Here is a 288358-nt window from a genome sequence, read left to right as displayed (position 1 = left end):
TGTTTTGTGGCTTTCGGGGAGTTTTTTATGGTGATAACGCAGATGTTCAGACCGAAGGCGCAATCTTGAAAGCTGCTGCAGAAAAGTTCCTTGGCTTTTCTTTCTAAGTTGGATCAGATGTGGAATCAGTCTTTTCTTTTGTGATCGTTGTTCACGACATTCTTTAAGCCGCAAGTATGCTTGCGATGTAGCTTTAGTTCTTCGTTGTCCTTGTTGGTGTGGCCGTTCTAGGTTTTGGGGTTGTCCTTGTTGTTTTTGTTGGCGTTGCTGATGTTGCTGTAGAACGCGTTGCGGTGGAAGCCATTCTTGAACATCAGGCCGGTTTTCTTGACAACTTGATCTGGTGTCTAGTCGGCAGCTGGTAGTCTGTGGGCTGTTGTAATTCTGTTCGGGCAGTGAAGATAATTCTTCAGGGTTGATAGACAGCTCTTTAGAAGCTTCTTCTACACTGTTCACTACGAAGACCTCTTGCGCCTGGCAGGGTGCGATGTTCAATATGTCTGAGCCTTGTGCTTTGCTTCGACTGTCTAAGGTGTGTGCACCGGACGGTAATGAATGAACCTGTCCTGAAAGAGCATGGCTTGACCGGGTATTTTCGTGAAGCGTCAGGTCATCTACCGTGTTCGCGGCGTCCTTATGAGGCAAATGGTGAGCGATAGGAGCGCTTGAAAAACCGCGTGATGAAAAACCACCTGGTGGATCACGTATGCGAGACGAAAAATGAAGACAATCAGGTGGGTGAGCAACGCCTCGTGTCATAAGCTGGAGTGAGGACTTTGCAAATTCCGACTTTCCTGCAGAGGGGAGGCGCGCTTGATGGTTGGGTTTTTCCCAGACTACGCATGGTCTTCTGTAAGTAAACTCATGTGCGACTTTGTCTTGTGGCAGTTGTCGATTCACGTTGGGCTTTCGAATGCTCGATGATTGCTTAGGGAATTGACGATAGTGTCGGGTTTTCTTGAGATGGTTGGCAATGAATATGTCTTGGCCATAGTCATTAAAACGGGTAATCATCTCCTCTTTGATTTTTTGCCATGACTCGTCGTTCTCGAATATGTGAATTAGGTAAAATTTGAATGCCTCACCGGTGACGTAGTCGCTGAAGTTCGTAACCATCTCCCGTTCCGACCAAGATGCAGCGGTAGCGTGAAGTTTGAACAGGTTGACCCAGTCCTGTACGGGTCCGTCGTCCACTGATCTGGCGTATTTGGGGGTGTCGAGTTCAGCCGATGGTTCTGTCATGGTGCTGGTTGTTGTCCTCCTAGGCGATGATTCGGTAGTCAATGTACGGTCAGGGCGTCTTCTGGGGAACTACGTCGATGATGAGTGACTGATGAAGGGGCAGACAGGTCTCCATCCTGTCGACTCGTGTGGCGTTATGATGAATGGGCGACGTGGCCTGGCTCATACCCCATGTTTATGCCGTTCTATCTCACTTCTTCCTCCTCAGCCTCTACCTTCAGTCACTACTTACTTACGTTACATATATATATTTATATAAGACAGCACGCACAACCGGCAGACCACTTCCTCGTTGTCGTCTTCTGACCTCCGATATGTCAGGCATGATAATATTGCTTCGTAGCTGACATATCGGGGGTCAGAAGACGACAACGAGGAAGTGGTCAGTCGGTTGTGCGTGCTGTTCCCCATCTTAGTCAATGCTATACGCATCAGTTTCAATACAGATTCTAAATAGACACGCCTCGTGTCGTTTTTACGTAACATCTTTGTGGTGGACGTGCTGAGTACTTCCCTGTCTTCATCACGAAGCTCCGGAACGGCCGCATCATCATAGGGCCAATCATGTCACAGATTGAACAACCATCGTCTTCACCGCCTGCCCCTTCCGTGACTTCTACGTACGTCGTTCTACCTCCTGATCGTGATCCCGGTGTACTTTCCGGTCAGGATGGCGTTGAAGTCGACAAATGGATCAACTGGTACAAATGGTTCAGCACAAGCTATAGGTGGGACCCGACTCTTATGCTTGCCAATGTGCTTTTTCACCTCGATGGCCCAGAGCGGGTGTGTTCGAGACGCACAAGCTGGAACTCCTTCAAAGAGAAGATCCGCGACCTTTTTGGCGACACCGTTGGGCAGCAGATCGCAGCGTGAAATCAACTGGCGGCTCGTGCACAGACGTCGACGGAGTCGTACGTCGAGTACATTCACGACGTCATAGCCCTATGCCGCCAGATTGACGAGCACATGAGTGAGTCTGAGAAAGTTGCCCATGTGCTGAAAGGCATAGCAGACGACGCCTTTATTTTTCTAGTATACAAGAACGTTGCCACCGTCTACGCCATCATTAAAGAGTGCTGATGGTTCGAAGAAGCCAAGATTCGCTGTATTACTCAGCAATTCACCCGGCTGCCCAGCACTGCCACAACCTCATCGTGTGAAGCCGCCCGCCAGTCCCCCACGTATGAACGCGTCACGCGAATTGGTTGTCGGAAAATCAAAGCCGCCTGTCCGGCTCCTCTTCAGCCACCCGTTTTCGCAACGCTCGCCTCTGACCAACAACAGCTGCAGTGGCGTTAATACAAGCTGTGGGGAAGCAGGAGTTTGCGAACCTCGGCCTTTTATCAGCATGTCCCTTGACTCACCCTGAATTCCAGTCTTACTCCCCAGGAAACGCTCGCCATTCACCTCCAACAAAGCGATTCCGTAATCCTTCGGAACGGCAAACACCCGACGGCCGGCCTATTTGTTTTTCCTGCCACCAGCCTGGGCGCGTTTATCGCTATTGCCGCCGTCGTTGGTGAAATCAACCACGTCAGACCTTCTCTACGGCGCACATGCATCCGACGACCCCTCGACGTTCAGTCACCGCACCTTTCAATTTCTATTCGACGTCATCTTACGAACCTTCAACTGACGCCCCTTTGCCCGGCCGCCGCTACACTGACACCCCTTTGACCGGTCGCCACAGCCATCGCTCCCCGTCACCGCTACGTCACCAATCCCGCTCTCCGCCACCTCGGCACTTTTCCTCGCAGAGCTTCTCTGGACGAGCGCAGCTAGAAAACTAGATATTGCAGCTTATAATGGTGAATCTGTAATACCAATGACGGCCGAAAATCCTCTACTGACGCTTCCCACGCACCACAGCCTGCTTGAAGTACAAGTCGACCATGTTCCTGTGACCGCTCTCATTCACACAGGTGCGCACCTGTCTATTATGAGCGCTTCTCTACGCCGCCGCTTGCAAAAGATTATGACGCTGTCCACGACGCAGGCAATACATGTTGCCAATGGTGGTACTGTACCAGTAATCGGAATGTGCACTGCTCAAGTCAGCATTGCCAGTCGTCATGCCATGATTCTTTTTGCCGTGCTAGCCTGCTACCCTCATGACCTCATACTTGGCCTTGATTTCCTTTCGGCACACTCGGCCTTAATAGATTGTTCGTATGGTACCCTCAGCCTCGATCTTCCAATCTCTGCTGACTACTCTGCAAAGCCCACCAGCCGCTTGAGCCCAAACACTTTTGTTCGCCTGCCCCTTCGAGCCGTCACGTACGTGTCTTTGTCATCAGTCCCTCCTGTTCCTGACGGTGATTATATTGTTACGCCGATTACTGACGTTCGGCTGACGTGCAGTGTTACAGTGCCCCATACCATAGCGACCATAGCGGGTAACTGTGTGTTCCTTTCACTCCTTAACTTTGGTTTCATCCCTTAAGTGTTACCCTGCCAGATGACTCCAGCCAAGCTAAGTGCCAGATGACGCTGTCAGTGTTGTCGCTGTATCTGCTCCTGATCGAAGCGCAGTCTCACGGTCATTCAGCTCAGGCGATGCTATTTTCGACACATCCGAGCTTTCGCTTTGTTGATTATTTTTCACGTTCTGGGCTGAGACAAGGAAACGAGAAGAACGCGAGTGAGGGACGTGGGGACGCTCAAGTGATAGCAGAGCGCTTTCGAACGCAGTTAACTAAACAAGTTTTTTTTGCCTTATACCTTAAAGACGGAGTTCAGTCTGATCGCAGTGTCTGGAATGCCATCGTCTTAATATTGGTGCCCAAGAACCGGGATTGAAAACCAGGACCCTACGGACGGCTACCAGTCAACTGCAGCGGCATGGAGCGACTGAAGTCGAAGCAGACGTCGTGGCGAGCACAGAACACGAGGATTATAAGCGAGGCAAGTGAGCTCCTCGCTAACGACTCTGCCTCCTATGACCAGCTCAACTCCATATATGAGAGGCTTAAGGCTAATAACGAAAAGCTTAAAAACCTGAACAACGAGACTGAGCCGCATATACCTGACGAGAAGTTCGAAGTCGAGTATAACGCTGTCTTACAATACGAGGACAGTGCTACGCGCATTCTCGCAGAGATTCTCAGCAAGAAAGATCGCATGCTAAGGACATCGACCGGAACTCAAGAAACAGTTGTCCAGACAGTCGCAGCACCATCAGAAAGAACTGGAGTTAAATTGCCTAAACTGACAATAGCTCCTTTTTTTTGGAAACATATGCAAGTGGACCAAATTTTGGGAACAACTTTACCAAATTGTTCATAGTAATGATCGCATCACTGCCACAGAGAAGTTTCATTACCTGCGACTGTATCTTGAAGGAGACGCTGCATCAGTAATTGCGGGTTTTCCGACGACAGAAAGTTGCTACAGTGACGCCATCAAAATGCTACAGAAGTGATTTGGGGACAAGACGCGCCTGGAGCAAAAGTATTTTGCCAAGCTACGGATGTTAAGCCCTGTTCGTTCATCGACTGACACCAAAGTGCTACGCAGCTTGTACGACCAAGTTCTCGTGAATATCCCAGGCTTAGAGACTTTGGGTGTGCACAAGTTGTCATTTTCGTCAATGCTCTGTGACATCCTACTGCGTGCTCTTCCACGGGATATAGTCGTGCAGTATCATCGATCATGTGCCGTACATTTGGCATATGAGTCGAGAGCTCAAGCTACACCCGTGGGACTAGACCGTGTGCTCAACTCTTGTGTATCAAGCTGGAAAGCCTGAAAAAGAGTGATTTTAAGGATGCCAAGGGACGAGAACATGGAACACTCCCCGTGGCCAGTCAGTCGACGTACTCTCGGCGTGGGAAAACGACGTCATCTGTGCTTCACAGCAACTCGGTACGAGAAAAAAGGACAACTGCGTATTCTGCTCGTCCAGCCATCCCGGATTGGAAGCCTGCACAGCTGGCTTGTCACTGACGCAGAAGAAGGAACTGCTTTGCAACGACAAAAGGTGTTTCCGCTGCACCACCAAAGGACATCGGGCACGGAACTGCAAAAAGAGGATTTCCTGCTCCAGATGCCAAGCTCGACCTGCTACAAGCATGTGTGATCCCGATAGGTGTTCGCAGAAGTCAGTCTATGCTAACAAGAACTACGAAAAAACTACGACAGTCTGCGCATCGCTTGGAAGAAGACCCGTCAAGGAAGGCTCTACCACTTGCGTTTTTCTTCAGACTTTCAGAGCATGGGCCATGAATGATGACACCTGCCGCTACACACGAGGCGTTTTTGATGGTGGCAGTCAGAGTACTTTCATAACTCAAGATCTGTCTAAGCACCTCAAGCTGAAAAGTGTGGGAGCAACTCTTATAGCCTTCAATACTTTCGCAAATACATCGGACAAAGTGGCTAAGAGGCATCGCATAGTAGAACGACGACTGCGAAGCCAGTTTTCCGACGCGGAAATAGTCTTAACTGCAATAGAGATCCCAAGCATCTGCAAAGACATCGCAGAGACTGCAATGGACGTAGCCTTCGTTGCGTCTCTAAAGAAGCTGGGAAACGATGTTGCCGATGAGCTCCAACATCCATCTATCATAACTAAGAGTGGCATCAGCGTACTTATCGGGTCCGATCAGATGTGGAAAGTGTTCACCGGCGAAGTTTCATGGTGCGAAGGCAACGAATCATTGATCGCACTGAACTCCAAGCTTGGATGGACCTTCCAGGGAAGCACATCGCACTTTGTGTCTCGACCAACTACTTCACAAATGATGGTGTGCGTGCTAAAAGCCCAAGCTACCGATTTCGACGAGATTTTGCGCTCCTTTTGGGAACTTGAAAACATAGGAATTACAGACACGATAACAAGTCATCTGAAATGAGCAACACCTTGAGGCATTTTGAGCAAACGATTAGCTTTATAAACGGAAGATATGAAGTGACCCTCCCTTGGAAGGATAATTGCGAGCTTGCAAGCAACAAGCAAGTAGCCGTTACTCGACTCGACAAGCTTGTCAACCGTCTCGACTCCAGGAAAGGATTGCTCGAAACGTATGACCGTACCATAATGGAGTACTTGAGGGAAGGACACGCCGAAGTAGTCAGTGACGTACCTGCAGAACTCATGCGTCAACAAGCACTGACGACGAAAATGAGAGTGGTGTTTGACGCTTCGTCACATGCCAAAGAATGCAAGTCCCTTAATGACTGCCTTGAAAAGGGTGACAACTTATACCAAGACCTCGTGCAAATTCTGCTACGCTTCAGAACGCACCCGGTCGCAGTTATCGCGGACATAGAAAAGGCATTCCTTCAGATTGCGATTCGGGAGGACGACAGAGACGCTGTCCGCTTTCTCTGGTTTGAAGAAGAAGATTTATCCAACGGCAAGCTGCAAGAGTGGAGGATGACACGCGTGCCTTTTGGAGCTACATGTAGGCCATTTTCGCTCACAGCTACTATTCTCTGCCACGTGAAAAGAGCACCGGCTGTCATGGCACAAACAGCGCAAACTCTTGCCAAGTCGTTTACGTGGATGACTTAGTCACTGGTGCCGACACAAAAGAGAAAGCCGCTAAACTATGCCGAGAAGCGCGCACAATAATGAATTCGGCTGGCATGACATTGCGACAATGGACAACAAATTAAGCAAATTTGATGCACACGCTAGAAAATCAAGTGGAATCTACTAGTAATGAGATGATTGTTCATCACGAAACGTCGGTCAAGGTCCTGGGTTTGGTTTGGAATCCTGCAAAGGATGAATTCAACTTTTCGGTTGAAAATCTACTCCGGTTTTTGACAGCACAGACGGGTACAAAACGATTTGTCTTGCAGTCAGCATCAAAAATATTTGACTTGTTGGGATTTGTAGGACCATATACTATTGCCATACAAATATTGTTTCAGAGACTGTCGATACGAGGAATTGGCTGGGATGAAGTACTACCCAATGACCTGCAAAAAGAATGGAATGATTGCGTCATCCAGCTGCCACAACTGTAAGGCGTCGTCGTTCCTCGCTATCTGGGCGGCGGAGCAAGGAAGCCCAATGTGCTTCAAGTACATGTTTTCTGCGATGCCAGTACAGCGCCATACGGAACAGCGATATACGTCGTATCAAGTCCTGAGGAGCCGATATTGTTGATTGCGAAGTCCCGTGTAGCACCCATTGAGGAGACAACACTGCCGCGGTTGGAGCTGCCGGCTGCCTTAATCGGCTCAAGAATGTTGGCATACGTGAAAAGCGCTTTGAGGAATGTTCAAGTTGACTACGCGATGTGGACAGATTCCGCCATTGTGTTGTCATGGATAAAAGGTGACGTCAAAAAGTGGAAACATTTCGTAGCCAACAGAGTCAATGAAATTAGGTGCACTACAGATCCATCAAAGTGGAGAGACTGTCCTGGAACGGACAACTCGGCTAACCTACTCACACGTGGCGCGATGCTTGAAAGACTGCTGTGCAGCTCAAAATGGTGGCTAGGTCCCGAGTGGCTAACTAAACCGATGTCTGAATGGCCCCTACAGTTCAGTGAACTATACATAGCGGAAGCCACCCAAGGTAAAGGTACAACAGTCCACGTCGCACTAATGACACGCTTCTCAGTTCCGATAATTGATATTCAATGGTACAGCAGGCTTCAGCACCTACTCAGAGTCACTGCGTGGATTTTCAGATTTACTGACCGATGCAGGAAAAGAAGTAATCATGCAGAAGACATCTCGTGGCAACATAAATCCTGAACGCTGAACAGTATTGGATAAGATGTGCACAAGAGCAAAGCTTTCTTGAAGAACTCACCACTTTGACCAATGGCCAACCAGTCGAGTCTACATCTCGAATCGCTGAACTACGCCCTTACATAGATAAATACGGAATCCTTCTGGTTGCAGGCCGTTTATCTCTCATGCATTCCACATAAGATGTCAAGCACCTAATCATAATGTCGTCAAGCCACCACTTTTCGGCACTTTTGGCAAACAGAGCCCATCTTCAAGCCCTACATGGAGGAGTTAGAGATAAACTTACGCAGCTTCGGGAACGCTACTGGATTTGTCGAGCTCGCTCTTTGGTAAAAGGAGTGCAGCATTGCTGCAATATATGCAAGCGTTTGTGCGGGCTCAGGAAGTGCTGAGACTGCTCCGCTAACAAGTCATTGAGTGTCACCAACGAACCCGTTCGAAGTTGTAGGAGTCGACTTCGCGGGCCCTCTGTATGCACGCACGGAGAAAGGGGACACGAAGTGCTACGTTGCACGTTTTACGTGCGCCGTATCTAGAGCCGTACATCTCGAGCTTGTCTCGCAAATAACATCCGAGGCTTTCCTGCTGTGCCTACGACGATTTGAAGCTCGGAGAGGATTACCTAGGGTGATCTGTTCTGACAACGCACGAAGCTTTCACAAGACATCGGCAGACATAAAGCGGCTACACCGAATGTTCTCTGAAGAGGACGTCGCTGTTCACCTCAGCACCGACGGCATTTTGTGGAAGTTTATAGCACCAAATGCTCCTTGGTGGGGTAGATGGTGGGAGCGCCTTGTACGATCAGTGAAGCTTCCGCTGCGAAAAATTATCGGCAAAGCTCGTCTGAAGTACGAAGAAATATCGGCAGTGCTGGCGGAGGTCGAAGCAGTCGTAAACTCTAGGCTTCTGACTTTCATCGAGACAGATGCAGGAGAACCTTTCACTTTGACGCCAGCCGAACTTCTCCTTGGACGAAGGTTGACTTCCATACCGTATGCGATTGCTGACGAAGTCAACAGTAATTCCAAACGATCAGGCGCCATACGCAGACACCACTACAGGAAGCTGCTGGTTGAAAGTTTTTGGAAGCGTTGGCAAAAAGAATACCTGTTGCAATTACGATCTGCACACTTTTCCGACACGAAATCAAATACAGCATTGAAGCAAGGGGACATCGTTCTCGTGCATGCTGACAACACGCCACGCCAGCTATGGAAGCTTGCAAGGGTCACGGAAGTGTACCGCAGGGCAGACGCGTCTCATTCGTTCTTGCAAGATCAAGTTGCAAGGCGGTCACCTTGCGATCAGGCCGATACAAAGACTGTACCCACTTGAACTATGTGTCTAACTTTGCGCGTCCGGGAATGCTGATTATGTTTCACGTTCTGGGCTGGGACAAGGAAACGAGGAAGAAGAAGAGTGCGAGCGAGGGACGCGGGGACGCTCAAGTGACAGCAGAGCGCTTCCGAACGCAGTTAAACAAACAAGTTTTTTTGCCTTATACCTTAAAGACGGAGTTGAGTCTGATCGCAGTGTCTGGAACGCCATCGTCTTAATAGCTTCATCAGGCCGACGCTTTCTGCCAGGTGTTGGCCTCATTCAGTGACATTTTCGACACCGACGATCGTCCCTTGGGCCAGACCGAAATTGTCACTCACCGAATCAACACTGGTGACTCTGTGCCTATTCACCGTCGGCCGTACCGCGTGTCAGCGTCCGAGCGAGAAGTTATTCAAAAAGAAGTGGCAAAAATCCTTACGAAAAACGTAATCGAACCATGATCAAGCATTTGGGCATCTTCCGTGGTATTAGTAAAAAAGAAAGACGGCTCATGGCGTTTCTGCGTTGATTATTGTTGTTGTTGTTGTTCACCCATTGTTAGTGGCGCATACTCACTATTGTGGATTGCCCAAGAATTGAGTGGTTTTAAAAAAATACTGTTCAGATTTGGAATAAAGGAGGTATAACAGAAAGATTACCGACAGCCTAGGAAAGTGTGGTGCTTAATGTAATGCATACAAATATTTACATAAATGAATTTATACTTTGAATAGAGCAATAATCTGATTTTATACGTATATAATTATGTGGACATGTTAGGATAATAAAACTGGTTAATTAGTTAACCTATTAGTTTCATCAATATAGTCCCGGACGGCCGCGCATACTGTCACATTAGAGAAAGCAGAAACGAAAGCTCCAAAAGACAAAATGACAAGCACAGATAAGTCCATAGCAACACCACGTAAAGGTATTTCTAAAAGGGTTTTTCGTAATGTGTTAAACCGCCTGCATGTCAAAAAGAAATGATCTATTGTTTCCAGTTCATCACAGAATGCGCAAGGGGGCGAAGGCGCCTGAGCAGACCCATGTTTATAGAAATTTAGATTTAGTACCCGGCAATGCAGCCTTGTGATAGCTACTTCTTGTTTTCGAGTGCGGCAAAAGTCTCTTCGCCAGGGGTATAATAAATGGCGGTATTCTGTAGAGTTTGTTAGTGCTGAACCTTTAAAAACTTCCATAAGCGTACGTCTGCGGGATCGAGCAGCAGTCACATAAGCGAATGATGGACAGAGCAGTAGAATTGGTTCGCTGATTGACGACTTAGCTAAGGAATCAGCTATTTCATTTAGAAACAAACCTTTATGTCCAGGCACCCAAACTAATCGTACGTTTCTCAAATGCGCAGGTATTAGTGCACGGAACACCTTTGTTACGTGATTATCGGCACCAACAGAAAGTGCCGCACAGAGAGATATGGAATCTGTTAATATGACAGGTGATGTAATTGATGTATCTAACTTGCGTAAGGTGAGCACTACTGCCAGAAACTCAGCCGCAGAAAGGTATGAAATTGGGTAGTCGAAGGGAATAAATCCAATTTAAAATCGGGCTGAAAATACCAACCCCTGACTTTTCGTCATAATGCGATGCGTCTGTAGCAATTATAACGTTCGTTGTAATACGGCACAGGTGATTTCGTAGTAAACCATGCAAAATATTATGGGGAAGTAATATGACATTAGTAGGAAAAATGTCGTCGAATTGAATTTACACCGGGGCTGAATTATCACGACTTGGCACGATGTCGCATATACGTACGTTTAGAGGCTCTAGTAAATTTTGCACAAATATAATTTGTGGAGTGTGAAATCACGGCCATCTAGCAGCAAAAATTATTCTGCTGTGGAAATAAAGGCTGTTTATGAATGTCGTAATGGTGATTCATCAATTCTTGAAAATGTCTTAACAGTCAGAAGGTGAATTCTATAAAAAAGCGGAGAGATGCTCGATTCGAGATACAACACATTGTCGGCAACTGTTTTGGGAAGGCCAAAGCATAAGCGCAAAGCTTCTCTTTCCAGAAAAATTAGAGCCCGCAACTTGTAAGCTGGAACTCCAGAGAAAAGTACACAACCAAATTCCAAAATGGAACGAACTTACATGCGATATATCATTACCAATGCGTCTCTTCTCATACCTATGTGGTAGTTGCTTAGCCTACGTAATATGACAATGGCCCGCACACCTTTTCCGGCGATATATTGGTTATGAGGTCGCCAGTTAAGCGATGTGTGATAAAGTACTCCAAGGTATTTAACAGATTCCACCTGTGGTATATCCTCATGATGGTAAGACAGAGAGATGTTCACAGGGTATTGCAGCTGGAAAACAAGGAGGGCACATTTACTCGGATTAAGAGAAAGCAGTTGCCATCGAGCCAGCTCTCCAATATATGAAGGTATGTCTGCAGCCGTTCATATAAGGTCTGAATGCTATCTGCCATTGCAAGAAATGCGATATTGTCACGACGTCGAAACAGAGGTCTTGCGGCAGAAACTGAGACGCCAGAAGCAGGTAGGTTCTTTTAATAGAACGCGCAAGAGCGTTCTTTTTCATCCATTTCATTGTACTTCATGGCACATGCACAACTGTCATTGTCTTTCTTTTTGACAAGCACGTGACATTTGCCTCCCTCCGAAAGAGGCATCGTCCCGATGCGCAACCTAGGCGCTCTACCAGGCGTATGAAGTGGTCGCGTCAACTGGATAAATACGGTTTCATACGCACGACGTGTACGACTTCAGGTAAATGATTTTGACGCTTAGAACTACAGTCAGTGTCAGGAACAACGTCATAGTTCACGTCGTTCAAGCGTCGCGTGACGCTGTATGGGCCAAAGTATCGTCTTAGCAGTTTTTCCGATAGTCCACGTCGACGTATCGGAATCCAGACCCAGACCTTGTCGCCTGGTGTGTAGCTAATAAACTTGTGTCGGGGGTCGTACCGTTGTGCATCTTGATGCTGTTGATGACAGATGCGCACACGCGCGAGCTGTCTGGCTTCCTCGGCGCGCTGAGTGAACTCTTCGGCGTCCACATGGATGTCGTCACACTCATGCGGCAACATGGCGTCCAACGTTGTCGTGACTTCGCGACCATAGATCAGACTGAACGGCGTCATTCCAGTGGTTTCTTGTCGAGCGGTATTATAGACAAAGGTCACGTACGGCAATATCTGATCCCAGTTTTTATGCTCTGTGTCAACGTACATGCTGATCATGTCTGTGAGGGTCCTATTGAGGCGCTCTGTCAGTCCGTTTGTCTGCGGATGGTAAGCAGTTGTTTCCCGGTGAGCTGTACCGCTGAGTCTGAGAACCGACTCCAAAAGTTCTGCGGTGAAGGCAGGTCCTCTGTCTGTGATCACTGCTGTCGGAGCGCCATGCCGAAGGACGATGCTTAAGATGAAGAACTGAGCGGCCTCTGCTGCTGTGCCGCGCTGCATAGCTTTAGTCTCTGCATAACGGGAGAGGTAATCGGTGGCCACGATTATCCATCTGTTACCTGTTGTGGAAATTGGAAAGGGGCCCAGGAAATCCATTCCAATCAGAGTGAACGGCTTCGCTGGTGCTAGGACTGGATGTAAAAGACCGGCTGGCTTGCTAGGAGGTGCTTTGCGTCTTTGGCAGTCGGTGCAAGTTCGCACGTGATGGTTAACATCAGCGGGTAACTTTGGCCAGTAGTACTTGCATCGCAGTCGGCACAATGTTCGGGTGTAGCCTAGATGACCAGAAGTTGCTTCATCGTGGCACGCTTCCATAATTTCTTTTCGAAGAGAGGCAGGCACGACGAGCAAGTGCGGGTTGCCGGTTGGTGAGAAGTTTCTCTTATAGAGAACATCGTTTCGCAAGCAAAAAGATGGCAGTCCTCTGGCAAATAACCGCGGCACGTCCTTACGTCGTCCTTCTAATTATTCAATGAGTGGTAACAGCTCGGGATCACTGCGCTGCTCCTGTGCAATAGTGGCCGTGTTGACGACTCCCAAGAATGCCGCGTCGATGTTTTCGTCATCACGGCCGACAGTCTCCACTGGCGACCGTGAGAGACAGTCGGCGTCGGTGTGCCGCTTCCCAGATTTATAGACGATGGTCATGTCGAACTCTTGAAGTCTTAGGCTCCAGCGTGCCAAACGGCCAGATGGATCTTTAAGGTTGGTGAGCCAGCACAAAGAGTGATGGTCGCTAACAACCTTGAAGGAGCGGCCGTACAAATATGGACGAAATTTGATGACCGCCCACACCACGGCGAGACACTCCTTCTCGGTAGTCGAGTAGTTCTCCTCCGTGCGAGAGAGAGTTCTGCTGGCGTAGGCTATTACTCTTTCACAGCCGTCTTGCCACTGCACCAGAACGGCACCCAGACCTACATTGCTGGCGTCAGTGTGAAGTGCTGTAGGGGCTTCCTGGTCGAAGTGCGCGAGGACTGGAGGTGTTTGCAGGCGTTGTCGTAGTTCATTGAACGCCATTTGCTGTTGTTCACCCCAAAAGAAGGGGACGTCCTCACGTGTGAGTCGTGTCAATGGCGCCGCAATAGACGAAAAGTCCTCAAGAAATCGCCGGTAATAGGCACACAACCCCAAAAAGCGTCTCACGGCCTTTTTGTCGCATGGTGCAGGAAATTGCGCTACGGCGTCCATTTTGGCCGGGTCAGGTCAAACACCCTCGTGACTGACGACGTGGCGTAGGAAGTTGAGTTCGTTAATACCAAAATGACATTTTTCTGGTTTTAAAGTAAGGCCGGCCGAACGTATGGCTTGGAGGACGGTAAATAAACGGCTGAGATGTTCCTCGAATGTTGCTGAGAATACAATAACATCGTCGAGATAGACCAAGCATGTTTGCCACTTCAGGCCTGATAGTACGGTGTCCATGAGACGTTGAAAAGTGGCTGGCGCCGAGCACAACCCAAAAGGAAGCACCTTAAATTTGTAGAGGCCGTCGGGCGTCACGAAGGCCGTTTTTTCACGATCTCTCTCGTCGACTTCTATCTGCCAGTAGCCGCTTCGGAGGTCCATTGAAGAGAAATAGCGCGCATGACGCAGCCGATCGAGTGAATCGTCTATGCGGGGCAGTGGATAGACGTCTTTCTTCGTGACTTGGTTCAACTTGCGATAATCAATACAGAAGCGCAAGCTGCCGTCTTTTTTCTTGACCAAAACCACGGGGGACGCCCAAGGACTTTTCGAAGGTTGTATGACGTCATCCGCGAGCATCTTGTGTACTTGCTTCTGAATCTCCTCGCGCTCTTTCGGAGACACACGGTAGGAGTTTTGCCGAATTGGTCGCGTGTTGTCTTCAGTAATGATGCGGTGCTTGGTCAATGGTGTTTGCTCTACCTTTGACGTACGTGAAAAGCAGTCTTCGAATTGGTCTATAAGTTCAAGCAGGCGCTTCCTATCAGATGGCGGTAGCGTAGAGCAGATGTCCACCGACAAAGTTGTCGAGGCAGGGACAGCCGCGTCATCTGGTTGCAAGGTAAAACAATCCCCGGCTTGGTCTACATCGTCGTAGTAGGCAATTGCGGTACCCTTCTGGATTTGACGGCGCTCGTTGCTGAAGTTTGTGAGCAGCAATTCCGCCTGTCCACCAGTAAGCGCCAGGACGCCCCTCGCGATGGAAATGCCTTGCGTGAACAAAAGAGTGACTATGTGCTCCGCTATCACATCTTTATAGCAAGGACACCCACTGGACACCGACACAAGGCAGCAGGATCTCGGTGGGAGTGTCACATCGTCGGCTATTCGCAAACGGCCGCGTGGTTCTTCACTGCTGTTGTCGGCATAAGGATGAGCGCAAAACGTCACCATACGTTGAGGGATGTTGATAACAGCGCCATGATCTTGAAGAAAATCCATGCCCAAAATTAACTCTTTACAGCAGTCTGGCAACAGGACGAAAGTGGCCACGAAGCTCGAATCTCCGATGCGAAGTCTAGTGGTGCATTTACCCGTGGGTGTCATCAGCTGACCACCAGCACTCCTTATGTGCGGCCCTGTCCACGGTGTCTTGACCTTTCTGAGGCGGTCGGCGAGCTCTTGTCGCATGATGGAGAAGTCGGCGCCAGTGTCGACCAGTGCTGTAACGTGATGTCCGTCAATGAGAACGCTCAGATCGGCACGTACAACTTCTTGAGCATTATTATTCGTGTTCGTATTCATCGTCGTTGTCGTCATACCTTCTTGCGATGATTGGGGGAACTTTTCAGTGTGTCGACGATTGGCAACCTTGCCCCCCGAGGTCGCATCAGTTAGTTTCCCCGGCGCGGGCTAGGCGAACGCCCTCTGGTGACGTCCGCGTAGCTCTGAGGGAAGTCACGGTGACGCGCAGGTGATGGAGATCGCCAGCGACGCGTTGGGGTTGCTTGTGCAGGCGATAGTTGATCGGCGTCGTGGGCACGACGGTCTTCGGAGCGTAAAGAAGCGGGACGAGAAAAGTTCCCGAACCCAGAATCGCCGTGACGGCAATAGCGGGCAATGTGACCGGGTTCTCCGCAGCGGTAGCAAATAGGTCGACGGTCGGCCATGCGCCACAAATCAGTTCGGCGAACTGGTGGTCGTCTCGTAGAATCTCGTTGCCACCAAGGTACGGCAGTGGGTTGTGGCTGGAAGGGCGTCGCCACAAATGTCGGTGGAGGACGACGGACCACATCAGCGTAGCTCGCTGGATGTGGCTCAGGATTTGGCGCGGGTGGTGTAATGGCTTGCCTCAACTCCTGGCGGACGATTTCGGCAACAGATGCGACTGGCGGTTGGGCAGGGGGAACGCAGAGGGCCCGAAGTTCCTCACGCAGTATTTCTCTAATCATTTGCCGCAGGGAACTTTCGCATACGGCAGTGTTCTGAGCTGCAGCACTTACTGCCGTGTGGTTCTGCAGGCGGTCAAAGTGTTGGCGTCGTTGTTGCAGTGCGCGCTCGATGGCTGTCGCCTCTCTTATGAATTCATCTACAGTTGTAGGTGGATTTCTTACGAGGACCGCAAACACTTGTTCCTTAACACCCTGCATTAGGTGACGCACCTTCTTCGCCTCGGGCATGTCAGGATCAGCTCGTCGAAACAGACGGATCATACCCTCTGCGTACATGGCGGCTGTTTCATTGGGTTTTTGCACGCGTGCCTCAATCACTTGCTGTGCGCGATCCCGTCGGTCCGAGTTCAAAAGTGTAGCGAGGAGCTTTCGACGGAAGTCTTCCCAAGATTGGAATGTAGCCTCGTGGTTCTCATACCACGTGCGAGCGCTATCTTCCAGTGCGAAATATGCACGGCCAAGTTTGTGCTGTTCGCTCCAGTTGTTAGATACAGCGACCCGTTCGAACTGTTCGAGCCAGTCTTCGACATCCTCGTACTCTTCCCCACGGAAAACTTCAGGAACGCGAGGATGTTCAAGAGTTACCTGCGAGGGGAGAGTGGTCTGCGATGGCGGGATAACCGTGTATGTCGTAGGAGCTGCCATGCTGAAAGAGGCGGAACAGGTGCGGACTCTGGACTTAGGCCTAGTAGGCGCCGACTGAATCGGTGCACTGGAGTCGTGACGAGGCGCTGAGTCTCTGGACTAGGTGAACAGGTCCGAGTAAGACTGTCCTGCATCAGGGTGTAGGCTCCAGCACCTCCACCAGTGTCACGACGTCGAAACAGAGGTCTTGCGGCAGAAACTGAGACGCCAGAAGCAGGTAGGTTCTTTTAATAGAACGCGCAAGAGAGTTCTTTTTCATCCATTTCATTGTACTTCATGGCACATGCACAACTGTCATTGTCTTTCTTTTTGACAAGCACGTGACAATATCGTCTGCATAAACATAAGTTGTTATATCCTGTTTACGTGGAATGGTGCTCATTAGTAAATTAAATAGCACCGGGGAAAGCACCAAGCCTTGCGGTACTCCCCTCGTTTGGGTGTGAGTAGATGATGAAAACCCATCTTTAAAACAATAAAAAATTGTGAACCCACGCTACTGTGTATGATGGAAAATCAAGGTATTCTAATCGATCCATCAAAATACAGTGCTCCTCGGCATCATATGCTTTAGCGATGTCTAAGGTAACTAAAGCTGCATAATTTTTATGTAGCCGAGCTAATTGAAGCCGACTTTCTAAATCAACGTGTCCATCTCAAATTGAACAACCAACCCTGAACCCAATTTGACAGGGACTTAGAATTGACCTCATAATAATAAGTTCATTATTTCGTATATTGATGATTCTCTCAACGAATTTCACTAAGTTTGATGTCAGTGCGATCGGCCTTATGCTATCCAACATGTATGCATCATTTTCATTTTTCAGCAACAATACAATTTTGGCAAGCTTCCATTCTGAAGGTATCCATGCGTTGCCTAACGAGTTATTCACTAGTTCTAGCAAAAGATTAGGTGATTCCTGGAGTAAACATTTAAACATAAAGTTCGTAATCCCATCTGGTCCGCGAGCCGTCCTCGGTAAGCATAATACTGTCTGACTCAATTAACCTAAAAAAACTTCTAGAAATTCATGCAAGTTTACCAGAATAGAGCGAATAGCCAAAAAATCAGCAGTGAAGCGGCGTTCTAAACCTTGCGCTATGTATTCTAGAGAGGTGTTCATTTCTTCCGGCGTCAAGACACATGACTGCAACGTTAAAGGTGCTAACAGTACTTTTCTTGTCCGAAGATAAGCGAACAAAGCACGCTTAATTTTTGATTTAGAAAGATAATCAAAATGTCTACTGTCGTATTCTTCTTTCGCGTGGTTCACTGTACGCTTAATTACGCCAGCAAGGAATTGATAGTCCTTCCTGTTTGTTGAGCTCTGAATATGAAGAAGTTTTTTCCAAGCGGCTTTCCGTTTTCTATAATCGCGCGTACACTCATCGTTCCACCAACGAGAGGAGGATCGTTTATTCGATGGAAAAGAAAATTCGGAATTTTTTCTAGATCCCACCAGCATTGATCCAATCGTAGATGCATTCTCCTTAGTACTGGCATTCCAAAGCTTGGAAATGGCAGAACGGAGGCAGGCTTGAAATTTGCTATGGTTTAAGTATGTGCGTTTTGGCTGATCTAAAGTTATTATTGGACAAGTAATGTCAAAAACTACAGGAAGATGGTCGCTGTTAGTTGCCGAATCTAGAACAGCCCATGACAAAACCTTGATTGCATTAGAGCAAAACGCTAAATTCGATACTGAGCTAGTCTGACCACGGACAAATGTTACATGACCTTTATTCAGACACGAGAGGTTGTGATGAATACTCCATTCCCACAGTCGCCTACCACAAGAATCTGTCCTTATACCCCAAGACAAATGATGTGAATTGTGAGTACCATTTCCTTTCTATATGCTACCAAAACGCTGTCAAGATAACGCATACTTTGCACACTGGAGGAGAAGTAACAATTTACAATTGAAAGAGGGTGGTATCCTGGGAGACACAAGTCTAATGCTAATATTTCACAATCCGAGTAATGCTAATATTTCACAATCTGCAGGAATATTTCACAATACTTGCCTGCAGATGCAGAAAGTTCGTCCAACACTACATTGCATAGCTGTGTGGCATCGCTGGTAATGTCTAATACTGAAAATTCTGTACTAGTCTGTACTGTTTGTCCAATCTGACTTGAAAGAATTTGCACCAAACAATCGGAAAGGTTAGATATGACTTTATTCATTGCCTTACTGCCTTTTCCGCAGCAGTTTCAATAGCCTGCGATAGGTTTAAGTGCATACTGGAAGTGCAGCACGCTGTAATACCAGAGTATCCAAAAGCCCTGTCTCTAACTATGTCAATGGCGTCCCTTCGAGAACAGCGGCGGTGGTCAATACCTTCTAGGATTTGAACCTCCCGGGAACGAGCGGAACAGTCAGAGTTTTCGGCGCAGTGACTCCCCCCACAGAGACAACACTTTTCTGCTGTTGCAGTACACTTTCTCGAAGAATGGATCTCTCCGCAGGTGCTACAACGAACGTTAGATTTACATCCTCCCGCACTGTGGCCGAATCTCCAGCAGTTCTTGCACAGAATTAGACGAGAAGCGAGGGGCTCTACTCGGAAGATCAAAGGCCACAATTTTATTTCTGACGGGCATTTTGTGCCCACAAATGTCGCGATGAAAGATTTGGTTGGTACCCTCTCTTTGTCGACTAGGCGATTACACCGGTAAATTGAAATTACGCCTGCCCTAGAGAGCCTGTCTAGGGTCTGCTCTGAACTCAGCTTGGAGTCGACTCCCCGTACAAGGCCTTTGGTACATGCAAGGTGAGTGAGGCGGAATAAAAACACTGGCTACACATTACGACTACGACTAGGACTACTACGATGAAAGAACGAGTGCCGCTTTAAGGAGCTTCGCCCCTAAAAGGTTGAGTGGAAACCTCGATCGGTTGAAAAGGTATCCGGCTGGTAGAAAAGATGGCTCTTTACGGCGCTGGCAGGGCTCACAAACGAGTAATACACTGGTTACGCACTACGACTACGACTAGGGCTACTACGATGAACGAATGGGTACCGCTTTAAGGAGCATCGCCCCTAAAAGGTTAAGTGTAAACATCGATCGGTTGAAAAGGTATCCGGCTGGTAGAAAAGATGGTTCGTTACAGCGCTGGCAGGGCTAAAAAACTGGTAAGTATACTGATTACACACTACCACTAGAACCAGGACTACTACAATGAACGAACGGGTGCCGCTTTAAAGAGCTTCGCCCCTAAAAGGTTGAGTCGAAACCTCGATCGGTTGAAAACGTATCTGGCTGGTAGAGAAGATCGCTCTTTACAGCTCTGGCAGGGCTCAAAAACGGGTAAGTATACTGGCTACACTCTACGACTACTACTATGGCTACAAGGAGAGACGAACGGTTGCCGCTTTAAGGAGCTTCGCCCCTAAAAGGTTGAGTGAAAACATCGATCGGTTTAAAAGGTATCCGTCTGGTTGAGAAGATGGCTCGTTACGGCGCTGACAGGGCTCAAAAACGGGTAAGGGCACTGGTTACCCACTACAAATTCGACTAGGACTACTACGATGAACGAACGGGTGCCGCTTCAAGGAGCTTCGCCCCTAAAAGGTTGAGTGGAAACATCGATCGTTTGAAAAGGTATCCGGCTGGTAGAAAAAATGGCTCTTTATTGCACTGGCAGGGCTCACAAGCGGGTAAGTATACTGGTTACACACTACGACTACGTTTAGGACTACTACAATGAACGAATGGGTGTCGCTTTAAGGAGCTTCGCCCCTAAAAGGTTAATTGTGAAGATCGATCGGTCGAAAAGGTATCCCGCTGGTAGAGAAGGTGGCTCTTTACGGCACTGGCAGGGCTCACAAACGGGTAAGTATACTAGTTACACACTACCACTAAGACTGGAACTACTATGATGAACTAACGAGTGCCGCTTTAAGGAGCTTCGCCCCTGAAAGGTCGAGTGGAAACATTGATTGGTTGAACAGGTATCCGGCTGGTAGAGAAGATGGCCCGTTACGGCGCCGGCTGGGCTCACAAATGGGTAGGTATACTGGTTACACACTACGACTACGACTAGCACTACTACGAGGAACGAACGGGTGCCGCTATAAGGAGTTTCGCCCCAGAAGGTTGAGTTGAAACATTGATTGGTTGAAAAGGTATCAAGCTGGTAGAGAAGACAGCTAGTTACGGTGCTGGCAGGGCTCAAAAACGGGTAAGTATACTGGTTGCACACTACGACTACGACTAGGACTACTACGAGGGACGAACGGGTGCCGAATTAAGGAGCTGCGCCCCTAAAAGGTTAAGTGGAAACATCGATCGGTTTGAAAGGTATCCGGCTGGTTGAGAAGATGGCTCGTTACGGCGCGGACAGGGCTCAAAAACGGGTAAGGGCACTGGTTACCAACTACGACTTCGAGTAGGACTACTACGATGAAGGAACGGGTGCCACTTTAAGGAGCTTCGCCCCTAAAAGGTTGAGTGGAAACATCGATCGTTTGAAAAGGTATCCGGCTGGTAGAAAAAAATGGCTCTTTATTGCACTGGCAGGGCTCACAAGCGGGTAAGTATACTGGTTACACACTACGACTACGTTTAGGACTACTACAATGAACGAACGGGTGTCGCTTTAAGGAGCTTCGCCCCTAAAAGGTTAATTGTAAAGATCGATCGGTCGAAAAGGTATCCGGCTGGTAGAGAAGGTGGCTCTTTACGGCACTGGCAGGGCTCACAAACGGGTAAGTATACTGGTTACACACTACCAATAAGACTGGGACTACTATGATGAACTGACGAGTGCCGCTTTAAGGAGCTTCGCCCCTGAAACGTCGAGTGGAAACATTGATTGGTTGAACAGGTATCCGGCTGGTAGAGAAGATGGCCCGTTACGGCGCCGGCTGGGCTCACAAGTGGGTAGGTATACTGGTTACACACTGCGACTACGACTAGGACTACTACGATGAACGAACGGGTGCCGCTTTAAGGAGCTTCGTCCTTAATAGGTTGAGTGGAAACATCGAGCGTTTGAAAAGGTATCCGGCTGGTAGAAAAAATGGCTTTTTACGGCACTGGCAGGGCTAACAAGCGGGTAAGTATACTGGTTACACACTACGACTACGTTTAGGACTACTACAATGAACGAACGGGTGTCGCTTTAAGGAGCTTCGCCCCTAAAAGGTTAATTGTAAAGATCGATCGGTCAAAAAGGTATTCGGCTGGTAGAAAAGATGGCCCGTTACGGCACTGGCTAGGCTCACAAGTGGTTAGGTATACTGGTTACACACTGCGACTACGACAAGCACTACTACGAGGAACGAACGGGTGCCGCTTTAAGGAGTTTCGCCCCTAAAAGGTTGAGTGGAAACATCGATCGGTTGAAAAGGTATCCAGCTGGTAGAGAAGACGGCTAGTTACGGTGCTGGCAGGGCTCAAAAATGGGTAAGTACACTGGTTGCACACTACGACTACGGCTAGGACTACTACGAGGAACGAACGGGTGCCGCTTTAGGCAGCTTCGCCCCAAAAAAGTTGAGTGGAAACATCGATCGGTTGAAATGGTATCCGGCTTGTTGAGAAAATTTCTCTTCACGGCACTGGCAGGGCTCAAAAATGGGTAAGTATACTGGTTACACACTACGAATACGTTTAGGACTACTACAATGAACGAACGGGTGTCGCTTTAAGGAGCTTCGCCCCTAAAAGGTTAAGTGTAAACATCGATCGGTCGAAAAGATATCCGGCTGGTAGAGAAGATGGCTCTTTACGGCACTGGCAGGGCTCACAAACGGGTATGTATACTGGTTGCACACTACGACTACGACTAGGACTACTACGAGGAATGACAGGGTGCAGCTTTAAGGGGCTTCGCCCCTGAAAGGTTGAGTGTAAACATCGATCGGTTGATTAGGTATCCGGCTGGTAGAGAAGATCGCTCTTTACAGCTCTGGCAGGGCTCAAAAACGGGTAAGTATACTGGCTACACTCTACGGCTACTACTATGGCTAACACGAGAGACGAACGGTTGCCGCTTTAAGGAGCTTCGTCCCTAAAAGGTTGAGTGGAAACATCGATCGGTTTAAATGGTATCCGGCTGGTTGAGAAGATGGCTCGTTACGGCGCTGACAGGGCTCAATAACGGGTAAGGGCACTGCTTACCCACTACGACTTCGACTGGGACTACTATGATGAACTAACGAGTGCTGCTTTAAGAAGCTTCGCCCCTGAAAGGTCGAGTGGAAACATTGATTGGTTGAACAGGTATCCGGCTGGTAGAGAAGATGGCCCGTTACGGCGCCGGCTGGGCTCAAGAGTGCGTAGGTATACTGGTTACACACTGCGACTACGACTAGCACTACTACGAGGAACGAACGGGTGCCGCTTTAAGAAGTTTGGCCCCAGAAGGTTGAGTGGGAACATTGATTGGTTGAAAAGGTATCAAGCTGGTAGAGAAGACAGCTAGTTACGGTGCTGGCAGGGCTCAAAAACGGGTAAGTATACTGGTTGCACACTACGACTACGACTAGGACTACTACGAGGGACGAACGGGTGCCGCTTTAAGGAGCTTCGCCCCTAAAAGGTTGAGTGGAAACATCGATCGGTTGAATTGGTATCCGGCTGGTAGAGAAAATTGCTCTTTACGGCACTGGCAGGGCTCACAAACGGGTAAGTATACTGGTTACACACTATGACTACGTTTAGGACTACTTCAATGAACAAACGGGTGTCGCTTGAAGGAGCTTAGCCCCTAAAAGGTTAAGTGTAAACATCGATCGGTCGAAAAGATATCCGGCTGGTAGAGAAGATGGCTCTTTACGGCACTGGCAGGGCTCACAAACGGGTAAGTATACTGGTTGCACACTACGACTACGACTAGGACTACTACGAGGAATGACAGGGTGCCGCTTTAAGAAGCTTCACCCCTGAAAGGTTGAGTGGAAACATCGATCGGTTGATTAGCTATCCGTCTGGTAGAGAAGATGGCCCGTTACGGCGCCGGCAGGGCTCACAAGTGGGTAGGCATACTGGTTGCACACTGCGACTACGACTAGCACTACTACGAGGAATGAACGGGTGGCGCTTTAAGGTGTTTCGCCCCTAAAAGGTTGAGTGGAAACATCAATTGGTTGAAAATGTATCCAGCTGGTATTGAAGACGGCTACTTACGGTGCTGGCAGGGCTCAAAATCGGGTAAGTATACTGGTTGCACACTACGACTACGAATAGGACTACTACGAGGAACGAATGGGTGCCGCTTTAAGGAGCTTCACCCCTAAAAGGTTAAAGTGTAAACATTGATTGGTCTAAAAGGTATCCGGCTGGTAGAAAAGATGGCTGTTTACGGCACTGGCAGGGCTCACAAACAAGTGTAGTATACTGACTACACACTACCACTACGACTAGGACTACTACGATGAACGAACGGGTAACGCTTTAAGGAGCTTCGCGCATAAAAGGTCGAGTGGAAACATCGATCGGTTGAAAAAGTATCCGGCTGGTAGAGAAGATGGCTCTTTACGACGCTGGCAGGGCTCCCGAACGGGTAATTGTACTGGTTACGCACTAAGACTTCGACTAGGACTACTACGATGAACGAACGGGTGCCGCTTTAAGGAGCTTCGCCACTAAAAGGTTTAGCGGAAACATCGATCGTCTGAAAACGTTTCTGGCTGGTAGAGAAGATCGCTCTTGACAGCTCTGGCACGTCTCAAAAACGGGTAAGTACACTGGCTACACTCTACGACTACTACTATGACTACAACGAGAGACCAACGGTTGCCGCTTTAAGGAGCTTCGCCCCTAAAAGGTTGAGTGGAAACATCGATCGGTTTAAAAGGTATCCGGCTGGTAGAGAACATTGCTCGTTACGGCGCTGACAGGGCTCAAAAACGGGTAAGGGCACTGGTTACCCACTAGGACAATGACTAGGACTACTACAATGAACGAACGGGTGCCGCTTTAAGGAGCTTCGCCCCTAAAAGGTTGAATGGAAACATCGATCGGTAGAAAAGGTATCCGGCTGGTTGAGAAGATGGCTCGTTACGGCGCTGACAGGGCTCAAAAACGGGTAAGGGCACTGGTTACCCACTACGACTTCGACTAGGACTACTACGATGAACGAACGGGTGCCACTTTAAGGAGCTTCGCCCCTAAAAGGTTGAGTGGAAACATCGATCGTTTGAAAAGGTATCCGGCTGGTAGAAAAAAATGGCTCTTTATTGCACTGGCAGGGCTCACAAGCGGGTAAGTATACTGGTTACACATTACGACTACGTTTAGGACTACTACAATGAACGAACGGGTTTCGCTTTAAGGAGCTTCGCCCCTAAAAGGTCAATTGTAAAGATCGATCGGTCGAAAAGGTATCCGGCCGGTAGAGAAGGTGGCTCTTTACGGCACTGGCAGGGCTCACAAACGGGTAAGTATACTGGTTACACACTACCAATAAGACTGGGACTACTATGATGAACTAACGAGTGCCGCTTTAAGGAGCTTCGCCCCTGAAAGGTCGAGTGGAAACATTGATTGGTTGAACAGGTATCCGGCTGGTAGAGAAGATGGCCCGTTACGGCGCCGGCTGGGCTCACAAGTGGGTAGGTATACTGGTTACACACTGCGACTACGACTAGGACTACTACGATGAACGAACGGGTGCTGCTTTAAGGAGCTTCGTCCTTAATAGGTTGAGCGGAAACATCGAGCGTTTGAAAAGGTATCCGGCTGGTAGAAAAAATGGCTCTTTACGGCACTGGCAGGGCTAACAAGCGGGCAAGTATACTGGTTACACACTACGACTACGTTTAGGACTACTACAATGAACGAACGGGTGTCGCTTTAAGGAGCTTCGCCCCTAAAAGGTTAATTGTAAAGATCGATCGGTCAAAAAGGTATTCGGCTGGTAGAAAAGATGGCCCGTTACGGCACTGGCTAGGCTCACAAGTGGTTAGGTATACTGGTTACACACTGCGACTACGACAAGCACTACTACGAGGAACGAACGGGTGCCGCTTTAAGGAGTTTCGCCCCTAAAAGGTTGAGTGGAAACATCGATCGGTTGAAAAGGTATCCAGCTGGTAGAGAAGACGGCTAGTTACGGTGCTGGCAGGGCTCAAAAATGGGTAAGTACACTGGTTGCACACTACGACTACGGCTAGGACTACTACGAGGAACGAACGGGTGCCGCTTTAGGCAGCTTCGCCCCAAAAAAGTTGAGTGGAAACATCGATCGGTTGAAATGGTATCCGGCTTGTTGAGAAAATTTCTCTTCACGGCACTGGCAGGGCTCAAAAATGGGTAAGTATACTGGTTACACACTACGAATACGTTTAGGACTACTACAATGAACGAACGGGTGTCGCTTTAAGGAGCTTCGCCCCTAAAAGGTTAAGTGTAAACATCGATCGGTCGAAAAGATATCCGGCTGGTAGAGAAGATGGCTCTTTACGGCACTGGCAGGGCTCACAAACGGGTATGTATACTGGTTGCACACTACGACTACGACTAGGACTACTACGAGGAATGACAGGGTGCAGCTTTAAGGGGCTTCGCCCCTGAAAGGTTGAGTGTAAACATCGATCGGTTGATTAGGTATCCGGCTGGTAGAGAAGATCGCTCTTTACAGCTCTGGCAGGGCTCAAAAACGGGTAAGTATACTGGCTACACTCTACGGCTACTACTATGGCTAACACGAGAGACGAACGGTTGCCGCTTTAAGGAGCTTCGTCCCTAAAAGGTTGAGTGGAAACATCGATCGGTTTAAATGGTATCCGGCTGGTTGAGAAGATGGCTCGTTACGGCGCTGACAGGGCTCAATAACGGGTAAGGGCACTGCTTACCCACTACGACTTCGACTGGGACTACTATGATGAACTAACGAGTGCTGCTTTAAGAAGCTTCGCCCCTGAAAGGTCGAGTGGAAACATTGATTGGTTGAACAGGTATCCGGCTGGTAGAGAAGATGGCCCGTTACGGCGCCGGCTGGGCTCAAGAGTGCGTAGGTATACTGGTTACACACTGCGACTACGACTAGCACTACTACGAGGAACGAACGGGTGCCGCTTTAAGAAGTTTGGCCCCAGAAGGTTGAGTGGGAACATTGATTGGTTGAAAAGGTATCAAGCTGGTAGAGAAGACAGCTAGTTACGGTGCTGGCAGGGCTCAAAAACGGGTAAGTATACTGGTTGCACACTACGACTACGACTAGGACTACTACGAGGGACGAACGGGTGCCGCTTTAAGGAGCTTCGCCCCTAAAAGGTTGAGTGGAAACATCGATCGGTTGAATTGGTATCCGGCTGGTAGAGAAAATTGCTCTTTACGGCACTGGCAGGGCTCACAAACGGGTAAGTATACTGGTTACACACTATGACTACGTTTAGGACTACTTCAATGAACAAACGGGTGTCGCTTGAAGGAGCTTAGCCCCTAAAAGGTTAAGTGTAAACATCGATCGGTCGAAAAGATATCCGGCTGGTAGAGAAGATGGCTCTTTACGGCACTGGCAGGGCTCACAAACGGGTAAGTATACTGGTTGCACACTACGACTACGACTAGGACTACTACGAGGAATGACAGGGTGCCGCTTTAAGAAGCTTCACCCCTGAAAGGTTGAGTGGAAACATCGATCGGTTGATTAGCTATCCGTCTGGTAGAGAAGATGGCCCGTTACGGCGCCGGCAGGGCTCACAAGTGGGTAGGCATACTGGTTGCACACTGCGACTACGACTAGCACTACTACGAGGAATGAACGGGTGGCGCTTTAAGGTGTTTCGCCCCTAAAAGGTTGAGTGGAAACATCAATTGGTTGAAAATGTATCCAGCTGGTATTGAAGACGGCTACTTACGGTGCTGGCAGGGCTCAAAATCGGGTAAGTATACTGGTTGCACACTACGACTACGAATAGGACTACTACGAGGAACGAATGGGTGCCGCTTTAAGGAGCTTCACCCCTAAAAGGTTAAAGTGTAAACATTGATTGGTCTAAAAGGTATCCGGCTGGTAGAAAAGATGGCTGTTTACGGCACTGGCAGGGCTCACAAACAAGTGTAGTATACTGACTACACACTACCACTACGACTAGGACTACTACGATGAACGAACGGGTAACGCTTTAAGGAGCTTCGCGCATAAAAGGTCGAGTGGAAACATCGATCGGTTGAAAAAGTATCCGGCTGGTAGAGAAGATGGCTCTTTACGACGCTGGCAGGGCTCCCGAACGGGTAATTGTACTGGTTACGCACTAAGACTTCGACTAGGACTACTACGATGAACGAACGGGTGCCGCTTTAAGGAGCTTCGCCACTAAAAGGTTTAGCGGAAACATCGATCGTCTGAAAACGTTTCTGGCTGGTAGAGAAGATCGCTCTTGACAGCTCTGGCACGTCTCAAAAACGGGTAAGTACACTGGCTACACTCTACGACTACTACTATGACTACAACGAGAGACCAACGGTTGCCGCTTTAAGGAGCTTCGCCCCTAAAAGGTTGAGTGGAAACATCGATCGGTTTAAAAGGTATCCGGCTGGTAGAGAACATTGCTCGTTACGGCGCTGACAGGGCTCAAAAACGGGTAAGGGCACTGGTTACCCACTAGGACAATGACTAGGACTACTACAATGAACGAACGGGTGCCGCTTTAAGGAGCTTCGCCCCTAAAAGGTTGAATGGAAACATCGATCGGTAGAAAAGGTATCCGGCTGGTTGAGAAGATGGCTCGTTACGGCGCTGACAGGGCTCAAAAACGGGTAAGGGCACTGGTTACCCACTACGACTTCGACTAGGACTACTACGATGAACGAACGGGTGCCACTTTAAGGAGCTTCGCCCCTAAAAGGTTGAGTGGAAACATCGATCGTTTGAAAAGGTATCCGGCTGGTAGAAAAAAATGGCTCTTTATTGCACTGGCAGGGCTCACAAGCGGGTAAGTATACTGGTTACACATTACGACTACGTTTAGGACTACTACAATGAACGAACGGGTTTCGCTTTAAGGAGCTTCGCCCCTAAAAGGTCAATTGTAAAGATCGATCGGTCGAAAAGGTATCCGGCCGGTAGAGAAGGTGGCTCTTTACGGCACTGGCAGGGCTCACAAACGGGTAAGTATACTGGTTACACACTACCAATAAGACTGGGACTACTATGATGAACTAACGAGTGCCGCTTTAAGGAGCTTCGCCCCTGAAAGGTCGAGTGGAAACATTGATTGGTTGAACAGGTATCCGGCTGGTAGAGAAGATGGCCCGTTACGGCGCCGGCTGGGCTCACAAGTGGGTAGGTATACTGGTTACACACTGCGACTACGACTAGGACTACTACGATGAACGAACGGGTGCTGCTTTAAGGAGCTTCGTCCTTAATAGGTTGAGCGGAAACATCGAGCGTTTGAAAAGGTATCCGGCTGGTAGAAAAAATGGCTCTTTACGGCACTGGCAGGGCTAACAAGCGGGCAAGTATACTGGTTACACACTACGACTACGTTTAGGACTACTACTATGAACGAACGGGTGTCGCTTTAAGGAGCTTCGCCCCTAAAAGGTTAATTGTAAAGATCGATCGGTCAAAAAGGTATTCGGCTGGTAGAAAAGATGGCCCGTTATGGCACTGGCTAGGCTCACAAGTGGGTAGGTATACTGGTTACATACTGCGACTACGACAAGCACTACTACGAGGAACGAACGGGTGCCGCTTTAAGGAGTTTCGCCCCTAAAAGGTTGAGTGGAAACATCGATCGGTTGAAAAGGTATCCAGCTGGTAGAGAAGACGGCTAGTTACGGTGCTGGCAGGGCTCAAAAACGGGTAAGTACACTGGTTGCACACTACGACTACGGCTAGGACTACTACGAGGAACGAACGGGTGCCGCTTTAGGCAGCTTCGCCCCAAAAAGGTTGAGTGGAAACATCGATCGGTTGAAATGGTATCCGGCTTGTTGAGAAAATTTCTCTTCACGGCACTGGCAGGGCTCAAAAATGGGTAAGTATACTGGTTACACACTACGAATACGTTTAGGACTACTACAATGAACGAACGGGTGTCGCTTTAAGGAGCTTCGCCCCTAAAAGGTTAAGTGTAAACATCGATCGGTCGAAAAGATATCCGGCTGGTAGAGAAGATGGCTCTTTACGGCACTGGCAGGGCTCACAAACGGGTATGTATACTGGTTGCACACTACGACTACGACTAGGACTACTACGAGGAATGACAGGGTGCAGCTTTAAGGGGCTTCGCCCCTGAAAGGTTGAGTGGAAACATCGATCGGTTGATTAGGTATCCGGCTGGTAGAGAAGATCGCTCTTTACAGCTCTGGCAGGGCTCAAAAACGGGTAAGTATACTGGCTACACTCTACGGCTACTACTATGGCTAACACGAGAGACGAACGGTTGCCGCTTTAAGGAGCTTCGTCCCTAAAAGGTTGAGTGGAAACATCGATCGGTTTAAAAGGTATCCGGCTGGTTGAGAAGATGGCTCGTTACGGCGCTGACAGGGCTCAATAACGGGTAAGGGCACTGCTTACCCACTACGACTTCGACTGGGACTACTATGATGAACTAACGAGTGCTGCTTTAAGAAGCTTCGCCCCTGAAAGGTCGAGTGGAAACATTGATTGGTTGAACAGGTATCCGGCTGGTAGAGAAGATGGCCCGTTACGGCGCCGGCTGGGCTCAAGAGTGCGTAGGTATACTGGTTACACACTGCGACTACGACTAGCACTACTACGAGGAACGAACGGGTGCCGCTTTAGGAAGTTTGGCCCCAGAAGGTTGAGTGGGAACATCGATTGGTTGAAAAGGTATCAAGCTGGTAGAGAAGACAGCTAGTTACGGTGCTGGCAGGGCTCAAAAACGGGTAAGTATACTGGTTGCACACTACGACTACGACTAGGACTACTACGAGGGACGAACGGGTGCCGCTTTAGGAGCTTTGCTCCTAAAAGGTTGAGTGGAAACATCGATCGGTTGAATTGGTATCCGGCTGGTAGAGAAAATTGCTCTTTACGGCACTGGCAGGGCTCACAAACGGGTAAGTATACTGGTTACACACTATGACTACGTTTAGGACTACTACAATGAACGAACGGGTGTCGCTTTAAGGAGCTTCGCCCCTAAAAGGTTAAGTGTAAACATCGATCGGTCGAAAAGATATCCGGCTGGTAGAGAAGATGGCTCTTTACGGCACTGGCAGGGCTCACAAACGGGTAAGTATACTGGTTGCACACTACGACTACGACTAGGACTACTACGAGGAATGACAGGGTGCCGCTTTAAGAAGCTTCGCCCCTGAAAGGTTGAGTGGAAACATCGATCGGTTGATTAGCTATCCGGCTGGTAGAGAAGATGGCCCGTTACGGCGCCGGCAGGGCTCACAAGTGGGTAGGCATACTGGTTGCACACTGCGACTACGACTAGCACTACTACGAGGAATGAACGGGTGCCGCTTTAAGGTGTTACGCCCCTAAAAGGTTGAGTGGAAACATCAATTGGTTGAAAATGTATCCAGCTGGTATTGAAGACGGCTACTTACGGTGCTGGCAGGGCTCAAAATCGGGTAAGTATACTGGTTGCACACTACGACTACGAATAGGACTACTACGAGGAACGAATGGGTGCCGCTTTAAGGAGCTTCACCCCTAAAAGGTTAAAGTGTAAACATTGATCGGTCTAAAAGGTATCCGGCTGGTAGAAAAGATGGCTCTTTACGGCACTGGCAGGGCTCACAAACAAGTGTTGTACAGAAGCCGCCGAACACTGAAGTGGGTCGAACTCTTATGTGCTTTCTAGTGGGTCTGCCCAAGGAGAACGCCGCTCGCGCGGAGACCCCGTGTTTTGGCCGTTACTGTCGCCATTGTGTAGACTCGCTGTGTGCCGGCTAATAAACGCCATAACAAATTGGTGGAGAGTGCTACGATCCCCTTCGATGCCCTTGGAACTACGCTCACGTACGCTGCAATCTACCATGTCCCACGAAACCTCTCAGCAAACGCCTCCTCCCATGCCACCCCCATGTCCCGGTGTCCCCAGGATCCGCGATCCACCCATCTTCACGGGCGCCGATGGCACTGACGTGGAGGACTGGCTCGCCATTTACGAGCGCGTGAGCGTCCCCAACAAATGGGACGAGGACGGCAAGTTGACAAACTTGGTGTTCTACCTTGCGGGCGTTGCAAGTTTGTGGTACACCAACCACGCGTCCGAGTTTGCAACCTGGTCCGGTTTCAAGACTGCTATCACCAACGTTTTTGGCCGCCCTGCCGTTCGCAAGCTGCAAGCCGAGCAGCGCTTACGCGAACGCGCTCAGCAGACCGGTGAGTCATTCACCAGTTACATTGAAGATGTCCTGGACTTGTGCAAGAAGTCGAACGACAGCATGTCCGAATCAGACAAGATCCGGAACGTCATGAAGGGCATTGACGATGATGCCTTCACGATGCTGCTTGCCAAAAACCCAGGCACAGTAGCTGAGGTCATCACGCTGTGCCAGAGCTACGAGGAGCTCCGCCGTCAGCGTTCGATGACCCGTCGCTCCACATCACGAGATGCAGGGCTTGCAGGCTTGGAAGCGAGCTGTGATCAGGTGGCACTGCTGGCAGATCTCAAGTCCTTCATACGTGAGGAAATCGCGCGGCAGTTCTCTCTCCTGCCCTTTGCCCACCCACCGGCTGCTCAACAATCGGCCCCTACCATTCTTCCACCCATCCGCCGAGCGATTGAGCAGGAAATAGCGGAGGTCATGCCTGCGTACCACCCACAACAACTTCCGGCCCCTGCACCCCCAAGTTACGCCCAAGTGGTCGCAAGGCCGCCTCCAGTCGTTCAAGCGCCTGCACCAGTGACTTACGCCGAAGCTGCCGCACGACCTCCGTCCTTTGCAGCGGGTATGCCGGCTGCATATGTTGGCGCAACCCCTCAGCCTCATTTTCAGCCCACCATGCAGCCTTTCCAGACACCGTTCCGGGCGAGACCCACCCCGGCAAACCGGTGGCGCACACCCGACAACCGGCCCATCTGCTTTGCTTGCGGTTACGCCGGTCACGTAGCCCGTTATTGCTCTCGACTACAGCCGACTCCCACTTCTCCTGTTGCTGGCCACCTTAGCCGTTCGTATAACGAGGAACTGCCGTCTGTGCCACTGTCGTCTCGCCCAGGTCCGTCTGCTCGAAGGTCGCCGTCTCCACGATGTCGGTCTCTGTCCCCCATGCGGCCAAGTTCTTCTGCTCATGAGCGGGAAAACTAGTCGTCGCAGTCCCAGAGGCAAGGACTGCGACGCTATCGCATTGTGAAAGCCCTCAGAGCCGCCCATCTAATGTCATTGACGTGCTTGTGGACGGTGTTCATGCATCTGCTCTCATTGACACTGGAGCTGCGGTATCAGTTATGAGCGAAAACCTTTGCCGCTTGCTTCGAAAAGTGACGACGCCGATTTCTTGACTGTCCCTTCGTACCGCTAGCTCACATCGTATTAATCCTACAGCAGGCTGCACAGCTCGCGTTGTCGTTCAGGACGTTCTGTATGTCGCCCAATTCATCATCATTCCTGCATGCTCTCATGACGTCATCTTGGGATGGGATTTTCTCTCCCGCAACGACGCCGTCATTCATTGTGCCGCCGCCGAAATTGAACTCTCGCCCTTCTCGCATTTGACGCCAGAAGACGGTCCCTCGACACTGAACAAGATTCTTGTGAAAGACGATACTATAGTGCCTCCAAGCTCGACGATGGGCGTATCGGTCTACTGCACCGGTCTCTCCGACACAATTGCACTTGTTTCGCCATCCTACCGTGCTTCCAGGAGGAAAGGGTTGCTAGTACCTTTCGCGACCGTGCAAATCACCCAAGGCAACGCCGCTATTTTTGTGACCAACCCATCCCCGTACACTGTTACCTTGGTTCAAGGGGAATGTCTCGGCAGAGTGGAAGCAGTCGACGACGCACAAGTCCTGGACGTACCCGAAGACTCGCGTTGTCCCGATTCACGTACCATCAGTGCTGTTTTTACTTCTGACCCATCATCTCCTGATGTATTTGGCCCATTCATTGATGACAACCTTACGCCAGTGCAGCGTTCCCAGCTTCTAGACCTGTTGCAAGAATACCGTTCTTCTTTCGATGTCGGGCGAAGTTCTCTCGGTCGCGCGTCCACTGTTACGCATCGTATTGACACTGGTGCCCATCCACCATTACGGCAACGTCCATACCGCGTGTCGCCTGCTGAACGCCGGCAAATTAACGAGCAGGTTGACGATATGCTCCGACGCGACGTCATTCGGCCCTCGGACAGTCCATGGGCGTCTCCTGTTGTTCTTGTTGCGAAGAAAGATGGTTCTGTGCGGTTCTGTGTGGACTACAGACGGCTCAATAAGATCACTCGCAAGGATGTCTACCCACTGCCGCGCATCGACGACGCAATTGACAGCCTTCACGGAGCCCAATTTTTTTCTTCTCTCGATCTGCGCTCGGGGTACTGGCAAGTACCCCTGGCTGATGACGCTCGACCGAAGACTGCCTTCATCACACCCGACGGCTTGTACGAATTCAACGTCATGCCGTTTGGTCTGTGTAATGCACCTGCGACATTTGAGCGCATGATGGACACCGTACTGCGCAACTTGAAATGGCACACGTGCTTGTGTTACCTCGATGACGTTGTTGTCTTCGCTCCAGATTTCTCCACCCATCTCCAACGTCTAAAAGAAGTTTTCGCACGTGTAGCAATGCCGGCTTGCAACTAAATCTGAAGAAGTGCCGCTTTGCAGCACGCCAACTCACCATCCTAGGGTACGCCGTGTCCAAGGATGGCATTCTTCCTGACCCAGCCAAGCTTCGGGCCGTGGCCGAATTCCCAAAACCTGCGTCCGTCAAAGAACTGCGTAGTTTCGTGGGCCTGTGCTCATACTTCCGACGCTTTATACGAAACTTCGCCACGATTATATCACCGCTGACGAAGCTCCTCGGAAGTAACGGGCCCCTCAATTCGTGGTCGTCAGAGTGCGACAACGCGTTCTTGAAGCTCCGCCACTTGTTGACGTCTCCTCCCATTCTCCGCCACTATGACCCTACGGCCCCAACAGAAGTGCACACGGACGCCAGTGGTGTAGGCCTCGGCGCTGTCCTGGCGCAGCGCAAACCCGGGTTCCCTGATTATGTTGTGGCATATGCAAGCCGTACGCTCACAAGAGCCGAGACAAACTACACCGTCACGGAAAAAGAGTGCCTTGCGATCGTCTGGGCTCTTACAAAGTTTCGACCTTATTTGTATGGTCGCCCATTCGATGTCGTCACTGACCATCATGCACTATGCTGGCTGTCATCATTGAAGGATCCCTCAGGCCGCCTCGCCCGTTGGGCTCTTCGCTTACAAGACTACGACATCCGCGTCCTCTACCGCAACGGACGCCAGCATGCTGACGCCGACGCCCTCTCACGCTCCCCTCTGCCTGAAGCTAACGTGCTCTGCTCAGTATCCTCGGTTGTTGTTTCTGCCATTGATGTTGACATCATCGCTACCGAACAGCGAAAGGATAATTGGATCGCCCAACTGATCGAATTGCTCTCTGATCCGTCCGCAACGCCATCCACGCGTGCCTTGCGTCGTCGAGCTCACCATTTCGCCATTCGTGACGGCCTCCTACACCGACGCAATTACGATGCCGATGGCCGGCAGTGGCTACTCGTGATACCCCGCAGTCTGCGGTCGGAGATATGTGAATCCTTCCATTCTGATCCACAGTGCGCGCACTCTGGGGTATTCAAAACCTACCATCGCATTAGACAACGCTACTTCTGGCGCGGGATGTACCGCTACGTCCAGCAGTTCGTTCGCTCCTGTCTCGCTTGCCAACGCCGCAAACCGTCCGCACACATGTCACCAGCCGGTCTGCAACCGCTACCTTGCCCTGACCGTCCGTTTGGGCGCATAGGTATCGATTTGTACGGACCACTTCCTCTGACGTCCACTGGCAACCGCTGGGCCATCGTCGCCGTAGATCATTTAACGCGATACGCCGAAACCGCCGCTCTCCCTGCGGCTACTGCGCGTGATGTTGCGTCCTTCCTACTACATCGATTTATATTGCGCCACGGTCCACCCCAGGAGCTTCTCAGCGATCGAGGCCGTGTCTTCTTGTCAGAAGTCGTCGATGCCATTCTCACTGAGTGCCATTCTGTCCATCGCAAAACTACTGCTTACCACCCGCAGACGAATGGTCTGACCGAACGCTTTAACCGCACCCTCGGCGACATGCTGTCGATGTACGTCGCCGCCAACCACACGAATTGGGATACCATACTGCCCTTCGTCACTTACGCCTACAACACCGCCCCTCAGAGCACGACTGGTTTTTCACCTTTCTTTTCGCTGTACGGAAGGCACCCGTCACACACCATCGACACGATACTCCCGTACACGCCGGATCCATCTGAGTGTACACCTATTTCCGAGACCGCCAGGCTTGCTGAAGAGTGTCGCGAGCTTGCCAAGACTTTTACGACGCATGAGCAAGAGCGGCAGAAGAGTATTCGTGATGGCTCCGCCACTTCAGAGCCCACCTTCCTTCCTGGTTCCCTTGTATGGCTCTCAATCCCGACCTCTGTAGCTGGCCTTTCTTCCAAACTACTCCCGAAATATGAAGGTCCCTACCGTGTGATCGAGCGCACATCTCCGGTCAACTATCTTATCGAGCCAATTGAACAATCTTCGGACATGCGCCGCCGCGGGCGCGACATAGTCAACGTGGAGCGTCTGAAGGCTTACTATGACCCGCTCGTAGTGACAAGCTGTTAGGTCGCCAGGCGGCTCCCTCTTCGACCCCGGGGTAATTGTACAGAAGCCGCCGAACACTGAAGTGGGTCGAACTCTTATGTGCTTTCTAGTGGGTCTGCCCAAGGAGAACGCCGCTCGCGCGGAGACCCCGTGTTTTGGCCGTTACTGTCGCCATTGTGTAGACTCGCTGTGTGCCGGCTAATAAACGCCATAACAGTGTAGTATAGTGACTACACACTACCACTACGACTAGGACTACTACGATGAACGAACGGGTAACGCTTTAAGGAGCTTCGCGCATAAAAGGTCGAGTGGAAACATCGATCGGTTGAAAAAGTATCCGGCTGGTAGAGAAGATGGCTCTTTACGACGCTGGCAGGGCTCCCGAACGGGTAATTGTACTGGTTACGCACTAAGACTTCGACTAGGACTACTACGATGAACGAACGGGTGCCGCTTTAAGGAGCTTCGCCACTAAAAGGTTTAGTGGAAACATCGATCGTCTGAAAACGTTTCTGGCTGGTAGAGAAGATCGCTCTTGACAGCTCTGGCACGTCTCAAAAACGGGTAAGTACACTGGCTACACTCTACGACTACTACTATGACTACAACGAGAGACGAACGGTTGCCGCTTTAAGGAGCTTCGCCCCTAAAAGGTTGAGTGGAAACATCGATCGGTTTAAAAGGTATCCGGCTGGTAGAGAACATTGCTCGTTACGGCGCTGACAGGGCTCAAAAACTGGTAAGGGCACTGGTTACCCACTAGGACAATGACTAGGACTACTACAATGAACGAACGGGTGCCGATTTAAGGAGCTTCGCCCCTAAAAGGTTGAATGGAAACATCGATCGGTAGAAAAGGTATCCGGCTGGTTGAGAAGATGGCTCGTTACGGCGCTGACAGGGCTCAAAAACGGGTAAGGGCACTGGTTACCCACTACGACTTTGACTAGGACTACTACGATGAACGAACGGGTGCCACTTGAAGGAGCTTCGCCCCTAAAAGGTTGAGTGGAAACATTGATCGTTTGAAAAGGTATCCGGCTGGTAGAAAAAAATGGCTCTTTATTGCACTGGCAGGGCTCACAAGCGGGTAAGTATACTGGTTACACACTACGACTACCTTTAGGACTACTACAATGAACGAACGGGTGTCGCTTTAAGGAGCTTCGCCCCTAAAAGGTTAATTGTAAAGATCGATCGGTCGAAAAGGTATCCGGCCGGTAGAGAAGGTGGCTCTTTACGGCACTGGCAGGGCTCACAAACGGGTAAGTATACTGGTTACACACTACCAATAAGACTGGGACTACTATGATGAACTAACGAGTGCCGCTTTAAGGAGCTTCATTCCTGAAAGGTCGAGTGGAAACATTGATTGGTTGAACAGGTATCCGGCTGGTAGAGAAGATGGCCCGTTACGGCGCCGGCTGGGCTCACAAGTGGGTAGGTATACTGGTTACACACTGCGACTACGACTAGGACTACTACGATGAACGAACGGGTGCCGCTTTAAGGAGCTTCGTCCTTAATAGGTTGAGTGGAAACATCGAGCGTTTGAAAAGGTATCCGGCTGGTAGAAAAAATGGCTCTTTACGGCACTGGCAGGGCTAACAAGCGGGCAAGTATACTGGTTACACACTACGACTACGTTTAGGACTACTACAATGAACGAACGGGTGTCGCTTTAAGGAGCTTCGCCCCTAAAAGGTTAATTGTAAAGATCGATCGCTCAAAAAGGTATCCGGCTGGTAGAAAAGATGGCCCGTTACGGCAGCGGCTAGGCTCACAAGTGGGTAGGTATACTGGTTACACACTGCGACTACGACTAGCACTTCTACGAGGAACGAACGGGTGCCGCTTTAAGGAGTTTCGCCCCTAAAATGTTGAGTGGAAACATCGATCGGTTGAAAAGGTTTCCGGCTGGTAGAGAAGATGGCTTTTACGACGCTGGCAGGGCTCCCAAACGGGTAAGTGTACTGGTTAGACACTACGACTTCGACTAGGACTACTACGATGAACGAACGGGTGCCGCTTTAAGGAGCTTCGTCCCTAATAGGTTGAGTGGAAACATCGAGCGTTTGAAAAGGTATCCGGCTGGTAGAAAAAATGGCTCTTTACGGCAGTGGCAGGGCTCACAAGCGGGTAAGTATACTGGTTACACACTACGACTACGTTTAGGACTACTATAATGAACGAACGGGTGTCGCATTAAGGAGCTTGGCCCCTAAAAGGGTAATTGTAAAGGTCGATCGGTCAAAAAGGTATCCGGCTGGTAGAGAAGATGGAGCGTTACGGCACCGGCTGGGCTCACAAGTGGGTAGGTATACTGGTTACACACTGCGACTACGACTAGCACTACTACGAGGAACGAAAGGGTGCCGCTTTGAGGAGTTTCGCCCCTAAAAGGTTGAGTGGAAACATCGATTTGTTGAAAAGGTATCCAGCTGGTAGAGAAGACGGCTAGGTACGGTGCTGGCAGGGCTCAAAAACGGGTAAGTACACTGGTTGCACACTACGACTACGGCTAGGACTACTACGAGAAACGAACGGGTGCCGCTTTAGGCAGCTTCGCCCCAAAAAGGTTGAGTGGAAACATCGATCGGTTGAAATGGTATCCGGCTGGTTGAGAAAATTTCTCTTCACGGCACTGGCAGGGCTCAAAAATGGGTAAGTATACTGGTTACACACTACGAATACGTTTAGGACTACTACAATGAACGAACGGGTGTCGCTTTAAGGAGCTTCGCTCCTAAAAGGTTCAGTGTAAACATCGATCGGTCGAAAAGATATCCGGCTGGTAGAGAAGATGGCTCTTTACGGCACTGGCAGGGCTCACAAACGGGTAAGTATACTGGTTGCACACTACGACTACGACTAGGACTACTACGAGGAATGACAGGGTTCCGCTATAAGGGGCTTCGCCCCTGAAAGGTTCAGTGGAAACATCGATCGGTTGATTAGGTATCCGGCTGGTAGAGAAGATCGCTCTTTACAGCTCTGGCAGGGCTCAAAAACGGGTAAGTATACTGGCTACACTCTACGGCTACTACTATGGCTACAACGAGAGACGAACGGTTGCCGCTTTAAGGAGCTTCGCCCCTAAAAGGTTGAGTGGAAACATCGATCGCTTTAAAAGGTATCCGGCTGGTTGAGAAGATGGCTCGTTACGGCGCTGACAGGGCTCAATAACGGGTAAGGGCACTGCTTACCCACTACGACTTCGACTGGGACTACTATGATGAACTAACGAGTGCTGCTTTAAGAAGCTTTGCCCCTGAAAGGTCGAGTGGAAACTTTGATTGGTTGAACAGGTATCCGGCTGGTAGAGAAGATGGCCCGTTACGGCGCCGGCTGGGCTCAAGAGTGCGTAGGTATACTGGTTACACACTGCGACTACGACTAGCACTACTACGAGGAACGAACGGGTGCCGCTTTAAGAAGTTGGGCCCCAGAAGGTTGAGTGGAAACATCGATTGGTTGAAAAGGTATCAAGCTGGTAGAGAAGACAGCTTGTTACGGTGCTTGCAGGGCTGAAAAACGGGTAAGTATACTGGTTGCACACTACGACTACGACTAGGACTACTACGAGGGACAACGGGTGCCGCTTTAAGGAGCTTCGCCTCTAAAAGGTTGAGTGGAAACATCGATCGGTTGAATTGGTATCCGGCTGGTAGAGAAAGTTGCTCTTTACGGCACTGGCAGGGCTCACAAACGGGTAAGTATACTGGTTACACACTATGACTACGTTTAGGACTACTACAATGAACGAACGGGTGTCGCTTTAAGGAGCTTCGCCCCTAAAAGGTTAAGTTTAAACATCGATCGGTCGAAAAGATATCCGGCTGGTAGAGAAGATGGCTCTTTACGGCACTGGCAGGGCTCACAAACGGGTAAGTATACTGGTTGCACACTACGACTACGACTAGGACTACTACGAGGAATGACAGGGTGCCGCTTTAAGAAGCTTCGCCCCTGAAAGGTTGAGTGGAAACATCGATCGGTTGATTAGGTATCCGTCTGGTAGAGAAGATGGCCCGTTACGGCGCCGGCAGGGCTCACAAGTGGGTAGGCATACTGGTTGCACACTGCGACTACGACTAGCACTACTACGAGGAATGAACGGGTGGCGCTTTAAGGTGTTTCGCCCCTAAAAGGTTGAGTGGAAACATCAATTGGTTGAAAATGTATCCAGCTGGTATTGAAGACGGCTACTTACGGTGCTGGCAGGGCTCAAAATCGGGTAAGTATACTGGTTGCACACTACGACTACGAATAGGACTACTACGAGGAACGAATGGGTGCCGCTTTAAGGAGCTTCACCCCTAAAAGGTTAAAGTGTAAACATTGATCGGTCTAAAAGGTATCCGGCTGGTAGAAAAGATGGCTGTTTACGGCACTGGCAGGGCTCACAAACAAGTGTAGTATACTGACTACACACTACCACTACGACTAGGACTACTACGATGAACGAACGGGTAACGCTTTAAGCAGCTTCGCGCATAAAAGGTCGAGTGGAAACATCGATCGGTTGAAAAAGTATCCGGCTGGTAGAGAAGATGGCTCTTTACGACGCTGGCAGGGCTCCCGAACGGGTAATTGTACTGGTTACGCACTAAGACTTCGACTAGGACTACTACGATGAACGAACGGGTGCCGCTTTAAGGAGCTTCGCCACTAAAAGGTTTAGCGGAAACATCGATCGTCTGAAAACGTTTCTGGCTGGTAGAGAAGATCGCTCTTGACAGCTCTGGCACGTCTCAAAAACGGGTAAGTACACTGGCTACACTCTACGACTACTACTATGACTACAACGAGAGACGAACGGTTGCCGCTTTAAGGAGCTTCGCCCCTAAAAGGTTGAGTGGAAACATCGATCGGTTTAAAAGGTATCCGGCTGGTAGAGAACATTGCTCGTTACGGCGCTGACAGGGCTCAAAAACGGGTAAGGGCACTGGTTACCCACTAGGACAATGACTAGGACTACTACAATGAACGAACGGGTGCCGCTTTAAGGAGCTTCGCCCCTAAAAGGTTGAATCGAAACATCGATCGGTAGAAAAGGTATCCGGCTGGTTGAGAAGATGGCTCGTTACGGCGCTGACAGGGCTCAAAAACGGGTAAGGGCACTGGTTACCCACTACGACTTCGACTAGGACTACTACGATGAACGAACGGGTGCCACTTTAAGGAGCTTCGCCCCTAAAAGGTTGAGTGGAAACATCGATCGTTTGAAAAGGTATCCGGCTGGTAGAAAAAAATGGCTCTTTATTGCACTGGCAGGGCTCACAAGCGGGTAAGTATACTGGTTACACATTACGACTACGTTTAGGACTACTACAATGAACGAACGGGTGTCGCTTTAAGGAGCTTCGCCCCTAAAAGGTCAATTGTAAAGATCGATCGGTCGAAAAGGTATCCGGCCGGTAGAGAAGGTGGCTCTTTACGGCACTGGCAGGGCTCACAAACGGGTAAGTATACTGGTTACACACTACCAATAAGACTGGGACTACTATGATGAACTAACGAGTGCCGCTTTAAGGAGCTTCGGCCCTGAAAGGTCGAGTGGAAACATTGATTGGTTGAACAGGTATCCGGCTGGTAGAGAAGATGGCCCGTTACGGCGCCGGCTGGGCTCACAAGTGGGTAGGTATACTGGTTACACACTGCGACTACGACTAGGACTACTACGATGAACGAACGGGTGCTGCTTTAAGGAGCTTCGTCCTTAATAGGTTGAGCGGAAACATCGAGCGTTTGAAAAGGTATCCGGCTGGTAGAAAAAATGGCTCTTTACGGCACTGGCAGGGCTAACAAGCGGGCAAGTATACTGGTTACACACTACGACTACGTTTAGGACTACTACTATGAACGAACGGGTGTCGCTTTAAGGAGCTTCGCCCCTAAAAGGTTAATTGTAAAGATCGATCGGTCAAAAAGGTATTCGGCTGGTAGAAAAGATGGCCCGTTACGGCACTGGCTAGGCTCACAAGTGGGTAGGTATACTGGTTACATACTGCGACTACGACAAGCACTACTACGAGGAACGAACGGGTGCCGCTTTAAGGAGTTTCGCCCCTAAAAGGTTGAGTGGAAACATCGATCGGTTGAAAAGGTATCCAGCTGGTAGAGAAGACGGCTAGTTACGGTGCTGGCAGGGCTCAAAAACGGGTAAGTACACTGGTTGCACACTACGACTACGGCTAGGACTACTACGAGGAACGAACGGGTGCCGCTTTAGGCAGCTTCGCCCCAAAAAGGTTGAGTGGAAACATCGATCGGTTGAAATGGTATCCGGCTTGTTGAGAAAATTTCTCTTCACGGCACTGGCAGGGCTCAAAAATGGGTAAGTATACTGGTTACACACTACGAATACGTTTAGGACTACTACAATGAACGAACGGGTGTCGCTTTAAGGAGCTTCGCCCCTAAAAGGTTAAGTGTAAACATCGATCGGTCGAAAAGATATCCGGCTGGTAGAGAAGATGGCTCTTTACGGCACTGGCAGGGCTCACAAACGGGTATGTATACTGGTTGCACACTACGACTACGACTAGGACTACTACGAGGAATGACAGGGTGCAGCTTTAAGGGGCTTCGCCCCTGAAAGGTTGAGTGGAAACATCGATCGGTTGATTAGCTATCCGTCTGGTAGAGAAGATGGCCCGTTACGGCGCCGGCAGGGCTCACAAGTGGGTAGGCATACTGGTTGCACACTGCGACTACGACTAGCACTACTACGAGGAATGAACGGGTGGCGCTTTAAGGTGTTTCGCCCCTAAAAGGTTGAGTGGAAACATCAATTGGTTGAAAATGTGTCCAGCTGGTATTGAAGACGGCTACTTACGGTGCTGGCAGGGCTCAAAATCGGGTAAGTATACTGGTTGCACACTACGACTACGAATAGGACTACTACGAGGAACGAATGGGTGCCGCTTTAAGGAGCTTCACCCCTAAAAGGTTAAAGTGTAAACATTGATCGGTCTAAAAGGTATCCGGCTGGTAGAAAAGATGGCTGTTTACGGCACTGGCAGGGCTCACAAACAAGTGTAGTATACTGACTACACACTACCACTACGACTAGGACTACTACGATGAACGAACGGGTAACGCTTTAAGGAGCTTCGCGCATAAAAGGTCGAGTGGAAACATCGATCGGTTGAAAAAGTATCCGGCTGGTAGAGAAGATGGCTCTTTACGACGCTGGCAGGGCTCCCGAACGGGTAATTGTACTGGTTACGCACTAAGACTTCGACTAGGACTACTACGATGAACGAACGGGTGCCGCTTTAAGGAGCTTCGCCACTAAAAGGTTTAGCGGAAACATCGATCGTCTGAAAACGTTTCTGGCTGGTAGAGAAGATCGCTCTTGACAGCTCTGGCGCGTCTCAAAAACGGGTAAGTACACTGGCTACACTCTACGACTACTACTATGACTACAACGAGAGACGAACGGTTGCCGCTTTAAGGAGCTTCGCCCCTAAAAGGTTGAGTGGAAACATCGATCGGTTTAAAAGGTATCCGGCTGGTAGAGAACATTGCTCGTTACGGCGCTGACAGGGCTCAAAAACGGGTAAGGGCACTGGTTACCCACTAGGACAATGACTAGGACTACTACAATGAACGAACGGGTGCCGCTTTAAGGAGCTTCGCCCCTAAAAGGTTGAATGGAAACATCGATCGGTAGAAAAGGTATCCGGCTGGTTGAGAAGATGGCTCGTTACGGCGCTGACAGGGCTCAAAAACGGGTAAGGGCACTGGTTACCCACTACGACTTCGACTAGGACTACTACGATGAACGAACGGGTGCCACTTTAAGGAGCTTCGCCCCTAAAAGGTTGAGTGGAAACATCGATCGTTTGAAAAGGTATCCGGCTGGTAGAAAAAAATGGCTCTTTATTGCACTGGCAGGGCTCACAAGCGGGTAAGTATACTGGTTACACATTACGACTACGTTTAGGACTACTACAATGAACGAACGGGTGTCGCTTTAAGGAGCTTCGCCCCTAAAAGGTCAATTGTAAAGATCGATCGGTCGAAAAGGTATCCGGCCGGTAGAGAAGGTGGCTCTTTACGGCACTGGCAGGGCTCACAAACGGGTAAGTATACTGGTTACACACTACCAATAAGACTGGGACTACTATGATGAACTAACGAGTGCCGCTTTAAGGAGCTTCGCCCCTGAAAGGTCGAGTGGAAACATTGATTGGTTGAACAGGTATCCGGCTGGTAGAGAAGATGGCCCGTTACGGCGCCGGCTGGGCTCACAAGTGGGTAGGTATACTGGTTACACACTGCGACTACGACTAGGACTACTACGATGAACGAACGGGTGCTGCTTTAAGGAGCTTCGTCATTAATAGGTTGAGCGGAAACATCGAGCGTTTGAAAAGGTATCCGGCTGGTAGAAAAAATGGCTCTTTACGGCACTGGCAGGGCTAACAAGCGGGCAAGTATACTGGTTACACACTACGACTACGTTTAGGACTACTACTATGAACGAACGGGTGCCGCTTTAAGGAGCTTCGCCCCTAAAAGGTTAATTGTAAAGATCGATCGGTCAAAAAGGTATTCGGCTGGTAGAAAAGATGGCCCGTTACGGCACTGGCTAGGCTCACAAGTGGGTAGGTATACTGGTTACATACTGCGACTACGACAAGCACTACTACGAGGAACGAACGGGTGCCGCTTTAAGGAGTTTCGCCCCTAAAAGGTTGAGTGGAAACATCGATCGGTTGAAAAGGTATCCAGCTGGTAGAGAAGACGGCTAGTTACGGTGCTGGCAGGGCTCAAAAACGGGTAAGTACACTGGTTGCACACTACGACTACGGCTAGGACTACTACGAGGAACGAACGGGTGCCGCTTTAGGCAGCTTCGCTACAAAAAGGTTGAGTGGAAACATCGATCGGTTGAAATGGTATCCGGCTTGTTGAGAAAATTTCTCTTCACGGCACTGGCAGGGCTCAAAAATGGGTAAGTATACTGGTTACACACTACGAATACGTTTAGGACTACTACAATGAACGAACGGGTGTCGCTTTAAGGAGCTTCGCCCCTAAAAGGTTAAGTGTAAACATCGATCGGTCGAAAAGATATCCGGCTGGTAGAGAAGATGGCTCTTTACGGCACTGGCCGGGCTCACAAACGGGTATGTATACTGGTTGCACACTACGACTACGACTAGGACTACTACGAGGAATGACAGGGTGCAGCTTTAAGGGGCTTCGCCCCTGAAAGGTTGAGTGGAAACATCGATCGGTTGATTAGGTATCCGGCTGGTAGAGAAGATCGCTCTTTACAGCTCTGGCAGGGCTCAAAAACGGGTAAGTATACTGGCTACACTCTACGGCTACTACTATGGCTAACACGAGAGACGAACGGTTGCCGCTTTAGGGAGCTTCGTCCCTAAAAGGTTGAGTGGAAACATCGATCGGTTTAAAAGGTATCCGGCTGGTTGAGAAGATGGCTCGTTACGGCGCTGACAGGGCTCAATAACGGGTAAGGGCACTGCTTACCCACTACGACTTCGACTGGGACTACTATGATGAACTAACGAGTGCTGCTTTAAGAAGCTTCGCCCCTGAAAGGTCGAGTGGAAACATTGATTGGTTGAACAGGTATCCGGCTGGTAGAGAAGATGGCCCGTTACGGCGCCGGCTGGGCTCAAGAGTGCGTAGGTATACTGGTTACACACTGCGACTACGACTAGCACTACTACGAGGAACGAACGGGTGCCGCTTAAGGAAGTTTGGCCCCAGAAGGTTGAGTGGCAACATCGATTGGTTGAAAAGGTATCAAGCTGGTAGAGAAGACAGCTAGTTACGGTGCTGGCAGGGCTCAAAAACGGGTAAGTATACTGGTTGCACACTACGACTACGACTAGGACTACTACGAGGGACGAACGGGTGCCGCTTTAAGGAGCTTCGCTCCTAAAAGGTTGAGTGGAAACATCGATCGGTTGAATTGGTATCCGGCTGGTAGAGAAAATTGCTCTTTACGGCACTGGCAGGGCTCACAAACGGGTAAGTATACTGGTTACACAATATGACTACGTTTAGGACTACTACAATGAACGAACGGGTGTCGCTTTAAGGAGCTTCGCCCCTAAAAGGTTAAGTGTAAACATCGATCGGTCGAAAAGATATCCGGCTGGTAGAGAAGATGGCTCTTTACGGCACTGGCAGGGCTCACAAACGGGTAAGTATACTGGTTGCACACTACGACTACGACTAGGACTACTACGAGGAATGACAGGGTGCCGCTTTAAGAAGCTTCGCCCCTGAAAGGTTGAGTGGAAACTTCGATCGGTTGATTAGCTATCCGGCTGGTAGAGAAGATGGCCCGTTACGGCGCCGGCAGGGCTCACAAGTGGGTAGGCATACTGGTTGCACACTGCGACTACGACTAGCACTACTACGAGGAATGAACGGGTGCCGCTTTAAGGTGTTTCGCCCCTAAAAGGTTGAGTGGAAACATCAATTGGTTGAAAATGTATCCAGATGGTATTGAAGACGGCTACTTACGGTGCAGGCAGGGCTCAAAATCGGGTAAGTATACTGGTTGCACACTACGACTACGAATAGGACTACTACGAGGAACAAATGGGTGCCGCTTTAAGGAGCTTCACCCCTAAAAGGTTAAAGTGTAAACATTGATCGGTCTAAAAGGTATCCGGCTGGTAGAAAAGATGGCTCTTTACGGCACTGGCAGGGCTCACAAACAAGTGTAGTATACTGACTACACACTACCACTACGACTAGGACTACTACGATGAACGAACGGGTAACGCTTTAAGGAGCTTCGCGCATAAAAGGTCGAGTGGAAACATCGATCGGTTGAAAAAGTATCCGGCTGGTAGAGAAGATGGCTCTTTACGACGCTGGCAGGGCTCCCGAACGGGTAATTGTACTGGTTACGCACTAAGACTTCGACTAGGACTACTACGATGAACGAACGGGTGCCGCTTTAAGGAGCTTCGCCACTAAAAGGTTTAGTGGAAACATCGATCGTCTGAAAACGTTTCTGGCTGGTAGAGAAGATCGCTCTTGACAGCTCTGGCACGTCTCAAAAACGGGTAAGTACACTGGCTACACTCTACGACTACTACTATGACTACAACGAGAGACGAACGGTTGCCGCTTTAAGGAGCTTCGCGCCCCTAAAAGGTTGAGTGGAAACATCGATCGGTTTAAAAGGTATCCGGCTGGTAGAGAACATTGCTCGTTACGGCGCTGACAGGGCTCAAAAATGGGTAAGGGCACTGGTTACCCACTAGGACAATGACTAGGACTACTACAATGAACGAACGGGTGCCGATTTAAGGAGCTTCGCCCCTAAAAGGTTGAATGGAAACATCGATCGGTAGAAAAGATATCCGGCTTGTTGAGAAGATGGCTCGTTACGGCGCTGACAGGGCTCAAAAACGGGTAAGGGCACTGGTTACCCACTACGACTTTGACTAGGACTACTACGATGAACGAACGGGTGCCACTTGAAGGAGCTTCGCCCCTAAAAGGTTGAGTGGAAACATTGATCGTTTGAAAAGGTATCCGGCTGGTAGAAAAAAATGGCTCTTTATTGCACTGGCAGGGCTCACAAGCGGGTAAGTATACTGGTTACACACTACGACTACGTTTAGGACTACTACAATGAACGAACGGGTGTCGCTTTAAGGAGCTTCGCCCCTAAAAGGTTAATTGTAAAGATCGATCGGTCGAAAAGGTATCCGGCCGGTAGAGAAGGTGGCTCTTTACGGCACTGGCAGGGCTCACAAACGGGTAAGTATACTGGTTACACACTACCAATAAGACTGGGACTACTATGATGAACTAACGAGTGCCGCTTTAAGGAGCTTCACCCCTGAAAGGTCGAGTGGAAACATTGATTGGTTGAACAGGTATCCGGCTGGTAGAGAAGATGGCCCGTTACGGCGCCGGCTGGGCTCACAAGTGGGTAGGTATACTGGTTACACACTGCGACTACGACTAGGACTACTACGATGAACGAACGGGTGCCGCTTTGAGGAGCTTCGTCCTTAATAGGTTGAGTGGAAACATCGAGCGTTTGAAAAGGTATCCGGCTGGTAGAAAAAATGGCTCTTTACGGCACTGGCAGGGCTAACAAGCGGGCAAGTATACTGGTTACACACTACGACTACGTTTAGGACTACTACAATGAACGAACGGGTGTCGCTTTAAGGAGCTTCGCCCCTAAAAAGGTTAATTGTAAAGATCGATCGGTCAAAAAGGTATCCGGCTGGTAGAAAAGATGGCCCGTTACGGCACCGGCTAGGCTCACAAGTGGGTAGGTATACTGGTTACACACTGCGACTACGACTAGCACTTCTACGAGGAACGAACGGGTGCCGCTTTAAGGAGTTTCGCCCCTAAAAGGTTGAGTGGAAACATCGATCGGTTGAAAAGGTTTCCGGCTGGTAGAGAAGATGGCTTTTACGACGCTGGCAGGGCTCCCAAACGGGTAAGTGTACTGGTTAGACACTACGACTTCGACTAGGACTACTACGATGAACGAACGGGTGCCGCTTTAAGGAGCTTCGTCCCTAATAGGTTGAGTGGAAACATCGAGCGTTTGAAAAGGTATCCGGCTGGTAGAAAAAATGGCTCTTTACGGCACTGGCAGGGCTCACAAGCGGGTAAGTATACTGGTTACACACTACGACTACGTTTAGGACTACTATAATGAACGAACGGGTGTCGCATTAAGGAGCTTCGCCCCTAAAAGGGTAATTGTAAAGGTCGATCGGTCAAAAAGGTATCCGGCTGGTAGAGAAGATGGAGCGTTACGGCACCGGCTGGGCTCACAAGTGGGTAGGTATACTGGTTACACACTGCGACTACGACTAGCACTACTACGAGGAACGAAAGGGTGCCGCTTTGAGGAGTTTCGCCCCTAAAAGGTTGAGTGGAAACATCGATTTGTTGAAAAGGTATCCAGCTGGTAGAGAAGACGGCTAGGTACGGTGCTGGCAGGGCTCAAAAACGGGTAAGTACACTGGTTGCACACTACGACTACGGCTAGGACTACTACGAAAAACGAACGGGTGCCGCTTTAGGCAGCTTCGCCCCAAAAAGGTTGAGTGGAAACATCGATCGGTTGAAATGGTATCCGGCTGGTTGAGAAAATTTCTCTTCACGGCACTGGCAGGGCTCAAAAATGGGTAAGTATACTGGTTACACACTACGAATACGTTTAGGACTACTACAATGAACGAACGGGTGTCGCTTTAAGGAGCTTCGCTCTTAAAAGGTTCAGTGTAAACATCGATCGGTCGAAAAGATATCCGGCTGGTAGAGAAGATGGCTCTTTACGGCACTGGCAGGGCTCACAAACGGGTAAGTATACTGGTTGCACACTACGACTACGACTAGGACTACTACGAGGAATGACAGGGTTCCGCTATAAGGGGCTTCGCCCCTGAAAGGTTGAGTGGAAACATCGATCGGTTGATTAGGTATCCGGCTGGTAGAGAAGATCTCTCTTTACAGCTCTGGCAGGGCTCAAAAACGGGTAAGTATACTGGCTACACTCTATGGCTACTACTATGGCTACAACGAGAGACGAACGGTTGCCGCTTTAAGGAGCTTCGCCCCTAAAAGGTTGAGTGGAAACATCGATCGGTTTAAAAGGTATCCGGCTGGTTGAGAAGATGGCTCGTTACGGCGCTGACAGGGCTCAATAACGGGTAAGGGCACTGCTTACCCACTACGACTTCGACTGGGACTACTATGATGAACTAACGAGTGCTGCTTTAAGAAGCTTTGCCCCTGAAAGGTCGAGTGGAAACATTGATTGGTTGAACAGGTATCCGGCTGGTAGAGAAGATGGCCCATTACGGCGCCGGCTGGGCTCAAGAGTGCGTAGGTATACTGGTTACACACTGCGACTACGACTAGCACTACTACGAGGAACGAACGGGTGCCGCTTTAAGAAGTTTGGCCCCAGAAGGTTGAGTGGAAACATCGATTGGTTGAAAAGGTATCAAGCTGGTAGAGAAGACAGCTAGTTACGGTGCTGGCAGGGCTCAAAAACGGGTAAGTATACTGGTTGCACACTACGACTACGACTAGGACTACTACGAGGGACAACGGGTGCCGCTTTATAGGAGCTTCGCCTCTAAAAGGTTGAGTGGAAACATCGATCGGTTGAATTGGTATCCGGCTGGTAGAGAAAGTTGCTCTTTACGGCACTGGCAGGGCTCACAAACGGGTAAGTATACTGTTTACACACTATGACTACGTTTAGGACTACTACAATGAACGAACGGGTGTCGCTTTAAGGAGCTTCGCCCCTAAAAGGTTAAGTTTAAACATCGATCGGTCGAAAAGATATCCGGCTGGTAGAGAAGATGGCTCTTTACGGCACTGGCAGGGCTCACAAACGGGTAAGTATACTGGTTGCACACTACGACTACGACTAGGACTACTACGAGGAATGACAGGGTGCCGCTTTAAGAAGCTTCGCCCCTGAAAGGTTGAGTGGAAACATCGATCGGTTGATTAGGTATCCGGCTGGTAGAGAAGATGGCCCGTTACGGCGCCGGCTGGGCTCACAAGTGGGTAGGTATACTGGTTACACACTGCGACTACGACTAGGACTACTACGATGAACGAACGGGTGCCGCTTTAAGGAGCTTCGTCCTTAATAGGTTGAGCGGAAACATCGAGCGTTTGAAAAGGTATCCGGCTGGTAGAAAAAATGGCTCTTTACGGCACTGGCAGGGCTAACAAGCGGGCAAGTATACTGGTTACACACTACGACTACGTTTAGGACTACTACTATGAACGAACGGGTGTCGCTTTAAGGAGCTTCGCCCCTAAAAGGTTAATTGTAAAGATCGATCGGTCAAAAAGGTATTCGGCTGGTAGAAAAGATGGCCCGTTACGGCACTGGCTAGGCTCACAAGTGGGTAGGTATACTGGTTACATACTGCGACTACGACAAGCACTACTACGAGGAACGAACGGGTGCCGCTTTAAGGAGTTTCGCCCCTAAAAGGTTGAGTGGAAACATCGATCGGTTGAAAAGGTATCGAGCTGGTAGAGAAGAGGGCAAGTTACGGTGCTGGCAGGGCTCAAAAACGGGTAAGTACACTGGTTGCACACTACGACTACGGCTAGGACTACTACGAGGAACGAACGGGTGCCGCTTTAGGCAGCTTCGCCCCAAAAAAGTTGAGTGGAAACATCGATCGGTTGAAATGGTATCCGGCTTGTTGAGAAAATTTCTCTTCACGGCACTGGCAGGGCTCAAAAATGGGTAAGTATACTGGTTACACACTACGAATACGTTTAGGACTACTACAATGAACGAACGGGTGTCGCTTTAAGGAGCTTCGCCCCTAAAAGGTTAAGTGTAAACATCGATCGGTCGAAAAGATATCCGGCTGGTAGAGAAGATGGCTCTTTACGGCACTGGCAGGGCTCACAAACGGGTATGTATACTGGCTGCACACTACGACTACGACTAGGACTACTACGAGGAATGACAGGGTGCAGCTTTAAGGGGCTTCGCCCCTGAAAGGTTGAGTGGAAACATCGATCGGTTGATTAGGTATCCGGCTGGTAGAGAAGATCGCTTTTTACAGCTCTGGCAGCGCTCAAAAACGGGTAAGTATACTGGCTACACTCTATGGCTACTACTATGGCTAACACGAGAGACGAACGGTTGCCGCTTTAAGGAGCTTCGTCCCTAAAAGGTTGAGTGGAAACATCGATCGGTTGAAAAGGTATCCGGCTGGTTGAGAAGATGGCTCGTTACGGCGCTGACAGGGCTCAATAACGGGTAAGGGCGCTGCTTACCCACTACGACTTCGACTGGGACTACTATGATGAACTAACGAGTGCTGCTTTAAGAAGCTTCGACCCTGAAAGGTCGAGTGGAAACATTGATTGGTTGAACAGGTATCCGGCTGGTAGAGAAGATGGCCCGTTACGGCGCCGGCTGGGCTCAAGAGTGCGTAGGTATACTGGTTACACACTGCGACTACGACTAGGACTACTACGATGAACGAACGGGTGCCGCTTTAAGGAGCTTCGTTCTTAATAGGTTGAGCGGAAACATCGAGCGTTTGAAAAGGTATCCGGCTGGTAGAAAAAATGGCTCTTTACGGCACTGGCAGGGCTAACAAGCGGGCAAGTATACTGGTTACACACTACGACTACTTTTAGGACTACTACTATGAACGAACGGGTGTCGCTTTAAGGAGCTTCGCCGCTAAAAGGTTAATTGTAAAGATCGATCGGTCAAAAAGGTATTCGGCTGGTAGAAAAGATGGCCCGTTACGGCACTGGCTAGGCTCACAAGTGGGTAGGTATACTGGTTACATACTGCGACTACGACAAGCACTACTACGAGGAACGAACGGGTGCCGCTTTAAGGAGTTTCGCCCCTAAAAGGTTGAGTGGAAACATCGATCGGTTGAAAAGGTATCCAGCTGGTAGAGAAGACGGCAAGTTACGGTGCTGGCAGGGCTCAAAAACGGGTAAGTACACTGGTTGCACACTACGACTACGGCTAGGACTACTACGAGGAACGAACGGGTGCCGCTTTAGGCAGCTTCGCCCCAAAAAGGTTGAGTGGAAACATCGATCGGTTGAAATGGTATCCGGCTTGTTGAGAAAATTTCTCTTCACGGCACTGGCAGGGCTCAAAAATGGGTAAGTATACTGGTTACACACTACGAATACGTTTAGGACTACTACAATGAACGAACGGGTGTCGCTTTAAGGAGCTTCGCCCCTAAAAGGTTAAGTGTAAACATCGATCGGTCGAAAAGATATCCGGCTGGTAGAGAAGATGGCTCTTTACGGCACTGGCAGGGCTCACAAACGGGTATGTATACTGGTTGCACACTACGACTACGACTAGGACTACTACGAGGAATCACAGGGTGCAGCTTTAAGGGGCTTCGCCCCTGAAAGGTTGAGTGGAAACATCGATCGGTTGATTAGGTATCCGGCTGGTAGAGAAGATCGCTCTTTACAGCTCTGGCAGGGCTCAAAAACGGGTAAGTATACTGGCTACACTCTACGGCTACTACTATGGCTAACACGAGAGACGAACGGTTGCCGCTTTAAGGAGCTTCGTCCCTAAAAGGTTGAGTGGAAACATCGATCGGTTTAAAAGGTATCCGGCTGGTTGAGAAGATGGCTCGTTACGGCGCTGACAGGGCTCAATAACGGGTAAGGGCACTGCTTACCCACTACGACTTCGACTGGGACTACTATGATGAACTAACGAGTGCTGCTTTAAGAAGCTTCGCCCCTGAAAGGTCGAGTGGAAACATTGATTGGTTGAACAGGTATCCGGCTGGTAGAGAAGATGGCCTGTTACGGCGCCGGCTGGGCTCAAGAGTGCGTAGGTATACTGGTTACACACTGCGACTACGACTAGCACTACTACGAGGAACGAACGGGTGCCGCTTTAAGAAGTTTGGCCCCAGAAGGTTGAGTGGGAACATCGATTGGTTGAAAAGGTATCAAGCTGGTAGAGAAGACAGCTAGTTACGGTGCTGGCAGGGCTCAAAAACGGGTAAGTATACTGGTTGCACACTACGACTACGACTAGGACTACTACGAGGGACGAACGGGTGCCGCTTTAAGGAGCTTCGCCCCTAAAAGGTTGAGTGGAAACATCGATCGGTTGAAAAGGTTTCCGGCTGGTAGAGAAGATGGCTTTTACGACGCTGGCAGGGCTCCCAAACGGGTAAGTGTACTGGTTAGACACTACGACTTCGACTAGGACTACTACGATGAACGAACGGGTGCCGCTTTAAGGAGCTTCGTCCCTAATAGGTTGAGTGGAAACATCGAGCGTTTGAAAAGGTATCCGGCTGGTAGAAAAAATGGCTCTTTACGGCACTGGCAGGGCTCACAAGCGGGTAAGTATACTGGTTACACACTACGACTACGTTTAGGACTACTATAATGAACGAACGGGTGTCGCATTAAGGAGCTTCGCCCCTAAAAGGGTAATTGTAAAGGTCGATCGGTCAAAAAGGTATCCGGCTGGTACAGAAGATGGAGCGTTACGGCGCCGGCTGGGCTCACAAGTGGGTAGGTATACTGGTTACACACTGCGACTACGACTTGCACTACTACGAGGAACGAAAGGGTGCCGCTTTGAGGAGTTTCGCCCCTAAAAGGTTGAGTGGAAACATCGATTTGTTGAAAAGGTATCCAGCTGGTAGAGAAGACGGCTAGGTACGGTGCTGGCAGGGCTCAAAAACGGGTAAGTACACTGGTTGCACACTACGACTACGGCTAGGACTACTACGAGAAACGAACGGGTGCCGCTTTAGGCAGCTTCGCCCCAAAAAGGTTGAGTGGAAACATCGATCGGTTGAAATGGTATCCGGCTGGTTGAGAAAATTTCTCTTCACGGCACTGGCAGGGCTCAAAAATGGGTAAGTATACTGGTTACACACTACGAATACGTTTAGGACTACTACAATGAACGAACGGGTGTCGCTTTAAGGAGCTTCGCTCCTAAAAGGTTCAGTGTAAACATCGATCGGTCGAAAAGATATCCGGCTGGTAGAGAAGATGGCTCTTTACGGCACTGGCAGGGCTCACAAACGGGTAAGTATACTGGTTGCACACTACGACTACGACTAGGACTACTACGAGGAATGACAGGGTTCCGCTATAAGGGGCTTCGCCCCTGAAAGGTTGAGTAGAAACATCGATCGGTTGATTAGGTATCCGGCTGGTAGAGAAGATCTCTCTTTACAGCTCTGGCAGGGCTCAAAAACGGGTAAGTATACTGGCTACACTCTACGGCTACTACTATGGCTACAACGAGAGACGAACGGTTGCCGCTTTAAGGAGCTTCGCCCCTAAAAGGTTGAGTGGAAACATCGATCGGTTTAAAAGGTATCCGGCTGGTTGAGAAGATGGCTCGTTACGGCGCTGACAGGGCTCAATAACGGGTAAGGGCACTGCTTACCCACTACGACTTCGACTGGGACTACTATGATGAACTAACGAGTGCTGCTTTAAGAAGCTTCGCCCCTGAAAGGTCGAGTGGAAACATTGATTGGTTGAACAGGTATCCGGCTGGTAGAGAAGATGGCCCGTTACGGCGCCGGCTGGGCTCAAGAGTGCGTAGGTATACTGGTTACACACTGCGACTACGACTAGCACTACTACGAGGAACGAACGGGTGCCGCTTTAAGAAGTTTGGCCCCAGAAGGTTGAGTGGAAACATCGATTGGTTGAAAAGGTATCAAGCTGGTAGAGAAGACAGCTAGTTACGGTGCTGGCAGGGCTCAAAAACGGGTAAGTATACTGGTTGCACACTACGACTACGACTAGGACTACTACGAGGGACAACGGGTGCCGCTTTAAGGAGCTTCGCCTCTAAAAGGTTGAGTGGAAACATCGATCGGTTGAATTGGTATCCGGCTGGTAGAGAAAGTTGCTCTTTACGGCACTGGCAGGGCTCACAAACGGGTAAGTATACTGGTTACACACTATGACTACGTTTAGGACTACTACAATGAACGAACGGGTGTCGCTTTAAGGAGCTTCGCCCCTAAAAGGTTAAGTTTAAACATCGATCGGTCGAAAAGATATCCGGCTGGTAGAGAAGATGGCTCTTTACGGCACTGGCAGGGCTCACAAACGGGTAAGTATACTGGTTGCACACTACGACTACGACTAGGACTACTACGAGGAATGACAGGGTGCCGCTTTAAGAAGCTTCGCCCCTGAAAGGTTGAGTGGAAACATCGATCGGTTGATTAGGTATCCGGCTGGTAGAGAAGATGGCCCGTTACGGCGCCGGCAGGGCTCACAAGTGGGTAGGCATACTGGTTGCACACTGCGACTACGACTAGCACTACTACGAGGAATGAACGGGTGCCGCTTTAAGGTGTTTCGCCCCTAAAAGGTTGAGTGGAAACATCAATTGGTTGAAAATGTATCCAGCTGGTATTGAAGACGGCTACTTACGGTGCTGGCAGGGCTCAAAATCGGGTAAGTATACTGGTTGAACACTACGACTACGAATAGGACTACTACGAGGAGCGAATGGGTGCCGCTTTAAGGAGCTTCACCCCTAAAAGGTTAAAGTGTAAACATTGATCGGTCTAAAAGGTATCCGGCTGGCAGAAAAGATGGCTCTTTACGGGACTGGCAGGGCTCACAAACAAGTGTAGTATACTGACTACACACTACGACTACGACTAGGACTACTACGAGGAATGACAGGGTTCCGCTATAAGGGGCTTCGCCCCTGAAAGGTTGAGTAGAAACATCGATCGGTTGATTAGGTATCCGGCTGGTAGAGAAGATGGCCCGTTACGGCGCCGGCTGGGCTCAAGAGTGCGTAGGTATACTGGTTGCACACTACGACTACGAATAGGACTACTACGAGGAGCGAATGGGTGCCGCTTTAAGGAGCTTCACCCCTAAAAGGTTAAAGTGTAAAGATCGATCGGTCGAAAAGGTATCCGGCCGGTAGAGAAGGTGGCTCTTTACGGCACTGGCAGGGCTCACAAACGGGTAAGTATACTGGTTACACACTACCAATAAGACTGGGACTACTATGATGAACTAACGAGTGCCGCTTTAAGGAGCTTCGCCCCTGAAAGGTCGAGTGGAAACATTGATTGGTTGAACAGGTATCCGGCTGGTAGAGAAGATGGCCCGTTACGGCGCCGGCTGGGCTCACAAGTGGGTAGGTATACTGGTTACACACTGCGACTACGACTAGGACTACTACGATGAACGAACGGGTGCCGCTTTAAGGAGCTTCGTCCTTAATAGGTTGAGTGGAAACATCGAGCGTTTGAAAAGGTATCCGGCTGGTAGAAAAAATGGCTCTTTACAGCACTGGCAGGGCTAACAAGCGGGCAAGTATACTGGTTACACACTACGACTACGTTTAGGACTACTACAATGAACGAACGGGTGTCGCTTTAAGGAGCTTCGCCCCTAAAAGGTTAATTGTAAAGATTGATCGGTCAAAAAGGTATCCGGCTGGTAGAAAAGATGGCCCGTTACGGCACCGGCTAGGCTCACAAGTGGGTAGGTATACTGGTTACACACTGCGACTACGACTGGCACTTCTACGAGGAACGAACGGGTGCCGCTTTAAGGAGTTTCGCCCCTAAAAGTTTGAGTGGAAACATCGATCGGTTGAAAAGGTTTCCGGCTGGTAGAGAAGATGGCTTTTACGACGCTGGCAGGGCTCCCAAACGGGTAAGTGTACTGGTTAGACACTACGACTTCGACTAGGACTACTACGATGAACGAACGGGTGCCGCTTTAAGGAGCTTCGTCCCTAATAGGTTGAGTGGAAACATCGAGCGTTTGAAAAGGTATCCGGCTGGTAGAAAAAATGGCTCTTTACGGCACTGGCAGGGCTCACAAGCGGGTAAGTATACTGGTTACACACTACGACTACGTTTAGGACTACTATAATGAACGAACGGGTGTCGCATTAAGGAGCTTCGCCCCTAAAAGGGTAATTGTAAAGGTCGATCGGTCAAAAAGGTATCCGGCTGGTACAGAAGATGGAGCGTTACGGCGCCGGCTGGGCTCACAAGTGGGTAGGTATACTGGTTACACACTGCGACTACGACTAGCACTACTACGAGGAACGAAAGGGTGCCGCTTTGAGGAGTTTCGCCCCTAAAAGGTTGAGTGGAAACATCGATTTGTTGAAAAGGTATCCAGCTGGTAGAGAAGACGGCTAGGTACGGTGCTGGCAGGGCTCAAAAACGGGTAAGTACACTGGTTGCACACTACGACTACGGCTAGGACTACTACGAGAAACGAACGGGTGCCGCTTTAGGCAGCTTCGTCCCAAAAAGGTTGAGTGGAAACATCGATCGGTTGAAGTGGTATCCGGCTGGTTGAGAAAATTTCTCTTCACGGCACTGGCAGGGCTCAAAAATGGGTAAGTATACTGGTTACACACTACGAATACGTTTAGGACTACTACAATGAACGAACGGGTGTCGCTTTAAGGAGCTTCGCTCCTAAAAGGTTCAGTGTAAACGTCGATCGGTCGAAAAGATATCCGGCTGGTAGAGAAGATGGCTCTTTACGGCACTGGCAGGGCTCACAAACGGGTAAGTATACTGGTTGCACACTACGACTACGACTAGGACTACTACGAGGAATGACAGGGTTCCGCTATAAGGGGCTTCGCCCCTGAAAGGTTGAGTAGAAACATCGATCGGTTGATTAGGTATCCGGCTGGTAGAGAAGATCGCTCTTTACAGCTCTGGCAGGGCTCAAAAACGGGTAAGTATACTGGCTACACTCTACGGCTACTACTATGGCTACAACGAGAGACGAACGGTTGCCGCTTTAAGGAGCTTCGCCCCTAAAAGGTTGAGTGGAAACATCGATCGGTTTAAAAGGTATCCGGCTGGTTGAGAAGATGGCTCGTTACGGCGCTGACAGGGCTCAATAACGGGTAAGGGCACTGCTTACCCACTACGACTTCGACTGGGACTACTATGATGAACTAACGAGTGCTGCTTTAAGGAGCTTCGCCCCTGAAAGGTCGAGTGGAAACATTGATTGGTTGAACAGGTATCCGGCTGGTAGAGAAGATGGCCCGTTACGGCGCCGGCTGGGCTCACAAGTGGGTAGGTATACTGGTTACACACTGCGACTACGACTAGGACTACTACGATGAACGAACGGGTGCCGCTTTAAGGAGCTTCGTCCTTAATAGGTTGAGTGGAAACATCGAGCGTTTGAAAAGGTATCCGGCTGGTAGAAAAAATGGCTCTTTACGGCACTGGCAGGGCTAACAAGCGGGCAAGTATACTGGTTACACACTACGACTACGTTTAGGACTACTACAATGAACGAACGGGTGTCGCTTTAAGGAGCTTCGCCCCTAAAAGGTTAATTGTAAAGATCGATCGGTCAAAAAGGCATCCGGCTGGTAGAAAAGATGGCCCGTTACGGCACCGGCTAGGCTCACAAGTGGGTAGGTATACTGGTTACACACTGCGACTACGACTAGCACTTCTACGAGGAACGAACGGGTGCCGCTTTAAGGAGTTTCGCCCCTAAAAGGTTGAGTGGAAACATCGATCGGTTGAAAAGGTTTCCGGCTGGTAGAGAAGATGGCTTTTACGACGCTGGCAGGGCTCCCAAACGGGTAAGTGTACTGGTTAGACACTACGACTTCGACTAGGACTACTACGATGAACGAACGGGTGCCGCTTTAAGGAGCTTCGTCCCTAATAGGTTGAGTGGAAACATCGAGCGTTTGAAAAGGTATCCGGCTGGTAGAAAAAATGGCTCTTTACGGCACTGGCAGGGCTCACAAGCGGGTAAGTATACTGGTTACACACTACGACTACGTTTAGGACTACTATAATGAACGAACGGGTGTCGCATTAAGGAGCTTCGCCCCTAAAAGGGTAATTGTAAAGGTCGATCGGTCAAAAAGGTATCCGGCTGGTACAGAAGATGGAGCGTTACGGCGCCGGCTGGGCTCACAAGTGGGTAGGTATACTGGTTACACACTGCGACTACGACTAGCACTACTACGAGGAACGAAAGGGTGCCGCTTTGAGGAGTTTCGCCCCTAAAAGGTTGAGTGGAAACATCGATTTGTTGAAAAGGTATCCAGCTGGTAGAGAAGACGGCTAGGTACGGTGCTGGCAGGGCTCAAAAACGGGTAAGTACACTGGTTGCACACTACGACTACGGCTAGGACTACTACGAGAAACGAACGGGTGCCGCTTTAGGCAGCTTCGCCCCAAAAAGGTTGAGTGGAAACATCGATCGGTTGAAATGGTATCCGGCTGGTTGAGAAAATTTCTCTTCACGGCACTGGCAGGGCTCAAAAATGGGTAAGTATACTGGTTACACACTACGAATACGTTTAGGACTACTACAATGAACGAACGGGTGTCGCTTTAAGGAGCTTCGCTCCTAAAAGGTTCAGTGTAAACATCGATCGGTCGAAAAGATATCCGGCTGGTAGAGAAGATGGCTCTTTACGGCACTGGCAGGGCTCACAAACGGGTAAGTATACTGGTTGCACACTACGACTACGACTAGGACTACTACGAGGAATGACAGGGTTCCGCTATAAGGGGCTTCGCCCCTGAAAGGTTGAGTAGAAACATCGATCGGTTGATTAGGTATCCGGCTGGTAGAGAAGATCGCTCTTTACAGCTCTGGCAGGGCTCAAAAACGGGTAAGTATACTGGCTACACTCTACGGCTACTACTATGGCTACAACGAGAGACGAACGGTTGCCGCTTTAAGGAGCTTCGCCCCTAAAAGGTTGAGTGGAAACATCGATCGGTTTAAAAGGTATCCGGCTGGTTGAGAAGATGGCTCGTTACGGCGCTGACAGGGCTCAATAACGGGTAAGGGCACTGCTTACGCACTACGACTTCGACTGGGACTACTATGATGAACTAACGAGTGCTGCTTTAAGAAGCTTCGCCCCTGAAAGGTTGAGTGGAAACATTGATTGGTTGAACAGGTATCCGGCTGGTAGAGAAGATGGCCCGTTACGGCGCCGGCTGGGCTCAAGAGTGCGTAGGTATACTGGTTACACACAGCGACTACGACTAGCACTACTACGAGGAACGAACGGGGGCCGCTTTAAGAAGTTTGGCCCCAGAAGGTTGAGTGGAAACACCGATTGGTTGAAAAGGTATCAAGCTGGTAGAGAAGACAGCTAGTTACGGGGCTGGCAGGGCTCAAAAACGGGTAAGTATACTGGTTGCACACTACGACTACGACTAGGACTACTACGAGGGACAACGGGTGCCGCTTTAAGGAGCTTCGCCTCTAAAAGGTTGAGTGGAAACATCGATCGGTCGAAAAGATATCCGGCTGGTAGAGAAGATGGCTCTTTACGGCACTGGCAGGGCTCACAAACGGGTAAGTATACTGAGTGCACACTACGACTACGACTAGGACTACTACGAGGAATGACAGGGTGCCGCTTTAAGAAGCTTCGCCCCTGAAAGGTTGAGTGGAAACATCGATCGGTTGATTAGGTATCCGGCTGGTAGAGAAGATGGCCCGTTACGGCGCCGGCAGGGCTCACAAGTGGGTAGGCATACTGGTTGCACACTGCGACTACGACTAGCACTACTACGAGGAATGAACGGGTGCCGCTTTAAGGTGTTTCGCCCCTAAAAGGTTGAGTGGAAACATCAATTGGTTGAAAATGTATCCAGCTGGTATTGAAGACGGCTACTTACGGTGCTGGCAGGGCTCAAAATCGGGTAAGTATACTGGTTGAACACTACGACTACGAATAGGACTACAACGAGAGACGAATGGTTGCCGCTTTAAGGAGCTTCGCCCCTAAAAGGTTGAGTGGAAACATCGATCGGTTTAAAAGGTATCCGGCTGGTAGAGAACATGGCTCGTTACGGCGCTGACAGGGCTCAAAAACGGGTAAGGGCACTGGTTACCCACTAGGACAATGACTAGGACTACTACAATGAACGAACGGGTGCCGCTTTAGGGAGCTTCGCCCCTAAAAGGTTGAATAGAAACATCGATCGGTTGAAAAGGTATCCGGCTGGTAGAGAAGATGGCTTTTTACGACGCTGGCAGGGCTCCCAAACGGGTAAGTGTACTGGTTAGACACAACGACTTCGACTAGGACTACTACGATGAACGAACGGGTGCCGCTTGAAGGAGCTTCGCCCCTAAAAGGTTAATTGTAAAGATCGAGCGTTTGAAAAGGTATCCGGCTGGTAGAAAAAATGGCTCTTTACGGAATGGCAGGGCTCACAAGCGGGTAAGTATACTGGTTACACACTACGACTACGTTTAGGACTACTACAATGAACGAACGGGTGTCGCATTAAGGAGCTTCGCCCCTAAAAGGGTAATTGTAAAGATCGATCGGTCTAAAAGGTATCCGGCTGGTAGAGAAGATGGCCCGTTACGGCGCCGGCTGGGCTCACAAGTGGGTAGGTATACTGGTTACACACTGCGACTACGACTAGCACTACTACGAGGAACGAAAGGGTGCCGCTTTAAGAAGTTTCGCCCCTAAAAAGTTGAGTGGAAACATCGATTGGTTGAAAAGGTATCCAGCTGGTAGAGAAGACGGCTAGTTACGGTGCTGGCAGGGCTCAAAAACGGGTAAGTACACTGGTTGCACACTACGACTATGGCTAGGACTACTACGAGGAACGAACGGGTGCCGCTTTAGGCAGCTTCGCCCCAAAAAGGTTGAGTGGAAACATCGATCGGTTGAAATGGTATCCAGCTGGTAGTGAAGACGGCTATTTACGGTGCTGGGAGGGCTCAAATTCGGGTAAGTATACTGGTTGCACACTACGACTACGAATAGGACTACTACGAGGAACGAATGGGTTCTGCTTTAAGGAGCTTCGCCCCTAAAAGGTTAAAGTGTAAACATTTATCAGTCGAAAAGGTATCCGGCTGGTAGAAAAGATGGCTCTTTACGGCACTGGCAGGGCTCACAAACGGGTGTAGTATACTGATTACACACTACCACTACGACTAGGACTACTACGATGAACGAACTGGGAACGCGTTAAGGAGCTTCGCTCATGAAAGGTCGAGTGGAAACATCGATCGGTTGAAAAAGTATCCGGCTGTTAGAGAAGATGGCTCTTTACGACGCTGGCAGGGCTCCCGAACGGGTAAGTGTACTGGTTACACACTAAGATTTTGACTAGGACTACTACGATGAACGAACGGGTGCCGCTTTATGGAGCTTCGCCATTAAAATGTTTATAGGAATCATCGATCGTTTGAAAAGGTATCCAGCTGGTAGAAAAAATGGCTCCTTAGGGCACTGGCAGGGCTCACAAACGGGTAATTATACTGGATACACACTACGACTACGCTTAGGACTACAACAATGAACGAACGGGTGTCGCTTCAAGGAGCTTCGCCCCTAAAAGATTATTCGTAAACCTCGATCGGTGGAAAAGATATCCGGCTGGTAGAGAAGATGGCTCTATACGGCACTGGCAGGGCTCACAAACGGGTAAGCATACTGGTTGCACACTACGACTACGACTAGGACAACTACGAGGAATGACAGGGTGGCGCTTTAAGGATCTTCGCCCCTGAAAGGTTCAGTGGAAACATCAATCGGTTGAACAGGTATCCGGCTGGTAGAGAAGGTGGCCCGTTACGGCGCCAGCAGGGCTCACAAAAGGGTAGGTATACTGGTTACACACTGCGACTACGACTAGCAACACTACGAGGAACGAACGGGTGCCGCTTTAAAGAGTTTCGCCCCTAAAAGGTCGAGTGGAAACATCCATTGGTTGAAAAGGTATCCAGCTGGTAGAGGAGACGGCTAGTTACGGTGCTGGCAGTACTCAAAAACGGGTAAGCATACTGGTTGCACACTACGACTACGACTAGGACAACTACGAGGAATGACAGGGTGGCGCTTTAAGGATCTTCGCCCCTGAAAGGTTGAGTGGAAACATCGATCGGTTGAAAAGGTATCCGGCTGATAGAAAGGATGGCTCGTTACGGCGCTGGCAGGGCTAAAAACTGGTAAGTATACTGATTACACACTACCACTAGAACCAGGACTACTACGATGAACGAACGGGTGCCGCTTTAAAGAGCTTCGCCCCTGAAATGTTGAGTGGAAACCTCGATCGGTTGAAAACGTATCTGGCTGGTAGAGAAGATCGCTCTTTACAGCTCTGGCACGGCTCAAAAACGGGCAAGTATACTGGCTACACTCTACGACTACTACTATGACTACAACTGGAGACGAACGGTTGCTGCTTTAAGGAGCTTCGCCCCTAAAAGGTTGAGTGGAAACATCGATCGGTTTAAAAGGTGTCCGGCTGGTAGAGAAGGTGGCTCGTTACGGCGCTGACAGGGCTCAAAAAAGGGTAAGGGCACTGGTTACCCACTAGGACAATGACTAGGACTACTACAATGAACGAACGGGTGCCGCTTTAAGGAGCTTCGCCCCTAAATGGTTGAGTGAAAACATCGATCGTTTGAAAAGGTATCCGGCTGGTAGAAAAAATGGATCTTTATGGCACTGGCAGGGCTCACGAGCGGGTAAGTATACTAGTTACACACTACGACTACGTTTAGGACTACTACAATGAACGAACGGGTGTCGCTTTAAGGAGCTTCGCCCCTAAAAGGGTAATTGTAAAGATCGATCGGTCAAAAAGGTATCCAGCTGGTAGAGTAGATGGCTCTTTACGGCACTGGCAGGGCTCACAAACGGGTAAGTATACTGGTTACACACTACCACTACGACTGGGACTACTATGATGAACTATCGGGTGCCGCATTAGGGACTTTGCCCGTGAAAGGTCGATTGGAAACATTGATTGGTTGAACAGGTATCCGGCTGGTAGAGGAGATGGCCCGTTACGGCGCCGGCTGGGCTAACAAGTGGGTAGGTATACTAGTTACACACTGCGACTATGACTAGCACTACTACGAGGAACCAACGGGTGCCGCTTGAAGGAGTTTCGCCCCTAAAAGGTTGAGTGGAAACATCGATTGGTTGAAAAGGTATCCAGCTGGTAGAGAAGACGGCTAGTTACGGTGCTGGTAGGGCTCAAAAACGGGTAAGTATACTGGTTGCACACTACGACTACGGCTAGGACTACTACGAGGAACGAACAGGTGCCGCTTTAGGCAGCTTCGCCCCTAAAAGGTTGAGTAGAAACATCGATCGGTTGAAAAGGTATCCGGCAGGTGGAAAAGATGGCTCGTTACGGCGCTGACAGGGCTCAAAAACTAGTAAGTATACTGGCTACACACTACGACTACGACTAGGACTACTACGAGGGACGAATGGGGGCCGCTTTAAGGAGCTTCGCCTCTAAAAGGTTGAGTGGAAACCTCGATCTATTGAAAAGGTATCCGGCTGGTAGAAAAGATGGCTCGCTACGGCACTGGCAGGGCTCACAAACGGGTAAGCATACTGGTTGCACACTACGACTACGACTAGGTCAACTACGAGGAATGACAGGTTGGCGCTTTAGGGATCTTCGCTCCTGAAAGGTTCAGTGGAAACATCGATCGGTTGAACAGGTATCTGGCTGGTGGAGAAGATGGCCCGTTACGGCGCCAGCAAGGCTCACAAGTGGGTAGGTATACTGGTTACACACTGCGACTACGACTAGCAAGACTACGAGGAAAGAACGTGGGCCGCTTTAAGGAGTTTCGCCCCCTAAAAGGTTCAGTGGAAACATCCATTGGTTAAACAGGTATCCGGCTGGTAGAGAAGATTGCCCGTTACGGCGCCAGCAGGGCTCACAAGTGGGTAGGTATACTGGTTACACACTGCGACTACGACTAGCAACACTACGAGGAAAGAACGGGTGCCGCTTTAAGGAGTTTCGCCCCCTAAAAGGTTGAGTGGAAACATCCATTGGTTGAAAAGGTATCGAGCTGGTAGAGAAGACGGCTGGTTACGGTGCTGGCAGTACTCAAAAACAGGTAAGTATACTGGTTGCACACTGCGACTACGACTAGGACTACTACAAGGAACGAACAGGTGCGGCTTTAAGCAGCTTCACACCTAAAAGGTTGAGTGTAAACATCGATCGGTTGAAAAGGTATCCGGCTGGTAGAAAAGATGGCTCGTTACGGCGCTGGCAGGGCTAAAAAACTGGTAAGTATACTGATTACACACTACCACTAGAACCAGGACTACTACGACGAACGAACGGGTGCCGCTTTAAGGAGCTTCGCCCATAAAAGTTTGAGTGGAAACCTCGATCGGTTGAAAACGTATCTGGGTGGTAGAGAAGATCGCTCTTTACAGCTCTGGCACGGCTCAAAAACGGGTAAGTATACTGGCTACACTCTATGACTACTACTATGACTACAACGAGAGACGAACGGTTGCCGCTTTAAGGAGCTTCGCCCCTAAAAGGTCGAGTGGAAACATCGATCGGCTTAAAAGGTATCCGGCTGGTAGAGAAGATGGCTCGTTACGGCGTGACAGGGCTCAAAAACGGGTAAGGGCACTGGTTACCCACTAGAACAATGACTAGGACTACTACAATGAACGAACGGGTGCCGCTTTAAGGAGCTTCGCCCCTAAAAGGTTGAATGGAAACATTGATCGGTTGAAAAGGTATCCGGCTGGTAGAAAAGATGGCTTTTTACGACGCTGGCAGGGCTCCCAAACGGGTAAGTGTACTAGTTAGACACAACGACTTCGACTAGGACTACTACGATGAACGAACGGGTGCCGCTTTAAGGAGCCTCGTCCCTAATAGGTTGAGTGGAAACATCGAGCGTTTGAAAAGGTATCCGGCTGGTAGAAAAAATGGCTCTTTACGGCACTGGAAGTGCTCACAAGCGGGTAAGTATACTGGTTACACAATACGACTACGTTTAGGTCTACTACAATAACGAACGGGTGTCGCTTTAAGGAGCTTTGCCCCTAAAAGCTTAATTGTAAAGATCGATCGGTCAAGAAAGTATCCGGCTGGTAGAGTAGAAGGCTCTTTACGGCACTGGCAGGGCTCACAAACGGGTAAGTATACTGGTTACACACTACCACTACGACTGGGACTACTATGATGAACTAACGGGTGCCGCTTTAGGGACTTTGCCCCTGAAAGGTCGAGTGGAAACATTGGTTGGTTGAACAGGTATCCGGCTGGTAGAGAAGATGGCCCGTTACGGCGCCGGCTGGGCTCACAAGTGGGTAGGAATACTGGTTACACACTGCGACTACGACTAGCACTACTACGAGGAACGAACGGGTGCCGCTTTAAGGAGTTTCTCCCCTAATAGGTTGAGTGAAAACATCGATTGGTTGAAAAGGTATCCAGCTGGTAGAGAAGACGGCTAGTTACGGTGCTGGCAGGGCTCAAAAACGGGTAAGTACACTGCTTGCACACTACGACTACGGCTAGGACTACTACGAGGAACGAACGGGTGCCGCTTTAGGCAGCTTCGCCCCTAAAAGGTTGAGCGGAAACATTGATCGTTTAAAAAGGCATCCGGCTGGTAGAAAAAATGGATCTTTACGGCACTGGCAGGGCTCACGAGCGGGTAAGTATACTAGTTACACACTACGACTACGTTTAGGACTACTACAATGAACGAACGGGTGTCGCTTTAAGGAGCTTCACCCCTAAAAGGTTAATTGTGAAGATCGATCGGTCAAAAAGGTATCCGGCTGGTAGAGTAGATGGCTCTTTACGGCACTGGCAGGGCTCACAAACGGGTAAGTATACTGGTTACACCCCACCACTACGACTGGGACTACTATGATGAACTAACGGGTGCCGCTTTAGGGACTTTGCCCGTGAAAGGTCGAGTGGGAACATTGATTGGTTGAACAGGTATCCGGCTGGTAGAGAAGATGGCCCGTTACGGCGCCGGCTGGGCTAACAAGTGGGTAGGTATACTGGTTACACACTGCGACTATGACTAGCACTACTACGAGGAACGAACGGGTGCCGGTTGAAGGAGTTTCGCCCGTAAAAGGTTGAGTGGAAACATTGATTGGTTGAAAAGGTATCCAGCTGGTAGAGAAGACGGCTAGTTACGGTGCTGGTAGGGCTCAAAAACGGGTAAGTATACTGGTTGCACACTACGACTACGGCTAGGACTACCACGAGGAACGAACGGGTGCCGCTGTAGGCAGCTTCGCCCCTAAAAGGTTGAGTGGAAACATCGATCGGTTGAAAAGGTATCCGGCAGGTGGAAAAGATGGCTCGTTACGGCGCTGGAATGGCTCAAAAACTAGTAAGTATACTGGCTACACACTACGACTACGACTAGGACTACTACGAGGGACGAATTGGGGCCGCTTTAAGGAGCTTCGCCTCTAAAAGGTTGAGTGGAAACCTCGATCTATTGAAAAGGTATCCGGCTGGTAGAAAAGATGGCTCGTTACGGCACTGGCAGGGCTCACAAACGGGTAAGCATACTGGTTGCACATTACGACTAAGACTAGGACAACTACGAGGAATGACAGGTTGGCGCTTTAGGGATCTTCGCTCCTGAAAGGTTCAGTGGAAACATCGATCGGTTGAACAGGTATCCGGCTGCTGGAGAAGATGGACCGTTACGGCGCCAGCAAGGCTCACAAGTGGGTAGGTATACTGGTTACACACTGCGACTACGACTAGCAAGACTACGAGGAAAGAACGGTTGCCGCTTTAAGGAGTTTCGCCCCCTAAAAGGTTCAGTGGAAACATCCATTGGTTGAACAGGTATCCGGCTGGTAGAGAAGATGGCCCGTTACGGCGCCAGCAGGGCTCTCAAGTGGGTAGGTATACTGGTTACACACTGCGACTACGACTAGCAACACTACGAGGAAAGAACGGGTGCCGCTTTAAGGAGTTTCGCCCCCTAAAAGGTTGAGTGGAAACATCCATTGGTTGAAAAGGTATCCAGCTGGTAGAGAAGACGGCTAGTTACGGTGCTGGCAGTACTCAAAAACGGGTAAGTATACTGGTTGCACACTGCGACTACGACTAGGACTACTACGAGGAACGAACAGGTGCCGCTTTAAGCAGCTTCACACCTAAAAGGTTGAGTGTAAACGTCGATCGGTTGAAAAGGTATCCGGCTGGTAGAAAAGATGGCTCGTAACGGCGCTGGCAGGGCTAAAAAACTGGTAAGTATACTGATTACACACTACCACTAGAACCAGGACTACTACGATGAACGAACGGGTGCCGCTTTAGGAGCTTCGCCCATAAAAGTTTGAGTGGAAACCTCGATCGGTTGAAAACGTATCTGGCTGGTAGAAAAGATCGCTCTTTACAGCTCTGGCACGGCTCAAAAACGGGTAAGTATTCTGGCTACACTCTACGACTACTACTATGACTACAACGAGAGACGAACGGTTGCCGCTTTAAGGAGCTTCGCCCCTAAAAGGTCGAATGGAAACATCGATCGGTTTAAAAGGTATCCGGCTGGTAGAGAAGATGGCTCGTTACGGCGTGACAGGGCTCAAAAACGGGTAAGGGCACTGGTTACCCACTAGAACAATGACTAGGACTACTACGATGAACGAACGGGTGCCGCTTTAAGGAGCTTCGCCCCTGAAAGGTTGAGTGGAAACATCGATCGGTTGAAAAGGGATCCGGCTAGTAGAGAAGATGGCTCTTTACGACGCTGGCAGGGCTCCCAAATGGGTAAGTGTGCTGGTTAGACACTACGACTTCGACTAGGACTATTACGATGAACGAACGGGTGCCGCTTTAAGGAGTTTCGCCCCTAAAAGGTTGAGTGAAAACATCGATCGTTTGAAAAGGTATCCGGCTGGTAGAAAAAATGGATCTTTACGATACTGGCAGGGCTCACAAGCGGGTAAGTATACTAGTTACACACTACGACTACGTTTAGGACTACTACAATGAACGAACGGGTGTCGCTTTAAGGAGCTTCGCCCCTGAAAGGATAATTGTAAAGATCGATCGGTCAAAAAGGTATCCGGCTGGTAGAGTAGATGGCTCTTTACGGCACTGGCAGGGCTCACAAACGGGTAAGTATACTGGTTACACACTACCACTACGACTGGGACTACTATGATGAACTAACGGGTGCCGCTTTAGGGACTTTGCCCGTGAAAGGTCGAGTGGAAACATTGATTGGTTGAACACGTATCCGGCTGGTAGAGAAGATGGCCCGTTACGGCGCCGGCTGGGTTCACAAGTGGGTAGGTATACTGGTTACACACTGCGACTATGACTAGCACTACTACGAGGAATGAACGGGTGCCGCTTTAAGGAGTTTCGCCCCTAAAACGTTGAGTGGAAACATTGATTGGTTGAAAAGGTATCCAGCTGGTAGAGAAGACGGCTAGTTACGGTGCTGGTAGGGCTAAAAAACGGGTAAGTATACTGGTTGCACACTACGACTACGACTAGGACTATTACGAGAAATGACAGGGTGCCGCTTTAGGGAGCTTCGCCCATGAAAGATTGAGTGGAAACATCGATCGGTTGAACAGGTATCCGGCTGGTAGAGAAGATGGCCCGTTACGGCGCCGACAGGGCTCACAAGTGGGTAGGTATACTGGTTACACACTGCGACTACGACTAGCACTACTACAAGGAACGAAGGTGTGCCGCTTTAAGGAGTTTCGCCCCTAAAAGGTTGAGTGGACACATCGATTGGTTGAGAATGTATCCAGCTGGTAGAGAAGATGGCTCGTTACGGCGCTGGCAGGGCTCAAAAACAGGTAAGTATACTGGCTACACACTACGACTACGACTAGGACTACTACGAGGGACGAACGGGGGCTGCTTTAAGGAGCTTCGCCTCTAAAAGGTTGAGTGGAAACCTCGATCTATTGAAAAGGTATTCGGCTGGTAGAAAAGATGGCTCTTTACGGCACTGGCAGGGCTCACAAACGGGTGTAGTATACTGATTACACACTACCACTACGACTAGGACTACAATGATGAACGAACGGGGAACGCTTTAAGGAGCTTCACCCCTAAAATGTTGAGTGGAAACTTCGATCGGTTGAAAACGTATCTGGCTGGTAGAGAAGATCGCTCTTTACAGCTCTGGCACGGCTCAAAAACGGGTAAGTATACTGGCTACACTCTACGACTACTACTATGACTACAACGAGAGACGAACGGTTGCTTCTTTAAGGAGCTTTGCCCCTAAAAGGTTGAGTGGAAACATCGATCGGTTTAAAAGGTATCCGGCTGGTAAAGAAGATGGCTCGTTACGGCGCTGACAGGGCTCAAAAACGGGTAAGGGCACTGGTTACCCACTAGGACAATGACTAGGACTACTACAATGAACGAACGGGTGCCGCTTTAAGGAGCTTCGCCCCTAAAAGGTTGAATGGAAACATCGATCGGTTGAAAAGGTATCCGGCTGGTAGAAAAGATGGCTTTTTACGACGCTGGCAGGGCTCCCAAACGGGTAAGTGTACTGGTTAGACACAACGACTTCGACTAGGACTACTACGATGAACGAACGGGTGCCGCTTTAAGGAGCTTCGTCCCTAATAGGTTGAGTGGAAACATCGAGCGTTTGAAAAAGTATCCGGCTGGTAGAAAAAATGGCTCTTTACGGCACTGGCAGGGCTCACAAGCGGGTAAGTATACTGGTTACACACTACGACTACGTTTAGGACTACTACAATGAACGAACGGGTGTCGCTTTAAGGAGCTTCGCCCCTAAAAGGTTAATTGTAAAGATCGATCGGTCAAAAAGGTATCCGGCTGGTAGAGTAGATGGCTCTTTACGGCACTGGCAGGGCTCACAAACGGGTAAGTATACTGGTTACACACTACCACTACGACTGGGACTACTATGATGAACTAACGGGTGCCGCTTTAGGGACTTTGCCACTTAAAGGTCGAGTGGAAACATTGGTTGGTTGAACAGGTATCCGGCTGGTAGAGAAGATGACCCGTTACGGTGCCGGCTGGGCTCACAAGTGGGTAGGTATACTGGTTACACACTGCGACTACGACTAGCACTACTACGAGGAACAAACGGGTGCCGATTTAGGCAGCTTCGCCCCTAAAAGGTTGAGCGGAAACATCGATCGGTTGAAATGGTATCCGGCTGGTTGAGAAAATTTCTCTTTACGGCACTGGCAGGGCTCACAAACGGGCAAGTATACTTGTTACACACTACGACTACGTTTAGGACTACTACAATGAACGAACGGGTGTCGCTTTAAGGAGCTTCGCCCCTAAAAGGTTAAGTGTAAACATCGATCGGTCGAAAAGATATCCGGCTGGTAGAGAAGATGGCTCTTTACGGCACTGGCAGGGCTCACAAATGGGTAAGTATACTGGTTGCACACTATGACTACGACTAGGACTACTACGAGGAATGACAGGGTGCCGCTTTAAGGGGCTTCGCCCCTGAAAGGTTGAGTGGAAACAACGATCGGTTGATTAGGTATCCGGCTGGAGAGAAGATGGCCCGTTACGGCGCCGGCAGGGCTCACAAGTGGGTAGGCATACTGGTTACACACTGCGACTAAGGCTAGCACTACTACGAGGAATGAACGGGTGCCGCTTTAGGGTGTTTCGCCCCTAAAAGGTTGAGGGGAATCATCAATTGGTTGAAAATGCATCCAGCTGGTAGTGAAGACGGCTACTTACGGTGCTGGCAGGGCTCAAATTCGGGGAAGTATACTGGTTGCACACTACGACTACGAATGGGACTACTACGAGGAACGAATGGGCGCCGCTTTAAGGAGCTTCGCCCCTAAAAGGTTAAAGTGTAAACATTGATCGGTCGAAAAGGTATCCGGCTGGTAGAAAAGATGGCTCTTTACGGCACTGGCAGGGCTCACAAACGGGTGTAGTATACTGATTACACACTACCACTTCGACTAGGACTACTCCGATGAACGAACGGGGAACGCTTTAAGGAGCTTCGCCCCTAAAAGGTTGAGTGGAAACCTCGATCGGTTGAAAACATATCTGTTTGGTAGAGAAGATGGCTCTTTACAGCTCTGGCAGGGCTCAAAAACGGGTAAGTATACTGGCTACACTCTACGACTATTACTAGGACTTCAACGAGAGACGAACGGGTGCCGCTTTAAGGAGCTTCGCCCCTAAAAAGTTGAGTGGAAACATCGATCGGTTTAAAAATTATCCGGCTGGTAGAAAAGATGGCTCGTTACGGCGCTGGCAGGGCACAAAAACGGGTAAGGGCGCTGGTTACCCACTAGAACAATGACTAGGACTACTACAATGAACGAACGGGTGCCGCTTTAAGGAGCTTCGCCCCTAAAAGGTTTAGTGGAAACATCGATCGTTTGAAAAGGTATTCGGCTGGAAGAAAAAATGGCTCTTTACGGCACTGGCAAGGCTCACAAACGGGTAAGTATACTGGCTACACACTACGACTACGACTATGACTACTACGAGGGACGAACGGGGGCCGCTTTAAGGAGCTTCGCCTCTAAAAGGTTGAGTGGAAACCTCGATCTATTGAAAAGGTATCCGGCTGGTAGAGAAGATGGCTCGTTACGGCGATGGCAGGGCTCACAAACGGGTAAGTATACTGGTTACACACTACCACTACGACTAGGACTACTACGATGAACGAACGGGTGCCGCTTTATGGAGCTTCGCCCCTAAAAGGTTGAGTGGAAACATCGATCGTTTGAAAATGTATCCGGCTGGTAGAAAAAATGGCTCCTTACGGCTCTGGCAGGGCTCACAAACGGGTAAAAATACTGGTTATACACTACGACTACGACTAGGACTCCTACGATGAACGAACGGGTACCAATTTAAGGAGCTTCGCCCCTAAAATGTTGAGTAGAAACATCGACCGACTGAAATGGTATCCGGCTGGTAGAGAATATGGCTCTTTACGGCACTGGCAGGGCTCACAAACGGTAGGTACACTGGTTACACACTACGACTAGGACTAGCACTACTACGAGGAACGAACGGGTGCCGCTTTAAGGAGTTTCGCCCCTAAAAGGTTGAGTGGAAACATCGATTGGTTGAAAAGACATCCAGCTGGTAGAGAAGACGGCTAGATACGGTGCTGGCAGGGCTCAAAAACGGGTAAGTATACTGGTTGCACACTACGACTACGACTAGGACTACTATGAGAAATGACAGGGTGCCGCTTTAGAGAGCTTCGCCCATGAAAGATTGAGTGGAAACATCGATCCGTAGAACAGGTATCTGGCTGGTAGAGAAGATGGCCCGTTAGGGCGCCGACAGGGCTCACAAGTGGGTAGTATACTGGTTACACACTGCGACTACGACTAGCACTACTACGAGGAACGAACGGGTGCCGCTTTAAGGAGTTTCGCCCCTAAAAGGTTGAGTGGAAACATCGATCGGTTGAAAAGGTATCCGGCTGGTAGAAAAGATGGCTCGTTACGTTGCTGGCAGGGCTTACAAACGGGTAAGTATACTGGTTACACACTACCACTACGATTAGGACTACTACGACGAACGAACGGGTAACGCTTTAAGGAGTTTCGCCCATAAAAAGTGGAAAAAAAACATCGATCGGTTGAAAAGGTATCCGGCTGGTAGAGAAGATGGCTCTTTACGACGCTGGCAGGCCTCCCAAATGGATAAGTGTACTGGTTACACACTACGACTTCGACTAGGACTACTACGATGAACGAACGTGTGCCGCTTTATGGACCTTCGCCCCTAAAAGGTTGAGTGGAAACATCGATCGGTTGAAAAAGTATTCGGTAGGTGGAAAAGATGGCTCTTTACGGCGTTGGCAGGGCTCAAAAACTAGTAAGTTTACTGGCTACACACTACCACTACGACTACGACTACTACGATGAACGAACGGGTAACGCTTTAAGGAGCTTTGCCCATAAATGTTGAGTGGAAACATCGATCGGTTGAAAAGGTATCCGGCTGGTAGAGAAGATGACTCTTTACGGCTCTGGCAGGGCTCACAAACGGGTAAGTATACTGGTTACCTACTACGACTACGACTAGGATTACTACGATGAACGAATGGTTGCCGCTTTAAGGAGTTTCGCCCCTAAAAGGTTGAGTGGAAACATCAATTGGTTGAAAAGGTATCCGGCTGGTAGAAAAGATGGCTCGTTACGGCGCTGGCAGGGCTAAAAACTGGTAAGTATACTTGTTACACACCACCACTAGAACCAGGACTACTACGATGAACGAACGGGTGCCGCTTTAAGGAGCTTCGCCCCTAAAAGGTTTAGTGGAAACCTCGATCGGTTGAAAACATATCTGTTTGGTAGAGAAGATGGCTCTTTACAGCTCTGGCAGGGCTCAAAAACGGGTAAGTATACTGGCTACACTCTACGACTACTACTAGGACTTCAACGAGAGACGAACGGGTGCCGCTTTAAGGAGCTTCGCCCCTAAAAGGTTGAGTGGAAACATCGATCGGTTTAAAAGGTATCCGGCTGTTAGAAAAGATGGCTCGTTACGGCGCTGGCAGGGCTCAAAAACGGGTAAGGGCACTGGTTACCCACTACAACAATGACTAGGACTACTACAATGAACGAACGGGTGCCGCTTTAAGGAGCTTCGCCCCTAAAAGGTTTAGTAGAAACATCGATCGTTTGAAAAGGTATTCGGCTGGAAGAAAAAATGGCTCTTTACGGCACTGGCAGGGCTCACAAACGGGTAAGTATACTGGCTACACACTACGACTACGACTAGGACTACTACGAGGGATGAACGGGGGCCGCTTTAAGGAGCTTCGCCTCTAAAAGGTTGAGTGGAAACCTCGATCTATTGAAAAGGTATCCGGCTGGTAGAGAAGATGGCTCGTTACGGCTCTGGCAGGGCTCACAAACGGGTAAGTATACTGGTTACACACTACCACTACGACTAGGACTGCTACGATGAACGAACGGGTAAAGCTTTAAGGAGCTTTGCCCATAAAAGGTTGAGTGGAAACATCGATCGGTTGAAAAGGTATCCGGCTGGTAGAGAAGATAGCTCTTTACGACGCTGGCAGGGCTCCCAAACGGGTAAGTGTACTGGTTACACACTACGACTTCGACTAGAACAACTACGATGAACGAACGGGTGCCGCTTTATGGAGCTTCGCCCCTAAAAGGTTGAGTGGAAACATCGATCGGTTGAAAAGGCATCCGGCTGGTAGAAAAGATGGCTCGTTACGGCGCTGGCAGGGTTAAAAAACTGGTAAGTATACTGGCTACACACTACGACTACGACTAGGACTACTACGAGGGAATAACTGGGGCCGCTTTAAGGAGCTTCGCCTTAAAAGGTTGAGTGGAAACCTCGATCTATTGAAAAGGTATCGGGCTGGTAGAGAAGATGGCTCGTTACGGCGCTGGCAGGGCTCACAAACGGGTAAGTATACTGGTTACACACTACCACTACGACTAGGACTACTACGATGAACGAACGGGTAACGCTGTAAGGAGCTTCGCCCATAAAAAGTAAAAAAATAAACATCGATCGGTTGAAAAGGTATCCGGCTGGTAGAGACGATGGCTCTTTACGACGCTGGCAGGGCTCCCAAACGGGTAAGTGTACTGGTTACACGCTACGACTTCGACTAGCACTACTACGATGAACGAACGAATGCCGCTTTATGGAGCTTCGTCCCTAAAAGGTTGAGTGAAAACATTGATCGTTTGAAAAGGTATCCGGCTGGTAGAAAAATTGGCTCTTTACGGCTCTGGCAGGGCTCAAAAACGGGTAAGTATACTGGTTGCACACTACGACTACGGCTAGGACTACTACGAGGAACGAACGGGTGCCGCTTTAAGCAGCTTCGCCCCTAAAAGGTTGAGTGGAAACATCGATCGGTTGAAAAGGTATCCGGCAGGTGGAAAAGATGGCTCTATACGGCTCTGGGAGTGCTCACAAACAGTAAATATACTGGGCACACACTACGACTACGACTAGGACTACTACGATGAACGAACGGGTGCCACTTTAAGGAGCTTCGCCCATAAACGGTTGAGTTGAAACATCGAATGGTTGAAAAGGTATCCTGCTGGTAGAGAAGATGGCTCTTTACGGCAGTGGCAGGGCTCACAAACGGGTAAGCATACTGGTTGCACACTACGACTACGACTAGCACAACTACGAGGAATGACAGGGTGCCGCTTTAAGGATCTTCGCCCCTGAAAGGTTCAGTGGAAACATCGATAGGTTGAACAGGTATCCGGCTGGTAGAGAAGATGGCCCGTTACGGCGCCAGCAGGGCTCACAAGTGGGTAGGTATACTGGTTGCACACTACGACTACGACTAGGACTACTACGAGGAACGAACAGGTGCCGCTTTAAGCAGCTTCACACCTAAAAGGTTGAGTGGAAACATCGATTGGTTGAAAAGGTATCCGGCTGGTAGAAAAGATGGCTCGTTACGGCGCTGGCAGGGCAAAAAAACTGGTAAGTATACTGGTTACACACCACCACTAGAACCAGGACTACTACGATGAACGAACGGGTGCCGCTTTAAGGAGCTTCGCCCCTAAAAGGTTGAGTGGAAACCTCGATCGGTTGAAAACATATCTGTTTGGTAGAGAAGATGGCTCTTTACAGCTCTGGCAGGGCTCAAAAACGGGTAAGTATACTGGCTACACTCTACGACTACTACTAGGACTTCAACGAGAGACGAACGGGTGCCGCTTTAAGGAGCTTCGCCCCTAAAAGGTTTAGTGGAAACATCGATCGTTTGAAAAGGTATTCGGCTGGAAGAAAAAATGGCTCTTTACGGCACTGGCAGGGCTCACAAATGGGTAAGTATACTGGCTACACACTACGACTACGACTAGGACTACTACGAGGGACGAACGGGGGCCACTTTAAGGAGCTTCGCCTCTAAAAGGTTGAGTGGAAACCTCGATCTATTGAAAAGGTATCCGGCTGGTAGAGAAGATGGCTCGTTACGGCGCTGGCAGGGCTCACAAACGGGTAAGAATACTGGTTACACACTACCACTACGACTAGGACTCCTACGATGAACGAACGGGTGCCGCTTTATGGAGCTTCGCCCCTAAAAGGTTGAGTGGAAACATCGATGGTTTGAAAATGTATCCGGCTGGTAGAAAAAATGGCTCTTTACGGCTCTGGCAGGGCTCACAAACGAGTAAAAATACTGGTTATACACTACGACTACGACTAGGACTCCTACGATGAACGAACGGGTACCATTTTAAGGAGCTTCGCCCCTAAAAAGTTGAGTAGAAACATCGACCGGTTGAAATGGTATCCGGCTGGTAGAGAAGACGGCTAGTTACGGTGCTGGCAGGGCTCAAAAACGGGTAAGTATACTGGTTGCAAACTAGGACTACGACTAGGACTATTACGAGGAATGACAGGGTGCCGCTTTAGGGAGCTTCGCCCATGAAATATTGAGTGGAAACATCGATCGGTTGAACAGGTATCCAGCTGGTAGAGAAGATGGCCCGTTACGGCGCCGACAGGGCTCACAAGTGGGTAGGTATACTGGTTACACACTGCGACTTCGACTAGCACTACTACAAGGAACGAACGTGTGCCACTTTAAGGAGTTTCGCCCCTAAAAGGTTGAGTGGAAACATCGATTGGTTGAAAAGATATCCAGCTGGTAGAGAAGACGGCTAGTTACGGTGCTGGCAGGGCTCAAAAACGGGTAAGTATACTGGTTGCACACTACGACTACGACTAGGACTATTACGAGGAATGACAGGGTGTCGCTTTAGGGAGCTTCGCCCATGAAAGATTGAGTGGAAACATCGATCGGTTGAACAGGTATCCGGCTGGTAGAGAAGATGGCCCGTTACGGCGCCGAAAGGGCTCACAAGTGGGTAGGTATATACTGGTTACACACTGCGACTACGACTAGCACTACTACAAGGAACGAACGTGTGCCGCTTTAAGGAGTTTCGCCCCTAAAAGGTTGAGTGGAAACATCGATTGGTTGAGAAAGTATCCAGCTGGTAGAGAAGACTGCTAGTTACGGTGCTGGCAAGGCTCAAAAACGGGTAAGTATACTGGTTGCACACTACGACTAGGACTAGGACTACTACGAGGAACGAACGGGTGCCGCTTTAAGCAGCTTTGCCCCTAAAAGGTTGAGTGGAAACATCGTTCGGTTGAAAAGGTATCCGGCTGGTAGAAAAGATGGCTCGTTACGGCGCTGGCAGGGCTCAAAAACAGGTAAGTATACTGGCTACACACTACGACTACGACTAGGACTACTACGAGGGACGAACGGGGGCTGTTTTAAGGAGCTTCGCCTCTAAAAGGTTGAGTGGAAACCTCGATCTATAGAAAAGGTATCCGGCTGGTAGAAAAGATGGCTCTTTACGGCACTGGCAGGGCTCACAAACGGGTGTAGTATACTGATTACACACTACCACTACGACTAGGACTACTATGATGAACGAACGGGGAACGCTTTAAGGAGCTTCGCCCCTAAAATGTTGAGTGGAAACCTCGATCGGTTGAAAACGTATCTGGCTGGTAGAGAAGATCGCTCTTTACAGCTCTGGCACGGCTCAAAAACGGGTAAGTATACTGGCTACACTCTACGACTACTACTATGACTACAACGAGAGACGAACGGTTGCTTCTTTAAGGAGCTTCGCCCCTAAAAGGTTGAGTGGAAACATCGATCGGTTTAAAAGGTATCCGGCTGGTAAAGAAGATGGCTCGTTACGGCGCTGACAGGGCTCAAAAACGGGTAAGGGCACTGGTTACCCACTAGGACAATGACTAGGACTACTACAATGAACGAACGGGTGCCGCTTTAAGGAGCTTCGCCCCTACAAGGTTGAATGGAAACATCGATTGGTTGAAAAGGTATCCGGCTGGTAGAAAAGATGGCTTTTTACGACGCTGGCAGGGCTCCCAAACGGGTAAGTGTACTGGTTAGACACAATGACTTCGACTAGTACTACTACGATGAACGAACGGGTGCCGCTTTAAGGAGCTTCGTCCCTAATAGGTTGAGTGGAAACATCGAGCGTTTGAAAAAGTATCCGGCTAGTAGAAAAAATGGCTCTTTACGGCACTGGCAGGGCTCACAAGCGGGTAAGTATACTGGTTACACACTACGACTACGTTTAGGACTACTACAATGAATGAACGGGTGTCGCTTTAAGGAGCTTCGCCCCTAAAGGGTAATTGTAAAGATCGATCGGTCAAAAAGGTATCCGGCTGGTAGAGTAGATGGCTCTTTACGGCACTGGCAGGGCTCACAAACGGGTAAGTATACTGGTTACACACTACCACTACGACTGGGACTACTATGATGAACTAACGGGTGCCGCTTTAGGGACTTTGCCCCTTAAAGGTCGAGTGGAAACATTGGTTGGTGTAACAGGTATCCGGCTGGTAGAGAAGATGGCCCGTTACGGCGCCGGCTGGGCTCACAAGTGGGTAGGTATACTGGTTACACACTGCGACTACGACTAGCACTTCTACGAGGAACGAACGGGTGCCGCTTTAGGCAGCTTCGCCCCTAAAAGGTTGAGCGGAAACATCGATTGGTTGGAAAGATATCCAGCTGGTAGAGAAGACGGCTAGTTACGGTGCTGGCAGGGCTCAAAAATGGGTAAGTATACTGGTTGCACACTACGACTAGGACTAGGACTACTACGAGGAACGAACGGGTGCCGCTTTAAGCAGCTTTGCCCCTAAAAGGTTGAGTGGAAACATCGATCGGTTGAAAAGGTATCCGGCTGGTAGAGAAGATGGCTCTATACGGCTCTGGGAGTGCTCACAAACAGTAAATATACTGGGCACACACCTCGACTACAACTAGGACTACTACGATGAACGAACGGGTGCCACTTTAAGGAGCTTCGTCCATAAACGGTTGAGTTGAAACATCGAATGGTTGAAAAGGTATCCGGCTGGTAGAGAAGATGGCTCTTTACGACAGTGGCAGGGCTCACAAACGGGTAAGCATACTGGTTGCACACTACGACTACGACTAGGACAACTAGGAGGAATGACAGGGTGCCGCTTTAAGGATCTTCGCCCCTGAAAGGTTCGGTGGAAACATCGATAGGTTGAACAGGTATCCGGCTGGTAGAGAAGATGGCCCGTTACGGCGCCAGCAGGGCTAAAAAACTGGTAAGTATACTGGTTGCACACTACGACTACGACTAGGACTACTACGATGAACGAACGGGTGCCGCTTTAAGGAGCTTCGCCCCTAAAAGGTTGAGTGGAAACATCGATCGGTTGAAAACATATCTGTTTGGTAGAGAAGATGGCTCTTTACAGCGCTGGCAGGGCTCAAAAACGGGTAAGTGTACTGGCTACACTCTACGACTACTACTAGGACTTCAACGAGAGACGAACGGGTGCCGCTTTAAGGAGCTTCGCCCCTAAAAGGTTGAGTGGAAACATCGATCGGTTTAAAAGGTATCCGGCTGGTAGAAAAGATGGCTCGTTACGGCGCTGGCAGGGCTCAAAAACGGGTAAGGGCACTGGTTACCCACTAGAACAATGACTAGGACTACTACAATGAACGAACGGGTGCCGCTTTAAGGAGCTTCGCCCCTAAAAGGTTTAGTGGAAACATCGATCGTTTGAAAAGGTATTCGGCTGGAAGAAAAAATGGCTCTTTACGGCACTGGCAGGGCTCACAAACGGGTAAGTATACTGGGTACACACTACGACTACGACTAGGACTACAACGAGGGACGAACGGGGGCCGCTTTAAGGAGCTTCGCCTCTAAAAGGTTGAGTGGAAACCTCGATCTATTGAAAAGGTATCCGGCTGGTAGAGAAGATGGCTCGTTACGGCGCTGGCAGGGCTCACAAACGGGTAAGTATACTGGTTACACACTACCACTACGACTAGGACTACAACGATGAACGAACGGGTGCCGCTTTATGGAGCTTCGCCCCTAAAAGGTTGAGCGGAAACATCGATCGGTTGCAATGGTATCCGGCTGGTTGAGAAAATTTCTCTTTACGGCACTGGCAGGGCTCACAAACGGGTAAGTATACTTGTTACACACTACGACTACGTTTAGGACTACTACAATGAACGAACGGGTGTCGCTTTAAGGAGCTTCGCCCCTAAAAGGTTGAGTGGAAACATCGATTGGTTGAAAAGACATCCAGCTGGTAGAGAAGACGGCTAGATACGGTGCTGGCAGGGCTCAAAAACGGGTAAGTATACTGGTTGTACACAACGACTACGACTAGGACTACTATGAGAAATGACAGGGTGCCGCTTTAGAGAGCTTCGCCCATGAAAGATTGAGTGGAAACATCGATCGGTAGAACAGGTATCTGGCTGGTAGAGAAGATGGCCCGTTAGGGCGCCGACAGGGCTCAAAAACGGGTAAGTATACTGGTTACACACTGCGACTACGACTAGCACTACAACGAGGAACGAACGGGTGCCGCTTTAAGGAGTTTCGCCCCTAAAAGGTTGACTGGAAACATCGATTGGTTGGAAAGATATCCAGCTGGTAGAGAAGACGGCTAGTTACGGTGCTGGCAGGGCTCAAAAATGGGTAAGTATACTGGTTGCACACTACGACTAGGACTAGGACTACTACGAGGAACGAACGGGTGCCGCTTTAAGCAGCTTTGCCCCTAAAAGGTTGAGTGGAAACATCGATCGGTTGAAAAGGTATCCGGCTGGTAGAGAAGATGGCTCTATACGGCTCTGGGAGTGCTCACAAACAGTAAATATACTGGGCACACACCTCGACTACAACTAGGACTACTACGATGAACGAACGGGTGCCACTTTAAGGAGCTTCGTCCATAAACGGTTGAGTTGAAACATCGATTGGTTGAAAATGTATCCGGCTGGTAGAGAAGATGGCTCTTTACGACAGTGGCAGGGCTCACAAACGGGTAAGCATACTGGTTGCACACTACGACTACGACTAGGACAACTAGGAGGAATGACAGGGTGCCGCTTTAAGGATCTTCGCCCCTGAAAGGTTCGGTGGAAACATCGATAGGTTGAACAGGTATCCGGCTGGTAGAGAAGATGGCCCGTTACGGCGCCAGCAGGGCTAAAAAACTGGTAAGTATACTGGTTGCACACTACGACTACGACTAGGACTACTACGATGAACGAACGGGTGCCGCTTTAAGGAGCTTCGCCCCTAAAAGGTTGAGTGGAAACATCGATCGGTTGAAAACATATCTGTTTGGTAGAGAAGATGGCTCTTTACAGCGCTGGCAGGGCTCAAAAACGGGTAAGTGTACTGGCTACACTCTACGACTACTACTAGGACTTCAACGAGAGACGAACGGGTGCCGCTTTAAGGAGCTTCGCCCCTAAAAGGTTGAGTGGAAACATCGATCGGTTTAAAAGGTATCCGGCTGGTAGAAAAGATGGCTCGTTACGGCGCTGGCAGGGCTCAAAAACGGGTAAGGGCACTGGTTACCCACTAGAACAATGACTAGGACTACTACAATGAACGAACGGGTGCCGCTTTAAGGAGCTTCGCCCCTAAAAGGTTTAGTGGAAACATCGATCGTTTGAAAAGGTATTCGGCTGGAAGAAAAAATGGCTCTTTACGGCACTGGCAGGGCTCACAAACGGGTAAGTATACTGGGTACACACTACGACTACGACTAGGACTACAACGAGGGACGAACGGGGGCCGCTTTAAGGAGCTTCGCCTCTAAAAGGTTGAGTGGAAACCTCGATCTATTGAAAAGGTATCCGGCTGGTAGAGAAAATGGCTCGTTACGGCGCTGGCAGGGCTCACAAACGGGTAAGTATACTGGTTACACACTACCACTACGACTAGGACTACAACGATGAACGAACGGGTGCCGCTTTATGGAGCTTCGCCCCTAACAGGTTGAGCGGAAACATCGATCGGTTGCAATGGTATCCGGCTGGTTGAGAAAATTTCTCTTTACGGCACTGGCAGGGCTCACAAACGGGTAAGTATACTTGTTACACACTACGACTACGTTTAGGACTACTACAATGAACGAACGGGTGTCGCTTTAAGGAGCTTCGCCCCTAAAAGGTTGAGTGGAAACATCGATTGGTTGAAAAGACATCCAGCTGGTAGAGAAGACGGCTAGATACGGTGCTGGCAGGGCTCAAAAACGGGTATGTATACTGGTTGCACACAACGACTACGACTAGGACTACTATGAGAAATGACAGGGTGCCGCTTTAGAGAGCTTCGCCCATGAAAGATTGAGTGGAAACATCGATCGGTAGAACAGGTATCTGGCTGGTAGAGAAGATGGCCCGTTAGGGCGCCGACAGGGCTCAAATACGGGTAAGTATACTGGTTACACACTGCGACTACGACTAGCACTACAACGAGGAACGAACGGGTGCCGCTTTAAGGAGTTTCGCCCCTAAAAGGTTGACTGGAAACATCGATTGGTTGGAAAGATATCCAGCTGGTAGAGAAGACGGCTAGTTACGGTGCTGGCAGGGCTCAAAAATGGGTTAGTATACTGGTTGCACACTACGACTAGGACTAGGACTACTACGAGGAACGAACGGGTGCCGCTTTAAGCAGCTTTGCCCCTAAAAGGTTGAGTGGAAACATCGATCGGTTGAAAAGGTATCCGGCTGGTAGAGAAGATGGCTCTATACGGCTCTGGGAGTGCTCACAAACAGTAAATATACTGGGCACACACCTCGACTACAACTAGGACTACTACGATGAACGAACGGGTGCCACTTTAAGGAGCTTCGTCCATAAACGGTTGAGTTGAAACATCGAATGGTTGAAAAGGTATCCGGCTGGTAGAGAAGATGGCTCTTTACGACAGTGGCAGGGCTCACAAACGGGTAAGCATACTGGTTGCACACTACGACTACGACTAGGACAACTAGGAGGAATGACAGGGTACCGCTTTAAGGATCTTCGCCCCTGAAAGGTTCGGTGGAAACATCGATAGGTTGAACAGGTATCCGGCTGGTAGAGAAGATGGCCCGTTACGGCGCCAGCAGGGCTAAAAAACTGGTAAGTATACTGGTTGCACACTACGACTACGACTAGGACTACTACGTTGAACGAACGGGTGCCGCTTTAAGGAGCTTCGCCCCTAAAAGGTTGAGTGGAAACATCGATCGGTTGAAAACATATCTGTTTGGTAGAGAAGATGGCTCTTTACAGCGCTGGCAGGGCTCAAAAACGGGTAAGTGTACTGGCTACACTCTACGACTACTACTAGGACTTCAACGAGAGACGAACGGGTGCCGCTTTAAGGAGCTTCGCCCCTAAAAGGTTGAGTGGAAACATCGATCGGTTTAAAAGGTATCCGGCTGGTAGAAAAGATGGCTCGTTACGGCGCTGGCAGGGCTCAAAAACGGGTAAGGGCACTGGTTACCCACTAGAACAATGACTAGGACTACTACAATGACGAACGGGTGCCGCTTTAAGGAGCTTCGCCCCTAAAAGGTTTAGTGGAAACATCGATCGTTTGAAAAGGTATTCGGCTGGAAGAAAAAATGGCTCTTTACGGCACTGGCAGGGCTCACAAACGGGTAAGTATACTGGGTACACACTACGACTACGACTAGGACTACAACGAGGGACGAACGGGGGCCGCTTTAAGGAGCTTCGCCTCTAAAAGGTTGAGTGGAAACCTCGATCTATTGAAAAGGTATCCGGCTGGTAGAGAAGATGGCTCGTTACGGCGCTGGCAGGGCTCACAAACGGGTAAGTATACTTGTTACACACTACCACTACGACTAGGACTACAACGATGAACGAACGGGTGCCGCTTTATGGAGCTTCGCCCCTAAAAGGTTGAGTGGAAACATCGATCGTTTGAAAATGTATCCGGCTGGTAGAAAAAATGGCTCTTTACGGCTCTGGCAGGGCTCACAAACGGGTAAAAATACTGGTTATACGCTACGACTACGACTAGGACTCCTACGATGAACGAACGGGTACCATTTTAAGGAGCTTCGCCCCTAAAAAGTTGAGTAGAAACATCGACCGGTTGAAATGGTATCCGGCTGGTAGAGAATATGGCTCTTTACGGCACTGGCAGGGCTCACAAACGGTAGGTACACTGGTTACACACTACGACTAGGACTAGCACTACTACGAGGAACGAACGGGTGCCGCTTTAAGGAGTTTCGCCCCTAAAAGGTTTAGTGGAAACATCGATTGGTTGAAAAGATATCCAGCTGGTAGAGAAGACGGCTAGATACGGTGCTGGCAGGGCTCAAAAACGGGTAAGTATACTGGTTGCACACTACGACTACGACTAGGACTACTATGAGAAATGACAGGGTGCCGCTTTAGGGAGCTTCGCCCATGAAAGATTGAGTGGAAACATCGATCGGTAAAACAGGTATCCGGCTGGTAGAGAAGATGGCCCGTTAGGGCGCTGACAGGGCTCACAAGTGGGTAGGTATACTGGTTACACACTGCGACTACGACTAGCACTACTACGAGGAACGAACGGGTGCCGCTTTAAGAAGTTTCGCCCCTAAAAGGTTGAGTGGAAACATCGATTGGTTGAAAAGGTATCCAGCTGGTAGAGAAGACGGCTAGTTACGGTGCTGGCAGAGCTCAAAAACGGGTAAGTATACTGGTTGCACTCTACGACTAGGACTAGGACTACTACGAGGAACGAACGGGTGCCGCTTTAAGCAGCTTTGCCCCTAAAAGGTTGAGTGGAAACATCGATCGGTTGAAAAGGTATCCGGCTGGTAGAAAAGATGGCTCGTTACGGCGCTGGCAGGGCTTACTAACGGGTAAGTATACTGGTTACACACTACCACTACGACTAGGACTACTACGACGAACGAACGGGTAACGCTTTAAGGAGCTTCGCCCATAAAAAGTGGAAAAAAAACTTCGATCGGTTGAAAAGGTATCCGGCTGGTAGAGAAGATGGCTCTTTACGACGCTGGCAGGGCTCCCAAACGGATAAGTGTACTGGTTACACTCTACGACTACTACTAGGACTTCAACGAGAGACGAACGGGTGCCGCTTTAAGGAGCTTCGCCCCTAAAAGCTTGAGTGGAAACATCGATCGGTTTAAAAATTATCCGGCTGGTAGAAAAGATGGCTCGTTACGGCGCTGGCAGGGCACAAAAACGGGTAAGGGCACTGGGTACCCACTAGAACAATGACTAGGACTACTACAATGAACGAACGGGTGCCGCTTTAAGGAGCTTCGCCCCTAAAAGGTTTAGTGGAAACATCGATCGTTTGAAAAGGTATTCGGCTGGAAGAAAAAATGGCTCTTTACGGCACTGGCAGGGCTCACAAACGGGTAAGTATACTGGCTACACACCAGCACTAGAACCAGTACTACTACGATGAACGAACGGGTGCCGCTTTAAGGAGCTTCGCCCCTAAAAGGTTGAGTGGAAACCTCGATCGGTTGAAAACATATCTGTTTGGTAGAGAAGATGGCTCTTTACAGCTCTGGCAGGGCTCAAAAACGGGTAAGTATACTGGCTACACTCTACGACTACGACTAGGACTACTACGAGGGACGAACGGGGGCCGCTTTAAGGAGCTTCGCCTCTAAAAGGTTGAGTGGAAACCTCGATCTATTGAAAAGGTATCCGGCTGGTAGAGAAGATGGCTCGTTACGGCGCTGGCAGGGCTCACAAACGGGTAAGTATACTGGTTACACACTACCACTACGACTAGGACTACAACGATGAACGAACGGGTGCCGCTTTATGGAGCTTCGTCCCTAAAAGGTTGAGTGAAAACATCGATCGTTTGAAAATGTATCCGGCTGGTAGAAAAAATGGCTCTTTACGGCTCTGGCAGGGCTCACAAACGGGTAAAAATACTGGTTATACGCTACGACTACGACTAGGACTCCTACGATGAACGAACGGGTACCATTTTAAGGAGCTTCGCCCCTAAAAAGTTGAGTAGAAACATCGACCGGTTGAAATGGTATCCGGCTGGTAGAGAATATGGCTCTTTACGGCACTGGCAGGGCTCACAAACGGTAGGTACACTGGTTACACACTACGACTAGGACTAGCACTACTACGAGGAACGAACGGGTGCCGCTTTAAGGAGTTTCGCCCCTAAAAGGTTTAGTGGAAACATCGATTGGTTGAAAAGATATCCAGCTGGTAGAGAAGACGGCTAGATACGGTGCTGGCAGGGCTCAAAAACGGGTAAGTATACTGGTTGCACACTACGACTACGACTAGGACTACTATGAGAAATGACAGGGTGCCGCTTTAGGGAGCTTCGCCCATGAAAGATTGAGTGGAAACATCGATCGGTAAAACAGGTATCCGGCTGGTAGAGAAGATGGCCCGTTAGGGCGCTGACAGGGCTCACAAGTGGGTAGGTATACTGGTTACACACTGCGACTACGACTAGCACTACTACGAGGAACGAACGGGTGCCGCTTTAAGAAGTTTCGCCCCTAAAAGGTTGAGTGGAAACATCGATTGGTTGAAAAGGTATCCAGCTGGTAGAGAAGACGGCTAGTTACGGTGCTGGCAGAGCTCAAAAACGGGTAAGTATACTGGTTGCACTCTACGACTAGGACTAGGACTACTACGAGGAACGAACGGGTGCCGCTTTAAGCAGCTTTGCCCCTAAAAGGTTGAGTGGAAACATCGATCGGTTGAAAAGGTATCCGGCTGGTAGAAAAGATGGCTCGTTACGGCGCTGGCAGGGCTTACTAACGGGTAAGTATACTGGTTACACACTACCACTACGACTAGGACTACTACGACGAACGAACGGGTAACGCTTTAAGGAGCTTCGCCCATAAAAAGTGGAAAAAAAACTTCGATCGGTTGAAAAGGTATCCGGCTGGTAGAGAAGATGGCTCTTTACGACGCTGGCAGGGCTCCCAAACGGATAAGTGTACTGGTTACACTCTACGACTACTACTAGGACTTCAACGAGAGACGAACGGGTGCCGCTTTAAGGAGCTTCGCCCCTAAAAGCTTGAGTGGAAACATCGATCGGTTTAAAAATTATCCGGCTGGTAGAAAAGATGGCTCGTTACGGCGCTGGCAGGGCACAAAAACGGGTAAGGGCACTGGGTACCCACTAGAACAATGACTAGGACTACTACAATGAACGAACGGGTGCCGCTTTAAGGAGCTTCGCCCCTAAAAGGTTTAGTGGAAACATCGATCGTTTGAAAAGGTATTCGGCTGGAAGAAAAAATGGCTCTTTACGGCACTGGCAGGGCTCACAAACGGGTAAGTATACTGGCTACATACCAGCACTAGAACCAGTACTACTACGATGAACGAACGGGTGCCGCTTTAAGGAGCTTCGCCCCTAAAAGGTTGAGTGGAAACCTCGATCGGTTGAAAACATATCTGTTTGGTAGAGAAGATGGCTCTTTACAGCTCTGGCAGGGCTCAAAAACGGGTAAGTATACTGGCTACACTCTACGACTACGACTAGGACTACTACGAGGGACGAACGGGGGCCGCTTTAAGGAGCTTCGCCTCTAAAAGGTTGAGTGGAAACCTCGATCTATTGAAAAGGTATCCGGCTGGTAGAGAAGATGGCTCGTTACGGCGCTGGCAGGGCTCACAAACGGGTAAGTATACTGGTTACACACTACCACTACGACTAGGACTACAACGATGAACGAACGGGTGCCGCTTTATGGAGCTTCGTCCCTAAAAGGTTGAGTGAAAACATCGATCGTTTGAAAATGTATCCGGCTGGTAGAAAAAATGGCTCTTTACGGCTCTGGCAGGGCTCACAAACGGGTAAAAATACTGGTTATACACTACGACTACGACTAGGACTCCTACGATGAACGAACGGGTACCATTTTAAGGAGCTTCGCCCCTAAAAAGTTGAGTAGAAACATCGACCTGTTGAAATGGTATCCGGCTGGTAGAGAATATGGCTCTTTACGGCACTGGCAGGGCTCACAAACGGTAGGTACACTGGTTACACACTACGACTAGGACTAGCACTACTACGAGGAACGAACGGGTGCCGCTTTAAGGAGTTTCGCCCCTAAAAGGTTGAGTGGGAACATCGATTGGTTGAAAAGATATCCAGCTGGTAGAGAAGACGGCTAGATACTGTGCTGGCAGGGCTCAAAAACGGGTAAGTACACTGGTTGCACACTACGACTACGACTAGGACTACTATGAGAAATGACAGGGTGCCGCTTTAGGGAGCTTCGCCCATGAAAGATTGAGTGGAAACATCGATCGGTAAAACAGGTATCCGGCTGGTAGAGAAGATGGCCCATTAGGGCGCCGACAGGGCTCACAAGTGGGTAGGTATACTGGTTGCACACTACGACTACGACTAGGACTACTACGAGGAACGAACAGGTGCCGCTTTAAGCAGCTTCACACCTAAAAAGTTGAGTGGAAACATCGATTGGTTGAAAAGGTATCCGGCTGGTAGAGAAGATGGCTCTATACGGCTCTGGGAGTGCTCACAAACAGTAAATATACTGGGCACACACCTCGACTACAACTAGGACTACTACGATGAACGAACGGGTGCCACTTTAAGGAGCTTCGTCCATAAACGGTTGAGTTGAAACATCGAATGGTTGAAAAGGTATCCGGCTGGTAGAGAAGATGGCTCTTTACGACAGTGGCAGGGCTCACAAACGGGTAAGCATACTGGTTGCACACTACGACTACGACTAGGACAACTACGAGGAATGACAGGGTGCCGCTTTAAGGATCTTCGCCCCTGAAAGGTTCAGTGGAAACATCGATAGGTTGAACAGGTATCTGGCTGGTAGAGAAGATGGCCCGTTACGGCGCCGACAGGGCTCACAAGTGGGTAGGTATACTGGTTACACACTGCGACTACGACTAGCACTACTACGAGGAACGAACGTGTGCCGCTTTAAGGAGTTTTGCCCCTAAAAGGTTGAGTGGAAACATCGATCGGTTGAAAAGGCATCCGGCTGGTAGAAAAAATGGCTCTTTACGGCTCTGGCAGGGCTCACAAACGAGTAAAAATACTGGTTGCACACTACGACTACGGCTAGGACTACTACGAGGAACGAACGGGTGCCGCTTTAAGCAGCTTCGCCCCTAAAAGGTTGAGTGGAAACATCGATTGGTTGAAAAGGTATCCGGCAGGTGGAAAAGATGGCTCTTAACGGCTCTGGGAGTGCTCACAAACAGGAAATATACTGGGCACACACTACGACTACGACTAGGACTACTACGATGAACGAACGGGTGCCACTTTAAGGAGCTTCGCCCATAAACGGTTGAGTTGAAACATCGAATGGTTGAAAAGGTATCCGGCTGGTAGAGAAGATGGCTCTTTACGGCAATGGCAGGGCTCACAAATGGGTAAGCATACTGGTTGCACACTACGACTACGACTAGCACAACTACGAGGAATGACAGGGTGCCGCTTTAAGGATCTTCGCCCCTGAAAGGTTCAGTGGAAACATCGATAGGTTGAACAGGTATCCGGCTGGTAGAGAAGATGGCCCGTTACGGCGCCAGCAGGGCTCACAAGTGAGTAGGTATACTGGTTGCACACTACGACTACGACTAGGACTACTACGAGGAACGAAGAGGTGCCGCTTTAAGCAGCTTCACACCTAAAAGGTTGAGTGGAAACATCGATTGGTTGAAAAGGTATCCGGCTGGTAGAAAAGATGGCTCGTTACGGCGCTGGCAGGGCTAAAAAACTGGTAAGTATACTGGTTACACACCACCACTAGAACCAGGACTACTACGATGAACGAACGGGTGCCGCTTTAAGGAGCTTCGCCCCTAAAAGGTTGAGTGGAAACCTCGATCGGTTGAAAACATATCTGTTTGGTAGAGAAGATGGCTCTTTACAGCTCTGGCAGGGCTCAAAAACGGGTAAGTATACTGGCTACACTCTACGACTACTACTAGGACTTCAACGAGAGACGAACGGGTGCCGCTTTAAGGAGCTTCGCCCCTAAAAGGTTGAGTGGAAACATCGATCGGTTTAAAAGGTATCCGGCTGGTAGAAAAGATGGCTCGTTACGGCGCTGGCAGGGCTCAAAAACGGGTAAGGGCACTGGTTACCCACTAGAACAATGACTAGGACTACTACAATGAACGAACGGGTGCCGCTTTAAGGAGCTTCGCCCCTAAAAGGTTTAGTGGAAACATCGATCGTTTGAAAATGTATTCGGCTGGAAGAAAAAATGGCTCTTTACGGCTCTGGCAGGGCTCACAAACGGGTAAAAATACTGGTTATACACTACGACTACGACTAGGACTCCTACGATGAACGAACGGGTACCATTTTAAGGAGCTTCGCCCCTAAAAAGTTGAGTAGAAACATCGACCGGTTGAAATGGTATCCGGCTGGTAGAGAATATGGCTTTTTACGGCACTGGCAGGGTTCACAAACGGTAGGTACACTGGTTACACACTACGACTAGGACTAGCACTACTACGAGGAACGAACGGGTGCCGCTTTAAGGAGTTTCGCCCCTAAAAGGTTGAGTGGAAACATCAATTGGTTGAAAAGATATCCAGCTGGTAGAGAAGACGGCTAGATACGGTGCTGGCAGGGCTCAAAAACGGGTAAGTATACTGGTTTCACACTACGACTACGACTAGGACTACTATGAGAAATGACAGGGTGCCGCTTTAGGGAGCTTCGCCCATGGAAGATTGAGTGGAAACATCGATCGGTAAAACAGGTATCCGGCTGGTAGAGAAGATGGCCCGTTAGGGCGCCGACAGGGCTCACAAGTGGGTAGGTATACTGGTTACACACTGCGACTACGACTAGCACTACTACGAGGAACGAACGGGTGCCGCTTTAAGAAGTTTCGCCCCTAAAAGGTTGAGTGAAAACATCGATCATTTGAAAAGGTATCCGGCTGGTAGAAAAAATGGCTCTTTACGGCTCTGGCAGGGCTCACAAACGAGTAAAAATACTGGTTGCACACTACGACTACGGCTAGGACTACTACGAGGAACGAACGGGTGCCGCTTTAAGCAGCTTCGCCCCTAAAAGGTTGAGTGGACACATCGATTGGTTGAAAAGGTATCCGGCAGGTGGAAAAGATGGCTCTATACGGCTCTGGGAGTGCTCACAAACAGGAAATATACTGGGCACACACTACGACTACGACTAGGACTACTACGATGAACGAACGGGTGCCACTTTAAGGAGCTTCGCCCATAAACGGTTGAGTTGAAACATCGAATGGTTGAAAAGGTATCCGGCTGGTAGAGAAGATGGCTCTTTACGGCAATGGCAGGGCTCACAAATGGGTAAGCATACTGGTTGCACACTACGACTACGACTAGCACAACTACGAGGAATGACAGGGTGCCGCTTTAAGGAGTTTCGCCCCTAAAAGGTTGAGTGGAAACATCAATTGGTTGAAAAGATATCCAGCTGGTAGAGAAGACGGCTAGATACGGTGCTGGCAGGGCTCAAAAACGGGTAAGTATACTGGTTGCACACTACGACTACGACTAGGACTACTATGAGAAATGACAGGGTGCCGCTTTAGGGAGCTTCGCCCATGAAAGATTGAGTGGAAACACCGATCGGTAAAACAGGTATCCGGCTGGTAGAGAAGATGGCCCGTTAGGGCGCCGACAGGGCTCACAAGTGGGTAGGTATACTGGTTACACACTGCGACTACGACTAGCACTACTACGAGGAACGAACGGGTGCCGCTTTAAGAAGTTTCGCCCCTAAAAGGTTGAGTGGAAACATCGATTGGTTGAAAAGGTATCCAGCTGGTAGAAAAAACGGCTAGTTACGGTGCTGGCAGAGCTCAAAAACGGGTAAGTATACTGGTTGCACTCTACGACTAGGACTAGGACTACAACGAGGAACGAACGGGTGCCGCTTTAAGCAGCTTTGCCCCTAAAAGGTTGAGTGGAAACATCGATCGGTTGAAAAGGTATCCGGCTGGTAGAAAAGATGGCTCGTTACGGCGCTGGCAGGGCTTACTAACGGGTAAGTATACTGGTTACACACTACCACTACGACTAGGACTACTACGACGAACGAACGGGTAACGCTTTAAGGAGCTTCGCCCATAAAAAGTGGAAAAAAACATCGATAGGTTGAAAAGGTATCCGGCTGGTAGAGAAGATGGCTCTTTACGACGCTGGGAGGGCTCCCAAACGGATAAGTGTACTGGTTACACACTACGACTTCGACTAGGACTACTACGATGAACGAACGTGTGCCGCTTTATGGACCTTCGCCCCTAAAAGGTTGAGTGGAAACATCGATCGGTTGAAAAAGTATTCGGTAGGTGGAAAAGATGGATTGTTACGGCGCTGGCAGGGCTCAAAACTAGTAAGTATACTGGCTACACACTACGACTACGCCTAGGACTACTACGAGGGACGAACGGGGGCCGCTTTAAGGAGCTTCGCCTCTAAAAGGTTGAGTGGAAACCTCGATCTATTGAAAAGGTATCCGGCTGGTAGAAAAGATGGCTCGTTACGGCGTTGGCAGGGCTCAAAAACTAGTAAGTTTACTGGCTACACACTACCACTACGACTACGACTACTACGATGAACGAACGGGTAACGCTTTAAGGAGCTTTGCCCATAAATGTTGAGTGGAAACATCGATCGGTTGAAAAGGTATCCGGCTGGTAGAGAAGATGACTCTTTACGGCTCTGGCAGGGCTCACAAACGGGTAAGTATACTGGTTACCTACTACGACTACGACTAGGACTACTACGATGAACGAACGGTTGCTTTTTTAAGGAGTTTCGCCCCTAAAAGGTTGAGTGGAAACATCGATTGGTTGAAAAGGTATCCGGCTGGTAGAAAAGATGGCTCGTTACGGCGCTGGCAGGGCTAAAAACTGGTAAGTATACTTGTTACACACCACCACTAGAACCAGGACTACTACGATGAACGAACGGGTGCCGCTTTAAGGAGCTTCGCCCCTAAAAGGTTTAGTGGAAACCTCGATCGGTTGAAAACATATCTGTTTGGTAGATAAGATGGCTCTTTACAGCTCTGGCAGGGCTCAAAAACGGGTAAGTATACTGGCTACACTCTACGAATACTACTAGGACTTCAACGAGAGACGAACGGGTGCCGCTTTAAGGAGCTTCGCCCCTAAAAGGTTGAGTGGAAACATCGATCGGTTTAAAAGGTATCCGGCTGGTAGAAAAGATGGCTCGTTACGGCGCTGGCAGGGCTCAAAAACGGGTAAGGGCACTGGTTACCCACTACAACAATGACTAGGACTACTACAATGAACGAACGTGTGCCGCTTTATGGACCTTCGCCCCTAAAAGGTTGAGTGGAAACCTCGATCTATTGAAAAGGTATCCGGCTGGTAGAAAAGATGGCTCGTTACGGCGCTGGCAGGGCTAAAAAACTAGTAAGTTTACTGGCTACACACTACCACTACGACTACGACTACTACGATGAACGAACGGGTAACGCTTTAAGGAGCTTTGCCCATAAATGTTGAGTGGAAACATCGATCGGTTGAAAAGGTATCCGGCTGGTAGAGAAGATGACTCTTTACGGCTCTGGCAGGGCTTACAAACGGGTAAGTATACTGGTTACCTACTACGACTACGACTAGGACTACTACGATGAACGAACGGGTAAAGCTTTAAGGAGCTTTGCCCATAAAAGGTTGAGTGGAAACATCGATCGGTAGAAAAGGTATCTGGCTGGTAGAGAAGATGGCCCGTTAGGGCGCCGACAGGGCTCACAAGTGGGTAGGTATACAGGTTACACACTGCGACTACGACTAGCAATACTACGAGGAACGAACGGGTGCCGCTTTAAGGAGTTTCGCCCCTAAAAGGTTGAGTGGAAACATCGATCGGTAGAACAGGTATCTGGCTGGTAGAGAAGATGGCCCGTTAGGGCGCCGACAGGGCTCACAAGTGGGTAGGTATACAGGTTACACACTGCGACTACGACTAGCAATACTACGAGGAACGAACGGGTGCCGCTTTAAGGAGTTTCGCCCCTAAAAGGTTGAGTGGAAACATCGATTGGTTGGAAAGATATCCAGCTGGTAGAGAAGACGGCTAGTTACGGTGCTGGCAGGGCTCAAAAATGGGTAAGTATACTGGTGGCACACTACGACTAGGACTAGGACTACTACGAGAAACGAACGGGTGCCACTTTAAGCAGCTTTGCCCCTAAAAGGTTGAGTGGAAACATCGATCGGTTGAAAAGGTATCCGGCTGGTAGAGAAGATGGCCCGTTAGGGCGCCGACAGGGCTCACAAGTGGGTAGGTATACTGGTTACACACTGCGACTACGACTAGCACTACTACGAGGAACGAACGGGTGCCGCTTTAAGAAGTTTCGCCCCTAAAAGGTTGAGTGGAAACATCGATTGGTTGAAAAGGTATCCAGCTGGTAGAAAAAACGGCTAGTTACGGTGCTGGCAGAGCTCAAAAACGGGTAAGTATACTGGTTGCACTCTACGACTAGGACTAGGACTACTACGAGGAACGAACGGGTGCCGCTTTAAGCAACTTTGCCCCTAAAAGGTTGAGTGGAAACATCGATCGGTTGAAAAGGTATCCGGCTGGTAGAAAAGATGGCTCGTTACGGCGCTGGCAGGGCTTACTAACGGGTAAGTATACTGGTTACACACTACCACTACGACCAGGACTACTACGACGAACGAACGGGTAACGCTTTAAGGAGCTTCGCCCATAAAAAGTGAAAAAAAAACATCGATAGGTTGAAAAGGTATCCGGCTGGTAGAGAAGATGGCTCTTTACGACGCTGGCAGGGCTCCCAAACGGATAAGTGTACTGGTTACACACTACGACTTCGACTAGGACTACTACGATGAACGAACGTGTGCCGCTTTATGGACCTTCGCCCCTAAAAGGTTGAGTGGAAACATCGATCGGTTGAAAAAGTATTCGGTAGGTGGAAAAGATGGCTCGTTACGGCGCTGGCAGGGCTCAAAACTAGTAAGTATACTGGCTACACACTACGACTACGCCTAGGACTACTACGAGGGACGAACGGGGGCCGCTTTAAGGAGCTTCGCCTCTAAAAGGTTGAGTGGAAACCTCGATCTATTGAAAAGGTATCCGGCTGGTAGAAAAGATGGCTCGTTACGGCGTTGGCAGGGCTCAAAAACTAGTAAGTTTACTGGCTACACACTACCACTACGACTACGACTACTACGATGAACGAACGGGTAACGCTTTAAGGAGCTTTGCCCATAAATGTTGAGTGGAAACATCGATCGGTTGAAAAGGTATCCGGCTGGTAGAGAAGATGACTCTTTACGGCTCTGGCAGGGCTCACAAACGGGTAAGTATACTGGTTACCTACTACGACTACGACTAGGACTACTACGATGAACGAACCGTTGCCGCTTTAAGGAGTTTCGCCCCTAAAAGGTTGAGTGGAAACATCGATTGGTTGAAAAGGTATCCGGCTGGTAGAAAAGATGGCTCGTTACGGCGCTGGCAGGGCTAAAAACTGGTAAGTATACTTGTTACACACCACCACTAGAACCAGGACTACTACGATGAACGAACGGGTGCCGCTTTAAGGAGCTTCGCCCCTAAAAGGTTTAGTGGAAACCTCGATCGGTTGAAAACATATCTGTTTGGTAGAGAAGATGGCTCTTTACAGCTCTGGCAGGGCTCAAAAACGGGTAAGTATACTGGCTACACTCTACTACTACTACTAGGACTTCAACGAGAGACGAACGGGTGCCGCTTTAAGGAGCTTTGCCCCTAAAAGGTTGAGTGGAAACATCGATCGGTTTAAAAGGTATCCGGCTGGTAGAAAAGATGGCTCGTTACGGCGCTGGCAGGGCTCAAAAACGGGTAAGGGCACTGGTTACCCACTACAACAATGACTAGGACTACTACAATGAACGAACGGGTGCCGCTTTAAGGAGCTTCGCCCCTAAAAGGTTTAGTAGAAACATCGATCGTTCGAAAAGGTATTCGGCTGGAAGAAAAAATGGCTCTTTACGGCACTGGCAGGACTCACAAACGGGTAAGTATACTGGCTACACACTACGGCTACGACTAGGACTACTACGAGGGACGAACGGGGGCCGCTTTAAGGAGCTTCGCCTCTAAAAGGTTGAGTGGAAACCTCGATCTATTGAAAAGGTATCCGGCTGGTAGAGAAGATGGCTCGTTACGGCTCTGGCAGGGCTCACAAACGGGTAAGTATACTGGTTACACACTACTACTACGACTGGGACTGCTACGATGAACGAACGGGTAAAGCTTTAAGGAGCTTTGCCCATAAAAGGTTGAGTGGAAACATCGATCGGTTGAAAAGGTATCCGGCTGGTAGAGAAGATAGCTCTTTACGGCTCTGGCAGTGCTCACAAACGGGTAAAAATACTGGTAACACACTACGACTGAAACTAGGACTCCTACGATGAACGATCGGGTACCATTTTAAGGAGCTTCGCCCCTAAAAGGTTGGTCAGAAACATCGACCGGTTGAAATGGTATCCGGCTGGTAGAGAATATGGCCTTTACGGCACTGGCAGGGCTCACAAACGGTAGGTACACTGGTTACACACTACGACTAGGACTAGCACTACTACGAGGAACGAACGGGTGCCGCTTTAAGGAGTTTCGCCCCTAAAAGTTTGAGTGGAAACATCGATTGGTTGAAAAGATATCCAGCTGGTAGAGAAGACGGCTAGATACGGTGCTGGCAGGGCTCAAAAACGGGTAAGTATACTGGTTGCACACTACGACTACGACTAGGACTACTATGAGAAATGACAGGGTGCCGCTTTAGGGAGCTTCGCCCATGAAAGATTGAGTGGAAACATCGATCGGTAAAACAGGTATCCGGCTGGTAGAGAAGATGGCCCGTTAGGGCGCCGACAGGGCTCACAAGTGGGTAGGTATACTGGTTACACACTGCGACTACGACTAGCACTACTACGAGGAACGAACGGGTGCCGCTTTAAGAAGTTTCGCCCCTAAAAGGTTGAGTGGAAACATCGATTGGTTGAAAAGGTATCCAGCTGGTAGAGAAAACGGCTAGTTACGGTGCTGGCAGAGCTCAAAAACGGGTAAGTATACTGGTTGCACTCTACGACTAGGACTAGGACTACTACGAGGAACGAACGGGTGCCGCTTTAAGCAGCTTTGCCCCTAAAAGGTTGAGTGGAAACATCGATCGGTTGAAAAGGTATCCGGCTGGTAGAAAAGATGGCTCGTTACGACGCTGGCAGGGCTTACTAACGGGTAAGTATACTGGTTACACACTACCACTACGACTAGGACTACTACGACGAACGAACGGGTAACGCTTTAAGGAGCTTCGCCCATAAAAAGTGGAAAAAAAACATTGATAGGTTGAAAAGGTATCCGGCTGGTAGAGAAGATGGCTCTTTACGACGCTGGCAGGGCTCCTAAACGGATAAGTGTACTGGTTACACACTACGACTTCGACTAGGACTACTACGATGAACGAACGTGTGCCGCTTTATGGACCTTCGCCCCTAAAAGGTTGAGTGGAAACATCGATCGGTTGAAAAAGTATTCGGTAGGTGGAAAAGATGGCTCGTTACGGCGCTGGCAGGGCTCAAAAACTAGTAAGTTTACTGGCTACACACTACCACTACGACTACGACTACTACGATGAACGAACGGGTAACGCTTTAAAGAGCTTTGCCCATAAATGTTGAGTGGAAACATCGATCGGTTGAAAAGGTATCCGGCTGGTAGAGAAGATGACTCTTTACGGCTCTGGCAGGGCTTACAAACGGGTAAGTATACTGGTTACCTACTACGACTACGACTAGGACTACTACGATGAACGAACGGTTGCCGCTTTAAGGAGTTTCGCCCCTAAAAGGTTGAGTGGAAACATCGATTGGTTGAAAAGGTATCCGGCTGGTAGAGAAGATGGCTCTTTACAGCTCTGGCAGGGCTCAAAAGCGGGTAAGTATACTGGCTACACACTACGACTTCGACTAGGACTACTACGATGAACGAACGTGTGCCGCTTTATGGACCTTCGCCCCTAAAAGGTTGAGTGGAAACATCGATCGGTTGAAAAAGTATTCGGTAGGTGGAAAAGATGGCTCGTTACGGCGCTGGCAGGGCTAAAAACTGGTAAGTATACTTGTTACACACCACCACTAGAACCAGGACTACTACGATGAACGAACGGGTGCCGCTTTAAGGAGCTTCGCCCCTAAAAGGTTTAGTGGAAACCTCGATCGGTTGAAAACATATCTGTTTGGTAGAGAAGATGGCTCTTTACAGCTCTGGCAGGGCTCAAAAGCGGGTAAGTATACTGGCTACACTCTACGACTACTACTAGGACTTCAACGAGGGACGAACGGGTGCCGCTTTAAGGAGCTTCGCCCCTAAAAGGTTGAGTGGAAACATCGATCGGTTTAAAAGGTATCCGGCTGGTAGAAAAGATGGCTCGTTACGGCGCTGGCAGGGCTCAAAAACGGGTAAGGGCACTGGTTACCCACTACAACAATGACTAGGACTACTACAATGAACGAACGTGTGCCGCTTTATGGACCTTCGCCCCTAAAAGGTTGAGTGGAAACCTCGATCTATTGAAAAGGTATCCGGCTGGTAGAAAAGATGGCTCGTTACGGCGCTGGCAGGGCTCAAAAACTAGTAAGTTTACTGGCTACACACTACCACTACGACTACGACTACTACGATGAACGAACGGGTAACGCTTTAAGGAGCTTTGCCCATAAATGTTGAGTGGAAACATCGATCGGTTGAAAAGGTATCCGGCTGGTAGAGAAGATGACTCTTTACGGCTCTGGCAGGGCTTACAAACGGGTAAGTATACTGGTTACCTACTACGACTACGACTAGGACTACTACGATGAACGAACGGTTGCCGCTTTAAGGAGTTTCGCCCCTAAAAGGTTGAGTGGAAACATCGATTGGTTGAAAAGGTATCCGGCTGGTAGAAAAGATGGCTCGTTACGGCGCTGGCAGGGCTAAAAACTGGTAAGTATACTTGTTACACACCACCACTAGAACCAGGACTACTACGATGAACGAACGGGTGCCGCTTTAAGGAGCTTCGCCCCTAAAAGGTTTAGTGGAAACCTCGATCGGTTGAAAACATATCTGTTTGGTAGAGAAGATGGCTCTTTACAGCTCTGGCAGGGCTCAAAAGCGGGTAAGTATACTGGCTACACTCTACGACTACTACTAGGACTTCAACGAGAGACGAACGGGTGCCGCTTTAAGGAGCTTCGCCCCTAAAAGGTTGAGTGGAAACATCGATCGGTTTAAAAGGTATCCGGCTGGTAGAAAAGATGGCTCGTTACGGCGCTGGCAGGGCTCAAAAACGGGTAAGGGCACTGGTTACCCACTACAACAATGACTAGGACTACTACAATGAACGAACGGGTGCCGCTTTAAGGAGCTTCGCCCCTAAAAGGTTTAGTAGAAACATCGATCGTTTGAAAAGGTATTCGGCTGGAAGAAAAAATGGCTCTTTACGGCACTGGCAGGACTCACAAACGGGTAAGTATACTGGCTACACACTACGGCTACGACTAGGACTACTACAAGGGACGAACGGGGGCCGCTTTAAGGAGCTTCGCCCCTAAAAGGTTGAGTGGAAACCTCGATCTATTGAAAAGGTATCCGGCTGGTAGAGAAGATGGCTCGTTACGGCTCTGGCAGGGCTCACAAACGGGTAAGTATACTGGTTACACACTACCACTACGACTAGGACTGCTACGATGAACGAACGGGTAAAGCTTTAAGGAGCTTTGCCCATAAAAGCTTGAGTGGAAACGTCGATCGGTTGAAAAGGTATCCGGCTGGTAGAGAAGATAGCTCTTTACGACGCTGGCAGGGCTCCCAAACGGGTAAGTGTACTGGTTACACACTACGACTTCGACTAGAACTACTACGATGAACGAACGGGTGCCGCTTTATGGAGCTTCGCCCCTAAAAGGTTGACTGGAAACATCGATCGTTTGAAAACGTATCCGGCTGGTAGAAAAAATGGTTCTTTACGGCTCTGGCAGGGCTCACCAACGGGTAAAAATACTGGTTACACACTACGACTACGGCTAGGACTTCTACGATGAACGAACGGGTACCATTTTAAGGAGCTTCGCCCCTAAAAGGATGAGTGGAAACATCGACCGGTTGAAATGGTATCCAGCTGGTAGAGAAGATGGCTCAATACGGCACTGGCAGGGCTCACAAACGGTAGGTACACTGGTTACACACTACGACTACGACTAGCACTACTACGAGGAACGAACGGGTGCCGCTTTAGGGAGCTTTGCCCATTAAAGATTGAGTGGAAACATCGATAGGTTGAACAGGTATCCGGTTGGTAGAGAAGATGGCCCGTTACGGCGCCGACAGGGCTCACAAGTGGGTAGGTATACTGGTTACACACTGCGACTACGACTAGCACTACTACGAGGAACGAACGTGTGCCGCTTTAAGGAGTTTTGCCCCTAAAAGGTTGAGTAGTGTACAGAAGCCGCCGAACACTGAAGTGGGTCGAACTCTTATGTGCTTTCTAGTGGGTCTGCCCAAAGAGAACGCCGCTCGCGCGGAGACTCCGTGTTTTGGCCGTTACTGTCGCCATTGTGTAGACTCGCTGTGTGCCGGCTAATAAACGCCATAACAAATTGGTGGAGAGTGCTACGATCCCCTTCGATGCCCTTGGAACTACGCTCACGTACGCTGCAATCTACCATGTCCCACGACGCCTCTCAGCAAACGCCTCCTCCCATGCCACCCCCATGTCCCGGTGTCCCCAGGATCCGCGATCCACCCATCTTCACGGGCGCCGATGGCACTGACGTGGAGGACTGGCTCGCCATTTACGAGCGCGTGAGCGTCCCCAACAAATGGGACGAGGACGGCAAGTTGACAAACTTGGTGTTCTACCTTGCGGGCGTTGCAAGTTTGTGGTACACCAACCACGCGTCCGAGTTTGCAACCTGGTCCGGTTTCAAGACTGCTATCACCAACGTTTTTGGCGGCCTTCCGTTCGCAAGCTGCAAGCCGAGCAGCGCTTACGCGAACGCGCTCAGCAGGCCGGTGAGTCATTCACCAGTTACATTGAAGATGTCCTGGACTTGTGCAAGAAGTCGAACGACAGCATGTCTGAATCAGACAAGATCCGGAACGTCATGAAGGGCATTGACGATGATGCCTTCACGATGCTGCTTGCCAAAAACCCAGGCACAGTAGTTGAGGTCATCACGCTGTGCCAGAGCTACGAGGAGCTCCGCCGGCAGCGTTCGATGACCCGTCGCTCCACACCACGAGATCCAGGGCTTGCAGGCTTGGAAGCGAGCTGTGATCAGGTGGCACTGCTGGCAGATCTCAAGTCCTTCATACGTGAGGAAATCGCGCGGCAGTTCTCTCTCCTGCCCTTTGCCCACCCACCGGCTGCTCAACAATCGCCCACTACCATTCTTCCACCCATCCGCCGAGCGATTGAGCAGGAAATAGCGGAGGTCATGCCTGCGTACCACCCACAACAACTTCCGGCCCCTGCACCCCCAAGTTACGCCCAAGTGGTCGCAAGGCCGCCTCCAGTCGTTCAAGCGCCTGCACCAGTGACTTACGCCGAAGCTGCCGCACGACCTCCGTCCTTTGCAGCGGGTATGCCGGCTGCATATGTTGGCGCAACCCCTCAGCCTCATTTTCAGCCCACCATGCAGCCTTTCCAGACACCGTTCCGGGCGAGACCCACCCCGGCAAACCGATGGCGCACACCCGACAACCGGCCCATCTGCTTTGCTTGCGGTTACGCCGGTCACGTAGCCCGTTATTGCTCTCGACTACAGCCGGCTCCCACTTCTCCTGTTGCTGGCCACCTTAGCCGTTCGTATAACGAGGAACTGCCGTCTGTGCCACTGTCGTCTCGCCCAGGTCCGTCTGCTCGAAGGTCGCCGTCTCCACGACGTCGGTCTCTGTCCCCCATGCGGCCAAGTTCTTCTGCTCATGAGCGGGAAAACTAGTCGTCGCAGTCCCAGAGGCAAGGACTGCGACGCTATCGCATTGTGAAAGCCCTCAGAGCCGCCCATCTAATGTCATTGACGTGCTTGTGGACGGTGTTCATGCATCTGCTCTTATTGACACTGGAGCTGCGGTATCAGTTATGAGCGAAAACCTTTGCCGCTTGCTTCGAAAAGTGACGACGCCGATTTCTGGACTGTCCCTTCGTACCGCTAGCTCACATCGTATTAATCCTACAGCAGGCTGCACAGCTCGCGTTGTCGTTCAGGACGTTCTGTATGTCGCCCAATTCATCATCATTCCTGCATGCTCTCATGACGTCATCTTGGGATGGGATTTTCTCTCCCGCAACGACGCCGTCATTCATTGCGCCGCCGCCGAAATTGAACTCTCGCCCTTCTCGCATTTGACGCCAGAAGACGGTCCCTCGACACTGAACAAGATTCTTGTGAAAGACGATACTATAGTGCCTCCAAGCTCGACGATGGGCGTATCGGTCTACTGCACCGGTCTCTCCGACACAATTGCACTTGTTTCGCCATCCTACCGTGCTTCCAGGAGGAAAGGGTTGCTAGTACCTTTCGCGACCGTGCAAATCACCCAAGGCAACGCCGCTATTTTTGTGACCAACCCATCCCCGTACACTGTTACCTTGGTTCAAGGGGAATGTCTCGGCAGAGTGGAAGCAGTCGACGACGCACAAGTCCTGGACGTACCCGAAGACTCGCGTTGTCCCGATTCACGTACCGTCAGTGCTGTTTCTACTTCTGACCCATCATCTCCTGATGTATTTGGCCCATTCATTGATGACAACCTTACGTCAGTGCAGCGTTCCCAGCTTCTAGACCTGTTGCAAGAATACCGTTCTTCTTTCGATGTCGGGCGAAGTTCTCTCGGTCGCGCGTCCACTGTTACGCATCGTATTGACACTGGTGCCCATCCACCATTACGGCAACGTCCATACCGCGTGTCGCCTGCTGAACGCCGGCAAATTAACGAGCAGGTTGACGATATACTCCGACGCGACGTCATTCGGCCCTCGGACAGTCCATGGGCGTCTCCTGTTGTTCTTGTTGCGAAGAAAGATGGTTCTGTGCGGTTCTGTGTGGACTACAGACGGCTCAATAAGATCACTCGCAAGGATGTCTACCCACTGCCGCGCATCGACGACGCAATTGACAGCCTTCACGGAGCCCAATTTTTTTCTTCTCTCGATCTGCGCTCGGGGTACTGGCAAGTACCCCTGGCTGATGACGCTCGACCGAAGACTGCCTTCATCACACCTGACGGCTTGTACGAATTCAACATCATGCCGTTTGGTCTGTGTAATGCACCTGCGACATTTGAGCGCATGATGGACACCGTACTGCGCAACTTGAAATGGAACACGTGCTTGTGTTACCTCGATGACGTTGTTGTCTTCGCTCCAGATTTCTCCACCCATCTCCAACGTCTAAAAGAAGTTTTCGCACGTGTGAGCAATGCCGGCTTGCAACTAAATCTGAAGAAGTGCCGCTTTGCAGCACGCCAACTCACCATCCTAGGGTACGTCGTGTCCAAGGATGGCATTCTTCCTGACCCAGCCAAGCTTCGGGCCGTGGCCGAATTCCCAAAACCTGCGTCCGTCAAAGAACTGCGTAGTTTCGTGGGCCTGTGCTCATACTTCCGACGCTTTATACGAAACTTCGCCACGATTATATCACCGCTGACGAAGCTCCTCGGAAGTAACGGGCCCCTCAATTCATGGTCGTCAGAGTGCGACAACGCGTTCTTGAAGCTCCGCCACTTGTTGACGTCTCCTCCCATTCTCCGCCACTATGACCCTACGGCCCCAACAGAAGTGCACACGGACGCCAGTGGTGTAGGCCTCGGCGCTGTCCTGGCGCAGCGCAAACCCGGGTTCCCTGATTATGTTGTGGCATATGCAAGCCGTACGCTCACAAGAGCCGAGACAAACTACACCGTCACGGAAAAAGAGTGCCTGGCGATCGTCTGGGCTCTTACAAAGTTTCGACCTTATTTGTATGGTCGCCCATTCGATGTCGTCACTGACCATCATGCACTATGCTGGCTGTCATCATTGAAGGATCCCTCAGGCCGCCTTGCCCGTTGGGCTCTTCGCTTACAAGACTACGACATCCGCGTCCTCTACCGCAACGGACGCCAGCATGCTGACGCCGACGCCCTCTCGCGCTCCCCTCTGCCTGAAGCTAACGTGCTCTGCTCAGTATCCTCGGTTGTTGTTTCTGCCATTGATGTTGACATAATCGCTACCGAACAGCGAAAGGATAATTGGATCGCCCAACTGATCGACTTGCTCTCTGATCCGTCCGCAACGCCATCCACGCGTGCCTTGCGTCGTCGAGCTCACCATTTCGCCATTCGTGACGGCCTCCTACACCGACGCAATTACGACGCCGATGGCTGGCAGTGGCTACTCGTGATACCCCGCAGTCTGCGGTCGGAGATATGTGAATCCTTCCATTATGATCCACAGTGCGCGCACTCTGGGGTATTCAAAACCTACCATCGCATTAGACAACGCTACTTCTGGCGCGGGATGTACCGCTACGTCCAGCAGTTCGTTCGCTCCTGTCTCGCTTGCCAACGCCGCAAACCGTCCGCACACATGTCACCAGCTGGTCTGCAACCGCTACCTTGCCCTGACCGTCCGTTTGGGCGCATAGGTATCGATTTGTACGGACCACTTCCTCTGACGACCACTGGCAACCGCTGGGCCATCGTCGCCGTAGATCATTTAACGCGATACGCCGAAACCGCCGCTCTCCCTGCGGCTACTGCGCGTGATGTTGCGTCCTTCCTACTACATCGATTTATATTGCGCCACGGTCCACCCCAGGAGCTTCTCAGCGATCGAGGCCGTGTCTTCTTGTCAGAAGTCGTCGATGCCATTCTCACTGAGTGCCATTCTGTCCACCGCAAAACTACTGCTTACCACCCGCAGACGAATGGTCTGACCGAACGCTTTAACCGCACCCTCGGCGACATGCTGTCGATGTACGTCGCCGCCAACCACATGAATTGGGATACCATACTGCCCTTCGTAACTTACGCCTACAACACCGCCCCTCAGAGCACGACTGGTTTTTCACCTTTCTTTTTGCTGTACGGAAGGCACCCGTCACACACCATCGACACGATACTCCCGTACACGCCGGATCCATCTGAGTGTACACCTATTTCCGAGACCGCCAGGCTTGCTGAAGAGTGTCGCGAGCTTGCCAAGAATTTTACGACGCATGAGCAAGAGCGGCAGAAGAGTATTCGTGATGGCTCCGCCACTTCTGAGCCCACCTTCCTTCCTGGTTCCCTTGTATGGCTCTCAATCCCGACCTCTGTAGCTGGCCTTTCTTCCAAACTACTCCAGAAATATGAAGGTCCCTACCGTGTGATCGAGCGCACATCTCCGGTCAACTATCTTATCGAGCCAATTGAACAATCTTCGGACATGCGCCGCCGCGGGCGCGACATAGTCAACGTGGAGCGTCTGAAGGCTTACTATGACCCGCTCGTAGTGACAACCTGTTAGGTCGCCAGGCGGCTCCCTCTTCGACCCCGGGGTAATTGTACAGAAGCCGCCGAACACTGAAGTGGGTCGAACTCTTATGTGCTTTCTAGTGGGTCTGCCCAAAGAGAACGCCGCTCGCGCGGAGACTCCGTGTTTTGGCCGTTACTGTCGCCATTGTGTAGACTCGCTGTGTGCCGGCTAATAAACGCCATAACAGTAGAAACATCGATCGGTTGAAAAGGCATCCGGCTGGTAGAAAAGATGGCTCGTTACGGCGCTGGCAGGGTTAAAAAACTGGTAAGTATACTGGCTACCCACTACGACTAGGACTAGGACTACTACGAGGGATTAACTGGGGCCGCTTTAAGGAGCTTCGCCTTAAAAGGTTGAGTGGAAACCTCGATCTATTGAAAAGGTATCCGGCTGGTAGAGAAGATGGCTCATTACGGCGCTGGCAGGGCTCACAAACGGGTAAGTATACTGGTTACACACTACCACTACGACTAGGACTACTACGATGAACGAACGGGTAACGCTGTTAGGAGCTTCGCCCATAAAGAGTGAAAAAATAAACATCGATCGGTTGAAAAGGTATCCGGCTGGTAGAGACGATGGCTCTTTATGACGCTGGCAGGGCTCCCAAACGGGTAAGTGTACTGGTTACACACTACGACTTCGACTAGCACTACTACGATGAACGAACGAATGCCGCTTTATGGAGCTTCGTCCCTAAAAGGTTGAGTGAAAACATCGATCGTTTGAAAAGGTATCCGGCTGGTAGAAAAATTGGCTCTTTACGGCTCTGGCAGGGCTCACAAACGAGTAAAAATACTGGTTACACACTACGACTACGACTAGGACTCCTACGATGAACGAACGGGTGCCGCTGCAAGAAGTTTCGCCCCTAAAAGGTTGAGTGGAAACATCGATTGGTTGAAAAGATATCCAGCTGGTAGAGAAGACGGCTAGTTACGGTGCTGGCAGGGCTCAAAAACAGGTAAGTATACTGGTTGCACACTACGACTACGGCTAGGACTACTACGAGGAACGAACGGGTGCTGCTTTAAGCAGCTTCGCCCCTAAAAGGTTGAGTGGAAACATCGATCGGTTGAAAAGGTATCCGGCAGGTGGAAAAGATGGCTCTATACGGCTCTGGGAGTGCTCGAAAACAGTAAATATACTGGGCACACACTACGACTACGACTATGACTACTACGATGAACGAACGGGTGCCACTTTAAGGAGCTTCGCCCATAAACGGTTGAGTTGAAACATCGAATGGTTGAAAAGGTATCCGGCTGGTAGAGAAGATGGCTCTTTACGGCAGTGGCAGGGCTCACAAACGGGTAAGCATACTGGTTGCACACTACGACTACGACTAGCACAACTACGAGGAATGACAGGGTGCCACTTTAAGGATCTTCGCCCCTGATAGGTTCAGTGGAAACATCGATAGGTTGAACAGGTATTCGGCTGGTAGAGAAGATGGCCCGTTACGGCGCCAGCAGGGCTCACAAGTGGGTAGGTATACTGGTTGCACACTACGACTACGACTAGGACTACTACGAGGAACGAACAGGTGCCGCTTTAAGCAGCTTCACACCTAAAAGGTTGAGTGGAAACATCGATTGGTTGGAAAGGTATCCGGCTGGTAGAAAAGATGGCTCGTTACGGCGCTGGCAGGGCTAAAAAACTGGTAAGTATACTGGTTACACACCACCACTAGAACCAGGACTACTACGATGAACGAATGGGTGCCGCTTTAAGGAGCTTCGCCCCTAAAAGGTTGAGTGGAAACCTCGATCGGTTGAAAACATATCTGTTTGGTAGAGAAGATGGCTCTTTACAGCTCTGGCAGGGCTCAAAAACGGGTAAGTATACTGGCTACACTCTACAACTAGTACTAGGACTTCAACGAGAGACGAACGGGTGCCGCTTTAAGGAGCTTCGCCCCTAAAAGGTTGAGTGGAAACATCGATCGGTTTAATAGGTATCCGGCTGGTAGAAAAGATGGCTCGTTACGGCGCTGGCAGGGCTCAAAAATGGGTAAGGGCACAGGTTACCCACTAGAACAATGACTAGGACTACTACAATGAACGAACGGGTGCCGCTTTAAGGAGCTTCGCCCCTAAAAGGTTTAGTGGAAACATCGATCGTTTGAAAAGGTATTCGGCTGGAAGAAAAAATGGCTCTTTACGGCTCTGGCAGGGCTCACAAACGGGTAAGTATACCGGCTACACACTACGACTACGACTAGGACTACTACGAGGGACGAACGGGGGCCTCTTTAAGGAGCTTCGCCTCTAAAAGGTTGAGTGGAAACCTCGATCTATTGAAAAGGTATCCGGCTGGTAGAGAAGATGGCTCGTTACGGCGCTGGCAGGGCTCACAAACGGGTAAGAATACTGGTTACACACTACCACTACGACTAGGACTACTAAGATGAACGAACGGGTGCCGCTTTATGGAGCTTCGCCCCTAAAAGGTTGAGTGGATACATCGATCGTTTGAAAATGTATCCGGCTGGTAGAAAAAATGGCTCTTTACGGCTCTGGCAGGGCTCACAAACGGGTAAAAATACTGGTTATACACTACGACTACGACTAGGACTCCTACGATGAACGAACGGGTACCATTTTAAGGAGCTTCGCCCCTAAAAAGTGGAGTAGAAACATCGACCGGTTGAAATGGTATCCGGCTGGTAGAGAATATGGCTCTTTACGGCACTGGCAGGGCTCACAAACGGTAGGTACACCGGTTACACACTACGACTAGGACTAGCACTACTACGAGAAACGAACGGGTGCCGCTTTAAGGAGTTTCGCCCCTAAAAGGTTGAGTGGAAACATCGATTGGTTGAAAAGATATCCAGCTGGTAGAGAAGACGGCTAGATACGGTGCTGGCAGGGCTCAAAAACGGGTAAGTATACTGGTTGCACTCTATGACTAGCACTAGGACTACTACGAGAAACGAACGGGTGCCGCTTTAAGCAGCTTTGCCCCTAAAAGGTTGAGTGGAAACATCGATCGGTTGAAAAGGTATCCGGCTGGTAGAAAAGATGGCTCGTTACGGCGCTGGCAGGGCTTACCAACGGGTAAGTATACTGGTTACACACTACCACTACGACTAGGACTACTACGACGAACGAACGGGTAACGCTTTAAGGAGCTTCGCCCATAAAAAGTGGAAAAAAAACATCGATCGGTTGAAAAGGTATCCGGCTGGTAGAGAAGATGGCTCTTTACGACGCTGGCAGGGCTCCCAAACGGATAAGTGTACTGGTTACACTCTACGACTTCGACTAGGACAACTACGATGAACGAACGTGTGCCGCTTTATGGACCTTCGCCCCTAAAAGGTTGAGTGGAAACATCGATCGGTTTAAAAGGTATCCGGCTGGTAGAAAAGATGGCTCGTTACGGCGCTGGCAGGGCTCAAAAACGGGTAAGGGCACTGGTTACCCACTACAACAATGACTAGGACTACTACAATGAACGAACGGGTGCCGCTTTAAGGAGCTTCGCCCCTAAAAGGTTTAGTGGAAACATCGATCGTTTGAAAAGGTATTCGGCTGGAAGAAAAAATGGCTCTTTACGGCACTGGCAGGGCTCACAAACGGGTAAGTATACTGGCTACACACTACGACTACGACTAGGACTACTACGAGGGACGAACGGGGGCCGCTTTAAGGAGCTTCGCCTCTAAAAGGTTGAGTGGAAACCTAGATCTATTGAAAAGGTATCCGGCTGGTAGAAAAGATGGCTCGTTACGGCGTTGGCAGGGCTCAAAAACTAGTAAGTATACTGGCTACACACTACCACTACGACTACGACTACTACGATGAACGAACGGGTAACGCTTTAAGGAGCTTTGCCCATAAAAGGTTGAGTGGAAACATCGATCGGTTGAAAAGGTATCCGGCTGGTAGAGAAGATGACTCTTTACGGCTCTGGGAGTGCTCACAAACAGTAAATATACTGGGCACACACTACGACTACGACTATGACTACTACGATGAACGAACGGGTGCCACTTTAAGGAGCTTCGCCCATAAACGGTTGAGTTGAAACATCGAATGGTTGAAAAGGTATCCGGCTGGTAGAGAAGATGGCTCTTTACGGCAGTGGCAGGGCTCACAAACGGGTAAGCATACTGGTTGCACACTACGACTACGACTAGCACAACTACGAGGAATGACAGGGTGCCACTTTAAGGATCTTCGCCCCTGATAGGTTCAGTGGAAACATCGATAGGTTGAACAGGTATTCGGCTGGTAGAGAAGATGGCCCGTTACGGCGCCAGCAGGGCTCACAAGTGGGTAGGTATACTGGTTGCACACTACGACTACGACTAGGACTACTACGAGGAACGAACAGGTGCCGCTTTAAGCAGCTTCACACCTAAAAGGTTGAGTGGAAACATCGATTGGTTGAAAAGGTATCCGGCTGGTAGAAAGGATGGCTCGTTACGGCGCTGGCAGGGCTTACAAACGGGTAAGTATACTGGTTACACACTACCACTACGACTAGGACTACTACGACGAACGAACGGGTAACGCTTTAAGGAGCTTCGCCCATAAAAAGTGGAAAAAAAACATCGATCGGTTGAAAAGGTATCCGGCTGTTAGAGAAGATGGCTCTCTACGACGCTGGCAGGGCTCCCAAACGGATAAGTGTACTGGTTACACACTACGACTTCGACTAGGACTACTACGATGAACGAACGTGTGCCGCTTTATGGACCTTCGCCCCTAAAAGGTTGAGTGGAAACATCGATCGGTTGAAAAGGTATTCGGTAGGTGGAAAAGATGGCTCGTTACGGCGCTGGCAGGGCTCAAAAACTAGTTAGTATACTGGCTACACACTACGACTACGCCTAGGACTACTACGAGGGACGAACGGGGGCCGCTTTAAGGAGCTTCACCTCTAAAAGGTTGAGTGGAAACCTCGATCTATTGAAAAGGTATCCGGCTGGTAGAAAAGATGGCTCGTTATGGCGTTGGCCGGGCTCAAAAACTAGTAAGTATACTGGCTACACACTACCACTACGACTACGACTACTACGATGAACGAACGGGTAACGCTCTAAGGAGCTTTGCCCATAAAAGTTTGAGTGGAAACATTGATCGGTTGAAAAGGTATCCGGCTGGTAGAGAAGATGACTCTTTACGGCTCTGGCAGGGCTCAAAAACGGGTAAGTATACTGGTTACCTACTACGACTACGACTAGGACTCCTACGATGAACGAACGGGTACCATTTTAAGGAGCTTCGCCCCTAAAAGGTTGAGTGGAAACATTGATCGGTTGAAAAGGTATCCGGCTGGTAGAGAAGATGACTCTTTACGGCTCTGGCAGGGCTCACAAACGGGTAAGTATACTGGTTACCTACTACGACTACGACTGGGACTCCTACGATGAACGAACGGGTACCATTTTAAGGAGCTTCGCCCCTACAAGGTTGAGTGAAACCTCGATCTATTGAAAAGGTATCCGGCTGGTAGAGAAGATGGCTCGTTACGGCGCTGGCAGGGCTCACAAACGGGTAAGTAGACTGGTTTATAATGTAAATGCAAGGTAAACAGCGGTAGCGGCGTCGGTACCGAAGCAGCAAGAGCAGGCCGAGTATGCGGGCAGCGTCGCAGCAGCAATCAGGCAGTCCTAGCTCGTGCCTCGAGTCCACGTGTCGATGTCGCTGCAGTAGTGGGCATTCCTCTTCACTACACTTCGTCCCCCGTCGGAAAAGGAGCCATCCTGGCGACTCACGGTGAACAGAGTACGAGCGGGTCGTAATAAGGTTTCAGCCACTGTACGTGAACAATTTCACGTCCCCGAAAGCGCTGGTCTGTGGATGGCGTAACGGGTTCGACGATGTAGTTAACTGGTGAAGTCTGCGAGACAATGCGGTAGGGTCCCTGGTATTTTGAAAAAAACTTCGAGGAAAGCCCTGTAGGCACAGCGGGAACCCAAAGCCACACAAGAGTGTCCGGAACAAAGTTGGGGTACGGGTGGTTATCGTCACGCCGAGATTTTTGTCTCCATTGGTCGATGGTTGTGAACGACTGGGCGAGCTTACGGCATTCCTCGGCGCGGCGGGCAGCTTAAGAGATGGGCGTAGACTCGGAGGAATCGGGGTGGTAGGGCAGAATGGTATCTAGTGTGGTGGAAGGGTCTCGGCCATATAACAGGAAAAATGGTGAAAAGCCCGTAGTCGCCTGTGGAGCAGTATTGTAGGCGTATGTCACAAAAGGCAGAATCAGGTCCCAGTCGGAGTGGTCTGAGGCAACATACTTTGATATCATATCCCCTAGGGTACGGGTGAACCTTTCCGTCAATCCATTCGTCTGCGGATGGTAGGCGGTGGTAGTCCGGTGAATAATACGGCATTCGACAAGGAGTGCGTTGACGACTTCAGAGAGGAACACACGTCCTCTGTCGCTGAGAATTTCGCGCGGTGCGCCGTGACGGAGAATGAAGTGCCGCAAGAGAAAAGAAGATACGTCGCGTGCTGTGGCAGCAGGCAAAGCGGCTGTTTCTGCGTATCGCGTCAGATAGTCGACAGCGACAACAATCCAACGGTTTCCGGAAGCCGTGAATGGAAGAGGCCCGTACAGATCGATCCCAATGCGGTCAAAAGGCCTGGCTGGGCAAGGAATTGGCTGGATCGGACTAGAGGTGTGATGAGGCAGAACTTTCCGTTGTTGGCACTGCGGGCATGACTGAATGTACTTGCGCAAAAAGGTGTACATGCCTCGCCAATAAAACCGGGAGGAAATCCGAGCGTATGTTTTGAAGATGCCCGCATGTGCGCACTGAGGGTCAGCGTGGAAAGCTGAACATATTGCAGCACGAAGATGGCGAGGTATGACAAGTAGCCACTTTTGGCCCTCAGACTTGTAATTCCTGCGATAAAGGAGGCCATCGCGGACCTCAAAGTGAGCCGCTTGACGGCGCAACGTTCGAGAAGATGGAGAAGTCGACGGATCTGAAGGGAATCGCAGAACAGAGCTGATCCAGTCATCCTTGCGTTGCTCAGACGCCATGTCACAGTTATCTGGGAACGCAACCATTTCGTCCACGGCAGATAAACATGCAGAGCTTTCAGCGGACATAGGCGAGCGTGATAAAGCGTCGGCATCAGTGTGACGTCGGCCAGACCTGTAGACAACACGCATGTCGAACTCTTGCAACCGCAAAGCCCAGCGAGCTAAACGGCTGGAGGGGTCCTTCAACATGGATAACCAAGAAAGCGCATGGTGATCGGTGACTACGTCGAAAGGGCGACCATATAGGTACGGTCTAAATTTACCTAGAGCCCATATAATTGCCAGATACTCCTTCTCTGTCACAGAATAGTTCTTCTCCGCTTTGGTGAGGGTACGGCTTGCGTATGCGACTACGTACTCCTGGAATCCCGATTTACGCTGCGCGAGCACGGCGCCGAGTCCAACACCGCTGGCATCGATGTGTACCTCCGTCGGAGCAGTCGGGTCGAAATGACGCAAGATTGGTGGCGAGGTTAACAGACGGCGCAACTTTTCGAAAGCATCGTCACAGGCGGGTGACCAAGCGTAACTTTTCGAGTCACTGCGTAGAAGTTCAGTCAAGCGGGCGGTGATCATAGCGAAATTCCGAATAAAGCGGCGGAAATAGGAGCAGAGGCCAAGAAAGCTGCGCAGATCCTTCAGAGACGCAGGTTTAGGGAACTCCTCAACTGCCGGAAGCTTGGCTCTGTCAGGAAGAATACCCTCTTTAGATACAACATGACCGAGGATGGTGAGCTGACTTGCGCCGAAGCGGCATTTCTTAAGGTTGAGCTGAAGGCCGGCGTCAGTTAGGCACTGCAGCACTTCATCTAGCCTGCGGAGATGCGTTGGAAAATCCGGGGAAAATATAATCACGTCATCCAAGTAGCACAGGCATGTTTTCCACTTCAGGCCACGCAAAAAATTGTCCATCATGCGCTCGAATGTTGCGGGTGCGTTGCAAAGACCAAAAGGCATGACACAGAATTCGTAAAGGCCATCAGGTGTGATAAAGGCCGTCTTAGGCTGATCTTCAGGTGCCAGAGGGACTTGCCAGTAGCCACTCCGTAAGTCAATAGAAGAGAAGAACTCCGCACCTTGGAGGCAGTCAAGGGCATCGTCGATTCTCGGTAACGGGTAAACGTCCTTTTGAGTTATTTTGTTAAGACGACGGTAGTCAACACAGAAGCGAATTGACCCGTCCTTCTTCTTAACGAGAACGACTGGAGATGCCCAGGGGCTGTTTGAAGGCTGGATGACGCCACGCTTGAGCATGTCAGCTACTTGGTCATCGATAACCTGGCGCTCGGCTGCGGACACGCGATAGGGTCTTTGACGCAATGGCCCATTGGTACCCGTGTTGATGCGGTGACACACGGCTGACGTGCGGCCGAGGGGAGTATGCTGGCAGTCGAAGGAATAACGGAACTTGTTCAGTAGTCGTAGAAGCTGAGCACGTTGCGAAACGGTTAACGTGTCGGCGATGGAGCTGCTCAGTACGTCCGGCCTAGTAGTCTGCGGCGAAGAGGCACAGGTCACTCCGGCGACTTCGTGTTCCGCGGAAGGACCAGCCGGCATGTCGATAATTGCAGAAGGGTCGAGACTGTAAACACGCCCGACGCACTCACCCCGGAGTAGTGTTACAGGACATGACAACAGGTTAGAGATGAGTAGTCTGCTGACGCCGTCATGAAGTTCTAGAAGGGCATAAGGTAGCGGCGAACACTTGCGACGAACGAAAAGAGCAGATGGCGTGAAAAGGGCACTAGACTCGGCGAGAGAGTTGCAAGACACCACGGTAAGGGCAAAAGAGTGCGGCGGTATGATGACGTCTTCAGCAACAAATAGTTTGTCCCCGGTTTCATGAGCATCATATAATAGAGCGTCGTCAAACACTTCAAATGCCACGTCAGCGCGCGAGCAATCGATGACGGCCTTATTAGCGGAGAGAAAATCCCAGCCCAAAATGAGGTCATGGGAGCAGGAATCCAACACTAGCAATTCAACGACATAAATGAGGCCATCAATCGCGATGCGAGCAGTACAAGCAGCGGCCGGTGTGACGTGATCTGCACTGGCTGTACGAAGTGATATACTACCTAGTGGCGTCATAACTTTTTTCTGCAAGCGGCAGAGTCTAGCACTTATCACTGAAACTGCGGCACCAGTGTCGACAAGAGCGAGTGCAGCGACGCCGTCCACATGTACGTCCAGAACATTCGTTGGTGAAGTGAGAGGCCTTGGTCTTTTCGCTGGCGACGCAGTTCCTGCCTCTGGAACTGCGGCAATTAGTTTTCCCGCTTCGGCGATGAAGGACGATGACGTATCGGCGATGGCGAGCGGCGTCGAGGTGATGGCGAGCGGCGGTTAACAGGAGGGCAGTGGTCGGCGTGCGATGACATCTGGTCGGGTGGCTGAGAGCCTGGGAACGAACGGCGCGGTGGCACATAAAGGGCAGGTTCGAAGGTCTGGTCGTAGCTCTGTCGGTAGACAGGAACGCGCCGACGGCAGTATCGCGCTATGTGGCCAGGTAGCCCACAGGCAAAGCATATTGGGCGATTGTCGAGTGTACGCCATTGTCCACTACTCTGGACGGACCTTGACTGAGCGAACCGAGGAGTGGGTCGGAGCGGCACGGCTGAGGGAAGCGACGTAAAAGTCTGAAGAGGTGGTCGAGCCGCTACTTCAGCATAGCTTAGAGGTGCATTTACCTCGGCACAGGCAACAGGGCTCGGCAAGGGTGAAGTGTCACGGGCAGATGGCAGAGCCGCGCAAACTTGCTCCTGGATGACCTGGCGAATGTTTGCTGGCAGAGGTGACGCTGGTTGGCCGGCTGTTGATAGCAGCGATAGCTGACGAGCGACCTCAGCACGAACAAACTCCTTAATCTGCGATAGCAGCGACTGAAGGTCAGATGTGGTGGTCAGGCTGGAGAGGGTGTCATCCGGGATGTCAGGGCGTCGAGTGAAAAGACGCTGTCGTCGCAGCTCGTCGAAACTCTGACACAACTCAATGACCTCAGAGACAGTGACAGGGTTCTTGGAGAGCAGCATTTGAAAGGCGTCGTCGGAAATGCCTTTCATGATATGTCGCACCTTGTCACTTTCGGCCATCGACCGGTCGACACGCCGGCAGAGGTCAAGGATGTCCTCTATGTAGCTGGTGAATGTCTCACCAGTTTGTTGGGACCGGCTTCGTAGGCGTTGTTCTGCGCGAAGTTTGCGCACACCAGGGCGTCCAAAAACATCTGCGATGCAGGTTTTGAAGGTAGTCCAGGTGGGGATATCCGCCTCATAGTTTCTGTACCACAGCTTGGCAACATCCGTTAAATAAAACATCACGGTGCCAAGCTTTGTGGGATCGTCCCATTTGTTAGTAGCGCTGGCTCGTTCATACGATTCCAGCCAATCCTCAACGTCTTTCTCGTCGGGGCCGCTGGAGATGTCGGGTTCTCGCAAGAGCTGTGCACCGGGACAGCTCCTGCGTGGCGAAGCCGGTGGGGGTGTGAAGACAGCGTCGTCAGGCATGACGGACGGCAGCTTTCGGCTACGCAGTTCCAGGACTGGGGAAGACCGCAGCACCTCCACCAAAATATAATGTAAATGCGAGGTAAACAGCGGTAGCGGCGTTGGTACCGAAGCAGCAAGAACAGGCCGAGTATGCGGGCAGCGTCGCAGCAGCAATAAGCAGTCCTAGCTCGTGCCTCGCGCCCACGTGTTGATGTCACCGCAGTAGTGAGCATTCCTCTTCACTACAGGTTACACACTACCACTACGACTAGGACTACTGCGATGAACGAACGGGTAACGCTTTAAGGAGCTTTGCCCATAAAAGGTTGAGTGGAAACATCGATCGGTTTAAAAGGTACCCGGCTGGTAGAGAAGATGGCTCTTCACGACGCTGGCAGGGCTCCCAAACGGGTAAGTGTATTGGTTACACACTACGACTTCGACTAGAACTACTACGATGAACGAACGATTGCCGCTTCATGGAGCTCCGCCCCTAAAAGGTTGAGTGGAAACATCGATCGTTTGGAAAGGTATCCGACTTTTAGAAAAATTGGCTCTTTACGGCTCTGGCAGGGCTCACCAACGGGTAAAAATACTGGTTACACACTACGACTACGACTAGGACTCCTACGATGAACGAACGGGTACCATTTTAAGGAGCTTCGCCCCTAAAAGGCTGAGTGGAAACATCGACCGGTTGAAATGGTATCCGGCTGGTAGAGAAGATGGCTCTTTACAGCACTGGCAGGGCTCACAAATGGTAGGTACACTGGTTACACACTACGACTACGACTAGCACTACTACGAGGAAGGAACGGGTGCCGCTTTAAGCAGCTTCGCCCCTAAAAGGTTGAGTGGAAACATCGATCGGTTGAAAAGGTATCCAGCTGTTAGAAAAGATGGCTCGTTACGGTGCTGGCAGGGCTCGAAAACGGGTAAGTATACTGGCTACACACTACGACTACGACTAGGACTACTACGAGGGACGAACGGGGGCCGCTTTAAGGAGCTTCGCCTTGAAAGGTTGAGTGGAAACCTCGATCTATTGAAAAGGTATTCGGCTGGAAGAAAAAATGGCTCTTTAAGGCACTGGCAGGGCTCACAAACGGGTAAGTATACTGGCTACACACTACGACTACGACTAGGACTACTACGAGGGACGAACGGGGGCCACTTTAAGGAGCTTCGCCTCTAAAAGGTTGAGTGGAAACCTCGATCTATTGAAAAGATATCCGGCTGGTGAAAAAGATGGCTCTATACGGCTCTGGGAGTGCTCACAAACAGTAAATATACTGGGCACACACTACTACTACGACTAGGACTACTACGATGAATGAACGGGTGCCACTTTAAGGAGCTTCGCCCATAAACGGTTGAGTTGAAACATCGAATGGTTGAAAAGGTATCCGGCTGGTAGAGAAGATGGCTCTTTACGGCAGTGGCAGGGCTCACAAACGGGTAAGCATACTGGTTGCACACTACGACTACGACTAAGACAACTACGAGGAATGACAGGGTGCCGCTTTAAGGATCTTCGCCCCTGAAAGGTTCAGTGAAAACATCGATAGGTGGAACAGGTATCCGGCTGGTAGAGAAGATGGCCCGTTACGGCGCCAGCAGGGCTCACAAGTGGGTAGGTATACTGGTTGCACACTACGACTACGACTAGGACTACTACGAGGAACGAACAGGTGCCACTTTAAGCAGCTTCACACCTAAAAGGTTGAGTGGAAACATCGATTGGTTGAAAAGGTATCCGGCTGGTAGAAAAGATGGCTCGTTACGGCGCTGGCAGGGCTAAAAAACTGGTAAGTATACTGGTTACACACCACCACTAGAACCAGGACTACTACGATGAACGAACGGGTGCCGCTTTAAGGAGCTTCGCCCCTAAAAGGTTGAGTGGAAACCTCGATCGGTTGAAAACATATCTGTTTGGTAGAGAAGATGGCTCTTTACAGCTCTGGCAGGGCTCAAAAACGGGTAAGTATACTGGCTACACTCTACGACTACTACTAGGACTTCAGCGAGAGACGAACGGGTGCCGCTTCAAGGAGCTTCGCCCCTAAAAGGTTGAGTGGAAACATCGATCGGTTTAAAAGGTATCCGGCTGGTAGAAAAGATGGCTCGTTACGGCGCTGGCAGGGCTCAAAAACGGGTAAGGGCACTAGTTACCCACTACAACAATGACTAGGACTACTACAATGAACGAACGGGTGCCACTTTAAGGAGCTTCGCCCATAAAGGGTTGAGTTGAAACATCGAATGGTTGAAAAGGTATCCGGCTGGTAGAGAAGATGGCTCTTTACGGCAGTGGCAGGGCTCACAAACGGGTAAGCATACTGGTTGCACACTACGACTACGACTAAGACAACTACGAGGAATGACAGGGTGCCGCTTTAAGGATCTTCGCCCCTGAAAGGTTCAGTGGAAACATCGATAGGTTGAACAGGTATCCGGCTGGTAGAGAAGATGGCCCGTTACGGCGCCAGCAGGGCTCACAAGTGGGTAGGTATACTGGTTGCACACTACGACTACGACTAGGACTACTACGAGGAAAGAACAGGTGCCACTTTAACAGCTTCACACATAAAAGGTTGAGTGGAAACATCGATTGGTTGAAAAGGTATCCGGCTGGTAGAAAAGATGGCTCGTTACGGCGCTGGCAGGGCTAAAAACTGGTAAGTATACTGGTTACACACCACCACTAGAACCAGGACTACTACGATGAACGAACGGGTGCCGCTTTACGAGCTTCGCCCCTAAAAGGTTGAGTGGAAACCTCGATCGGTTGAAAACATATCTGTTTGGTAGAGAAGATGGCTCTTTACAGCTCTGGCAGGGCTCAAAAACGGGTAAGTATACTGGCTACACTCTACGACTACTACTAGGACTTCAGCGAGAGACGAACGGGTGCCGCTTTAAGGAGCTTCGCCCCTAAAAGGTTGAGTGGAAACATCGATCGGTTTAAAAGGTATCCGGCTGGTAGAACAGATGGCTCGTTACGGCGCTGGCAGGGCTCAAAAACGGGTAAGGGCACTAGTTACCCACTACAATAATGACTAGGACTACTACAATGAACGAACGGGTGCCACTTTAAGGAGCTTCGCCCCTTAAAGGTTTAGTGGAAACATCGATCGTTTGAAAAGGTATTCGGCTGGAAGAAAAAATGGCTCTTTACGGCACTGGCAGGGCTCAAAAACGGGTAAGTATACTGGCACCACACTACGACTACGACTAGGACTACTGCGAGGGACGAACGGGGGCCGCTTTAAGGAGCTTCGCCTCTAAAAGGTTGAGTGGAAACCTCGATCTATTGAAAAGGTATCCGGCTGGTAGAGAAGATGGCTCGTTACGGCGCTGGCAGGGCTCACAAACGGATAAGTATACTGGTTACACACTACTACTACGACTAGGACTACTACGATGAACGAACGGGTAAAGCTTCAAGGAGCTTTGCCCATAAAAGGTTGAGTGGAAACATCGATCGGTTGAAAAGGTATCCGGCTGGTAGAGAAGATGGCTCGTTACGGCGCTGGCAGGGCTCATAAACGGGAAAGTATACTGGTTTCACACTACCACTACGACTAGGACTACTACGATGAATGAACGGGTAAAGCTTTAAGGAGCTTTGCCCATAAAAGGTTGAGTGGAAACATCGATCGGTTGAAAAGGTATCCAGCTGTTAGAGAAGACGGCTAATTACGGTGCTGGCAGGGCTCAAAAACGGGTAAGTATACTGGTTGCACACTGCGACTACGACTAGGACTACTACGAGGAACGAACGGGTGCCACTTTAAGCAGCTTCGCCCCAAAAAGGTTGAGTGGAAACATCAATCGGTTGAAAAGGTATCCGGCTGGTAGAAAAGATGGCTCGTTACGGCGCTGGCAGGGCTCAAAAACTGGTGAGTATACTGGCTACACACTACGACTACGACTAGGACTACTACGAGGGACGAACGGGGGCCGCTTTAAGGAGCTTCGCCTCTAAAAGGTTGAGTGGAAACCTCGATCTATTGAAAAGGTATCCGGCTGGTAGAGAAGATGGCTCGTTACGGCGCTGGCAAGGCTCACAAACGGGTAAGTATACTGGTTACACACTACCACTACGACTAGGACTACTACGATGAATGAACGGGTAACGCTTTAAGGAGCTTTGCCCATAAAAGGTTGAGTGGAAACACCAATCGGTTGAAAAGGTATCCGGCTGGTAGAGAAGATGGCTCGTTACGGCGCTGGCAGGGCTCAAAAACGGGTAAGGGCACTGGTTAACCACTAAAACAATGACTAGGACTACTACAATGCACGAACGGGTGTCGCTTTAAGGAGCTTCGCCCCTATAAGGTTGAGTGGAAACATCGACCGATTGAAATGGTATCCGGCTGGTAGAGAAGATGGCTCTTTACGGCAATGGCAGGCCTCACAAACGGGTAAGCATACTGGTTGCACACTACGACTACGACTAAGACAACTACGAGGAATGACAGGGTGCCGCTTTAAGGATCTTCGCCCCTGAAAGGTTCAGTGGAAACATCGATAGGTTGAACAGGTATCCGGCTGGTAGAGAAGATGGCCCGTTACGGCGGCAGCAGGGCTCACAAGTGGGTAAGTATACTGGTTGCACACTACGACTACGACTAGGACTATTACGAGGAACGAACAGGTGCCACTTTAAGCAGCTTCACACCTAAAAGGTTGAGTGGAAACATCGATTGGTTGAAAAGGTATCCGGCTGGTAGAAAAGATGGCTCGTTACGGCGCTGGCAGGGCTAAAAAACTGGTAAGTATACTGGTTACACACCACCACTAGAACCAGGACTACTACGATGAACGAACGGGTGCCGCTTTAAGGAGCTTCGCCCCTAAAAGGTTGAGTGGAAACCTCGATCGGTTGAAAACATATCTGTTTGGTAGAGAAGATGGCTCTTTACAGCTCTGGCAGGGCTCAAAAACGGGTAAGTATACTGGCTACACTCTACGACTACTACTAGGACTTCAGCGAGAGACGAACGGGTGCCGCTTCAAGGAGCTTCGCCCCTAAAAGGTTGAGTGGAAACATCGATCGGTTTAAAAGGTATCCGGCTGGTAGAAAAGATGGCTCGTTACGGCGCTGGCAGGGCTCAAAAACGGGTAAGGGCACTAGTTACCCACTACAACAATGACTAGGACTACTACAATGAACGAACGGGTGCCACTTTAAGGAGCTTCGCCCATAAAGGGTTGAGTTGAAACATCGAATGGTTGAAAAGGTATCCGGCTGGTAGAGAAGATGGCTCTTTACGGCAGTGGCAGGGCTCACAAACGGGTAAGCATACTGGTTGCACACTACGACTACGACTAAGACAACTACGAGGAATGACAGGGTGCCGCTTTAAGGATCTTCGCCCCTGAAAGGTTCAGTGGAAACATCGATAGGTTGAACAGGTATCCGGCTGGTAGAGAAGATGGCCCGTTACGGCGCCAGCAGGGCTCACAAGTGGGTAGGTATACTGGTTGCACACTACGACTACGACTAGGACTACTACGAGGAAAGAACAGGTGCCACTTTAACAGCTTCACACATAAAAGGTTGAGTGGAAACATCGATTGGTTGAAAAGGTATCCGGCTGGTAGAAAAGATGGCTCGTTACGGCGCTGGCAGGGCTAAAAACTGGTAAGTATACTGGTTACACACCACCACTAGAACCAGGACTACTACGATGAACGAACGGGTGCCGCTTTACGAGCTTCGCCCCTAAAAGGTTGAGTGGAAACCTCGATCGGTTGAAAACATATCTGTTTGGTAGAGAAGATGGCTCTTTACAGCTCTGGCAGGGCTCAAAAACGGGTAAGTATACTGGCTACACTCTACGACTACTACTAGGACTTCAGCGAGAGACGAACGGGTGCCGCTTTAAGGAGCTTCGCCCCTAAAAGGTTGAGTGGAAACATCGATCGGTTTAAAAGGTATCCGGCTGGTAGAACAGATGGCTCGTTACGGCGCTGGCAGGGCTCAAAAACGGGTAAGGGCACTAGTTACCCACTACAATAATGACTAGGACTACTACAATGAACGAACGGGTGCCACTTTAAGGAGCTTCGCCCCTTAAAGGTTTAGTGGAAACATCGATCGTTTGAAAAGGTATTCGGCTGGAAGAAAAAATGGCTCTTTACGGCACTGGCAGGGCTCAAAAACGGGTAAGTATACTGGCACCACACTACGACTACGACTAGGACTACTGCGAGGGACGAACGGGGGCCGCTTTAAGGAGCTTCGCCTCTAAAAGGTTGAGTGGAAACCTCGATCTATTGAAAAGGTATCCGGCTGGTAGAGAAGATGGCTCGTTACGGCGCTGGCAGGGCTCACAAACGGATAAGTATACTGGTTACACACTACTACTACGACTAGGACTACTACGATGAACGAACGGGTAAAGCTTCAAGGAGCTTTGCCCATAAAAGGTTGAGTGGAAACATCGATCGGTTGAAAAGGTATCCGGCTGGTAGAGAAGATGGCTCGTTACGGCGCTGGCAGGGCTCATAAACGGGAAAGTATACTGGTTTCACACTACCACTACGACTAGGACTACTACGATGAATGAACGGGTAAAGCTTTAAGGAGCTTTGCCCATAAAAGGTTGAGTGGAAACATCGATCGGTTGAAAAGGTATCCAGCTGTTAGAGAAGACGGCTAATTACGGTGCTGGCAGGGCTCAAAAACGGGTAAGTATACTGGTTGCACACTGCGACTACGACTAGGACTACTACGAGGAACGAACGGGTGCCACTTTAAGCAGCTTCGCCCCAAAAAGGTTGAGTGGAAACATCAATCGGTTGAAAAGGTATCCGGCTGGTAGAAAAGATGGCTCGTTACGGCGCTGGCAGGGCTCAAAAACTGGTGAGTATACTGGCTACACACTACGACTACGACTAGGACTACTACGAGGGACGAACGGGGGCCGCTTTAAGGAGCTTCGCCTCTAAAAGGTTGAGTGGAAACCTCGATCTATTGAAAAGGTATCCGGCTGGTAGAGAAGATGGCTCGTTACGGCGCTGGCAAGGCTCACAAACGGGTAAGTATACTGGTTACACACTACCACTACGACTAGGACTACTACGATGAATGAACGGGTAACGCTTTAAGGAGCTTTGCCCATAAAAGGTTGAGTGGAAACACCAATCGGTTGAAAAGGTATCCGGCTGGTAGAGAAGATGGCTCGTTACGGCGCTGGCAGGGCTCAAAAACGGGTAAGGGCACTGGTTAACCACTAAAACAATGACTAGGACTACTACAATGCACGAACGGGTGTCGCTTTAAGGAGCTTCGCCCCTATAAGGTTGAGTGGAAACATCGACCGATTGAAATGGTATCCGGCTGGTAGAGAAGATGGCTCTTTACGGCAATGGCAGGCCTCACAAACGGGTAAGCATACTGGTTGCACACTACGACTACGACTAAGACAACTACGAGGAATGACAGGGTGCCGCTTTAAGGATCTTCGCCCCTGAAAGGTTCAGTGGAAACATCGATAGGTTGAACAGGTATCCGGCTGGTAGAGAAGATGGCCCGTTACGGCGGCAGCAGGGCTCACAAGTGGGTAAGTATACTGGTTGCACACTACGACTACGACTAGGACTATTACGAGGAACGAACAGGTGCCACTTTAAGCAGCTTCACACCTAAAAGGTTGAGTGGAAACATCGATTGGTTGAAAAGGTATCCGGCTGGTAGAAAAGATGGCTCGTTACGGCGCTGGCAGGGCTAAAAAACTGGTAAGTATACTGGTTACACACCACCACTAGAACCAGGAGTACTACGATGAACGAACGGGTGCCGCTTTAAGGAGCTTCGCCCCTAAAAGGTTGAGTGGAAACCTCGATCGGTTGAAAACATATCTGTTTGGTAGAGAAGATGGCTCTTTACAGCTCTGGCAGGGCTCAAAAACGGGTAAGTATACTGGCTACACTCTACGACTACTACTAGGACTTCAGCGAGAGACGAACGGGTGCCGCTTCAAGGAGCTTCGCCCCTAAAAGGTTGAGTGGAAACATCGATCGGTTTAAAAGGTATCCGGCTGGTAGAAAAGATGGCTCGTTACGGCGCTGGCAGGGCTCAAAAACGGGTAAGGGCACTAGTTACCCACTACAACAATGACTAGGACTACTACAATGAACAAACGGGTGCCACTTTAAGGAGCTTCGCCCCTAAAAGGTTTAGTGGAAACATCGATCGTTTGAAAAGGTATTCGGCTGGAAGAAAAAATTGCTCTTTACGGCACTGGCAGGGCTCAAAAACGGGTAAGTATACTGGCTACACTCTACGACTACTACTAGGACTTCAGCGAGAGACGAACGGGTGCCGCTTTAAGGAGCTTCGCCCCTAAAAGGTTGAGTGGAAACATCGATCGGTTTAAAAGGTATCCGGCTGGTAGAAAAGATGGCTCGTTACGGCGCTGGCAGGGCTCAAAAACGGGTCAGAGCACTAGTTACCCACTACAACAATGACTAGGACTACTACAATGAACGAACGGGTGCCACTTTAAGGAGCTTCGCCCATAAACGGTTGAGTTGAAACATCGAATGGTTGAAAAGGTATCCGGCTGGTAGAGAAAATGGCTCTTTACGGCAGTGGCAGGGCTCACAAACGGGTAAGCATACTGGTTGCACACTACGACTACGACTAAGACAACTACGAGGAATGAAAGGGTGCCGCTTTAAGGATCTTCGCCCCTGAAAGGTTCAATGGAAACATCGATAGGTTGAACAGGTATCCGGCTGGTAGAGAAGATGGCCCATTACGGCGCCAGCAGGGCTCACAAGTGGGTAGGTATACTGGTTGCACACTACGACTACGACTAGGACTACTACGAGGAACGAACAGGTGCCACTTTAGGCAGCTTCACACCTAAAAGGTTGAGTGGAAACATCGATTGGTTGAAAAGGTATCCGGCTGGTAGAAAAGATGGCTCGTTACGGCGCTGGCAGGGCTAAAAACTGGTAAGTATACTGGTTACACACCACCACTAGAACCAGGACTACTACGTTGAACGAACGGGTGCCGCTTTAAGGAGCTTCGCCCCTAAAAGGTTGAGTGGAAACCTCGATCGGTTGAAAACATATCTGTTTGGTAGAGAAGATGGCTCTTTACAGCTCTGGCAGGGCTCAAAAACGGGTAAGTATACTGGCTACACTCTACGACTACTACTAGGACTTCAGCGAGAGACGAACGGGTGCCGCTTTAAGGAGCTTCGCCCCTAAAAGGTTGAGTGGAAACATCGATCGGTTTAAAAGGTATCCGGCTGGTAGAAAAGATGGCTCGTTACGGCGCTGGCAGGGCTCAAAAACGGGTAAGGGCACTAGTTACCCACTACAATAATGACTAGGACTACTACAATGAACGAACGGGTGCCACTTTAAGGAGCTTCGCCCCTTAAAGGTTTAGTGGAAACATCGATCGTTTGAAAAGGTATTCGGCTGGAAGAAAAAATGGCTCTTTACGGCACTGGCAGGGCTCAAAAACGGGTAAGTATACTGGCTACACACTACGACTACGACTAGGACTACTACGAGGGACGAACGGGGGCCGCTTTAAGGAGCTTCGCCTCTAAAAGGCTGAGTGGAAACCTCGATCTATTGAAAAGGTATCCGGCTGGTAGAGAAGATGGCTCGTTACGGCCCTGGCAGGGCTCACAAACGGGTAAGTATACTGGTTACACACTACTACTACGACTAGGACTACTACGATGAACTAACGGGTAAAGCTTCAAGAAGCTTTGCCCATAAAAGGTTGAGTGGAAACATCGATCGGTTGAAAAGGTATCCGGCTGGTAGAGAAGATGGCTCATTACGGCGCTGGCAGGGCTCATGAACGGGTAAGTATACTGGTTTCACACTACCACTACGACTAGGACTACTACGATGAATGAACGGGTAAAGCTTTAAGGAGCTTTGCCCATAAAAGGTTGAGTGGAAACATCGATCGGTTGAAAAGGTATCCAGCTGTTAGAGAAGACGGCTAATTACGGTGCTGGCAGGGCTCAAAAACGGGTAAGTATACTGGTTGCACACTGCGACTACGACTAGGACTACTACGAGGAACGAACGGGTGCCGCTTTAAGCAGCTTCGCCCCAAAAAGGTTTAGTGGAAACATCAATCGGTTGAAAAGGTATCCGGCTGGTAGAAAAGATGGCTCGTTACGGCGCTGGCAGGGCTCAAAAACTGGTGAGTATACTGGCTACACACTACGACTACGACTAGGACTACTACGAGGGACGAACGGGGGCTGCTTTAAGGAGCTTCGCCTTGAAAGGTTGTGTGGAAACCTCGATCTATTGAAAAGGTATTCGGCTGGAAGAAAAAATGGCTCTTTAAGGCACTGGCAGGGCTCACAAACGGGTAAGTATACTGGCTACACACTACGACTACGACTAGGACTACTACGAGGGACAAACGGGGGCCGCTTTAAGGAGCTTCGCCTCTAAAAGGTTGAGTGGAAACCTCGATCTATTGAAAAGGTATCCGGCTGGTAGAGAAGATGGCTCGTTACGGCGCTGGCAAGGCTCACAAACGGGTAAGTATACTGGTTACACACTACCACTACGACTAGGACTACTACGATGAACGAACGGGTAACGCTTTAAGGAGCTTTGCCCATAAAAGGTTGAGTGGAAACATCAATCGGTTGAAAAGGTATCCGGCTGGTAGAGAAGATGGCTCGTTACGGCGCTGGCAGGGCTCAAAAACGGGTAAGGGCACTGGTTACCCACTAAAACAATGACTAGGACTACTACAATGCATGAACGAGTGTCGCTTTAAGGAGCTTCGCCCCTATAAGGTTGAGTGGAAACATTGACCGATTGAAATGGTATCCGGCTGGTAGAGAAGATGGCTCTTTACGGCAATGGCAGGGCTCACAAACGGGTAAGCATACTGGTTGCACACTACGACTACGACTAGGACTACTACGAGGAACGAACAGGTGCCACTTTAAGCAGCTTCACACCTAAAAGGTTGAGTGGAAACATCAATTGGTTGAAAAGGTATCCGGCTGGTAGAAAAGATGGCTCGTTACGGCGCTGGCAGGGCTAAAAAACTGGTAAGTATACTGGTTACACACCACCACTAGAACCAGGAGTACTACGATGAACGAACGGGTGCCGCTTTAAGGAGCTTCGCCCCTAAAAGGTTGAGTGGAAACCTCGATCGGTTGAAAACATATCTGTTTGGTAGAGAAGATGGCTCTTTACAGCTCTGGCAGGGCTCAAAAACGGGTAAGTATACTGGCTACACTCTACGACTACTACTAGGACTTTAGCGAGAGACGAACGGGTGCCGCTTTAAGGAGCTTCGCCCCTAAAAGGTTGAGTGGAAACATCGATCGGTTTAAAAGGTATCCGGCTGGTAGAAAAGATGGCTCGTTACGGCGCTGGCAGGGCTCAAAAACGGGTAAGGGCACTAGTTACCCACTACAACAATGACTAGGACTACTACAATGAACGAACGGGTGCCACTTTAAGGAGCTTCGCCCCTAAAAGGTTTAGTGGAAACATCGATCGTTTGAAAAGGTATTAGGCTGGAAGAAAAAATGGCTCTTTGCGGCACTGACAGGGCTCAAAAACGGGTAAGTATACTGGCTACACACTACGACTACGACTAGGACTACTACGAGGGACGAACGGGGGCCGGTTTAAGAGCTTCGCCTCTAAAAGGTTGAGTGGAAACCTCGATCTATTGAAAAGGTATCCGGCTGGTAGAGAAGATGGCTCGTTACGGCGCTGGCAAGGCTCACAAACGGGTAGGTATACTGGTTACACACTACCACTACGACTAGGACTACTACGATGAAAGAACGGGTAACGCTTTAAGGAGCTTTGCCCATAAAAGGTTGAGTAGAAACATCAATCGGTTGAAAAGGTATCCGGCTGGTAGAGAAGATGGCTAGATACGGTTCTGGCAGGGCTCAAAAACGGGTAAGTATACTGGTTGCACACTACGACCACGACTAGGACTACTATGAGAAATGATAGGGTGCCGCTTTAGGGAGCTTCGCCCATGAAAGATTGAGTGAAAACATGGATCGGTAGAACAGGTATCCGGCTGGTAGAGAAGATGGCCCGTTAGGGCGCCGACAGGGCTCTCAAGTGGGTAGGTATACTGGTTACACACTGCGACTACGACTAGCACTACTACGAGGAACGAACGGGTGCCGCTTTAAGGAGTTTCGCCCCTAAAAGGTTGAGTGGAAACCTCGATCTATTGAAAAGGTATCCGGCTGGTAGAGAAGATGGCTCGTTACGGCGCTGGCAGGGCTCACAAACGGGTAAGTATACTGGCTGCACACTACGACTAGGACTAGGACTACTACGAGGAACGAACGGGTGCCGCTTTAAGCAGCTTTGCCCCTAAAAGGGTGAGTGGAAACATCGATCGGTTGAAAAGGTATCCGGCTGGTAGAAAAGATGGCTCGTTACGGCGCTGGCAGGGCTTACAAACGGGTAAGTATACTGGTTACACACTACCACTACGACTAGGACTACTACGACGAACGAACGGGTAACGCTTTAAGGAGCTTCGCCCATAAAAAGTGGAAAAAAACATCGATCGGTTGAAAAGGTATCCGGCTGTTAGAGAAGATGGCTCTCTACGACGCTGGCAGGGCTCCCAAACGGATAAGTGTACTGGTTACACACTACGACTTCGACTAGGACTACTACGATGAACGAACGTGTGCCTCTTTATGGACCTTCGCCCCTAAAAGGTTGAGTGGAAACATCGATCGGTTGAAAAGGTATTCGGTAGGTGGAAAAGATGGCTCGTTACGGCGCTGGCAGGGCTCAAAAACTAGTAAGTATACTGGCTACACACTACGACTACGCCTAGGACTACTACGAGGGACGAACGGGGGCCGCTTTAAGGAGCTTCACCTCTAAAAGGTTGAGTGGAAACCTCGATCTATTGAAAAGGTATCCGGCTGGTAGAAAAGATGGCTCGTTATGGCGTTGGCCGGGCTCAAAAACTAGTAAGTATACTGGCTACACATTACCACTACGACTACGACTACTACGATGAACGAACGGGTAACGCTCTAAGGAGCTTTGCCCATAAAAGTTTGAGTGGAAACATTGATCGGTTGAAAAGGTATCCGGCTGGTAGAGAAGATGACTCTTTACGGCTCTGGCAGGGCTCACAAACGGGTAAGTATACTGGTTACCTACTACGACTACGACTAGGACTCCTACGATGAACGAACGGGTACCATTTTAAGGAGCTTCGCCCCTAAAAGGTTGAGTGGAAACATTGATCGGTTGAAAAGGTATCCGGCTGGTAGAGAAGATGACTCTTTACGGCTCTGGCAGGGCTCACAAACGGGTAAGTATACTGGTTACCTACTACGACTAGGACTAGGACTCCTACGATGAACGAACGGGTACCATTTTAAGGAGCTTCGCCCCTACAAGGTTGAGTGGAAACCTCGATCTATTGAAAAGGTATCCGGCTGGTAGAGAAGATGGCTCGTTACGGCGCTGGCAGGGCTCACAAACGGGTAAGTAGACTGGTTTATAATGTAAATGCAAGGTAAACAGCGGTAGCGGCGTCGGTACCGAAGCAGCAAGAGCAGGCCGAGTATGCGGGCAGCGTCGCAGCAGCAATCAGGTAGTCCTAGCTCGTGCCTCGAGCCCACGTGTCGATGTCGCTGCAGTAGTGGGCATTCCTCTTCACTACACTTCGTCCCCCGTCGGAAAAGGAGCCATCCTGGCGACTCACGGTGAACAGAGTACGAGCGGGTCGTAATAAGGTTTCAGCCACTGTACGTGAACAATTTCACGTCCCCGAAAGCGCTGGTCTGTGGATGGCGTAACGGGTTCGACGATGTAGTTAACTGGTGAAGTCTGCGAGACAATGCGGTAGGGTCCCTGGTATTTTGAAAAAAACTTCGAGGAAAGCCCTGTAGGCACAGCGGGAACCCAAAGCCACACAAGAGTGTCCGGAACAAAGTTGGGGTACGGGTGGTTATCGTCACGCCGATATTTTTGTCTCCATTGGTCGATGGTTGTGAACGACTGGGCGAGCTTACGGCATTCCTTGGCGCGGCGGGCAGCTTCAGAGATGGGCGTAGACTCGGAGGAATTGGGGTGGTAGGGCAGAATGGTATCTAGTGTGGTGGAAGGGTCTCGGCCATATAACAGGAAAAATGGTGAAAAGCCCGTAGTCGCCTGTGGAGCAGTATTGTAGGCGTATGTCACAAAAGGCAGAATCAGGTCCCAGTCGGAGTGGTCTGAGGCAACATACTTTGATATCATATCCCCTAGGGTACGGGTGAACCTTTCCGTCAATCCATTCGTCTGCGGATGGTAGGCGGTGGTAGTCCGGTGAATAATACGGCATTCGACAAGGAGTGCGTTGACGACTTCAGAGAGGAACACACGTCCTCTGTCGCTGAGAATTTCGCGCGGTGCGCCGTGACGGAGAATGAAGTGCCGCAAGAGAAAAGAAGATACGTCGCGTGCTGTGGCAGCAGGCAAAGCGGCTGTTTCTGCGTATCGCGTCAGATAGTCGACAGCGACAACAATCCAACGGTTTCCGGAAGCCGTGAATGGAAGAGGCCCGTACAGATCGATCCCAATGCGGTCAAAAGGCCTGGCTGGGCAAGGAATTGGCTGGATCGGACTAGAGGTGTGATGAGGCAGAACTTTCCGTTGTTGGCACTGCGGGCATGACTGAATGTACTTGCGCAAAAAGGTGTACATGCCTCGCCAATAAAACCGGGAGGAAATCCGAGCGTATGTTTTGAAGATGCCCGCATGTGCGCACTGAGGGTCAGCGTGGAAAGCTGAACATATTGCAGCACGAAGATGGCGAGGTATGACAAGTAGCCACTTTTGGCCCTCAGACTTGTAATTCCTGCGATAAAGGAGGCCATCGCGGACCTCAAAGTGAGCCGCTTGACGGCGCAACGTTCGAGAAGATGGAGAAGTCGACGGATCTGAAAGGAATCGCAGAACAGAGCTGATCCAGTCATCCTTGCGTTGCTCAGACGCCATGTCACAGTTATCTGGGAACGCAACCATTTCGTCCACGGCAGATAAACATGCAGAGCTTTCAGCGGACATAGGCGAGCGTGATAAAGCGTCGGCATCAGTGTGACGTCGGCCAGACCTGTAGACAACACGCATGTCGAACTCTTGCAACCGCAAAGCCCAGCGAGCTAAACGGCTGGAGGGGTCCTTCAACATGGATAACCAAGAAAGCGCATGGTGATCGGTAACTACGTCGAAAGGGCGACCATATAGGTACGGTCTAAATTTACCTAGAGCCCATATAATTGCCAGATACTCCTTCTCTGTCACAGAATAGTTCTTCTCCGCTTTGGTGAGGGTACGGCTTGCGTATGCGACTATGTACTCCTGGAATCCCGATTTACGCTGCGCGAGCACGGCGCCGAGTCCAACACCGCTGGCATCGGTGTGTACCTCCGTCGGAGCAGTCGGGTCGAAATGACGCAAGATTGGTGGCGAGGTTAACAGACGGCGCAACTTTTCGAAAGCATCGTCACAGGCGGGTGACCAAGCGTAACTTTTCGAGTCACTGCGTAGAAGTTCAGTCAAGGGGGCGGTGATCATAGCGAAATTCCGAATAAAGCGGCGGAAATAGGAGCAGAGGCCAAGAAAGCTGCGCAGATCCTTCAGAGACGCAGGTTTAGGGAACTCCTCAACTGCCCGAAGCTTGGCTCTGTCAGGAAGAATACCCTCTTTAGATACAACATGACCGAGGATGGTGAGCTGACTTGCGCCGAAGCGGCATTTCTTAAGGTTGAGCTGAAGGCCGGCGTCAGTTAGGCACTGCAGCACTTCATCTAGCCTGCGGAGATGCGTTGGAAAATCCGGGGAAAATATAATCACGTCATCCAAGTAGCACAGGCATGTTTTCCACTTCAGGCCACGCAAAAGATTGTCCATCATGCGCTCGAATGTTGCGGGTGCGTTGCAAAGACCAAAAGGCATGACACAGAATTCGTAAAGGCCATCAGGTGTGATAAAGGCCGTCTTAGGCTGATCTTCAGGTGCCAGAGGGACTTGCCAGTAGCCACTCCGTAAGTCAATAGAAGAGAAGAACTCCGCACCTTGGAGGCAGTCAAGGGCATCGTCGATTCTCGGTAACGGGTAAACGTCCTTTTGAGATATTTTGTTAAGACGACGGTAGTCAACACAGAAGCGAATTGACCCGTCCTTCTTCTTAACGAGAACGACTGGAGATGCCCAGGGGCTGTTTGAAGGCTGGATGACGCCACGCTTGAGCATGTCAGCTACTTGGTCATCGATAACCTGGCGCTCGGCTGCGGACACGCGATAGGGTCTTTGACGCAATGGCGCATTGTTACCCGTGTTGATGCGGTGACACACGGCTGACGTGCGGCCGAGGGGAGTATGCTGGCAGTTGAAGGAATAACGGAACTTGTTCAGTAGTCGTAGAAGCTGAGCACGTTGCGAAACGGTTAACGTGTCGGCGATGGAGCTGCTCAGTACGTCCGGCCTAGTAGTCTGCGGCGAAGAGGCACAGGTCACTCCGGCGACTTCGTGTTCCGCGGAAGGACCAGCCGGCATGTCGATAATTGCAGAAGGGTCGAGACTGTAAACACGCCCGACGCACTCACCCCGGAGTAGTGTTACAGGACATGACAACAGGTTCGAGATGAGTAGTCTGCTGACGCCGTCATGAAGTTCTAGAAGGGCATAAGGTAGCGGCGAACACTTGCGACGAACGAAAAGAGCAGATGGCGTGAAAAGGGCACTAGACTCGGCGAGAGAGTTGCAAGACACCACGGTAAGGGCAAAAGAGTGCGGCGGTATGATGACGTCTTCAGCAACAAATAGTTTGTCCCCGGTTTCATGAGCATCATATAATAGAGCGTCGTCAAACACTTCAAATGCCACGTCAGCGCGCGAGCAATCGATGACGGCCTTATTAGCGGAGAGAAAATCCCAGCCCAAAATGAGGTCATGGGAGCAGGAATCCAACACTAGCAATTCAACGACATAAATGAGGCCATCAATCGCGATGCGAGCAGTACAAGCAGCGGCCGGTGTGACGTGATCTGCACTGGCTGTACGAAGTGATATACTACCTAGTGGCGTCATAACTTTTTTCAGCAAGCGGCAGAGTCTAGCACTTATCACTGAAACTGCGGCACCAGTGTCGACAAGAGCGAGTGCAGCGACGCCGTCCACATGTACGTCCAGAACATTCGTTGGTGAAGTGAGAGGCCTTGGTCTTTTCGCTGGCGACGCAGTTCCTGCCTCTGGAACTGCGGCAATTAGTTTTCCCGCTTCGGCGATGAAGGACGACGACGTATCGGCGATGGCGAGCGGCGTCGAGGTGATGGCGAGCGGCGGTTAACAGGAGGGCAGTGGTCGGCGTGCGATGACATCTGGTCGGGTGGCTGAGAGCCTGGGAACGAACGGCGCGGTGGCACATAAAGGGCAGGTTCGAAGGTCTGGTCGTAGCTCTGTCGGTAGACAGGAACGCGCCGACGGCAGTATCGCGCTATGTGGCCAGGTAGCCCACAGGCAAAGCATATTGGGCGATTGTCGAGTGTACGCCATTGTCCACTACTCTGGACGGACCTTGACTGAGCGAACCGAGGAGTGGGTCGGAGCGGCACGGCTGAGGGAAGCGACGTAAAAGTCTGAAGAGTTGGTCGAGCCGCTACTTCAGCATAGCTTAGAGGTGCATTTACCTCGGCACAGGCAACAGGGCTCGGCAAGGGTGAAGTGTCACGGGCAGATGGCAGAGCCGCGCAAACTTGCTCCTGGATGACCTGGCGAATGTTTGCTGGCAGAGGTGACGCTGGTTGGCCGGCTGTTGATAGCAGCGATAGCTGACGAGCGACCTCAGCACGAACAAACTCCTTAATCTGCGATAGCAGCGACTGAAGGTCAGATGTGGTGGTCAGGCTGGAGAGGGTGTCATCCGGGACGTCAGGGCGTCGAGTGAAAAGACGCTGTCGTCGCAGCTCGTCGAAACTCTGACACAACTCAATGACCTCAGAGACAGTGACAGGGTTCTTGGAGAGCAGCATTTGAAAGGCGTCGTCGGAAATGCCTTTCATGATATGTCGCACCTTGTCACTTTCGGCCATCGACCGGTCGACACGCCGGCAGAGGTCAAGGATGTCCTCTATGTAGCTGGTGAATGTCTCACCAGTTTGTTGGGACCGGCTTCGTAGGCGTTGTTCTGCGCGAAGTTTGCGCACACCAGGGCGTCCAAAAACATCTGCGATGCAGGTTTTGAAGGTAGTCCAGGTGGGGATATCCGCCTCATGGTTTCTGTACCACAGCTTGGCAACATCCGTTAAATAAAACATCACGGTGCCAAGCTTTGTGGGATCGTCCCATTTGTTAGTAGCGCTGGCTCGTTCATACGATTCCAGCCAATCCTCAACGTCTTTCTCGTCGGTGCCGCTGGAGATGTCGGGTTCTCGCAAGAGCTGTGCACCGGGACAGCTCCTGCGTGGCGAAGCCGGTGGGGGTGTGAAGACAGCGTCGTCAGGCATGACGGACGGCAGCTTTCGGCTACGCAGTTCCAGGACTGGGGAAGACCGCAGCACCTCCACCAAAATATAATGTAAATGCAAGGTAAACAGCGGTAGCGGCGTCGGTACCGAAGCAGCAAGAACAGGCCGAGTATGCGGGCAGCGTCGCAGCAGCAATAAGCAGTCCTAGCTCGTGCCTCGCGCCCACGTGTCGATGTCACCGCAGTAGTGGGCATTCCTCTTCACTACAGGTTACACACTACCACTACGACTAGGACTACTGCGATGAACGAACGGGTAACGCTTTTAGGAGCTTTGCCCATAAAAGGTTGAGTGCAAACATCGATCGGTTTAAAAGGTACCCGGCTGGTAGAGAAGATGGCTCTTCACGACGCTGGCAGGGCTCCCAAACGGGTAAGTGTATTGGTTACACACTACGACTTCGACTAGAACTACTACGATGAACGAACGATTGCCGCTTCATGGAGCTCCGCCCCTAAAAGGTTGAGTGGAAACATCGATCGTTTGGAAAGGTATCCGGCTTTTAGAAAAATTGGCTCTTACGGCTCTGGCAGGGCTCACCAACGGGTAAAAATACTGGTTACACACTACGACTACGACTAGGACTCCTACGATGAACGAACGGGTACCATTTTAAGGAGCTTCGCCCCTAAAAGGTTGAGTGGAAACATCGACCGGTTGAAATGGTATCCGGCTGGTAGAGAAGATGGCTCTTTACAGCACTGGCAGGGCTCACAAATGGTAGGTACACTGGTTACACACTACGACTACGACTAGCACTACTACGAGGAAGGAACGGGTGCCGCTTTAAGCAGCTTCGCCCCTAAAAGGTTGAGTGGAAACATCGATCGGTTGAAAAGGTATCCAGCTGTTAGAAAAGATGGCTCGTTACGGTGCTGGCAGGGCTCAAAAACGGGTAAGTATACTGGCTACACACTACGACTACGACTAGGACTACTACGAGGGACGAACGGGGGCCGCTTTAAGGAGCTTCGCCTTGAAAGGTTGAGTGGAAACCTCGATCTATTGAAAAGGTATTCGGCTGGAAGAAAAAATGGCTCTTTAAGGCACTGGCAGGGCTCACAAACGGGTAAGTATACTGGCTACACACTACGACTACGACTAGGACCACTACGAGGGACGAACGGGGGCCGCTTTAAGGAGCTTCGCCTCTAAAAGGTTGAGTGGAAACCTCGATCTATTGAAAAGATATCCGGCTGGTAGAGAAGATGGCTCGTTACGGCGCTGGCAAGGCTCACAAACGGGTAAGTATACTGGTTACACACTACCACTACGACAAGGACTACTACGATGAACGAACGGGTAACGCTTTAAGGAGCTTTGCCCATAAAAGGTTGAGTGGAAACATCAATCGGTTGAAAAGGTATCCGGCTGGTAGAGAATATGGCTCGTTACGGCGCTGGCAGGGCTCAAAAACGGGTAAGGGCACTGGTTACCCACTAAAACAATGACTAGGACTACTACAATGCACGAACGGGTGTCGCTTTAAGGAGCTTCGCCCCTATAAGGTTGAGTGGAAACATCGACCGATTGAAATGGTATCCGGCTGGTAGAGAAGATGGCTCTTTACGGCACTGGCAGGGCTCACAAACGGTAGGTACACTGGTTACACACTATGACTACGACTAGCACTACTACGAGGAACGAACGGGTGCCGCTTTAAGGAATTTCGCCCCCAAAAGGTTGAATGCAAACATCGATCGGTTGAAAAGGTATCCGGCTGGTAGAAAAGATGGCTCGTTACGGCGCTGGCAGGGCTCAAAAACTGGTAAGTATATTGGCTACGCACTACGACTACGACTAGGAATACTACGAGGGACGAACGGGGGCCGCTTTAAGGAGCTTCGCCTTAAAAGGTTGAGTGGAAACCTCGATCTATTGAAAAGGTATCCGGCTGGTAGAGAAGATGGCTCGTTACGGCGCTGGCAGGGCTCACAAACGGGTAAGTATACTGGTTGCACACTACGACTACGGCTAGGACTACTACGAGGAACGAACGGGTGCCGCTTTAAACAGCTTCGCCCCTAAAAAGGTTGAGTGGAAACATTGATCGGTTGAAAAGGTATCCGGCAGGTGAAAAAGATGGCTCTATACGGCTCTGGGAGTGCTCACAAACAGTAAATATACTGGGCACTGTGATGTGTGGTGCGCGTTCAAAGTGCGCGCCTTCGAAAAGTGCGCGAAATTAAAGGATGACCGAGTGCACGTGCTGGGTCGCCTGAACAACGACGACGCCGAGGACCGGTACACGTGAGAGCGTGGAGCGCAAGCATCCAAGACCATAAAGAAAACAAGGGCCAATGGCTGATCACCACGGAGTTTTGAAAGGCCAATGAGAACGAGACAAGTGGGCCAGAGCTGAAGCAGGAGCCTGAGCAGACCAGAGCAAGGGGAATTCGAGGCAGGCAGTGCAAGCGGAAGGTCGTCACCGGACCGGGCGCTGAAGATGGGCCGTTGGGTTCCGGACCCGAGCCTACAGGACTTCCACCGGCCGGGGCCTCCTGCTGTCGGGTTCCCGCTCCAAAGGACCGTGGCCATCCGGTCCTGAACTCCTTTCCAGGGCCTGCGGACTTTGGTTCCGGCAGGCGAGCTACAGCCGTCGGGCTCCGGGCCCGAGCTGTGCGCCCAGCTGCTTGACTAGGTCGACCCTGGTTCTCTGACGCGTCACCACCAGCCTGCGTTCTCTCGTCACAGACGGGTCCACACTCCTAAAGCCAGAGCCACCACGTTCCGGCCTGGTTTCTCGACGTGTCGCCAGCAGCCAGCGTTCCTTCATCCCCGTCCTGCCCGCGTCCTGAAGCCGGAATCACCGCGTTCCGGTTTGCTCATCGTCGGCGGAATTCAGCGTGTGGGTGAGACCGAACAGATATCTTGCGCTACTCCCATCACTCAGCCTCTTTCGAACGTTAGGTTTAGTTACTGACTTTGAACGTTCTTGTTGGGTGTTTACAGATGTGTTTCGTCATGTCCAGTCAACTGTTTATTAAGTGTTTTGTTTTGTGAGGAATCTTTGCCTTCTTACTTTTCAATTAAACTTTTTGTGTGTTTCTTGGAAACCGAACGGCTTTGTCCTTATTAACAAAACTCTCTGAGGCTCAGCCCGGGAGAAAAACAAATCAGCAACAAGAACCCTGCATCACAAATTGGCGTCCGCAGCGACAGGACAAAGTCGTTTGTTTTTCCAGTAGATTTTTTTGACGCGGTTAACACGATGACGAACACGTGGGAGTTAATTGAGTTGGCGGATAAAATGGGACTGACGGGAGCGGAGTTTAGAGTATGGTACGCGGAGCGGATGGAGAGGGAGCGTGAGGAACGGGCTGCGATATGTGACGCTAAAAAGCAGCAGATTGCATTGCAAACACACGCTAAGAGAGAGGAGTTCGAGCGAGAAACACGGGCTAGGAGAGAGAAGCTCGAGCGAGAGACACGCGCTAAGAAGGAGCAGCTTGAGCTAGAAATGCGTGAAAAGAAAAGGCTGCTCGAGATAGAGATGCGCGAAAAGAAGAGACTGTTGGAACTAGAATATGAGGATTTGCAGCAGTGGCTTGAGAGGGAAAACGCTGAATATACGTGGTCTGAGAGCCAGAGTAGTCAACCAGTGGATGAGGTGTGCTCTGAAAGCAGTTACATCGGGAGCGATTTGAATTTACGTGAGACTGACCCTGTACCTCGTCATGACCTTTCGCTAGAGAAAGAAACTCTGAAAGAGTATGACAGGGAGGTAAACAGTCAAAAGACTAGGAGACTCGATAAGCTTATTGAAGCGCAGGAATGCTTCGTGAGCATGGAACAAGAACGTTCCATTCAGAGTAAAGGGTATTTTGAAACCTGTGAGAGGTCAAGCGCACTTTATTCAGAGGTAGGATTGCCTCTGAATAGCTCCGCTGAAGGAGCAATAAAAGGTCTCCTAGGTAATGCCGGCGAATGCCATAATGAAAGCTCTGATGTAGCAGCTACCTATTGTTTTGGGCCACTGGAGATAGCAACAGACGCTACGGACATGGTTTTTCACCATGATTATAACTTGCCCATACAGAGAGATGGCTTGTGTTCTCGGGAAATTGTAGATGATGCTTTTAGAAGAATATTGGAGCAAAATGCAAAAGCACTTGTTGAAGAACAGAGAGTAGAGTTGCAATGTAGGTCAGCTATATGTGACAATGAGGGTAATCACGATGACCCAGGCAGAAGGGTTGAAAGTATTGATGAACAAGCAATACAGAAAGCTGAAGGGATGGAAAGTGAACCAGAAGGCAGTAATGGTCCAGCAGGTTATTGTACGAGGAAGGACGCCGACTGGTGCTCTTTGGCATCTTCGGTTGAAGAGGTCGCTTCTGTTAAGATGTCTCAACGATTAGCGGCTTACGAGCTCAAGCAAGGCGTTCGTGGGAAGGATGAAATGATTCAGGCGTGGTTGTACTGGTGCGCCTGGAGGCAACGCCTCCGACTGGCATACAGACATTCCAGCGTGTATGCTTGTGATTTCGAGGTTGGGAACCTGGTGATACACAGCTTTAGGTTCATACGAGCTTACGGTCGAGAATTCTTCCACTGGCTTCCGATTCCTTACTCTTGTCAAATGGTTAGAGCAGTTAAACGTCTTGTATGGGACGCTATAACTTAAGCGTCAAATTCGATTTCCCGCTGGTTTCTTTTGGATCTTGCTTGCGGACCATGGAAGGGTGTTGCTTGTAAATATTTGAAGAAGTTACATGCAATGTAACATTAACATGATGTATAGTTTTTGAGATGATAGGGTATATATGATAAAAAAAAAAGGGGTGGTGTAATACTAATTTGGGGATTTTCACAATCCGCTAGATGTGTCCATACTTTTTCTCACTTCTTGCGTATTTTGAGGTTAGTGAATGTGGACCTTTGGGCAATGCAGTGAACTGTGTGGCGGACATATGTGGGTAAATTGTGGTGCAGTGCGAAACGTGCACTCAACGGCAGTTTTTTTTTTTCTTCTCGAAAAAAAAAACTTTTCTTATTGTTGTTGGTTGAATGTTACGTTCTGTGGACTCGGTGTTTCGACGTGAGACATGTCAACGAAGAAGCAGTGTGGTGCCATCGGTGATGTGTTGAACTGCGTGGTGCAAATATGTGGTTTAATTGTGACGTAGTGCAGAACGCGCACTCATCGGCAGTTTTTTTTTTCTAAAAAAAAAAAAAAACTTGAATGAAAGGGGGGCGTATGTGATGTGTGGTGCGCGTTCAAAGTGCGCGCCTTCGAAAAGTGCGCGAAATTAAAGGATGACCGAGTGCACGTGCTGGGTCGCCTGAACAACGACGACGCCGAGGACCGGTACACGTGAGAGCGTGGAGCGCAAGCATCCAAGACCATAAAGAAAACAAGGGCCAATGGCTGATCACCACGGAGTTTTGAAAGGCCAATGAGAACGAGACAAGTGGGCCAGAGCTGAAGCAGGAGCCTGAGCAGACCAGAGCAAGGGGAATTCGAGGCAGGCAGTGCAAGCGGAAGGTCGTCACCGGACCGGGCGCTGAAGATGGGCCGTTGGGTTCCGGACCCGAGCCTACAGGACTTCCACCGGCCGGGGCCTCCTGCTGTCGGGTTCCCGCTCCAAAGGACCGTGGCCATCCGGTCCTGAACTCCTTTCCAGGGCCTGCGGACTTTGGTTCCGGCAGGCGAGCTACAGCCGTCGGGCTCCGGGCCCGAGCTGTGCGCCCAGCTGCTTGACTAGGTCGACCCTGGTTCTCTGACGCGTCACCACCAGCCTGCGTTCTCTCGTCACAGACGGGTCCACACTCCTAAAGCCAGAGCCACCACGTTCCGGCCTGGTTTCTCGACGTGTCGCCAGCAGCCAGCGTTCCTTCATCCCCGTCCTGCCCGCGTCCTGAAGCCGGAATCACCGCGTTCCGGTTTGCTCATCGTCGGCGGAATTCAGCGTGTGGGTGAGACCGAACAGATATCTTGCGCTACTCCCATCACTCAGCCTCTTTCGAACGTTACGTTTAGTTACTGACTTTGAACGTTCTTGTTGGGTGTTTACAGATGTGTTTCGTCATGTCCAGTCAACTGTTTATTAAGTGTTTTGTTTTGTGAGGAATCTTTGCCTTCTTACTTTTCAATTAAACTTTTTGTGTGTTTCTTGGAAACCGAACGGCTTTGTCCTTATTAACAAAACTCTCTGAGGCTCAGCCCGGGAGAAAAACAAATCAGCAACAAGAACCCTGCATCACAGGCACACACTACTACTACGACTAGGACTACTACGATGAATGAACGGGTGCCACTTTAAGGAGCTTCGCCCATAAACGGTTGAGTTGAAACATCGAATGGTTGAAAAGGTATCCGGCTGGTAGAGAAGATGGCTCTTTACGGCAGTGGCAGGGCTCACAAACGGGTAAGCATACTGGTTGCACACTACGACTAGGACTAAGACAACTACGAGGAATGACAGGGTGCCGCTTTAAGGATCTTCGCCCCTGAAAGGTTCAGTGAAAACATCGATAGGTGGAACAGGTATCCGGCTGGTAGAGAACATGGCCCGTTACGGCGCCAGCAGGGCTCACAAGTGGGTAGGTATACTGGTTGCACACTACGACTACGACTAGGACTACTACGAGGAACGAACAGGTGCCACTTTAAGCAGCTTCACACCTAAAAGGTTGAGTGGAAACATCGATTGGTTGAAAAGGTATCCGGCTGGTAGAAAAGATGGCTTGTTACGGCGCTGGCAGGGCTAAAAAACTGGTAAGTATACTGGTTACACACCACCACTAGAACCAGGACTACTACGATGAACGAACGGGTGCCGCTTTAAGGAGCTTCGCCCCTAAAAGGTTGAGTGGAAACCTCGATCGGTTGAAAACATATCTGTTTGGTAGAGAAGATGGCTCTTTACAGCTCTGGCAGGGCTCAAAAACGGGTAAGTATACTGGCTACACTCTACGACTACTACTAGGACTTCAGCGAGAGACGAACGGGTGCCGCTTCAAGGAGCTTCGCCCCTAAAAGGTTGAGTGGAAACATCGATCGGTTTAAAAGGTATCCGGCTGGTAGAAAAGATGGCTCGTTACGGCGCTGGCAGGGCTCAAAAACGGGTAAGGGCACTAGTTACCCACTACAACAATGACTAGGACTACTACAATGAACGAACGGGTGCCACTTTAAGGAGCTTCGCCCCTAAAAGGTTTAGTGGAAACATCGATCGTTTGAAAAGGTATTCGGCTGGAAGAAAAAATGGCTCTTTACGGCACTGGCAGGGCTCAAAAACGGGTAAGTATACTGGCTACACTCTACGACTACTACTAGGACTTCAGCGAGAGACGAATGGGTGCCGCTTTAAGGAGCTTCGCCCCTAAAAGGTTGAGTGGAAACATCGATCGGTTTAAAAGGTATCCGGCTGGTAGAAAAGATGGCTCGTTACGGCGCTGGCAGGGCTCAAAAACGGGTAAGGGCACTAGTTACCCACTACAACAATGACTAGGACTACTACAATGAACGAACGGGTGCCGCTTTAAGGATCTTCGCCCCTGAAAGGTTCAGTGGAAACATCGATAGGTTGAACAGGTATCCGGCTGGTAGAGAAGATGGCCCGTTACGGCGCCAGCAGGGCTCACAAGTGGGTAGGTATACTGGTTGCACACTACGACTACGACTAGGACTACTACGAGGAACGAACAGGTGCCATTTTAAGCAGCTTCACACCTAAAAGGTTGAGTGGAAACATCGATTGGTTGAAAAGGTATCCGGCTGGTAGAAAAGATGGCTCGTTACGGCGCTGGCAGGGCTAAAAACTGGTAAGTATACTGGTTACACACCACCACTAGAACCAGGACTACTACGATGAACGAACGGGTGCCGCTTTAAGGAGCTTCGCCCCTAAAAGGTTGAGTGGAAACCTCGATCGGTTGAAAACATATCTGTTTGGTAGAGAAGATGGCTCTTTACAGCTCTGGCAGGGCTCAAAAACGGGTAAGTATACTGGCTACACTCTACGACTACTACTAGGACTTCAGCGAGAGACGAACGGGTGCCGCTTTAAGGAGCATCGCCCCTAAAAGGTTGAGTGGAAACATCGATCGTTTGAAAAGGTATTCGGCTGGAAGAAAAAATGGCTCTTTACGGCACTGGCAGGGCTCAAAAACGGGTAAGTATACTGGCTACACACTACGACTACGACTAGGACTACTGTGAGGGACGAACGGGGGCCGCTTTAAGGAGCTTCGCCTCTAAAAGGTTGAGTTGAAACCTCGATCTATTGAAAAGGTATCCGGCTGGTAGAGAAGATGGCTCGTTACGGCGCTGGCAGGGCTCACAAACGGATAAGTATACTGGTTACACACTACTACTACGACTAGGACTACTACGATGAACGAACGGGTAAAGCTTCAAGGAGCTTTGCCCATAAAAGGTTGAGTGGAAACATCGATCGGTTGAAAAGGTATCCGGCTGGTAGTGAAGATGGCTCGTTACGGCGCTGGCAGGGCTCATAAACGGGTAAGTATACTGGTTACACACTACCACTACGACTAGGACTACTACGATGAACGAACGGGTAACGCTTTAAGAAGCTTTGCCCATAAAAGGTTGAGTAGAAACATCAATCGGTTGAAAAGGTATCCGGCTGGTAGAGAAGATGGCTCGTTACGGCGCTGGCAGGGCTCAAAAACGGGTAAGGGCACTGGTTACCCACTAAAACAATGACTAGGACTGCTACAATGCACGAACGGGTGTCGCTTTAGGGAGCTTCGCCCCTATAAGGTTGAGTGGAAACAACGACCGATTGAGATGGTATCCGGCTGGTAGAGAAGATGGCTCTTTACGGCAATGGCAGGGCTCACAAACGGTAGGTACACTGGTTGCACACTACGACTACGACTAGCACTACTACGAGGAACGAACGGGTGCCGCTTTAAGGAATTTCGCCCCCAAAAGGTTGAGTGCAAACATCGATCGGTTGAAAAGGTATCCGGCTGGTAGAAAAGATGGCTCGTTACGGCGCTGGCAGGGCTCCCAAACGGGTAAGTGTACTGGTTACACACTACGACTTCGACTAGAACTACTACGATGAACGAACGATTGCCGCTTTATGGAGCTCCGCCCCTAAAAGGTTGAGTGGAAACATCGATCGTTTGGAAAGGTATCCGGCTTTTAGAAAAAATGGCTCTTTACGGCTCTGGCAGGGCTCACCAACGGGTAAAAATACTGGTTACACACTACAACTACGACTAGGACTACTACGATGAATGAACGGGTGCCACTTTAAGGAGCTTCGCCCATAAACGGTTGAGTTGAAACATCGAATGGTTGAAAAGTTATCCGGCTGGTAGAAAAGATGGCTCTTTACGGCAGTGGCAGGGCTCACAAACGGGTAAGCATACTGGTTGCACACTACGACTACGACTAAGACAACTACGAGGAATGACAGGGTGCCGCTTAAAGGATCTTCGCCCCTGAAAGGTTCAGTGGAAACATCGATAGGTTGAACAGGTATCCGGCTGGTAGAGAAGATGGCCCGTTACTGCGCCAGCAGGGCTCACATGTAGGTAGGTATACTGTTTGCACACTACGACTACGACTAGGACTACTACGAGGAACGAACAGGTGCCGCTTTAAGCAGCTTCACACCTAAAAGGTTGAGTGGAAACATCGATTGGTTGAAAAGGTATCCGGCTGGTAGAAAAAATGGCTCGTTACGGCGCTGGCAGGGCTAAAAAACTGGTAAGTATACTGGTTACACACCACCACTAGAACCAGGACTACTACGATGAACGAACGGGTGCCGCTTTAAGGAGCTTCGCCCCTAAAAGGTTGAGTGGAAACCTCGATCGGTTGAAAACATATCTGTTTGGTAGAGAAGATGGCTCTTTACAGCTCTGGCAGGGCTCAAAAACGGGTAAGTATACTGGCTACACTCTACGACTACTACTAGGACTTCAGCGAGAGACGAACGGGTGCCGCTTCAAGGAGCTTCGCCCCTAAAAGGTTGAGTGGAAACATCGATCGGTTTAAAAGGTATCCGGCTGGTAGAAAAGATGGCTCGTTACGGCGCTGGCAGGGCTCAAAAACGGGTAAGGGCACTAGTTACCCACTACAACAATGACTAGGACTACTACAATGAACAAACGGGTGCCACTTTAAGGAGCTTCGCCCCTAAAAGGTTTAGTGGAAACATCGATCGTTTGAAAAGGTATTCGGCTGGAAGAAAAAATGGCTCTTTACGGCACTGGCAGGGCTCAAAAACGGGTAAGTATACTGGCTACACTCTACGACTACTACTAGGACTTCAGCGAGAGACGAACGGGTGCCGCTTTAAGGAGCTTCGCCCCTAAAAGGTTGAGTGGAAACATCGATCGGTTTAAAAGGTATCCGGCTGGTAGAAAAGATGGCTCGTTACGGCGCTGGCAGGGCTCAAAAACGGGTAAGGGCACTAGTTACCCACTACAACAATGACTAGGACTACTACAATGAACGAACGGGTGCCACTTTAAGGAGCTTCGCCCATAAACGGTTGAGTTGAAACATCGAATGGTTGAAAAGGTATCCGGCTGGTAGAGAAGATGGCTCTTTACGGCAGTGGCAGGGCTCACAAACGGGTAAGCATACTGGTTGCACACTACGACTACGACTAAGACAACTACGAGGAATGACAGGGTGCCGCTTTAAGGATCTTCGCCCCTGAAAGGTTCAGTGGAAACATCGATAGGTTGAACAGGTATCCGGCTGGTAGAGAAGAGGGCCCGTTACGGCGCCAGCAGGGCTCACAAGTGGGTAGGTATACTGGTTGCACACTACGACTACGACTAGGACTACTACGAGGAACGAACAGGTGCCACTTTAGGCAGCTTCACACCTAAAAGGTTGAGTGGAAACATCGATTGGTTGAAAAGGTATCCGGCTGGTAGAAAAGATGGCTCGTTACGGCGCTGGCAGGGCTAAAAACTGGTAAGTATACTGGTTACACACCACCACTAGAACCAGGACTACTACGATGAACGAACGGGTGCCGCTTTAAGGAGCTTCGCCCCTAAAAGGTTGAGTGGAAACCTCGATCGGTTGAAAACATATCTGTTTGGTAGAGAAGATGGCTCTTTACAGCTCTGGCAGGGCTCAAAAACGGGTAAGTATACTGGCTACACTCTACGACTACTACTAGGACTTCAGCGAGAGACGAACGGGTGCCGCTTTAAGGAGCTTCGCCCCTAAAAGGTTGAGTGGAAACATCGATCGGTTTAAAAGGTATCCGGCTGGTAGAAAAGATGGCTCGTTACGGCGCTGGCAGGGCTCAAAAACGGGTAAGGGCACTAGTTACCCACTACAATAATGACTAGGACTACTACAATGAAAGAACGGGTGCCACTTTAAGGAGCTTCGCCCCTTAAAGGTTTAGTGGAAACATCGATCGTTTGAAAAGGTATTCGGCTGGAAGAAAAAATGGCTCTTTACGGCACTGGCAGGGCTCAAAAACGGGTAAGTATACTGGCTACACACTACGACTACGACTAGGACTACTACGAGGGACGAACGGGGGCCGCTTTAAGGAGCTTCGCCTCTAAAAGGCTGAGTGGAAACCTCGATCTATTGAAAAGGTATCCGGCTGGTAGAGAAGATGGCTCGTTACGGCCCTGGCAGGGCTCACAAACGGGTAAGTATACTGGTTACACACTACTACTACGACTAGGACTACTACGATGAACGAACGGGTAAAGCTTCAAGGAGCTTTGCCCATAAAAGGTTGAGTGGAAACATCGATCGGTTGAAAAGGTATCCGGCTGGTAGAGAAGATGGCTCATTACGGCGCTGGCAGGGCTCATGAACGGGTAAGTATACTGGTTTCACACTACCACTACGACTAGGACTACTACGATGAATGAACGGGTAAAGCTTTAAGGAGCTTTGCCCATAAAAGGTTGAGTGGAAACATCGATCGGTTGAAAAGGTATCCAGCTGTTAGAGAAGATGGCTAATTACGGTGCTGGCAGGGCTCAAAAACGGGTAAGTATACTGGTTGCACACTGCGACTACGACTAGGACTACTACGAGGAACGAACGGGTGCCGCTTTAAGCAGCTTCGCCCCAAAAAGGTTTAGTGGAAACATCAATCGGTTGAAAAGGTATCCGGCTGGTAGAAAAGATGGCTCGTTACGGCGCTGGCAGCGCTCAAAAACTGGTGAGTATACTGGCTACACACTACGACTACGACTAGGACTACTACGAGGGACGAACGGGGGCTGCTTTAAGGAGCTTCGCCTTGAAAGGTTGAGTGGAAACCTCGATCTATTGAAAAGGTATTCGGCTGGAAGAAAAAATGGCTCTTTAAGGCACTGGCAGGGCTCACAAACGGGTAAGTATACTGGCTACACACTACGACTACGACTACGACTGCTACGAGGGACGAACGGGGGCCGCTTTAAGGAGCTTCGCCTCTAAAAGGTTGAAACCTCGACTATTGAAAAGGTATCCGGCTGGTAGAGAAGATGGCTCGTTACGGCGCTGGCAAGGCTCACAAACGGGTAAGTATACTGGTTACACACTACCACTACGACTAGGACTACTACGATGAACGAACGGGTAACGCTTTAAGGAGCTTTGCCCTTAAAGGTTGAGTGGAAACATCAATCGGTTGAAAAGGTATCCGGCTGGTAGAGAAGATGGCTCGTTACGGCGCTGGCAGGGCTCAAAACGGGTAAGGGCACTGGTTACCCACTAAAACAATGACTAGGACTACTACAATGCACGAACGGGTGTCGCTTTAAGGAGCTTCGCCCCTATAAGGTTGAGTGGAAACATCGACCGATTGAAATGGTATCCGGCTGGTAGAGAAGATGGCTCTTAACGGCAATGGCAGGGCTCACAAACGGGTAAGCATACTGGTTGCACACTACGACTACGACTAAGACAACTACGAGGAATGACAGGGTGCCGCTTTAAGGATCTTCGCCCCTGAAAGGTTCAGTGGAAACATCGATAGGTTGAACAGGTATCCTGCTGGTAGAGAAGATGGCCCGTTACGGCGCCAGCAGGGCTCACAAGTGGGTAGGTATACTGGTTGCACACTACGACTACGACTAGGACTACTACGAGGAACGAAGAGGTGCCACTTTAAGCAGCTTCACACCTAAAAGGTTGAGTGGAAACATCGATTGGTTGAAAAGGTATCCGGCTGGTAGAAAAGATGGCTCGTTACGGCGCTGGCAGGGCTAAAAAACTGGTAAGTATACTGGTTACACACCACCACTAGAACCAGGAGTACTACGATGAACGAACGGGTGCCGCTTTAAGGAGCTTCGTCTCTAAAAGGTTGAGTGGAAACCTCGATCTATTGAAAAGGTATCCGGCTGGTAGAGAAGATGGCTCGTTACGGCGCTGGCAGGGCTCACAAACGGATAAGTATAATGGTTACACACTACTACTACGACTAGGACTACTACGATGAACGAACGGGTGCCGCTTTAAGGAGCTTCGCCCCTAAAAGGTTGAGTGGAAACCTCGATCGGTTGAAAACATATCTGTTTGGTAGAGAAGATGGCTCTTTACAGCTCTGGCAGGGCTCAAAAACGGGTAAGTATACTGGCTACACTCTACGACTACTACTAGGACTTCAGCGAGAGACGAACGGGTGCCGCTTCAAGGAGCTTCGCCCCTAATAGGTTGAGTGGAAACATCGATCGGTTTAAAAGGTATCCGGCTGGTAGAAAAGATGGCTCGTTACGGCGCTGGCAGGGCTCAAAAACGGGTAAGGGCACTAGTTACCCACTACAACAATGACTAGGACTACTACAATGAACAAACGGGTGCCACTTTAAGGAGCTTGTGATGTGTGGTGCGCGTTCAAAGTGCGCGCCTTCGAAAAGTGCGCGTCACGGAAAAAAAAAAAAAAAACAAAAGGAGAAATACCTGAGTGCACGTGCGGGGCTGCTTAAACAAGAATGACGACGTTAAAGAGCGTCGAGCACGAGGATGCGTGGCAGGACGTGAAGTAAACAAAAGGTAAAACATCCAATGGGCAGCGAACGCGGAGATTTCAAGGCCCAATGGCTTGACACCACGAGACAGCAGTATCTCCAAGGAGAACGAGACAAGTGGGCCAGAGCTGAAGCAGGAGCCTGAGCAGACCAGAGCAAGGGGAGTTCGAAGAAGACGGGGCAAGCGGAAGGTCGTCACCGGACCGGGCGCTGAAGATGGGCCGTCGGGCGTAGGACCCGAGCCTGCAGGTCTTCAACCGGCCGGGGCCTCCTGCCGTCGTGTTCCCGCTCCAAAGGACCGTGGCCATCCGGTCCTGAACTCCTTTCCAGGGCCTGCGGACTTTGGTTCCGGCAGGCGAGCTACAGCCGTCGGGCTCCGGGCCCGAGCTGTGCGCCCAGCTGCTTGACTAGGTCGACCCTAGTTCTCTGACGCGTCACCACCAGCCTGCGTTCTCTCGTCACAGACGGGTCCACACTCCTAAAGCCAGAGCCACCACGTTCCGGCCTGGTCTCTCGACGTGTCGTCAGCAGCCAGCGTTCCTTCATCCCCGTCCTGCCCGCGTCCTGAAGCCGGAATCACCGCGTTCCGGTTTGCTCATCGTCGGCGGAATTCAGCGTGTGGGTGAGACCGAACAGATATCTTGCGCTACTCCCATCACTCAGCCCCTTTCGAACGTTAGGTTTAGTTACTGACTTTGAACGTTCTTGTTGGGTGTTTACAGATGTGTTTCGTCATGTCCAGTCAACTGTTTATTAAGTGTTTTGTTTTGTGAGGAATCTTTGTCTTTTTACTTTTCAATTAAACTTTTTGTGTGTTTCTTGGAAACCGAACGGCTTTGTCCTTATTAACAAAACTCTCTGAGGCTCAGCCCGGGAGAAAAACAAATCAGCAACCAAGAACCGGCATCACAAATTGGCGTCCGCAGCGACAGGACAAAGTCGTTTGTTTTTCATGTAGATTTTTCGACGCGATGAAAGCCATGAAAAGCACTTCGGAATTATTAGATCTGGCGGAGAGTATAAGTCTCAAGGGAGCGGAGTTCAAGGAGTGGTACGACAAGCAAATGGCGCAAGCGCAAGAGGAACGGGCTGCGATATGTGACGCTAAAAAGCAGCAGATTGCATTGCAAACACACGCTAAGAGAGAGGAGTTCGAGCGAGAAACACGGGCTAGGAGAGAGAAGCTCGAGCGAGAGACACGCGCTAAGAAGGAGCAGCTTGAGCTAGAAATGCGTGAAAAGAAAAGGCTGCTCGAGATAGAGATGCGCGAAAAGAAGAGACTGTTGGAACTAGAATATGAGGATTTGCAGCAGTGGCTTGAGAGGGAAAACGCTGAATATACGTGGTCTGAGAGCCAGAGTAGTCAACCAGTGGATGAGGTGTGCTCTGAAAGCAGTTACATCGGGAGCGATTTGAATTTACGTGAGACTGACCCTGTACCTCGTCATGACCTTTCGCTAGAGAAAGAAACTCTGAAAGAGTACGACAGGGAGGTAAACAGTCAAAAGACTAGGAGACTCGATAAGCTTATTGAAGCGCAGGAATGCTTCGTGAGCATGGAACAAGAACGTTCCATTCAGAGTAAAGGGTATTTTGAAACCTGTGAGAGGTCAAGCGCACTTTATTCAGAGGTAGGATTGCCTCTGAATAGCTCCGCTGAAGGAGCAATAAAAGGTCTCCTAGGTAATGCCGGCGAATGCCATAATGAAAGCTCTGATGTAGCAGCTACCTATTGTTTTGGGCCACTGGAGATAGCAACAGACGCTACGGACATGGTTTTTCACCATGATTATAACTTGCCCATACAGAGAGATGGCTTGTGTTCTCGGGAAATTGTAGATGATGCTTTTAGAAGAATATTGGAGCAAAATGCAAAAGCACTTGTTGAAGAACAGAGAGTAGAGTTGCGATGTAGGTCAGCTATATGTGACAATGAGGGTAATCACGATGACCCAGGCAGAAGGGTTGAAAGTATTGATGAACAAGCAATACAGAAAGCTGAAGGGATGGAAAGTGAACCAGAAGGCAGTAATGGTCCAGCAGGTTATTGTACGAGGAAGGACGCCGACTGGTGCTCTTTGGCATCTTCGGTTGAAGAGGTCGCTTCTGTTAAGATGTCTCAACGATTAGCGGCTTACGAGCTCAAGCAAGGCGTTCGTGGGAAGGATGAAATGATTCAGGCGTGGTTGTACTGGTGCGCCTGGAGGCAACGCCTCCGACTGGCATACAGACATTCCAGCGTGTATGCTTGTGATTTCGAGGTTGGGAACCTGGTGATACACAGCTTTAGGTTCATACGAGCTTACGGTCGAGAATTCTTCCACTGGCTTCCGATTCCTTACTCTTGTCAAATGGTTAGAGCAGTTAAACGTCTTGTACGGGACGCTATAACTTAAGCGTCAAATTCGATTTCCCGCTGGTTTTTTTTTGGATCTTGCTTGCGGACCATGGAAGGGTGTTGCTTGTAAATATTTGAAGAAGTTACATGCAATGTAACATTAACATGATGTATAGTTTTTGAGATGATAGGGTATATATGATAAAAAAAAAAGGGGTGGTGTACTACTAATTTGGGGATTTTCACAATCCGCTAGATGTGTCCATACTTTTTCTCACTTCTTGTGTATTTTGAGGTTAGTGAATGTGGACCTTTGGGCAATGCAGTGAACTGTGTGGCGGACATATGTGGGTAAATTGTGGTGCAGTGCGAAACGTGCACTCAACGGCAGTTTTTTTTTTTCTTCTCGAAAAAAAAAAAAAAACTTTTCTTATTGTTGTTGGTTGAATGTTACGTTCTGTGGACTCGGTGTTTCGACGTGAGACATGTCAACGAAGAAGCAGTGTGGTGCCATCGGTGTGATGTGTTGAACTGCGTGGTGCAAATATGTGGTGTAATTGTGACGTAGTGCAGAACGCGCACTCATCGGCAGTTTTTTTTTCTAAAAAAAAAACTTGAATGAAAGGGGGGCGTATGTGATGTGTGGTGCGCGTTCAAAGTGCGCGCCTTCGAAAAGTGCGCGTCACGGAAAAAAAAAAAAAAAACAAAAGGAGAAATACCTGAGTGCACGTGCGGGGCTGCTTAAACAAGAATGACGACGTTAAAGAGCGTCGAGCACGAGGATGCGTGGCAGGACGTGAAGTAAACAAAAGGTAAAACATCCAATGGGCAGCGAACACGGAGATTTCAAGGCCCAATGGCTTGACACCACGAGACAGCAGTATCTCCAAGGAGAACGAGACAAGTGGGCCAGAGCTGAAGCAGGAGCCTGAGCAGACCAGAGCAAGGGGAGTTCGAAGAAGACGGGGCAAGCGGAAGGTCGTCACCGGACCGGGCGCTGAAGATGGGCCGTCGGGCGTAGGACCCGAGCCTGCAGGTCTTCAACCGGCCGGGGCCTCCTGCCGTCGTGTTCCCGCTCCAAAGGACCGTGGCCATCCGGTCCTGAACTCCTTTCCAGGGCCTGCGGACTTTGGTTCCGGCAGGCGAGCTACAGCCGTCGGGCTCCGGGCCCGAGCTGTGCGCCCAGCTGCTTGACTAGGTCGACCCTAGTTCTCTGACGCGTCACCACCAGCCTGCGTTCTCTCGTCACAGACGGGTCCACACTCCTAAAGCCAGAGCCACCACGTTCCGGCCTGGTCTCTCGACGTGTCGTCAGCAGCCAGCGTTCCTTCATCCCCGTCCTGCCCGCGTCCTGAAGCCGGAATCACCGCGTTCCGGTTTGCTCATCGTCGGCGGAATTCAGCGTGTGGGTGAGACCGAACAGATATCTTGCGCTACTCCCATCACTCAGCCCCTTTCGAACGTTAGGTTTAGTTACTGACTTTGAACGTTCTTGTTGGGTGTTTACAGATGTGTTTCGTCATGTCCAGTCAACTGTTTATTAAGTGTTTTGTTTTGTGAGGAATCTTTGTCTTTTTACTTTTCAATTAAACTTTTTGTGTGTTTCTTGGAAACCGAACGGCTTTGTCCTTATTAACAAAACTCTCTGAGGCTCAGCCCGGGAGAAAAACAAATCAGCAACAAAGAACCTGCATCACAGAGCTTCGCCCCTAAAAGGTTTAGTGGAAACATCGATCGTTTGAAAAGGTATTCGGCTGGAAGAAAAAATGGCTCTTTACGGCACTGGCAGGGCTCAAAAACGGGTAAGTATACTGGCTACACTCTACGACTACTACTAGGACTTCAGCGAGAGACGAACGGGTGCCGCTTTAAGGAGCTTCGCCCCTAAAAGGTTGAGTGGAAACATCGATCGGTTTAAAAGGTATCCGGCTGGTAGAAAAGATGGCTCGTTACGGCGCTGGCAGGGCTCAAAAACGGGTAAGAGCACTAGTTACCCACTACAACAATGACTAGGACTACTACAATGAACGAACGGGTGCCACTTTAAGGAGCTTCGCCCATAAACGGTTGAGTTGAAACATCGAATGGTTGAAAAGGTATCCGGCTGGTAGAGAAAATGGCTCTTTACGGCAGTGGCAGGGCTCACAAACGGGTAAGCATACTGGTTGCACACTACGACTACGACTAAGACAACTACGAGGAATGACAGGGTGCCGCTTTAAGGATCTTCGCCCCTGAAAGGTTCAATGGAAACATCGATAGGTTGAACAGGTATCCGGCTGGTAGAGAAGATGGCCCGTTACGGCGCCAGCAGGGCTCACAAGTGGGTAGGTATACTGGTTGCACACTACGACTACGACTAGGACTACTACGAGGAACGAACAGGTGCCACTTTAGGCAGCTTCACACCTAAAAGGTTGAGTGGAAACATCGATTGGTTGAAAAGGTATCCGGCTGGTAGAAAAGATGGCTCGTTACGGCGCTGGCAGGGCTAAAAACTGGTAAGTATACTGGTTACACACCACCACTAGAACCAGGACTACTACGATGAACGAACGGGTGCCGCTTTAAGGAGCTTCGCCCCTAAAAGGTTGAGTGGAAACCTCGATCGGTTGAAAACATATCTGTTTGGTAGAGAAGATGGCTCTTTACAGCTCTGGCAGGGCTCAAAAACGGGTAAGTATACTGGCTACACTCTACGACTACTACTAGGACTTCAGCGAGAGACGAACGGGTGCCGCTTTAAGGAGCTTCGCCCCTAAAAGGTTGAGTGGAAACATCGATCGGTTTAAAAGGTATCCGGCTGGTAGAAAAGATGGCTCGTTACGGCGCTGGCAGGGCTCAAAAACGGGTAAGGGCACTAGTTACCCACTACAATAATGACTAGGACTACTACAATGAACGAACGGGTGCCACTTTAAGGAGCTTCGCCTCTAAAAGGCTGAGTGGAAACCTCGATCTATTGAAAAGGTATCCGGCTGGTAGAGAAGATGGCTCGTTACGGCCCTGGCAGGGCTCACAAACGGGTAAGTATACTGGTTACACACTACTACTACGACTAGGACTACTACGATGAACTAACGGGTAAAGCTTCAAGGAGCTTTGCCCATAAAAGGTTGAGTGGAAACATCGATCGGTTGAAAAGGTATCCGGCTGGTAGAGAAGATGGCTCATTACGGCGCTGGCAGGGCTCATGAACGGGTAAGTATACTGGTTTCACACTACCACTACGACTAGGACTACTACGATGAATGAACGGGTAAAGCTTTAAGGAGCTTTGCCCATAAAAGGTTGAGTGGAAACATCGATCGGTTGAAAAGGTATCCAGCTGTTAGAGAAGACGGCTAATTACGGTGCTGGCAGGGCTCAAAAACGGGTAAGTATACTGGTTGCACACTGCGACTACGACTAGGACTACTACGAGGAACGAACGGGTGCCGCTTTAAGCAGCTTCGCCCCAAAAAGGTTTAGTGGAAACATCAATCGGTTGAAAAGGTATCCGGCTGGTAGAAAAGATGGCTCGTTACGGCGCTGGCAGGGCTCAAAAACTGGTGAGTATACTGGCTACACACTACGACTACGACTAGGACTACTACGAGGGACGAACGGGGGCTGCTTTAAGGAGCTTCGCCTTGAAAGGTTGAGTGGAAACCTCGATCTATTGAAAAGGTATTCGGCTGGAAGAAAAAATGGCTCTTTAAGGCACTGGCAGGGCTCACAAACGGGTAAGTATACTGGCTACACACTACGACTACGACTAGGACTACTACGAGGGACAAACGGGGGCCGCTTTAAGGAGCTTCGCCTCTAAAAGGTTGAGTGGAAACCTCGATCTATTGAAAAGGTATCCGGCTGGTAGAGAAGATGGCTCGTTACGGCGCTGGCAAGGCTCACAAACGGGTAAGTATACTGGTTACACACTACCACTACGACTAGGACTACTACGATGAACGAACGGGTAACGCTTTAAGGAGCTTTGCCCATAAAAGGTTGAGTGGAAACATCAATCGGTTGAAAAGGTATCCGGCTGGTAGAGAAGATGGCTCGTTACGGCGCTGGCAGGGCTCAAAAACGGGTAAGGGCACTGGTTACCCACTAAAACAATGACTAGGACTACTACAATGCACGAACGGGTGTCGCTTTAAGGAGCTTCGCCCCTATAAGGTTGAGTGGAAACATCGACCGATTGAAATGGTATCCGGCTGGTAGAGAAGATGGCTCTTTACGGCAATGGCAGGGCTCACAAACGGGTAAGCATACTGGTTGCACACTACGACTACGACTAAGACAACTACGAGGAATGACAGGGTGCCGCTTTAAGGATCTTCGCCCCTGAAACGTTCAGTGGAAACATCGATAGGTTGAACAGGTATCCGGCTGGTAGAGAAGATGGCCCGTTACGGCGCCAGCAGGGCTCACAAGTGGGTAGGTATACTGGTTGCACACTACGACTACGACTAGGACTACTACGAGGAACGAACAGGTGCCACTTTAAGCAGCTTCACACCTAAAAGGTTGAGTGGAAACATCAATTGGTTGAAAAGGTATCCGGCTGGTAGAAAAGATGGCTCGTTACGGCGCTGGCAGGGCTAAAAAACTGGTAAGTATACTGGTTACACACCACCACTAGAACCAGGAGTACTACGATGAACGAACGGGTGCCGCTTTAAGGAGCTTCGCCCCTAAAAGGTTGAGTGGAAACCTCGATCGGTTGAAAACATATCTGTTTGGTAGAGAAGATGGCTCTTTACAGCTCTGGCAGGGCTCAAAAACGGGTAAGTATACTGGCTACACTCTACGACTACTACTAGGACTTTAGCGAGAGACGAACGGGTGCCGCTTTAAGGAGCTTCGCCCCTAAAAGGTTGAGTGGAAACATCGATCGATTTAAAAGGTATCCGGCTGGTAGAAAAGATGGCTCGTTACGGCGCTGGCAGGGCTCAAAAACGGGTAAGGGCACTAGTTACCCACTACAACAATGACTAGGACTACTACAATGAACGAACGGGTGCCACTTTAAGGAGCTTCGCCCCTAAAAGGTTTAGTGGAAACATCGATCGTTTGAAAAGGTATTAGGCTGGAAGAAAAAATGGCTCTTTGCGGCACTGACAGGGCTCAAAAACGGGTAAGTATACTGGCTACACACTACGACTACGACTAGGACTACTACGAGGGACGAACGGGGGCCGCTTTAAGGAGCTTCGCCTCTAAAAGGTTGAGTGGAAACCTCGATCTATTGAAAAGGTATCCGGCTGGTAGAGAAGATGGCTCGTTACGGCGCTGGCAAGGCTCACAAACGGGTAAGTATACTGGTTACACACTACCACTACGACTAGGACTACTACGATGAATGAACGGGTAACGCTTTAAGGAGCTTTGCCCATAAAAGGTTGAGTGGAAACACCAATCGGTTGAAAAGGTATCCGGCTGGTAGAGAAGATGGCTCGTTACGGCGCTGGCAGGGCTCAAAAACGGGTAAGGGCACTGGTTACCCACTAAAACAATGACTAGGACTACTACAATGCACGAACGGGTGTCGCTTTAAGGAGCTTCGCCCCTATAAGGTTGAGTGGAAACATCGGCCGATTGAAATGGTATCCGGCTGGTAGAGAAGATGGCTCTTTACGGCAATGGCAGGGCTCACAAACGGGTAAGCATACTGGTTGCACACTACGACTACGACTAAGACAACTACGAGGAATGAGAGGGTGCCGCTTTTAGGATCTTCGCCCCTGAAAGGTTCAGTGGAAACATCGATAGGTTGAACAGGTATCCGGCTGGTAGAGAAGATGGCCCGTTACGGCGCCAGCAGGGCTCACAAGTGGGTAGGTATACTGGTTGCACTCTACGACTACGACTAGGACTACTACGAGGAACGAACAGGTGCCACTTTAAGCAGCTTCACACCTAAAAGGTTGAGTGGAAACATCGATTGGTTGAAAAGGTATCCGGCTGGTAGAAAAGATGGCTCGTTACGGCGCTGGCAGGGCTAAAAAACTGGTAAGTATACTGGTTACACACCACCACTAGAACCAGGAGTACAACGATGAACGAACGGGTGCCGCTTTAAGGAGCTTCGCCCCTAAAAGGTTGAGTGGAAACCTCGATCGGTTGAAAACATATCTGTTTGGTAGAGAAGATGGCTCTTTACAGCTCTGGCAGGGCTCAAAAACGGGTAAGTATACTGGCTACACTCTACGACTACTACTAGGACTTCAGCGAGAGACGAACGGGTGCCGCTTCAAGGAGCTTCGCCCCTAAAAGGTTGAGTGGAAACATCGATCGGTTTAAAAGGTATCCGGCTGGTAGAAAAGATGGCTCGTTACGGCGCTGGCAGGGCTCAAAAACGGGTAAGGGCACTAGTTACCCACTACAACAATGACTAGGACTACTACAATGAACAAACGGGTGCCACTTTAAGGAGCTTCGCCCCTAAAAGGTTTAGTGGAAACATCGATCGTTTGAAAAGGTATTCGGCTTGAAGAAAAAATGGCTCTTTACGGCACTGGCAGGGCTCAAAAACGGGTAAGTATACTGGCTACACTCTACGACTACTACTAGGACTTCAGCGAGAGACGAACGGGTGCCGCTTTAAGGAGCTTCGCCCCTAAAAGGTTGAGTGGAAACATCGATCGGTTTAAAAGGTATCCGGCTGGTAGAAAAGATGGCTCGTTACGGCGCTGGCAGGGCTCAAAAACGGGTAAGGGCACTAGTTACCCACTACAACAATGACTAGGACTACTACAATGAATGAACGGGTGCCACTTTAAGGAGCTTCGCCCATAAACGGTTGAGTTGAAACATCGAATGGTTGAAAAGGTATCCGGCTGGTAGAGAAGATGGCTCTTTACGGCAGTGGCAGGGCTCACAAACGGGTAAGCATACTGGTTGCACACTACGACTACGACTAAGACAACTACGAGGAATGACAGGGTGCCGCTTTAAGGATCTTCGCCCCTGAAAGGTTCAGTGGAAACATCGATAGGTTGAACAGGTATCCGGCTGGTAGAGAAGATGGTTCATTACGGCGCTGGCAGGGCTCATGAACGGGTAAGTATACTGGTTTCACACTACCACTACGACTAGGACTACTACGATGAATGAACGGGTAAAGCTTTAAGGAGCTTTGCCCATAAAAGGTTGAGTGGAAACATCGATCGGTTGAAAAGGTATCCAGCTGTTAGAGAAGACGGCTCGTTACGGCGCTGGCAGGGCTCAAAAACGGGTAAGGGCACTAGTTACCCACTACAATAATGACTAGGACTACTACAATGAACGAACGGGTGCCACTTTAAGGAGCTTCGCCCCTTAAAGGTTTAGTGGAAACATCGATCGTTTGAAAAGGTATTCGGCTGAAAGAAAAAATGGCTCTTTACGGCACTGGCAGGGCTCAAAAACGGGTAAGTATACTGGCTACACACTACGACTAGGACTACTACGAGGGACGAACGGGGGCCGCTTTAAGGAGCTTCGCCTCTAAAAGGCTGAGTGGAAACCTCGATCTATTGAAAAGGTATCCGGCTGGTAGAGAAGATGGCTCGTTACGGCCCTGGCAGGGCTCACAAACGGGTAAGTATACTGGTTACACACTACCACTACGACTAGGACTACTACGATGAACGAACGGGTAACGCTTTAAGGAGCTTTGCCCATAAAAGGTGAGTGGAAACATCAATCGGTTGAAAAGGTATCCGGCTGGTAGAGAAGATGGCTCGTTACGGCGCTGGCAGGGCTCCAAAACGGGTAAGGGCACTGGTTACCCACTAAAACAATGACTAGGACTACTACAATGCACGAACGGGTGTCGCTTTAAGGAGCTTCGCCCCTATAAGGTTGAGTGGAAACATCGACCGATTGAAATGGTATCCGGCTGGTAGAGAAGATGGCTCTTTACGGCAATGGCAGGGCTCACAAACGGGTAAGCATACTGGTTGCACACTACGACTACGACTAAGACAACTACGAGGAATGACAGGGTGCCGCTTTAAGGATCTTCGCCCCTGAAAGGTTCAGTGGAAACATCGATAGGTTGAACAGGTATCCGGCTGGTAGAGAAGATGGCCCGTTACGGCGCCAGCAGGGCTCACAAGTGGGTAGGTATACTGGTTGCACACTACGACTACGACTAGGACTACTACGAGGAACGAACAGGTGCCACTTTAAGCAGCTTCACACCTAAAAGGTTGAGTGGAAACATCAATTGGTTGAAAAGGTATCCGGCTGGTAGAAAAGATGGCTCGTTACGGCGCTGGCAGGGCTAAAAAACTGGTAAGTATACTCGTTACACACCACCACTAGAACCAGGAGTACTACGATGAACGAACGGGTGCCGCTTTAAGGAGCTTCGCCCCTAAAAGGTTGAGTGGAAACCTCGATCGGTTGAAAACATATCTGTTTGGTAGAGAAGATGGCTCTTTACAGCTCTGGCAGGGCTCAAAAACGGGTAAGTATACTGGCTACACTCTACGACTACTACTAGGACTTTAGCGAGAGACGAACGGGTGCCGCTTTAAGGAGCTTCGCCCCTAAAAGGTTGAGTGGAAACATCGATCGGTTTAAAAGGTATCCGGCTGGTAGAAAAGATGGCTCGTTACGGCGCTGGCAGGGCTCAAAAACGGGTAAGGGCACTAGTTACCCACTACAACAATGACTAGGACTACTACAATGAACGAACGGGTGCCACTTTAAGGAGATTCGCGCCTAAAAGGTTTAGTGGAAACATCGATCGTTTGAAAAGGTATTCGGCTGGAAGAAAAAATGGCTCTTTGCGGCACTGACAGGGCTCAAAAACGGGTAAGTATACTGGCTACACACTACGACTACGACTAGGACTACTACGAGGGACAAACGGGGGCCGCTTTAAGGAGCTTCGCCTCTAAAAGGTTGAGTGGAAACATCGATCGTTTGAAAATGTATCCGGATGGTAGAAAAAATGGCTCTTTACGGCTCTGGCAGGGCTCACAAACGGGTAAAAATACTGGTTACACACTACGACTACGACTAGGACTCCTACGATGAACGAACGGGTACCATTTTAAGGAGCTTCGCCCCTAAAAGGTTGAGTAGAAACATCGACCGGTTAAAATGGTATCTGGCTGGTAGAAAATATGGCTTTTTACGGCACTGGCAGGGCTCACAAACGGTAGGTACACTGGTTACACACTACGACTAGGACTAGCACTACTACGAGGAACGAACGGGTGCCGCTTTAAGAAGTTTCGCCCCTAAAAGGTTGAGTGGAAACACCGATTGGTTGAAAAGATATCCAGCTGGTAGAGAAGACGGCTAGATGCGGTTCTGGCAGGGCTCAAAAACGGGTAAGTATACTGGTTGCACACTACGACTACGACTAGGACTACTATGAGAAATGACAGGGTGCCGCTTTAGGGAGCTTCGCCCATGAAAGATTGAGTGGAAACATCGATCGGTAGAACAGGTATCCGGCTGGTAGAGAAGATGGCCCGTTAGGGCGCCGACAGGGCTCACAATTGGGTAGGTATACTGGTTACACACTGCGACTACGACTAGCACTACTACGAGGAACGAACGGGTGCCGCTTTAAGGAGTTTCGCCCCTAAAAGGTTGAGTGGAAACATCGATTGGTTGGAAAGGTATCCAGCTGGTAGAGAAGACGGCTAGTTACGGTGCTGGCAGGGCTCAGAAACGGGTAAGTATACTGGCTGCACACTACGACTAGGACTAGGACTGCTACGAGGAACGAACGGGTGCCACTTTAAGCAGCTTTGCCCCTAAAAGGTTGAGTGGAAACATCGATCGGTTGAAAAGGTATCCGGCTGGTAGAAAAGATGGCTCGTTACGGCGCTGGCAGGGCTCACAAACGGGTAAGTATACTGGTTACACACTACCACTACGACTAGGACTACTACGACGAACGAACGGGTAATGCTTTAAGGAGCTTCGCCCATAAAAAGTGGAAAAAAAACTTCGATCGGTTGAAAAGGTATCCGGCTGGTAGAGAAGATGGCTCTCTACGACGCTGGCAGGGCTCCCAAACGGATAAGTGTACTGGTTACACACTACGACTTCGACTAGGACTACTACGATGAACGAACGTGTGCCGCTTTGTGGACCTTCGCCCCTAAAAGGTTGAGTGGAAGCATCGATCGGTTGAAAAGGTATTCGGTAGGTGGAAAAGATGGCTCGTTACGGCGCTGGCAGGGCTCAAAAACTAGTAAGTATACTGGCTACACACTACGACTACGCCTAGGACAACTACGAGGGACGAACGGGGGCCGCTTTAAAGAGCTTCGCCTCTAAAAGGTTGAGTGGAAACCTCGATCTATTGAAAAGGTATCCGGCTGGTAGAAAAGATGGCTCGTTACGGCGTTGGCAGGGCTCAAAAACTAGTAAGTATACTGGCTACACACTACCACTACGACTACGACTACTACGATGAACGAACGGGTAATGCTTTAAGGAGCTTTGCCCATAAAAGGTTGAGTGGAAACATCAATCGGTTGAAAAGGTATCCGGCTGGTAGAGAAGATGACTCTTTTCGGCTCTGGCAGGGCTCACAAACGGGTAAGTATACTGGTTACCTACTACGACTAGGACACTTACGTTGAACGAACAGGTACCATTTTAAGGAGCTTCGCCCCTACAAGGTTGAGTGGAAACCTCGATCTATTGAAAAGGTATCCAGCTGGTAGAAAAGATGGCTCGTTACGGTGCTGGCAGGGCCCAAAAACGGGTAAGTATACTGGCTGCACACTACGACTAGGACTAGGACTGCTACGAGGAACGAGCAGGTGCCACTTTAAGCAGCTTTGCCCCTAAAAGGTTGAGTGGAAACATCGATCGGTTGAAAAGGTATCCGGCTGGTAGAAAAGATGGCTCGTTACGGCGCTGGCAGGGCTCACAAACGGGTAAGTATACTGGTTACACACTACCACTACGACTAGGACTACTACGACGAACGAACGGGTAACGCTTTAAGGAGCTTCGCCCATAAAAAGTGAGAAAAAACTTCGATCGGTTGAAAAGGTATCCGGCTGGTAGAGAAGATGGCTCTCTACGACGCTGGCAGGGCTCCCAAACGGATAAGTGTACTGGTTACACACTACCACTACGACTAGGACTACTACGATGAACGAACGGGTAACGCTTTAAGGAGCTTCGCCCCTAAAAGGTTGAGTGAAAACATCGATCGTTTGAAAAGGTATCCGGCCGGTAGAAAAAATGGCTCTTTACGGCTCTGGCAGGGCTCACAAACGAGTAAAAATACTGGTTACACACTACGACTACGACTAGGACTCCTACGATGAACGAACGGGTGCCGCTTTAAAAAGTTTCGCCCCTAAAAGGTTGAGTGGAAACATCGATTGGTTGAAAAGGTATCCAGCTGGTAGAGAAGACGGCTAGTTACGGTGCTGGCAGGGCTCAAAAACGGGTAAGTATACTGGTTGCACACTGCGACTACGGCTAGGACTACTACGATGAACGAACGGGTAAAGCTTTAAGGAGCTTTGCTCATAAAAGGTTGAGTGGAAACATCGATCCGTATAACAGGTATCCGGCTGGTAGAGAAGATGGCCTGTTAGGGCGCCGACAGGGCTCACAAGTGGGTAGGTATACTGGTTACACACTGCGACTACGACTAGCACTACTACGAGGAACGAACGGGTGCCGCTTTAAGGAGTTTCGCCCCTAAAAGGTTGAGTGGAAACATCGATTGGTTGGAAAGGTATCCAGCTGGTAGAGAAGACGGCTAGTTACGGTGCTGGCAGGGCTCAAAAACGGGTAAGTATAGTGGCTGCACACTACGACTAGGACTAGGACTACTACGAGGAACGAACGGGTGCTGCTTTAAGCAGCTTTGCTCCTAAAAGGTTGAGTGGAAACATCGATCGGTTGAAAAGGTATCCGGCTGGTAGAAAAGATGGATCGTTTCGGCGCTGGCAGGGCTTACAAACGGGTAAGTATACTGGTTACGCACTACCACTACGACTAGGACTACTACGACGAACGAACGGGTAACGCTTGAAGGAGCTTCGCCCATAAAAAGTGGAAAAAAAAACATCGATCGGTTGAAAAGGTATCCGGCTGGTAGAGAAGATGGCTCTTTACGACGCTGGCAGGGCTCCCAAACGGGTAAGTGTACTGGTTACACACTACGACTTCGACTAGAACTACTACGATGAACGAACGATTGCCGCTTTATGGAGCTCCGCCCTTAAAGGTTGAGTGGAAACATCGATCGTTTGGAAAGGTATCCGGCTTTTAGAAAAAATGGCTCTTTACGGCTCGGGCAGGGCTCACCAACGGGTAAAAATACTGATTACACACTACAACTACGACTAGGACTCCTACGATGAACAAACGGGTACCATTTTAAGGAGCTTCGCCCCTAAAAGGTTGAGTGGAAACATCGACCGGTTGAAATGGTATCCGGCTGGTAGAGAAGATGGCTCTTTACAGCACTGGCAGGGCTCACAAACGGTAGGTACACTGGTTACACACTACGACTAGGACTAGCACTACTACGAGGAACGAACGGGTGCCGCTTTAAGAAGTTTCGCCCCTAAAAGGTTGAGTGGAAACATCGATTGGTTGAAAAGATATCCAGCTGGAAGAGAAGACGGCTAGATACGGTTCTGGCAGGGCTAAAAAACGGGTAAGAATACTGGTTGCACACTACGACTACGACTAGGACTACTATGAGAAATGACAGGGTGCCGCTTTAGGGAGCTTCGTCCATGAAAGATTGAGTGGAAACATCGATCGGTAGAACAGGTATCCGGCTGGAAGAGAAGATGGCCCGTTAGGGCGCCGACAGGGCTCACAATTGGGTAGGTATACTGGTTACACACTGCGACTACGACTAGCACTACTACGAGGAACGAACGGGTGCCGCTTTAAGGAGTTTTGCCCCTAAAAGGTTGAGTGGAAACATCGATTGGTTGGAAAAGTATCCAGCTGGTAGAGAAGACGGCTAGTTACGGTGCTGGCAGGGCTCAAAAACGGGTAAGTATACTGGCTGCACACTACGACTAGGACTAGGACTGCTACGAGGAACGAACGGGTGCCACTTTAGGCAGCTTTGCCCCTAAAAGGTTGAGTGGAAACATCGATCGGTTGAAAAGTATCCGGCTGGTAGAAAAGATGGCTCGTTACGGCGCTGGCAGGGCTCACAAACCGGTAAGTATACTGGTTACACACTACCACTACGACTAGGACTACTACGACGAACGAACGGGTAACGCTTTAAGGAGCTTCGCCCATAAAAAGTGGAAAAAAAACTTCGATCGGTTGAAAAGGTATCCGGCTAGTAGAGAAGATGGCTCTCTACGACGCTGGCAGGGCTCCCAAACGGATAAGTGTACTGGTTACACACTACGACTTCGACTAGGACTACTACGATGAACGAACGTGTGCCGCTTTGTGGACCTTCGCCCCTAAAAGGTTGAGTGGAAGCATCGATCGGTTGAAAAGGTATTCGGTAGGTGGAAAAGATGGCTCGTTACGGCGCTGGCAGGGCTCAAAAACTAGTAAGTATACTGGCTACACACTACGACTACGCCTAGGACAACTACGAGGGACGAACGGGGGCCGCTTTAAAGAGCTTCGCCTCTAAAAGGTTGAGTGGAAACCTCGATCTATTGAAAAGGTATCCGGCTGGTAGAAAAGATGGCTCGTTACGGCGTTGGCAGGGCTCAAAAACTAGTAAGTATACTGGCTACACACTACCACTACGACTACGACTACTACGATGAACGAACGGGTAATGCTTTAAGGAGCTTTGCCCATAAAAGGTTGAGTGGAAACATCAATCGGTTGAAAAGGTATCCGGCTGGTAGAAAAGATGGCTCGTTACGGCACTGGCAGGGCTCACAAACGGGTAAGTATACTGGTTACACACTACCACTACGACTAGGACTACTACGACGAACGAACGGGTAACGCTTCAAGGAGCTTCGCCCATAAAAAGTGGAAAAAAAACTTCGATCGGTTGAAAAGGTATCCGGCTGGTAGAGAAGATGGCTCTCTACGACGCTGGCAGGGCTCCCAAGCGGATAAGTGTACTGGTTACACACTACCACTACGACTAGGACTACTACGATGAACGAACGGGTAACGCTTTAAGGAGCTTCGCCCCTAAAAGGTTGAGTGAAAACATCGATCGTTTGAAAAGGTATCCGGCTGGTAGAAAAAATGGCTCTTTACGGCTCTGGCAGGGCTCACAAACGAGTAAAAATACTGGTTACACACTACGACTACGACTAGGACTCCTACGATGAACGAACGGGTGCCGCTTTAAAAAGTTTCGCCCCTAAAAGGTTGAGTGGAAACATCGATTGGTTGAAAAGGTATCCAGCTGGTAGAGAAGACGGCTAGTTACGGTGCTGGCAGGGCTCAAAAACGGGTAAGTATACTGGTTGCACACTGCGACTACGGCTAGGACTACTACGATGAACGAACGGGTAAAGCTTTAAGGAGCTTTGCTCATAAAAGGTTGAGTGGAAACATCGATCGGTATAACAGGTATCCGGCTGGTAGAGAAGATGGCCCGTTAGGGCGCCGACAGGGCTCACAATTGGGTAGGTATACAGGTTACACACTGCGACTACGACTAGCACTACTACGAGGAACGAACGGGTGCCGCTTTAAGGAGTTTCGCCCCTAAAAGGTTGAGTGGAAACATCGATTGGTTGGAAAGGTATACAGCTGGTAGAGAAGACGGCTAGTTACGGTGCTGGCAGGGCTCAAAAACGGGTAAGTATACTGGCTGCACACTACGACTAGGACTAGGACTGCTACGAGGAACGAACGGGTGCCACTTTAAGCAGCTTTGCCCCTAAAAGGTTGAGTGGAAACATCGATCGGTTGAAAAGGTATCCGGCTGGTAGAAAAGATGGCTCGTTACGGCGCTGGCAGGGCTTACAAACGGGTAAGTATACTGGTTACACACTACCACTACGACTAGGACTACTACGACGAACGAACGGGTACCATTTTAAGGAGCTTCGCCCCTACAAGGTTGAGTGGAAACCTCGGTCTATTGAAAAGGTATCCGGCTGTTAGAGAAGACGGCTAGTTACGGTGCTGGCAGGGCTCAAAAACGGGTAAGTATACTGGTTGCACACTGCGACTACGACTAGGACTACTACGAGGAACGAACGGGTGCCGCTTTAAGCAGCTTCGCCCCAAAAAGGTTGACTGGAAACATCAATCGGTTGAAAAGGTATCCAGGTGGTAGCAAAGATGGCTCGTTACGGCACTGGCAGGGCTCAAAAACTGGTGAGTATACTGGCTACACACTACAACTACGACTAGGACTACTACGAGGGACGAACGGGGGCCGCTTTAAGGAGCTTCGCCTTGAAAGGTTGAGTGGAAACCTCGATCTATTGAAAAGGTATTCGGCTGGAAGAAAAAATGGCTCTTTAAGGCACTGGCAGGGCTCACAAACGGGTAAGTATACTGGCTACACACTACGACTACGACTAGGACTACTACGAGGGACGAACGGGGGCCGCTTTAAGGAGCTTGGCCTCTAAAAGGTCGAGTGGAAACCTCGATCTATTGAAAAGGTATCCGGCTGGTAGAGAAGATGGCTCGTTACGGCGCTGGCAAGGCTCACAAACGGGTAAGTATACTGGTTACACACTACCACTACGACTAGGACTACTACGATGAACGAACGGGTAACGCTTTAAGGAGCTTTGCCCATAAAAGGTTGAGTGGAAACATCAATCGGTTGAAAAGGTATCCGGCTGGTAGAGAAGATGGCTCGTTACGGCGCTGGCAGGGCTCAAAAACGGGTAAGGGCACTGGTTACCCACTAAAACAATGACTAGGACTACTACAATGCACGAACGGGTGTCGCTTAAAGGAGCTTCGCCACTATAAGGTTGAGTGGAAACATCGACCGATTGAAATGGTATCCGGCTGGTAGAGAAGATGGCTCTTTACGGCACTGGCAGGGCTCACAAACGGTAGGTACACTGGTTACACACTACGACTACGACTAGCACTACTACGAAGAACGAACGGGTGCCGCTTTAAGGAATTTCGCCCCCAAAAGGTTGAGTGCAAACATCGATCGGTTGAAAAGGTATCCGGCTGGTAGAAAAGATGGCTCGTTACGGCGCTGGCAGGGCTCAAAAACTGGTAAGTATATTGGCTACACACTACGACTACGACTAGGAATACTACGAGGGACGAACGGGGGCCGCTTTAAGGAGCTTCGCCTTAAAAGATTGAGTGGAAACATCGATCGATAGCGCTTGTCCCTGTCTTTCCGTCTGCTTCTACGTTGTGCGCTTCCATTTCATAATTGAGTGGAAACCTCGATCTATTGAAAAGGTATCCGGCTGGTAGAGAAGATGGCTCGTTACGGTGCTGGCAGGGCTCACAAACGGGTAAGTATACTGGTTGCACACTACGACTACGGCTAGGACTACTACGAGGAACGAACGGGTGCCGCTTTAAGCAGCTTCGCCCCTAAAAAGGTTGAGTGGAAACATCGATCGGTTGAAAAGGTATCCGGCAGGTGGAAAAGATGGCTCTATACGGCTCTGGGAGTGCTCACAAACAGTAAATATACTGGGCACACACTACTACTACGACTAGGACTACTACGATGAACGAACGGTTGCCACTTTAAGGAGCTTCGCCCATAAACGGTTGAGTTGAAACATCGAATGGTTGAAAAGGCATCCGGCTGGTAGAGAAGATGGCTCTTTACGGCAGTGGCAGGGCTCACAAACGGGTAAGCATACTGGTTGCACACTACGACTACGACAAAGACAACTACGAGGAATGACAGGGTGCCGCTTTAAGGATCTTCGCCCCTGAAAGGTTCAGTGGAAACATCGATAGGTTGAACAGGTATCCGGCTGGTAGAGAAGATGGCCCGTTACGGCGCCAGCAGGGCTCACAAGTGGGTAGGTATACTGGTTGCACACTACGACTACGACAAGGACTACTACGAGGAAGGAACAGGTGCCACTTTAAGCAGCTTCACACCTAAAAAGTTGAGTGAAAACATCGATTGGTTGAAAAGGTATCCGGCTGGTAGAAAAGATGGCTTGTTACGGCGCTGGCAGGGCTAAAAAACTGGTAAGTATACTGGGTACACACCACCACTAGAACCAGGACTACTACGATGAACGAACGGGTGCCGCTTTAAGGAGCTTCGCCTCTAAAAGGTGGAGTGGAAACCTCGATTGGTTGAAAACATATCTGTTTGGTAGAGAAGATGGCTCTTTACAGCTCTGGCAGGGCTCAAAAACGGGTAAGTATACTGGCTACACTCTACGACTACTACTAGGACTTCAGCGAGAGACGAACGGGTGCCGCTTTAAGGAGCTTCGCCCCTAAAAGGTTGAGTGGAGACATCGATCGGTTTAAAAGGTATCCGGCTGGTAGAAAAGATGGCTCGTTACGGCGCTGGCAGGGCTCAAAAACGGGTAAGGGCACTAGTTACCCACTACAACAATGACTAGGACTACTGCAATGAACGAACGGGTGCCACTTTAAGGAGCTTCGCCCCTAAAAGGTTTAGTGGAAACATCGATCGTTTGAAAAGGTATTCGGCTGGAAGAAAAAATGGCTCTTTACGGCACTGGCAGGGCTCAAAAACGGGTAAGTATACTGGCTACACACTACGACTACGACTAGGACTACTACGAGAGACGAACGGGGGCCGCTTTAATGAGCGTCGCCTCTAAAAGGTTGAGTGGAAACCTCGATCTATTGAAAAGGTATCCGGCTGATAGAGAAGATGGCTCGTTATGGCGCTGGCAGGGCTCATAAACGGGTAAGTATACTGGTTTCACACTACCACTACGACTAGGACTACTACGATGAATGAACGGGTAAAGCTTTAAGGAGCTTTGCCCATAAAAGGTTGAGTGGAAACATCGATCGGTTGAAAAGGTATCCGTCTGGTAGAGAAGATAGCTCTTTACGACGCTGGCAGGGCTCCGAAACGGGTAAGTGTACTGGTTACACACTACGACTTCGACTAGAACTACTACGATGAACGAACGGGTGCCGCTTTATGGAGCTTCGCCCCTAAAAGGTTGAGTGGAAACATCGATCGTTTGAAAATATATCCTACTGGTAGAAAAAATGGCTCTTTACGGCTCTGGCAGGGCTCACAAACGGGTAAAAATACTGGTTACACACTACGACTACGACTAGGACTCCTACGATGAACGAACGGGTACCATTTTAAGGAGCTTCGCCCCTAAAAGGTTGAGTAGAAACATCGACCGGTTAAAATGGTATCCGGCTGGTAGAGAATATGGCTTTTTACGGCACTGGCAGGTCTCACAAACGGTAGGTACACTGGTTACACACTACGACTAGGACTAGCACTACTACGAGGAACGAACGGGTGCCGCTTTAAGAAGTTTCGCCCCTAAAAGGTTGAGTGGAAACATCGATTGGTTGAAAAGATATCCAGCTGGTAGAGAAGACGGCTAGATACGGTTCTGGCAGGGCTCAAAAACGGGTAAGTATACTGGTTGCACACTACGACTACGACTAGGACTACTTTGAGAAATGACAGCGTGCCGCTTTAGGGAGCTTCGCTCATGAAAGATTGAGTGGAAACATCGATCGGTAGAACAGGTATCCGGCTTGTAGAGAAGATGGCCCGTTAGGGCGCCGACAGGGCTCACGATTGGGTAGGTATACTGGTTGCACACTGCGACTATGACTAGCACTACTACGAGGAACGAACGGGTGCCGCTTTAAGGAGTTTCGCCCCTAAAAGGTTGAGTGGAAACATCGATTGGTTGGAAAGGTATCCAGCTGGTAGAGAAGACGGCTAGTTACGGTGCTGGCAGGGCTCAAAAACGGGTAAGTATACTGGCTGCACACTACGACTAGGACTAGGACTGCTACGAGGAACGAACGGGTGCCACTTTAAGCAGCTTTGCCCCTAAAAGGTTGAGTGGAAACATCGATCGGTTGAAAAGGTATCCGGCTGGTAGAAAAGATGGCTCGTTACGGCGCTGGCAGGGCTCCCAAACGGATAAGTGTACTGGTTACACACAACGACTTCGACTAGGACTACTACGATGAACGAACGTGTGCCGCTTTATGGACCTTCGCCCCTAAAAGGTTGAGTGGAAGCATCGATCGGTTGAAAAGGTATTCGGTAGGTGGAAAAGATGGCTCGTTACGGCGCTGGCAGGGCTCAAAAACTAGTAAGTATACTGGCTACACACTACGACTACGCCTAGGACTACTACGAGGGACGAACGGGGGCCGCTTTAAGGAGCTTCGCCTCTAAAAGGTTGAGTGGAAACCTCGATCTATTGAAAAGGTATCCGGCTGGTAGAAAAGATGGCTCGTTAAGGCGTTGGCAGGGCTCAAAAACTAGTAAGTATACTGGCTACACACTACCACTACGACTACGACTACTACGATGAACGAACGGGTAACGTTTAAGGAGCTTTGCCCATAAAAGGTTGAGTGGAAACATCGATCGGTTGAAAAGGTATCCGGCTGGTAGAGAAGATGACTCTTTACGGCTCTGGCAGGGCTCACAAACGGGTAAGTATACTGGTTACCTACTACGACTACGACTAGGACTCCTACAATGAACAAACGATTGCCGCTTTATGGAGCTCCGCCCCTAAATGGTTGAGTGGAAACATCGATCGTTTGGAAAGGTATCCAGCTGTTAGAGAAGACGGCTAGTTACGGTGCTGGCAGGGCTCAAAAACGGGTAAGTATACTGGTTGCACACTGCGACTACGACTAGGACTACTACGAGGAACGAACGGGTGCCGCTTTAAGCAGCTTCGCCCCAAAAAGGTTGAGTGGAAACATCGATCGGTTGAAAAGGTATCCGGCTGGTAGAAAAGATGGCTCGTTACGGCGCTGGCAGGGCTCAAAAACTGGTGAGTATACTGGCTACACACTACGACTACGACTAGGACTACTACGAGGGACGAACGGGCGCCGCTTTAAGGAGCTTCGCCTTGAAAGGTTGAGTGGAAACCTCGATCTATTGAAAAGGTATTCGGCTGGAAGAAAAAATGGCTCTTTAAGGCACTGGCAGGGCTCACAAACGGGTAAGTAAACTGGCTAAGCACTACGACTACAACTAGGACTACTACGAGGGACAAACGGGGGCCGCTTTAAGGAGCTTGGCCTCTAAAAGGTTGAGTGGAAACCTCGATCTATTGAAAAGGTATCCGGCTGGTAGAGACGATGGCTCGTTACGGCGCTGGCAAGGCTCACAAACGGGTAAGTATACTGATTACACACTACCACTACGACTAGGACTACTACGATGAACGAACGGGTGCCGCTTTAAGGAGCTTTGCCCATAAAAGGTTGAGTGGAAACATCGATCGGTTGAAAAGGTATCCGGCTGGTAGAGAAGATGGCTCTTTACGACGCTCGCAGGGCTCCCAAACGGGTAAGTGTACTGGTTACACACTATGACTTCGACTAGAACTACTACGATGAACGAACGATTGCCGCTTTATGGAGCTCCGCCCCTAAAAGGTTGAGTGGAAACATCGATCGTTTGGAAAGGTATCCAGCTGTTAGAGAAGACGGCTATTGACGGTGCTGGCAGGGCTCAAAAACGGGTAAGTATACTGGTTGCACATTGCGAGTACGACTAGGACTACTACGAGGAACGAACGGGTGCCGCTTTAAGCAGCTTCGCACCTAAAAGGTTGAGTGGAAACATCGATCGGTTGAAAAGGTATCCGGCTGGTAGAAAAGATGGCTCGTTACGGCACTGGCCGGGCTCAAAAACTGGTAAGTATATTGGTTACACACTACGACTACGACTTGGACTACTACGAGGGACGAACGGGAGCCGCTTTAAGGAGCTTCGCCTTGAAAGGTTGAGTGGAAACCTCGATCTATTGAAAAGGTATCCGGCTCGTAGAGAAGATGGCTCATTACGGCGCTGGCAGGGCTCACAAACGGGTAAGTATACTGGTTGCACACTACGACTACGGCTAGGACTACTACGAGGAACGAACGGGTGCCGCTTTAAGCAGCTTCGCCCCTAAAAGGTTGAGTGGAACCATTGATCGGTTGAAAAGGTATCCGGCAGGTGGAAAAGATGGCTCTATACGGCTCTGGGAGTGCTCACAAACAGTAAATATACTGGGCACACACTACGACTACGACTAGGACTACTACGATGAACGAACGGGTGCCGCTTTAAGGAGCTTCGCCCCTAAAAGGTTGAGTGGAAACCTCGATCGGTTGAAAACATATCTGTTTGGTAGAGAAGATGGCTCTTTACAGCTCTGACAGGGCTCAAAAACGGGTAAGTATACTGGCTACACTCTACGACTACTACAAGGACTTCAACGAGAGACGAACGGGTGCCGCTTTAAGGAGCTTCGCCCCTAAAAGGTTGAGTGGAAACATCGATCGGTTTAAAAGGTATCCGGCTGGTAGAAAATATGGCTCGTTACGGCGCTGGCAGGGCTCAAAAACGGGTAAGGGCACTGGTTACCCACTACAACAATGACTAGGACTACTGCGATGAACGAACGGGTAACGCTTTAAGGAGCTTTGCCCATAAAAGGTTGAGTGGAAACATCGATCGGTTGAAAAGGTATCCGGCTGGTAGAGAAGATGGCTCTTTACGACGCTGGCAGGGCTCCCAAACGGGTAAGTGTACAGGTTACACACTACGACTTCGACTAGAACTACTACGATGAACGAACGGGTGCCGCTTTATGGAGCTTCGCCCCTAAAAGGTTGAGTAGAAACATCGACCGGTTGAAATGGTGTCCGGCTGGTAGAGAATATGGCTCTTTACGGCACTGGCAGGGCTCACAAACGGTAGGTACACTGGTTACACACTACGACTAGGACTAGCACTACTACGAGGAACGAACGGGTGCCGCTTTAAGGAGTTTCGCCCCTAAAAGGTTGACTGGAAACATCGATTGGTTGAAAAGATATCCAGCTGGTAGAGAAGACGGCTAGATACGGTTCTGGCAGGGCTCAAAAACGGGTAAGTATACTGGTTGCACACTACGACTACGACTAGGACTACTATAAGAAATGACAGGGTGCCGCTTTAGGGAGCTACGCCCATGAAAGATTGAGTGGAAACATCGATCGGTAGAGTAGGTATCCGGCTGGTAGAGAATATGGCCCGCTAAGGCGCCGACAGGGCTCACAAGTGGGTAGGTATACTGGTTACACACTGCGACAACGACTAGCACTACTACGAGAAACGAACGGGTGCCGCTTTAAGGAGTTTCGCCCCTAAAAGGTTGAGTGGAAACATCGATTGGTTGGAAAGGTATCCAGCTGGTAGAGAAGACGGCTAGTTACGGTGCTGGCAGGGCTCAAAAACAGGTAAGTATACTGGCTGCACACTACGACTAGGACTAGGACTACTACGAGGAACGAACGGGTGCCGCTTTAAGCAGCTTTGCCCCTAAAAGGTTGAGTGGAAACATCGATCGGTTGAAAAGGTATCCGGCTGGTAGAAAAGATGGATCGTTACGGCGCTGGCAGGGCTTACAAACGGGTAAGTATACTGGTTACATACTACCACTACGACTAGGACTACTACGACGAACGAACGGGTAACGCTTTAAGGAGCTTCGCCCATAAAAAGTGGAAACAAAACATCGATCGGTTCAAAAGGTATCCGGCTTGTAGAGAAGATGGCTCTCTACGACGCTGGCAGGGCTCTTAAACGGATAAGTGTACTGGTTAGACACTACGACTTCGACTAGGACTACTACGATGAACGAACGTGTGCCGCTTTATGGACCTTCGCCCCTAAAAGGTTGAGTGGAAACATCGATCGGTTGAAAAGGTATTCGGTAGGTGGAAAAGATGGCTCGTTACGGCGCTGGCAGGGCTCAAAAACTAGTAAGTATACTGGCTACACACTACGACTACGCCTAGGACAACTACGAGGGACGAACGGGGGCCGCTTTAAGGAGCTTCGCCTCTAAAAGGTTGAGTGGAAACCTCGATCTATTGAAAAGGTATCCGGCTGGTATAAAAGATGGCTCGTTACGGTGTTGGAAGGGCTCAAAAACTAGTAAGTATACTGGCTACACACTACCACTACGACTACGACTAATACGATGAACGAACGGGTAATGCTTTAAGGAGCTTTGCCCATAAAAGGTTGAGTGGAAACATCGATCGGTTGAAAAGGTATCCGGCTGGTAGAGAAGATGACTCTTTACGGCTCTGGCAGGGCTCACAAACGGGTAAGTATACTGGTTACCTACTACGACTACGACTAGGACTCTTACGTTGAACGAACGGGTACCATTTTAAGGAGCCTCGCCCCTACAAGGTTGAGTGGAAACCTCGATCTATTGAAAAGGTATCTGGCTGGTAGAAAAGATGGCTCGTTACGGCGTTGGCAGGGCTCAAAAACTAGTAAGTATACTGGCTACACACTACCACTACGACTACGACTACTGCGATGAACGAACGGGTAATGCTTCAAGGAGCTTTGCCCATAAAAGGTTGAGTGGAAACATCGATCGGTTGAAAAGGTATCCGGCTGGTAGAGAAGATGACTCTTTACGGCTCTGGCAGGGCTCACAAACGGGTAAGTATACTGGTTACCTACTACGACTACGACTAGGACTCTTACGTTGAACGAACGGGTACCATTTTAAGGAGCTTCGCCCCTACAAGGTTGAGTGGAAACCTCGATCTATTGAAAAGGTATCCGGCTGGAAGAAAAGATGGCTCGTTACGGCGTTGGCAGGGCTCAAAAACTAGTAAGTATACTGGCTACACACTACCACTACGACTACGACTACTACGATGAACGAACGGGTAATGCTTTAAGGAGCTTTGCCCATAAAAGGTTGAGTGGAAACATCGATCGGTTGAAAAGGTATCCGGCTGGTAGAGAAGATGGCTCTTTACGACGCTGGCAGGGCTCCCAAACGGGTAAGTGTACTGGTTACACACTACGACTTCGACTAGAACTACTACGATGAACGAACGATTGCCGCTTTATGGAGCTCCACTCCTAAAAGGTTGAGTGGAAACATCGATCGTTTGGAAAGGTATCCGGCTTTTAGAAAAAATGGCTCTTTACGGCTCTGGCAGGGCTCACCAACGGGTAAAAATACTGGTTACACACTACAACTACGACTAGGACTCCTACGATGAACGAACGGGTACCATTTTAAGGAGCTTCGCCCCTAAAAGGTTGAGTGGAAACATCGACCAGTTGAAATGGTATCCGGCTGGTAGAGAAGATGGCTCTTTACAGCACTGGCAGGGCTCACAAACGGTAGGTACACTGGTTAAACACTACGACTACGACTAGCACTACTACGAGGAAGGAACGGCTGCGGCTTTAAGGAGTTTCGCCCCTAAAAGGTTGAGTGGAAACATCGATTGGATGAAAAGATATCCAGCTGTTAGAGAAGACGGCTAGTTACGGTGCTGGCAGGGCTCAAAAACGGGTAAGTATACTGGTTGCACACTGCGACTACGACTAGGACTACTACGAGGAACGAACGGGTGCCGCTTTAAGCAGCTTCGCCCATAAAAAGTGAAAAAAAAAACATCGATCGGTTGAAAAGGTATCCGGCTGGTAGAAAAGATGGCTCGTTACGGCGCTGGCAGGGCTAAAAAACTGGTAAGTATACTGGTTACACACCACCACTAGAACCAGGACTTCTACGATGAACGAACGGGTGCCGCTTTAAGGAGCTTCGCCCATAAAAGGATGAGCGGAAACCTCGATCGGTTGAAAACATATCTGTTTGGTAGAGAAGATGGCCATTTACAGCTCTGGCAGGGCTCAAAAACGGGTAAGTATACTGGCTACACTCTACGACTACTACTAGGACTTTAACGAGAGACGAACAGGTGCCGCTTTAAGGAGCTTCGCCCCTAAAAGGTTGAGTGTAAACAGCGATTGGTTTAAAAGGTATCCGGCTGGTAGAGAAGATGGCTCTTTACGACGCTGGCAGGGCTCCCAAACGGGTAAGTGTACTGGTTACACACTACAACTTCGACTAGGACTACTACGAGGAACGAACAGGTGCCGCTTTAAGCAGCTTCGCCCCTAAAAGGTTGAGTGGAAACATCGATCTGTTGAATAGGTATCCGGCAGGTGGAAAAGATGGCTCTATACGGCTCTGGGAGTGCTCACAAAAAGTAAATATACTTGGCACACAGTACGACTACGACTAGAACTACTACGATGAACGAACGGGTGCAGCTTTAAGGAGCTTCGCCCCTAAAAGGTTGAGTGGAAACCTCGATCGGTTAAAAAGGTATCCGGCTGGTAGAGAAGATGGCTCGTTACGGCACTGGCAGGGCTAACAAACGGTAAGTACACTGATTACACACTACGACTACGACAAGGACTACTACGATGAACGAACGGGTGCCGCTTTAAGGAGCTTCGCCCATAAAAGGTTGAGTTGAAACATCGAATGGTTTAAAAGGTATCCGGCTGGTAGAGAAGATGGCTCTTTACGGCAGTGGCAGGGCTCACAAACGGGTAAGCATACTGGTTGCACACTACGACTACGACTAGGACAACTACGAGGAATGACAAGGTGCCGCTTTAAGGATCTTCGCCCATGAAAGGTTCAGTGGAAACATCGATAGGTTGAACAGGTATTCGGCTGGTAGAGAAGATGGCCCGTTACGGCGCCAGCAGGGCTCACAAGTGGGTAGGTATACTAGTTGCACACTACGACTACGACTAGGACTACTACGAGGAACGAACAGGTGCCGCTTTAAGCAGCTTCACACCTAAAAGGTTGAGTGGAAACATCGATTGGTTGAGAAGGTATCCGGCTGGTAGAAAAGATGGCTCGTTACGGCGCTGGCAGGGCTTAAAAACTGGTAAGTATACTGGTTACACACTACCACTAGAACCAGGACTACTACGATGAACGAACGGGTGCCGCTTAGAGGAGCTTCGCCCCTAAAACGTTGAGTAGAAACCTCGATCGGTTGAAAACATATCTGGCTGGTAGAGAAGATGGCTCTTTACAGCTCTGGCAGGGCTCAAAAACGGGTAAGTATACTGGCTACCCTCTGCGACTACTACTAGGACTGCAACGTGAGACGAACGGGTGCCGCTTTAAGGAGCTTCGCCCCTAAAAGGTTGAGTGGAAACATCGATCGGTTTAAAAGGTATCCGGCTGGTAGAAAAGATGGCTCGTTACGGCGCTGGCAGGGCTCAAAAACGGGTAAGGGCACTGGTTACCCACTAGAACAATGACTAGGACTACTACAATGAACGAACGGGTAACGCTTTAAGGAGCTTCGCCCATAAAAAGTGGAAAAAAAACATCAATCGGTTGAAAAGGTATCCGGCTGGTAGAAAAGACGGCTAGTTACGGTGCTGGCAGGGCTCAAAAACGGGTAAGTATACTGGTTGCACACTGCGACCACGACTAGGAATACTACGAAGAATGAACGGGTGCCGCTTTAAGCAGCTTCGCCCCAAAAAGGTTGAGTGGAAACATCGAACGGTTGAAAAGGTATCCGGCTGGTAGACAAGATGGCTCGTCACGGCGCTGGCAGGGCTCAAAAACTGTGAGTATACTGGCTACACACTACGACTACGCCTAGGACTACTACGAGGGACGAACGGGGGCCGCTTTAAGGAGCTTCGCCTCTAAAAGGTTGAGTGGAAACCTCGATCTATTGAAAAGGTATCCGGCTGGTAGAAAAGATGGCTCGTTAAGGCGTTGGCAGGGCTCAAAAACTAGTAAGTATACTGGCTACACACTACCACTACGACTACGACTACTACGATGAACGAACGGGTAACGTTTAAGGAGCTTTGCCCATAAAAGGTTGAGTGGAAACATCGATCGGTTGAAAAGGTATCCGGCTGGTAGAGAAGATGACTCTTTACGGCTCTGGCAGGGCTCACAAACGGGTAAGTATACTGGTTACCTACTACGACTACGACTAGGACTCCTACAATGAACAAACGATTGCCGCTTTATGGAGCTCCGCCCCTAAATGGTTGAGTGGAAACATCGATCGTTTGGAAAGGTATCCAGCTGTTAGAGAAGACGGCTAGTTACGGTGCTGGCAGGGCTCAAAAACGGGTAAGTATACTGGTTGCACACTGCGACTACGACTAGGACTACTACGAGGAACGAACGGGTGCCGCTTTAAGCAGCTTCGCCCCAAAAAGGTTGAGTGGAAACATCGATCGGTTGAAAAGGTATCCGGCTGGTAGAAAAGATGGCTCGTTACGGCGCTGGCAGGGCTCAAAAACTGGTGAGTATACTGGCTACACACTACGACTACGACTAGGACTACTACGAGGGACGAACGGGCGCCGCTTTAAGGAGCTTCGCCTTGAAAGGTTGAGTGGAAACCTCGATCTATTGAAAAGGTATTCGGCTGGAAGAAAAAATGGCTCTTTAAGGCACTGGCAGGGCTCACAAACGGGTAAGTAAACTGGCTAAGCACTACGACTACAACTAGGACTACTACGAGGGACAAACGGGGGCCGCTTTAAGGAGCTTGGCCTCTAAAAGGTTGAGTGGAAACCTCGATCTATTGAAAAGGTATCCGGCTGGTAGAGACGATGGCTCGTTACGGCGCTGGCAAGGCTCACAAACGGGTAAGTATACTGATTACACACTACCACTACGACTAGGACTACTACGATGAACGAACGGGTGCCGCTTTAAGGAGCTTTGCCCATAAAAGGTTGAGTGGAAACATCGATCGGTTGAAAAGGTATCCGGCTGGTAGAGAAGATGGCTCTTTACGACGCTCGCAGGGCTCCCAAACGGGTAAGTGTACTGGTTACACACTATGACTTCGACTAGAACTACTACGATGAACGAACGATTGCCGCTTTATGGAGCTCCGCCCCTAAAAGGTTGAGTGGAAACATCGATCGTTTGGAAAGGTATCCAGCTGTTAGAGAAGACGGCTATTGACGGTGCTGGCAGGGCTCAAAAACGGGTAAGTATACTGGTTGCACATTGCGAGTACGACTAGGACTACTACGAGGAACGAACGGGTGCCGCTTTAAGCAGCTTCGCACCTAAAAGGTTGAGTGGAAACATCGATCGGTTGAAAAGGTATCCGGCTGGTAGAAAAGATGGCTCGTTACGGCACTGGCCGGGCTCAAAAACTGGTAAGTATATTGGTTACACACTACGACTACGACTTGGACTACTACGAGGGACGAACGGGAGCCGCTTTAAGGAGCTTCGCCTTGAAAGGTTGAGTGGAAACCTCGATCTATTGAAAAGGTATCCGGCTCGTAGAGAAGATGGCTCATTACGGCGCTGGCAGGGCTCACAAACGGGTAAGTATACTGGTTGCACACTACGACTACGGCTAGGACTACTACGAGGAACGAACGGGTGCCGCTTTAAGCAGCTTCGCCCCTAAAAGGTTGAGTGGAACCATTGATCGGTTGAAAAGGTATCCGGCAGGTGGAAAAGATGGCTCTATACGGCTCTGGGAGTGCTCACAAACAGTAAATATACTGGGCACACACTACGACTACGACTAGGACTACTACGATGAACGAACGGGTGCCGCTTTAAGGAGCTTCGCCCCTAAAAGGTTGAGTGGAAACCTCGATCGGTTGAAAACATATCTGTTTGGTAGAGAAGATGGCTCTTTACAGCTCTGACAGGGCTCAAAAACGGGTAAGTATACTGGCTACACTCTACGACTACTACAAGGACTTCAACGAGAGACGAACGGGTGCCGCTTTAAGGAGCTTCGCCCCTAAAAGGTTGAGTGGAAACATCGATCGGTTTAAAAGGTATCCGGCTGGTAGAAAATATGGCTCGTTACGGCGCTGGCAGGGCTCAAAAACGGGTAAGGGCACTGGTTACCCACTACAACAATGACTAGGACTACTGCGATGAACGAACGGGTAACGCTTTAAGGAGCTTTGCCCATAAAAGGTTGAGTGGAAACATCGATCGGTTGAAAAGGTATCCGGCTGGTAGAGAAGATGGCTCTTTACGACGCTGGCAGGGCTCCCAAACGGGTAAGTGTACAGGTTACACACTACGACTTCGACTAGAACTACTACGATGAACGAACGGGTGCCGCTTTATGGAGCTTCGCCCCTAAAAGGTTGAGTAGAAACATCGACCGGTTGAAATGGTGTCCGGCTGGTAGAGAATATGGCTCTTTACGGCACTGGCAGGGCTCACAAACGGTAGGTACACTGGTTACACACTACGACTAGGACTAGCACTACTACGAGGAACGAACGGGTGCCGCTTTAAGGAGTTTCGCCCCTAAAAGGTTGACTGGAAACATCGATTGGTTGAAAAGATATCCAGCTGGTAGAGAAGACGGCTAGATACGGTTCTGGCAGGGCTCAAAAACGGGTAAGTATACTGGTTGCACACTACGACTACGACTAGGACTACTATAAGAAATGACAGGGTGCCGCTTTAGGGAGCTACGCCCATGAAAGATTGAGTGGAAACATCGATCGGTAGAGTAGGTATCCGGCTGGTAGAGAATATGGCCCGCTAAGGCGCCGACAGGGCTCACAAGTGGGTAGGTATACTGGTTACACACTGCGACAACGACTAGCACTACTACGAGAAACGAACGGGTGCCGCTTTAAGGAGTTTCGCCCCTAAAAGGTTGAGTGGAAACATCGATTGGTTGGAAAGGTATCCAGCTGGTAGAGAAGACGGCTAGTTACGGTGCTGGCAGGGCTCAAAAACAGGTAAGTATACTGGCTGCACACTACGACTAGGACTAGGACTACTACGAGGAACGAACGGGTGCCGCTTTAAGCAGCTTTGCCCCTAAAAGGTTGAGTGGAAACATCGATCGGTTGAAAAGGTATCCGGCTGGTAGAAAAGATGGATCGTTACGGCGCTGGCAGGGCTTACAAACGGGTAAGTATACTGGTTACATACTACCACTACGACTAGGACTACTACGACGAACGAACGGGTAACGCTTTAAGGAGCTTCGCCCATAAAAAGTGGAAACAAAACATCGATCGGTTCAAAAGGTATCCGGCTTGTAGAGAAGATGGCTCTCTACGACGCTGGCAGGGCTCTTAAACGGATAAGTGTACTGGTTAGACACTACGACTTCGACTAGGACTACTACGATGAACGAACGTGTGCCGCTTTATGGACCTTCGCCCCTAAAAGGTTGAGTGGAAACATCGATCGGTTGAAAAGGTATTCGGTAGGTGGAAAAGATGGCTCGTTACGGCGCTGGCAGGGCTCAAAAACTAGTAAGTATACTGGCTACACACTACGACTACGCCTAGGACAACTACGAGGGACGAACGGGGGCCGCTTTAAGGAGCTTCGCCTCTAAAAGGTTGAGTGGAAACCTCGATCTATTGAAAAGGTATCCGGCTGGTATAAAAGATGGCTCGTTACGGTGTTGGAAGGGCTCAAAAACTAGTAAGTATACTGGCTACACACTACCACTACGACTACGACTAATACGATGAACGAACGGGTAATGCTTTAAGGAGCTTTGCCCATAAAAGGTTGAGTGGAAACATCGATCGGTTGAAAAGGTATCCGGCTGGTAGAGAAGATGACTCTTTACGGCTCTGGCAGGGCTCACAAACGGGTAAGTATACTGGTTACCTACTACGACTACGACTAGGACTCTTACGTTGAACGAACGGGTACCATTTTAAGGAGCCTCGCCCCTACAAGGTTGAGTGGAAACCTCGATCTATTGAAAAGGTATCTGGCTGGTAGAAAAGATGGCTCGTTACGGCGTTGGCAGGGCTCAAAAACTAGTAAGTATACTGGCTACACACTACCACTACGACTACGACTACTGCGATGAACGAACGGGTAATGCTTCAAGGAGCTTTGCCCATAAAAGGTTGAGTGGAAACATCGATCGGTTGAAAAGGTATCCGGCTGGTAGAGAAGATGACTCTTTACGGCTCTGGCAGGGCTCACAAACGGGTAAGTATACTGGTTACCTACTACGACTACGACTAGGACTCTTACGTTGAACGAACGGGTACCATTTTAAGGAGCTTCGCCCCTACAAGGTTGAGTGGAAACCTCGATCTATTGAAAAGGTATCCGGCTGGAAGAAAAGATGGCTCGTTACGGCGTTGGCAGGGCTCAAAAACTAGTAAGTATACTGGCTACACACTACCACTACGACTACGACTACTACGATGAACGAACGGGTAATGCTTTAAGGAGCTTTGCCCATAAAAGGTTGAGTGGAAACATCGATCGGTTGAAAAGGTATCCGGCTGGTAGAGAAGATGGCTCTTTACGACGCTGGCAGGGCTCCCAAACGGGTAAGTGTACTGGTTACACACTACGACTTCGACTAGAACTACTACGATGAACGAACGATTGCCGCTTTATGGAGCTCCACTCCTAAAAGGTTGAGTGGAAACATCGATCGTTTGGAAAGGTATCCGGCTTTTAGAAAAAATGGCTCTTTACGGCTCTGGCAGGGCTCACCAACGGGTAAAAATACTGGTTACACACTACAACTACGACTAGGACTCCTACGATGAACGAACGGGTACCATTTTAAGGAGCTTCGCCCCTAAAAGGTTGAGTGGAAACATCGACCAGTTGAAATGGTATCCGGCTGGTAGAGAAGATGGCTCTTTACAGCACTGGCAGGGCTCACAAACGGTAGGTACACTGGTTAAACACTACGACTACGACTAGCACTACTACGAGGAAGGAACGGCTGCGGCTTTAAGGAGTTTCGCCCCTAAAAGGTTGAGTGGAAACATCGATTGGATGAAAAGATATCCAGCTGTTAGAGAAGACGGCTAGTTACGGTGCTGGCAGGGCTCAAAAACGGGTAAGTATACTGGTTGCACACTGCGACTACGACTAGGACTACTACGAGGAACGAACGGGTGCCGCTTTAAGCAGCTTCGCCCATAAAAAGTGAAAAAAAAAACATCGATCGGTTGAAAAGGTATCCGGCTGGTAGAAAAGATGGCTCGTTACGGCGCTGGCAGGGCTAAAAAACTGGTAAGTATACTGGTTACACACCACCACTAGAACCAGGACTTCTACGATGAACGAACGGGTGCCGCTTTAAGGAGCTTCGCCCATAAAAGGATGAGCGGAAACCTCGATCGGTTGAAAACATATCTGTTTGGTAGAGAAGATGGCCATTTACAGCTCTGGCAGGGCTCAAAAACGGGTAAGTATACTGGCTACACTCTACGACTACTACTAGGACTTTAACGAGAGACGAACAGGTGCCGCTTTAAGGAGCTTCGCCCCTAAAAGGTTGAGTGTAAACAGCGATTGGTTTAAAAGGTATCCGGCTGGTAGAGAAGATGGCTCTTTACGACGCTGGCAGGGCTCCCAAACGGGTAAGTGTACTGGTTACACACTACAACTTCGACTAGGACTACTACGAGGAACGAACAGGTGCCGCTTTAAGCAGCTTCGCCCCTAAAAGGTTGAGTGGAAACATCGATCTGTTGAATAGGTATCCGGCAGGTGGAAAAGATGGCTCTATACGGCTCTGGGAGTGCTCACAAAAAGTAAATATACTTGGCACACAGTACGACTACGACTAGAACTACTACGATGAACGAACGGGTGCAGCTTTAAGGAGCTTCGCCCCTAAAAGGTTGAGTGGAAACCTCGATCGGTTAAAAAGGTATCCGGCTGGTAGAGAAGATGGCTCGTTACGGCACTGGCAGGGCTAACAAACGGTAAGTACACTGATTACACACTACGACTACGACAAGGACTACTACGATGAACGAACGGGTGCCGCTTTAAGGAGCTTCGCCCATAAAAGGTTGAGTTGAAACATCGAATGGTTTAAAAGGTATCCGGCTGGTAGAGAAGATGGCTCTTTACGGCAGTGGCAGGGCTCACAAACGGGTAAGCATACTGGTTGCACACTACGACTACGACTAGGACAACTACGAGGAATGACAAGGTGCCGCTTTAAGGATCTTCGCCCATGAAAGGTTCAGTGGAAACATCGATAGGTTGAACAGGTATTCGGCTGGTAGAGAAGATGGCCCGTTACGGCGCCAGCAGGGCTCACAAGTGGGTAGGTATACTAGTTGCACACTACGACTACGACTAGGACTACTACGAGGAACGAACAGGTGCCGCTTTAAGCAGCTTCACACCTAAAAGGTTGAGTGGAAACATCGATTGGTTGAGAAGGTATCCGGCTGGTAGAAAAGATGGCTCGTTACGGCGCTGGCAGGGCTTAAAAACTGGTAAGTATACTGGTTACACACTACCACTAGAACCAGGACTACTACGATGAACGAACGGGTGCCGCTTAGAGGAGCTTCGCCCCTAAAACGTTGAGTAGAAACCTCGATCGGTTGAAAACATATCTGGCTGGTAGAGAAGATGGCTCTTTACAGCTCTGGCAGGGCTCAAAAACGGGTAAGTATACTGGCTACCCTCTGCGACTACTACTAGGACTGCAACGTGAGACGAACGGGTGCCGCTTTAAGGAGCTTCGCCCCTAAAAGGTTGAGTGGAAACATCGATCGGTTTAAAAGGTATCCGGCTGGTAGAAAAGATGGCTCGTTACGGCGCTGGCAGGGCTCAAAAACGGGTAAGGGCACTGGTTACCCACTAGAACAATGACTAGGACTACTACAATGAACGAACGGGTAACGCTTTAAGGAGCTTCGCCCATAAAAAGTGGAAAAAAACATCAATCGGTTGAAAAGGTATCCGGCTGGTAGAAAAGACGGCTAGTTACGGTGCTGGCAGGGCTCAAAAACGGGTAAGTATACTGGTTGCACACTGCGACCACGACTAGGAATACTACGAAGAATGAACGGGTGCCGCTTTAAGCAGCTTCGCCCCAAAAAGGTTGAGTGGAAACATCGAACGGTTGAAAAGGTATCCGGCTGGTAGACAAGATGGCTCGTCACGGCGCTGGCAGGGCTCAAAAACTGTGAGTATACTGGCTACACACTACGACTACGACTAGGACTACTACGAGGGACGAACGGGGGCCGCTTTAAGGAGCTTTGCCTTGAAAGGTTGAGTGGAAACCTCGATCTATTGAAAAGATATCCGGCAGGTAGAGAAGATGGCTCGTTTCGGCGCTGGCAGGGCACACAAACGGGTAAGTATACTGGTTACACACTACCACTACGACTAGGACTGCTACGATGAATGAACGGGTAACGCTTTAAGGAGCTTCGCCCATAAAAAGTGGAAAAAAAAACATCGATCGGTTGAAAAGGTATCCGCCTGGTAGAGAAGATGGCTCTTTACGACGCTGGCAGGGCTCCCTAACGGGTAAGTGTACTGGTTACACACTACGACTTCGACTAGGACTACTACGATGAACGAACGCGTGCCACTTTAAGCAGCTTCGCCCCTAAAGGGTTGAGTGGAAACATCGATCGTTTGAAAAGGTATCCGGCTGGTAGAAAAAAATGGCTCTTTACGGCTCTGGCAGGGCTCACAATTGGGTAGGTATACTGGTTGCACACTACGACTACTACTAGGACTACTACGAGGAACGAACAGGTGCCGCTTTAAGCAAGTTCACACATAAAAGGTTAAGTGGAAACATTGATTGGTTGAAAAGGTAACCGGCTGGTAGAAAAGATGGCTCGTTACGGCGCTGGCAGGGCTAAAAAACTGGTAAGTATACTGGTTACACACTACCAATAGAACCAGGACTACTACGATGAACGAACGGGTGCCGCTCTAAGGAGCTTCGCCACTGAAAGGTCGAGTGGAAACATCGATTGGTTGAAAAGGTATCCAGCTGGTAGAGAAGACGGCTAGTTACGGCACTGGCAGGGCTCAAAAACTGGTTAGTATACTGGCTACACACTACGACTACAACTAGGACTACTACGAGGGACGAACGGGGGCCGCTTTAAGGAGCTTCGCCCTAAAAGGTGAGTGGAAACCTCGATCTATTGAAAAGGTATCCGGCTGGTAGAGAAGATGACTCGTTACGGCGCTGGCAGGGCTCACAAACGGGTAAGTATACTGGTTACACACTACCACTACGACTAGGACTACTAGGATGAACGAACGGGTGCTGCTTTATGAAGCTTCGCCCCTAAAAGGTTGAGTTGAAACATCGATCGTTTGAAAATGTATCTGGCTGGTAGAAAAAATGGCTCTTTACGGCTCTGGCAGGGCTCACAAACGGGTAAAAATACTGGTTACACACTACGACTACGACTAGGACTCCTACGATGAACGAACGGGTACCATTTTAAGGAGCTTTGCCCCTAAAAGGTTGAGTAGAAACATCGACCGGTTAAAATGGTATCCGGCTGGTAGAGAATATGGCTTTTTACGGCACTGGCAGGGCTCACAAACGGTAGGTACACTGGTTACACACTGCGACTAGGACTAGCACTACTTCGAGGAACGAACGGGTGCCGCTTTAAGAAGTTTCGCCCCTAAAAGGTTGAGTGGAAACATCGATCGGTTGAAAGGATATCTAGCTGGTAGAGAAGACGGCTAGATACGGTTCTGGCAGGGCTCAAAAACGGGTAAGTATACTGGTTGCACACTACGACTACGACTAGGACTACTATGAGAAATGACAGGGTGCCGCTTTAGGGAGCTTCGCCCATGAAAGATTGAGTGGAAACATCGATCGGTAGAACAGTTATCCGGCTGGTAGAGAAGATGGCCCGTTAGGGCGCCGACAGGGCTCACAATTGGGTAGGTATACTGGTTACACACTGCGACTACGACTAGGACTACTACGACGAACGAACGGGTAACGCTTTAAGGAGCTTCGCCCATAAAAAGTGGAAAAAAAACATCGATCGGTTGAAAAGGTATCCGGCTGGTAGAGATGGCTCTCTACGACGCTGGCAGGGCTCCCAAACGGATAAGTGTACTGGTTACACACTACGACTTCGACTAGGACTACTACGATGAACGAACGTGTGCCGCTTTATGGACCTTCGCCCCTAAAAGGTTGAGTGGAAGCATCGATCGGTTGAAAAGGTATTCGGTAGGTGGAAAAGATGGCTCGTTACGGCGCTGGCAGGGCTCAAAAACTAGTAAGTATACTGGCTACACACTACGACTACGCCTAGGACTACTACGAGGGACGAACGGGGGCCGCTTTAAGGAGCTTCGCCTCTAAAATGTTGAGTGGAAACCTCGATCTATTGAAAAGGTATCCGGCTGGTAGAAAAGATGGCTCGTTACGGCGTTGGCAGGGCTCAAAAACTAGTAAGTATACTGGCTACACACTACCACTACGACTACGACTACTACGATGAACGAACGGGTAACGCTTTAAGGAGCTTTGCCCATAAAAGGTTGAGTGGAAACATCGATCGGTTGAAAAGGTATCCGGCTGGTAGAGAAGATGACTCTTTACGGCTCTGGCAGGGCTCACAAACGGGTAAGTATACTGGTTACCTACTACGACTACGACTAGGACTCCTACGATGAATGAACGGGTGCCATTTTAAGGAGCTTCGCCCCTACAAGGTTGAGTGGAAGCCTCGGTCTATTGAAAAGGTATCCGGCTGGTAGAGAAGATGGCTCGTTACGGCGCTGGCAGGGCTCACAAACGGGTAAGTATACTGGTTACAAACTACCACTACAACTATGACTACTGCGATGAACGAACGGGTAACGCTTTAAGGAGCTTTGCCTTGAAAGGTTTAGTGGAAACCTCGATCTATTGAAAAGGTATTCGGCTGGAAGAAGAAATGGCTCTTTAAGGCACTGGCAGGGCTCACAAACGGGTAAGTATACTGGCTAAGCACTACGACTATGACTAGTACTACTACGAGGGACGAACGGGGGCCGCTTTAAGGAGCTTCGCCTTGAAAGGTTGAGTGGAAACCTCGATCTATTGAAAAGGTATTCGGCTGGAAGAAGAAATGGCTCTTTAAGGCACTGGCAGGGCTCACAAACGGGTAAGTATACTGGCTAAGAACTACGACTACGACTAGGACTACTACGAGGGACGAACGGGGGCCGCTTTAAGGAGCTTCGCCTCTAAAAGGTTGAGTGGAAACCTCGATCTATTGAAAAGGTATCCGGCTGGTAGAGAAGATGGCTCGTTACGGCGCTGGCAAGGCTCACAAACGGGTAAGTATACTGGTTACACACTACCACTACGACTAGGACTACTACGATGAACGAACGGGTAACGCTTTAAGAAGCTTTGCCCATAAAAGGTTGAGTGGACACATCAATCGGTTGAAAAGGTATCCGGCTGGTAGAGAAGATGGCTCGTTACGGCAATGGCAGGGCTCAAAAACGGGTAAGGGCACTGGTTACCCACTAAAACAATGACTAGGACTACTACAATGCATGAACGGGTGTCGCTTTAAGGAGCTTCGCCCCTATAAGGTTGAGTGGAAACATCGACCGATTGAAATGGTATCCGGCTGGTAGAGAAGATGGCTCTTTACGGCACTGGCAGGGCTCACAAACGGTAGGTACACTGGTTACACACTACGACTACGACTAGCACTACTACGAGGAACGAACGGGTGCTGCTTTAAGGAGTTTCGCCCCTAAAAGGTTGAGTGGAAACATCGATCGGTTGAAAAGGTATCCGGCTGGTAGAAAAGATGGCTCGTTACGGCACTGGCAGGGCTCAAAAACGGGTAAGGGCACTGATTACCCACTACAACAATGACTAGGACTACTGCGATGAACGAACGGGTAACGCTTTAAGGAGCTTTGCCCATAAAAGGTTGAGTGAAAACATCGATCGGTTGAAAAGGTATCCGGCTGGTAGAGAAGATGGCTTTTTACGACGCTGGCAGGGCTCCCAAACGGGTAAGTGTACTGGTTACACACTACGACTTCCACTAGAACTACTACGATGAACGAACGATTGCCGCTTTATGAAGCTCCGCCCCTAAAAGGTTGAGTGGAAACATCGATCGTTTGGAAAGGTATCCAGCTGTTAGAGAAGGCGGCTTGTTACGGTGCTGGCAGGGCTCAAAAACGGGTAAGTATACTGGTTGCACACTGCGACTATGACTAGACTACTACGAGGAACGAACGGGTGCCGCTTTAAGCAGCTTCGCCCCAAAAAGGTTGAGTGGAAACATCGATCGGTTGAAAAGGTATCCGGCTGGTAGAGAAGATGGCTCGTTACGGCGCTGGCAGGGCTCAAAAACGGGTAAGGGCACTGGTTACCCACTAAAACATTGACTAGGACTACTACAATGCACGAACGGGTGTCGCTTTAAGGAGCTTCACCCCTATAAGGTTGAGTGGAAACATCGACCGATTGAAATGGTATCCGGCTGGTAGAGAAGATGGCTCTTTACGGCACTGGCAGGGCTCACAAACGGTAGGTACACTGGTTACACACTACGACTACGACTAGCACTACTACGAGGAACGAACGGGTGCCGCTTTAAGGAGTTTCGCCCCTAAAAGGTTGAGTGGAAACATCGATCGGTTGAAAAGGTATCCGGCTGGTAGAAAAGATGGCTCGTTACGGCGCTGGCAGGGCTCAAAAACTGGTAAGTATATTGGCTACACACTAAGACTACGACTTGGACTACTACGAGAACGAACGGGGGCCGCTTTAAGGAGCTTCGCCTTAAAAGGTTGAGTGGAAATCTCGATCTATTGAAAAGGTATCCGGCTGGTAGAGAAGATGGCTCGTTACGGCGCTGGCAGGGCTCACAAACGGGTAAGTATACTGGTTGCACACTACGACTACGGCTAGGACTACTACGAGGAACGAACGGGTGCCGCTTTATGGACCTTCGCCCATAAACGGTTGAGTTGAAACATCGATAGGTTGAACAGGTATCTGGCTGGTAGAGAAGATGGCCCGTTACGGCGCCAGCAGGGCCCACAAGTGGGTAGGTATACTGGTTGCACACTACGACTACGACTAGCACTACTACGAGGAACGAACAGGTGCCGCTTTAAGCAGCTTCACACCTAAAAGGTTGAGTTGAAACATCGATTGGTTGAAAACGTATCCGGCTGGTAGAAAAGATGGCTCGTTACGGCGCTGGCAGGGCTAAAAAACTGGTAAGTATACTGGTTACACACCACCACTAGAACCAGGACTACTACGATGAACGAACGGGTGCCGCTTTAAGGAGCTTCGCCCCTAAAAGGTTGAGTGAAAACCTCGATCGGTTGAAAAAATATCTGTTTGGTAGAGAAGATGGCTCTTTACAGCTCTGGCAGGGCTCAAAAACGGGTAAGTATACTGGCTACACACTACGACTACTACTAGGACTTCAACGAGAGACGAACGGGTGCCGCTTTAAGGAGCTTCGCCCCTAAAAGGTTGAGTGGAAACATCGATCGGTTTAAAAGGTATCCGGCTGGTAGAAAACATGACTCGTTACGGCGCTGGCAGGGCTCAAAAACGGGTAAGGGCACTGGTTACCCACTACAACAATGACTAGGACAATGAATGAACGGGTGCCGCTTTAAGGAGCTTCGCCCCTAAAAGGTTGAGTGGAAACCTCGATCGGTTGAAAACGTATCTGGCTGGTAGAGAAGATGGCTCTTTACAGCTCTGGCAGGGTTCAAAAACGGGTAAGTATACTGGCTACACTCTACGACTACTACTAGGACTCCAACGAGGGACGAACGGGGGCCGCTTTAAGGAGCTTCGCCTCTAAAAGGTTGAGTGGAAACCTCGATCTATTGAAAAGGTATCCGGCTGGTAGAGAAGATGGCTCGTTACGGCGCTGGCAGGGCTCACAAACGGGTAAGTATACTGGTTACACACTACTACTGCGACTAGGACTACTACGATGAACGAACGGGTAAAGCTTTAAGGAGCTTTGCCCATAAAAGGTTGAGTGGAAACATCGATCGGTTGAAAAGGTATCCGGCTGGTAGAGAAATACGACGCTGGCAGGGCTCCCAAACGGGTAAGTGTACTGGTTACACACTACGACTTCGACTAGAACTACTACGATGAACGAACGGGTGCCGCTTTATGGAGCTTCGCCCCTAAAAGGTTGAGTAGAAACATCGACCGGTTGAAATGGTGTCCGGCTGGTAGAGAATATGGCTCTTTACGGCACTGGCAGGGCTCAAAAACGGTAGGTACACTGGTTACACACTACGACTAGGACTAGCACTACTACGAGGAACGAACGGGTGCCGCTTTAAGGAATTTCGCCCCTAAAATGTTGACTGGAAACATCGATTGGTTGAAAAGATATCCAGCTGGTAGAGAAGACGGCTAGATACGGTTCTGGCAGGGCTCAAAAACGGGTAAGTATACTGGTTGCACACTACGACTACGACTAGGACTACTATAAGAAATGACAGGGTGCCGCTTTAGGGAGCTTCGCCCATGAAAGATTGAGTGGAAACATCGATCGGTAGAACAGGTATCCGGCTGGTAGAGAAGATGGCCCGCTAAGGCGCCGACAGGGCTCACAAGTGGGTGGGTATACTGGTTACACACTGCGACTACGACTAGCACTACTACGAGGAACGAACGGGTGCCGCTTTAAGGAGTTTCGCCCCTAAAAGGTTGAGTGGAAACATCGATTGGTTGGAAAGGTATCCAGCTGGTAGAGAAGACGGCTAGTTACGGTGCTGGCAGGGCTCAAAAACGGGTAAGTATACTGGCTGCACACTACGACTAGGAATAGGACTACTACGAGGAACGAACGGGTGCCGCTTTAAGCAGCTTTGCCCCTAAAAGGTTGAGTGGAAACATCGATCGGTTGAAAAGGTATCCGGCTGGTAGAAAAGATGGATCGTTACGGCGCTGGCAGGGCTTACAAACGCGTAAGTACACTGGTTACACACTACCACTACGACTAGGACTACTACGACGAACGGACGGGTAACGCTTTAAGGAGCTTCGCCCATAAAAAGTGGAAAAAAAACATCGATCGGTTGAAAAGGTATCCGGCTGGTAGAGAAGATGGCTCTCTACGACGCTGGCAGGGCTCCCAAACGGATAAGTGTACTGGTTAGACACTACGACTTCGACTAGGACTACTACGATGAACGAACGTGTGCCGCTTTATGGACCTTCGCCCCTAAAAGGTTGAGTGGAAACATCGATCGGTTGAAAAGGTATTCGGGAGGTGGAAAAGATGGCTCGTTACGGCGCTGGCAGGGCTCAAAAACTAGTAAGTATACTGGCTACACACTACGACTACGCCTAGGACAACTACGAGGGACGAACGGGGGCCGCTTTAAGGAGCTTCGCCTCTAAAAGGTTGAGTGGAAACCTCGATCTATTGAAAAGGTATCCGGCTGGTAGAAAAGATGGCTCGTTACGGCGTTGGCAGGGCTCAAAAACTAGTAAGTATACTGGCTACACACTACCACTACGACTACGACTACTACGATGAACGAACGGGTAATGCTTTAAGGAGCTTTGCCAATAAAAGGTTGAGTGGAAACATCGATCGGTTGAAAAGGTATCCGGCTGGTAGAGAAGATGACTCTTTACGGCTTTGGCAGGGCTCACAAACGGGTAAGTATACTGGTTACCTACTACGACTACGACTAGGACTCTTACGTTGAACGAACGGGTACCATTTTATGGAGCTTCGCCCCTACAAGGTTGAGTGGAAACCTCGATCTATTGAAATGGTATCCGGCTGGTAGAAAAGATGGCTCGTTACGGCGTTGGGTGGGCTCAAAAACTAGTAAGTATACTGGCTACACACTACCACTATGACTACGACTACTACGATGAACGAACGGGTAATGCTTTAAGGAGCTTTGCCCATAAAAGGTTGAGTGGAAACATCGATCGGTTGAAAAGGTATCCGGCTGGTAGAGAAGATGACTCTTTACGGCTCTGGCAGGGCTCACAAACGGGTAAGTATACTGGTTACCTACTACGACTACGACTAGGACTCTTACGTTGAACGAACGGGTACCATTTTAAGGAGCTTCGCTCCTACAAGGTTGAGTGGAAACATCGATCGTTTGGAAAGGTATCTGGCTTTTAGAAAAAAAGGCTCTTTACGGCTCTGGCAGGGCTCACCAACGGGTAAAAATACTGGTTACACACTACAACTACGACTAGGACTCCTACGATGAACGAACGTGTACCATTTTAAGGAGCTTCGCCCCTAAAAGGTTGAGTGGAAACATCGACCGGTTGAAATGGTATCCGGCTGGTAGAGAAGATGGCTCTTTACAGCACTGGCAGGGCTCACAAACGGTAGGTACACTGGTTACACACTACGACTACGACTAGCACTACTACGAGGAAGGAACGGCGGCGGCTTTAAGGAGTTTCGCCCCTAAAAGTTGAGTGGAAACATCGATTGGATGAAAAGATATCCAGCTGTTAGAGAAGACGGCTAGTTACGGTGCTGGCAGGGCTCAAAAACGGGTAAGTATACTGGTTGCACACTGCGACTACGACTAGGACATCTACGATGAACGAACGGGTAACGCTTTAAGGAGCTTCGCCCATAAAAAGTGGGAAAAAAAACATTGATCGGTTGAAAAGGTATCCGGCTGGTAGAGAAGATGGCTCTTTACGACGCTGGCAGGGCTCCCAAACGGATAAGTGTACTGGTTACACACTACGACTTCGACTAGGACTACTACGATGAACGAATTGGGGCCGCTTTATGAAGCTTCGCCCCTAAAAGGTTGAGTGGAAACATCGATCGTTTGAAAAGGTATCCGGCTGGTAGAAAACAATGGCTCTTTACGGCTCTGGCAGGGCTCACAAATGAGTAAACATACTGGTTACACACTACAACTACGACTAGGACTCCTACGATGAATGAACGGGTGCCGCTTTAAGGAGTTTCGCCCCTTAAAGGTTGAGTGGAAACATCGATCGGTTGAAAAGGTATCCGGCTGGTAGAGAAGATGACTCTTTACGGCTCTGGCAGGGCTCAAAAACGGATAAGTATACTGGTTGCACACTACGACTACGGTTAGGACTACTACGAGAAACGAACGGGTGCCGCTTTAAGCAGCTTCGCCCCTGAAAGGTTGAGTGGAAACATCGATCGGTTGAAAAGGTATTCGGCAGGTAGAGAAGATGACTCTTTACGGCTCTGGTAGGGCTCACAAACGGGTAAGTATACTGGTTACCTACTACGACTACGACTAGGACTCCTACGATGAACGAACGGGTACCATTTGAAGGAGCTTCGCCCCTAAAAGGTTGAGTGGAAACATCGACCGGTTGAACAGGTATCCTGCTGGTAGAGAAGATGGCCCGTTACGGCACCAGCAGGGCTCACAATTGGGTAGGTATACTGGTTGCACACTACGACTACGACTAGGACTACTACGAGGAATGAACAGGTGCCGCTTTAAGCAGCTTCACACCTAAAAGGTTGAGTGGAAACATTGATTGGTTGAAAAGGTATCCGGCTGGTAGAAAAGATGGCTCGTTACGGCACTGGCAGGGCTAAAAAACTGGTAAGTATACTGGTTACACACTACCACTAGAACCAGGACTACTACGATGAACGAACGGGTGCCGCTTTAAGGAGCTTCGCCCCTAAAAGGTTGAGTGGAAACCTCGATCGGTTGAAAACGTATCTGGCTGGTAGAGAAGATGGCTGTTTACAGCTCTGGCAGGGTTCAAAAACGGGTAAGTATACTGGCTACACTCTACGACTACTACTAGGACTGAAACGAGAGACGAACGGGTGCCGCTTTAAGGAGCTTCGCCCCTAAAAGGTTGAGTGGAAACATCGATTGGTTGAAAAGGTATCTGGCTGGCAGAGAAGATGGCTCGTTACGGCGCTGGCAGTGCTCATAAACGGGTAAGGGCACTGGTTACCCAGTAAAACAATGACTAGGACTACTACAATGAACGAACGGGTGTCGCTTTAAGAAGCTTCGCCTCTAAAAGGTTGAGTGGAAACATCGATCTGTTGAAAAGGTATCCGGCTGGCAGAGAATATGGCTCTTCACGACGCTGGCAGGGCTCACAAACAGGTAAGTATAATGGTTACACACTACCACTACGACTTGGACTACTATGATGAACTAACGGGTGCCGCTTTAAGGAGTTTCGCCCCTAAAAGGTTGAGTGGAAACATCGATTGGATGAAGAGATATCCAGCTGGTAGAGAAGACGGCTAGTTACGGTGCTGGCAGGGCTCAGAAACGGGTAAGTATACTGGTTGCACGCTACGACTACGACTAGTACTACTACGAGGGACGAACGGGGGCCGCTTTAAGGAGCTTCACCTCTAAAAGGTTGAGTGGAAACCTCGATCTCTTGAAAAGTTATCCGGCTGGTAGAGAAGATGGCTCGTTACGGCGCTGGCAAGGCTCACAAACGGGTAAGTATACTGGTTACACACTACCACTACGACTTGGACTACTATGATGAACTAACGGGTGCCGCTTTAAGGAGTTTCGCCCCTAAAAGGTTGTGTGGAAACATCGATTGGATGAAGAGATATCCAGCTGGTAGAGAAGACGGCTAGTTACAGTGCTGGCAGGGCTCAGAAACGGGTAAGTATACTGGTTGCACACTGCGACTACGGCTAGGACTACTACAAGGAACGAACGGGTGCCGCTTTAAGCAGCTTCGCCCCTAAAAGGTTGAGTGGAAACATCGATCGGCTGAAAAGGTATCCGGTTGGTAGAAAAGATGGCTCGTTACGGCGCTGGCAGGGCTAAAAAACTGGTAAGTATACTGGTTACACACCACCACTAGAACCAGGACTACTACGATGAACGAATGGGTGCCGCTTTAAGGAGCTTCGCCCCTAAAAGGTTGAGTGGAAACCTCGATCGGTTGAAAACATATCTGTTTGGTAGAGAAGATGGCCCTTTACAGCTCTGGCAGGGCTCAAAAACGGGTAAATATACTGGCTACACTCTACGACTACTACTAGGACTTCAACGAGAGACGAACGGGTGCCGCTTTAAGGAGCTTCGCCCCTAAAAGGTTGGGTGTAAACAGCGATCGGTTTAAAAGGTATCCGGCTGGTAGAAAAGATGGCTCGTTACGGCGCTGGCAGGGCTCATAAACGGGCAAGGGCACTGGTTACCCACTAAAACAATGACTAGGACTACTATAATGCACGAACGTTTGTCGCTTTAAGGAGCTTCGCCCCTATAAGGTTGAGTGGAAACATCGACCGGTTGAAATGGTATCCGGCTGGTAGAGAAGATGGCTCTTTACGGCACTGGCAGGGCTCACAAACAGTAGGTATACTGGTTACACACTACGACTACGACTAGCACTACTACGAGGGACGAACGGGGGCCGCTTTAAGGAGCTTCGCCTTAAAAGGTTGAGTGGAAACCTCGATCTATTGAAAAAGTATCCGGCTGGTAGAGAAGATGGCTCGTTACGGCGCTGGCAGGGCTCACAAACGGGTAAGTATACTGGTTACACACTACCACTACGACAAGGACTACTACGATGAACGAACGGGTAACGCTTTAAAGAGCTTCGCTTATAAAAACTGAAAAAATAAACATCGATCGGTTGAAAAGTTATTCGGCTGGTAGAGACGATGCTCTTTACGACGCTGGCAGGGCTCCCAAACGGGTAAGTGTACTGGTTACACACTACGACTTCGACTAGGACTACTACGATGAACGAACGGATGCCGCTTTATGGAGCTTCGCCCCTAAAAGGTTGAGTGAAAACATCGATCGTTTGAAAAGGTATCCGGCTGGTAGAAAAAATGGCTCTTTACGGCTCTGGCAGGGCTCACAAACAAGTAAAAATACTGGTTACACACTACGACTACGACTAGGACTCCTACGATGAACGAACGGGTGCCGCTTTAGGAAGTTTCGCCCCTAAAAGGTTGAGTGGAAACATCGATTGGTTGAAAAGGTATCCAGCTGGTAGAGAAGACGGCTAGTTACGGTGCTGGCGGGGCTCAAAAACGGGTAAGTATACTGGTTGCACACTGCGACCACGGCTAGGACTACTACGAGGAACGAACAGGTGCCGCTTTAAGCAGCTTCGCCCCTAAAAGGTTGAGTGGAAACATCGATCTGTTGAAAAGGTATCCGGCAGGTGGAAAAGATGGCTCTATACGGCTCTGGGAGTGTTCACAAGCAGTAAATATACTTGGCACACACTACGACTACGACTAGAACTACTACGATGAACGAACGGGTGCAGCTTTAAGGAGCTTCGCCCCTAAAAGGTTGAGTGGAAACCTCGATCGGTTAAAAAGGTATCCGGCTGGTAGAGAAGCTGGCTCGTTACGGCACTGGCAGGGCTAACAAACGGTAAGTACACTGATTACACACTACGACTACGACTAGGACTACTACGATGAACGAACGGGTGCCGCTTTAAGGAGCTTCGCCCAAAAACGGTTGAGTTGAAACATCGAATGGTTGAAAAGGTATCCGGCTGGTAGAGAAGATGGCTCTTTACGGCAGTGGCAGGGCTCACAAACGGGTAAGCATACTGGTTGCACACTACGACTACGACTAGGACAACTACGAGGAATGACAGGGTGCCGCTTTAAGGATCTTCGCCCATGAAAGGTTCAGTGGAAACATCGATAGGTTGAACAGGTATCCGGCTGGTAGAGAAGATGGCCCGTTACGGCGCCAGCAGGGCTCACAAGTGGGTAGGTATACTGGTTGCACACTACGACTACGACTAGGACTACTACGAGGAACGAACAGGTGCCGCTTTAAGGAGCTTCGCCCCTGAAACGTTGAGTAGAAACCTCGATCGGTGTAAAACATATCCGGCTGGTAGAGAAGATGGCTCTTTACAGCTCTGGCAGGGCTCAAAAACGGGTAAGTATACTGGCTACACTCTGCGACTACTACTAGGACTGCAACGTGAGACGAACGGGTGCCGCTTTAAGGAGCTTCGCCCCTAAAAGGTTGAGTGGAAACATCGATCGGTTTAAAAGGTATCCGGCTGGTAGAAAAGATGGCTCGTTACGGCGCTGGCAGGGCTCAAAAACGGGTAAGGGCACTGGTTACCCACTAGAACAATGACTAGGACTACTACAATGAACGAACGGGTAACGCTTTAAGGAGCTTTGCCCATAAAAAGTGGAAAAAAACATCGATCGGTTGAAAAGGTATCCGGCTGGTAGAGAAGACGGCTAGTTACGGTGCTGGCAGGGCTCAAAAACGGGTAAGTATACTGGTTGCACACTGCGACTACGACTAGGACTACTACGAAGAACGAACGGGTGCCGCTTTAAGCAGCTTCGCCCCAAAAAGGTTGAGTGGAAACATCGATCGTTTGAAAAGGTATCCGGCTGGTAGAAAAAAATGGCTCTTTACGGCTCTGGCAGGGCTTATAAATGAGTAAAAATACTGGTTACACACTACGACTATGACAAGGACTCCTACGATGAATGAACGGGTGCCGCTTTAAGGAGTTTCGCCCCTAAAAGGTTGAGTGGAAACATCGATTGTTTGAACAGGTATCCGGCTGGTAGAGAAGATGGCCCGTTACGGCGCCAGCAGGGCTCACAATTGGGTAGTTAGACTGGTTGCACACTACGACTACTACTAGGACTACTACGAGGAACGAACAGGTTCCGCTTTAAGCAGGTTCACACATAAAAGGTTGAGTAGAAACATTGATTGGTTGAAAAGGTATCCGGCTGGTAGAAAAGATGGCTCGTTACGGCGCTGGCAGGGCTAAAAACTGGTAAGTATACTGGTTACACACTACCACTAGAACCAGGACTACTACGATGAACGAACGGGTGCCGCTCTAAGGAGCTTCGCCCCTAAAAGGTTGAGTGGAAACCTCGATCGGTTTAAAAAGTATCCGGCTGGTAGAGAAGATGGTTCGTTACGGCGCTGGCAGGGCTCATAAACGGGTAAGGGCACTGGTTACCCAGTAGAACCATGACTAGGACTACTACAATGAACGAACGGGTTTCGCTTTAAGAAGCTTCGCCCCTAAAAGGTTGAGTGGAAACATCGATCTGTTGAAAAGGTATACGGCTGGTAGAGAAGATGGCTCTTTACGACGCTGGCAGGGCTCACAAACGGGTAAGTATACTGGTTACACACTACCACTACGACTTGGACTACTATAATGAACTAACGGGTGCCGCTTTAAGGAGCTTCGCCACTGAAAGGTCGAGTGGAAACATCGATTGGTTGAAAAGGTATCCAGCTGGTAGAGAAGACGGCTAGTTACGGCACTGGCAGGGCTCAAAAACTGGTTAGTATACTGGCTACACACTACGACTACAACTAGGACTACTACGAGGGACGAACGGGGGCCGCTTTAAGGAGCTTCGCCTTAAAAGGTGAGTGGAAACCTCGATCTATTGAAAAGGTATCCGGCTAGTAGAGAAGATGGCTCGTTACGGCGCTGGCAGGGCTCACAAACGGGTACGTATACTGGTTACACACTACCACTACGTCTAGGACTACTACGATGAACGAACGGGTAACGCTTTAAGGAGCTTCGCCCATAAAAAGTGAAAAAAGAAACATCGATCGGTTGAAAAGGTATCCGGCAGGTGGAAAAGATGGCTCTATGCAGCTCTGGGAGTGCTCACAAACAGTAAATATACTTGGCACACACTACGACTACGACTAGAACTACTACGATGAATGAACGGGAGCAGCTTTAAGGAGCTTCCTCCCCTAAAAGGTTGAGTGGAAACCTCGATCGCTTAAAAAGGTATCCGGCTGGCAGAGAAGATGGCTCGTTACGGCACCGGCAGGGCTAACAAACGGTAAGTACACTGGTTACACACTACGACTACGACTAGGACTACTACGATGAACGAACGGGTGCCGCTTTAAGGAGCTTCGCCCATAAACGGTTGAGTTAAAACATCGAATGGTTGAAAAGGTATCCGGCTGGTAGAGAAGATGGCTCTTTACGGCACTGGCAGGGCTCACAAGCGGGTAAGTATACTGGCTACACACTACGACTACTACTAGGACTGCAACGTGAGACGAACGGGTGCCGCTTTAAGGAGCTTCGCCCCTAAAAGGTTGAGTAGAAACATCGATCGGTTTAAAAGGTATCCGGCTGGTAAAAAAGATGGCTCGTTACGGCGCTGGCAGGGCTCAAAAACGGGTAAGGGCACTGGTTACCCACTAGAACAATGACTAGGACTACTACAATGAACGAACGGGTGCCTCTTTAAGGAGCTTCGCCCCTAAAAGGTTTAGTGGAAACATCGATCGTTTGAAAAGGTATTCGGCTGGAAGAAAAAATGGCTCTTTACGGCACTGGCAGTGCTCACAAACGGGTAAGTATACTGGCTACACACTACGATTACGGCTAGGACTACTACGAGGGACGAACGTGGGCCGCTTTAAGGAGCTTCGCCACTAAAAGGTTGAGTGGAAACCTTGATCTATTGAAAAGGTATCCGGCTGGTAGAGAAGATGGCTCGTTACGGCGCTGGCAAGGCTCACAAACGGGTAAGTATACTGGTTACAAACTACCACTACGACTAGGACTACTACGATGAACGAACGGGTAACGCTTTAAGGAGCTTCGCCCCTATAAGGTTGAGTGGAAACATCGATCGGTAGAACAGGTATCCGGCTGGTAGAGAAGATGGCCCGTTAGGGCGCCGACAGGGCTCACAAGTGGGTAGGTATACTGGTTACACACTGCGACTACGACTAGCACTACTACGAGGAACGAACGGGTGCCGCTTTAAGGAGTTTCGACCCTAAAAGGTTGAGTGGAAACATAGATTGGTTGAAAAAGTATCCAGCTGGTAGAGAAGACGGCTAGTTACGGCGCTGGCAGGGCTCAAAAACGGGTAAGTATACTGGTTGCACACTACGACTAGGACCTGGACTACTACGAGGAACGAACGGGTGCCGCTTTAAGCAGCTTTGCCCCTAAAGGTTGAGTGGAAACATCGATCGGTTGAAAAGGTATCCGGCTGGTAGAAAAGATGGCTCGTTACGGCGCTGGCAGGGCTTACAAACGGGTAAGCATACTGGTTACACACTACCACTACGACTAGGACTACTACGACGAACGAACGGGTAACGCTTTAAGGAGCGTCGCCCTTAAAAAGTGGAAAAAAAACATCGATCGGTTGAAAAGGTATCCGGCTGGTAGAGAAGATGGCTCTTTACGACGCTGGCAGGGCTCCCAAATGGATAAGTGTACTGGTTACACACTACGACTTCGACTAGGACTACTACGATGAACGAACGTGTGCCGCTTTATGGACCTTCGCCCCTAAAAGGTTGAGTGGAAACATCGATCGGTTGAAAAGGTATCTCGCAGGTGGAAAAGATGGCTCGTTACGGCACTCGCAGGGCTCCCAAACGGGTAAGTGTACTGGTTACACACTACGACTTCGACTAGAACTACTACGATGAACGAACGATTGCCGCTTTATGGAGCTCCGTCCCTAAAAGTTTTAGTGGAAACATCGATCGTTTGGAAAGGTATCCGGCTGGTAGAAAAAATGCCTCTTTACGGCTCTGGCAGGGCTCACCGACGGTAAAAATACTGGTTACAAACTACGACTACGACTAGGACTCCTACGATGAACGAACGGGTACCATTTTAAGGAGCTTCGCCCCTAAAAGGTTGATTGGAAACATCGACCGGTTGAAATGGTATCCGGCTGGTAGAGAAGATGGCTCTTTACAGCACTGGCAGGGCTCACAAACGGTAGGTACACTGGTTACACACTACGACTACGACTAGCACTACTACGAGGAAGGAACGGGTGCCGCTTTAAGGAGTTTCGCCCCTAAAAGGTTGAGTGGAAACATCGATTAGATGAAAAGATATCCAGCTGGTAGAGAAGACGGCTAGTTACGGTGCTGGCAGGGCTCAAAAACGGGTAAGTATACTGGTTGCACACTGCGACTACAACTAGGACTACTACGAGGAACGAACGGGTGCCGCTTTAAGCGGCTTCGCCCCAAAAAGGTTGAGTGAAAACATCGATCGGTTGAAAAGGTATCCGGCTGGTAGAAAAGATGGCTCGTTACGGCGCTGGCAGGGCTCAAAATCTGGTAAGTATACTGGCTACACACTACGACTACGACTAGGACTACTACGAGGGACGAACGGGGGCCGCTTTAAGGAGCTTCGCCTTAAAAAGTTGAGTGGAAACATCGATCGGTTGAAAAGGTATCCGGCTGGTAGAGAAGATGGCTCTTTACGACGCTGGCAGGGCTCCCAAACGGGTAAGTGTACTGGTTACACACTACGACTACGGCTAGGACTACTACGAAAAACGAACGCGTGCCACTTTAAGCAGCTTCGCCCCTAAAGGGTTGAGTGGAAACATCGATCGGTTGAAAAGGTATCCGGCTGGTAGAGAAGATGACTCTTTACGGCTCTGGCAGGGTTCACAAACGGGTATGTTTACTGGTTACCTACCACGACTACGACTAGGACTCCTACGATGAACGAACGGGTACCATTTTAAGGAGCTTCGCCCCTAAAAGGTTGAGTGGAAACATCGACCGGTTGAACAGGTATCCGGCTGGTAGAGAAGATGGCCCGTTACGGCGCCAGCAGGGCTCACAATTGGGTAGGTATACTGGTTGCACACTAAGACTATGACTAGGACTACTACGAGGAACGAACAGGTGCCGCTTTAAGCAGCTTCACACCTAAAAGGTCGAGTGGAAACATCGATTGCTTGAAAAGGTATCCGGCTGGTAGAAATGATGGATCGTTACGGCGCTGGCAGAGCTAAAAAACTGGTAAGTATACTGGTTACACACTACCAGTAGAACCAGGACTACTACGATGGACGAACGGGTGCCGCTTTAAGGAGCTTCGCCCCTAAAAGGTTGAGTGGAAACCTCGATCGGTTGAAAACGTATCTGGCTGGTAGAGAAGATGGCTCTTTACAGCTCTGGCAGGGCTCAAAAACGGGTAAGTATACTGGCTACACTCTACGACTACTACTAGGACTGCAACGTGAGACGAACGGGTGCCGCTTCAAGGAGCTTCGCCCCTAAAAGGTTGAGTGGAAACATCGATCGGTTTAAAAGGTATCCGGCTGGTAGAAAAGATGGCTCGTTACGGCGCTGGCAGGGCTCAAAAACGGGTAAGGGCACTGGTTACCCACTAGAACAATGACTAGGACTACTACAATGAACGAACGGGTGCCGCTTTAAAGAGCTTCGCACCTAAAAGGTTTAGTGGAAACATCGATCGTTTGAAAAGGTATTCGGCTGGAAGAAAAAATGGCTCTTTACGGCACTGGCAGGGCTCACAAACGGGTAAGTATACTGGCTACACACTACGATTACGGCTAGGACTACTACGAGGGACGAACGGGGGCCGCTTTAAGGAGCTTCGCCTCTAAAAGGTTGAGGGGAAACATCGACCGGTTGAAATGGTATCCGGCTGGTAGAGAATATGGCTCTTTATGGCACTGGCAGGGCTCACAAACGGTAAGTACACTGGTTACACACTGCGACTACGACTAGCACTACTACGAGGAACGAACGGGTGCCGCTTTAAGGAATTTCGCCCCTAAAAGGTTGAGTGGAAACATAGATTGGTTGAAAAAGTATCCAGCTGGTAGAGAAGACGGCTAGTTTCGGTGCTGGCAGGGCTCAAAAACAAGTAAGTATACTGGTTGCACACTACGAGTAGGACTAGGACTACTACGAGGAACGAACGGGTGCCGCTTTAAGCAGCTTTGCCCCTAAAAGGTTGAGTGGAAACATCGATCGGTTGAAAAGGTATCCGGCTGGTAGAAAAGATGGCTCGTTACGGCGCTGGCAGGGCTTACAAACGGGTAAGTATACTGGTTACACACTACCACTACGACTAGGACTACTACGACGAACGAACGGGTAACGCTTTAAGGAGCTTCGCCCATAAAAAGTGAAAAAAAAAAACATCGATCGGTTGAAAAGGTATCCGGCTGGTAGAGAAGATGGCTCTTTACGACGCTGGCAGGGCTCCCAAACGGATAAGTGTACTGGTTACACACTACGACTTCGACTAGGACTACTACGATGAACGAACGTGTGCCGCTTTATGGACCTTCGCCCCTAAAAGGTTGAGTGGAAACATCGATCGGTTGAATAGGTATCCGGCAGGTGGAAAAGATGGCTCGTTACGGCGCTGGCAGGGCTCCCAAACGGGTAAGTGTACTGGTTACACACTACGACTTCGACTAGAACTTCTACGATGAACGAACGATTGCCGCTTTATGGAGCTCCGCCCCTGAAAGTTTCAGTGGAACTATCGATCGTTTGGAAAGGTATGCGGCTGGTAGAAAAAATGGCTCTTTACGGCTCTGGCAGGGCTCGCCGAAGGGTAAAAATACTGGTTACACACTACGACTACGACTAGGACTCCTACGATGAACGAACGGGTACCATTTTAAGGAGCTTCGCCCCTAAAAGTTGGATTGGAAACATCAACCGGTTGAAATGGTATCCGGCTGGTAGAGAAGATGGCTCTTTACAGCCCTGGCAGGGCTCACAAACGGGAGGTACACTGGTTACACACTACGACTACGACTAGCACTATTACGAGGAAGGAACGGGTGCCGCTTTAAGGAGTTTCGCCCCTAAAAGGTTGAGTGAAAACCTCGATCGGTTGAAAACGTATCTGGCTGGTAGAGAAGATGGCTCTTTACAGCTCTGGCAGGGTTCAAAAACGGGTAAGTATACTGGCTTCACACTACGACTACTACTAGGACTTCAACAAGAGACGAACGGGTGCCGCTTTAAGGAGCTTCGCCCCTAAAAGGTTGAGTGGAAACATCGATCGGTTTAAAAAGTATCCGGCTGGTAGAGAAGATGGCTCGTTACGGCGCTGGCAGGGCTCATAAACGGGTAAGGGCACTGGTTACCCAGTAGAACAATGACTAGGACTACTACAATGAACGAACGGGTGTCGCTTTAAGAAGCATCGCCACTAAAAGGTTGAGTGGAAACATCGATCTGTTGAAAAGGTATCCGGCTGGTAGAGAAGATGGCTCTTTACGACGCTGGCAGGGCTCACAAATGGGTAAGTATACAGGTTACACACTACCACTACGACTTGGACTACTATGATGAACTAACGGGTGCCGCTTTAAGGAGGTTCGCCACTGAAAGGTCGAGTGGAAACATCGATTGGTTGAAAAGGTATCCAGCTGGTAGAGAAGACGGCTAGTTACGGCGCTGGCAGGGCTCAAAAACTGGTAGGTATACTGGCTACACAGTACGACTAAATCAAGGACTACTACGAGGGACGAACGGGGGCCGCTTTAAGGAGCTTCGCCTTAAAAGGTGAGTGGAAACTTCGATCTATTGAAAAGGTATCCGGCTGGTAGAGAAGATGGCTCGTTACGGCGCTGGCAGGGCTCACAAACGGGTAAGTATACTGGTTACGCACAACCACTACGACTAGGACTACTACGATGAACGAACGGGTGCCGCTTTAAGGAGTTTCGCCCCTAAAAGGTTGAGTGGAAACATAGATTGGTTGAAAAAGTATCCAGCTGGTAGAGAAGACGGCTAGTTACGGCGCTGGCAGGGCTCAAAAACGGGTAAGTATACTGGCTACACTCTACGACTACTACTAGGACTGCAACGAGAGACGAACGGGTGCCGCTTTAAGGAGCTTCGCCCCTAAAAGGTTGAGTGGAAACATCGATTGGTTTAAAAGGTATCCGGCTGGCAGAGAAGATGGCTCGTTACGGCGCTGGCAGGGCTCATAAACGGGTAAGGGCACTGGTTACCCAGTAGAACAATGACTAGGACTACTACAAAGAACGAACGGGTGTCGTTTTAAGAAGCTTCGCCCCTAAAAGGTTGAGTGGAAACATTGATCTGTTGAAAAGGTGTCCGGCTGGTAGAGAAGATGGCTCTTTACGACGCTGGCAGGGCTCACAAACAGGTAAGTATACTGGTTACACACTACCACTACGACTTGGACTACTATGATGAACTAACGGGTGCCGCTTTAAGGAGTTTCGCCCCTAAAAGGTTGTGTGGAAACATCGACTGGATGAAGAGATATCCAGCTGGTAGAGAAGATGGCTAGTTACAGTGCTGGCAGGGCTCAGAAACGGGTAAGTATACTGGTTGCACACTGCGACTACGACTAGGACTACCACAAGGAACGAATGGGTGCCGCTTTAAGGAGCTTCGCCCCTAAAAGGTTGAGTGGAAACATCGATCGGTTTAAAAGGTATCCGGCTGGTAGAAAAGATGGCTCGTTACGGCGCTGGCAGGGCTCAAAAATGGGTAAGGGCACTGGTTACCCACTAGAACAATGACTAGGACTACTACAATGAACGAACGGGTAACGCTCTAAGGAGCTTCGCCCATAAAAAGTGGAAAAAAAAACATCGATCGGTTGAAAAGGTATCCGGCTGGTAGAGAAGACGGCTAGTTACGGTGCTGGCAGGGCTCAAAAAAGGGTAAGTATACTGGTTGCACACTGCGACTACGACTAGGACTACTACGAAGAACGAACGGGTGCCGCTTTAAGCAGCTTCGCCCCAAAAAGGTTGAGTGGAAACATCGAACGGTTGAAAAGGTATCCGGCTGGTAGACAAGATGGCTCGTTACGGCGCTGGCAGGGCTCAAAAACTGGTGAGTATACTGGCTACACACTACGACTACGACTAGGACTACTACGAGGGACGAAGGGGGGCTGCTTTAAGGAGCTTCGCCTTGAAAGGTTGAGTGGAAACCTCGATCTATTGAAAAGATATCCGGCCGGTAGAGAAGATGGCTCGTTACGGCGCTGGCAGGGCACACAAACGGGTAAGTATACTGGTTACACACTACCACTACGACTAGGACTACTACGATGAACGAACGGGTAACGCTTTAAGGAGCTTCGCCCATAAAAAGTGGAAAAAAAACATCGATCGGTTGAAAAGGTATCCGGCTGGTAGAGAAGTTGGCTCTTTACGACGCTGGCAGGGCTCCCAAACGGGCAAGTGTACTGGTTACACACTACGACTTCGACTAGGACTATTACGATGAACGAACGCGTGCCACTTTAAGCAGCTTCGCCCCTGAAGGGTTGAGTGGAAACATCGATCGTTTGAAAAGGTATCCGGCTGGTAGAAAAAATGGCTCTTTACGGCTCTGGCAGGGCTCACAATTGGGTAGTTATACTGGTTGCACACTACGACTACTACTAGGACTACTACGAGAAACGAACAGGTGCCGCTTTAAGCAGGTTCACACATAAAAGGTTGAGTGGAAACATTAATTGGTTGAAAAGGTATCCGGCTGGTAGAAAAGATGGCTCGTTACGGCGCTGGCAGGGCAAAAAAACTGGTAAGTATACTGGTTACACACTACCACTAGAACCAGGACTACTACGATGAACGAACGGGGGCCGCTCTAAGGAGCTTCGCCCCTAAAAGGTTGAGTGGAAACCTCGATCGGTTGAAAACGTATCTGGCTGGTAGAGAAGATGGCTCTTTACAGCTCTGGCAGGGTTCACAAACGGGTAAGTATACTGGCTACACTCTACGACTACTACTAGGACTGCAACGAGAGACGAACGGGTGCCGCTTTAAGGAGCTTCGCCCTTAAAGGTTGAGTGGAAACATCGATCGGTTTAAAAAGTATCCGGCTGGTAGAGAAGATGGCTCTTTACGACGCTGGCAGGGCTCACAAACGGGTAAGTATACTGGTTACACACTACCACTACGACTAGGACTACTACGATGAACGAACGGGTAACGCTTTAAGGAGCTTCGCCCATAAAAAAGTGAAAAAAGAAACATCGATCGGTTGAAAAGGTATCCGGCAGGTGGAAAAGATTGCTCTATACAGCTCTGGGAGTGCTCACAAACAGTAAATATACTTGGCACACACTACGACTACGACTAGAACTACTACGATGAATGAACGGGAGCAGCTTTAAGGAGCTTCCTCCCCTAAAAGGTTGAGTGGAAACCTCGATCGGTTAAAAAGGTATCCGGCTGGCAGAGAAGATGGCTCGTTACGGCACCGGCAGGGCTAACAAACGGTAAGTACACTGGTTACACACTACGACTACGACTAGGACTACTACGATGAACGAACGGGTGCCGCTTTAAGGAGCTTCGCCCATAAACGGTTGAGTTGAAACATCGAATGGTTGAAAAGGTATCCGGCTCGTAGAGAAGATGGCTCTTTACGGCACTGGCAGGGCTCACAAACGGGTAAGTATACTGGCTACACACTACGACTACTACTAGGACTGCAACGTGAGACGAACGGGTGCCGCTTTAAGGAGCTTCGCCCCTAAAAGGTTGAGTGGAAACATCGATCGGTTTAAAAGGTATCCGGCTGGTAAAAAAGATGGCTCGTTACGGCGCTGGCAGGGCTCAAAAACGGGTAAGGGCACTGGTTACCACTAGAACAATGACTAGGACTACTACAATGAACGAACGGGTGCCGCTTTAAGGAGCTTCGCCCTAAAAGGTTTAGTGGAAACATCGATCGTTTGAAAAGGTATCCGGCTGGTAGAAAAGATGGCTCGTTACGGCGATGGCAGGGCTTACAAACGGGTAAGCATACTGGTTACACACTACCACTACGACTAGGACTACTACGACGAACGAACGGGTAACGCTTTAAGGAGCGTCGCCACTAAAAAGTTGAGTGGAAACCTTGATCTATTGAAAAGGTATCCGGCTGGTAGAGAAGATGGCCCGTTAGGGCGCCGACAGGGCTCACAAGTGGGTAGGTATACTGGTTACACACTACGACTTCGACTAGAACTACTACGATGAACGAACGATTGCCGATTTATGGAGCTCCGCCTCTAAAAGTTTGAGTGGAAACATCGATCGTTTGGAAAGGTATCCGGCTGGTAGAAAAAATGCCTCTTTACGGCTCTGGCAGGGCTCACCGACGGTAAAAATACTGGTTACACACTACGACTACGACTAGGACTCCTACGATGAACGAACGGGTACCATTTTAAGGAGCTTCGCCCCTAAAAGGTTGATTGGAAACATCGACCGGTTGAAATGGTATCCGGCTGGTAGAGAAGATGGCTCTTTACAGCACTGGCAGGGCTCACAAACGGTAGGTACACTGGTTACACACTACGACTACGACTAGCACTACTACGAGGAAGGAACGGGTGCCGCTTTAAGGAGTTTCGCCCCTAAAAGGTTTAGTGGAAACATCGATTGGATGAAAAGATATCCAGCTGGTTGAGAAGACGGCTAGTTACGGTGCTGGCAGGGCTCAAAAACGGGTAAGTATACTGGTTGCACACTGCGACTACGACTAGGACTACTACGAGGAACGAACGGTTGCCGCTTTAAGCAGCTTCGCCCCAAAAAGGTTGAGTGGAAACATCGATCGGTTGAAAAGGTATCCGGCTGGTAGAAAAGATGGCTCGTTACGGCGCTGGCAGGGCTCAAAATCTGGTAAGTATACTGGCTACACACTACGACTACGACTAAGACTACTACGAGGGACGAACGGGGGCCGCTTTAAGGAGCTTCGCCTTAAAAGGTTGAGTGGAAACATCGATCGGTTGAAAAGGTATCCGGCTGGTAGAGAAGATGGCTCTTTACAACGCTGGCAGGGCTCCCAAACGGGTAAGTGTACTGGTTACACACTACGACTACGGCTAGGACTACTACGAGAAACGAACGCGTGCCACTTTAAGCAGCTTCGCCCCTAAAGGGTTGAGTGGAAACATCGATCGGTTGAAAAGGTATCCGGCTGGTAGAGAAGATGACTCTTTACGGCTCTGGCAGGGCTCACAAACGGGTATGTTTACTGGTTACCTACTACGACTACGACTAGGACTCCTACGATGAACGAACGGGTACCATTTTAAGGAGCTTCGCCCCTAAAAGGTTGAGTGGAAACATCGACCGGTTGAACAGGTATCCGGCTGGTAGAGAAGATGGCCCGTTACGGCGCCAGCAGGGCTCACAATTGGGTAGGTATACTGGTTGCACACTACGACTACGACTAGGACTACTACGAGGAACGAACAGGTGCCGCTTTAAGCAGCTTCACACCTAAAAGGTTGAGTGGAAACATCGATTGCTTGAAAAGGTATCCGGCTGGTAGAAATGATGGCTCGTTACGGCGCTGGCAGAGCTAAAAAACTGGTAAGTATACTGGTTACACACTCCCACTAGAACCAGGACTACTACGATGGACGAACGGGTGCCGCTTTAAGGAGCTTCGCCCCTAAAAGGTTGAGTGGAAACCTCGATCGGTTGAAAACGTATCTGGCTGGTAGAGAAGATGGCTCTTTACAGCTCTGGCAGGGCTCAAAAACGGGTAAGTATACTGGCTACACTCTACGACTACTACTAGGACTGCAACGTGAGACGAACGGGTACCATTTTAAGGAGCTTCGCCCCTACAAGGTTGAGTGGAAACCTCGATCTATTGAAAAGGTATCCGGCTGGTAGAAAAGATGGCTCGTTACGGTGCTGGCAGGGCTCAAAAACGGGTAAGTATACTGGCTGCACACTACGACTAGGACTAGGACTGCTACGAGGAACGAACGGGTGCCACTTTAAGCAGCTTTGCCCCTAAAAGGTTGAGTGGAAACATCGATCGGTTGAAAAGGTATCCGGCTGGTAGAAAAGATGGCTCGTTACGGCGCTGGCAGGGCTCACAAACGGGTAAGTATACTGGTCACACACTACCACTACGACTAGGACTACTACGACGAACGAACGGGTAACGCTTTAAGGAGCTTCGCCCATAAAAAGTGGAAAAAAAACTTCGATCGGTTGAAAAGGTATCCGGCTGGTAGAGAAGATGGCTCTCTACGACGCTGGCAGGGCTCCCAAACGGATAAGTGTACTGGTTACACACTACCACTACGACTAGGACTACTACGAGGAACGAACGGGTGCCGCTTTAAGGAGTTTCGCCCCTAAAAGGTTGAGTGGAAACATCGATTGGTTGGAAAGGTATCCAGCTGGTAGAGAAGACGGCTAGTTACGGTGCTGGCAGGGCTCAAAAACGGGTAAGTATAGTGGCTGCACACTACGACTAGGACTCGGACTACTACGAGGAACGGACGGATGCTGCTTTAAGCAGCTTTGCTCCTAAAAGGTTGAGTGGAAACATCGATCGGTTGAAAAGGTATCCGGCTGGTAGAAAAGATGGATCGTTACGGCGCTGGCAGGGCTTACAAACGGGTAAGTATACTGGTTACGCACTACCACTACGACTAGGACTACTACGACGAACGAACGGGTAACGCTTGAAGGAGCTTCGCCCATAAAAAGTGGAAAAAAAAACATCGATCTGTTGAAAAGGTATCCGGCTGGTAGAGAAGATGGCTCTTTACGACGCTGGCAGGGCTCCCAAACGGGTAAGGCCACTGGTTACCCAGTAGAACAATGACTAGGACTACTACAAAGAACGAACGGGTGTCGCTTTAAGAAGCTTCGCCCCTAAAAGGTTGAGTGGAAACATTGATCTGTTGAAAAGGTGTCCGGCTGGTAGAGAAGATGGCTCTTTACGACGCTGGCAGGGCTCACAAACAGGTAAGTATACTGGTTACACACTACCACTACGACTTGGACTACTATGATGAAATAACAGGTGCCGCTTTAAGGAGTTTCGCCCCTAAAAGGTTGTGTGGAAACATCGATTGGATGAAGAGATATCCAGCTGGTAGAGAAGACGGCTAGTTACAGTGCTGGCAGGACTCAAAAACGGGTAAGTATACTGGTTGCACACTGCGACTACGACTAGGACTACTACAAGGAACGAACGGGTGCCGCTTTAAGGAGCTTCGCCCCTAAAAGGTTGAGTGGAAACATCGATCAGTTTAAAAGGTATCCGGCTGGTAGAAAAGATGGCTCGTTAAGGCGCTGGCAGGGCTCAAAAATGGGTAAGGGCACTGGTTACCCACTAGAACAATGACTAGGACTACTACAATGAACGAACGGGTAACGCTTTAAGGAGCTTCGCCCATAAAAAGTGGAAACAAAACATCGATCAGTTGAAAAGGTATCCGGCTGGTAGAGAAGACGGCTAGTTATGGTGCTGGCAGGGCTCAAAAACGGGTAAGTATACTGGTTGCACACTGCGACTACGACTAGGACTACTACGAAGAACGAACGGGTGCCGCTTTAAGGAGCTTCGCCTTGAAAGGTTTAGTGGAAACCTCGATCTATTGAAAAGATATCCGGCCGGTAGAGAAGATGGCTCGTTACGGCGCTGGCAGGGCACACAAACGGGTAAGTATACTGGTTACACACTACCACTACGACTAGGACTACTACGATGAACGAATGGGTAACGCTTTAAGGAGCTTCGCCCATAAAAAGTGGAAAAAAAACATCGATCGGTTGAAAAGGTATCCGGCTGGTAGAGAAGTTGGCTCTTTACGACGCTGGCAGGGCTCCCAAACGGGTAAGTGTACTGGTTACACACTACGACTTCGACTAGGACTACTACGATGAACGAACGCGTGCTACTTTAAGCAGCTTCGCCCCTAAAGGGTTGAGTGGAAACATCGATCGTTTGAAAAGGTATCCGGCTGGTAGAAAAAATGGCTCTTTACGGCTCTGGCAGGGCTCACAATTGGGTAGTTATACTGGTTGCACACTACGACTACTACTAGGACTACTACGAGGAACGAACAGGTGCCGCTTTAAGCAGGTTCACACATAAAAGGTTGAGTGGAAACATTGATTGGTTGAAAAGGTATCCGGCTGGTAGAAAAGATGGCTCGTTACGGCGCTGGCAGGGCTAAAAAACTGGTAAGTATACTGGTTACACACTACCACTAGAACCAGGACTACTACGATGAACGAACGGGGGCCGCTCTAAGGAGCTTCGCCCCTAAAAGGTTGAGTGGAAACCTCGATCGGTTGAAAACGTATCTGGCTGGTAGAGAAGATGGCTCTTTACAGCTCTGGCAGGGTTCAAAAACGGGTAAGTATACTGGCTACACTCAACGACTACTACTAGGACTGCAACGAGAGACGAACGGGTGCCGCTTTAAGGAGCTTCGCCCTTAAAGGTTGAGTGGAAACATCGATCGGTTTAAAAAGTATCCGGCTGGTAGAGAAGATGGCTCGTTACGGCGCTGGCAGGGCTCATAAACGGGTAAGGGCACTGGTTACCTAGTAGAACAATGACTAGGACTACTACAATGAACGAACGGGTTTCGCTTTAAGAAGCTTCGCCCCTAAAAGGTTGAGTGGAAACATCGATCTGTTGAAAAGGTATACGGCTGGTAGAGAAGATGGCTCTTTACGACGCTGGCAGGGCTCACAAACGGGTAAGTATACTAGTTACACACTACCACTACGACTTAGACTACTATGATGAACTGACGGGTGCCGCTTTAAGGAGCTTCGCCACTGAAAGGTCGAGTGGAAACATCGATTGGTTGAAAAGGTATCCAGCTGGTAGAGATGACGGCTAGTTATGGCACTGGCAGGGCTCAAAAACTGGTTAGTATACTGGCTACACACTACGACTACAACTAGGACTACTACGAGGGACGAACGGGGGCCGCTTTAAGGAGCTTCGCCTTAAAAGGTGAGTGGAAACCTCGATCTATTGAAAAGGTATCCGGCTGGTAGAGAAGATGGCTCGTTACGGCGCTGGCAGGGCTCACAAATGGGTAAGTATACTGGTTACACACTACCACTACGACTAGGACTACTACGATGAACGAACGGGTAACGCTTTAAGGAGCTTCGCCCATAAAAAGTGAAAAAAGAAACATCGATCGGTTGAAAAGGTATCCGGCAGGTGGAAAGGATGGCTCTATACAGCTCTGGGAGTGCTCACAAACAGTAAATATACTTGGCACACACTACGACTACGACTAGAACTACTACGATGAATGAACGGGAGCAGCTTTAAGGAGCTTCCTCCCCTAAAACGTTGAGTGGAAACCTCGATCGGTTAAAAAGGTATCCGGCTGGCAGAGAAGATGGCTCGTTACGGCACCGGCAGGGCTAACAAACGGTAAGTACACTGGTTACACACTACGACTACGACTAGGACTACTACGATGAACGAACGGGTGCCGCTTTAAGGAGCTTCGCCCATAAACGGTTGAGTTGAAACATCGAATGGTTGAAAAGGTATCCGGCTGGTAGAGAAGATGGCTCATTACGGCACTGGCAGGGCTCACAAACGGGTAATTATACTGGCTACACACTACGACTACTACTAGGACGGCAACGTGAGACGAACGGGTGCCGCTTTAAGGAGCTTCGCCCCTAAAAGGTTGAGTGGAAACATCGATCGGTTTAAAAGGTATCCGGCTTGTAAAAAAGATGGCTCGTTACGGCGCTGGCAGGGCTCAAAAACGGGTAAGGGCACTGGTTACCCACTAGAACAATGACTAGGACTACTACAATGAACGAACGGGTGCCGCTTTAAAGAGCTTCGCCCCTAAAAGGTTTAGTGGAAACATCGATCGTTTGAAAAGGTATCCGGCTGGTAGAAAAGATGGCTCGTTACGGCGCTGGCAGGGCTTACAAACGGGTAAGCATACTGGTTACACACTACCACTACGACTAGGACTACTACGACGAACGAACGGGTAACGCTTTAAGGAGCGTCGCCACTAAAAGGTTGAGTGGAAACCTTGATCTATTGAAAAGGTATCCGGCTGGTAGAGAAGATGGCCCGTTAGGGCGCCGACAGGGCTCACAAGTGGGTAGGTATACTGGTTACACACTACGACTTCGACTAGAACTACTACGATGAACGAACGATTGCCGCTTTATGGAGCTCCGCCCCTAAAAGTTTGAGTGGAAACATCGATCGTTTGGAAAGGTATCCGGCTGGTAGAAAAAATGCCTCTTTACGGCTCTGGCAGGGCTCACCGACGGTAAAAATACTGGTTACACACTACGACTACGAATAGGACTCCTACGATGAACGAACGGGTACCATTTTAAGGAGCTTCGCCCCTAAAAGGTTGATTGGAAACATCGACCGGTTGAAATGGTATCCGGCTGGTAGAGAAGATGGATCTTTACAGCACTGGCAGGGCTCACAAACGGTAGGTACACTGGTTACACACTACGACTACGACTAGCACTACTACGAGGAAGGAACGGGTGCCGCTTTAAGGAGTTTCGCCCATAAAAGGTTTAGTGGAAACATCGATTGGACGAAAAGATACCCAGCTGGTAGAGAAGACGGCTAGTTACGGTGCTGGCAGGGCTCAAAACGGGTAAGTATACTGGTTGCACACTGCGACTACGACTAGGACTACTACGAGGAACGAACGGGTGCCGCTTTAAGCAGCTTCGCCCCAAAAAGGTTGAGTGGAAACATCGATCGGTTGAAAAGGTATCCGGCTGGTAGAAAAGATGGCTCGTTACGGCGCTGGCAGGGCTCAAAATCTGGTAAGTATACTGGTTACACACTACGACTTCGACTAGGACTACTACGATGAACGAACGCGTGCCACTTTAAGCAGCTTCGCCCCTAAAGGGTTGAGTGGAAACATCGATCGTTTGAAAAAGTATCCGGCTGGTAGAAAAAATGGCTCTTTACGGCTCTGGCAGGGCTCACAATTGGGTAGTTATACTGGTTGCACACTACGATTACTACTAGGACTACTACGAGGAACGAACAGGTGCCGCTTTAAGCAGGTTCACACATAAAAGGTTGAGTGGAAACATTGATTGGTTGAAAAGGTATCCGGCTGGTAGAAAATATGGCTCGTTACGGCGCTGGCAGGGCTAAAAAACTGGTAAGTATACTGGTTACACACTACCACTAGAACCAGGACTACTACGATGAACGAACGGGTGCCGCTCTAAGGAGCTTCGCCCCTAAAAGGTTGAGTGGAAACCTCGATCGGTTGAAAATGTATCTGGCTGGTAGAGAAGATGGCTCTTTACAGCTCTGGCATGGTTCAAAAACGGGTAAGTATACTGGCTACACTCTACGACTACTACTAGGACTGCAACGAGAGAAGAACGGGTGCCGCTTTAAGGAGCTTCGCCCTTAAAGGTTGAGTGGAAACATCGATCGGTTTAAAAAGTATCCGGCTGGTAGAGAAGATGGCTCGTTACGGCGCTGGCAGGGCTCATAAACGGGTAAGGGCACTGGTTACCCAGTAGAACAATGACTAGGACTACTACAATGAACGAACGGGTTTCGCTTTAAGAAGCTTCGCCCCTAAAAGGTTGAGTGGAAACATCGATTTGTTGAAAAGGTATACGGCTGGTAGAGAAGATGGCACTTTACGACGCTGGCAGGGCTCACAAACGGGTAAGTATACTAAATACACACTACCACTACGACTTGGACTACTATGATGAACTAACGGGTGCCGCTTTAAGGAGCTTCGCCACAGAAAGGTCGAGTGGAAACATCGATTGGTTGAAAAGCTATCCAGCTGGTAGAGAAGACGGCTAGTTACGGCACTGGCAGGGCTCAAAAACTGGTTAGTATACTGGCTACACACTACGACTACAACTAGGACTACTACGAGGGACGAACGGGGGCCGCTTCAAGGAGCTTCGCCTTAAAAGGTGAGTGGAAACCTCGATCTATTGAAAAGGTATCCGGCTGGTAGAGAAGATGGCTCGTTACGGCGCTGGCAGGGCTCACAAACGGGTAAGTATACTGGTTACACACTACCACTACGACTAGGACTACTACGATGAACGAACGGGTAACGCTTTAAGGAGCTTCGCCCATAAAAAAGTGAAAAAAGAAACATCGATCGGTTGAAAAGGTATCCGGCAGGTGGAAAAGATGGCTCTATACAGCTCTGGGAGTGCTCACAAACAGTAAATATACTTGGTACGCACTACGACTACGACTAGAACTACTACGATGAATGAACGGGAGCAGCTTTAAGGAGCTTCCTCCCCTAAAAGGTTGAGTGGAAACCTCGATCGGTTAAAAAGGTATCCGGCTGGCAGAGAAGATGGCTCGTTACGGCACCGGCAGGGCTAACAAACGGTAAGTACACTGGTTACACACTACGACTACGACTAGGACTACTACGATGAACGAACGGGTGCCGCTTTAAGGAGCTTCGCCCATAAACGGTTGAGTTGAAACATCGAATGGTTGAAAAGGTATCCGGCTGGTAGAGAAGATGGCTCTTTACGGCACTGGCAGGGCTCACAAACGGGTAAGTATACTGGCTACACACTACGACTACTACTAGGACTGCAACGTGAGACGAACGGGTGCCGCTTTAAGGAGCTTCGCCCCTAAAAGGTTGAGTGGAAACATCAATCGGTTTAAAAGGTATCCGGCTGGTAAAAAAGATGGCTCGTTACGGCGCTGGCAGGGCTCAAAAACGGGTAAGGGCACTGGTTACCCACTAGAACAATGACTAGGACTACTACAATGAACGAACGGGTGCCGCTTTAAGGAGCTTCGCCCTAAAAGGTTTAGTGGAAACATCGATCGTTTGAAAAGGTATCCGGCTGGTAGAAAAGATGGCTCGTTACGGCGCTGGCAGGGCTTACAAACGGGTAAGCATACTGGTTACACACTACCACTACGACTAGGACTACTACGACGAACGAACGGGTAACGCTTTAAGGAGCGTCGCCACTAAAAGGTTGAGTGAAAACCTTGATCTATTGAAAAGGTATCCGGCTGGTAGAGAAGATGGCCCGTTAGGGCGCCGACAGGGCTCACAAGTGGGTAGGTATACTGGTTACACACTACGACTTCGACTAGAACTACTACGATGAACGAACGATTGCCGCTTTATGGAGCTCCGCCCCTAAAAGTTTGATTGGAAACATCGATCGTTTGGAAAGGTATCCGGCTGGTAGAAAAAATGCCTCTTTACGGCTCTGGCAGGGCTCACCGACGGTAAAAATACTGGTTGCACACTACGACTACGACTAGGACTCCTACGATGAACGAACGGGTACCATTTTAAGGAGCTTCGCCCCTAAAAGGTTGATTGGAAACATCAACCGGTTGAAATGGTATCCGGCTGGTAGAGAAGATGGCTCTTTACAGCACTGGCAGGGCTCACAAACGGTAGGTACACTGGTTACACACTACGACTACGACTAGCACTACTACGAGGAAGGAACGGGTGCCGCTTTAAGGAGTTTCGCCCCTAAAAGGTTTAGTGGAAACATCGATTGGATGAAAAGATATCCAGCTGGTAGAGAAGACGGCTAGTTACGGTGCTGGCAGGGCTCAAAAACGGGTAAGTATACTGGTTGCACACTGCGACTACGACTAGGACTACTACGAGGGACGAACGGGGGCCGCTTTAAGGAGCTTCGCCTTAAAAGGTTGAGTGGAAACATCGATCGGTTGAAAAGGTATCCGGCTGGTAGAGAAGATGGCTCTTTACGACGCTGGCAGGGCTCCCAAACGGGTAAGTGTACTGGTTACACACTACGACTACGGCTAGGACTACTACGAGAAACGAACGCGTGCCACTTTAAGCAGCTTCGCCCCTAAAGGGTTGAGTGGAAACATCGATCGGTTGAAAAGGTATCCGGCTGGTAGAGAAGATGACTCTTTACGGCTCTGGCAGGGCTCACAAACGGGTATGTTTACTGGTTACCTACTACGACTACGACTAGGACTCCTACGATGAACGAACGGGTACCATTTTAAGGAGCTTCGCCCCTAAAAGGTTGAGTGGAAACATCGACTGGTTGAACAGGTATCCGGCTGGTAGAGAAGATGGCCCGTTACGGCGCCAGCAGGGCTCACAAGAGGGTAGGTATACTGGTTGCACACTACGACTACGACTAGGACTACTACGAGGAACGAACAGGTGCCGCTTTAAGCAGCTTCACACCTAAAATGTTGAGTGGAAACATCGATTGCTTGAAAAGGTATCCGGCTGGTAGAAATGATGACTCGTTACGGCGCTGGCAGAGCTAAAAAACTGGTAAGTATACTGGTTACACACTACCACTAGAACCAAGACTACTACGATGGACGAACGGGTGCCGCTTTAAGGAGCTTCGCCCCTAAAAGGTTGAGTGGAAACCTCGATCGGTTGAAAACGTATCTGGCTGGTAGAGAAGATGGCTCTTTACAGCTCTGGCAGGGCTCAAAAACGGGTAAGTATACTGGCTACACTCTACGACTACTACTAGGACGGCAACGTGAGACAAACGGGTACCATTTTAAGGAGCTTCGCCCCTACAAGGTTGAGTGGAAACCTCGATCTATTGAAAAGGTATCCGGCTGGTAGAAAAGATGGCTCGTTACGGTGCTGGCAGGGCTCAAAAACGGGTAAGTATACTGGCTGCACACTACGACTAGGACTAGGACTGCTACGAGGAACGAACGGGTGCCACTTTAAGCAGCTTTGCCCCTAAAAGGTTGAGTGGAAACATCGATCGGCTGAAAAGGTATCCGGCTGGTAGAAAAGATGGCTCGTTACGGCGCTGGCAGGGCTCACAAACAGGTAAGTATACTGGTTACACACTACCACTACGACTAGGACTACTACGACGAACGAACGGGTAACGCTTTAAGGAGCTTCGCCCATAAAAAGTGGAAAAAAAACTTCGATCGGTTGAAAAGGTATCCGGCTGGTAGAGAAGATGGCTCTCTACGACGCTGGCAGGGCTCCCAAACGGATAAGTGTACTGGTTACACACTACCACTACGACTAGGACTACTACGATGAACGAACGGGTAACGCTTTAAGGAGCTTCGCCCCTAAAAGGTTGAGTGAAAACATCGATCGTTTGAAAAGGTATCCGGCTGGTAGAAAAAATGGCTCTTTACGGCTCTGGCAGGGCTCACAAACGAGTAAAAATACTGGTTACACACTACGACTACGACTAGGACTCCTACGATGAACGAACGGGTGCCGCTTTAAAAAGTTTCGCCCCTAAAAGGTTGAGTGGAAACATCGATTGGTTGGAAAGGTATCCAGCTGGTAGAGAAGACGGCTAGTTACGGTGCTGGCAGGGCTCAAAAACGGGTAAGTATAGTGGCTGCACACTACGACTAGGACTACTACGAGGAACGAACGGGTGCTGCTTTAAGCAGCTTTGCTCCTAAAAGGTTGAGTGGAAACATCGATCGGTTGAAAAGGTATCCGGCTGGTAGAAAAGATGGCTCGTAACGGCGCTGGCAGGGCTCAAAATCTGGTAAGTATACTGGCTACACACTACGACTACGACTAAGACTACTACGAGGGACGAACGGGGGCCGCTTTAAAGAGCTTCGCCTTAAAAGGTTGAGTGGAAACATCGATCGGTTGAAAAGGTATCCGGCTGGTAGAGAAGATGGCTCTTTACGACGCTGGCAGGGCTCCCAAACGGGTAAGTGTACTGGTTACACACTACGACTACGGCTAGGACTACTACGAGAAACGAACGCGTGCCACTTTAAGCAGCTTCGCCCCTAAAGGGTTGAGTGGAAACATCGATCGGTTGAAAAGGTATCCGGCTGGTAGAAAAGATGGCTCGTTACGGCGCTGGCAGGGCTCAAAATGTGGTAAGTATACTGGCTACACACTACGACTACGACTAAGACTACTACGAGGGACGAACGGGGGCCGCTTTAAGGAGCTTCGCCTTAAAAGGTTGAGTGGAAACATCGATCGGTTGAAAAGGTATCCGGCTGGTAGAGAAGATGGCTCTTTACGACGCTGGCAGGGCTCCCAAACGGGTAAGTGTACTGGTTACACACTACGACTACGGCTAGGACTACTACGAGAAACGAACGCGTGCCACTTTAAGCAGCTTCGCCCCTAAAGGGTTGAGTGGAAACATCGATCGGTTGAAAAGGTATCCGGCTGGTAGAGAAGATGACTCTTTACGGCTCTGGCAGGGCTCACAAACGGGTATGATTACTGGTTACCTACTACGACTACGACTAGGACTCCTACGATGAACGAACAGGTGCCGCTTTAAGCAGCTTCACACCTAAAAGGTTGAGTGGAAACATCGATTGCTTGAAAAGGTATCCGGCTGGTAGAAATGATGGCTCGTTACGGCGCTGGCAGAGCTAAAAAACTGGTAAGTGTACTGGTTACACACTACCACTAGAACCAGGACTACTACGATGGACGAACGGGTGCCGCTTTAAGGAGCTTCGCCCCTAAAAGGTTGAGTAGAAACCTCGATCGGTTGAAAACGTATCTGGCTGGTAGAGAAGATGGCTCTTTACAGCTCTGGCAGGGCTCAAAAACGGGTAAGTATACTGGCTACACTCTACGACTACTACTAGGACTGCAACGTGAGACGAACGGGTACCATTTTAAGGAGCTTCGCCCCTACAAGGTTGAGTGGAAACCTCGATCTATTGAAAAGGTATCCGGCTGGTAGAAAAGATGGCTCGTTACGGTGCTGGCAGGGCTCAAAAACGGGTAAGTATACTGGCTGCACACTACGACTAGGACTAGGACTGCTACGAGGAACGAACGGGTGCCACTTTAAGCAGCTTTGCTCCTAAAAGGTTGAGTGGAAACATCGATCGGTTGAAAAGGTATCCGGCTGGTAGAAAACATGGATCGTTACGGCGCTGGCAGGGCTTACAAACGGGTAAGTATACTGGTTACGCACTACCACTACGACTAGGACTACTACGACGAACGAACGGGTAACGCTTGAAGGAGCTTCGCCCATAAAAAGTGGAAAAAAAAACATCGATCGGTTGAAAACGTATCCGGCTGGTAGAGAATATGGCTCTTTACGACGCTGGCAGGGCTCCCAAACGGGTAAGTGTACTGGTTACACACTACGACTTCGACTAGAACTACTACGATGAACGAACGATTTCCGCTTTATGGAGCTCCGCCCCTAAAAGGTTGAGTGGAAACATCGATCGTTTGGAAAGGTATCCGGCTTTTAGAAAAAATGCCTCTTTACGGCTCTGGCAGGGCTCACCGACGGTAAAAATACTGGTTGCACACTACGACTACGACTAGGACTCCTACGATGAACGAACGGGTACCATTTTAAGGAGCTTCGCCCCTAAAAGGTTGATTGGAAACATCAACCGGTTGAAATGGTATCCGGCTGGTAGAGAAGATGGCTCTTTACAGCACTGGCAGGGCTCACAAACGGTAGGTACACTGGTTACACACTACGACTACGACTAGCACTACTACGAGGAAGGAACGGGTGCCGCTTTAAGGAGTTTCGCCCCTAAAAGGTTTAGTGGAAACATCGATTGGATGAAAAGATATCCAGCTGGTAGAGAAGACGGCTAGTTACGGTGCTGGCAGGGCTCAAAAATGGGTAAGTATACTGGTTGCACACTGCGACTACGACTAGGACTACTACGAGGGACGAACGGGGGCCGCTTTAAGGAGCTTCGCCTTAAAAGGTTGAGTGGAAACATCGATCGGTTGAAAAGGTATCCGGCTGGTAGAGAAGATGGCTCTTTACGACGCTGGCAGGGCTCCCAAACGGGTAAGTGTACTGGTTACACACTACGACTACGGCTAGGACTACTACGAGAAACGAACGCGTGCCACTTTAAGCAGCTTCGCCCCTAAAGGGTTGAGTGGAAACATCGATCGGTTGAAAAGGTATCCGGCTGGTAGAGAAGATGACTCTTTACGGCTCTGGCAGGGCTCACAAACGGGTATGTTTACTGGTTACCTACTACGACTACGACTAGGACTCCTACGATGAACGAACGGGTACCATTTTAAGGAGCTTCGCCCCTAAAAGGTTGAGTGGAAACATCGACTGGTTGAACAGGTATCCGGCTGGTAGAGAAGATGGCCCGTTACGGCGCCAGCAGGGCTCACAATAGGGTAGGTATACTGGTTGCACACTACGACTACGACTAGGACTACTACGAGGAACGAACAGGTGCCGCTTTAAGCAGCTTCACACCTAAAAGGTTGAGTGGAAACATCGATTGCTTGAAAAGGTATCCGGCTGGTAGAAATGATGACTCGTTACGGCGCTGGCAGAGCTAAAAAACTGGTAAGTATACTGGTTACACACTACCACTAGAACCAGGACTACTACGATGGACGAACGGGTGCCGCTTTAAGGAGCTTCGCCCCTAAAAGGTTGAGTGGAAACCTCGATCGGTTGAAAACGTATCTGGCTGGTAGAGAAGATGGCTCTTTACAGCTCTGGCAGGGCTCAAAAACGGGTAAGTATACTGGCTACACTCTACGACTACTACTAGGACGGCAACGTGAGACAAACGGGTACCATTTTAAGGAGCTTCGCCCCTACAAGGTTGAGTGGAAACCTCGATCTATTGAAAAGGTATCCGGCTGGTAGAAAAGATGGCTCGTTACGGTGCTGGCAGGGCTCAAAAACGGGTAAGTATACTGGCTGCACACTACGACTAGGACTAGGACTGCTACGAGGAACGAACGGGTGCCACTTTAAGCAGCTTTGCCCCTAAAAGGTTGAGTGGAAACATCGATCGGCTGAAAAGGTATCCGGCTGGTAGAAAAGATGGCTCGTTACGGCGCTGGCAGGGCTCACAAACAGGTAAGTATACTGGTTACACACTACCACTACGACTAGGACTACTACGACGAACGAACGGGTAACGCTTTAAGGAGCTTCGCCCATAAAAAGTGGAAAAAAAACTTCGATCGGTTGAAAAGGTATCCGGCTGGTAGAGAAGATGGCTCTCTACGACGCTGGCAGGGCTCCCAAACGGATAAGTGTACTGGTTACACACTACCACTACGACTAGGACTACTACGATGAACGAACGGGTAACGCTTTAAGGAGCTTCGCCCCTAAAAGGTTGAGTGAAAACATCGATCGTTTGAAAAGGTATCCGGCTGGTAGAAAAAATGGCTCTTTACGGCTCTGGCAGGGCTCACAAACGAGTAAAAATACTGGTTACACACTACGACTACGACTAGGACTCCTACGATGAACGAACGGGTGCCGCTTTAAAAAGTTTCGCCCCTAAAAGGTTGAGTGGAAACATCGATTGGTTGGAAAGGTATCCAGCTGGTAGAGAAGACGGCTAGTTACGGTGCTGGCAGGGCTCAAAAACGGGTAAGTATAGTGGCTGCACACTACGACTAGGACTACTACGAGGAACGAACGGGTGCTGCTTTAAGCAGCTTTGCTCCTAAAAGGTTGAGTGGAAACATCGATCGGTTGAAAAGGTATCCGGCTGGTAGAAAAGATGGCTCGTAACGGCGCTGGCAGGGCTCAAAATCTGGTAAGTATACTGGCTACACACTACGACTACGACTAAGACTACTACGAGGGACGAACGGGGGCCGCTTTAAGGAGCTTCGCCTTAAAAGGTTGAGTGGAAACATCGATCGGTTGAAAAGGTATCCGGCTGGTAGAGAAGATGGCTCTTTACGACGCTGGCAGGGCTCCCAAACGGGTAAGTGTACTGGTTACACACTACGACTACGGCTAGGACTACTACGAGAAACGAACGCGTGCCACTTTAAGCAGCTTCGCCCCTAAAGGGTTGAGTGGAAACATCGATCGGTTGAAAAGGTATCCGGCTGGTAGAAAAGATGGCTCGTTACGGCGCTGGCAGGGCTCAAAATGTGGTAAGTATACTGGCTACACACTACGACTACGACTAAGACTACTACGAGGGACGAACGGGGGCCGCTTTAAGGAGCTTCGCCTTAAAAGGTTGAGTGGAAACATCGATCGGTTGAAAAGGTATCCGGCTGGTAGAGAAGATGGCTCTTTACGACGCTGGCAGGGCTCCCAAACGGGTAAGTGTACTGGTTACACACTACGACTACGGCTAGGACTACTACGAGAAACGAACGCGTGCCACTTTAAGCAGCTTCGCCCCTAAAGGGTTGAGTGGAAACATCGATCGGTTGAAAAGGTATCCGGCTGGTAGAGAAGATGACTCTTTACGGCTCTGGCAGGGCTCACAAACGGGTATGATTACTGGTTACCTACTACGACTACGACTAGGACTCCTACGATGAACGAACAGGTGCCGCTTTAAGCAGCTTCACACCTAAAAGGTTGAGTGGAAACATCGATTGCTTGAAAAGGTATCCGGCTGGTAGAAATGATGGCTCGTTACGGCGCTGGCAGAGCTAAAAAACTGGTAAGTGTACTGGTTACACACTACCACTAGAACCAGGACTACTACGATGGACGAACGGGTGCCGCTTTAAGGAGCTTCGCCCCTAAAAGGTTGAGTAGAAACCTCGATCGGTTGAAAACGTATCTGGCTGGTAGAGAAGATGGCTCTTTACAGCTCTGGCAGGGCTCAAAAACGGGTAAGTATACTGGCTACACTCTACGACTACTACTAGGACTGCAACGTGAGACGAACGGGTACCATTTTAAGGAGCTTCGCCCCTACAAGGTTGAGTGGAAACCTCGATCTATTGAAAAGGTATCCGGCTGGTAGAAAAGATGGCTCGTTACGGTGCTGGCAGGGCTCAAAAACGGGTAAGTATACTGGCTGCACACTACGACTAGGACTAGGACTGCTACGAGGAACGAACGGGTGCCACTTTAAGCAGCTTTGCTCCTAAAAGGTTGAGTGGAAACATCGATCGGTTGAAAAGGTATCCGGCTGGTAGAAAACATGGATCGTTACGGCGCTGGCAGGGCTTACAAACGGGTAAGTATACTGGTTACGCACTACCACTACGACTAGGACTACTACGACGAACGAACGGGTAACGCTTGAAGGAGCTTCGCCCATAAAAAGTGGAAAAAAAAACATCGATCGGTTGAAAACGTATCCGGCTGGTAGAGAATATGGCTCTTTACGACGCTGGCAGGGCTCCCAAACGGGTAAGTGTACTGGTTACACACTACGACTTCGACTAGAACTACTACGATGAACGAACGATTTCCGCTTTATGGAGCTCCGCCCCTAAAAGGTTGAGTGGAAACATCGATCGTTTGGAAAGGTATCCGGCTTTTAGAAAAAATGGCTCTTTACGGCTCTGGCAGGGCTCACCAACGGGTAAAAATACTGATTACACACTACAACTACGACTAGGACTCCTACGATGAACGAACGGGTACCATTTTAAGGAGCTTCGCCCCTAAAAGGTTGAGTGGAAACATCGACCGGTTGAAATGGTATCCGGCTGGTAGAGAAGATGGCTCTTTACAGCACTTGCAGGGCTCACAAACGGTAGGTACACTGGTTACACACTACGACTAGGACTAGCACTACTACGAGGAAGGAACGGGTGCGGCTTTAAGGAGTTTCGCCCCTAAAAGGTTGAGTGGAAACATCGATTGGATGAAAAGATATCCAGCTGTTAGAGAAGATGGCTAGTTACGGTGCTGGCAGGGCTCAAAAACGGGTAAGTATACTGGTTGCACACTGCGACTACGACTAGGACTACTACGAGGAACGAACGGGTGCCGCTTTATGCAGCTTCGCCCCAAAAAGGTTGAGTGGAAACATCGATCGGTTGAAAAGGTATCCGGCTGGTAGAAAAGATGGCTCGTTACGGCGCTGGCAGGGCTCAAAAACTGGTGAGTATACTGGCTACACACTACGACTACGACGACGACCACTACGAGGGACGAACGGGGGCCGCTTTAAGGAGCTTCGCCTTGAAAGGTTGAGTGGAAACCTCGACCTATTGAAAAGGTATCCGGCTCGTAGAGAAGATGGCTCGTTACGGCGCTGGCAGGGCTCACAAACGGGTAAGTATACTGGTTACACACTACCACTACGACTAGGACATCTACGATGAACGAACGGGTAACGCTTTAAGGAGCTTCGCCCATAAAAAGTGGAAAAAAAACATCGATCGGTTGAAAAGGTATCCGGCTGGTAGAGAAGATGGCTCTTTACGACGCTGGCAGGGCTCCCAAACGGGTAAGTGTACTGGTTACACACTACGACTTCGACTAGGACTACTACGATGAACGAACGGGGGCCGCTTTATGAAGCTTCGCCCCTAAAAGGTTGAGTGGAAACATCGATCGTTTGAAAGGGTATCCGGCTGGTAGAAAAAATGGCTCTTTACGGCTCTGGCAGGGCTCACAAATGAGTCAAAATACTGGTTGCACACTACGACTACGACTAGGACTACTATGAGAAATGACAGGGTGCCGCTTTAGGGAGCTTCGCCCATGAAAGATTGAGTGGAAACATCGATCGGTAGAACAGGTATCCGGCTGGTAGAGAAGATGGCCCGTTAGGGCGCCGACAGGGCTCACAATTGGGTAGGTATACAGGTTACACACTGCGACTACGACTAGCACTACTACGAGGAACAAACGGGTGCCGCTTTAAAGAGTTTCGCCCCTAAAAGGTTGAGTGGAAACATCGATTGGTTGGAAAGGTGTCCAGCTGGTAGAGAAGACGGCTAGTTACGGTGCTGGCAGGGCTCAAAAACTGGTAAGTATACTGGCTGCACACTACGACTAGGACTAGGACTGCTACGAGGAACGAACGGGTGCCACTTTAAAAAGCTTTGCCCCTAAAAGGTTGAGTGGAAACATCGATCGGTTGAAAAGGTATCCCGCTGGTAGAAAAGATGGCTCGTTACGGCGCTGGCAGGGCTTACAAACGGGTAAGTATACTGGTTACACACTACCACTACGACTAGGACTACTACGACGAACGAACGGGTAACGCTTTAAGGAGCTTCCCTCATAAAAAGTGGAAAAAAAACTTCGATCGGTTGAAAAGGTATCCGGCTGGTAGAGAAGATGGCCCTCTACGATGCTGGCAGGGCTCCCAAACGGATAAGTGTACTGGTTACACACTACGACTTTGACTAGGACTACTACGATGAACGAACGTGTGCCGCTTTATGGACCTTCGCCCCTAAAAGGTTGAGTGGAAGCATCGATCGGTTGAAAAGGTATTCGGTAGGTGGAAAAGATGGCTCGTTACGGCGCTGACAGGGCTCAAAAACTAGTAAGTATACTGGCTACACACTACGACTACGCCTAGGACTACTACGAGGGACGAACGGGGGCCGCTTTAAGGAGCTTCGCCTCTAAAAGGTTGAGTGGAAACCTCGATCTATTGAAAAGGTATCCGGCTGGTAGAAAAGATGGCTCGTTACGGCGTTGGCAGGGCTCAAAAACTAGTAAGTATACTGGCTACACACTACCACTACGACTACGACTACTACGATGAACGAACGGGTAACGCTTTAAGGAGCTTTGCCCATAAAAGGTTGAGTGGAAATATCGATCGGTTGAAAAGGTATCCGGCTGGTAGAGAAGATGACTCTTTACGGCTCTGGCAGGGCTCACAAACGGGTAAGTATACTGGTTACCTACTACGACTACGACTAGGACTCCTACGATGAACGAACGGGTACCATTTTAAGGAGCTTCGCCCCTACAAGGTTGAGTGGAAACCTCGGTCTATTGAAAAGGTATCCGGCTGTTAGAGAAGACGGCTAGTTACGGTGCTGGCAGAGCTCAAAAACGGCTAAGTATACTGGTTGCACACTGCGACTACGACTAGGACTACTACGAGGAACGAACGGGTGCCGCTTTATGCAGCTTCGCCCCAAAAAGGTTGAGTGGAAACATCGATCGGTTGAAAAGGTATCCGGCTGGTAGAAAAGATGGCTCGTTACGGCGCTGGCAGGGCTCAAAAACTGGTGAGTATACTGGCTACACACTACGACTACGACGACGACTACTACGAGGGACGAACGGGGGCCGCTTTAAGGAGCTTCGCCTTGAAAGGTTGAGTGGAAACCTCGATCTATTGAAAAGGTATCCGGCTCGTAGAGAAGATGGCTCGTTACGGCGCTGGCAGGGCTCACAAACGGGTAAGTATACTGGTTACACACTACCACTACGACTAGGACATCTACGATGAACGAACGGGTAACGCTTTAAGGAGCTTCGCCCATAAAAAGTGGAAAAAACACATCGATCGGTTGAAAAGTTATCCGGCTGGTAGAGAAGATGGCTCTTTACGACGCTGGCAGGGCTCCCAAACGGGTAAGTGTACTGGTTACACACTACGACTTCGACTAGGACTACTACGATGAACGAACGGGGGCCGCTTTATGAAGCTTCGCCCCTAAAAGGTTGAGTGGAAACATCGATCGTTTGAAAAGGTATCCGGCTGGTAGAAAAAATGGCTCTTTACGGCTCTGGCAGGGCTCACAAATGAGTAAAAATACTGGTTGCACACTACGACTACGACTAGGACTACTATGAGAAATGACAGGGTGCCGCTTTAGGGAGCTTCGCCCATGAAAGATTGAGTGGAAACATCGATCGGTAGAACAGGTATCCGGCTGGTAGAGAAGATGGCCCGTTAGGGCGCCGACAGGGCTCACAATTGGGTAGGTATACAGGTTACACACTGCGACTACGACTAGCACTACTACGAGGAACAAACGGGTGCCGCTTTAAAGAGTTTCGCCCCTAAAAGGTTGAGTGGAAACATCGATTGGTTGGAAAGGTATCCAGCTGGTAGAGAAGACGGCTAGTTACGGTGCTGGCAGGGCTCAAAAACGGGTAAGTATACTGGCTGCACACTACGACTAGGACTAGGACTGCTACGAGGAACGAACGGGTGCCACTTTAAAAAGCTTTGCCCCTAAAAGGTTGAGTGGAAACATCGATCGGTTGAAAAGGTATCCCGCTGGTAGAAAAGATGGCTCGTTACGGCGCTGGCAGGGCTTACAAACGGGTAAGTATACTGGTTACACACTACCACTACGACTAGGACTACTACGACGAACGAACGGGTAACGCTTTAAGGAGCTTCGCTCATAAAAAGTGGAAAAAAACTTCGATCGGTTGAAAAGGTATCCGGCTGGTAGAGAAGATGGCCCTCTACGATGCTGGCAGGGCTCCCAAACGGATAAGTGTACTGGTTACACACTACGACTTTGACTAGGACTACTACGATGAACGAACGTGTGCCGCTTTATGGACCTTCGCCCCTAAAAGGTTGAGTGGAAGCATCGATCGGTTGAAAAGGTATTCGGTAGGTGGAAAAGATGGCTCGTTACGGCGCTGACAGGGCTCAAAAACTAGTAAGTATACTGGCTACACACTACGACTACGCCTAGGACTACTACGAGGGACGAACGGGGGCCGCTTTAAGGAGCTTCGCCTCTAAAAAGTTGAGTGGAAACCTCGATCTATTGAAAAGGTATCCGGCTGGTAGAAAAGATGGCTCGTTACGGCGTTGGCAGGGCTCAAAAACTAGTAAGTATACTGGCTACACACTACCACTACGACTACGACTACTACGATGAACGAACGGGTAACGCTTTAAGGAGCTTTGCCCATAAAAGGTTGAGTGGAAACATCGATCGGTTAAAAAGGTATCCGGCTGGTAGAGAAGATGACTCTTTACGGCTCTGGCAGGGCTCACAAACGGGTAAGTATACTGGTTACCTACTACGACTACGACTAGGACTCCTACGATGAACGAACGGGTACCATTTTAAGGAGCTTCGCCCCTACAAGGTTGAGTGGAAACCTCGGTCTATTGAAAAGGTATCCGGCTGTTAGAGAAGACGGCTAGTTACGGTGCTGGCAGGGCTCAAAAACGGGTAAGTATACTGGTTGCACACTGCGACTACGACTAGGACTACTACGAGGAACGAACGGGTGCCGCTTTAGGCAGCTTCGCCCCAAAAAGGTTGAGTGGAAACATCGAACGGTTGAAAAGGTATCCAGGTGGTAGCAAAGATGGCTCGTTACGGCACTGGCAGGGCTCAAAAAGTGGTGAGTATACTGGCTACACACTACGACTACGACTAGGACTACTACGAGGGACGAACGGGGGCCGCTTTAAGGAGCTTCGCCTTGAAAGGTTAAGTGGAAACCTCGATCTATTGAAAAGGTATTCGGCTGGAAGAAAAAATGGCTCTTTAAGGCACTGGCAGGGCTCACAAACGGGTAAGTATACTGGCTACACACTACGACTACGACTAGGACTACTACGAGGGACGAACGGGGGCCGTTTTAAGGAGCTTCGCCTCTAAAAGGTTGAGTGGAAACCTCGATCTATTGAAAAGATATCCGGCTGGTAGAGAAGATGGCTCGTTACGGCGCTGGCAGGGCTCAAAAACGGGTAAGGGCACTGGTTACCCACTAAAACAATGACTAGGACTACTACAATGCACGAACGGGTGTCGCTTTAAGGAGCTTCGCCCCTATAAGGTTGAGTGGAAACATCGACCGATTGAAATGGTATCCGGCTGGTAGAGAAGATGGCTCTTTACGGCACTGGCAGGGCTCACAAACGGTAGGTACACTGGTTACAGACTACGACTACGACTACCACTACTACGAGGAACGAACGGGTGCCGCTTTATGGAGCTTCGCCCCTAAAAGGTTGAGTGGAAACAATCGATCGTTTGAAAATATATCCGACTGGTAGAAAAAATGGCTCTTTACGGCTCTGGCAGGGCTCACAAACGGGTAAAAATACTGGTTACACACTACGACTACGACTAGGACTCCTACGATGAACGAACGGGTACCATTTTAAGGAGCTTCGCCCCTAAAAGGTTGAGTAGAAACATCGACCGGTTAAAATGGTATCCGGCTGGTAGAGAATATGGCTTTTTACGGCACTGGCAGGTCTCACAAACGGTAGGTACACTGGTTACACACTACGACTAGGACTAGCACTACTACGAGGAACGAACGGGTGCCTCTTTAAGAAGTTTCGCCCCTAAAAGGTTGAGTGGAAACATCGATTGGTTGAAAAGATATCCAGCTGGTAGAGAAGACGGCTAGATACGGTTCTGGCAGGGCTCAAAAACGGGTAAGTATACTGGTTGCACACTACGACTACGACTAGGACTACTATGAGAAATGACAGGGTGCCGCTTTAGGGAGCTTCGCCCATGAAAGATTGAGTGGAAACATCGATCGGTAGAACAGGTATCCGGCTGGTAGAGAAGACGGCCCGTTAGGGCGCCGACAGGGCTCACAATTGGGTAGGTATACTGGTTACACACTGCGACTACGACTAGCACTACTACGAGGAACGAACGGGTGCTGCTTTAAGGAGTTTCGCCCCTAAAAGGTTGAGTGGAAACATCGATTGGTTGGAAAGGTATCCAGCTGGTAGAGAAGACGGCTAGTTAAGGTGCTGGCAGGGCTCAAAAACGGGTAAGTATACTGGCTGCACACTACGGCTAGGACTAGGACTGCTACGAGGAACGAACGGGTGCCACTTTAAGCAGCTTTGCCCCTAAAAGGTTGAGTGGAAACATCGATCGGTTGAAAAGGTATCCGGCTGGTAGAAAAGATGGCTCGTTACGGCGCTGGCAGGGCTCCGAAACGGATAAGTGTACTGGTTACACACTACGACTTCGACTAGGACTACTACGATGAACGAACGTGTGCCGCTTTATGGACCTTCGCCCCTAAAAGGTTGAGTGGAAGCATCGATCGGTTGAAAAGGTATTCGGTAGGTGGAAAAGATGGCTCGTTACGGCGCTGGCAGGGCTCAAAAACTAGTAAGTATACTGGCTACACACTACGACTACGCCTAGGACTACTACGAGGGACGAACGGGGGCCGCTTTAAGGAGCTTCGCCTCTAAAAGGTTGAGTGGAAACCTCGATCTATTGAAAAGGTATCCGGCTGGTAGAAAAGATGGCTCGTTAAGGCGTTGGCAGGGCTCAAAAACTATTAAGTATACTGGCTACACACTACCACTACGACTACGACTACTACGATGAACGAACGGGTAACGCTTTAAGGAGCTTTGCCCATAAAAGGTTGAGTGGAAACATCGATCGGTTGAAAAGGTATCCGGCTGGTAGAGAAGATGACTCTTTACGGCTCTGGCAGGGCTCACAAACGGGTAAGTATACTGGTTACCTACTACGACTACGACTAGGACTCCTACAATGAACGAACGGGTACCATTTTAAGGAGCTTCGCCCCTACAAGGTTGAGTGGAAACCTCGGTCTATTGAAAAGGTATCCGGCTGGTAGAGAAGATGGCTCGTTACGGCGCTGGCAGGGCTCACAAACGAGTAAGTATACTGGTTACACACTACCACTACGACTAGGACTACTGCGATGAACGAACGGGTAACGCTTTAAGGAGCTTTGCCCATAAAAGGTTGAGTGGAAACATCGATCAGTTGAAAAGGTATCCGGCTGGTAGAGAAGATGGCTCTTTACGACGCTCGCAGGGCTCCCAAACGGGTAAGTGTACTGGTTACACACTACGACTTCGACTAGAACTACTACGATGAACGAACGATTGCCGCTTTATGGAGCTCCGCCCCTAAAAGGTTGAGTGGAAACATCGATCGTTTGGAAAGGTATCCAGCTGTTAGAGAAGACGGCTGGTTACGGTGCTGGCAGGGCTCAAAAACGGGTAAGTATACTGGTTGCACACTGCGACTACGACTAGGACTACTACGAGGAACGAACGGGTGCCGCTTTAAGCAGCTTCGCCCCAAAAAGGTCGAGTGGAAACATCGATCGGTTGAAAAGGTATCCGGCTGGTAGAAAAGATGGCTCGTTACGGCGCTGGCAGGGCTCAAAAACTGGTGAGTATACTGGCTACACACTACGACTACGACTAGGACTACTACGAGGGACGAACGGGCGCCGCTTTAAGGAGCTTCGCCTTGAAAGGTTGAGTGGAAACCTCGATCTATTGAAAAGGTATTCGGCTGGAAGAAAAAATGGCTGTTTAAGGCACTGGCAGGGCTCACAAACGGGTAAGTATACTGGCTAAGCACTACGACTACAACTAGGACTACTACGAGGGACGAACGGGGGCCGCTTTAAGGAGCTTCGCCTCTAAAAGGTTGAGTGGAAACCTCGATCTATTGAAAAGGTATCCGGCTGGTAGAGACGATGGCTCGTTACGGCGCTGGCAAGGCTCACAAACGGGTAAGTATACTGATTACACACTACCACTACGACTAGGACTACTACGATGAACGAACGGGTAACGCTTTAAGAAGCTTTGCCCATAAAAGGTTGAGTGGAAACATCAATCGGTTGAAAAGGTATCCGGCTGGTAGAGAAGATGGCTCGGTACGGCGCTGGCAGGGCTCAAAACGGGTAAGGGCACTGGTTACCCACTAAAACAATGACTAGGACTACTACAATGCACGAACGGGTGCCGCTTTAAGCAGCTTCGCCCCTATAAGGTTGAGTGGAAACATCGACCGATTGAAATGGTATCCGGCTGGTAGAGAAGATGGCTCTTTACGGCACTGGCAGGGCTCACAAACGGTAGGTACACTGGTTACACACTACGACTACGACTAGCACTACTACGAGGAACGAACGGGTGCCGCTTTAAGGAGTTTCGCCCCTAAAAGGTTGAGTGGAAACATCGATCGGTTGAAAAGGTATCCGGCTGGTAGAAAAGATGGCTCGTTACGGCGCTGGCAGGGCTCAAAAACTGGTAAGTATATTGGCTACACACTACGACTACGACTTGGACTACTACGAGGGACGAACGGGGGCCCCTTTAAGGAACTTCGCCTTAAAAGGTTGAGTGGAAACCTCGATCTATTGAAAAGGTATCCGGCTGGTAGAGAAGATGGCTCGTTACGGCGCTGGCAGGGCTCACAAACGGGTAAGTATACTGGTTGCACACTACGACTACGACTAGGACTACTACGAGGAACGAACGGGTGCCGCTTTAAGCAGCTTCGCCCCTAAAAGGTTGAGTGGAAACATTGATCGGTTAAAAAGGTATCCGGCAGGTGGAAAAGATGGCTCTATACGGCTCTGGGAGTGCTCACAAACAGTAAATATACTGGGCACACACTACGACTACGATTAGGACTACTACGATGAACGATCGGGTGCCGCTTTAAGGAGCTTCGCCTCTAAAAGGTTGAGTGGAAACCTCGATCTATTGAAAAGGTATCCGGCTGGTAGAAAAGATGGCTCGTTACGGCGTTGGCAGGGCTCAAAAACTAGTAAGTATACTGGCTACACACTACCACTACGACTACGACTACTACGATGAACGAACGGGTAACGCTTTAAGGAGCTTTGCCCATAAAAGGTTGAGTGGAAACATCGATCGGTTGAAAAGGTATCCGGCTGATAGAAAATATGGCTCGTTACGGCGCTGGCAGGGCTCCGAAACGGATAAGTGTACTGGTTACACACTACGACTTCGACTAGGACTACTACGATGAACGAACGTGTGCCGCTTTATGGACCTTCGCCCCTAAAAGGTTGAGTGGAAGCATCGATCGATTGAAAAGGTATTCGGTAGGTGGAAAAGATGGCTCGTTACGGCGCTGGCAGGGCTCAAAAACTAGTAAGTATACTGGCTACACACTACGACTACGCCTAGGACTACTACGAGGGACGAACGGGGGCCGCTTTAAGGAGCTTCGCCTCTAAAAGGTTGAGTGAAAACCTCGATCTATTGAAAAGGTATCCGGCTGGTAGAAAAGATGGCTCGTTAAGGCGTTGGCAGGGCTCAAAAACTATTAAGTATACTGGCTACACACTACCACTACGACTACGACTACTACGATGAACGAACGGGTAACGCTTTAAGGAGCTTTGCCCATAAAAGGTTGAGTGGAAACATCGATCGGTTGAAAAGGTATCCGGCTGGTAGAGAAGATGACTCTTTACGGCTCTGGCAGGGCTCACAAACGGGTAAGTATACTGGTTACCTACTACGACTACGACTAGGACTCCTACAATGAACGAACTGGTACCATTTTAAGGAGCTTCGCCCCTACAAGGTTGAGTGGAAACCTCGGTCTATTGAAAAGGTATCCGGCTGGTAGAGAAGATGGCTCGTTTCGGCGCTGGCAGGGCTCACAATCGAGTAAGTATACTGGTTACACACTACCACTACGACTAGGACTACTGCGATGAACGAACGGGTAACGCTTTAAGGAGCTTTGCCCATAAAAGGTTGAGTGGAAACATCGATCAGTTGAAAAGGTATCCGGCTGGTAGAGAAGATGGCTCTTTACGACGCTCGCAGGGCTCCCAAACGGGTAAGTGTACTGGTTACACACTACGACTTCGACTAGAACTACTACGATGAACGAACGATTGCCGCTTTATGGAGCTCCGCCCCTAAAAGGTTGAGTGGAAACATCGATCGTTTGGAAAGGTATCCAGCTGTTAGAGAAGACGGCTAGTTACGGTGCTGGCAGGGCTCAAAAACGGGTAAGTATACTGGTTGCACACTGCGACTACGACTAGGACTACTACGAGGAACGAACGGGTGCCGCTTTAAGCAGCTTCGCCCCAAAAAGGTCGAGTGGAAACATCGATCGGTTGAAAAGGTATCCGGCTGGTAGAAAAGATGGCTCGTTACGGCGCTGGCAGGGCTCAAAAACTGGTGAGTATACTGGCTACACACTACGACTACGACTAGGACTACTACGAGGGACGAACGGGCGCCGCTTTAAGGAGCTTCGCCTTGAAAGGTTGAGTGGAAACCTCGATCTATTGAAAAGGTATTCGGCTGGAAGAAAAAATGGCTGTTTAAGGCACTGGCAGGGCTCACAAACGGGTAAGTATACTGGCTAAGCACTACGACTACAACTAGGACTACTACGAGGGACGAACGGGGGCCGCTTTAAGGAGCTTCGCCTCTAAAAGGTTGAGTGGAAACCTCGATCTATTGAAAAGGTATCCGGCTGGTAGAGACGATGGCTCGTTACGGCGCTGGCAAGGCTCACAAACGGGTAAGTATACTGATTACACACTACCACTACGACTAGGACTACTACGATGAACGAACGGGTAACGCTTTAAGAAGCTTTGCCCATAAAAGGTTGAGTGGAAACATCAATCGGTTGAAAAGGTAGCCGGCTGGTAGAGAAGATGGCTCGGTACGGCGCTGGCAGGGCTCAAAACGGGTAAGGGCACTGGTTACCCACTAAAACAATGACTAGGACTACTACAATGCACGAACGGGTGCCGCTTTAAGCAGCTTCGCCCCTATAAGGTTGAGTGGAAACATCGACCGATTGAAATGGTATCCGGCTGGTAGAGAAGATGGCTCTTTACGGCACTGGCAGGGCTCACAAACGGTAGGTACACTGGTTACACACTACGACTACGACTAGCACTACTACGAGGAACGAACGGGTGCCGCTTTAAGGAGTTTCGCCCCTAAAAGGTTGAGTGGAAACATCGATCGGTTGAAAACGTATCTGGCTGGTAGAGAAGATGGCTCTTTACAGCTCTGGCAGGGCTCAAAAACGGGTAAGTATACTGGCTACACTCTACGACTACTACTAGGACTGCAACGTGAGACGAACGGGTACCATTTTAAGGAGCTTCGCCCCTACAAGGTTGAGTGGAAACCTCGATCTATTGAAAAGGTATCCGGCTGGTAGAAAAGATGGCTCGTTACGGTGCTGGCAGGGCTCAAAAACGGGTAAGTATACTGGCTGCACACTACGACTAGGACTAGGACTGCTACGAGGAACGAACGGGTGCCACTTTAAGCAGCTTTGCTCCTAAAAGGTTGAGTGGAAACATCGATCGGTTGAAAAGGTATCCGGCTGGTAGAAAACATGGATCGTTACGGCGCTGGCAGGGCTTACAAACGGGTAAGTATACTGGTTACGCACTACCACTACGACTAGGACTACTACGACGAACGAACGGGTAACGCTTGAAGGAGCTTCGCCCATAAAAAGTGGAAAAAAAAACATCGATCGGTTGAAAACGTATCCGGCTGGTAGAGAATATGGCTCTTTACGACGCTGGCAGGGCTCCCAAACGGGTAAGTGTACTGGTTACACACTACGACTTCGACTAGAACTACTACGATGAACGAACGATTTCCGCTTTATGGAGCTCCGCCCCTAAAAGGTTGAGTGGAAACATCGATCGTTTGGAAAGGTATCCGGCTTTTAGAAAAAATGGCTCTTTACGGCTCTGGCAGGGCTCACCAACGGGTAAAAATACTGATTACACACTACAACTACGACTAGGACTCCTACGATGAACGAACGGGTACCATTTTAAGGAGCTTCGCCCCTAAAAGGTTGAGTGGAAACATCGACCGGTTGAAATGGTATCCGGCTGGTAGAGAAGATGGCTCTTTACAGCACTTGCAGGGCTCACAAACGGTAGGTACACTGGTTACACACTACGACTAGGACTAGCACTACTACGAGGAAGGAACGGGTGCGGCTTTAAGGAGTTTCGCCCCTAAAAGGTTGAGTGGAAACATCGATTGGATGAAAAGATATCCAGCTGTTAGAGAAGATGGCTAGTTACGGTGCTGGCAGGGCTCAAAAACGGGTAAGTATACTGGTTGCACACTGCGACTACGACTAGGACTACTACGAGGAACGAACGGGTGCCGCTTTATGCAGCTTCGCCCCAAAAAGGTTGAGTGGAAACATCGATCGGTTGAAAAGGTATCCGGCTGGTAGAAAAGATGGCTCGTTACGGCGCTGGCAGGGCTCAAAAACTGGTGAGTATACTGGCTACACACTACGACTACGACGACGACCACTACGAGGGACGAACGGGGGCCGCTTTAAGGAGCTTCGCCTTGAAAGGTTGAGTGGAAACCTCGACCTATTGAAAAGGTATCCGGCTCGTAGAGAAGATGGCTCGTTACGGCGCTGGCAGGGCTCACAAACGGGTAAGTATACTGGTTACACACTACCACTACGACTAGGACATCTACGATGAACGAACGGGTAACGCTTTAAGGAGCTTCGCCCATAAAAAGTGGAAAAAAAACATCGATCGGTTGAAAAGGTATCCGGCTGGTAGAGAAGATGGCTCTTTACGACGCTGGCAGGGCTCCCAAACGGGTAAGTGTACTGGTTACACACTACGACTTCGACTAGGACTACTACGATGAACGAACGGGGGCCGCTTTATGAAGCTTCGCCCCTAAAAGGTTGAGTGGAAACATCGATCGTTTGAAAGGGTATCCGGCTGGTAGAAAAAATGGCTCTTTACGGCTCTGGCAGGGCTCACAAATGAGTCAAAATACTGGTTGCACACTACGACTACGACTAGGACTACTATGAGAAATGACAGGGTGCCGCTTTAGGGAGCTTCGCCCATGAAAGATTGAGTGGAAACATCGATCGGTAGAACAGGTATCCGGCTGGTAGAGAAGATGGCCCGTTAGGGCGCCGACAGGGCTCACAATTGGGTAGGTATACAGGTTACACACTGCGACTACGACTAGCACTACTACGAGGAACAAACGGGTGCCGCTTTAAAGAGTTTCGCCCCTAAAAGGTTGAGTGGAAACATCGATTGGTTGGAAAGGTGTCCAGCTGGTAGAGAAGACGGCTAGTTACGGTGCTGGCAGGGCTCAAAAACTGGTAAGTATACTGGCTGCACACTACGACTAGGACTAGGACTGCTACGAGGAACGAACGGGTGCCACTTTAAAAAGCTTTGCCCCTAAAAGGTTGAGTGGAAACATCGATCGGTTGAAAAGGTATCCCGCTGGTAGAAAAGATGGCTCGTTACGGCGCTGGCAGGGCTTACAAACGGGTAAGTATACTGGTTACACACTACCACTACGACTAGGACTACTACGACGAACGAACGGGTAACGCTTTAAGGAGCTTCCCTCATAAAAAGTGGAAAAAAAACTTCGATCGGTTGAAAAGGTATCCGGCTGGTAGAGAAGATGGCCCTCTACGATGCTGGCAGGGCTCCCAAACGGATAAGTGTACTGGTTACACACTACGACTTTGACTAGGACTACTACGATGAACGAACGTGTGCCGCTTTATGGACCTTCGCCCCTAAAAGGTTGAGTGGAAGCATCGATCGGTTGAAAAGGTATTCGGTAGGTGGAAAAGATGGCTCGTTACGGCGCTGACAGGGCTCAAAAACTAGTAAGTATACTGGCTACACACTACGACTACGCCTAGGACTACTACGAGGGACGAACGGGGGCCGCTTTAAGGAGCTTCGCCTCTAAAAGGTTGAGTGGAAACCTCGATCTATTGAAAAGGTATCCGGCTGGTAGAAAAGATGGCTCGTTACGGCGTTGGCAGGGCTCAAAAACTAGTAAGTATACTGGCTACACACTACCACTACGACTACGACTACTACGATGAACGAACGGGTAACGCTTTAAGGAGCTTTGCCCATAAAAGGTTGAGTGGAAATATCGATCGGTTGAAAAGGTATCCGGCTGGTAGAGAAGATGACTCTTTACGGCTCTGGCAGGGCTCACAAACGGGTAAGTATACTGGTTACCTACTACGACTACGACTAGGACTCCTACGATGAACGAACGGGTACCATTTTAAGGAGCTTCGCCCCTACAAGGTTGAGTGGAAACCTCGGTCTATTGAAAAGGTATCCGGCTGTTAGAGAAGACGGCTAGTTACGGTGCTGGCAGGGCTCAAAAACGGCTAAGTATACTGGTTGCACACTGCGACTACGACTAGGACTACTACGAGGAACGAACGGGTGCCGCTTTATGCAGCTTCGCCCCAAAAAGGTTGAGTGGAAACATCGATCGGTTGAAAAGGTATCCGGCTGGTAGAAAAGATGGCTCGTTACGGCGCTGGCAGGGCTCAAAAACTGGTGAGTATACTGGCTACACACTACGACTACGACGACGACTACTACGAGGGACGAACGGGGGCCGCTTTAAGGAGCTTCGCCTTGAAAGGTTGAGTGGAAACCTCGATCTATTGAAAAGGTATCCGGCTCGTAGAGAAGATGGCTCGTTACGGCGCTGGCAGGGCTCACAAACGGGTAAGTATACTGGTTACACACTACCACTACGACTAGGACATCTACGATGAACGAACGGGTAACGCTTTAAGGAGCTTCGCCCATAAAAAGTGGAAAAAAAACATCGATCGGTTGAAAAGTTATCCGGCTGGTAGAGAAGATGGCTCTTTACGACGCTGGCAGGGCTCCCAAACGGGTAAGTGTACTGGTTACACACTACGACTTCGACTAGGACTACTACGATGAACGAACGGGGGCCGCTTTATGAAGCTTCGCCCCTAAAAGGTTGAGTGGAAACATCGATCGTTTGAAAAGGTATCCGGCTGGTAGAAAAAATGGCTCTTTACGGCTCTGGCAGGGCTCACAAATGAGTAAAAATACTGGTTGCACACTACGACTACGACTAGGACTACTATGAGAAATGACAGGGTGCCGCTTTAGGGAGCTTCGCCCATGAAAGATTGAGTGGAAACATCGATCGGTAGAACAGGTATCCGGCTGGTAGAGAAGATGGCCCGTTAGGGCGCCGACAGGGCTCACAATTGGGTAGGTATACAGGTTACACACTGCGACTACGACTAGCACTACTACGAGGAACAAACGGGTGCCGCTTTAAAGAGTTTCGCCCCTAAAAGGTTGAGTGGAAACATCGATTGGTTGGAAAGGTATCCAGCTGGTAGAGAAGACGGCTAGTTACGGTGCTGGCAGGGCTCAAAAACGGGTAAGTATACTGGCTGCACACTACGACTAGGACTAGGACTGCTACGAGGAACGAACGGGTGCCACTTTAAAAAGCTTTGCCCCTAAAAGGTTGAGTGGAAACATCGATCGGTTGAAAAGGTATCCCGCTGGTAGAAAAGATGGCTCGTTACGGCGCTGGCAGGGCTTACAAACGGGTAAGTATACTGGTTACACACTACCACTACGACTAGGACTACTACGACGAACGAACGGGTAACGCTTTAAGGAGCTTCGCTCATAAAAAGTGGAAAAAAACTTCGATCGGTTGAAAAGGTATCCGGCTGGTAGAGAAGATGGCCCTCTACGATGCTGGCAGGGCTCCCAAACGGATAAGTGTACTGGTTACACACTACGACTTTGACTAGGACTACTACGATGAACGAACGTGTGCCGCTTTATGGACCTTCGCCCCTAAAAGGTTGAGTGGAAGCATCGATCGGTTGAAAAGGTATTCGGTAGGTGGAAAAGATGGCTCGTTACGGCGCTGACAGGGCTCAAAAACTAGTAAGTATACTGGCTACACACTACGACTACGCCTAGGACTACTACGAGGGACGAACGGGGGCCGCTTTAAGGAGCTTCGCCTCTAAAAGGTTGAGTGGAAACCTCGATCTATTGAAAAGGTATCCGGCTGGTAGAAAAGATGGCTCGTTACGGCGTTGGCAGGGCTCAAAAACTAGTAAGTATACTGGCTACACACTACCACTACGACTACGACTACTACGATGAACGAACGGGTAACGCTTTAAGGAGCTTTGCCCATAAAAGGTTGAGTGGAAACATCGATCGGTTAAAAAGGTATCCGGCTGGTAGAGAAGATGACTCTTTACGGCTCTGGCAGGGCTCACAAACGGGTAAGTATACTGGTTACCTACTACGACTACGACTAGGACTCCTACGATGAACGAACGGGTACCATTTTAAGGAGCTTCGCCCCTACAAGGTTGAGTGGAAACCTCGGTCTATTGAAAAGGTATCCGGCTGTTAGAGAAGACGGCTAGTTACGGTGCTGGCAGGGCTCAAAAACGGGTAAGTATACTGGTTGCACACTGCGACTACGACTAGGACTACTACGAGGAACGAACGGGTGCCGCTTTAGGCAGCTTCGCCCCAAAAAGGTTGAGTGGAAACATCGAACGGTTGAAAAGGTATCCAGGTGGTAGCAAAGATGGCTCGTTACGGCACTGGCAGGGCTCAAAAACTGGTGAGTATACTGGCTACACACTACGACTACGACTAGGACTACTACGAGGGACGAACGGGGGCCGCTTTAAGGAGCTTCGCCTTGAAAGGTTAAGTGGAAACCTCGATCTATTGAAAAGGTATTCGGCTGGAAGAAAAAATGGCTCTTTAAGGCACTGGCAGGGCTCACAAACGGGTAAGTATACTGGCTACACACTACGACTACGACTAGGACTACTACGAGGGACGAACGGGGGCCGTTTTAAGGAGCTTCGCCTCTAAAAGGTTGAGTGGAAACCTCGATCTATTGAAAAGATATCCGGCTGGTAGAGAAGATGGCTCGTTACGGCGCTGGCAGGGCTCAAAAACGGGTAAGGGCACTGGTTACCCACTAAAACAATGACTAGGACTACTACAATGCACGAACGGGTGTCGCTTTAAGGAGCTTCGCCCCTATAAGGTTGAGTGGAAACAATCGACCGATTGAAATGGTATCCGGCTGGTAGAGAAGATGGCTCTTTACGGCACTGGCAGGGCTCACAAACGGTAGGTACACTGGTTACAGACTACGACTACGACTACCACTACTACGAGGAACGAACGGGTGCCGCTTTATGGAGCTTCGCCCCTAAAAGGTTGAGTGGAAACAATCGATCGTTTGAAAATATATCCGACTGGTAGAAAAAATGGCTCTTTACGGCTCTGGCAGGGCTCACAAACGGGTAAAAATACTGGTTACACACTACGACTACGACTAGGACTCCTACGATGAACGAACGGGTACCATTTTAAGGAGCTTCGCCCCTAAAAGGTTGAGTAGAAACATCGACCGGTTAAAATGGTATCCGGCTGGTAGAGAATATGGCTTTTTACGGCACTGGCAGGTCTCACAAACGGTAGGTACACTGGTTACACACTACGACTAGGACTAGCACTACTACGTGGAACGAACGGGTGCCTCTTTAAGAAGTTTCGCCCCTAAAAGGTTGAGTGGAAACATCGATTGGTTGAAAAGATATCCAGCTGGTAGAGAAGACGGCTAGATACGGTTCTGGCAGGGCTCAAAAACGGGTAAGTATACTGGTTGCACACTACGACTACGACTAGGACTACTATGAGAAATGACAGGGTGCCGCTTTAGGGAGCTTCGCCCATGAAAGATTGAGTGGAAACATCGATCGGTAGAACAGGTATCCGGCTGGTAGAGAAGACGGCCCGTTAGGGCGCCGACAGGGCTCACAATTGGGTAGGTATACTGGTTACACACTGCGACTACGACTAGCACTACTACGAGGAACGAACGGGTGCTGCTTTAAGGAGTTTCGCCCCTAAAAGGTTGAGTGGAAACATCGATTGGTTGGAAAGGTATCCAGCTGGTAGAGAAGACGGCTAGTTAAGGTGCTGGCAGGGCTCAAAAACGGGTAAGTATACTGGCTGCACACTACGGCTAGGACTAGGACTGCTACGAGGAACGAACGGGTGCCACTTTAAGCAGCTTTGCCCCTAAAAGGTTGAGTGGAAACATCGATCGGTTGAAAAGGTATCCGGCTGGTAGAAAAGATGGCTCGTTACGGCGCTGGCAGGGCTCCGAAACGGATAAGTGTACTGGTTACACACTACGACTTCGACTAGGACTACTACGATGAACGAACGTGTGCCGCTTTATGGACCTTCGCCCCTAAAAGGTTGAGTGGAAGCATCGATCGGTTGAAAAGGTATTCGGTAGGTGGAAAAGATGGCTCGTTACGGCGCTGGCAGGGCTCAAAAACTAGTAAGTATACTGGCTACACACTACGACTACGCCTAGGACTACTACGAGGGACGAACGGGGGCCGCTTTAAGGAGCTTCGCCTCTAAAAGGTTGAGTGGAAACCTCGATCTATTGAAAAGGTATCCGGCTGGTAGAAAAGATGGCTCGTTAAGGCGTTGGCAGGGCTCAAAAACTATTAAGTATACTGGCTACACACTACCACTACGACTACGACTACTACGATGAACGAACGGGTAACGCTTTAAGGAGCTTTGCCCATAAAAGGTTGAGTGGAAACATCGATCGGTTGAAAAGGTATCCGGCTGGTAGAGAAGATGACTCTTTACGGCTCTGGCAGGGCTCACAAACGGGTAAGTATACTGGTTACCTACTACGACTACGACTAGGACTCCTACAATGAACGAACGGGTACCATTTTAAGGAGCTTCGCCCCTACAAGGTTGAGTGGAAACCTCGGTCTATTGAAAAGGTATCCGGCTGGTAGAGAAGATGGCTCGTTACGGCGCTGGCAGGGCTCACAAACGAGTAAGTATACTGGTTACACACTACCACTACGACTAGGACTACTGCGATGAACGAACGGGTAACGCTTTAAGGAGCTTTGCCCATAAAAGGTTGAGTGGAAACATCGATCAGTTGAAAAGGTATCCGGCTGGTAGAGAAGATGGCTCTTTACGACGCTCGCAGGGCTCCCAAACGGGTAAGTGTACTGGTTACACACTACGACTTCGACTAGAACTACTACGATGAACGAACGATTGCCGCTTTATGGAGCTCCGCCCCTAAAAGGTTGAGTGGAAACATCGATCGTTTGGAAAGGTATCCAGCTGTTAGAGAAGACGGCTAGTTACGGTGCTGGCAGGGCTCAAAAACGGGTAAGTATACTGGTTGCACACTGCGACTACGACTAGGACTACTACGAGGAACGAACGGGTGCCGCTTTAAGCAGCTTCGCCCCAAAAAGGTCGAGTGGAAACATCGATCGGTTGAAAAGGTATCCGGCTGGTAGAAAAGATGGCTCGTTACGGCGCTGGCAGGGCTCAAAAACTGGTGAGTATACTGGCTACACACTACGACTACGACTAGGACTACTACGAGGGACGAACGGGCGCCGCTTTAAGGAGCTTCGCCTTGAAAGGTTGAGTGGAAACCTCGATCTATTGAAAAGGTATTCGGCTGGAAGAAAAAATGGCTGTTTAAGGCACTGGCAGGGCTCACAAACGGGTAAGTATACTGGCTAAGCACTACGACTACAACTAGGACTACTACGAGGGACGAACGGGGGCCGCTTTAAGGAGCTTCGCCTCTAAAAGGTTGAGTGGAAACCTCGATCTATTGAAAAGGTATCCGGCTGGTAGAGACGATGGCTCGTTACGGCGCTGGCAAGGCTCACAAACGGGTAAGTATACTGATTACACACTACCACTACGACTAGGACTACTACGATGAACGAACGGGTAACGCTTTAAGAAGCTTTGCCCATAAAAGGTTGAGTGGAAACATCAATCGGTTGAAAAGGTATCCGGCTGGTAGAGAAGATGGCTCGGTACGGCGCTGGCAGGGCTCAAAACGGGTAAGGGCACTGGTTACCCACTAAAACAATGACTAGGACTACTACAATGCACGAACGGGTGCCGCTTTAAGCAGCTTCGCCCCTATAAGGTTGAGTGGAAACATCGACCGATTGAAATGGTATCCGGCTGGTAGAGAAGATGGCTCTTTACGGCACTGGCAGGGCTCACAAACGGTAGGTACACTGGTTACACACTACGACTACGACTAGCACTACTACGAGGAACGAACGGGTGCCGCTTTAAGGAGTTTCGCCCCTAAAAGGTTGAGTGGAAACATCGATCGGTTGAAAAGGTATCCGGCTGGTAGAAAAGATGGCTCGTTACGGCGCTGGCAGGGCTCAAAAACTGGTAAGTATATTGGCTACACACTACGACTACGACTTGGACTACTACGAGGGACGAACGGGGGCCCCTTTAAGGAACTTCGCCTTAAAAGGTTGAGTGGAAACCTCGATCTATTGAAAAGGTATCCGGCTGGTAGAGAAGATGGCTCGTTACGGCGCTGGCAGGGCTCACAAACGGGTAAGTATACTGGTTGCACACTACGACTACGGCTAGGACTACTACGAGGAACGAACGGGTGCCGCTTTAAGCAGCTTCGCCCCTAAAAGGTTGAGTGGAAACATTGATCGGTTAAAAAGGTATCCGGCAGGTGGAAAAGATGGCTCTATACGGCTCTGGGAGTGCTCACAAACAGTAAATATACTGGGCACACACTACGACTACGATTAGGACTACTACGATGAACGATCGGGTGCCGCTTTAAGGAGCTTCGCCTCTAAAAGGTTGAGTGGAAACCTCGATCTATTGAAAAGGTATCCGGCTGGTAGAAAAGATGGCTCTTTACGGCGTTGGCAGGGCTCAAAAACTAGTAAGTATACTGGCTACACACTACCACTACGACTACGACTACTACGATGAACGAACGGGTAACGCTTTAAGGAGCTTTGCCCATAAAAGGTTGAGTGGAAACATCGATCGGTTGAAAAGGTATCCGGCTGATAGAAAATATGGCTCGTTACGGCGCTGGCAGGGCTCCGAAACGGATAAGTGTACTGGTTACACACTACGACTTCGACTAGGACTACTACGATGAACGAACGTGTGCCGCTTTATGGACCTTCGCCCCTAAAAGGTTGAGTGGAAGCATCGATCGGTTGAAAAGGTATTCGGTAGGTGGAAAAGATGGCTCGTTACGGCGCTGGCAGGGCTCAAAAACTAGTAAGTATACTGGCTACACACTACGACTACGCCTAGGACTACTACGAGGGACGAACGGGGGCCGCTTTAAGGAGCTTCGCCTCTAAAAGGTTGAGTGAAAACCTCGATCTATTGAAAAGGTATCCGGCTGGTAGAAAAGATGGCTCGTTAAGGCGTTGGCAGGGCTCAAAAACTATTAAGTATACTGGCTACACACTACCACTACGACTACGACTACTACGATGAACGAACGGGTAACGCTTTAAGGAGCTTTGCCCATAAAAGGTTGAGTGGAAACATCGATCGGTTGAAAAGGTATCCGGCTGGTAGAGAAGATGACTCTTTACGGCTCTGGCAGGGCTCACAAACGGGTAAGTATACTGGTTACCTACTACGACTACGACTAGGACTCCTACAATGAACGAACGGGTACCATTTTAAGGAGCTTCGCCCCTACAAGGTTGAGTGGAAACCTCGGTCTATTGAAAAGGTATCCGGCTGGTAGAGAAGATGGCTCGTTTCGGCGCTGGCAGGGCTCACAATCGAGTAAGTATACTGGTTACACACTACCACTACGACTAGGACTACTGCGATGAACGAACGGGTAACGCTTTAAGGAGCTTTGCCCATAAAAGGTTGAGTGGAAACATCGATCAGTTGAAAAGGTATCCGGCTGGTAGAGAAGATGGCTCTTTACGACGCTCGCAGGGCTCCCAAACGGGTAAGTGTACTGGTTACACACTACGACTTCGACTAGAACTACTACGATGAACGAACGATTGCCGCTTTATGGAGCTCCGCCCCTAAAAGGTTGAGTGGAAACATCGATCGTTTGGAAAGGTATCCAGCTGTTAGAGAAGACGGCTAGTTACGGTGCTGGCAGGGCTCAAAAACGGGTAAGTATACTGGTTGCACACTGCGACTACGACTAGGACTACTACGAGGAACGAACGGGTGCCGCTTTAAGCAGCTTCGCCCCAAAAAGGTCGAGTGGAAACATCGATCGGTTGAAAAGGTATCCGGCTGGTAGAAAAGATGGCTCGTTACGGCGCTGGCAGGGCTCAAAAACTGGTGAGTATACTGGCTACACACTACGACTACGACTAGGACTACTACGAGGGACGAACGGGCGCCGCTTTAAGGAGCTTCGCCTTGAAAGGTTGAGTGGAAACCTCGATCTATTGAAAAGGTATTCGGCTGGAATAAAAAATGGCTGTTTAAGGCACTGGCAGGGCTCACAAACGGGTAAGTATACTGGCTAAGCACTACGACTACAACTAGGACTACTACGAGGGACGAACGGGGGCCGCTTTAAGGAGCTTCGCCTCTAAAAGGTTGAGTGGAAACCTCGATCTATTGAAAAGGTATCCGGCTGGTAGAGACGATGGCTCGTTACGGCGCTGGCAAGGCTCACAAACGGGTAAGTATACTGATTACACACTACCACTACGACTAGGACTACTACGATGAACGAACGGGTAACGCTTTAAGAAGCTTTGCCCATAAAAGGTTGAGTGGAAACATCAATCGGTTGAAAAGGTAGCCGGCTGGTAGAGAAGATGGCTCGGTACGGCGCTGGCAGGGCTCAAAACGGGTAAGGGCACTGGTTACCCACTAAAACAATGACTAGGACTACTACAATGCACGAACGGGTGCCGCTTTAAGCAGCTTCGCCCCTATAAGGTTGAGTGGAAACATCGACCGATTGAAATGGTATCCGGCTGGTAGAGAAGATGGCTCTTTACGGCACTGGCAGGGCTCACAAACGGTAGGTACACTGGTTACACACTACGACTACGACTAGCACTACTACGAGGAACGAACGGGTGCCGCTTTAAGGAGTTTCGCCCCTAAAAGGTTGAGTGGAAACATCGATCGGTTGAAAAGGTATCCGGCTGGTAGAAAAGATGGCTCGTTACGGCGCTGGCAGGGCTCAAAAACTGGTAAGTATATTGGCTACACACTACGACTACGACTTGGACTACTACGAGGGACGAACGGGGGCCCCTTTAAGGAACTTCGCCTTAAAAGGTTGAGTGGAAACCTCGATCTATTGAAAAGGTATCCGGCTGGTAGAGAAGATGGCTCGTTACGGCGCTGGCAGGGCTCACAAACGGGTAAGTATACTGGTTGCACACTACGACTACGGCTAGGACTACTACGAGGAACGAACGGGTGCCGCTTTAAGCAGCTTCGCCCCTAAAAGGTTGAGTGGAAACATTGATCGGTTAAAAAGGTATCCGGCAGGTGGAAAAGATGGCTCTATACGGCTCTGGGAGTGCTCACAAACAGTAAATATACTGGGCACACACTACGACTACGATTAGGACTACTACGATGAACGATCGGGTGCCGCTTTAAGGAGCTTCGCCTCTAAAAGGTTGAGTGGAAACTGTGGTGTTCGCGATAGCACACCTGATAACCGAACTGTCGTTAGTGCGCATGCGCCCACTAGTGCTTAAATAGTAACGCTCAAAGCACTGTCCTCCATTCCCGTGATGTAACCCCAGTCGTACGCTTCGGCAATAAACGCTGTTGTTTGCCCGTTGGACCCTTGGCCTTGTCAGTCCCTGGACGAGATTCAACACTGGCGACGAGGATGGGATGAAAAATGAAGAGTAGCGAGCAGTGTGGTGAAAAAGCGACAATGCGGTCTGGTGGGCAGCTGGGCCAGATGGAGTCATTCGACGTTACTGCAAGCGACTGGACGGCATACAAGGAGAGGTTGACCTCTTTTCTGATTGTCAACAAGGTTCCCGACAGCGACAAGGTACACGCATTCCTCAGCATCATCGGACCGCGTACGTATGGGTTGCTGAAGTCGTTGGCTGCACCGGACCTACCATCGGGAAAAAGTTTCGAGCAACTGAAGAGCCTCTTGGATGCACATCTTGCCCCAAAGCCGTCCATAATCGGGGAACGAGCAAAGTTTTACCGCAGAGCACAGCACGAAGGCGAGTCTCTGCCCGAATATGTTGCTGAACTTCGGAAGTTGTCCCAGAGTTGTCAGTTTGGAGCAAATTTGGACGAAGCGCTGCGGGATCGTTTTGTCTGTGGACTACTGCGAGAGGACGTGCAGCGAGTACTCTTTACCGAGGACGACAAACTGACGTTCCCGAGAGCAGTCGAGCGCGCCCTGGCCATGGAAGCGGCCCGGAAGAATGTTGCCGAGACTAGAGTCGTAGAGTCAGTGGCCACACAGCTGCACAAAATGGAGGGAGAATGCAATTATGACCCCGCTGATTTGTACGAGGCGCAAGCGATTTCCGGTAAGCAGCGACTGGCTTGTTATCGCTGCGGTTCTCCGAGCCACACTCATTCAGTATGCCCTCACGTTAATAATACGTGCTATAAGTGTGGAAAGAAAGGGCATATTCAAAGGGCCTGTCGCAGCAACGGGCAATATTGTGGCGGGTATCAGCAGAAACGGAGAGTGAAAACGCTGAAAGTGGTCACGCAGGTGCCACCCATAGGCGTTTCGGAACAAGTGGCGTCCGGCCGCACGCCTATTTTTGTTGGACTGAAAATAGATGGAGCACTGGTGGAAATGGAACTTGACACGGGAGCCGCGGTGTCTATCATGCCTTACAAGCAGTTCAAGCAGCAGTTCCCTTCAGCCAGATGCGGACCAACAGACATCGTCCTGCGCACCTATACCGGAGCACTCGTCCAACCTTGCGGCGTGGCGGTCGTCAAGGTGCAGCACGGGGAACAGACGGCGAAACTACCACTCTACCTCGTCGATCAAGCAGGACCACCACTGCTAGGGCGTGAATGGCTGCGCACAGTACGGCTAAACTGGAACCAGATTTTGGGGCCAACAACAGGTATTCCGCCTATCGCGGCTGCGCGCCTACAGCGGTGGGCTGTGACGTTGTCGGCATACAGATACGACCTTCTTTTTAGAAAATCAGCCGATAACGCAGAAGCCGATTTTTGCTCCCGTTTGCCGCTACCATGTGTGAAAGACGAAACGCAGGAGTCGGAAGAGACTTTCTATTCATTGCGGCTGGCCTCCCTACCAGTGTCGAGCAATGGAATTGCCCATGCCACAGAGCAGGATAACGATCTGGCGAAAGTAAAAGAGTGCATAAGCACAGGCTGGCCAATATTTGTCAATGACCATAGACTGAAACAATACTTCGCCAGACGCAATCAACTGACATTGCATGGAGGATGCATTTTGCTGGGAACGCGGGTAGTCATTCCCGCAAAGCTGCAGAGAGCAGTTCTGGCCGAATTACACGAGGGTCACCCAGGTATAGTTCGCAGCAAGGCGCTTGCGCGTAGTTACGTCTGGTGGCCGTCCATCGAGGGGGACCTTGAGCGTATGGTACAGTCATGTACAGATTGCCAAGAACAGCGCAGTGCCCCTTGCAAAGCTCCGTTGCACCCTTGGGCCTGGCCCTCAGCGCCGTGGCAGCGCATACATATAGATTTTGCAGGACCATTTCAACAGTCAATGTTTCTTATAGTGGTCGATGCTCACTCGAAGTGGCCCGAAGTTTTTTTGATGCGTTCAACTACTGCAGATGCAACAATTGAGTGCTTACGAGATGTTTTCGCTCATTTTGGGTTCCCTGAGACAATCGTGTCGGATAACGGCCCACAGTTCACGTCAGAGGAGTTCAAGCAGTTTGTAAGGGAGATGGGTTGCCGACACGTGCAAACAGCCCCCTACAATCCCAGCACCAATGGACTTGCGGAGCGTTTCGTACAGACCCTGAAGAACGCGCTAAAAAAGGATGACGTGCATCAACCTATGAAGGTAAAGCTCAACAAGTTTCTGCTCGCTTATCGCAACACGCCCCACGCTACGACACACGAGGCACCAGCCAACTTGTTGTTGGGGCGACGTTTGCGCACCCGCCTCGATGTACTCAAACCCGCCGTGGGGGAAAGGGTGGCTTACAATCAGTTCAGACAGACGGTGAACCGACAGTGTCGTGTGCGTGACGTGAGTGTTGGTGATCATGTACTTGCACGAAATTACAGGGGACAGCCCAAATGGGTACCAGCTGTGGTGATGGCTCAAAGTGGACCAGTGTCTTTCAGGGTACGAGCGTCGACATCTTCAGGATGCTTCGAGTGGCGGCGCCACAAGAACCAGCTACTTCAAGGCACGGCAGGGCTTGCCGAAGACGTCGCGCAAGACGACGGTTACTCCGTGTGGCCACAGAGTGACACCGAACCGGAGCCAGCACCTTCATTGCCTGCAGCTAGGGTTTCGCCTTCACCACCGACGTTGCTGACAGACACTTCTCGAGGCGACCTGGATCGGCGCTACCCGCTACGAAATCGCCGACCGCCTGATTGGTTCTGAGAGGGAACGTGAACTATTAGCTTCCGAATAAAAGCAGAGGAAGTGTGGTGTTCGCGATAGCACACCTGATAACCGAACTGTCGTTAGTGCGCATGCGCCCACTAGTGCTTAAATAGTAACGCTCAAAGCACTGTCCTCCATTCCCGTGATGTAACCCCAGTCGTACGCTTCGGCAATAAACGCTGTTGTTTGCCCGTTGGACCCTTGGCCTTGTCAGTCCCTGGACGAGATTCAACAGAAACCTCGATCTATTGAAAAGGTATCCGGCTGGTAGAAAAGATGGCTCGTTACGGCGTTGGCAGGGCTCAAAAACTAGTAAGTATACTGGCTAAACACTACCACTACGACTACGACTACTACGATGAACGAACGGGTAACGCTTTAAGGAGCTTTGCCCATAAAACGTTGAGTGGAAACATCGATCGGTTGAAAAGGTATCCGGCTGGTAGAGAAGATGACTCTTTACGGCTCTGGCAGGGCTCACAAACGGGTAAGTATACTGGTTACCTACTACGACTACGACTAGGACTCCTACGATGAACGAACGGGTACCATTTTAAGGAGCTTCGCCCCTACAAGGTTGAGTGGAAACCTCGGTCTATTGAAAAGGTATCCGGCTGTTAGAGAAGACGGCTAGTTACGGTGCTGGCAGGGCTCAAAAACGCGTAAGTATACTGGTTGCACACTGCGACTACGACTAGGACTACTACGAGGAACGAACGGGTGCCGCTTTAGGCAGCTTCGCCCCAAAAAGGTTGAGTGGAAACATCAAACGGTTGAAAAGGTATCCAGGTGGTAGCAAAGATGGCTCGTTACGGCACTGGCAGGGCTCAAAAACTGGTGAGTATACTGGCTACACACTACGACTACGACTAGGACTACTACGAGGGACGAACGGGGGCCGCTTTAAGGAGCTTCGCCTTGAAAGGTTAAGTGGAAACCTCGATCTATTGAAAAGGTATTCGGCTGGAAGAAAAAATGGCTCTTTAAGGCACTGGCAGGGCTCACAAACGGGTAAGTATACTGGCTACACACTACGACTAGGACTACTACGAGGGACGAACGGGGGCCGCTTTAAGGAGCTTCGCCTCTAAAAGGTTGAGTGGAAACCTCGATCTATTGAAAAGGTATCCGGCTGGTAGAGAAGATGGCTCGTTACGGCGCTGGCAGGGCTCAAAAACGGGTAAGGGCACTGGTTACCCACTAAAACAATGACTAGGACTACTACAATGCACGAACGGGTGTCGCTTTAAGGAGCTTCGCCCCTATAAGGTTGAGTGGAAACATCGACCGATTGAAATGGTATCCGGCTGGTAGAGAAGATGGCTCTTTACGGCACTGGCAGGGCTCACAAACGGTAGGTACACTGGTTACAGACTACGACTACCACTACTACGAGGAACGAACGGGTGCCGCTTTATGGAGCTTCGCCCCTAAAAGGTTGAGTGGAAACAATCGATCGTTTGAAAATATATCCGACTGGTAGAAAAAATGGCTCTTTACGGCTCTGGCAGGGCTCACAAACGGGTAAAAATACTGGTTACACACTACGACTACGACTAGGACTCCTACGATGAACGAACGGGTACCATTTTAAGGAGCTTCGCCCCTAAAAGGTTGAGTAGAAACATCGACCGGTTAAAATGGTATCCGGCTGGTAGAGAATATGGCTTTTTACGGCACTGGCAGGTCTCACAAACGGTAGGTACACTGGTTACACACTACGACTAGGACTAGCACTACTACGAGGAACGAACGGGTGCCTCTTTAAGAAGTTTCGCCCCTAAAAGGTTGAGTGGAAACATCGATTGGTTGAAAAGATATCCAGCTGGTAGAGAAGACGGCTAGATACGGTTCTGGCAGGGCTCAAAAACGGGTAAGTATACTGGTTGCACACTACGACTACGACTAGGACTACTATGAGAAATGACAGGGTGCCGCTTTAGGGAGCTTCGCCCATGAAAGATTGAGTGGAAACATCGATCGGTAGAACAGGTATCCGGCTGGTAGAGAAGACGGCCCGTTAGGGCGCCGACAGGGCTCACAATTGGGTTGGTATACTGGTTACACACTGCGACTACGACTAGCACTACTACGAGGAACGAACGGGTGCCGCTTTAAGGAGTTTCGCCCCTAAAAGGTTGAGTGGAAACATCGATTGGTTGGAAAGGTATCCAGCTGGTAGAGAAGACGGCTAGTTAAGGTGCTGGCAGGGCTCAAAAACGGGTAAGTATACTGGCTGCACACTACGACTAGGACTAGGACTGCTACGAGGAACGAACGGGTGCCACTTTAAGCAGCTTTGCCCCTAAAAGGTTGAGTGGAAACATCGATCGGTTGAAAAGGTATCCGGCTGGTAGAAAAGATGGCTCGTTACGGCGCTGGCAGGGCTCCGAAACGGATAAGTGTACTGGTTACACACTACGACTTCGACTAGGACTACTACGATGAACGAACGTGTGCCGCTTTATGGACCTTCGCCCCTAAAAGGTTGAGTGGAAGCATCGATCGGTTGAAAAGGTATTCGGTAGGTGGAAAAGATGGCTCGTTACGGCACTGGCAGGGCTCAAAAACTAGTAAGTATACTGGCTACACACTACGACTACGCCTAGGACTACTACGAGGGACGAACGGTGGCCGCTTTAAGGAGCTTCGCCTCTAAAAGGTTGAGTGGAAACCTCGATCTATTGAAAAGGTATCCGGCTGGTAGAAAAGATGGCTCGTTAAGGCGTTGGCAGGGCTCAAAAACTATTAAGTATACTGGCTACACACTACCACTACGACTACGACTACTACGATGAACGAACGGGTAACGCTTTAAGGAGCTTTGCCCATAAAAGGTTGAGTGGAAACATCGATCGGTTGAAAAGGTATCCGGCTGGTAGAGAAGATGGCTCGTTACGGCGCTGGCAGGGCTCAAAACGGGTAAGGGCACTGGTTACCCACTAAAACAGTGACTAGGACTACTACAATGCACGAACGGGTGCCGCTTTAAGGAGCTTCGCCCCTATAAGGTTGAGTGGAAACATCGACCGATTGAAATGGTATCCGGCTGGTAGAGAAGATGGCTCTTTACGGCACTGGCAGGGCTCACAAACGGTAGGTACACTGGTTACACACTACGACTACGACTAGCACTACTACGAGGAACGAACGATTGCCGCTTTATGGAGCTCCGCCCCTAAAAGGTTGAGTGGAAACATCGATCGTTTGGAAAGGTATCCGGCTGTTAGAGAAGACGGCTAGTTACGGTGCTGGCAGGGCTCAAAAACGGGTAAGTATACTGGTTGCACACTGCGACTACGACCAGGACTACTACGAGGAACGAACGGGTGCCGCTTTAAGCAGCTTCGCCCCAAAAAGGTTGAGTGGAAACATCGATCGGTTGAAAAGGTATCCGGCTGGTAGAAAAGATGGCTCGTTACGGCGCTGGCAGGGCTCAAAAACTGGTGAGTATACTGGCTACACACTACGACTACGACTAGGACTACTACGAGGGACGAACGGGCGCCGCTTTAAGGAGCTTCGCCTTGAAAGGTTGAGTGGAAACCTCGATCTATTGAAAAGGTATTCGGCTGGAAGAAAAAATGGCTCTTTAAGGCACTGGCAGGGCTCACAAACGGGTAAGTATACTGGCTAAGCACTACGACTACAACTAGGACTACTACGAGGGACGAACGGGGGCCGCTTTAAGGAGCTTCGCCTCTAAAAGGTTGAGTGGAAACCTCGATCTATTGAAAAGGTATCCGGCTGGTAGAGACGATGGCTCGTTACGGCGCTGGCAAGGCTCACAAACGGGTAAGTATACTGATTACACACTACCACTACGACTAGGACTACTGCGATGAACGAACGGGTAATGCTTTAAGGAGCTTTGCCCATAAAAGGTTGAGTGGAAACATCGATCGGTTGAAAAGGTATCCGGCTGGTAGAGAAGATGGCTCTTTACGACGCTGGCAGGGCTCCCAAACGGGTAAGTGTACTGGTTACACACTACGACTTCGACTAGAACTACTACGATGAACGAACGATTGCCGCTTTATGAAGCTCCGCCCCTAAAAGGTTGAGTGGAAACATCGATCGTTTGGAAAGGTATCCAGCTGTTAGAGAAGACGGCTAGTTACGGTGCTGGCAGGGCTCAAAAACGGGTAAGTATACTGGTTGCACACTGCGACTACGACTAGGACTACTACGAGGAACGAACGGGTGCCGCTTTAAGCAGCTTCGCCCCAAAAAGGTTGATTGGAAACATCGATCGGTTGAAAAGGTATCCGGCTGGTAGAAAAGATGACTCGTTACGGCGCTGGCAGGGCTCAAAAACTGGTGAGTATACTGGCTACACACTACGACTACGACTACGACTACTACGAGGGACGAACGGGGGCCGCTTTAAGGAGCTTCGCCTTGAAAGGTTGAGTGGAAACCTCGATCTATTGAAAAGGTATTCGACTGGAAGAAAAAATGGCTCTTTAAGGCACTGGCAGGGCTCACAAACGGGTAAGTATACTGGCTAAGCACTACGACTACGACTAGGACTACTACGAGGTACGAACGGGGGCCGCTTTAAGGAGCTTCGCCTCTAAAAGGTTGAGTGGAAACCTCGATCTATTGAAAAAGTATCCGGCTGGTAGAGAAGATGGCTCGTTACGGCGCTGGCAAGGCTCACAAACGGGTAAGTATACTGGTTACACACTACCACTACGACTAGGACTACTACAATGCACGAACGGGTGTCGCTTTAAGGAGCTTCGCCCCTATAAGGTTGAGTGGAAACATCGACCGATTGAAATGGTATCCGGCTGGTTGAGAAGATGGCTCTTTACGGCACTGGCAGGGCTCACAAACGGTAGGTCCACTGGTTACACACTACGACTACGACTAGCACAACTACGAGGAACAAAAGGGTGCCGCTTCAAGGAGTTTCGCCCCTAAAAGTTTGAGTGGAAACATCGATCGTTTGAAAAGGTATCCGGCTCGTAGAAAAGATGGCTCGTTACGGCGCTGGCAGGGCTCAAAAACTGGTAAGTATATTGGCTACACACTACGACTACGACTTGAACTACTACGAGGGACGAACGGGGGCCGCTTTAAGGAGCTTCGCCTTAAAAGGTTGAGTGGAAACCTCGATCTATTGAAAAGGTATCCGGCTGGTAGAGAAGATGGCTCGTTACGGCGCTGGCAGGGCTCACAAACGGGTAAGTATACTGGTTGCACACTACGACTACGGCTAGGACTACTACGAGGAACGAACGGGTGCCGCTTTATGGACCTTCGCCCATAAACGGTTGAGTTGAAACATCGATAGGTTGAACAGGTATCCGGCTGGTAGAGAAGATGGCTCGTTACGGCGCTGGCAGGGCTAAAAAACTGGTAAGTATACTGGTTACACACCACCACTAGAACCAGGACTACTACGATGAACGAACGGGTGCCGCTTTAAGGAGCTTCGCCTCTAAAAGGTTGAGTGGAAACCTCGATTGGTTGAAAACATATCTGTTTGGTAGAGAAGATGGCTCTTTACAGCTCTGGCAGGGCTCAAAAACGGGTAAGTATACTGGCTACACTCTACGACTACTACTAGGACTTCAGCGAGAGACGAACGGGTGCCGCTTTAAGGAGCTTCGCCCCTAAAAGGTTGAGTGGAAACATCGATCGGTTTAAAAGGTATCCGGCTGGTAGAAAAGATGGCTCGTTACGGCGCTGGCAGGGCTCAAAAACGGGTAAGGGCACTAGTTACCCACTACAACAATGACTAGGACTACTGCTATGAACGAACGGGCGCCGCTTTATGGAGCTTCGCCCCTAAAAGGTTGAGTGGAAACATCGATCGTTTGAAAATATATCCGACTGGTAGAAAAAATGGCTCTTTACGGCTCTGGCAGGGCTCACAAACGGGTAAAAATACTGGTTACACACTACGACTACGACTAGGGCTCCTACGATGAACGAACGGGTACCATTTTAAGGAGCTTCGCCCCTAAAAGGTTGAGTAGAAACATCGACCGGTTAAAATGGTATCCGGCTGGTAGAGAATATGGCTTTTTACGGCACTGGCAGGTCTCACAAACGGTAGGTACACTGGTTACACACTACGACTAGGACTAGCACTGCTACGAGGAACGAACGGGTGCCTCTTTAAGAAGTTTCGCCCCTAAAAGGTTGAGTGGAAACATCGATTGGTTGAAAAGATATCCAGCTGGTAGAGAAGACGGTCAGATACGGTTCTGGCAGGGCTCAAAAACGGGTAAGTATACTGGTTGCACACTACGACTACGACTAGGACTACTATGAGAAATGACAGGGTGCCGCTTTAGGGAGCTTCGCCCATGAAAGATTGAGTGGAAACATCGATCGGTAGAACAGGTATCCGGCTGGTAGAGAAGACGGCCCGTTAGGGCGCCGACAGGGCTCACAATTGGGTAGGTATACTGGTTACACACTGCGACTACGACTAGCACTACTACGAGGAACGAACGGGTGCCGCTTTAAGGAGCTTTGCCCATAAAAGGTTGAGTGGAAACATCGATCGGTTGAAAAGGTATCCGGCTGGTAGAGAAGATGACTCTTTACGGCTCTGGCAGGGCTCACAAACGGGTAAGTATACTGGTTACCTACTACGACTACGACTAGGACTCCTACAATGAACGAACGGGTACCATTTTAAGGAGCTTCGCCCCTACAAGGTTGAGTGGAAACCTCGGTCTATTGAAAAGGTATCCGGCTGGTAGAGAAGATGGCTCGTTACGGCGCTGGCAGGGCTCACAAACGGGTAAGTATACTGGTTACACACTACCAATACGACTAGGACTACTGCGATGAACGAACGGGTAACGGTTTAAGGAGCTTTGCCCATAAATGGTTGAGTGGAAACATCGATCGGTTGAAAAGGTATCCGGCTGGTAGAGAAGATGGCTCTTTACGACGCTCGCAGGGCTCCCAAACGGGTAAGTGTACTGGTTACACACTACGACTTCGACTAGAACTACTACGATGAACGAACGATTGCCGCTTTATGGAGCTCCGCCCCTAAAAGGTTGAGTGGAAACATCGATCGTTTGGAAAGGTATCCAGCTGTTAGAGAAGACGGCTAGTTACGGTGCTGGCAGGGCTCAAAAACGGGTAAGTATACTGGTTGCACACTGCGACTACGACTAGGACTACTACGAGGAACGAACGGGTGCCGCTTTAAGCAGCTTCGCCCCAAAAAGGTTGAGTGGAAACATCGATCGGTTGAAAAGGTATCCGGCTGGTAGAAAAGATGGCTCGTTACGGCGCTGGCAGGGCTCAAAAACTGGTGAGTATACTGGCTACACACTACGACTACGACTAGGACTACTACGAGGGACGAACGGGCGCCGCTTTAAGGAGCTTCGCCATGAAAGGTTGAGTGGAAACCTCGATCTATTGAAAAGGTATTAGGCTGGAAGAAAAAATGGCTCTTTAAGGCACTGGCAGGGCTCACAAACGGGTAAGTATACTGGCTATGCACTACGACTACAACTAGGACTACTACGAGGGACGAACGGGGGCCGCTTTAAGGAGCTTCGCCTCTAAAAGGTTGAGTGGAAACCTCGATCTATTGAAAAGGTATCCGGCTGGTAGAGACGATGGCTCGTTACGGCGCTGGCAAGGCTCACAAACGGGTAAGTATACTGATTACACACTACCACTACGACTAGGACTACTACGATGAACGAACGGGTAACGCTTTAAGAAGCTTTGCCCATAAAAGGTTGAGTGGAAACATCAATCGGTTGAAAAGGTATCCGGCTGGTAGAGAAGATGGCTCGTTACGGCGCTGGCAGGGCTCAAAAACGGGTAAGGGCACTGGTTACCCACTAAAACAATGACTAGGACTACTACAATGCACTAACGGGTGCCGCTTTAAGGAGCTTCGCCCCTATAAGGTTGAGTGGAAACATCGACCGATTGAAATGGTATCCGGCTGGTAGAGAAGATGGCTCTTTACGGCACTGGCAGGGCTCACAAACGGTAGGTACACTGGTTACACACTACGACTACGACTAGCACTACTACGAGGAACGAACGGGTGCCGCTTTAAGGAGTTTCGCCCCTAAAAGGTTGAGTGGAAACATCGATCGGTTGAAAAGGTATCCGGCTGGTAGAAAAGATGGCTCGTTACGGCGCTGGCAGGGCTCAACAACTGGTAAGTATATTGGCTACACACTACGACTACGACTTGGACTACTACGAGGGACGAACGGGGGCCGCTTTAAGGAACTTCGCTATAAAAGGTTGAGTGGAAACCTCGATCTATTGAAAAGGTATTCGGCTGGAAGAAAAAATGGCTCTTTAAGGCACTGGCAGGGCTCACAAACGGGTAAGTATACTGGCTACACACTACGACTAGGACTACTACGAGGGACGAACGGGGGCCGCTTTAAGGAGCTTCGCCTCTAAAAGGTTGAGTGGAAACCTCGATCTATTGAAAAGGTATCCGGCTGGTAGAGAAGATGGCTCGTTACGGCGCTGGCAGGGCTCAAAAACGGGTAAGGGCACTGGTTACCCACTAAAACAATGACTAGGACTACTACAATGCACGAACGGGTGTCGCTTTAAGGAGCTTCGCCCCTATAAGGTTGAGTGGAAACATCGACCGATTGAAATGGTATCCGGCTGGTAGAGAAGATGGCTCTTTACGGCACTGGCAGGGCTCACAAACGGTAGGTACACTGGTTACACACTACGACTACGACTAGCACTACTACGAGGAACGAACGGGTGCCGCTTTAGGCAGCTTCGCCCCAAAAAGGTTGAGTGGAAACATCAAACGGTTGAAAAGGTATCCAGGTGGTAGCAAAGATGGCTCGTTACGGCACTGGCAGGGCTCAAAAACTGGTGAGTATACTGGCTACACACTACGACTACGACTAGGACTACTACGAGGGACGAACGGGGGCCGCTTTAAGGAGCTTCGCCTTGAAAGGTTAAGTGGAAACCTCGATCTATTGAAAAGGTATTCGGCTGGAAGAAAAAATGGCTCTTTAAGGCACTGGCAGGGCTCACAAACGGGTAAGTATACTGGCTACACACTACGACTAGGACTACTACGAGGGACGAACGGGGGCCGCTTTAAGGAGCTTCGCCTCTAAAAGGTTGAGTGGAAACCTCGATCTATTGAAAAGGTATCCGGCTGGTAGAGAAGATGGCTCGTTACGGCGCTGGCAGGGCTCAAAAACGGGTAAGGGCACTGGTTACCCACTAAAACAATGACTAGGACTACTACAATGCACGAACGGGTGTCGCTTTAAGGAGCTTCGCCCCTATAAGGTTGAGTGGAAACATCGACCGATTGAAATGGTATCCGGCTGGTAGAGAAGATGGCTCTTTACGGCACTGGCAGGGCTCACAAACGGTAGGTACACTGGTTACAGACTACGACTACCACTACTACGAGGAACGAACGGGTGCCGCTTTATGGAGCTTCGCCCCTAAAAGGTTGAGTGGAAACAATCGATCGTTTGAAAATATATCCGACTGGTAGAAAAAATGGCTCTTTACGGCTCTGGCAGGGCTCACAAACGGGTAAAAATACTGGTTACACACTACGACTACGACTAGGACTCCTACGATGAACGAACGGGTACCATTTTAAGGAGCTTCGCCCCTAAAAGGTTGAGTAGAAACATCGACCGGTTAAAATGGTATCCGGCTGGTAGAGAATATGGCTTTTTACGGCACTGGCAGGTCTCACAAACGGTAGGTACACTGGTTACACACTACGACTAGGACTAGCACTACTACGAGGAACGAACGGGTGCCTCTTTAAGAAGTTTCGCCCCTAAAAGGTTGAGTGGAAACATCGATTGGTTGAAAAGATATCCAGCTGGTAGAGAAGACGGCTAGATACGGTTCTGGCAGGGCTCAAAAACGGGTAAGTATACTGGTTGCACACTACGACTACGACTAGGACTACTATGAGAAATGACAGGGTGCCGCTTTAGGGAGCTTCGCCCATGAAAGATTGAGTGGAAACATCGATCGGTAGAACAGGTATCCGGCTGGTAGAGAAGACGGCCCGTTAGGGCGCCGACAGGGCTCACAATTGGGTTGGTATACTGGTTACACACTGCGACTACGACTAGCACTACTACGAGGAACGAACGGGTGCCGCTTTAAGGAGTTTCGCCCCTAAAAGGTTGAGTGGAAACATCGATTGGTTGGAAAGGTATCCAGCTGGTAGAGAAGACGGCTAGTTAAGGTGCTGGCAGGGCTCAAAAACGGGTAAGTATACTGGCTGCACACTACGACTAGGACTAGGACTGCTACGAGGAACGAACGGGTGCCACTTTAAGCAGCTTTGCCCCTAAAAGGTTGAGTGGAAACATCGATCGGTTGAAAAGGTATCCGGCTGGTAGAAAAGATGGCTCGTTACGGCGCTGGCAGGGCTCCGAAACGGATAAGTGTACTGGTTACACACTACGACTTCGACTAGGACTACTACGATGAACGAACGTGTGCCGCTTTATGGACCTTCGCCCCTAAAAGGTTGAGTGGAAGCATCGATCGGTTGAAAAGGTATTCGGTAGGTGGAAAAGATGGCTCGTTACGGCACTGGCAGGGCTCAAAAACTAGTAAGTATACTGGCTACACACTACGACTACGCCTAGGACTACTACGAGGGACGAACGGGGGCCGCTTTAAGGAGCTTCGCCTCTAAAAGGTTGAGTGGAAACCTCGATCTATTGAAAAGGTATCCGGCTGGTAGAAAAGATGGCTCGTTAAGGCGTTGGCAGGGCTCAAAAACTATTAAGTATACTGGCTACACACTACCACTACGACTACGACTACTACGATGAACGAACGGGTAACGCTTTAAGGAGCTTTGCCCATAAAAGGTTGAGTGGAAACATCGATCGGTTGAAAAGGTATCCGGCTGGTAGAGAAGATGGCTCGTTACGGCGCTGGCAGGGCTCAAAACGGGTAAGGGCACTGGTTACCCACTAAAACAGTGACTAGGACTACTACAATGCACGAACGGGTGCCGCTTTAAGGAGCTTCGCCCCTATAAGGTTGAGTGGAAACATCGACCGATTGAAATGGTATCCGGCTGGTAGAGAAGATGGCTCTTTACGGCACTGGCAGGGCTCACAAACGGTAGGTACACTGGTTACACACTACGACTACGACTAGCACTACTACGAGGAACGAACGATTGCCGCTTTATGGAGCTCCGCCCCTAAAAGGTTGAGTGGAAACATCGATCGTTTGGAAAGGTATCCGGCTGTTAGAGAAGACGGCTAGTTACGGTGCTGGCAGGGCTCAAAAACGGGTAAGTATACTGGTTGCACACTGCGACTACGACCAGGACTACTACGAGGAACGAACGGGTGCCGCTTTAAGCAGCTTCGCCCCAAAAAGGTTGAGTGGAAACATCGATCGGTTGAAAAGGTATCCGGCTGGTAGAAAAGATGGCTCGTTACGGCGCTGGCAGGGCTCAAAAACTGGTGAGTATACTGGCTACACACTACGACTACGACTAGGACTACTACGAGGGACGAACGGGCGCCGCTTTAAGGAGCTTCGCCTTGAAAGGTTGAGTGGAAACCTCGATCTATTGAAAAGGTATTCGGCTGGAAGAAAAAATGGCTCTTTAAGGCACTGGCAGGGCTCACAAACGGGTAAGTATACTGGCTAAGCACTACGACTACAACTAGGACTACTACGAGGGACGAACGGGGGCCGCTTTAAGGAGCTTCGCCTCTAAAAGGTTGAGTGGAAACCTCGATCTATTGAAAAGGTATCCGGCTGGTAGAGACGATGGCTCGTTACGGCGCTGGCAAGGCTCACAAACGGGTAAGTATACTGATTACACACTACCACTACGACTAGGACTACTGCGATGAACGAACGGGTAATGCTTTAAGGAGCTTTGCCCATAAAAGGTTGAGTGGAAACATCGATCGGTTGAAAAGGTATCCGGCTGGTAGAGAAGATGGCTCTTTACGACGCTGGCAGGGCTCCCAAACGGGTAAGTGTACTGGTTACACACTACGACTTCGACTAGAACTACTACGATGAACGAACGATTGCCGCTTTATGAAGCTCCGCCCCTAAAAGGTTGAGTGGAAACATCGATCGTTTGGAAAGGTATCCAGCTGTTAGAGAAGACGGCTAGTTACGGTGCTGGCAGGGCTCAAAAACGGGTAAGTATACTGGTTGCACACTGCGACTACGACTAGGACTACTACGAGGAACGAACGGGTGCCGCTTTAAGCAGCTTCGCCCCAAAAAGGTTGATTGGAAACATCGATCGGTTGAAAAGGTATCCGGCTGGTAGAAAAGATGACTCGTTACGGCGCTGGCAGGGCTCAAAAACTGGTGAGTATACTGGCTACACACTACGACTACGACTACGACTACTACGAGGGACGAACGGGGGCCGCTTTAAGGAGCTTCGCCTTGAAAGGTTGAGTGGAAACCTCGATCTATTGAAAAGGTATTCGACTGGAAGAAAAAATGGCTCTTTAAGGCACTGGCAGGGCTCACAAACGGGTAAGTATACTGGCTAAGCACTACGACTACGACTAGGACTACTACGAGGTACGAACGGGGGCCGCTTTAAGGAGCTTCGCCTCTAAAAGGTTGAGTGGAAACCTCGATCTATTGAAAAAGTATCCGGCTGGTAGAGAAGATGGCTCGTTACGGCGCTGGCAAGGCTCACAAACGGGTAAGTATACTGGTTACACACTACCACTACGACTAGGACTACTACAATGCACGAACGGGTGTCGCTTTAAGGAGCTTCGCCCCTATAAGGTTGAGTGGAAACATCGACCGATTGAAATGGTATCCGGCTGGTTGAGAAGATGGCTCTTTACGGCACTGGCAGGGCTCACAAACGGTAGGTCCACTGGTTACACACTACGACTACGACTAGCACAACTACGAGGAACAAAAGGGTGCCGCTTCAAGGAGTTTCGCCCCTAAAAGTTTGAGTGGAAACATCGATCGTTTGAAAAGGTATCCGGCTCGTAGAAAAGATGGCTCGTTACGGCGCTGGCAGGGCTCAAAAACTGGTAAGTATATTGGCTACACACTACGACTACGACTTGAACTACTACGAGGGACGAACGGGGGCCGCTTTAAGGAGCTTCGCCTTAAAAGGTTGAGTGGAAACCTCGATCTATTGAAAAGGTATCCGGCTGGTAGAGAAGATGGCTCGTTACGGCGCTGGCAGGGCTCACAAACGGGTAAGTATACTGGTTGCACACTACGACTACGGCTAGGACTACTACGAGGAACGAACGGGTGCCGCTTTATGGACCTTCGCCCATAAACGGTTGAGTTGAAACATCGATAGGTTGAACAGGTATCCGGCTGGTAGAGAAGATGGCTCGTTACGGCGCTGGCAGGGCTAAAAAACTGGTAAGTATACTGGGTACACACCACCACTAGAACCAGGACTACTACGATGAACGAACGGGTGCCGCTTTAAGGAGCTTCGCCTCTAAAAGGTTGAGTGGAAACCTCGATTGGTTGAAAACATATCTGTTTGGTAGAGAAGATGGCTCTTTACAGCTCTGGCAGGGCTCAAAAACGGGTAAGTATACTGGCTACACTCTACGACTACTACTAGGACTTCAGCGAGAGACGAACGGGTGCCGCTTTAAGGAGCTTCGCCCCTAAAAGGTTGAGTGGAAACATCGATCGGTTTAAAAGGTATCCGGCTGGTAGAAAAGATGGCTCGTTACGGCGCTGGCAGGGCTCAAAAACGGGTAAGGGCACTAGTTACCCACTACAACAATGACTAGGACTACTGCTATGAACGAACGGGCGCCGCTTTATGGAGCTTCGCCCCTAAAAGGTTGAGTGGAAACATCGATCGTTTGAAAATATATCCGACTGGTAGAAAAAATGGCTCTTTACGGCTCTGGCAGGGCTCACAAACGGGTAAAAATACTGGTTACACACTACGACTACGACTAGGGCTCCTACGATGAACGAACGGGTACCATTTTAAGGAGCTTCGCCCCTAAAAGGTTGAGTAGAAACATCGACCGGTTAAAATGGTATCCGGCTGGTAGAGAATATGGCTTTTTACGGCACTGGCAGGTCTCACAAACGGTAGGTACACTGGTTACACACTACGACTAGGACTAGCACTGCTACGAGGAACGAACGGGTGCCTCTTTAAGAAGTTTCGCCCCTAAAAGGTTGAGTGGAAACATCGATTGGTTGAAAAGATATCCAGCTGGTAGAGAAGACGGTCAGATACGGTTCTGGCAGGGCTCAAAAACGGGTAAGTATACTGGTTGCACACTACGACTACGACTAGGACTACTATGAGAAATGACAGGGTGCCGCTTTAGGGAGCTTCGCCCATGAAAGATTGAGTGGAAACATCGATCGGTAGAACAGGTATCCGGCTGGTAGAGAAGACGGCCCGTTAGGGCGCCGACAGGGCTCACAATTGGGTAGGTATACTGGTTACACACTGCGACTACGACTAGCACTACTACGAGGAACGAACGGGTGCCGCTTTAAGGAGCTTTGCCCATAAAAGGTTGAGTGGAAACATCGATCGGTTGAAAAGGTATCCGGCTGGTAGAGAAGATGACTCTTTACGGCTCTGGCAGGGCTCACAAACGGGTAAGTATACTGGTTACCTACTACGACTACGACTAGGACTCCTACAATGAACGAACGGGTACCATTTTAAGGAGCTTCGCCCCTACAAGGTTGAGTGGAAACCTCGGTCTATTGAAAAGGTATCCGGCTGGTAGAGAAGATGGCTCGTTACGGCGCTGGCAGGGCTCACAAACGGGTAAGTATACTGGTTACACACTACCAATACGACTAGGACTACTGCGATGAACGAACGGGTAACGGTTTAAGGAGCTTTGCCCATAAATGGTTGAGTGGAAACATCGATCGGTTGAAAAGGTATCCGGCTGGTAGAGAAGATGGCTCTTTACGACGCTCGCAGGGCTCCCAAACGGGTAAGTGTACTGGTTACACACTACGACTTCGACTAGAACTACTACGATGAACGAACGATTGCCGCTTTATGGAGCTCCGCCCCTAAAAGGTTGAGTGGAAACATCGATCGTTTGGAAAGGTATCCAGCTGTTAGAGAAGACGGCTAGTTACGGTGCTGGCAGGGCTCAAAAACGGGTAAGTATACTGGCTGCACACTGCGACTACGACTAGGACTACTACGAGGAACGAACGGGTGCCGCTTTAAGCAGCTTCGCCCCAAAAAGGTTGAGTGGAAACATCGATCGGTTGAAAAGGTATCCGGCTGGTAGAAAAGATGGCTCGTTACGGCGCTGGCAGGGCTCAAAAACTGGTGAGTATACTGGCTACACACTACGACTACGACTAGGACTACTACGAGGGACGAACGGGCGCCGCTTTAAGGAGCTTCGCCATGAAAGGTTGAGTGGAAACCTCGATCTATTGAAAAGGTATTAGGCTGGAAGAAAAAATGGCTCTTTAAGGCACTGGCAGGGCTCACAAACGGGTAAGTATACTGGCTATGCACTACGACTACAACTAGGACTACTACGAGGGACGAACGGGGGCCGCTTTAAGGAGCTTCGCCTCTAAAAGGTTGAGTGGAAACCTCGATCTATTGAAAAGGTATCCGGCTGGTAGAGACGATGGCTCGTTACGGCGCTGGCAAGGCTCACAAACGGGTAAGTATACTGATTACACACTACCACTACGACTAGGACTACTACGATGAACGAACGGGTAACGCTTTAAGAAGCTTTGCCCATAAAAGGTTGAGTGGAAACATCAATCGGTTGAAAAGGTATCCGGCTGGTAGAGAAGATGGCTCGTTACGGCGCTGGCAGGGCTCAAAAACGGGTAAGGGCACTGGTTACCCACTAAAACAATGACTAGGACTACTACAATGCACTAACGGGTGCCGCTTTAAGGAGCTTCGCCCCTATAAGGTTGAGTGGAAACATCGACCGATTGAAATGGTATCCGGCTGGTAGAGAAGATGGCTCTTTACGGCACTGGCAGGGCTCACAAACGGTAGGTACACTGGTTACACACTACGACTACGACTAGCACTACTACGAGGAACGAACGGGTGCCGCTTTAAGGAGTTTCGCCCCTAAAAGGTTGAGTGGAAACATCGATCGGTTGAAAAGGTATCCGGCTGGTAGAAAAGATGGCTCGTTACGGCGCTGGCAGGGCTCAACAACTGGTAAGTATATTGGCTACACACTACGACTACGACTTGGACTACTACGAGGGACGAACGGGGGCCGCTTTAAGGAACTTCGCTATAAAAGGTTGAGTGGAAACCTCGATCTATTGAAAAGGTATCCGGCTGGTAGAGAAGATGGCTCGTTACGGCGCTGGCAGGGCTCACAAACGGGTAAGTATACTGGTTGCACACTACGACTACGGCTAGGACTACTACGAGGAACGAACGGGTGCCGCTTTAAGCAGCTTCGCCCCTAAAAGGTTGAGTGGAAACATTGATCGGTTGAAAAGGTATCCGGCAGGTGGAAAAGATGGCTCTATACGGCTCTGGGAGTGCTCACAAACAGTAAATATACTGGGCACACACTACGACTACGATTAGGACTACTACGATGAACGATCGGGTGCCGCTTTAAGGAGCTTCGCCCCTAAAAGGTTGAGTGGAAACATCGATCGGTTGAAAAGGTATCCGGCTGGTAGAGAAGATGGCTCTTTACGACGCTGGCAGGGCTCCCAAACGGGTAAGTGTACTGGTTACACACTACGACTTCGACTAGAACTACTACGATGAACGAACGATTGCCGCTTTATGAAGCTCCGCCCCTAAAAGGTTGAGTGGAAACATCGATCGTTTGGAAAGGTATCCAGCTGTTAGAGAAGACGGCTAGTTACGGTGCTGGCAGGGCTCAAAAACGGGTAAGTATACTGGTTGCACACTGCGACTACGACTAGGACTACTACGAGGAACGAACGGGTGCCGCTTTAAGCAGCTTCGCCCCAAAAAGGTTGAGTGGAAACATCGATCGGTTGAAAAGGTATCCGGCTGGTAGAAAAGATGACTCGTTACGGCGCTGGCAGGGCTCAAAAACTGGTGAGTATACTGGCTACACACTACGACTACGACTAGGACTACTACGAGGGACGAACGGGGGCCGCTTTAAGGAGCTTCGCCTTGAAAGGTTGAGTGGAAACCTCGATCTATTGAAAAGGTATTCGGCTGGAAATAAAAATGGCTCTTTAAGGCACTGGCAGGGCTCACAAATGGGTAAGTATACTGGCTAAGCACTATGACTACGACTAGGACTACTACGAGGGACGAACGGTGGCCGCTTTAAGGAGCTTCGCCTCTAAAAGGTTGAGTGGAAACCTCGATCTATTGAAAAAGTATCCGGCTGGTAGAGAAGATGGCTCTTTAAGGCACTGGCAGGGCTCACAAACGGGTAAGTATACTGGCTAAGCACTACGACTACGACTAGGACTACTACGAGGGACGAACGGGTAACGCTTTAAGAAGCTTTGCCCACAAAAGGTTGAGTGGAAACATCGACCGATTGAAATGGTATCCGGCTGGTTGAGAAGATGGCTCTTTACGGCACTGGCAGGGCTCCCAAACGGGTAAGTGTACTGATTACACACTACGACTTCGACTAGAACTACTACGATGAACGAACGGTTGCCGCTTTATGGAGCTCCGCCCCTAAAAGGTTGAGTGGAAACATCGATCGTTTGGAAAGGTATCCAGCTGTTAGAGAAGACGGCTAGTTACGGTGCTGGCAGGGCTCAAAAACGGGTAAGTATACTGGTTGCACACTGCGACAACGACTAGGACTACTACGAGGAACGAACGGGTGCCGCTTTAAGCCGCTTCGCCCCAAAAAGGTTGAGTGGAAACATCGATCGGTTGAAAAGGTATCCGGCTGGTAGAAAAGATGGCTCGTTACGGCGCTGGCAGGGCTCAAAAACTGGTGAGTATACTATCTACACACTACGACTACGACTAGGACTACTACGAGGGACGAACGGGCGCCGCTTTAAGGAGCTTCGCCTTGAAAGGTTGAGTGGAAACCTGGATCTATTGAAAAGGTATTCGGCTGGAAGAAAAAATGGCTCTTTAAGGCACTGGCAGGGCTCACAAACGGGTAAGTATACTGGCTAAGCACTACGACTACAACTAGGACTACTACGAGGGACGAACGGGGGCCGCTTTAAGGAGCTTCGCCTCTAAAAGGTTGAGTGGAAACCTCGATCTATTGAAAAGGTATCCGGCTGGTAGAGACGATGGCTCGTTACGGCGCTGGCAAGGCTCACAAACGGGTAAGTATACTGATTACACACTACCACTACGACTAGGACTACTACGATGAACGAACGGGTAACGCTTTAAGATGCTTTGCCCATAAAAGGTTGAGTGGAAACATCAATCGGTTGAAAAGGTATCAGCTGGTAGAGAAGATGGCTCGTTACGGCGCTGGCAGGGCTCAAAAACGGGTAAGGGCACTGGTTACCCACTAAAACAATGACTAGGACTACTACAATGCACGAACGGGTGCCGCTTTAAGGAGCTTCGCCCCTATAAGGTTGAGTGGAAACATCGACCGATTGAAATGGTATCCGGCTGGTAGAGAAGATGGCTCTTTACGGCACTGGCAGGGCTCACAAACGGTAGGTACACTGGTTACACACTACGACTACGACTAGCACTACTACGAGGAACGAACGGGTGCCGCTTTAAGGAGTTTCGCCCCTAAAAGGTTGAGTGGAAACATCGATCGGTTGAAAAGGTATCCGGCTGGTAGAAAAGATGGCTCGTTACGGCGCTGGCAGGGCTCAACAACTGGTAAGTATATTGGCTACACACTACGACTACGACTTGGACTACTACGAGGGACGAACGGGGGCCGCTTTAAGGAACTTCGCTATAAAAGGTTGAGTGGAAACCTCGATCTATTGAAAAGGTATCCGGCTGGTAGAGAAGATGGCTCGTTACGGCGCTGGCAGGGCTCACAAACGGGTAAGTATACTGGTTGCACACTACGACTACGGCTAGGACTACTACGATGAACGATCGGGTGCCGCTTTAAGGAGCTTCGCCCCTAAAAGGTTGAGTGGAAACATCGATCGGTTGAAAAGGTATCCGGCTGGTAGAGAAGATGGCTCTTTACGACGCTGGCAGGGCTCCCAAACGGGTAAGTGTACTGGTTACACACTACGACTTCGACTAGAACTACTACGATGAACGAACGATTGCCGCTTTATGAAGCTCCGCCCCTAAAAGGTTGAGTGGAAACATCGATCGTTTGGAAAGGTATCCAGCTGTTAGAGAAGACGGCTAGTTACGGTGCTGGCAGGGCTCAAAAACGGGTAAGTATACTGGTTGCACACTGCGACTACGACTAGGACTACTACGAGGAACGAACGGGTGCCGTATTAAGCAGCTTCGCCCCAAAAAGGTTGAGTGGAAACATCGATCGGTTGAAAAGGTATCCGGCTGGTAGAAAAGATGACTCGTTACGGCGCTGGCAGGGCTCAAAAACTGGTGAGTATACTGGCTACACACTACGACTACGACTAGGACTACTACGAGGGACGAACGGGGGCCGCTTTAAGGAGCTTCGCCTTGAAAGGTTGAGTGGAAACCTCGATCTCTTGAAAAGGTATTCGGCTGGAAATAAAAATGGCTCTTTAAGGCACTGGCAGGGCTCACAAATGGGTAAGTATACTGGCTAAGCACTACGACTACGACTAGGACTACTACGAGGGACGAACGGTGGCCGCTTTAAGGAGCTTCGCCTCTAAAAGGTTGAGTGGAAACCTCGATCTATTGAAAAAGTATCCGGCTGGTAGAGAAGATGGCTCTTTAAGGCACTGGCAGGGCTCACAAACGGGTAAGTATACTGGCTAAGCACTACGCCTACGACTAGGACTACTACGAGGGACGAACGGGTAACGCTTTAAGAAGCTTTGCCCATAAAAGGTTGAGTGGAAACATCGACCGATTGAAATGGTATCCGGCTGGTTGAGAAGATGGCTCTTTACGGCACTGGCAGGGCTCCCAAACGGGTAAGTGTACTGGTTACACACTACGACTTTGACTAGAACTACTACGATGAACGAACGGTTGCCGCTTTATGGAGCTCCGCCCCTAAAAGGTTGAGTGGAAACATCGATCGTTTGGAAAGGTATCCAGCTGTTAGAGAAGACGGCTAGTTACGGTGCTGGCAGGGCTCAAAAACGGGTAAGTATACTGGTTGCACACTGCGACAACGACTAGGACTACTACGAGGAACGAACGGGTGCCGCTTTAAGCCGCTTCGCCCCAAAAAGGTTGAGTGGAAACATCGATCGGTTGAAAAGGTATCCGGCTGGTAGAAAAGATGGCTCGTTACGGCGCTGGCAGGGCTCAAAAACTGGTGAGTATACTATCTACACACTACGACTACGACCAGGACTACTACGAGGGACGAACGGGCGCCGCTTTAAGGAGCTTCGCCTTGAAAGGTTGAGTGGAAACCTCGATCTATTGAAAAGGTATTCGGCTGGAAGAAAAAATGGCTCTTTAAGGCACTGGCAGGGCTCACAAACGGGTAAGTATACTGGCTAAGCACTACGACTACAACTAGGACTACTACGAGGGACGAACGGGGGCCGCTTTAAGGAGCTTCGCCTCTAAAAGGTTGAGTGGAAACCTCGATCTATTGAAAAGGTATCCGGCTGGTAGAGATGATGGCTCGTTACGGCGCTGGCAAGGCTCACAAACGGGTAAGTATACTGATTACACACTACCACTACGACTAGGACTACTACGATGAACGAACGGGTAACGCTTTAAGATGCTTTGCCCATAAAAGGTTGAGTGGAAACATCAATCGGTTGAAAAGGTATCAGCTGGTAGAGAAGATGGCTCGTTACGGCGCTGGCAGGGCTCAAAAACGGGTAAGGGCACTGGTTACCCACTAAAACAATGACTAGGACTACTACAATGCACGAACGGGTGCCGCTTTAAGGAGCTTCGCCCCTATAAGGTTGAGTGGAAACATCGACCGATTGAAATGGTATCCGGCTGGTAGAGAAGATGGCTCTTTACGGCACTGGCAGGGCTCACAAACGGTAGGTACACTGGTTATACACTACGACTACGACTAGCACTACTACGAGGAACGAACGGGTGCCGCTTTAAGGAGTTTCGCCCCTAAAAGGTTGAGTGGAAACATCGATCGGTTGAAAAGGTATCCGGCTGGTAGAAAAGATGGCTCGTTACGGCGCTGGCAGGGCTCAAAACTGGTAAGTATATTGGCAACACACTACGACTACGACTTGGACTACTACGAGGGACGAACGGGGGCCGCTTTAAGGAGCTTCGCCTTAAAAGGTTGAGTGGAAACCTCGATCTATTGAAAAGGTATCCGGCTGGTAGAGAAGATGGCTCGTTACGGCGCTGGCAGGGCTCACAAACGGGTAAGTATACTGGTTGCACACTACGACTACGGCAAGGACTACTACGAGGAACGAACAGGTGCCGCTTTAAGCAGCTTCGCCCCTAAAAGGTTGAGTGGAAACATTGATCGGTTGAAAAGGTATCCGGCAGGTGGAAAAGATGGCTCTATACGGCTCTGGGAGTGCTCACAAACAGTAAATATACTGGGCACACACTACGACTACGACTAGGACTACTACGATGAACGAACGGGTGCCGCTTTAAGGAGCTTCGCCCCTAAAAGGTTGAGTGGAAACCTCGATCGGTTGAAAACATATCTGTTTGGTAGAGAAGATGGCTCTTTACAGCTCTGACAGGGCTCAAAAACGGGTAAGTATATTGGCTACACACTACGACTACGACTAGGACTACTACGAGGGACGAACGGGCGCCGCTTTAAGGAGCTTCGCCTTAAAAGGTTGAGTGGAAACCTCGATCTATTGAAAAGGTATCCGGCTGGTAGAGAAGATGGCTCGTTACGGCGCTGGCAGGGCTCACAAACGGGTAAGTATACTGGTTGCACACTACGACTACGGCTAGGCCTACTACGAGGAACGAACGGGTGCCGCTTTAAGCAGCTTCGCCCCTAAAAGGTTGAGTGGAAACATTGATCGGTTGAAAAGGTATCTGGCAGGTGGAAAACATGGCTCTATACGGCTCTGGGAGTGCTCACAAACAGTAAATATACTGGGCACACACTACGACTACGATTAGGACTACTACGATGAACGATCGGGTGCCGCTTTAAGGAGCTTCGCCCCTAAAAGGTTGAGTGGAAACCTCGATCGGTTGAAAACATATCTGTTTGGTAGAGAAGATGGCTCTTTACAGCTATGGCAGGGCTCAAAAACGGGTAAGTATACTGGCTACACTCTACGACTACTACTAGGACTTCAACGAGAGACGAACGGGTGCCGCTTTAAGGAGCTTCGCCCCTAAAAGGTTGAGTGGAAACATCGATCGGTTGAAAAGGTATCCGGCTGGTAGAAAATATGGCTCGTTACGGCGCTGGCAGGGCTCAAATACGGGTAAGGGCACTGGTTACCCACTACAACAATGACTAGGACTACTGCGATGAACGAACGGGTAACGCTTTAAGGAGCTTTGCCCATAAAAGGTTGAGTGGAAACATCGATCGGTTGAAAAGGTATCCGGCTGGTAGAGAAGATGGCTCTTTACGACGCTGGCAGGGCTCCCAAACGGTTAATTGTACTGGTTACACACTACGACTTCGACTAGAACTACTACAATGAACGAACGATTGCCGCCTTATGAAGCTCCGCCCCTAAAAGGTTGAGTGGAAACATCGATCGTTTGGAAAGGTATCCAGCTGTTAGAGAAGACGGCTAGTTACGGTGCTGGCAGGGCTCAAAAACGGGTAAGTATACTGGTTGCACACTGCGACTACGACTAGGACTACTACGAGGAACGAACGGGTGCCGCTTTAAGCAGCTTCGCCCCAAAAAGGTTGATTGGAAACATCGATCGGTTGAAAAGGTATCCGGCTGGTAGAAAAGATGACTCGTTACGGCGCTGGCAGGGCTCAAAAACTGGTGAGTATACTGGCTACACACTACGACTACGACTAGGACTACTACGAGGGACGAACGGGGGCCGCTTTAAGGAGCTTCGCCTTGAAAGGTTGAGTGGAAACCTCGATCTATTGAAAAGGTATTCGACTGGAAGAAAAAATGGCTCTTTAAGGCACTGGCAGGGCTCACAAACGGGTAAGTATACTGGCTAAGCACTATGACTACGACTAGGACTACTACGAGGGACGAACGGGGGCCGCTTCAAGGAGCTTCGCCTCTAAAAGGTTGAGTGGAAACCTCGATCTATTGAAAAAGTATCCGGCTGGTAGAGAAGATGGCTCGTTACGGCGCTGGCAAGGCTTACAAACGGGTAAGTATACTGGTTGCACACTACCACTACGACTAGGACTACTACGATGAACGAACGGGTAACGCTCTAAGAAGCTTTGCCCATAAAAGGTTGAGTGGAAACATCAATCGGTTGAAAAGGTATCCGGCTGGTAGAGAAGATGGCTCGTTACGGCGCTGGCAGGGCTCAAAAACGGGTAAGGGCACTGGTTACCCACTAAAACAATGACTAGGACTACTACAATGCACGAACGGGTGTCGCTTTAAGGAGCTTCGCCCCTATAAGGTTGAGTGGAAACATCGACCGATTGAAATGGTATCCGGCTGGTTGAGAAGATGGCTCTTTACGGCACTGGCAGGGCTCACAAACGGTGGGTACACTGGTTACACACTACGACTACGACTAGCACAACTACGAGGAACAAAAGGCTGCCGCTTCAAGGAGTTTCGCCCCTAAAAGTTTGAGTGGAAACATCGATCGTTTGAAAAGGTATCCGGCTCGTAGAAAAGATGGCTCGTTACGGCACTGGCAGGGCTCAAAAACTGGTAAGTATATTGGCTACACACTACGACTACGACTTGGACTACTACGAGGGACGAACGGGGGCCGCTTTAAGGAGCTTCGCCTTAAAAGGTTGAGTGGAAACCTCGATCTATTGAAAAGGTATCCGGCTGGTAGAGAAGATGGCTCGATTCGGCGCTGGCAGGGCTCACAAACGGGTAAGTATACTGGTTGCACACTACGACTACGGCTAGGACTACTACGAGGAACGAACGGGTGCCGCTTTATGGACCTTCGCCCATAAACGGTTGAGTTGAAACATCGATAGGTTGAACAGGTATCCGGCTGGTAGAGAAGATGGCTCGTTACGGCGCTGGCAGGGCTAAAAAACTGGTAAGTATACTGGGTACACACCACCACTAGAACCAGGACTACTACGATGAACGAACGGGTGCCGCTTTAAGGAGCTTCGCCTCTAAAAGGTTGAGTGGAAACCTCGATTGGTTGAAAACATATCTGTTTGGTAGAGAAGATGGCTCTTTACAGCTCTGGCAGGGCTCAAAAACGGGTAAGTATACTGGCTACACTCTATGACTACTACTAGGACTTCAGCGAGAGACGAACGGGTGCCGCTTTAAGGAGCTTCGCCCCTAAAAGGTTGAGTGGAAACATCGATCGGTTTAAAAGGTATCCGGCTGGTAGAAAAGATGGCTCGTTACGGCGCTGGCAGGGCTCAAAAACGGGTAAGGGCACTGGTTACCCACTAAAACAATGACTAGGACTACTACAATGCACGAACGGGTGCCGCTTTAAGGAGCTTCGCCCCTATAAGGTTGAGTGGAAACCTCGATTCATTGAAAAGGTATCCGGCTGGTCGAGAAGATGGCTCGTTACGGCGCTGGCAGGGCTCATAAACGGGTAAGTATACTGGTTTCACACTACCACTACGACTAGGACTACTACGATGAATGAACGGGTAAAGCTTTAAGGAGCTTTGCCCATAAAAGGTTGAGTGGAAACATCGATCGGTTGAAAAGGTATCCGTCTGGTAGAGAAGATAGCTCTTTACGACGCTGGCAGGGCTCCGAAACGGGTAAGTGTACTGGTTACACACTACGACTTCGACTAGAACTACTACGATGAACGAACGGGTGCCGCTTTATGGAGCTTCGCCCCTAAAAGGTTGAGTGGAAACATCGATCCTTTGAAAATATATCCGACTGGTAGAAAAAATGGCTCTTTACGGCTCTGGCAGGGCTCACAAACGGGTAAAAATACTGGTTACACACTACGACTACGACTAGGACTCCTACGATGAACGAACGGGTACCATTTTAAGGAGCTTCGCCCCTAAAAGGTTGAGTAGAAACATCGACCGGTTAAAATGGTATCCGGCTGGTAGAGAATATGGCTTTTTACGGCGCTGGCAGGTCTCACAAACGGTAGGTACACTGGTTACACACTACGACTAGGACTAGCACTACTACGAGGAACGAACGGGTGCCTCTTTAAGAAGTTTCGCCCCTAAAAGGTTGAGTGGAAACATCGATTGGTTGAAAAAATATCCAGCTGGTAGAGAAGACGGCTAGATACGGTTCTGGCAGGGCTCAAAAACGGGTAAGTATACTGGTTGCACACTACGACTACGACTAGGACTACTATGAGAAATGACAGGGTGCCGCTTTAGGGAGCTTCGCCCATGAAAGATTGAGTGGAAACATCGATCGGTAGAACAGGTATCCGGCTGGTAGAGAAGATGGCCCGTTAGGGCGCCGACAGGGCTCACAATTGGGTAGGTATACTGGTTACACACTGCGACTACGACTAGCACTACTACGAGGAACGAACGGGTGCCGCTTTAAGGAGTTTCGCCCCTAAAAGGTTGAGTGGAAACATCGATTGGTTGGAAAGGTATCCAGCTGGTAGAGAAGACGGCTAGTTACGGTGCTGGCAGGGCTCAAAAACGGGTAAGTATACTGGCTGCACACTACGACTAGGACTAGGACTGCTACGAGGAACGAACGGGTGCCACTTTAAGCAGCTTTGCCCCTAAAAGGTTGAGTGGAAACATCGATCGGTTGAAAAGGTATCCGGCTGGTAGAAAAGATGGCTCGTTACGGCGCTGGCAGGGCTCCCAAACGGATAAGTGTACTGGTTACACACTACGACTTCGACTAGGACTACTACGATGAACGAACGTGTGCCGCTCTATGGACCTTCGCCCCTAAAAGGTTGAGTGGAAGCATCGATCGGTTGAAAAGGTATTCGGTAGGTGGAAAAGATGGCTCGTTACGGCGCTGGCAGGGCTCAAAACCTAGTAAGTATACTGGCTACACACTACGACTACGCCTAGGACTACTACGAGGGACGAACGGGGGCCGCTTTAAGGAGCTTCGCCTCTAAAAGGTTGAGTGGAAACCTCGATCTATTGAAAAGGTATCCGGCTGGTAGAAAAGATGGCTCGTTAAGGCGTTGGCAGGGCTCAAAAACTAGTAAGTATACTGGCTACACACTACCACTACGACTACGACTACTACGATGAACGAACGGTTAACGCTTTAAGGAGCTTTGCCCATAAAAGGTTGAGTGGAAACATCGATCGGTTGAAAAGGTATCCGGCTGGTAGAGAAGATGACTCTTTACGGCTCTGGCAGGGCTCACAAACGGGTAAGTATACTGGTTACCTACTACGACTACGACTAAGACTCCTACAATGAACGAACGGGTACCATTTTAAGGAGCTTCGCCCCTACAAGGTTGAGTGGAAACCTCGGTCTATTGAAAAGGTATCCGGCTGGTAGAGAAGATGGCTCGTTACGGCGCTGGCAGGGCTCACAAACGGGTAAGTATACTGGTTACACACTACCACTACGACTAGGACTACTGCGATGAACGAACGGGTAACGCTTTAAGGAGCTTTGCCCATAAAAGGTTGAGTGGAAACATCGATCGGTTGAAAAGGTATCCGGCTGGTAGAGAAGATGGCTCTTTACGACGCTCGCAGGGCACCCAAACGGGTAAGTGTACTGGCTACACACTACGACTTCGACTAGAACTACTACGATGAACGAACGATTGCCGCTTTATGGAGCTCCGCCCCTAAAAGGTTGAGTGGAAACATCGATCGTTTGGAAAGGTATCCAGCTGTTAGAGAAGACGGCTAGTGACGGTGCTGGCAGGGCTCAAAAACGGGTAAGTATACTGGTTGCACACTGCGACTACGACTAGGACTACTACGAGGAACGAACGGGTGCCGCTTTAAGCAGCTTCGCCCCAAAAAGGTTGAGTGGAAACATCGATCGGTTGAAAAGGTATTCGGCTGGTAGAAAAGATGGCTCGTTACGGCGCTGGCAGGGCTCAAAAACTGGTGCGTATACTGGCTACACACTACGACTACGACTAGGACTACTACGAGGGACGAACGGGCGGCGCTTTAAGGAGCTTCGCCTTGAAAGGTTGAGTGGAAACCTCGATCTATTGAAAAGGTATTCGGCTGGAAGAAAAAATGGCTCTTTAAGGCACTGGCAGGGCTCACAAACGGGTAAGTATACTGGCTAAGCACTACGACTACAACTAGGACTACTACGAGGGACGAACGGGGGCCGCTTTAAGGAGCTTCGCCTCTAAAAGGTTGAGTGGAAACCTCGATCTATTGAAAAGGTATCCGGCTGGTAGAGAAGATGGCTCGTTACGGCGCTGGCAAGGCTCACAAACGGGTAAGTATACTGGTTACACACTACCACTACGACTAGGACTACTACGATGAACGAACGGGTAACGCTTTAAGAAGCTTTGCCCATAAAAGGTTGAGTGGAAACATCAATCGGTTGAAAAGGTATCCGGCTGGTAGAGAAGATGGCTCGTTACGGCGCTGGCAGGGCTAAAAAACTGGTAAGTATACTGGTTACACACCACCACTAGAACCAAGACTACTACGATGAACGAACGGGTGCCGCTTTAAGGAGCTTTGCCCATAAAAGGTTGAGTGGAAACATCGATCGGTTGAAAAGGTATCCGGCTGGTAGAGAAGATGGCTCTTTACGACGCTCGCAGGGCTCCCAAACGGGTAAGTGTACTGGTTACACACTATGACTTCGACTAGAACTACTACGATGAACGAACGATTGCCGCTTTATGGAGCTCCGCCCCTAAAAGGTTGAGTGGAAACATCGATCGTTTGGAAAGGTATCCAGCTGTTAGAGAAGACGGCTATTGACGGTGCTGGCAGGGCTCAAAAACGGGTAAGTATACTGGTTGCACACTGCGACTACGACTAGGACTACTACGAGGAACGAACGGGTGCCGCTTTAAGCAGCTTCGCACCTAAAAGGTTGAGTGGAAACATCGATCGGTTGAAAAGGTATCCGGCTGGTAGAAAAGATGGCTCGTTACGGCGCTGGCAGGGCTCAAAAACTGGTAAGTATATTGGCTACACACTACTACTACGACTTGGACTACTACGAGGGACGAACGGGGGCCGCTTTAAGGAGCTTCGCCTTAAAAGGTTGAGTGGAAACCTCGATCTATTGAAAAGGTATCCGGCAGGTGGAAAAGATGGCTCTATACGGCTCTGGGAGTGCTGACAAACAGTAAATATACTGGGCACACACTACGACTACGACTAGGACTACTACGATGAACGAACGGGTGCCGCTTTAAGGAGCTTCGCCCCTAAAAGGTTGAGTGGAAACCTCGATCGGTTGAAAACATATCTGTTTGGTAGAGAAGATGGCTCTTTACAGCTCTGACAGGGCTCAAAAACGGGTAAGTATACTGGGTACACTCTACGACTACTACTAGGACTTCAACGAGAGACGAACGGGTGCCGCTTTAAGGAGCTTCGCCCCTAAAAGGTTGAGTGGAAACATCGATCGGTTTAAAAGGTATCCGGCTGGTAGAAAATATGGCTCGTTACGGCGCTGGCAGGGCTTAAAAACGGGTAAGGGCACTGGTTACCCACTACAACAATGACTAGGACTACTGCGATGAACGAACGGGTGCCGCTTTATGGACCTTCGCCCATAAACGGTTGAGTTGAAACATCGATAGGTTGAACAGGTATCCGGCTGGTAGAGAAGATGGCTCGTTACGGCGCTGGCAGGGCTAAAAAACTGGTAAGTATACTGGGTACACACCACCACTAGAACCAGGACTACTACGATGAACGAACGGGTGCCGCTTTAAGGAGCTTCGCCTCTAAAAGGTTGAGTGGAAACCTCGATTGGTTGAAAACATATCTGTTTGGTAGAGAAGATGGCTCTTTACAGCTCTGGCAGGGCTCAAAAACGGGTAAGTATACTGGCTACACTCTACGACTACTACTAGGACTTCAGCGAGAGACGAACGGGTGCCGCTTTAAGGAGCTTCGCCCCTAAAAGGTTCAGTGGAAACATCGATCGGTTTAAAAGGTATCCGGCTGGTAGAAAAGATGGCTCGTTACGGCGCTGGCAGGGCTCAAAAACGGGTAAGGGCACTAGTTACCCACTACAACAATGACTAGGACTACTGCAATGAAGGAACGGGTGCCACTTTAAGGAGCTTCGCCCCTAAAAGGTTGAGTGGAAACCTCGATTCATTGAAAAGGTATCCGGCTGGTAGAGAAGATGGCTCGTTACGGCGCTGGCAGGGCTCATAAACGGGTAAGTATACTGGTTTCACACTACCACTACGACTAGAACTACTACGATGAACGAACGGGTGCCGCTTTATGGAGCTTCGCCCCTAAAAGGTTGAGTGGAAACATCGATCGTTTGAAAATATATCCGACTGGTAGAAAAAATGGCTCTTTACGGCTCTGGCAGGGCTCACAAACGGGTAAAAATACTGGTTACACACTACGACTACGACTAGGACTCCTACGATGAACGAACGGGTACCATTTTAAGGAGCTTCGCCCCTAAAAGGTTGAGTAGAAACATCGACCGGTTAAAATGGTATCCGGCTGGTAGAGAATATGGCTTTTTACGGCGCTGGCAGGTCTCACAAACGGTAGGTACACTGGTTACACACTACGACTAGGACTAGCACTACTACGAGGAACGAACGGGTGCCTCTTTAAGAAGTTTCGCCCCTAAAAGGTTGAGTGGAAACATCGATTGGTTGGAAAGGTATCCAGCTGGTAGAGAAGACGGCTAGTTACGGTGCTGGCAGGGCTCAAAAACGGGTAAGTATACTGGCTGCACACTACGACTAGGACTAGGACTGCTACGAGGAACGAACGGGTGCCACTTTAAGCAGCTTTGCCCCTAAAAGGTTGAGTGGAAACATCGATCGGTTGAAAAGGTATCCGGCTGGTAGAAAAGATGGCTCGTTACGGCGCTGGCAGGGCTCCCAAACGGATAAGTATACTGGTTACACACTACGACTTCGACTAGGACTACTACGATGAACGAACGTGTGCCGCTTTATGGACCTTCGCCCCTAAAAGGTTGAGTGGAAGCATCGATCTGTTGAAAAGGTATTCGGTAGGTGGAAAAGATGGCTCGTTACGGCGCTGGCAGGGCTCGAAAACTAGTAAGCATACTGGCTACACACTACGACTACGCCTAGGACTACTACGAGGGACGAACGGGGGCCGCTTTAAGGAGCTTCGCCTCTAAAAGGTTGAGTGGAAACCTCGATCTATTGAAAAGGTATCCGGCTGGTAGAAAAGATGGCTCGTTAAGGCGTTGGCAGGGCTCAAAAACTAGTAAGTATACTGGCTACACACTACCACTACGACTAGGACTACTACGAGGGACGAACGGGGGCCGCTTTAAGGAGCTTCGCCTTGAAAGGTTGAGTGGAAACCTCGATCTATTGAAAAGGTATTCGGCTTGAAGAAAAAATGGCTCTTTAAGGCACTGGCAGGGCTCACAAACGGGTAAGTATACTGGCTAAGCACTACGACTACGACTAGGACTACTACGAGGGACGAACGGGGGCCGCTTTAAGGAGCTTCGCCTCTAAAAGGTTGAGTGGAAACCTCGATCTATTGAAAAAGTATCCGGCTGGTAGAGAAGATGGCTCTTTAAGGCACTGGCAGGGCTCACAAACGGGTAAGTATACTGGCTAAGCACTACGACTACGACTAGGACTACTACGAGGGACGAACGGGTAACGCTTTAAGAAGCTTTGCCCATAAAAGGTTGAGTGAAAACATCGACCGATTGAAATGGTATCTGGCTGGTTGAGAAGATGGCTCTTTACGGCACTGGCAGGGCTCCCAAACGGGTAAGTGTACTGGTTACACACTACGACTTCGACTAGAACTACTACGATGAACGAACGGTTGCCGCTTTATGGAGCTCCGCCCCTAAAAGGTTGAGTGGAAACATCGATCGTTTGGAAAGGTATCCAGCTGTTAGAGAAGACGGCTAGTTACGGTGCTGGCAGGGCTCAAAAACGGGTAAGTATACTGGTTGCACACTGCGACTACGACTAGGACTACTACGAGGAACGAACGGGTGCCGCTTTAAGCAGCTTCGCCCCAAAAAGGTTGAGTGGAAACATCGATCGGTTGAAAAGGTATCCGGCTGGTAGAAAAGATGGCTCGTTACGGCGCTGGCAGGGCTCAAAAACTGGTGAGTATACTATCTACACACTACGACTACGACTAGGACTACTACGAGGGACGAACGGGCGCCGCTTTAAGGAGCTTCGCCTTGAAAGGTTGAGTGGAAACCTCGATCTATTGAAAAGGTATTCGGCTGGAAGAAAAAATGGCTCTTTAAGGCACTGGCAGGGCTCACAAACGGGTAAGTATACTGGCTAAGCACTACGACTACAACTAGGACTACTACGAGGGACGAACGGGGGCCGCTTTAAGGAGCTTCGCCTCTAAAAGGTTGAGTGGAAACCTCGATCTATTGAAAAGGTATCCGGCTGGTAGAGACGATGGCTCGTTACGGCGCTGGCAAGGCTCACAAACGGGTAAGTATACTGATTACACACTACCACTACGACTAGGACTACTACGATGAACGAACGGGTAACGCTTTAAGAAGCTTTGCCCATAAAAGGTTGAGTGGAAACATCAATCGGTTGAAAAGTTATCAGCTGGTAGAGAAGATGGCTCGTTACGGCGCTGGCAGGGCTCAAAAACGGGTAAGGGCACTGGTTACCCACTAAAACAATGACTAGGACTACTACAATGCACGAACGGGTGCCGCTTTAGGGAGCTTCGCCCCTATAAGGTTGAGTGGAAACATCGACCGATTGAAATGGTATCCGGCTGGTAGAGAAGATGGCTCTTTACGGCACTGGCAGGGCTCACAAACGGTAGGTACACTGGTTACACACTACGACTACGACTAGCACTACTACGAGGAACGAACGGGTGTTGCTTTAAGGAGTTTCGCCCCTAAAAGGTTGAGTGGAAACATCGATCGGTTGAAAAGGTATCTGGCTGGTAGAAAAGATGGCTCGTTACGGCGCTGACAGGGCTCAAAAACTGGTAAGTATATTAGCTACACACTACGACTACGACTTGGACTACTACGAGGGACGAACGGGGGCCGCTTTAAGGAACTTCGCCTTAAAAGGTTGAGTGGAAACCTCGATCTATTGAAAAGGTATCCGGCTGGTAGAGAAGATGGCTCGTTACGGCGCTGGCAGGGCTCACAAACGGGTAAGTATACTGGTTGCACACTACGACTACGGCTAGGACTACTACGAGGAACGAACGGGTGCCGCTTTAAGCAGCTTCGCCCCTAAAAGGTTGAGTGGAAACATTGATCGGTTGAAAAGGTATCCGGCAGGTGGAAAAGATGGCTCTATACGGCTCTGGGAGTGCTCACAAACAGTAAATATACTGGGCACACACTACGACTACGATTAGGACTACTACGATGAACGATCGGGTGCCGCTTTAAGGAGCTTCGCCCCTAAAAGGTTGAGTGGAAACCTCGATCGGTTGAAAACATATCTGTTTGGTAGAGAAGATGGCTCTTTACAGCTCTGGCAGGGCTCAAAAACGGGTAAGTATACTGGCTACACTCTACGACTACTACTAGGACTTCAACGAGAGACGAACGGGTGCCGCTTTAAGGAGCTTCGCCCCTAAAAGGTTGAGTGGAAACATCGATCGGTTTAAAAGGTATCCGGCTGGTAGAAAATATGGCTCGTTACGGCGCTGGCAGGGCTCAAAAACGGGTAAGGGCACTGGTTACCCACTACAACAATGACTAGGACTACTGCGATGAACGAACGGGTAACGCTTTAAGGAGCTTTGCCCATAAAAGGTTGAGTGGAAACATCGATCGGTTGAAAAGGTATCCGGCTGGTAGAGAAGATGGCTCTTTACGACGCTGGCAGGGCTCCCAAACGGGTAAGTGTACTGGTTACACACTACGACTTCGACTAGAACTATTACGATGAACGAACGATTGCCGCTTTATGAAGCTCCGCCCCTAAAAGGTTGAGTGGAAACATCGATCGTTTGGAAAGGTATCCAGCTGTTAGAGAAGACGGCTAGTTACGGTGCTGGCAGGGCTCAAAAACGGGTAAGTATACTGGTTGCACACTGCGACTACGACTAGGACTACTACGAGGAACGAACGGGTGCCGCTTTAAGCAGCTTCGCCCCAAAAAGGTTGATTGGAAACATCGATCGGTTGAAAAGGTATCCGGCTGGTAGAAAAGATGACTCGTTACGGCGCTGGCAGGGCTCAAAAACTGGTGAGTATACTGGCTACACACTACGACTACGACTAGGACTACTACGAGGGACGAACGGGGGCCGCTTTAAGGAGCTTCGCCTTGAAAGGTTGAGTGGAAACCTCGATCTATTGAAAAAGTATTCGGCTGGAAGAAAAAATGGCTCTTTAAGGCACTGGCAGGGCTCACAAACGGGTAAGTATACTGGCTAAGCACTACGACTACGACTAGGACTACTACGAGGGACGAACGGGGGCCGCTTTAAGGAGCTTCGCCTCTAAAAGGTTGAGTGGAAACCTCGATCTATTGAAAAAGTATCCGGCTGGTAGAGAAGATGGCTCGTTACGGCGCTGGCAAGGCTTACAAACGGGTAAGTATACTGGTTACACACTACCACTACGACTAGGACTACTACGATGAACGAACGGGTAACGCTTTAAGAAGCTTTGCCCATAAAAGGTTGAGTGGAAACATCAATCGGTTGAAAAGGTATCCGGCTGGTAGAGAAGATGGCTCGTTACGGCACTGGCAGGGCTCAAAAACGGGTAAGGGCACTGGTTACCCACTAAAACAATGACTAGGACTACTACAATGCACGAACGGGTGTCGCTTTAAGGAGCTTCGCCCCTATAAGGTTGAGTGGAAACATCGACCGATTGAAATGGTATCCGGCTGGTTGAGAAGATGGCTCTTTACGGCACTGGCAGGGCTCACAAACGGTAGGTACACTGGTTACACACTACGACTACGACTAGCACAACTACGAGGAACAAAAGGGTGCCGCTTCAAGGAGCTCCGCCCCTAAAAGGTTGAGTGGAAACATCGATCGTTTGGAAAGGTATCCAGCTGTTAGAGAAGACGGCTAGTTACGGTGCTGGCAGGGCTCAAAAACGGGTAAGTATACTGGTTGCACACTGCGACTACGACTAGGACTACTAAGAGGAACGAACGGGTGCCGCTTTAAGCAGCTTCGCCCCAAAAAGGTTGAGTGGAAACATCGATCGGTTGAAAAGGTATCCGGCTGGTAGAAAAGATGGCTCGTTACGGCGCTGGCAGGGCTCAAAAACTGGTGAGTATACTATCTACACACTACGACTACGACTAGGACTACTACGAGGGACGAACGGGCGCCGCTTTAAGGAGCTTCGCCTTGAAAGGTTGAGTGGAAACCTCGATCTATTGAAAAGGTATTCGGCTGGAAGAAAAAATGGCTCTTTAAGGCACTGGCAGGGCTCACAAACGGGTAAGTATACTGGCTAAGCACTACG

The 288358-nt window shown here is 49.7% G+C and overlaps 1 protein-coding gene across 1 annotated transcript; it reads left to right on the top strand.

Moving 5' to 3' along the window:
- The first annotated feature begins 250954 nt into the window (after window positions 1-250954).
- LOC142765298 (uncharacterized) lies at window positions 250955-253630 on the top strand. Its single transcript, XM_075866041.1, has 3 exons — window positions 250955-251576; window positions 251838-252134; window positions 252840-253630. The coding sequence occupies exons 1-3, from the start codon at window positions 250955-250957 to the stop codon at window positions 253628-253630; spliced, it is 1710 nt and encodes a 569-aa protein (XP_075722156.1).
- Window positions 253631-288358: the final 34728 nt, after the last annotated feature.

The sequence above is a fragment of the Rhipicephalus microplus genome, chromosome 1 (genome assembly GCF_043290135.1).
Source record: "Rhipicephalus microplus isolate Deutch F79 chromosome 1, USDA_Rmic, whole genome shotgun sequence".
Taxonomy (NCBI): domain Eukaryota; kingdom Metazoa; phylum Arthropoda; class Arachnida; order Ixodida; family Ixodidae; genus Rhipicephalus; species Rhipicephalus microplus.
The sequence above is the reverse complement of the archived record's forward strand: the minus strand, read 5'-3'. Positions and strand labels throughout refer to the sequence as shown.

Bases quoted from the DNA above. Each gene is read 5' to 3' on its own strand.
- LOC142765298 (XM_075866041.1), top strand. From the start codon at position 250,955: ATGCGGTCTGGTGGGCAGCTGGGCCAGATGGAGTCATTCGACGTTACT. The intron at 251,577-251,837 runs GTAAGCAGCGAC...GACTGAAAATAG, and splicing joins CGAGGCGCAAGCGATTTCCG to ATGGAGCACTGGTGGAAATG. The intron at 252,135-252,839 runs GTATTCCGCCTA...CAACTACTGCAG, and splicing joins GATTTTGGGGCCAACAACAG to ATGCAACAATTGAGTGCTTA.